Source organism: Rhineura floridana, chromosome 16 (genome assembly GCF_030035675.1).
Source record: "Rhineura floridana isolate rRhiFlo1 chromosome 16, rRhiFlo1.hap2, whole genome shotgun sequence".
NCBI classification, from domain to species: Eukaryota; Metazoa; Chordata; class Lepidosauria; order Squamata; family Rhineuridae; genus Rhineura; species Rhineura floridana.
Genome location: NC_084495.1, coordinates 34,363,014 through 34,590,844, shown reverse-complemented (window position 1 = coordinate 34,590,844; position 227,831 = coordinate 34,363,014). Strand labels below are relative to the sequence as shown.

Genomic DNA, 227,831 nt, shown 5'->3' with positions numbered 1-227,831 from the left:
GATGCTTCATAGGAAGTGATTCATGAATGAAATAAATAATTACAATAATAAGTAGATGATAGTTATTGATTGTTAGCCATGGCTAATGTGCGGCTAAGAAATGCTTTAAATAAATAGAAGTGATTCATGAATGAAATAAATAATTACAATAATAAGTAGATGATAGTTATTGATTGTTAGCCATGGCTAATGTGCGGCTAAGAAATGCTTTAAATAAATAGAAGTGATTCATGAATGAAATAAATAATTACAATAATAAGTAGATGATAGTTATTGATTGTTAGCCATGGCTAATGTGCGGCTAAGAAATGCTTTAAATAAATACTCTAAAAGTCTATACATACCTACTCAGAAATAAGTCCCATTGAGTACCCACTTACCAGGCAGGAATAGGAATGCAGTCTTAATAAAGTTAGCTAGCAAACCTGCAATTCCATTTTGTAAAAAAAAGATCTGGCCACCTCTGCTTTTTATTAAACTAGAATAAATTTGCTAATGGGAAGTTGGGTAGACCAAAATTCCCTTACCACGGTCAAATTCTCAGCAGCCTTTTGGAGGTGGGCAGCTTCTTTTGCTGAGCCTATTGTATAAGGATAGTTGAGATAATATAACATTTCACACGTGTGTACGAAGCCATTGGTCTATCTTGACCAGAGTTGACTGGTCTCTTCATAGTCTGAGGCAGATATTATTTATTTATTGGATTTATAAGTTGTGTGTTATCCGAAGATCTCTAAGCAACTTCCAGCATTTGTTAAAAACATAAGTAAATATACCATACCATAAAAACAAAACAGTAAAACAACAGCAACCACCCTCATGCAGCCACAGACAACTTGGGCAGCACACTAATACAACCATATCATCTTAGCCTATGAAAAAAGATACGTCTTTACCTGGTACTGAAAAGATATCAATGAAGATGCCAGGCAGATCCACTGGGGAGTGCATTCCAAATGGGGAGCCACAACTGAAAAGGCCCTCTCCCTTGTCACCATCCTCCGAGCCTCCCTCAGAGGGAGGACCTGGAGAGGGGCCTCAGAAGAAGATTGAAGGGTCCAGGTAGGTTCATATCAGAAGAGGCGTTCCAGAAGATATTGGGTAAAAAAAATGTACTGCCTTCAAGTCGACTCCAACTTATGGCGACCCTATGAATAGGGTTTTCATGAGGCTCAGAGGCAGTGACTGGCCCAAGGTCACCCAGTGAGCTTCATGGCTAGGTGGGGATTCGAACCCTGGTCTCCCAGGTAGTAGTCCAACACCTTAACCACTACACCACACTGGCTCTTGATATATTGGGATCCTGAGCCATAAAGAGCTGTATAGGTCAAAACCAGCACTTTGAATTGGGCTTGGAATGTACCAAGTTGGACAGTGAAGTCCTGTTCCCCACATTTCACACACTGCCCACTAGACCACACCATTACTCTCCTATTGGTTTGTGGCTCCCCCTCAGAATTGACTGCCTCTTCTCAGTGGCAAACATTGATCACATCAGGTATCTTTCAGAAGGAATTGCATTGATCCAGCCTTCTTCAAACTGGTGCCCTCCAGATGTTGTGGATCTCCAGCTGCCATAAGCCCTAGCCAGCATGGCCCTCTGGTCAGGAATGATGAGAGTAGTAGCCCACAACATCTGGAGGGCATCAGGTTGGTGAAGCGAATTCATTTGACTGAAACAAAAGTCCATGTTTGCAGCTAGTACAAACTATTCTCGCAAGATACTGATGCGGGGGCATTTTGGGAGTTCATGGCGGATGGAGATTCATTGTGGATGATTGCTGCTGTGTGAACAGGAAACTCAAGGTGACAGTGGTCTCCCCCCTCAAAAAAAAATATGGTGAGAGACTAGAATGATTGCTTTTAGTGAAGGGACTCGAGGCAAAGATAGCAGAGGGCGATTGACTGGGTTGTTCTTTGCAGAGCTGTCTTGCTAATACATGTTCAGCTGTTAGTCTCCTGGAATGGGCAATGTAATCTGGGATGATTTCTTGCTCAGCAGGAAACTGCATCCTGGGAGCTAAGTAGCACCTTCTGAAGAAACAGGCTGACACGTTCTTTCTTGTTTGGACTAGTTTGGCAGTTCCAGTTTGAAAGTGTGCAGCCTTTGGGTTTTATATCCAGGAATGAAACCCGGCTTCTCCAAGCTTATTGGGAAAAGTGTTGGAAATTGTCTTACCAGAGAATGGACCTAGATCCTTTGGGGGGGCGTCCCCAAATTTTCCTGGTGAATTTGACTTTTCCCTCCATGCTGAGAGTCCTTCTGAAACTCTTTCCAGTAATGAGGCTTCCACTGCTTTCTTCCTGAAATTTTCACGTGTCTTTGGTACAGTATTAACATGAACCTTGCTGCAGCCCGAGCCTCTGAATTCTTGCTTGTCCTGTCATTGTTGAGAGTGATCTGTTCTTGGCTTCCTTCTAAATGGTTCTTTGTGTATTCACAGAAGGCCCTCCATGTCTCTGGTGGTAGCTCAGAGAAGAAATGTTCTGAGTGTCCATCACAGCTGCTATATTCTAAGCCCTTGTGGGTCTTGGGCTGCTGGAATGGGGCCTAGATTGCAGTGGAACAGCTGGCAGACAGTTCTGACATGACAAAGTAGAAGCCTCTCCTTTTGTAGTTGCTCTCAGTGTGTAGAACTCCTAGCTTTATTGGTAGAGAATCAAAATTAATACTGTTCAGGAAGGATAGAAATGAGTGAACAGCTTATTGTAGAGTGTCTGGCCTGTTCCTTTGCTCTTCATTCAAAAGCTTTGGTTCAACCATCAGGAATACTTTCCTCATGGTTAGAGGGCAAGCCTAACTCTTGGGTGGGGGAGGCCACTGCCGTATCTGAAGCCCTGCCACATGTGCTGGCTGGGGTGGAAGATGGTGCTAGTAATTTTTCCTAATCTCTGCTGTGCCAATTTCAGATTGCACCCATCTTCAGCTGCTGGAGCAGCTTAGGATCCAGCAGATCCCTGGCCAACCCTGCTGTGCCCCAATTCGGGACCTTGCACTGGCTACCGCCTGCAGGAACACCACACCAGAAGCAGCCTGTCAACAGCCTGCGCTGTTCGCAGGCACAGCTGAGTCCCTCCCCTTCTTGCCAGCAGAGGGAAGTCTCCACTGTATCCTAATCCCCTTCCAACAGCACAGATCTAGGGTTAGGATTGCTCTGTTACTGGCTAAACAAAATTGGGAGGCATGGGGGGGAGGGAGGATATGGTATTCACCTTCAGTGGAGATTTTCAAAATATACCAGGCAGACCTGGTTCAGAGGTATTTTGGTCTTGTTCAGAGACACAATTAGGAGTAGATCGCAGCTCCCAAAATAGGTCTAGAAAAAGCCTGTGTGCTGTATAAAACAGCTTCCTGGGTGTGGGTTTTTCTCTCGTATCTGCTTCTGGCTCATTCTTGGCTGGTTTCTTTCTCTCTTTCTCGCATAACTTCTGAAAAATGAGCTCTTTACTGTGACTGTGGTTCTTTCAAATGCTTACGTTTAATGTTTTTGTATTCTGCTTTCTCCTAATGCACTTAAGGCAGCTTACTGTTTAAGTAATAAAACAAAAGAAGATACAAAAGGCCAGATGGAGCTCTCTTCAGCTGTTGGTGGCTTTGTTAGGAACTGATTGTTATGAGCTCCCTGTCTTGGTTGTCTTCTTCGGTTTTCACTTCAGGGCACACAGTTATTTAGAAGATTTATATCTTGCCTTCCAATTGAATGATCCTCAAGGCACTGTTAATAAAATATTGTAATAATACACCACCCACATGCACTCCAAAACCCACGCAGCCCTTAAGTTTCTTGGTGAAGGGATGGGGCTAGAGAGTGCTTCCCTTCAGCTGTGCAGTCTCGGGGTGACTGGCAGTTGAGACCTAAGTAACATAGGAAGCTGCCTTATACTGAGGCAGACATTGGTCCATCTAGCTCAGTACTGTCTACACTGACTAGCAGCAGCACTCCAGGGTTTCAAGCAGGCGTCTTTTCCAGCCCTACCTGAAGATTCCGGGGATTGCTTTTGGAACCTTCTGCCTGTAAGGCAGATGCACTGCCTCTTACACTATGGCCTTTCCCCTTAAGTCTAATGTTTTCTAGCAGGAAGGTGGGAAATCAGCTCCCTGAAGTTGCTCCTTCCTTTGCCAATGGGTGGGACCAGGTTGATCTCCCCCTGGGCATGATTTCTTCCTGGGAAGCAGGGAGTGCAGCTTCCTAAAGGCCCTTGCTTGATGGTAGAGGCCACAGTGAGCTGCTCTTTGGCTTTGCAGCCCCCAAGGTGAGTGGGAAGTAAGTCACCTTTGGAAAAGTGATAAATGTATGTCTGTCACTCAGTTACCAGTGAGATCTGGGTAACTCTTCTAGCAATACTGGATATCTTGTATTTTTTTAACCAAATAACAGCTGGGCTTCCTCTGACTTCTTCCTTTCTTTGTGCAGGACTCTTCCCTTCAGAGTAAAAGAATGCAGACGATAAAATGTGTGGTTGTTGGCGATGGTGCTGTGGGAAAGACCTGCCTGCTTATCAGCTACACCACCAATGCATTCCCTGAGGAATATATCCCCACGGTGTTTGACAACTACAGTGCTCAGATGACTGTTGATGGCAGGATGGTTAGCCTGAATCTCTGGGACACAGCAGGCCAGGAGGAATATGACCGCCTGCGGACCCTTTCCTACCCTCAGACCAACGTCTTCGTCATCTGCTTTTCTATTGGAAGCCCCTCCTCGTATGCAAATGTGCGGCACAAATGGCACCCCGAGGTGTCTCACCACTGCCCAAATGTACCAATCCTTCTCGTCGGCACCAAGAAGGACTTGAGAAACAACACGGAGGCAGTGAAAAAGCTGAAGGAGCAGAGCCTGGCCCCTACCACCCCCCAGCAGGGGGCGTCGCTGGCCAAACAGATCGGAGCAGTCAAATACTTGGAATGCTCGGCGCTCAACCAGGAGGGGGTGAGAGAAGTCTTTGCCGAAGCTGTGCGCGCTGTTTTATATCCTGTGACCAAGAAGAACTCCAAGAAGTGCCTTCTATTGTAGTCGCCAAGGAATGCAGAGCAAAAAAGACCGAGGGCTTGGGATGTTTTGCAGGTCGCCTTCTTAATCTAATTGCATCTTGCACTAATGGCTCTAAAGAGAGATTTTTTTCAGCAAGTACTCCTGCAGTTCAGGTGCCAGTTCAGCAGACTGAAACGAACCTCTTGATTCCAGGTTTAAGGACTCTCCAACATATTCTCGGTGTCTCTGCTTATGTAGTTCTCTGTCTCTTCGGTGGAGGAGAGCTACGGCCAAGAGACCTTCTAAGCCAAGTGCTTTCTTTGCTATACAAACCTAAGATGACAGTCCTTGCTGAAACAAGCCAATGATCAGTTTTGCTTTATGTGCCGCTGTTGCTTTTTCCAGCCATTTCATCACTGGTCAGCTGTCTTGTTGTGTAGACAGGGCTGTGCCTTTCCAAGAACTCAGTCAATTTGTCAAGAGTGTTCAAAAGCACCTTCTGAATTTTAAAACTTCTCAACTATGGCATGCAAGGCCCACATGTAATAACAGAACAGAGAGGGATGGGTGATCCCTGAAAGGGCTTTTAATAAGATCAAAGCCAGTCTGTGCCCCTCTCTGTGAAACTTGCTGCAGGCCCAGGTTCTGGGACTGGGAGCTAGTCTATTTTTGTTTTCAGGGTCAGAAAACAGCATTATAATGCAGTTCCTTTGTTTCTGCTGCTGGAGGGTGTCCCTCTATCATATCAGCAACACCAAGGCATTCTTTCAAAAGCTGACTTTTCTGCATAGCCTTTTAAAGTTGGGCTTGCACTTCACAGGATGAGAATTCCTTTGTCAGCTTGGCAGACAAGTCCATCACTCCAAGATGATACTCTTGCCATGCCTGCTCTAGGATGGCATTCCTGCCAGACTGACCAAACCCCACAATGAAGAGAACATGCCTGTTCACTTGATTTAGGCATGCTTGATACTGTCATGAGGCTTACCATAGCCAGCTACACCACAGGTACCCTTAATGAAACTCTGGACTAGCTGGTCATGATGTCCTTTTAGGCATTTTGGCAGTGTGTCTTCATCAGCTCCTTGGCATGCTCTTCCTTCTCCAAATGCTATGGTTGACCTTAAATCTTCTGCATGTGGTATTGGTGGTAGAGATCTGCCTGTTGTAGAGCAGAAGGTCTCATTTGCTCACTACATCCCTGCCCACCTTTTAAACCTGACTGCCTATACTACAAAGCAGTATTTCTGTGCCTTCTCATTATGTTTTATCCTGCAGGTAAAGAAGTCAGTAACTTCTTGCCTTCTAAACATTCAGGTGTAAATGATATTAAAAAGTTGCACTGGTCTGTTAATCTCTAGGGTATAGATACCCAATATAGATGCATATAAGCAGGGTTTTAACTTTCACTGAAATATTAACTTTCCTTACCTGGAAAAGAATTGTGTTGTGTACATGCCTCTTTAACATCACAAATGATATCATCTAGTGGCATTAAGAAACTTTTTATTGATATGTGGCCAAGTTCAAGATCTTCAGTTTATTGAGAGCTTGATGCTTTGTAGCATCAGTCTGGCTCAGGACAGCTTATTTATCTGATGAACAAGTTTATGAATGGCAGTTCTTAAGGAAGTGTTAGCGAGTATTTTCTCCGCAGGTGTGCTGTGATGCTGCCTAGGAAGAAAACAATACTGAGTAGAATTATGTTCCTCTTTTTTTTTAGCTTGACCCCATTTTGAAATGAATTAGGTATGTTTTATATGACGATTGTTCTGGTTACAATCCTAGGGTGTACCAGTGGAGAGCAAACTTTGTCTGAATTTAGAATGGTGGTACTTGTGAGCTGTCATTTGTGTTGATGCCAATAAAATGTGGGAGTAGTGGAGCTAGACTGGTAACTTGGACTCGGTATAGTTCTCATCATGTGCGAACAAAATCTGCACCTAGAAGTCCTCTGAGAGTGGAGGCTAACCTGACTAGATTGCTATAATTGAAATGTGGTGGTCTCTTCTCTCTCCCCCCACAACAGAGATTCTGGCCTGGTTCCTTTGCCCCTGATCTGACCATTCTCAGGATAAAAAGGGGAGACGCACACTTTCTTGGTGACTAGAGAATGCAGTTAAAGATGATTTGGTCTAATCTGTGTTTCCAAATCCTTTTTGAACACCAGACAAAACTGTGTACATTAGGCTTTGATGCCTTTAGACCCAGTAATATGACCAGACTCTGCGGGCCAATAGTTTTGTACTTTGATGTTCAGCTTAGTATAGAATGTGCAACCCTAAAACCATGTGAAACCTTCATCGTCTGCCTTGTAGACATAATTTCGAGATGCTGCAGGAGCCAGTGTGAAAAGGCTTTCTGATCTCCCCAGTGGAAGGGATTTCTCTAGGCTGAGCTTTTACATGGTTGATAGCTGGGCCACATGTGCCTTAATGTGCAAGGGGAACCTGAGACTGTGTGGTACTGAAACATACACTGGCAACTGATTTTATAGTTAAAAATAAATTTGTATGGCGACTAATGATGTTATTTTAAATTATGCAGAATTAAATTGTAATAAAGCATTTTCTTGGTTTTTTTCTTTGTCGGGTTATTCGCTCTCTCTTTTTGTAGAAGATATTACAAAAAGCCTATTTCCTTTTCCCTTGAGATTTTTGTCTAAGGAATTTGAAATTTGTTGGAGACAGACTTCTTTACAGCAACTCTGGTCCACTTTAAGAATGCTCTGTTTTTATAGCTTTCATCATGCATTTAGATCTAAGGGAAAGATCTCTCCAGTCGTTCCTAGAATTGCATTCTGAGCTGAAGAGTTACAACAGTAACTGTGTGAGTTACAACAGTAATGGTGCTTCCTAAGTGGCTGGAGGTAAAGACAGTGCAGCAGCAGCAGCTACCACCTTCATCTTCCCCTGTTAAAATGTAGCCTTTATCATGTCTCTGCCCCATCCCAGAAGTGTCTTCTACATCATTGCCCTACAGGACCTTCAGAAACCTAGCCAAGCCAAATTTATACTTGTTAGCATGTACATTTCACAAAGAAGGAAAACCAGCCATGAAAGGGTTAACTGACAGTAAAGAGTTAATCAAAACCCTCAGGCGATACAGGTGCAGACCCTAAATCACCTAATGACTAAATGACGGTGATGGGCTATAAAGACAGGAAAAGAAAAGGATGTGTTTGTGGTGTGTGGGGAAGTAAAGAGGAGAAAGACAGACTGTGTAACTTGTGTATTCGATGCTGGAACTGCTTTATGTTATTCTGATGATAAAAGACTGTATATTTCTACACGTGCGTTGCATTATTCTTGGCAAGGTGCAAAGCAAGGGAATGACTACGGTCGGGTACGCCAGTGTGTGTCTGCCAGAGCAAACACCAACAAGGGTTATGGGCCCAGACTGCGAGTAGCTGAAGTACAGAGAGGAATCCAGACCAAGGCAAGCACAAGTAGACAGCATGTTTGGTAAACGCCGGAACGTGATGGCTGTATCCCTGAGTTCAGCAATGCTGCTGGAAAGGCTGAATGACACGAACTATATTTTTTTTATTTTTTTTTATTTAATTTAATTTATATACCGCCCTAAGCCCGAAGGCTCTCTGGTGGAAGGTAAAGATGGAGAAGTTATTACGCCGGGAAGAGTTGTGGGTGTCCGTCGAAAGTGATCCCCCCACTGACCCCCCTTTCTCCGGAATGGCTTCGCAAAGATGAAAAAGCGAGAGCAACCATTATTTTGGGTTTGGAGAATAACCAGCTGCTGTTGATAAGAGGGCTGGTTACAGCAAAAGAAGTCTGGTCTGCTCTAAAGAATGTGTACGTGAGAAAAACTGCAGAGTTTATTTGGCGAGACGGCTGTATCAAACATGTTTAAGTGAAGGGGTAACTATGCCTGCACATCTGCAGACAATGAAAGGGCTTTTCGCGGAACTGCAGGAAAGAGATGTGGAGCATATGCCCCAGCAGCAGGTATATATTATATTGTCTTCTTTGGATGCTTCATGGGACACTATTGTGTGCGCAATGGAAGCCATGACTGAGACTGAATTAACCCTGGACTATGTGACGGGAAAGCTCTTACAAGAATGGGATAGAAGACAAGAGCAGAATTGTTCCGCAGTAAGCAAGCAGCGCAGCGGAGAAACGTCAGGAAAGCAGAGGGAAGGCGAGTCAAGATTATACGGTGCGCGATGGTGTTTTCATTGTGGGTCCGAAAAACACATAAAGAAAAATTGCCCGGTGATGAGAGGGACTCTTAATGTGGCAGGAAGAGGTCGGCAGCAAAAGGAGCCATTCTCTGTTCACGTGGTCAAAGCCAGCATTAAGAAACCAGAGGAGAAAACTGGAACTTCCTGGGTGGTTGACTCAGGGGCTACCCATTTTCTAGCAAAAGACAAGAAGTTGTTTCAATCACTGTCCCCTACGTGTGGACATGTCGTACTTGCTGATGGAACCCATAGGGAGGTAAAAGGGAAGGGGACTGTATTTGTAAAATGCCTAAAAACAACTGTTACGAACGTTCTGTTTGTGCCCCAATTAGAGAATAACATCATGTCTGTGTCCACATTAAATGCAATGGAATATGCAGTCCTGTTCAGAAAAGGCACATGTAAAATAACAAAGGCAGATAAGGTATATGCAGTAGGCGTATTAGAAGATGCTTTATATGTTATAAAACAAACCTCAGAAGCTGTGGTAAGCACTATAGAGAACAAACCTCCCCATGGTAAATGCATACATCTATACCATAGGAGGCTTGGGCATGCAGGTTTCAGCACCATAAGCAAAATGCCGAGATACAGTGCTGATTTAAGGATTAAACCCTGTGCTATGTTTGTAGACTGTGATATATGCCACGAACATAAACCAGTAGCTGCACCTATCAACATAAAATGTGAACGCAGCACTAAAAGAGTTTTAGAGCTGGTACATATGGATCTCGCCGGTCCATTCTGAAAAACACTAGGTGGCGCCAGATTTTATATGTTGCTCGTGGATGACTATTCCCGTTTTTGTTTTGTGTACTTGTTGAAACACAAAGGGGAGGCATAAAAGAAGTTCAGGCATTTCATAAGGTGGGCCGAGGCAAAATATCACACGAGCATAGCCAAGGTGTTAACTGATAGAGGAGGCGAGTTTACCTCGCATAACGTTTGAAACCTATCTAACCACAAAAGGGATAAAGCATGCGTTAACCGCACCATTTTCCCCACATCAAAACGGAACCGCAGAGAGAAGGAACAGATATATTCAGGACATGGTGAGAGCTATGCTAAATGATTCACCATTATCTCCGGCTTTTTGGGGTGAATGCATTGTTTATGCGAATTATATACAAAACAGGTTGTTTTCTAGTGCTGTGCTGTCTACTCCATTCGAAAGATTCCATGGAGTAAAACCAAGGTTAGAGCACATAAAAGCGTTCAGGTCCGAGTGCTGGGTACACGTTCCAAAAGCACAAAGAAAAGGAAAGCAAGCACCCAGAGCAAAAAAGGGTATTTTATTAGGATTCGAAAAGGCTTACTACAGGGTGTGGTTGCCAACCGAAAGAAGGGTGGTAGTGAGCAGAAGTGTCAAAACACATGAGCAAGATTGGCAGAACGTAGGACGTTTTGTAGATGTAAACCTCAGTACCCCTAGTGACAAAATGCAAGAAACAGTGGACGCAATCCCACAAGGGAAGGGTTCTGACCAAGGTTTTGACATTAAGCAGGAAGAAGAAGAAGGGGAAGCTGATGTGTCTGAACAAGAGGGTACAGACGAGAAGGTTCACCCAGAACCAGAGCTGAGGTCAGAAAGGGCTAATCTTGGTAAACCACCTGACAGATTTAAAATAGGCGTGACAAAAGCGTTGTGTACTCAGGTAGAACCCTCTTATGCTGATGTAAGCAAACTGTCCCCCAAGGAAGCCCAAAAGTGGCAAATTAGCCATGGAGGAAGAGATAAGCGCCATGAACAAAAATGTGACGTGGACTTTAGCACAGCTACCTCCAAATAGGAAAGCCATTGGTTGTAAATGGATATATAAAATTAAGAAAACAGTAAAGGGGGAGGTGGAAAGGTACAGAGCACGGCTGGTGGCTAAGGGATTCAATCAAAAGTATGGAGAGGATTTTGACGCTGTATTTGCGCCCGTAGTCAGACATGAGACCATAAGACTAATGTTGAAGGTTGCTGCAACACAGAACATGCAGGTATACCACTATGACATTAAAACTGCGTTTCTTTATGGTGAGTTAGAAGAATCTTTATTTATGGAGCAACCCCCTGGTTTTGTGCAGAATCCTGCACTAGTATGTAAATTGCATAAGTCAATATATGGTCTCAAGCAAAGTGCCAGGTGTTGGCACACCAAACTTAAGGTACTGGAGTCAATGGGATTTAAAGAGTGTTGCTGATCCTTGTTTGTATGTACAACAGCAAACTGAAACTGTATACTGTCTTGTATTCGTAGACGATATCCTATACTTTTGTTATACAGACAGAGAGCAAGAGGAATTTTATGACCAATTAAAGCGACATGTTGACATGACATGCCTTGGGCCAGTAACCCACTATTTAGGCACAGAGATAGTGAGGAAAGATGACGGCAGCTTTATGCTCCACCAAACAAACAAAATAAAACAGCTCCTACAAGACTGTGGCATGGCAGACTGTAAACCAGTGAGAACGCCAATGCTAGTGGATTTCCAGAGACAGCATGAAAGCGAGGCATGTAAAGAACCAAAACTGTATAGAAGCATTATTGGAAGGTTACTGTACATAGCAAAAGTGATGAGACCAGATATATATAATGCGGTCAGTATCCTCAGCAGAAAGGTAGAACACCCAACCCAGCATGACTGGGAAGGCATAAAAAGAATACTGAGATATCTAAAGGGCACTGCCACCAAGTGTCTATTTTTATCCGCCAGCAAAAGGGACGGCATAGTATGTTATACCGATGCAGATCATGCGTCTGATGAGACTTGTAGAAAATCGACATCAGGAGTAGCAATAATGTTTCAATGGTCGTTGATAGACTGGTGTAGCGTAAAGCAGAATGTTGTTGCTATATCAAGTACAGAAGCGGAATACATAAGTCTGTCAACAGCCTGCAATGAACTATTGTGGTATGAACAGTTGCTTCGAGATGCCTGTCTAAATGTACAGAAACCATTTGTTATATATGAGGACAATCAAGCCTGTATACGATTGGCGTTGGCAGAAGGTGGCACCAGAAAAACGAAACATGTGAGTGTTAGATACCACCACCTAAACGACTGTGTACAAGGCCATGTTGATATCCGATATTGTGAAACGGGTAAAATGGCAGCAGATGTCCTGACAAAACCACTGTGTGCTGACAAACATGACAAACTTGAACAACTATTAGGCATGTATAATGTATGATATAAGACGTGCATGTATTCATTCTGTGTGAAATGAGGAGGGGCTGTTAGCATGTACATTTCACAAAGAAGGAAAACCAGCCATGAAAGGGTTAACTGACAGTAAAGAGTTAATCAAAACCCTCAGGCGATACAGGTGCAGACCCTAAATCACCTAATGACTAAATGACCATGATGGGCTATAAAGACAGGAAAAGAAAAGGATGTGTGGGTGTGGGGAAGTAAAGAGGAGTGAAAGACGGACTGTGTAACTTGTGTATTCGATGTTGGAACTGCTGTATGTTATTCTGCTGATAAAAGACTGTATATTTCTACACGCGAGTTGCGTTATTCTTGGCAAGGTGCAAAGCAAGGGAATGACTACGGTCGGGTACGCCAGTGTATGTCTGCCAGAGCAAACACCAACAATACTATCCAACAACTACAGTTGGACTCGTGCTACTTCCTTGCTGGTAGTACTGCCTCACCCTTTGTGCAATTGCTGCAGTGGGGGAAGAAAATGTCATAAGAACATGCCCATCTCCAAAACAAGCGCTTGTGTGTACGCAGACATAAATCTTATTGTCTGTCTTCGCCTAAGAACATGTGCCTGCTGGATCAAACCAAAGGCCCATCTAGTCCAGCATCCTGCAGTGCCAATCATATTTTAATAGTAAAAAATGCCTTGCCCTTCAAGCTGAATTAACATGGTGACTTGCAAGAAAAACCAATCAAATAAAATATTAGTGTGAAGTGCTTCCGTGCAGGGTTCCAGCCCCCAAATCCAGAGCTTGGAAAAGTTACTTTTTTAAACTACAACTCCCATCAGCCCCAGGCAGCACGGCCACTGGATTGGGTTGATGGGAGTTGTAGTTCAAAAAAGTAACTTTGCCAAGCTCTGCCCAAATCCCATCCTTCCTTGCCAGTGTTCAGTATTTTTCTCCAACTGTCAGTCAGCACTCAGCTTGGTTGGTTATGCTTGCTTTTTTATTGTTACTGGTGGTGGGGAACAGCTCCCTCCTTCCCTAAAGAATTTTGGTGCTTCTACAAACCATGCGTTTTGGCCCATGCCTGCTATCTCCTCTTGTGGGTGGCTGCTGCCATTTTGGCTACCCAAGGGCCACTACTCAGAGAATTGTGACCCAGCCAACAATTATTAAGTAGCCATTTGATCATGGTTTTATTCTCTCTTCCTCTTGTCCCAATGGAACTTAACAGTGCAATACCAACTATGTTTATTCAGAAGTAAGTCCTACTGAATTCACTGAGGCTCACTCCCTCAAGAGGTTAGGATGGCAGCATCAACTCCCTATGCAAGTTGGATTCCATCACCACATCCTGTGGCAGGAAGTTCCACAGGTTAACCATGCGTTGAGTAGACAAGTCCTTTCTTATTGCCTGTCCTGAATCTTCCAACATTCAGCTTCAGTAAATGACCCCAGCAGGGTGCTGGCTTTATTATTCTTACCTCCAGCTTGAACAGTTTGAAAACTATTTAAAACAATGTAGAATAACAAAAATAGAGTGCATCCTAAAACATACATCTCAGGTGCCAGACTAAAGAGGTGCGTTCCCTCCTTAGGGGAAGGATGGAGGAAAAACCCTTATCCTCTCCAGGCATAACCTACCTCACAGGGTTGTGGTGAGGGTAAAATGGAGAGGGGGAGAATTATGAACTCCACCTTGACCTCCTTTTAAGAAAGGGGTCACAAATGTAGTAATAAACTATCATCCCAGCCTCGAGGGCGCTTTTCAGCGGCGCCTCTGTTCCCGGCCCCATAGAGCGGGAGGGCTCCTTCCTCTCCACGGCGCTGCTTCAGCTGCCCTCCCGCTAATTCTCTGGGCTACTGCCGCTCTATCCGCCGAATTGCGCTCAATGGTGGCGTCGAAAGGCCGCGGCTTCCGCTTCCGGTGTAAACACTGCGGATCCGGAGGCGGCGGAGTTTCTAGGCCCGGAGCGTGTCGTTGCCGCCTCGCCGGGATGTCCGACTCGGAGAGCGAGGAGGAGTCGGGCGGAGGAGGCGGCCGGGCGGCGCCCTTCTCCCTGGCCGGCTTCCTCTTCGGCAACATCAACGAGCAGGGCCAGCTCGAGGGGGAGGGTCTGCTCGACCAGGTAGGCGCCTCGGTGGCTGGGCGAGGGAGGGGTTCTCTCGCCCGCCGGTCAAGCTGCTTCTGAGCCGCCAGACGGCTGAGAATAGCGACGAGACTGGTCTGTTGGCAGTGGCACCTTAGAGTGAGACCGCAGTTGTAGACGCCCTTAGGAATAAGTCCCATTGAATTGAATGGGGCTTAATTTGAATGCGGAAGGGCCATACCTCAGTGGCAGAGCCTCTGCCTTGCATGCAGAAAAGGGCCTGGGTTCAATTCCTGACATCTCCAGGTAGGGCTGGGAGAGACTCCTATCCTGCAATCCTGGAGATCCTCTGCCAGTCAGTGTAGATAATACTGAGCCAGATGGGCCAATAGTCTGATTCAATGCAAGGTAGCTTCCTATGTTCTGAGTAGTTGCATATAGGATAAGGGGCAGGCTGTAGCTCATTGGCAGAAAATCTGCCTTGCAAGCAGAAGGTCCCTGGCATCTCCAGTTAGGGCTGGAGAGCCAGAGTCACTGCCAGTCAGTGTGGACAATATTGAGTGAGATGGACCAAGGGTCTGACTCTGTATAAGGCAGCTTCCTATGTTCCCCTGCCACTTTGAAGGACATTGTAGAGCAGCAGGGCACAAAGACTTAAGAACCTCTCGATCTGGCCCATGTGAATTGTGCCTCCCCCACCCCATGGCTCCTGTTTACTTAAACATACACACACAATTCATGCACTTGCTGTTCTTCTGTGACTGGAAGCACTTCTGCAGGGTTTTGAAATGAGATGCATCTTTCTTTGTGATGTGAATGATTGAATCAAGGACATTCTGCATGCAAAGCATATGCTCTGCCACTGAGCTAATGCCCTTCCTAAATGCACAGGAAGTTGGCTTATGCCAAATGAGATCAGTGGTCCATTTATTTATTCAGTTTATAGCCTGCCCTTCCTCACAAAGGAGCCCAGGGTGGCATCCCAGTAGTGTCTGCTTTGATTGACAATAGCTCTTCAGGTGTCTCTGGCAAAAGATTTTCCCCAGCCTTGCTTCTTTATAACTGGAGATGCTGAGACCTTCTGCATACAAAACATGTGCTCAGCTATCAAGCTACTGCCCCATATCAAGATAGTTCCTGAATGTGTATCTTGGTTAATACTGTAGTGTGATGTGATTTGATGTTACCTGCAATAAACTTATATGACCTCTTAATAAGTTCACAATGTGCCTTCCCAACTGCACTTCAAAATATTGCCTTAAGGTTCTTCCCCCCTGCCTTCCATTCCTGGCCAAATTTTGTTTTATTTCTCTCCTTCCTTCCCCCAGGAATCCAAAAAACATTTGGCTGGACTTGGGGCACTGGGTCTGGGGAGCCTCATAACTGAAATCACAGCCAGTGAAGATGATGCTTCTGAGGCAGATGGAGCCCAGCTGGATGAGGAGGGTGAGAAGACCTTTTTTGTCTTGGAGATTGGGTAGAACAACCTTCTCCAACTGGGTACCCTCCTGATGTTGTTGGAGTCCAGCTCCCATCAGCTTCAACCAGCATGGCCAGCGGTCAAGGATTATGGTGGTTGTAGCACAACATCTGGAGGGCACCAGGTTGGGGAGGGCTAGGATAGAAGAAAGGCCTTCTATAAAATGAACAAACAAGTAGCTTCATCTCTTTCACCATCTCTGTGTGGCAGAATTGTAGTAAGAGGAGAAGAACCTGGTCTTGGTATCTAAGCAAGGCCCATCTGTCTGTCTTCTTTTCTTCCTCTCTCCCACTCCTCCAATTCCTTGTCTTGATCTCTCCCTTACTTCCAGTTGCTAATGAGAATAAGGTTGAAGGCTGTCTTGTGAAATCCATGCTCTTGTTTGCGTGTGCTTCACAAATTTGGGCACAGAGACTGTGAAAGGAGAAAGGTGTTGCCTGTTGGGTCTGTCATTTTTTCTGTGACTGTTCCCCCCCCCTTTCCAGGTTGGGTTAAGAGCACTGAGGATGCTGTTGATTATTCTGACATTAATGAGGTGGCTGAAGATGAGAGCCGCAGGTACCGGCAGGCGATGGGCAACCTTCAGCCCGTTCAGAGGGCAGGTAAGTGGTGGCAGATGTTTTCTTCTATCCCCATTAAGTCTTAACTCTGATACTGATTGATCTTTTTCTGATCAACCAGTTCGCACAATCCTGATGCTTGTCCCAATTCTCTGTTGCTCTTCTCATTTAGTGCAGCTATCTTGAAACAGATTATAGCTCTGAGCGGTATTTTATCAAAGGAGTCAGGCTTGCATAGTAAGCATAATAAGTTTTGTCATTGCTGTACCCCCCTAGCCCGAGGTTAGGACCTGATGGTAAGGAAAATTACATTCATCTGGTGTTTTAGCCCTTAGTCTCTTCATTCCTGTGGTGGATATCTCAACTCTGTGAATGTTGCCATGGAGAAATAGGGGAAAGGTTTTAAAAAAGAGAAAGGGACTTACTCCCCTTGATTTCTTTCACCTTTTCCTACTTGAAACCATCACTTGCAAATATGGCTCAGTCCTGGCTAATTGGGACCTCCTTCTTCTGCAAGAACCTGATGAACCCCTTTCACTCTGCCTCTTTTTTCTCTTCCCCAAGAAAGGAGAATGGAGGATAAAGCTATTGATGGCTAGTAAGCATGAAGTCTATATTGTACCTTCACTGTTGGAAGCAGTATGCCTCTGAATACCAATTGCTGGGAATCACAGGGTGGGGAGAGTTGCCTTAGCACTCAGGTCCTGCTTGCAGGCTCCCCAGAGACATCTGGTTGGCCACTGTGAGAAGGGGATATTAGACTAGATGGGACCCGTTTGGCCTGACCAAGCAGGACTCTTCTTATATTCTCCATCTGAGGCTCTCCTCTGGGTCCCACCCTCCCCTGACTTTAGGTGGGTGCTGACTAGAGAGTCTTTTCAGTTCTGGCAGGCTGCCTTGGGAACTTTGTTCCCACTCATGTATTTTTGGTGCTAACTGAACATGTTTTTTTTAATTTGCCCAGGTGTTTCAGCAGGTTATATAACCAATTTTATTATTATGGTTTAGCTCTGCTGCATTTGAGTGACTGCTGTTTCTGTGCTTTGATTTTTATTCTTTTTTGTATGCTCTTTAAGAAATTTTCATTTATGTAACAGCTGCACAGAATCATGCACCATCCCATGAAGTACAAAGAGGACATTTACATGTAATAAATAGTGGGGGGAAATGAAAAATGAGCAAAATGTAATATTTGGATGATAGCCGAACACACATTAAGGATTGAGTTACATGCTCCTCTTTGCTTGGTTAAGGTTTTTATTTTATTTTGAAAGGAGACCCAAAATTAATAGGAATATCAAGTTGAATGTGGGAAAATCTGGGGGAATAGAAGAGCTGTTTAAGATGACGGTGCCCAGGTCTTCTAACAAGGATGATGTGCCAAAGTTGTGCTGTGATGAAAGGGCTGCCCCCCAGTGAGATCCTTTCTTTCCTCTTTAGATGATGACGACGATGACTATGATGCTGACTGTGAAGATATTGATTCCAAGCTGATGCCTCCCCCTCCCCCACCTCCAGTACCAGTGAAAAAAGAGGATGAAAAGGATGCAGCTGCTTCTGGTGCGTATGTACCCGAGAAAGGCCTGTGAGTCCTGAAGAGCAGGGGTGAGCAGAAGGTAGATTAAAGCAAAACAAATACAATGAAAAATAAAAACAATACTGCAGCAAAAGAATGCAATTAAAAATAAAATAAATAAAAGCATTTAAAAATAAAATAAATAAAAGCATTTAAAAACATTAAGAACATCTAAACATGTTTCAGATCAGTCACATTTTTCTCACAGCGAATAATTTCAAGGTTGCGGGAAGCAGTGTCTTTCAGTCATCAAATACCTGAGTGAACAGGAAGGGTTTTAAATGTCTCTTGAATGTTAATAATGAGGGAGACAGATACACTTTACCAGGAAGGGTATTCTACAAATGGGGAACCACCATCAAAAAGGCTCTGTTATGGGTCACCACCAGCCAGGTAGCACCTGGTGATTGCACCGTACAGGCCAGCTGAGATCTGTTCCTTCTGTGTGACAGATTCAGGGTTGGGCTTTTTCAGCAGTGGTTTGTGGAATTTCTTCCCAGAAAAGGTTAAGAAGGTGCCAACATTGATGTCTTTTCCTTTTTTAAAAAAAATTGCTGTAACTCACCCTGAACCCTATGGTGAAGGGGGGTAAGAAGTCAAATTATTATTATTATTATATTGTTGGGTAAGAAATCAAATATGAAACCTTTCTGGTTTTTCATGTCTAAGTCAGGATTTACATTTTCTGTGGCTGCCTTGGCTTACATGTGGTTTTCTTTTGATGTACACTTGGGTTTTTTGCTTACAGTTTTTCAGTTTTAATGTAAGCTGCTTTTAGCTTTGGGAAAATGCATTGTACATATGTTTCATTTAATAAATAACTGGGGAATCAGAAACTGGGGGTGGGAGTTGATCTGAGAATTTAGAAGTTCTTGAATGAAGTCTGTGTGGTTTTGGAAGTGCTCAAGAGGATTCTCTTAGCATTCCTTTTTTCCTGAGCTTCTCAAGATGCTGGGTTCCATTTGAGATGCTGCACTCCCGGGTTTGATGCCTTGAGCAGGCAATGGCTCTGGTTCAACTTCTTCCATGCTGAGGTTAGGGAGCAGAGAGCTTCCTTTTTCCTGAGAGACTTGCTCTCTTCCAGGATCTGAAGATGGTGACGGTATCATTCTGCCCTCCATCATTGCTCCTTCCTCCGCTGCCTCGGAGAAGATGGATTTCAGCAGCTCTTCTGATTCTGAATCAGAGACGGGGTCCCAGGACTCAAGGAAGGCAGAGTCCAAGGAAGGCAAGCTCACTCTGCCACTTGCGGGGATCATGCAGCGAGATGCCACCAAACAGCTGCCCAGCGTCACTGCGCTGTTCCCCGAGTTTCGGCCAGGCAAGGTAGGGCTTAAGGGCAAGATCCTGCAGGATAGGTAGGGTGTCTGAGTGAAGGGTTGTACTTTGTGATGGAAGGGTGGAAACCCTGCATTTTGGTGCCCTGAGATGGCTGTCCATCTCCTTCTGCTCACCTTCCAGTCTTTTGTCACCCTGGGATTGTTACTGGGATTTGTCCCAGACCATCTCATGATCCAGCTACCTAGTCAGCTCCTAGTAAGGGTGCAAGGAGCAGAGTTTACCCCCTTTCCCCAAGTGAGTGTTTTCCTGTTAGTAAAGATCCCCAAGCCTCAAGCCTGAGGTATTTGGACATCTGTATATATATATGTGCTTCAGCATTTTTGTTTATTTTATTTTTTTGTTTTCTAAATTAATTTTAAAAAAGCCTGAGGTATGTGTGTTATCCACTGTGGGGAACTCAGCCAGAGTAGGCTGTAGGCTAATTGAGAAGCATCTTCCAGTCCTGATAGTTTCTCCTTCCAGGACCTGGATAAATCCCAAGAGTAGCAAAACGGGTGATGCTTCTACAGAGTCTACAATATGAGAGTAGCTGGTCAGGGCTCAGTGTGGCGGATTGTCCCAAGGCTGTCTTTTTTTGGTGGGGGGGGAGGCAAATGAAACTGGGAAGGAAGGTGTTAATCCTTTCCTTGCCAGCTGCAATTCCTCCCCCAGGACACATGTTGGCTTGGAAAAGGCCTCCTATTGACTCTAATAGGATTTTTTTTTATGCCTAAATGTGGTGCAGTGGGTCACTGGGTGTGTGTGCAACCCTTCCCTCAGTTGCTGTGACCGTCCATCCCCAGCCACAAATGCTGCTCCAGTGCAGTAAGTCTTGGAAAAACTCTTGTTTGCTCCAGAAAGAGCTTTTTTCCAAGAGTAATTGGGGTGGGGGTGGATGTTACATTAAGAGAGTGGGTATGTGTGTGTGAATGTAAGGGAGGGAGGGAAAGTGAATGAATGTGGGTGTGAATGAATGAATGAATGAGTGCTGTATTTGTGTAGTGGGTGAGCAAGTGTGGAATGCCCCCCCCCCGGCTCCCTCACTTTGACCACACCCACTTTTGTTTTGGATTCGCCCACCACCGGCATGTGGCCCCCAGAAGATTAGCCGTGGGAATGTGGCCCTTGGATTGAAAAAGGTCCTCAATCCGTGCTCTAGGTCTTGCAAATCCATAAAGAGAGGGCTGCCTTCACAGTAGGGCTCTTCTAGTCATCCAGAGAGATGTGACCCGCTGAAGAACTTGTCTCTGCACGGTTATGCCTGAGTGGTCACAGGCCAGTCACATGGGTGTTCCAAACCTTCATCTGTCTCTTCCTCCCAGGTGCTGCGCTTCCTGCGTCTCTTTGGCCCCGGGAAGAACATCCCATCTGTCTGGCGAAGTGCCCGCAGGAAGCGCAAGAAGAAGCACCGGGAATCAACTCCAGAAGTACAGATCCAGGAGGGAGAAGGCATGACGGAGGCAGGTGCAGAAGGAAGATCTCCCTGGGAGTACGAGTATGCCCCTCCTCCTCCTCCGGAGCAGTGCCTTTCTGACGATGAGGTGGGTCGGCAGGAACGCAGAGGGGTTAGTGACGGGAGAGGGGGGGTTCATGCCACAGGGCCTCTCTTGACACCCCAAGAGAGCACCGGAAGGGGTGGGACATCCTATCTGCCTTGCAGTAGGCTGAAGGATTCTCTGCAGACAACAGCCTAGCAAGAATGCGGGAAATATTAAGCAGATGTCATGCGTGAATCTGTCCAGCTGGAGTCCTCTGGGGATCCTCCCAGCTCTCGCTCTCTTGACCCTTTGACTCCCTGTCGCCCTCCAGATCACCATGATGGCACCAGTGGAGTCCAAGTTCTCCCAGTCTACGGGAGACGCTGACAAAGTGGCGGACACCAGGCCCAAGGTGGCTGAATGGCGCTATGGACCAGCCCAGCTCTGGTACGACATGTTGGGCATCCCTGAGGATGGCAGTGGCTTTGACTATGGTTTCAAGCTGAAAGAGTTCAGAGATGAGGAGGAAGAGGTGAGTTGGGAGGAAGAGCTCCAGTGTGTCTCTTCTGAGGCAGGAGGAGGAGAAAGGGGGCCTTGCTGCTGGCATCTTGACAGTTTTATATTTTTGCTTACAATTTTGTAAACTGAATGAAGTATGTATGATTGCAGACAACTAGAAGATTTCCCCCCTCAAGACCATATTTCATAATATATACATTAATCATAATGACAACAAATATTAATTAAATGAAAAATAAAATATAGAATTATTATTATTACTGTATTATAGTTTTGTAAGTATCATGCTACCCATGAACGCTCTGAGCAGGCGTGTGCCTGCGCCGAAGCATTCACAGGTAGCATGACACTTACAGGTGAGGCAAGGGGCGGTGCTGGCAAGAAGGGGGCGGTGTGCAGCAGCTGGGGGCTAGGTGGGTGAGCGGCAGAAACAGCAACAAGGCAGTAAGGTAAGCAATGGAGTTGGGGCTGTGGTGAGTGCTGGTGGGTGGTGTAGGTAGCTGCCTGTGAGTGGGGGGAGCGCTGGCGACCCATGGGGGTGGGGCACAGAGAAGTTTGGTGGAGGCAAGGGGGCGGAACTTCAGCAACCGGTAGGGGGGAGCTTCAGCGATGTGGGCGAGATTGGTGAGTGAAGCAGGCAGGGGTGGAGCCCCTGGTATTATTATATCTTTGTAATTTGTTGCATCTTGATGGTTTTCATTCTGCCTTTTCAGGAGGCTGAAGTTGAGAAGGATGACCTGCTGGCGGACGAGCACTTCCTCATGGTCACCCAGCTGCAGTGGGAGGATGACGTGATCTGGAACGGAGAGGACGTCAAGCACAAGGGGACCAAGACGCAGCGAGCAAGCTTGGCGGGCTGGCTGCCCTCCAGCATGACCAGGAATGCCACCGCCTATAACGCCCAGCAAGGTAATGTTAGCATGTAATTGGGGAAAGAGGTAGCTTGGTGGTAGAGCATCTGCCTTGCATGCTGAAGGTCCCGGGTTCAATCCCCAATGACATCTTCAGGTGGGGCAGGGAATATGCCCCCTTCTTGAAACCCTGGAGAGTTGCTACCAGTCAGTGTTGACAACACAGAGCCAGATGGGCCAATGGGCTGACTCATTGGTTTTGTATCTTTGTTCTTAAACCTGCTGATTTTATTTATGTTTTGGTAGATATTATTATTATTAATTGCCTTTTGCAGGCCCGTCTCTCAGTCCTTTAAGATAGGGCCTCATAAGGTCTGTTGTATTGTTCTATGGTCCTATTCTTAATGTTTTAAATTGTCTTAGTATTTTAAGTGTATGTTTCATGGTTTTAATGTTACGAATAGTTTAATTCTATTTTAATTGTATATTTTTGTATGTTTTTTACCTATGTGTGGTTTTTATTTGTAAGCCGCCCTGAGTTCCAGTTTTGGAAAAAGGGCAGGGTAAAAATAAAGAGTGATAATAATAATAATAATAATAATAATAATAATAATAATATATGTCTCAAGGTGATTTGCAGGCATGTCTCAAGGCCATTTACAGACATACCAGAAAAACAGCTTAAAATAGTTGTAAAAACAGTATGAAAACAACTGAAAATAGGTTTAATGGCAATACAGAATAAATACTTAGGTCGGAGACCTGTTCATCCAGGTGCAAAAGCTTGTCAAAACAAATATGTCTTTAATTTGTTCTTAATTATTGATTTTATTGGTATTTTTGATGAATATTCTATATTGCTTTATTTAAAAGGCTTAGAGGTTTTGTTAAGTGGTACATCAATCCTGTCAAATAAATCGATAAAAATAAAAGGTATGTTGGCCCTTTTTTTTTGGTCTGGCTGTCACCTGACCACTTGGTATTTGCAGAGGCTCCCTGGTCTGTTCAGTGTTCTCTTGTTTCCGTTGTCAGGGCTGAATCGCAGTGGCTCCCTTCTCAACTTGCCTGTTCCTTTGGTGCAGAAGCCCAGTGTGGCAGGAGTCTTGGGCATTTCCAAGGGAAAAGAGAAGCAACTCCCTGAACAGCAAGGTAAGGAGGAGGCTCGTGCTATGCAATAAAAACATAAGAACATAAGAAGAGCCTGCTGGATCAGGCCAGTGGCCCATCTAGTCCAGCATCCTGTTCTCACAGTGGCTCCGCGAGCTAGAGGAAGCCCCATGTTCTGTGTAAGTCAGCAAAAAGAGGTGGGGGTAATTATCTGGTAGGATCCAGATCTGACATAGGTTCAGCCCTGCCCAAACCTTGAATTTGAGGTTTCTTTAAGAGAAGGAGGAGGACCCCACAGCAGATCTCTACACTGCCAGTAACCCTGAAGGGCTGCTGAATCCTGACACTCCTGCCCCAGGGCTACAGGTCCCCACATAATCACCCTGGGGTCCTGGCCAGTTCTTCTTTTTGTAAAATATTTTTATTAATTTTACTAAATACGCAAGAAATCGTTTAAAATGTCTGCCTGGAAGCACCTAAGTTGGCAGTATGCTCTTCCTCATTGTGTCAGAATGGCAAAATGTCATGCTGAGCGTGGAGTTTGCTTCTTTTAGAGGGTCTGCAGCGTGGGTGGGTGGGTGTGTTTTGGAGAGGGTGATAGGCCTCCTTTGGGTAGATGGGGGAACAAGGATTTAACAGTGTCCCAGTACTCTAGAGATCTTGACAGGAATGCCTATGTTATGTTGTTGCAGCATCTCTGGATGAAGACAAGCCATGGTTCTCTATTTTTCCTATTGACAACGAAGAGCTGGTTTATGGCCGTTGGGAGGACAACATCATTTGGGATGATGAGGCGATGGAGGCTGTCTTGGCTCCACCGGTCCTGACCCTTGACCCTAATGATGAAAATATCATCCTTGGTATGTCCATAGAACCACTGTGATTTCCCTTTGGCCTTCTGGTGTTGGGAAGTGAAGAGAGATCTGCCTTTCTGGAACACTGTGATATCAGGTGAAGATGCGAAATTCCGGTGGTCTGAAAAAAATGTTCTCCTAAGCAACCTCCTGTCCAGGACTGGTGAAGTGCTTACTTGTTGTCTCCCGGAAAATTACTTTGGCTATCCTCACTTCTCCCAAGGAATTCTGGGTATTGTAGTTGTCTAAGGAGCCTAAGGATGGCTAACAGAACTCTCAGAAAATCGTAATTGCCAAAGTTCCTTTGGAGAAGCCATGACAGTTAACTGTTGTTGGGTGTTTTTTTTTTAACTCTATTTAAATTTGAAGTGTAGGTATTTCTATACTCTGATGAACAGCGGGACTTAAAATTGCAGAAGCAAGGAGTGAGTTGACCTGTCATGTAAATGATCCCAACATGATCTCAGGGTTAAAAGTCCCTCAAATCTCTTGCTAATTTCAGTTAAGTTGGATATTTTTAAAATCAGTTGGTCCATTCCCACGGGTTTCCTTTATAAAGCTATGGTAGAGATGGCGATATCTGCAGACAAGCATTCAGGGCACACTTTTCTCATATGTTTCTTCCTAGAAATTCCTGATGAGAAGGAAGAGATGACGCTGAACTCTCCTTCCAAAGAGAACAAGAAAGAGTCTTCTCTAAAGAAGAGCCGGATCCTCCTGGGCAAAACAGGAGTAATTAAGGAAGAGCCTCAGCAGGTTTGTGGCAGTAGCCCCATTTTCTTTAGGTAAGAGTGATAAATGGGAGACAAGACAAATTCTGATTCCTACCTCCCTCACTGCAACTCTAGAATATGTCTCAGCCAGAGGTGAAGGATCCCTGGAATCTCTCTAATGATGAATTTTACTACCCGAAGCAGCAAGGGCTTCGTGGGACCTTTGGAGGCAACATCATACAGGTTAGGACCAGTGGTGGCAACTGTGTGTGTGTCTGTCTAGGTGTTAAGTGTGCAACGGAGCAGTCTGGTGCAGAATTTCAGCATTCTGCCTGTGGGGAAATGCCCAGCCTTGGATGGTGTTACCTGCCTTCTGTCTTCATGATAGGACGAGGTTCCGTGTGCAGGTAACAGGTGAACCAGCTTTCCATTGGATGCTCGCAGGGCCTCTTCCAAGGCTTAGGGCGTGGCCTTGCATGCTGCAGGAAATGACACATCCCTAAGTCCCTTCTCATCTGTGATTCAGGGTTGCCTTTTCCTGGGAAGGGGAGACATTCCTGTGGCTGGCAGTGATATGCATCCTGATGTTTGTACATCCAGAGTAAAAGTGTGTGTTTTGCCTTGGTGCAGCACTCAATCCCTGCTGTGGAGCTTCGACAGCCCTTCTTCCCCACCCATATGGGCCCCATGAAGCTGCGCCAGTTCCATCGGCCTCCCTTGAAGAAATACTCCTTTGGGGCCTTATCCCAGCCTGGTCCCCATTCGGTGCAGCCACTGCTGAAGCACATCAAGAAGAAAGCCAAGGTAAAGCTCCAGTCTCCTAGTTCTGCTGTGCTGTTTCTCTAGTGTTACCTGTGGCTGTTTCGCAGCTCGAGGGCTTCCATCGCTTGCTGAGCATCCAGGAGAAGAGAGAGGTTCCCTGCTGCTGCCGCTGCTGCCTGTGTTTCTGTGTGTCTTTAGTCTCTTGATGCCTTCTCCTTGCTCTTTGCCCAGATGAGAGAACAGGAGCGGCAAGCCTCCGGTGGTGGGGAAATGTTCTTCATGCGCACCTCGCAAGACCTCACCGGCAAGGACGGCGACCTCATCCTGGCAGAGTACAGCGAGGAGAACGCCCCTTTAATGATGCAGGTTGGAATGGCAAGCAAGATCAAGAACTACTACAAGCGGGTGAGCGTGGTTGTTGTTTGGCTCCTGGTGTTTGAGCTTCTCCAACTTGAGGCTGCCCCTTCTGACTAAAGCTGTCTTTCTCCTGGCAGAAACCGGGCAAGGATCCTGGTGCCCCTGACTGTAAATACGGAGAAACGGTGTACTGTCACACCTCCCCGTTCTTGGGTTCCCTTCACCCAGGCCAGCTGCTCCAGGTGAGATGCTGCCTTTCACATTGGGAGAAGTGGTGGGCAGGGTTGAGTTTGTGTTTGTCTTGGGGAACTGGGGTGGGGTAGTTGAGCTGCCAATGCAATTGGTTGAGCAGTTGGCCCTCCTGAGGTCTGCCCACCCCCCTTTCCCAGTGCACATGGAGGGAGGGAGACGAACTCGGCAGGCATTTGTGTGCAGCAGCAATGGCTAATGTGCTTATTGTGTTTGACTTCACACCAGCCTTCCCCAGCCATCCAGATGTCGTTGGACTCCAACTCAGCCCTAGCCGACATGGCCAGTGGTCACGGATGATGGGAGTTGTAGTCCGACAGCATCTGGAGGGCACCAGCTCTACACCTCCTTCTGCTCCCAAAGGACCATTTCATTCAGCGGATGGGCCTCTTGGGTGGGAATTCTCTTATGCGTGAAAACAATCAACAGGCTTTTGGCACTTTTAAAAGGCTGAAAGATGTATTGTGGCATAAGCCTTTATAGACTGGAGCCCACTTTCTCAAAATGCATGAGGTATCTGTTGGTAGATTTGTGTGTGTGTGTGTCTGTGAAAGAGAGAGATAGTGGGATCGAACAGCTGTGACGTGCTAGAGAGTGCAGTCGGTGACATTCTCGGTCAGCAAAGGAATGGAGTGTATGTGAAAGGGTTAACTCAGTGTTGGTTGGCCAGCCAGAAGAGGAGGGGACTTTGCTGTCCACTCTGAGCTCTGCTTTCCAAGGGAGAGCTAGGTTCGTTCTTGACCCTGCATGCTTCCATTCTGAGTGCCGGAGCATTTCACTTTCATGTCCTTCCACTGTTGAGCGCAGGAGCAATTTGGTTTCATTTCCTCTCTTCCTTGGGAAGCATCATCCCTCTCTCAGAGCAGTGACGAGGGATTTTGTTTCCCTCCCCACCCTTTTCCTTGTCCATCTTATGCTCCTGTGGCATTAAAGACTCCTCCCGGGAGGCAGAAATGGTGTCAGGAGTGGGGGTGACCTGGAGCCCCCTCCCGGCCTTCGATGGCTAAGGGTGGTTAGGAGGCACACCAAGGGTGTTTGGGCTAGTGGGGACTCTTCCTGGCTGCTCTCCTTCCCTCACAGGAAAAAATAAGGAGGTGCTTCTCATGAGAAGGAACCCCATGCTCACAGAAAGCGCCCAGTGAGAAGTGGGCAGAGCAACAGGGCTGTGGCCAATCAGAAGTTGTAGAGCAGGGCAGGCGGTCGAACCTTGGTGTGTTCCCTGCGTGTTTTCCAGCTAGCTCAGCTCTGCTTACCCCTGCACCCTCCAAGCACTAGAGAGGACGGGGGCACAGGCCCTCCTCCCCAAGGAACCAGCAGAGGCCACACACCAGTTCATGGCAGAGTCATCCGTGGACTGCATCCAGTACTGTCGACTGGCCCAGGCCCTCAGAGAGTGCCACAATGAACTGGAAACACGTGCAGGTGTGCAACCGGCCCTTTCGCTTTCTGACTTTTTTTGCACATCAGTCATCTTTGGAGAATGGAAAGTGACTAGCTCGGTGTGTAGTGAGCTTTAGGCTCTGAGGTATGCATATTCTGAAGTTCCTGCTTGCTCACCTTGGAGCCTGCCCTGTGTCAGCTTTCATTTGAGTTTGATGGAGAATCCCAGTGCATCAACGCTGGTCTGTAAGTTCATGCTAAATTCTTTTCTCCCCCCCCCCCTTGCCTCTGTTGCTTCTGTTGACTAAAGTGGCTGCTTCTCTTTTGTCAGGCGTTTGAAAACAATCTCTTCCGGGCTCCCATCTATCTTCACAAGATGCTTGAAACAGACTTCCTAATTATCCGGACACGGCAAGGTTACTTCATCCGGGAGCTGGTGGATATCTTTGTAGTTGGACAGGAGTGTTCTCTCTTTGAGGTTCCTGGGCCCAACTCCAAAAGGGCCAATACTCACATCCGAGATTTTCTTCAGGTTTGTTTTCTGTGGGTTATACAAATTATTATCTCTACAGGGAAGGGGTGGGGGGAGAAGAAATATTTTTGGGAAGTAGCCCACCACTGACTTGCAGCCAGTGTTGTCTTTCTGTGACTCACAGGCCTGTGCACAAGGGCAGAGCAGTAAAATGTTTTGTGTTAATATTTGAGCCCAAAAAGGGATTCCCCACACACAGACACTGCCCCACACACAGCTTAAAATGGCTTGGAATCTCACTTGCCCTCGCTTAAGACTACTTTCCTATTTTTTAAAATTGATTGTTAGTATTTCCAAAGTAGGAAGCAATAAAGGTGAATGTTACAAGACAAGATACAACAAAACAAGGCACAACAGAGACCAGGGATTCCAAAATTAATTAATTTATTCATTTATATCCCTCCCTTCCTCGCGGCAGGAGCCCAGGGTGGCACTGTAGTCTGAGGACCACCAGTGGTCCACAAGCTTCATTCAGGTAGTCTGCAGTGTGCCTGTAGATTGGTGATTGAAGATGGCCCATCCAATGCATTAAATGTTCATATTGATTTTTAATTGTATTTTAATTGCTTCTTTTATTTCATATATTGTATTTTGCCATATCACAGTTTGAATTCTGTGGAATACAATAGATAAAAATTAAGAGAAGCAATATAAATACAATTAAAAGCCACACAGCATCTAGCACAGTGCATTACAATTGCTGCAACAGGCAGAAAAAGCAATACATGCTCTGCCAAGACCCTCAGCAATTTTCAAAAGGTCCAGAGGGGGGGAAAGTTTGGGAACCACATAGGGTCACCATAAGTCTTAACCGAGTTGAAGAGAGATTCGGCTATGGGGTGGTATACAAATGCAATAAATAAATAAATTAATATAACAACAAACATAGACATCCCCCATTCACATTGTGAGGCACACTCGATTACATACAATGAGGGGAATAGCAGAAGCAGATTCAATGCATGAGCCATTGCTTGAGGATAAGAGAAATGGGTTCTCAAAAAAGCACACTGATTTGAGTTGGATTTGCACTTTTTTTCAGAATCTGTATCTCCCTTGGCTTTACTGCTATTATAAGGGGCTGCCTGAAACCCCAAGTGCCCCCCGTTTGCATGCAAGAGGTCTATATCCCCCCCCGCAAGATTTGTTGGTTGCTCCTTAGGAGGCTGTATGGCCCCAGTGAAGGATCACCGGGCTTGGCCACCCACAGGTCCCTTCAACCCACACAGCCATAGCCCACTTGTGTTTCAAAGTGTTCCTTTGGCTTCCTTGTTAGGTCTTCATATATCGCCTTTTCTGGAAGAGCAGAGACCGACCCCGGAGGATTCGCATGGAGGATATTAAAAAGGCATTTCCGTCCCACTCAGAGAGCAGTATCCGGAAGCGACTGAAGCTCTGCGCAGACTTCAAGCGCACAGGTAGGCTTGGCTCATTTGCACAACCATGCAACAGCCTTCCTGAGATGTAGCGCTTTGCTCAAATGGTCACTGAGGGTAGCACCATTTTCCTGGAGACGGGCCACAGCTCAGTTGTAGAGCACATTCTTTGCATGCGGAAGGCCCCAGATTCTGTCCTTGCCATCCCTAATTAAGAGTCTGATTAGCAATTGGTCTGAATTATTCTCCTGTTCCTGAGACCGTGAAGAGCTGCTGTGAGTCAGAGACATCCTCCGTTCACTCTGAGCTGAGCTAAACAGACAAATAACCTAACCCAATATAACGCAGCTTCCTGTATTCTTTTCCTCCAGGAATTGCTTCCCCCGCACCCCAGTCAAAATTCTGCCTTTTTACCTTTAAAATACACATGAGCAGTAGCCCTGACGTTTTTTCCTTTTTCCAAAGGAAAGACACAATTTATGTACACATGTATCCTGATAGAGTATTTGGGTGTGTACTGTATTCTGTGTGTCTGTGTCCAAGTACAAAACATCCTGTAAAAAATGGCTGTGCAGGATGAGACAGAAGCTTTTAGAAGCTGTTGAAAGCCGAACTTCCTTTTTGAAAAAAAACACACACAAGTATTAGGAGGCAGTGTGGCGTAGTGGTTAAGGTGTTGGACTACGACCTGGGACACCAGGGTTCAAATACCCACAAAGCCATGAAGCTCACTGGGTGACCTTGGGCCAGTCACTGCCTCTCAGCCTCACAGGGAGGCAATGGGAAACCCCTTACCATGAAAACCCTATTCCTAGGGTCACCATAATTCGGAATCGACTTGAAGGCAGTCCATTTTTTTTATTAGGAGGCAGATTTGAAGAGTGTCAAGATCAAATAAAACATAAAATATTATTTATTTTTTAATTTATTATTAAATTTATATCCCACTCCTTCTCCCAGAAGGAGCCAAGGGTAGCAAAACAGAGTGCAGAATCTTAGTCTCTAAAATTGGTAGAGAATTTTTTTTCACCACCCTGTGAATACAAAAGTCTGGATAAAATATATATTTTAGAGTAACAAATTTGCATTTAATCATCTTTTATGTGTCCCTATATATTTGGGTGCCTACCGCTGTACTACCCTGAACACGTCCGATCTTGTCTGATCTTAGAAGCTAAGCAGGGTCAGGCCTGGTTAGTACTTGGATGGGAGACTGCCTGGGAATACTGGGTGCCGTAGGCTTAGAGGAAGGCAATGGTAAGCCACCTCTGAATACCTCTTACCATGCAAGCCCAATGAATGAATGAATGAATAAATGAATAAATAAATAAATATAAAGATTCATAGGGTCACCATAAGTCATAATCGACTTGAAGGCATATGACAACAATATATTTGGTTTTCCACTTGAGCTATGGACACTGAAAGGTTGTCTTCTGGCTTGCCCCCTTCCTGGGACTATGAGGGGCAGAGAGGGAGGGAATGATTCCTGGCATGGCTCAGTTGGGCCCCCCTTCTTGTTTCAGGGATGGACTCGAATTGGTGGGTTTTAAAGCCAGATTTCCGACTGCCGACCGAAGAGGAGATAAGAGCAATGGTATCTCCGGAGCAGTGCTGTGCCTATTACAGCATGATCTCTGCCGAACAGCGCTTGAAGGTGAGCCTGTGTCTTTCATGGATTCCCCTGATCCTTGTGGGTTGCCTTGGTGCTCTGCAAGATTCTTTGGGTTGCATTCTTTTTTTTAATCCAATGTCATTGTTGTGTAACAATAAAGAATTATTAAACGTATCTTTCTCATACAGCACTCTCATTGAAATAAAACAGAATTTTATAAAACTCATTGGAGCTATTAAAAACAGCCTGTTATTACCCTCGGTTAAAAAGTTGGGAGAGCCAGTGTGGTGTAGTGGTTAGAGTGTTGGACTATGACCTGGGAGGCCAGGGTTCAAATCCCCACACAGCCATGAAGTTCACTGGGTGACCTTGGGCCAGTCACTGCTTCTCAGCCTCAGAGGAAGGCAATGGTAAAACCACATCTGAATACCTCTTACCATGAAAAACCCCATTCATAGGGTTGCCATAAGTCGGGATCTACTTGAAGGCAGTCCATTTCCATTTTTTTGTTTTAAAAGGTTGGGCACTCAGTTCTTAAATGTAAAAGTTTTATAATACATCATAATTCTTTATATGGTGTAAGTCCTACTCAGTAGTAGAGCTATTGAAATTAATGAACCTGAGTTAATTATGTCTATTAACATCAGTGGGTCTGCTTTATGTAGAACTAGCATTAAATATGCCACCCTTTGAGAATAACAAGATTTATCTCTCTCCTGTCAACCTCCACCAGCGGGGAGGATTTGGGGAGATTATAAAGGCAGAGTGTAGGCTGAAAAACCTGGCCATCTCTTAGTGTCAGTTGGACTAGCCCAGTGGAGTAGATGAGCTTCTGTCTTGAATTGTCCATCCAGTAGTGGTTCTGGTTATATTTGCCCTTTCAGCGAGACCACATTCAGATTCTCTTTTTTTTTTCAATTAATTTTTATTCTAATTTTCAAAACCAAAATAATACAAAAAGAAAACAACACAAATCAATAACTAATACAATACTAAAAAAAAAATACATATATATAAAAATATTGACTTCCGATTTGTCATAGTTCAGCTATAAATCTATAATATATAACAAACCTATCTCTTAATAGATTATAAAATCACCTTCCTCCAGCGGTTATCTTAGTTGGTTTCAAATCTCATTAACATCATATCATTTTAATATTCCACAAAAAGTCAAAGAGAAGTTTCCAATCCTTGAGATATATATCAATCAATTTTTTTCTAAATAAACATGCCATTTAATCCAGCTCATCAAATCTACTAAATCCAGTAATTTCAAAACACTATAATTCAACTATAAATCTATAATATGTAACAGACCTATCTCTTAATAGATTATAAAATCACCTTCCTCCAACAGTTATCTTAGTTGGTTTCAAATCTCATTAACATCATATCATTTTAATCTTCCACAAGAAGTCAAAGAGAAGTTTCCAATCCTTGAGATATATGTCAATCATTTTTTTTTTCTAAATAAACATGCCAATTAATCCAACTCATCAAATCTACTAAGTCCAGTGATTTTAAATCGCTCTTCTGTCATTATCCATATTGGGTCCATCTTCCATCTTCCATCTTTACGCACCCGAAAATCTTGCTGTCATAGTCATATAATAAAAGTCTGGTAGGAATTTCCTCCATCACAGATATTTTCTTGCCATCAAATCCAAACATATCACTGAAGTATTGTTGCAAAGCCGCATCTCTGTTCCTCTTTTCCACATGATACACTAGTACATCTCTTGAAGGTTTTTCCATTGACACAAGACAGGGATTAATTCTGTTAACTTTCTCCATTTCAAGTTCCATCAAATCCTTCCAGTCCAAGAATTTTTTTGAACCGATAATATCTTTATCTCCAATCTCTTCAATTCCTTCAGGGACAGCGCTGAATTCCAAACTGTAATATTTGTCTCCAGGATCCATCACAGCCAGGAAATCCAAATCTTTTTTCATGTCCATAATTAAGCCAGTCTCCTTAGTTTGAACCTTGCCTTTAATTTCTCTTTCATCTTTTTTTTGTTTTCCAGATCTGTCTTTATTCTCCTTTCTCATAGAATCCTGAGTTTCTTTCAGCTCCTGTCTCATTTCGTAAAATTCAATTCTCCACGCTTGTCTATTATTTCTCAGTTCTTGTTTTATTGAGTTAATCCCATTCATTATTTTCTGAAACATGTCTAGAGATAAAGTCCCTTCTTGTACATCCATGGTCTTCTTAATTGTCATCACATTCAGATTCTCTAAACATCAGGTAGAACAGGTTCAATCCTTTGTGAAATTGTCCATCTCTGTAATGGAATAAGAATGTCTTTCTTCCCCTCACCCAATTTGCGCAGTATAGTATTATATTTATTTATTAGATTTATATCCCACCCTTCCTCCTAGTAGGAGCCCAAGGCGGCATCAAAACAGTACCTTGGATAATGTAGTACTTTCAGTGGGATGCTCGGTGTTAACAGATGCTGAAAGTAAGTTGTGAGGTTAGACAGAGCTGTTATTCTGGCTAACCCATTCAGAGTTAAAGTTAACACTGGGAAAGGGCCCTAGCTCAGTGGAAGAGCTTCTGCTTCACGTGCAGAAGGTCCCAGGTTCAATCCCTTGCAGGCAGAACTGAGCGAGTACCCTGCCTGAAATCCTAGAAAGCTGCTGCTGGTCAGTGTCGACAGTACCGAACAAGAGGGAGCAGTGGTCTGACTCCCTATAAGGCAGCTCCCAATGTTCTATGTAGGACAAGTGACCGAGTTGACTTTTGCTTATCCAGATTGAATGTGTGCACTTCAAGGAAGCAGAAAGGCAGAATGCATTATTTTTTTAGATGTTTTTAAAGCTTTTTTTAAAAGATGTTTTAAAATATGCTTTGTTTTAATATGTTTTAAGGTCTTTTGTTTTTAAGACGTTTTAGAGTGTTTTTAGTGTTTTTGTTTGCCACCCTGGGTTCCTTCTAGGAGGAAGGGTGGGATATTAATAATAATAATAATATAAATAAATAAACAATACATATTCACCTTGACTGAGGGGAGGTGAGCCTAGCCCATTTCTTCTCTTTGGTCTGCTGGCCTGGCAATTTTTGGCAGGGTTGGTCCTGAATCTTGACTTTCAGCATAGCCACGGAATAGCACCTTGAATAGGGAGGTCAGCTTTGTAAAGTCCTCTTGGATGTTTCTAGGAGAGCGGAAAAAGGAACTGAGTAGATTCTAGAGAAGACGGCTCTTTGGGACTCTTTGGCTTCTGAGTTCTCTGCTAACAACTTTGAGTTGCCTGGCATCCCACCAGGGGCAAGGGGGAGGCTGTGGGCCTGCTGTAGCCTGTGACGGGGAGAGTTCTTTTCTGGAGCGGGTGGTCTCTTCCTTTCTATGTTCACAAATCCTGTGTGCCCAAAAGGGACAGAGTCCCCTCTAAATGCTGGTGTACGAGAGCATCCAACATCACTCAGAAAATGGCTTCCCTTCTTTCCTCAGGACGCAGGTTATGGGGAGAAATCCTTTTTTGCCCCAGAAGAGGAAAATGAAGAGGACTTTCAGATGAAGATCGATGATGAGGTAGAACCGACTCCATGCAGGGCAGGGAGGGGAGGGGCCACAGGGCAAGTGGTAAATGTTCTTGCCTGGAACCTCAGAGTGGGGTGGATCTTCACACTTCCCAGCTCTGGAGTGTGACAGCTTTCTCCTCTACCTCTTCTTAGGTACGCACGGCCCCCTGGAACACCACACGGGCCTTTATTGCAGCAATGAAGGGGAAATGTCTCTTGGAAGTGACTGGAGTGGCAGACCCGACCGGGTGTGGAGAAGGATTCTCCTACGTAAAGATCCCAAACAAGCCAACGCAACAGAAAGTAAGTGAATGGGCCAGGTTAGGAAGGTGAGGGCGGAAGGGCCAGACCAGCTGTTTGTTTGTTGAAACATTTCTAGACCACACTTGCATAAAAATGCAGCAAGGTGGTATACCGCACACAAAATTACAATATGGTCAATAAAATCATTAAGAAATACTGGCTACTAAAAAGAAATCCACATTGCGAAGGCCTGTCTGAATAGCACAGGGTGGTATACAACACTAGTTCTACTCAGAGTAGACCCATTGATGTTGATAGGCATGATGAACGCAGGTTCAGTGATATCAGTGGGTCTACTCTGAGCAGGACTTAGTTGAATACAACCCACAATTTTTAGGAGATGTCAAAAAGAAGGCAGGTGCGATTCCTGCCAAACATCTACTGGCAGGGAGTTCCACAGGGTAGGGCCTGCCACACTAAAGGCTCAGTCCCTAGTAAAAGCTGATCAGACCTCAGAGGTGTGGGGAACCACAAGAAGTGTTGCATGGAGGGTTTCCCTCTATTCCTCCTGAGTACCCCTGGGGGGCCTGGGTAGGTTGGGAACGCCCTTGCGGCTGCAGAGTTGCTTCTCGAGATCTTTGCCGGGGCCTGGGAAGTAGGAGGATAAACAGACGGGTCTGGGAGTGAAAACAGTCCTGTTCTTCTTCCAGCAGGATGACAAGGAGCCGCAGCCAGTGAAGAAGACGGTGACCGGGACGGATGCAGATCTCCGGAGGCTGTCTCTCAAAAACGCCAAGCAGCTTCTGCGCAAGTTTGGCGTCCCCGAAGAGGAGGTGAGTGCGGGTAGGAGCTCTCTCAGGCGCACCCCTCGTGGGGGAACCTCCCTCTCAACAGTCTTCTGCAGTGAGCAGATCTCTCCTTTCATTAGATCAAGAAGCTGTCCCGCTGGGAGGTGATTGACGTCGTGCGCACAATGTCCACGGAGCAGGCTCGCTCGGGCGAAGGGCCAATGAGCAAATTTGCCCGCGGGTCTCGCTTCTCTGTTGCAGAGCACCAGGAGAGGTACAAAGAGGAGTGCCAACGCATCTTTGACCTGCAAAACAAGTGAGTTTGTCTGACAATACCTCCAGCATGGAACCTGCAGCTGGCCTACTCCCCATCCTTCCTAGCACAATATTGGGTGTGTTTTGAGTTTTTGATTGCAAACAGCCCTGAATGTCTGAGACTCCACTACCCGCTTCCTCTCCTATGGCTGTCATCTTGATCTTCCTGGCTAACCCCAACTGCCCTCTTGGTCATTTTTCAGCATTCCTACTCGGGACATGCCGGGAGGCTTCTTGATGCATTCTCCCCCGGAGATGTACTGAAATCCAAAATAGGGGGGGGGGCTGTTTTCTGAAAACATTTAAAGCCTAATCTAAGCAATAAGAAACAACCTGGCTTTGAGGGTGATGGTCATGTTATGGAAGTAGATGGGATTTTTTATTTAATTGGCGTGTCTAAATTGCCGCTGTTGCTACTGAAGTTTTTCCTGCTGTCTGTTCTAATCACTTTAATCGCTTTTATGCTGGCTTTGTTTTTTAGGGTTATTTATTGGTCACTGACAATCATTTCAACTGTGTTTTTATTTCATAAACAGACATTATTTGTAAGCCCTTTTGGATTCTTTTATGGAAAATCAGGGTAAGGGTCAATAAACTGAACTGAAGGTCATAGAAAGCCTAGCTGGGATAGTTGTGTTAAATGGTACTCTCAAGAGATGGCTTTATAGGGAAGGTTTCCTTAGTGGGAATATTTCAAATTTCGTTTTCTAGATCAAAGCTATCTTGGTGGTCTTTCCTAGAAGCTCTGTCGTCAAAAGGGGGGGGGAGATGTGCGACTAGCAAGATAAGTTATGTTGCCTAAGAAGATGGTGAAGGGCTGTAGCTAACAGGTAGAGATCTGCTCTGCGTACTGGAGGCCCCTGGTGCAATCCCCAACATATCCAGGTAGGAGAAGGGGAGACCTTTCCCTTCTAAAATCTTGGAGAGCTACTGCAAGTTAGTGTAGCCGATACTGAGCTAGATGGAACATGGGTCTGACTTACATTGATAAGGCAATTTCCTATGTTCCTATCCAAGTGTAACTTTGGGGAAGGGCCATAGCTCAGTGGTAGAGCACCTGCTTTGCTTGCAGAAGATCCCAGGTTCAACATCTGGCATCTCCAGGTAGGTCTGAGAGAGAGCCCCATCTGAAACTCTGGAGAGCTGCTGCCAGTCAGTGTCGACAGTACTGAGCTAGATGGGCCAACTGGTCTCACCCTGCGTAAGGCAGCTTCCTACGTGTGTAGGAGCCGGATGTAGAGGAATCAACAGGGCTCTGTGGTTGTGACTCCTGGAAAGCTCCTATGACGCTCGTCCTTTCACCCTCCTGTCCATGGCCCAAAGCGGTCACGATACGGACTCGGCAGACTAACTTTGGCGGTGGTTTTTCTGCTTCAGGGTCCTGGAGTCCACGGAGATCTTATCCACAGACACGGACAGCAGCTCCGCCGAAGACAGCGACTTTGAGGAAATGGGGAAGAACATTGAGAACATGCTCCAGAACAAGAAGACCAGCTCCCAGCTGTCCCGGGAGAGGGAAGAGCAGGAGCGGAAGGAGCTGCAGAGGATGCTTATGGGGGAGGACAGCGGCAACGACAAGGAGAGGGGCAGGAAGGACCGGAGGGACAAGAAAGGGCTGTGTGAGTGTTTTGGCAGCAGCAAGGGCAGCGCGGCTGAGACAGGGAAGGGGCCATCCTAGCACCCAGTTACTGTCTAATGCAGGAGCGTGGCGGAACCCACAGCCCCCCCCCCCAGATGTCCTTGGAGTCCAACTCCCATCAGCCCCAGCCGGCTTGGCCAATGCTCAGGGACGATGGGAGTTGAAGTCCAGCAACATCCAGAGAGCAGCAGGTTGGGGAAGGGTGTTTTATTTATATCGGGTGGGGAGCCTGTGGCCCTCCGGATGTGTTTTTTTTTAAAAAAATGTGTCCTGCTTTTCACCATGGAGGTCTCAGTGTTGACAATGGTAAAAATATACCGGGTGGTATTCAATGCTAGTCCTCCTCAAAGAAGGCCCTTTGCAGTTAATAGACGTTGCTGACTTAGGTTCATCAATTTTAATAGGTCTACTCTGAGTTCACCTTAGTTGAATGCAGCCCACTGTATATCAAATTTAAAAGAAATTAAACTTCAAAAATTTGAACAAAGAACCTCAGGAAAAAAAAAACCTCAGAGAAGCAAGCATTCAGGATGCAAAAGCATCTTGAAATCAAACGGCTTTAACCAAGTGTCTGAAACTCAGCAAGGGCAGTGCCTGTCTGACTTCTAGTGGGAGGGAGTTCCACAGAGTTGGGCCCACAGCACTGAAGGCACAACTTCTTATTGACATGGTGCTCGACTGCATCTCCCATCATCCCTGAGCATTGGCCATTCTGACTGCTGGGAGTTGGGAGTCCCACAGACACATACCCCCCACACCCCCCACACCAATCTGATGCTAAAGGATACAAGCAGAGCCCTCCTGTATCAGACAGAAGTGGAGCCACCTACGCCAGCATCCTGCCTCCCAGAGGAGTCCACCAGCAGGGCAGGAAGGCAACTGGTAGTGGCGTATTGCTTCTGAACATAGAGGTTCCTCCCCAAGGTGGTCTGCCTGGTGTCAGAATTCCTACCTTTTCTGTGGCAGGCCAAGACTTTACTCCCAGGCATTTGACTGTTAACTTTCTCTCCTGCTGTGTGATGGTTTTTGTTAAGTTTGCTATTTTAATGCTGATCATACTGATGCATTTGGGGAAGGTGCCATTAGTTTAATTAAGAACAAAACAGCAGCCTTGCGGATCAGGCCAAAAGGGGCTCATCTGGTCCAGCGTCCGGGTCTCACAGTGGCCACCCAAATGCCCATGGGAAGCCTGTGAGAAGGACCTGAGCACAAGAGCACTTGCCCTGCCTACAGTTTCCAGCGACTGGGATTCTAAAGCACGCTGCCTCTGACTATGGAGGCAGAGCACAGCCATCGCGGCTAGTAGCCATTGATAGCCTTGTCCTCCACGCATTTGTCTAATCCGCTTTCAAAGCCATCCAGTGCCTCCTGTGGGAGTGAATTCCATAGTTTAACTGTGCACCGTGTGAAGCAGTACTTTGCCAGTCTTGAAGCTTCCAACACTCGGCTTCATTGGATATCCCCAAGCTCTAGTGTTATGACAAAGTCTTATCTATTTTCTCAACACCATGCATAATTTTATACACCTCTGTCATGTCCTCCTCCCCTTACTCGCCTTGCAATTGCAGGAAATCATTTATTTATTTATTTATTTTATTGCACTTGTATACCGTCCCGTAGCCGAAGCTCTCTGGGCGGTTTACAGCAATCAAAAACATTAAAACAAATACACAATTTAAAACACATATTTTAAAAACAATTAGCATATGATCACTTTTTATTATGTTTCGTGTATGTAATTTTTTCATTTTTTTAGTTCTTGGCATTTGTTGGAAGTTTGAGGTATAAAGCGACTACCAAAGAAATAACAGTAACGATATTGGCCATTGAGAGAAGTGGCATAAATAGCAGATAGGACAGGAGGAGGAGAAGGAGGAAGAGTTCTGTAAACTGGGGCTTAGAAGTTACAAAGAAAGGAACGTGGAGAGTGGAACAGAAATGTCAGTGGACACGAGGAACTGGTGAAGGGGCTGCCCTTGGATGTGCCACTTTTTAAAAGGGGTACATGGTTCAGTGAAGATTGGTGGTTCCTGTGGGCTTTCTTCCAAGGCTCCTGAGCACCCAGCCCCATGACCCCCTTTGTCCCTCGCCATAAGATATTGGAGACTTGGCTTGCATCGGCTCTCTCCTTGACAACACACCCATGTTTTTCATTGCAGCCTCCGCCCCTGGCAACTTGGGAGGGTCTCACAAAGACGATGACACGGCTTCGGTGACCAGCCTCAATTCCTCTGCCACCGGCCGCCGCTTGAAAATCTACCGCACGTTCCGCGACGAGGATGGGAAGGAGTATGTGAGATGTGAGACGGTCCGCAAGCCTTCAGTCATTGACGCCTACAGCAGAATACGGACCACCAAGGATGATGAGTTCATGTAAGGGCATTCCAGAGAGGCTGCTTTCCTTTTGGGAGTGACGTGTTGTTGGTAGGGTGGGAATCTCCCTACAAAAGGAGAAATGTAAGAGACAGGAAATGCAAGGTTTGTTTTTTAAAAGTTATACTCTGCCTTTTTGCCCAAGGTGGCCTGCATAGATTCCTTTTTTAATTTATTTAGAAATATAGACAGAAATGAGCATATAATAAAATAAACAGCAAACACAGAGTTGGGCAGAGTGAATCAAATCAGGCAGCAGCTGATGTTGTAGTCCAGGGGTGAGGAATGATGTTGATGACTCCAGCTCCAGATGATGTTGGACTCCAGCTCCCATCAGCACCAGCCAGTGTAGCCAAAGGTCTGGGATGATTGGAGTTAGGGTCCAGCAACATCGGGTTCCCCACCATTGCCGTAACCGAAGGCCTTTGTGTTTCCAGCCGGAAGTTTGCTCTCTTTGATGAGCAGCATCGGGAGGAGATGCGGAAGGAGAGGCGCCGGATTCAGGAGCAGCTGCGGCGGCTGAAACGAAACCAAGAGAAGGAGAAGCTGAAGGGCCCTCCCGAGAAGAAGCCCAAGAAGATGAAGGAGCGGCCAGACCTTAAGGTAAGTGGGGGTCTCTTGAAAATGTTGTCTTCTTCTGCCTCCTTGTCGGTATCGAGAACACCTGGGGAAAAAGATGGCGTCAGACGCAGGTTCGTTCGCTCCTTGTTTTCTCCTGACCAAACATTAAGAGCCGCTTTTTTACGGCTGTAATTCATTTTAATTAGTTTTGTTTTATCTACTTTTCTTTTCTTCTCCAATTGTGCCATTTGGTGAGCAAAGCAGGCTCCCCTCCTTAGTGTCTGGGCACATTATCTCCTCGGCGTCCTTGAAGCAACAAATGGGGAGTGTTCACCAACAAGGCCTCGGTTAGTGAGACAGCAGCTTAACTCCCCTATATAAGGGTGTCTAATTACCAACAACAGTAGCTGCAGAGCCTCCTTGTCTTTTTTTTACAAATTGTAATCATCTAGCTCTTGCATCTGTGAAGATAATTATGCAGATATGTCTGGCAGCATCTCAGAAACCAGGGTAGGGGGCTTAATAGGTGGGTTTGGGGGGTCTCTACAGCATTCATTCCCCTTTCCCTGAAGTCTATCAGAAGCAGAATAAATTCTGCAAGGAAGGAGACATGCAGCGCTGCTTAATTTGCCTTCTTTTGTTGCGACAGATTTTGCAGAATCTGGATTGCTTTTGATGCAGAATCCAGATTTTTATTATTATTATTAAATCCAGAACGGTAGCTGTTATTCTCTTGCAGCAAAAACAAAGAGTCCTGTGGCACCTTAAAGACTAACAAATTTTATTATGGCATAGGTTTTCATGGACTCAAGCCCACTGTGTGAGCTGCATGAAGTGAAAGTTGGCAGGTTTATAAAGGAGAACATTTAATGTATGTTTAAGCTCCAATTATCACTGAATATAATTTTTGAATCTCATTCAACTCCTGCCTTATAGTGTTCTCTTTTATATACCTGCCACCTAAGATTTCACTTCGTGCATCTGTCAAAGTGGGCTTGAATCCACAAAAGCTTATGCCATAATACATTTGTTAGTTTTTAAGGGTACCACAGGTCTCTCTTGGGATTCGTGTATGTGTGCATAGCTTGAAGTTAAGCTGTGTGTCTGCTTGAATGCTGCAGACTCAATGCAGGATGGGAGGGGTTGTGCCTCTTCAAGCAGACATGGACTGACGTAGAGAGGAAACCCTTAACTTTGAACACTTGGGATGCTTCATGTGAGCACCACAGGTGCAATCAGCAGCATTGCAGGTCGCACAAGTTTGATTGTCCATCAGTGCCCCAGCCTGATAGTCATGTTTTATCTAGTGTGAGCAAAACGAAACTTTCTTTTCAAAATGTATAAACTGCCTTTCTGCTTAAAAGTATTCAAGGCAGGGAAGAGCTGGGGATCAAGGCTGGTGATTTGCTTTGTCCCAAGCGTACACTCTCTCCCTCCCTCTCTCTCTCTCGCTCATGCGAATTCCTTTTGCTGTTGTTGGAAGCCCTGTTCCTGGAGAGCTCTTGGAGCAGACAGTGGCCCTTCACTCCTTTGCCTTTTACTTGCAGTTAAAGTGCGGGGCTTGCGGTGCCATTGGGCACATGAGGACCAACAAATTCTGCCCTCTCTACTACCAAACCAATGCTCCGCCATCCAACCCTGTGGCCATGACGGAGGAGCAGGAAGAGGAGCTGGAGAAGACGGTCATTCCCAACGACAACGAAGAGCTGATCAAAGTGGAGGGGACCAAGATTGTCTTGGGGAAGCAGCTCATTGAGAGGTGAGGGGTGGCAGGGAGGTGCTTAGCACCATCCCAATGGTGCTGGGGTCTGGCCTGGGTTAATCATAGAATCATAGAGTTGGAAGGGGCCTTGTAGGCCATCGAGTCCAACCCCCTGCTCACAGCAGGAAATCCACAGCTAGAGCATCTCCCGCAGATAGCTGTCCAGCCTCTGCTTGAAGACATCCAGCGAAGGGGATCCCACCACCTCCCTAGGCAGTCGGTTCCATTGCCAAACTGCCCTTACTGTCAAGAAGTTCCTTTTAATGTCCAATCTGAATCTATGCTCCTGCAACTTAAAACCATTAGACCTAGTCCTACCCTCTGGGGCAGCAGTGAACAAATCTGTACCCTCCTCTATGTGACAGCCCTTCAGGTACTTAAAGAGTGCAATCATGTCACCCCTCAGCCTTCTCTTCACCAGACTGAACATGCCAAGTTCCTTCAACCTTTCCTCATAAGACTTGTTCTCCATACTGGCTATCATCCTCAGCTTTCCCAGTGTACGGACGTGTGGGAGTCATCCTCAGGCAGTGGGTTAACACCCTGTTTATGCCCAGGACAGGCAGGCTCACGTGCTCCAAAATGGAGAGAAACCTCCCACTCCTCTGTTTAACTCATTCTCTTCTGGAAGATTTCCCATGTATCTCTGGAGAGGGCTCTTTGCACTCAGGTCCTGCTTGTGGGCTTCCCATTGGGGCATCTGGTTGGCTACTGTGAGAACAGGATGTTGGGCTAGATGGGCCATTGGCCTGATCCAGCAGGCTCTTCTTAAGTGTTCTTAAAAGCTGTTCACCGTAAGTAGCCTCAGTTCTTCTCTTGCAAAATGAGAATCCAAGTGATCTAACAGGGCTTATTCATTTATTTACATTATCTGTTAGTCACCTTCTTACTGAGGTATCTGTGACAGCAAACCAAACAATTAGCCAATTCAGATACTGAAAACTTACAATAAAAGCAAGAATGAGGTGAGGCTGTCGATGTGCTGAACCGTTGCCTGGCCGTGACAATGGACTGGATGAGAGCTAACAAACTGAGGCTCAATCCTGACAAGACTGAGATGCTGTTGGTGGATGGTTTCTCTGATCGGATGGTGGATATATACCCTGTCCTGGATGGGGTTACACTCCCCCTAAAGGAGCAGGTTCATAGTCTGGGAGTCTTTTTAGACTCTTCCCTTTCACTTGAGGCTCAAGTAGCCTCGGTGGCACGGAATGCGTTCTACCAACTTCGGTTGGTAGCCCAGCTACGTCCCTATTTGAGTAAGGAGGACCTCACATCAGTTGTACATGCTCTGGTAACCTCGCGTTTGGACTACTGCAATGCGCTCTACGTAGGGCTACCTTTGAAGACAGTTCGGAAGCTACAGCTAGTGCAAAATGCGGCGGCCAGATTGTTAACAAGGACCAAGCGGTCCGAGCACATAACACCTGTTCTGGCTCGCCTGCACTGGCTACCAATATGCTTCCGGGCCAGATTCAAAGTGTTGGTACTAACCTATAAAGCCTTATACGGCGCGGGACCACGATACCTGTTGGAACGCCTCTCCCGATACGAACCGGCCCGTACACTACGGTCTGCTACGAAGGCCCTCCTCCGGGTTCTGACTCATAGGGAGGCCCCGAGGGTGGTGACAAGATCTAGGGCCTTCTCAGTGGTGGCCCCCAAACTGTGGAATAGTCTCCCCGAGGAGGTGTGCTTGGCGCCGACATTGTTATCCTTTCGGCGCCAAGTTAAAACCTTCCTCTTTTCCGAGGCATTTTAATTTAAGTTAACTTAATTTTTAAAATTTGTTGTAATTGATTTTAGATTGTTTTATTTTTATATGTTTTTGTTGTATTATATTGTGTGATTTTATTGTATTTCTTGTGTTCACCGCCCAGAGAGCTATTGCTAGTCGGGCGGTATAAAAGTCTAATAAATAAATAATAAATATAATAGGAGCATTGAATCAGTAATCAGGATTGGGACCTAACCACCCTTAGTAGAATTGCATGGTTGCGTGCTATGTTAGTTCTACTCAGGGTAGACCCACTGAAATTAAAACAACTCACTTAGAGCGCCCATTAATTTCAATGAGTCTACTCGGAATAGGACTTAGTTGGATACAGCCCCTAGAGCGTTAGAGTTGTGATGATCTTGGAGATCATCTACTCCAGCTCTTTGCAGGAATCTATTAACAGTAAAACTGCAATAGCGAGATCTAGCAGTCAAAAGCCTTGCTGAAAAGAAAAGTTTTTACTTAGTGCCAAAAAGCATCAGCAAAGGTGCCTCATGGATCTGTTTGGGGAGGCTCTGCCAAAAAAAGAGGTGCCACAGCCAAGAAGGCTTTGGGTTGTTGGGATGATTAATGCAAGAAGTTAGAATTGGGAGCGCCTGGTATGTGGGCTGATGGATATTGGGGCTGCAGAGATCATGAGCAGACGATGAGGGGTGTCTTCAGTTGACAGCACCATTTACCCCAGAGTAAACCCACTAGAGGAGTAAATGGGCTTTGTATTGCTCTACTTTGGTTTGACCCAATCCCTCCCAGAGGGCCTGCTGGATGCACTGGAGGGAGGGATGATGGAAACTTCAGTGATTTTCTCTCTCTTTGTGTCCTTATAGTGCGGATGAAGTTCGCAGGAAGTCTTTAGTCCTGAAGTTCCCAAAACAGCAGCTTCCACCAAAGAAGAAACGGCGCGTTGGGACCACGGTTCATTGTGACTACTTAAATGTAAGCCCTTGTGTCGCTGCCATTCTCCCCCCTCCCACCCGCCCGCCAACCAATGGTCTGTCTTGGAGACAATTGCGGTGGCAGTGCTTATTCTAAACCTTGGCCAGAGGACCAGTTGCATGGGGGCTAGTAGAAGGGGGAGATGGAAGGCAACCCCTCCCCAAAAGAAGGGTTGGAAGCCTGGAGATGCTTCTTGTCAAGATCTGGAAAGTCTGTCATGTCTAAACCTCGGGAATGTCTTAACATCCTGCTTCTGTCTCTTTCAGCGGCCTCACAAATCCATCCACCGGCGGCGCACAGACCCCATGGTGACGCTGTCCTCTGTCCTAGAAAGCATTATCAATGAAATGCGAGATCTTCCCAATGTAAGAACTTTGGGGCCTGTGAAGTTTGGCTTGGCATCTTCTGGCTCTTTGTTACGTGCAGGGACGAGGGGGCTTTATACTGTTCAGATACTAGGAGGGCTAGCACCTTGAGGAATCCTTGATTCATTTCAGTAGTTGGAATTTGAGGGCACGCTTTCTGCTATAATTCTTTGAAATAGAGGGTTGTTGCTTGCCAACCTCACCTTCCGGAATGGGTTTATGTCCATTGTATTCCCTTAATTTGTTTGTGGGGATTTGGGAAGCACCTTCTCAACTTGCCAAAGTTCACAGATTGGGAATGGGGAGCCACATCTGGGAGGGAGAAGGAAGCCCCTCCGCCTTTGATGAGAGAAGCTGCAAGGAGAGCATTTGCCCTCTGTGGAAGGGGTGTCTCCCCCTCCTCCTCATACCCCGTGCAATGAGTGTGTGCTCGAGATTTTACGCTGGCAAGGCTCACACTCTGGAATGTATAGAAGTGTGGTGCACCACAATCATACATCAAAATGTATTATTGGCACAAAAGGGGATTGGGCAAATGTGTGGAGGAAAAGGGAGAGAGGCCTATCAGTGGCTGCTAGCCAGCAAAAGAGGGGGAGGCCAGGCCAGGGAGCTAGTGCCATCAGCTCCTGAAGTCGGCCTGAGGAAATTTTGTACCATTTGTTTATGTTGATTGTGTCAATATTTGAAATTCTAAACTGCCTTGGGTACCTTGGCAGAAAGGCGGTATGTACATGCAATAAGTAAGTAATAAACAAATGAATATATGATGGCTGAGTGGAACCTCCAGCATCAGAGGCAGTCTACCTCTGAATGCCAGTTGCTGGGGAGAGGGCATTTGCCTTCCTCGCCTGCTTGTGGGCTTCCCAAAGGCCTCTGGTTGGCCATTGTGAGAAACAGGGTGCTGGATTATATGTTTGTTTGCCTCAATTTATATCCTGCCTTTCTGTATGTAGCGCCCCTCACCCCAAGTGGCCCTAAAAAATGGACCCACCTTGGCCTGATTCAGCAGGGCTGCTGTTGCATTCCTAAAACAACAGCAAACCAACTGTTAAGAAATGAGGGGTGTCAATACTTGTATCACCCGGCGGCTGCTTGCTTGAAACGGCTCTGGTGGCTTTTGCGGGGGAGGCTCGTCATCACCTTCCCTCTTTGGCTGGCAGGCAAGCTGCTTCTCATGGTTTTTTACGTCTTTATATTGCCGGCGTTTTATGAGAGGGCGGTATATAAATAAAAAGGGAATCCCATCTTCTGTTCCTGTTTGCCTCCCTGCCGCTCCAGACATATCCCTTCCACCAGCCGGTTAATGGGAAGGTTGTCAAGGATTATTACAAGATCATCACCAAGCCCATGGACCTGCAGAGCCTGCGCGAGAACGTCCGTAAGCGCCTCTACCCGTCCCGCGAGGAGTTCCGAGAGCACCTGGAGCTTATCGTGAAGAACAGCGCCACGTATAATGGTGATTGTTTATTGGCCTTTTAAAATGAAATGTTTCTCTCCTGTGCTCCTTATATGCAGGGTCCCAGTCTCAAAAGACCGTTCGTGGTAACTGAGGCAAGTGACCTGGCATTTTTTCTGAAGGTGTTGAGAGTGGAGGAGGAGGAGGAGGAGGAGCAGGGTTAGGCAAAGGGTGGCTTTTTTGTTTAATAATATTGTTTATATTGTCAACTTTGAACATTATAAGAATAAACACCTGCCTGAATACAGTGGTTCTTGTCATCGAGTAAGTGGGTGGCTTTTAAGAGTTCATTTGTAAGACTACCTGATATGAAGGACTTTCCTCCTGAGGTTAACCTACTTGACATTGTGGTCTACTTTGTCATTTAAAGCCTCTGGTCCATGAGGTGTTCAATTATTTCCCTGGCTGATGGCCTTATATATTTCTAATTTGGCAGAATATTCCCCTCCCTTAATTTCCTGATTTTTTTCTGTTTCTGATGATTTATTTATTTATTTATTTATTGCCTTTCCTTGTCTGATTTACCATCTGGATATACTTTAAAAAATACACAACTTCCTCCTATACCTGTCCTTGAGCGATTTTCAATTAGAACTAGACTGTGAAGGAAGAGTTGTAATACCTGCTCCTTCTCAGTTAACTCCTCCTTTTCTCTGGGACTGTGATCTTCCAGCAGCTTGGGGCAGGGCAGAATGGAGCAGTGCCTTATTTGCTGCTGCTCAATCTCCGTGACACCATGAAGCAGCCTTCCCCAACCTGGTGATGTTTGGGCTACAACTTCCATCAGCCCTAGTCAGCATGGCTTTGTTGGGTGAGGTTGATGTGAGTAGCAGTCCAAAATATGTGGACTACAGATGGCTGTAAAATTGAGAGAGTGCTCTCTGAGACCCTTGGTGAGTCTCTGAGTTAACTCTCCATTGCATTGGAGATTAATGTAACCATGTGTTGATCATATGTTTATAATCTTCTTTTCAAGCTAGCAAGGTCCGCAAGGCAGCTAGCTAATGGGAAACATTATTATTTAATTTTTTTAATCATTACTGTTTACTGCTGCTGCTACTTTGAAACATACATGTAAATCACCATAAACATCAATAATAAAAATCTGGTTGGCATTAGGATCCCAAAATAAAGCCATCACGTTGACTATGAATGTCTCTGCCGTTGCTATATCCCACAATAAATATTTCTGCCATGTGTTTGCAGGTCCAAAGCACTCCCTGACCCAGATCTCTCAGTCGATGCTGGACCTCTGTGATCAAAAACTAAAAGAGGCAAGTCTTATATTTTTGTTGAGAGAGTTGCTAAACAACTGTGGTCACATCTTTACCATTCATTTAAATACACATGTAAAAGCACATTTCCCCTGCCCAAGAGTCCTGGGAACTGTAGTTTTTTAAGGCTGCTAGGAATTGTAACTTGAGTGGAAGACTACAGTTCCCCGGATTCTTTGGGGGAAGCCATGTATTTTAAATGAACTTTAAATGTATAGTGTGGATGTGACGTGAGAATATTTTTAAGGCTGAGCTGTTTCCATTAGCAGTTTGGTGATTCTAGACCAAAGGGGATTTGTTTTGAAAAGACAACAATGGTGATTTCTTGGGTACTTGCATGGGAGAATAGAGATGATCTCAATAGCAACACAGCATAGGATCTGCTCTCGATTTAATAGTCTTAGTGGTAAGGTTCCATTGCTGGCTTTACCATCAAATACTGATTTTGGTTTCTGGATTTTGAATTAATAAAAGTTACTGAATTTGAAAGTGCAGTGCAGATTTCCAAACAGATTGTAAATGTCTGAAATCTGTTAGAAATTCTTTGTCAGATTGTGACAGAGAAAAGGCGAGTCAATGGTGACAACATAGAAGTGTATAAAATTATGTATGACATGGAGAAAGTGGCTAGAGAAAAGCTTTTCTCCCTCTCATAACGCTAGAACTCATGGACATCCAATGAAGCTGAATGTTGGAAGATTCAGGAACTGACAAAAGAAAGTATTTCTTCACGCAGTGCGTAGTTAAAATATGGAATTCTCTCCCACAAGAGGCAGTGATGGCCACCAACTTGGCTGGCTTTAAAAGTGGATTAGAGAAATGTATGGAGGAAAGGCATCAGTGGCTACTAGCCATGATGGCTATGCTTTGTCTCCATAGGCAGAGGCAGTTTGCTTTCAAATAATAGTTGCTGGAAACCGTGGGAGGGGAGAGTGCTCAATGCACTCACGTCCTGCTTGCATGTTTCCCATGTGGTTGGCCACAGTGAGGATGCTGGGTTAGGTGGCCCATTAGCCTGATGCAGCAGGCTCTTCTTATGTTCTTAATGTTATAATAGTTCTTTGACATAAAGAATGCTATTGTCACCTAATCAGATGAAACTGCTTCCTGGAGGAAGAGAGTCAGAACTGTCACATGTTAACTCATATGTGAAATATGAACACAAATCAAATTTTTTATTATTTCTGCAAAAAGATCAAAATAAATGCTAGTTTATTAAACGGTAAAATGTGATCTTGCCTGCCTTCAGCTTATTTTAACTATAAAAATCTAAAACAAACAATAATAATAATAAAAAGCTGCCATTGGTCCATCTGACTTAGTGTTACCATGACTAGCAGTGGCTCTAAGGTTTCAGACAGGTTCCCTTGAAGCCCTACCTGGAGATGCAAAGCAGAGGCTCTACCACTGTGCTATGGCCCTTTCCAGCGAACAAACCAAATGGGGGTTGATTTAACGGAATTGCTCTTCTGTGCATTTCTGTCCCTTGGTGCCCTTTCAGAGGGAAGACAAACTGGCTCGTTTGGAGAAGGCGATTAACCCCCTTTTGGATGATGATGATCAAGTGGCCTTCTCCTTTATTCTGGACAACATTGTCACCCAGAAGATGATGGCCGTTCCTGATGTACGTCTGCCCTTGGCATGTGGTGGTGGTGAAAGGGAGCTTGTGGGTCTTGGGGAGATCTGACACAACAACCTTATTTTTGAAGGAGTGCAATGCGCAGTGGATGCATGTGTGTCCCTGCTTTCTGAGAGTCTGGCTCCTGCCATGCTATATTTTTTTTCTTTCCTTTTGACCCATGCAGTCTTCCACTTTTCTCTCTTGGCTGGTTTTGGTCCAGAGATCTGGCATAGTTCATCCTCAGAAGGCTTTTTGGTCCTGTGCAGTGTTTGAGCAACACTGTGATCAATGAGAATGTTATTGGACAGCTAGAAAATTATCTGGCTCTGGAGCTTTCTTATCTCTGAATTTACTTCGGGTTTGGCCAAGACTGCTTAGCGGACTGCAGGCACCACCAGAATAATTGGGTTTTTGGCAGATGTGGGAAGTGGAACGTTTCTCCTGCTTTCAGCTAGGTGTTGTACAAGTCTTACAGCATGCAGTTCATTCCACCAGAGCTTTTTGCATGTAATCTCCTTGCCTTCTTTTCACTTGCAGTCTTGGCCCTTCCATCATCCCGTTAACAAGAAATTCGTGCCAGATTATCATAAAGTCATTGTCAGCCCGATGGACCTAGAGACAATCCGCAAGGTGCGTACTGTGGAGGGGACAGGCTTTCTAGCTTCACATGTCACCTTTTCAAAACCCTTGGTGACTAAACAAAGCCACGGGAGTATGTTGAATTGAAAGGCCCAGGATGGATGAGCAAATGGCAGTATTTTAAACCTCAGATAACATACCAAGAGTATGAGTGCAATATGGAAGTGTGGGCCAAGGGTGAAGTATTTCTGCTTACCTACTCTCAGCCACCAGCTACGGACTCTGGAGCCAAAAAGTTATGGTGAAAATAAATAACACAAAAGCATTCATTGTGCTGGGCGATTGGATCCTACTGAGTGGTCGGGGGTGGGTGGAGAGCAGCAGCTTCACATGCGAAAGGATCACCAGGACACTCTAAGATATTACAGTGGGCTATAAGGAACAAGGTGGCCCCTAGTTGGCGTGTATGAGTCCTTGTAAAGGGTCCAAGTAGGACTTTTTATAGGTCAAAATTAACACTTCATATTGTTCCTTTGAGGTTCTACACTCCCACCATGTCTCCTTGTTTATTCATTCTAGAATATCTCAAAACACAAATATCAGAACCGAGATGTCTTTCTGGATGACGTGAACCTGATCCTTGCCAACAGCATCAAATACAACGGTGAGAGACCCTGTTAGCTCTGTGCTGGGCCTGTAGCCCTTTGACTCGCATTTACACAGAGATGCCAGGGCAAGACCAGCACCTGACTCCACCCATCTACTGATTAAGACATTAGCAAGTCTCTGTGCCTAAAATGGGGCCAGTTTGATAAAAGATAAAAGTTGCTCCTTCCTTCTGGAGTCATTGCCGCCCCGGGCTTCTGCTGGGAGGAAGGGCGGGATATAAATCAAATGATAAATAAATAAATTTCTTTTATGCTGCTTGAGCTCCCCAGTCCTATGCTGTGTATAGGCATGAACAGAATAGAGCAAGGATAGCTCACCCCTAATTGCCCCCCCCAAAATTTCACTGGTTTTGGTGGCAGTGACAGAAAGGGTGTGTGTGATGGAGACAAAGTTAGATAATGCTGTGATGGGTGGAGAGCTTTAAACCTGTCAATTCAGCCCATCACCCAAGTGGGGATGCAACTTGTTGTCCCCCCATCACCAGATTGCTCATTTGATTAGTGAGATCTTTGTAGATCAGCTGAGGAAGGGCTGCATGTCCTACGTGCATGTGAGGGTGCACGATGGCCACATCCATGGGTGGCATGCAGCCCCTGAAGGATTTGCCAAGAGCAAATGCAGCCCTCAGGCCAGAAAGATTAGTCACTCCTGGAATAGAGGATTGGCCTTGATTAACTCCCAAGGGTGTTAAAGTATACTCTGTGTGTGTGTGTGTGTGTGAGAGAGAGAGAGAGGAATCTGAAGGGCTCAGGAGACGTTAGTAGTAAATTTTGGCTGTCTGTGTGAAGTAACTTCCCAAGAAACAAGAGTCTTCAAAAGGTATCACCCACAGTTTTCACAAACTCACATGGGCAAAGCTCTGGAAAACTGTATTGGCAGAGGGGAGACCAGTGGTGTAGTGGCAAATTCAGAAGTGCAGGGTCTCTTCATGATAGATACAACCATGACCCTTCCTCCCCACCCTTATTTTTTGCTGCTGGGTTGAGAATGACATCATGCCTTCTCTGACAACAGACATCCCTAGGAGCCAATAAGAATGAAAAGGGAAAGTGTTAGCTACTGAGAAGAGTCTTCTCAGTGGCTGACTCACCTTCTTTCATTCTGATTGGCTCCAGTCAGCAGGAAAGGGCAAGGAAGCATGTTGGAAGACTCTTCTCAGTGGCTAACACACTCCCCTTTATGCTGATTGGCTCGTAGGATGCTGCAGACATAGGACCCTGCTCCCAAAAAAGTAAGAGGTCTAAGTCCCCCCAAGTTCCTGGTTGGCTACACTACTGAGGGGACACTTAACTTGGATCTTTGCATCCTTGGCACTGAAGAGGACCATGTGGAAGGGGGCTGCTTGTCTTTGAGGCTTTATTTTTATTTTATTTATTCAGTTTATATCCATCCTTTCTTCTGAAGGATTCCAGGGCGGTAGGCGCATCAGTAGTAAAAGACATTGTAAAAGCCTTCTAAAAACAGTTAAAAACATTTTCTCAGCCAGTGATTTCAGGGTTGCCAGGAACAGTATCTTTCAGCCATCTAATGCCTGGGTAAAAAGGAAAGTGTTGAAATTCCTCCAGAAAATCAGTAAGGAGAGATACAGACAGACCTCATCAAGGAGGACCTTCTACAAATGGGGAGCCACCCCTGAAAAAGCCCTGTCACGGGTCAATGCCAGCTGGGCAACCCCCACTCCCCCCCAGTGACAGCATCACCAACAAGGCTATGGTATGCTCAGATATCAGGAAGCAGTACTTAAAACAAAAAAACCTACACCTTCTTATTTTTCCATTTCAGGGCCTGACAGCCAATATACAAAAACTGCTCAAGAGATAGTGAACATCTGTTACCAGACGCTAGCAGAGGTAAGTAGCTCCCCATGTCAAACCTATCGAGACGTGCTTTTCATTCTTGACAGCCCCAGCAAGCGCTTCTCTCTTTCTCTCTCTCTGCACCTTCAGTATGACGAACACTTGACCCAGCTGGAGAAGGATATCTCTACCGCAAAGGAAGCAGCCTTAGAGGAGGCAGATCTAGAGAGCCTTGACCCGATGACCCCTGGGCCCTACACGCCGCAGGTGAGCCTCTCCTCCCGAGTGCTCTTTCCAGGTGTCCTCTCCTGCTGTCAAGCACTGTGACCCCAGCATGGGATTTGTGGGGAGGGGGCTGTAGGGAAAGACCACACATGCTTGTGGATAAGTTTTCTTTTTTCTGGCGAAACCCTGTGTGTATTTCCTATTTTGTGAGATTTCTGAGCCACAGCTCTGTGCTGGACCTAGTATCGCTGGGAGATGTTTGGTTGGGAAGGAGCCCTTTGGAGACACTGTTGTCCATCTAGACCAGCGCTGGCTCTTGCCACGCTTCCAACAAAATCCAAAACACACACTTCCATGGCGGTGGCTTCTTCTCCGTGCGCGCGTGCAGACACAGACACACAGTCACTCACTCACTCTGTTGAGAGGGATGAAATCTCACAATGACAGAGGGAGAACTGCAATCTGCAAGTTTTGGACTGCCTGCTAGAGGGGTGGGAAACCTTTTCCAACCTGAGGGCCACATACCTTTGTGGCAACCTTCCAAGGGCCTCATATCAGTAGCGGGTGTGGCCAAAGTCAAAAGTGAAGTGGGAACAGAGACAAAAATGAGCTGACTAATGGACACGGCTCTCACCTTTGTGCAATAGGCTACATTTTAGCCATGCAAAAGTTAGAGGTTTCTACACGCAGTATTAATTATTATTATTATTATTAAATTGATTACCTGCCCTTTACCCATAGGTCCTGGAGCGGGTTACAAAATCTAAAATACAATATTAAAAAGAATTAAAACAGGTTACAATTGCAGGAATAGGGTGGGTTCTGAAAACATACATCTCAGGAGCTGAAGGCCAAGGTAAAGAGGTGTGTCTTTAGCATTTGCCGAAAACTATATAGCAACAGTCCCAGATGCACCTCTGGGGAGAGAGTTCCACAAGTTTAGGGGCTGCCACAGAGAATGCCCTCTTCTGGGGCACCATTCCTCTACTTCTCAGGGTGGTGGAACTAACAAGAAGACTCCCTCTGCTGACCTCAACACCCGAGAGGGCCTGTAGAGGGTCATTGTCCTCCATCCATCCATCCAGGCAAGGCAAGAGGCATTATCACAGTTCGAGGACACATTCTAAGCAGGCAGAAGCACTCCCACAGGGTGCAGAGCAGGGCCAGTGAGGGGTGTGGCCTATTGGGGGCCAAATAGAGAGTCCTGGACAGCTGTGTCCCTGTTCTGCTGCCACTCTGTTGTGTGTTATGGTTGCGGCCTGTAGCTGAACGCAAACCGCTTATAGAGAATATGACTTTACATCTCACCCTCTATGGTAAATCCCGTCTATCTTCATACATCTCCCAATGAGGGAAGAAACAAGCGGTGTGTTTCTGTGTGTGGGAGAGGCCACATTAGTGGAAACAGCACCTGCTTTCCGTATGGAAGATCTCAGGTTCAGTCTCCGGTATCTCCAGTTAAAAAAAGAATCGGATAGCAGGTAGAGGGAAGCCACCTGCAGCAGAAAATCCCACATGCTTCTCTTCCTCTCTCCTCCCAGGAAAAACACAATAAAAAATAACTCAAAGTAATTTGCTGCCTTTTCATGACACTGAACATATGTTGCCTGAGGTGGCTGTCTCACCCTGCCTAACAGTAGGGCCAGCTCTGCCCTATCTGCCTAAGACTTTGTAGAGGCAGAGTAGCCAATACTGCCATGCAGAGTATACAGTACTGGGCTAGATGGACAAGTCTGACCTGGCTTTGCCTCAACCAGCCACATTTTGCTCCATTACCAGCTTTTCAGTTGATTTCTGCTTGGATACAAATACAAAAGCTTTAGGTTGCTGCCACTTTGGTTATTCTCCATGGGCTTTCAGGAATAGTTATGATTACTAATTTATTTACAATATTTCAGGCTGCTTTTCAGCTGAGGCTTCAAAGGAGACTTACAAAAAGTTTATAAAACGATTCATAACAAATCCATTAAAAATCACAGATATAAACAACATCAGCACAAAAACTACTTGCTAGTTGTCCATCTCTTCCATAACAGTAGTGCACCACACCTTTTAACTTTATGTGATGTTTCACTGCCTGAGGTTCAGATTCCTGTGTGTGAAGATAGCTTTGGGCAAATCATTGGCTCTCTCTCACCTACTTTACAGGGGTTTTGAGAGTATAAGATTTGCAAGTCATTTTTTTGCTGCAAAGTACTGTAGACGTATTAGTAAAGCAGATGAAGCAAGTTTATTTCTGAAACTACATTTGGAAAGAGGAAAGTCTTCAGTAGGCGCCGAAAAGATAACAGAGATGGCGCCTGCCTAATATTTAAGGGGAGGGAATTCCAAAGGGTTAGGCACCATTACCAAACTCCTGTGAAAATGCTGATTTCCTCTTTCCAAATGTGCTTTAGCCGCCAGATCTGTATGATACCAACACCTCTCTCAGCATGTCCCGCGATGCCTCCATCTACCAAGATGAGAGCAATCTGTCTGCTTTGGATACTCCCACAACCACTCCTGAGAAGAAGGGAATACAGGTCAGAAATGCTGCAAAGTGTGGAGAGCTGAATTATTGGGAAAAGATGAGGGTGGTGGTGGATTTCCCTCTGGCAGATATTTTGGAACAGGGTATGCCACGTTAAGATGGCTATCTTTTCTGCATCATTGTTCATTCCTGGTCAAGGAAATGGAGATAGAGCGGTGGAGGAGGAGATGTCTTACATAAAAGGCTTTGCTGTAAAGATTCTCAATGAAATCATAATCACTGGGACTTGTGGAGGAAGGGCAGCAATCATTTTGAGGCCTTGGGAAAGGGCTGAGCATTCCTTTCTTTTTACAAATAGCTACAGAGAGTGGATAAAATAAGACCCAATGCCCTGTTCACATGGAGTAGAAGGGCCTTAGTTCATTCGTTGCCCTTTTTGAAAACTGTGCCAAGGCTCTGATAGACCCAACAGCCCTTTTGAGCTGACCATGAACATACCACAGCAATACCAGATAGCCAGTCCTTCTCCGGCCTCGATGGAGCATGAAAATGAAAATCTGCCACAGATGTGGAGAATGATTTGTATTGTAGAGGTAGCTATCGTGCTGCACCTGGGCTAGAGACAAATGGGAAGAGGCGTTTACTGAACATAAAAGGATGACAAGCACGTACAAATGCCCTCTGTAACTTAATTTGGGGTAAATGTATTTTGTGTGGTGTGTGTTGTTTTTTCAATGTGTTGGGTGTAAATGTGGTGTGATTTGGGGTGGGGAAGGGGGCTACGTAAACGTCAAGCAAATGTTGCAGGAAAGTACAGGGTTGTGATAAATCTGTCTTCACCAGTTACTGGAAGATGAGCCAGTGTGTCATGAATAGGATATGAGCTTTGCTCTGTGGGTTTTGCACCTGAGTTGCCCTGAAAATGGTTTTTGCCATTCCAGGGAGTTGGCCCTGCTCCTAGAGAGACGATAGTGTAGCCTGAGGGAAAGGAAGTTTGGTTTGCCAGTGTCTTAAGAGACCTTGTGCTTCTTGACTTGATGTTGCGCAAGTCCTGAAGGCGTGAAACTTGGAGGCGCATAGAAAGGCATTTCAGAGTCTAGGGTCTGTGTAGTTTTAGGAGTAGGCAGGAAGTGCCAGAAGCCCGCTGTGGGGTTTCCTCCACTGTGGCCGGCCTGCTTGCTTAAGAGAGCCACTGTCCCGCCAGTGCCTGTGTCCTTCCTCAACATCATCATCTCTGTTCCTCACTCAGATGCGGCAGGGCCGAGGTAGGCTGGGCGAGGAAGACTCTGACGTAGATATTGAAGGGTTTGATGAGGATGAGGATGGGAAACCTAAGACTCCGGCCCCAGTGAGTATCTTTGATCCCATCTATAGTTCATTGGTTCAACGTCTGCCCTCGTGGCAGAAGCTGTGGCAGTGCAGGGCCCCTTCTGAGTGGCGTTGGCAGTAGTGCAAAGCCAGACCCATCCGTTTTTAAGAAAGAGATGGCATTGCTGGGAAGTGATGTTGGCGGCTAGAGAGCAGCCACGTTCTTCTGCATGTGTCACCGGCAGCTTCCTGCCTGCGTTTTACCACTGGTTCTTCTGCCGTGACAGGAAGCGGAAGATGGAGACGGGGACCTGGCTGATGAGGAAGAAGGCTCAGCTCAGCAACCTCAGGCCAGTGTGCTTTATGAAGACTTGCTCATGTCAGACGGAGAAGATGACGACGGCAGCGATGAAGAAGGCGATAACCCTTTCTCGTGTAAGTTGTCACTCTTTACATAGGGAGCTGCCTTTTGTCAAGTCAGACCGTTGGTCCATCTAGCTCTGTCTTGTCTATGCTGGCTGGCAGCAGCACTCCAGAGCCTCTGGCAGGAGTCGTTCTCTAGCCTGTCCTGGAGATGCTGGGAATTGAACCTGAGGCCTTGCCCAGGAGCTACGGTCCTTAGATTTTTAGGGGAGAGGAGGAGACAAAATGCTCATGAATTTGGGCACGCTTCCATCCTCTTCAGTCACCGTACCTTGCTGGGACTCTGTGTGGGGGCTTCCAGAGAGAAAGCTTGCAGCCACTTTGCTCCTTCTTGTTTCCTTTTTGTCATGTGGAGCTGAGCCAAGGTTTGGCTGGGCATGCTGTCTGAACCCAGGCTCCTGGTTAAGCTCTCTCCTTGCTAACCCCAAGCTGTAGCAAAGGTTCATCCTGCTAGTGCAGAGAGAGCTTAAGCCAAACCTGTTCACTACTTTTCTCCCCCAGCTTGTAAAACGAGGGGTGGGAGATCTCTGGCCAGCCTGCAGAGCCTTTGGATCTAACCCCAGGCTCCTCTCCTTTGCACCCATGCATGGCAGTCGACCTTCTTTTTCCTAAGCCTAATTGCCATGCCAGAAGGGGAGAGGATTGAGGAGGGGGTAAGTCCTCCTATCGTCTTACAGCAATTAGGCTTAGAAAAAACCCCTAACCCTTCGTATTTCTTGTTGTTGTTGTTTAATTTCTATCCTGCAAAACATAAGAAGAGCCTGCAGGATAAGGCCAACGGCCCATCTAGGCCAGCATCCTGTTCTCACAGTGGCCAGCCAGATGCCCATGGGAAAACTTTCTCCCGAGGAAGTCCAGGGCAGCATTTCCTAAGCTTAATTGCAGTGCTGATGGGGGCCTGGGCAGGGGGAGCACATATGAAGGAGAGTGTTAATGCTCACATCCCCACATATCGAAAAAATGGAAATGAACTGCCTTCAAGTCGTTCCCGACTTATGATTAGGGTTTTCATGGTAAGCGGTATTCAGAGGGGGTTTACCATTGCCTCCCTCTGAGGCTGAGAGGCAGTGACTGGCCCAAGGTCACCCAGTGAGCTTCATGGCTGCGTGGGGATTCGAACCCTGGTCTCCCCGGTCGTGCCCTGTGCATGGCGACGCTTAGAAAAAAGCTCACGAATGGGACCTTTGACCGAATGTCATATGGTGGAAGGGGTGACGGGTGGGGAGAGGAAAGATAAGGGGGATAGTAGCTTAAATTATTAAGTGTGGATGGGGAGAGTGAGTGTGCAAGGGTGTGTGTGGATGAATGCAGGGGGGCTGTATGGATGGATGTGTGTGAATGGAGTGGTCCCCCCCCAAAAAATAACTTTTGGCTTTGGCTCTGCACCTGAACCAGGGAATCAAAGCCTTGACTTAAAAGTTTCCTGCTCCAGCACTAGAGCCAATGAATTTAGGAGAGGCACCGCCGTTACATTTTGAGCAATGAAGACCTGAGGATGCAAATGACAGGACAAAAAGATAGTACATGTGAACTGAAGAAAGAGCAGAATAGTTACACTGGACCATTCCTGAAATGTGATCAATTCTAGGGTAACAAAGCCAGCATGTTTATTACAGAGAAATCCAAAACTCATTTGATAGACTGATTAAAAATTATTTATGATCTATTTTCCATTTGTTAATATTTCTGCTCCTCTTGATCACTCTTTAGCAAAAGGGTGGGGAGCTTCAGGCTCAGGGGCCAAATGTGGCCCTCTAGACTCTCTGTCTGGCCCTCGGGGCTCTTCTCAGGCCATACTCCTTCCCAATCCATGCTCCCTATCCAAAGGCTATGCTTTATGGCTTGGCTCTGTCCCCTTTTTGACAGCTTTTTCCTGGCTTGAATGTGTCCGAACTGTGACAATGCCTCTTGCATGCCTGGGTGGATGATAGGGAGAGGTGTCTGGGTGTATGTTGAAATCTCAGACTTTTGTGTGCTTGGAATGTAGCCTACTGTATAAAAGTAAGTGTCGCACTTTTTGCTCCCCACCCCCCATTTTTGCCTCTGGCTTAACCCACCATTGGCATAAGAAGGGCCTGCTGGATCAGGCCAGTGGCCCTTCTAGTCCAGCATCCTGTTCTCACAGTGGTCAAGCAGATGCCACAATGGGAAACCCACAAACTGGGCCTGAGTGCAAGAGCACTCTCTCCTCCTGTGGTTTCCAGCAGCTGGTACTCAGAAGCATGCTGCCTCTGATAGCAGAGGTAGAACATATCCATCAGGGTTAGTAGCCACTGATATTCTTGATAAGTTAGTAGCCGTTGATAGGATGCCGCCTCCAGAAGGTTGCCCTTGAGGTAATGGAGTTAACAGGCTGAAAAGGTTTTCCCACTCCTTTTTCAACATTTGACAATACCTCTGGCAGTGATTGACTCCGATGAGATGCAAAAGGCTTTTGATGACTTGTTTTGTGCAACTGCAGCTTAGCCAGCTTGTGAAGAACGATTAAGTATTGAGATGCTACTTGGGTGATCAACATCCTTGGAGCCATCTGCAATGGCCGAGGGGCGAGAACATGTTCAAGTCATTGCATCTTGGCTAACCCTTTTCTGTCCTCTTACATACATAGCTATTCAGCTCAGTGAAAGCGGGAGTGATTCAGACGTGGAGTCCAGTGCAATGAGACCCAAACAGCTTCATATTCTTCAAGAGAATACGCGAATGGGCATGGAGAATGAAGAGAGCATGATGTCCTACGAAGGAGCTGGAGGGGAGACTTCACATGCCATGGAAGACAGCAATGCCAGGTAACCATAGACATCTGTGCTGTTGGAGCCACTGTGGACTGTAGTTAAAGCCAAATCCAATGGCATGTCACAACTGGCTTTAAGGAGAACCTCCTTTCTTATGCTTATGATTCTCACTGCTCTTCTGCTTACTTCTTACATTTTTATTCCTCCCATCCAACCAAGTTCTCTGGGTGGTTTACAGAAACAAGAAAATACAAAATACAATTCACAATTAAACTCCAAATCCAAAAAAGAAATAACAAGTAGAAGCCCGGCAAAAAAACGACAATCTGCATAAACACAGCAGCTAAAACAGTTTGTAATATTCCTCTCTCGCCATGATATTGTCTATAGATATGTAACATCACCAAAGAGAAACCAAAAAAAATAAGAACAGTCCTTTAGTAGTAACTCCCAGGAGCAATCCTGGTGTCTTTGCACATGTGATTTATAGCCCTAGTAGTGTTTAGGATCAGACTCCCATTTTCTTTTAAAATTTAGTTTTAGTAGTTCGTAAGCATACATAAAAATAGAAAGTGTGGCAGTCCACATATGTCTCAAGGACAGAGTGCTGATGTTGCCATGTAGGATTAAACCCAAGCGTTGTTGTTTCAATTGCCTTTGAGCATTGTTTATGAAAGGTTTCTTCTGATTCTAAAAATCTTTTTTTAAAAATGGTGCAGCGGAGTTCAGTCTTTTGACACCATTTGTATTTGGTTCCGCCTGCAACACTTGTGTCACACATGCAGCACAGCAATCCCATCTCCAGATGTTGCAGTCGGAGTGATAGGTTTGCGGTGGTATTGCTGTGCCAGAGGCACAGCTCAAAGGATGGTGCACAAATAAGAGGCAGTATTGGCCACCAATTTCTGTGGTTTTAAAAAAGGATTACACGGATTCATGGAGTGAAAGGCTAGCAATGTCTACTAGCCACAATGGCTATGTTCCACTTTCAGAGCCAGAGTGCCTCTGAATAGTAGTTGCTGGGAACTGCAGGCGGGAAGAGTGCTGTTGCCTTCAGCTTCTCCTTTCAGACTTTCCACTGGGACATCTGGTTGGCCACTGTGAGAACAGAGTGCTGGACAAGATTAGCCTTTGGCCTGATCCAACAGGCTCTTATGTTCTTAACAGATCAGAAACAGATGCACTTTTGATGCTAAAAATGTGCAGAAAGCACTAAGTGAGTGCTCATCAGCATTTGTGATGTGTCACGCTTTTGTGTTTTCCTTCTCTATATTCTTTCTCTTCTGTAAAGTGCCTCGGTACAGATGATAAATAATGACATCATAATGTTACCTTTCTTTTCTAGTTATGGTAGCTATGAGGAACCAGATCCAAAGTCCAATACACGAGATACTAGCTTCAGCAGCATTGGAGGTTATGAAATCTCAGAGGAGGAAGAGGAAGAAGAGGAGGAACAACGGTGCGGTCCTAGTGTGTTAAGTCAAGTTCATCTGTCAGAGGATGAGGAAGATAGCGAGGACTTCCATTCCATTGCAGGAGACAGCGATCTGGATTCAGATGAATAAGAAACTTTCCTGGAAGGAATGCTAAGATTGCACCCTGGACCCAATGTATAGATTTTCCATTGTTCTCTACTGAAATATGGGACAAGGCAATCTATGCTGTTGTGAAAGACACCTGTTGCTTCATTTTTAAAAAAAATCTATATTGTGTGTATATGTGTGTGTGTGTGTGTGTGTGTGTGTGGTGCGCATGTGTGTTTGTACATATATATATATTAAAAGTTGTTATTAACTGAAAGATGTTTTTTCCACAGAATGACTTCTGCTAAAGATCCCATTTTGCCAGTAAATGCAGCTGCTGTGTATTTATGATATAATTTGTGTTGTCTCTCCCTGGCATATTTGAAAATGTTGCAAACTTTGGAGTTTAAAAGGCTGACTTGGTCCCCTCTCCCTTAATCCGCACATCCTTGGCTATAAAGGCTTTTTGCTTCCAAGCAAAAATGTTATAGCTCACATGCTTTGTTTACAGCTTAGGAACACTTGACCAAAGTCTGAATAAATCTTTGCAAAGATTGGTGTGTTGTTTTAGATTGTAAAAAAGGCCATAGCTTAACAACTGCAGATCCCACAGCCCCTTGCAGGCTATTATCTACCCTTACTCCACCCTTATCAACACAGAGGGAGAATGGGTGTGTTCAGGGAAGGGTGCTTTTGGTGGAAAGATAGGCACTTGATTTCGGGGGGCGGGATGACAGAGAGTGGTGAAGCCCTGGTCATCTACGCTTTCTACTGTAATTGGTCGAGTTGCTGAGCTACTGGGTCTTCATTTATCCAGACATGCAAGCTAGACTGTTGCTTTGTATCCTTAGAGAAGTCAAAATTGATTTACAGCATGATCCAATGTATGTTGACTTAGAAGTAAGGCCCAGTGGGGTTTACTTGCAGAGCAAAGAGCAGAAAAGAGCAACCAAAATTATCCAGGAGCTCCTGCCCCCAATCATCAGCCAAGGTTTTTTTTTCTTTCTCCACCCTACCTTATTTTACCATCTAGGCAGATGAAGAGTTCTAGAGAACTCGAAAGCTTGCACACTATTTTGTGACATTCTGGTTGGCCTGACTAAAGGCATTTATTTGTGGCACCTACCCTTTGGAATTCCCTCCCCTTAAATATTAGACAGGCACCATCTCTGTTATCTTTTCAGCGCCTACCAAAGACCATCCTTTTTCAACCAGCCTTTTAAGTAGAAACCTTTATCCCAGTCTGTGTCTGTGCTGGCATTGCTTTTTAAGATGTTTTAAAAACTTTTTTTAAGAAAGATGTTTTGTTTTAATATATTTTAAAGTCTGTTTTTAATATGCCTTGGAGTGTTTTTCTTTACTATCCTGGGCTCCTCAATTTTAAAAAAGAGGGGAAGCCCTCTTAAATAGACGGGAGCGGGGGGGGGGAAGAGAGAGGGGGAGTAGCCCTGAGCATGCGCACCAAGGTCCCCCGCCCTGTCGTCCACCCGTTCTTCTATTGCTGCTATTGTTTAATGGCGAAGCAAGGCCAACACCCTTTGGATAAAGGCGGCTTTTCATTGGCTCGCACGATCTTGCTATTTATTGGGTGCTTTTTAAAAAATATCACGTGGCTCCCTCTTTCCCCTTTCAGTATTGACTTCCGCTCTTGCGCAGCAAGGCTTGTGAGAATGAACGACAGAGAAAACTGGTGTTCATCCTACGTATAACTTCATAGTAATAAATTATCAAGTCTCATAATCACTTAAAAAAAATAAAAAGGGTGGAAGAGAGGATTTCTGCGCGTGTGCTGATGGCAAGTGCTTATTATCATTATTTACGCACGCGCAGTTCGCCTCTCTTACCCCACCCGTGTGAGAAAATTGCCTGCGACGAACTTTTTCCTGGTATGGGATGAGAAGAAAGCGGGAAAGCGTTGAGCCCAAACACTGTGTTTATTTTTAATACGGACTGTCCGAACACTAGCGCGCTGGAGGTGGGGGAGGAGAAAACGGGATAAAGAAACAGCGAAACACGTTCCCACAGTGAAACCGAAGGGGAGGAGAGGAGGAACGGGCGGGACAACGCCTGCGCACAACAGGCGTCGCCTGGCGAGGACTCTGCGTGCACGCATGCGCCCTGAGAGTGGCGGCTTCGTCCGGTCCGGCGCCTGGAGAAGGGAGGAGGCTGAGGCGCGGCCTGGTGTGGAGCGCTGAGGCGTTTCGTGTTTCTGCCCTGTGCCCTGTCCTGTCAGCCTGGGCTCCGAGGGCATCATGAGTATTGGCGGCTCGGACCGGAATGAGGAATTTTACCAGCAGCTGCGGCTGCAGGAGCTCTACAGCAAGAAGGAAGACGAAGGCGGCGAAGAACCTTTCACGTACACGGACTCGGCCGACGGGACGCAGTACGAGTGGGACCGCGACAAGAAGGCCTGGTTCCCGAAGGTGGGGAGGGGAGGGGTCCAGCTCACGTCATTTTCTGGGCGGAGGAGTTGTTGTTGTTGTGTTATGTCGCATACTTTATTGCTATATTAGTCCATGTTTGTTATTGTTATTTTTAGTTAAATTTATATTGTCAAACAAAAACACTAAAAGCACTCTAAAATATCTTAAAAGCAAAAGACTTCAATGCCTGTCACAACAAAACATTTAAAAACGAATTGAAACAAAACATATTTAAAAACATCTTTTTAAGAAAGCTTTAAAAACATCTTAAAAAGTAATCCCAATACAGACACAGACTGGGATCATTTATGTCTGGAGATACAGTGCAGTTCAATACATGTCTACTCAGAACTAAGCTCCATTGGGTTCCAAGTAAGAATGTCTTGGATTGCAGCCTTAATAGTTAAATAACTTTATTGTTGTTAACTTACAAAGCAGCCGAAATTTTCTAAGCGCTGTACAAATGTCAAAAGATATGTCAGCAGGTTTACATTCTAAATAGGCACAATGTAAAAGGAAGAAAAATAATGGGGATGGAAGAGAAAGATGAGTGATCCTACTGTAAATATTAATAGGAGTGCGTTAATATTAATCATTCTAAAGCATGCCATAGAAATGTTTACATGAATAAATGGGGGGGAAAGCTTTTTAATGCTCATATAATCCACATCAAGTGTTCTCCATGGACTGCCAGTGGTCCTTGAGCTTCATTCAGTTGGTCCTTGGTGTACCTGTAGATTTGCGATAGAAGACAGGAGATGGCACATCTGTTGTGTTAAACACTGATACTGATTTTTATTGCTGCATTTATTTGTTACTTGTTGTATGTTATTATTAGTATCATTTGCCTGCCCTTCACCAGTAGGTGCCAGGGCATGTTACAAAATCTGAATACAATATTAAAAAGAATTAAAACACATTTCAATTGCAAGAATAGGGTGGACTCTGAAAACATACATCTCAGGAGCTGAAGGCCAAGATAAAGAGGTGTGTCTTTAGCATTCACTGAAAACTGTATAGTGAAAGTGCCAGTCGCACCTCTGTGGAGAGGGAGTTCCACATCTTAGGGGCTGCTACAGAGAATGCCCTCTCCCAGGACAACATCCCCTGAACTTCTGAGAGTGGCCGAACTACCAAGAAGGCCCCCCTTGCTCAGCTTAACACACGAGAGGGTCTGTAGGGATTGTCTCTGAGATATTAGGGCCTAAATTGTTTAGGGCTTTAAACACTAACATGAGCACCTTCAATTGGGCCTGGAAACAAACTGGCAACCAATGCAACTGTTTAAGAACAGGGGTTATATGAGTTCTAAAAGGAACCCCAGCCAGTAATCTGGCTGCTGTATTTTGAACCAGTTAAAAATTGAGTCATCTTCAAGGCAACCCCATTTAGAACACATTGCAATGATCCAGTCTGGAAGTTACCAAAGCATGGAGTAGTGTGGCTATGTCATCTCTGTCCAAAAGGGGCCATAGCTGGCAAACCAGCTGGAGCTGGAAATAGGCACTTCTAGCCACCCAGGTCTCCTGAGCCTCCAGTGACAGTGCTGGATCAAGGAGTACCCCAAGCGACAAACCTGCTCCTTCCAGGGGAGTGCAACCCCATCCAGAACAGGCTGTCTTCCCATTTCCTGGACTCTGTGGAATTCAAATTGTAATGCAATAATATATAACATATAAAACATAAACATAACAGAAGCAATAAAACTACAATTCCACCCGACAGGAGCTGAGAAAGGTCCGGTTCGGAATAAACCTCCCCCCTGGGATAAAAACGAAAGAAATGATGAAATTTTAAAAGGGGTAGGCCTAGAAGTAGGCATTGTGAGAGCAGGGGCACAGGATATAAATTCAGAAGAGCAAAATTACCACAGGCCTAACCACAAGTGTCAAAGACACTTGAAGAGAGACACTGCTTACAAGTGCCTGTACACTAATGCTAGGAGCCTGCAAACCAAGATGGGAGAACTGGAGTGCTTGGTCTTAGAGGAGAGCATTGATATAGTGAGCATAATGGAGACCTGGTGGAATGGAGAAAACCAGTGGGATACGGTTATCCCTGGATATAAACTATATCGGAAGGACAGGGCAGGACGTATTGGTGGCGGAGTCGCTCTATACGTGAAAGAAGGCATTGAATCCAGCAAGCTCAAAACCCCAAAAGAGGCAGACTCCTCCACAGAATCGTTGTGGGTGGTGATACCATGCCCCAGGAGGGACTTAATACTGGGAACGATCTATCGTCCCCCTGATCAGAATGCTCAGGGAGACCTTGAGATGAGATATGAAATTGAGGAAGCATCCAAACTAGGAAATGTGGTAGTAATGGGTGACTTCAACTACCCGGATATAGACTGGCTGCATATGTGTTCCAGTCATGACAAAGAAGCAAAGTTTCTAGATATTCTAAATGACTATTCCCTAGACCAGTTGGTCATGGAACCGACCAGAGGGACGGCAACCCTGGACTTAATCCTCAGTGGGGACCGGGACCTGGTGCGAGATGTAAGTGTTGTTGAACCGATTGGGAGCAGTGACCACAGTGCTATTAAATTAAACATACATGTAACTGGCCAATTGCCAAGAAAATCCAACACGGTCACATTTGACTTCAAAAGAGGAAACTTCACAAAAATGAGGGGATTGGTAAAAAGAAAGCTGAAAAACAAAGTCCAGAGGGTCACATCACTCGAAAATGCTTGGAAGTTGTTTAAAAACACTATATTAGAAGCTCAACTGGAGTGCATACCGCAGATCAGAAAAGGTACCGCCAGGGCCAAGAAGATGCCAGCATGGTTAACGAGCAAAGTCAAGGAAGCTCTTAGAGGCAAAAAGTCTTCCTTCAAAAAATGGAAGTCTTGTCCAAATGAAGAAAATAAAAAAGAACACAAACTCTGGCAAAAGAAATGCAAGAAGACAATAAGGGATGCTAAAAAAGAATTTGAGGAGCACATTGCTAAGAACATAAAAACCAACAACAAAAAATTCTATAAATACATTCAAAGCAGGAGACCATCTAGGGAGACAATTGGACCCTTGGATGATAAGGGAGTCAAAGGTATACTAAAGAACGATAAGGAGATTGCAGAGAAGCTAAATGAATTCTTTGCATCTATCTTCACAGTGGAAGATATAGGGCAGATCCCTGAACCTGAACTAACATTTGCAGGAAGGGATTCTGAGGAACTGAGACAAATAGTGGTAACGAGAGAGGAAGTTCTAAGCTTAATGGACAATATAAAAACTGAGAAATCACCGGGCCCGGATGGCATCCACCCGAGAGTTCTCAAAGAACTCAAATGTGAAATTGCTGATCTGCTAACTAAAATATGTAACTTGTCCCTTGGGTCCTCCTCTGTGCCTGAGGACTGGAAAGTGGCAAATGTAACGCCAATCTTCAAAAAGGGATCCAGAGGGGATCCTGGAAATTACAGGCCAGTTAGCTTAACTTCTGTCCCTGGAAAACTGGTAGAAAGTATTATTAAAGCTAGATTAACTAAGCACATAGAAGAACAAGCCTTGCTGAAGCAGAGCCAGCATGGCTTCTGCAAGGGAAAGTCCTGTCTCAGTAACCTATTAGAATTCTTTGAGAGTGTCAACAAGCATATAGATCGAGGTGATCCAGTGGACATAGTGTACTTAGACTTTCAAAAAGCGTTTGACATGGTACCTCACCAAAGACTTCTGAGGAAGCTTAGCCGTCATGGAATAAGAGGAGAGGTCCTCTTGTGGATAAGAAATTGGTTAAGAAGCAGAAAGCAGAGAGTAGGAATAAACGGACAGTTCTCCCAATGGAGGGCTGTAGAAAGTTGAGTCCCTCAGGGATCGGTATTGGGACCTGTACTTTTCAACTTGTTCATTAATGACCTAGAATTAGGAGTGAGCAGTGAAGTGGCCAAGTTTGCTGATGACACTAAATTGTTCAGGGTTGTTAAAACAAAAAGGGATTGCGAAGAGCTCCAAAAAGACCTCTCCAAACTGAGTGAATGGGCAGAAAAATGGCAAATGCAATTCAATATAAACAAGTGTAAAATTATGCATATTGGAGCAAAAAATCTGAATTTCACATATACGCTCATGGGGTCTGAACTGGCGGTGACTGACCAGGAGAGAGACCTCGGGGTTGTAGTGGACAGCACGATGAAAATGTCGACCCAGTGTGCGGCAGCTGTGAAAAAGGCAAATTCCATGCTAGCGATAATTAGGAAAAGTATTGAAAATAAAACAGCCGATACCATAATGCCATTGTATAAATCTATGGTGCGGCCGCATTTGGAATACTGTGTACAGTTCTGGTCGCCTCATCTCAAAAAGGATATTCTAGAGTTGGAAAAGGTTCAGAAGAGGGCAACCAGAATGATCAAGGGGATGGAGCGACTCCCTTATGAGGAAAGGTTGCAGCATTTGGGGCTTTTTAGTTTAGAGAAAAGGCGGGTCAGAGGAGACATGATAGAAGTGTATAAAATTATGCATGGCCTTGAGAAAGTGGATAGAGAAAAGTTCTTCTCCCTCTCTCATAATACTAGAACTCGAGGACATTCAAAGAAGCTGAATGTTGGAAGATTCAGGACAGACAAAAGGAAGTACTTCTGTACTCAGCGCATAGTTAAACTATGGAATTTGCTCCCACAAGATGCAGTAATGGCCACCAGCTTGGATGGCTTTAAAAGAAGATTAGACAAATTCATGGAGGACAGGGCTATCAATGGCTACTAGCCGTGATGGCTGTGCTGTGCCACCCTAGTCAGAGGCAGCATGCTTCTGAAAACCAGTTGCCGGAAGCCTCAGGAGGGGAGAGTGTTCTTGCACTCGGGTCCTGCTTGCGGGCTTCCCCCAGGCACCTGGTTGGCCACTGTGAGAACAGGATGCTGGACTAGATGGGCCACTGGCCTGATCCAGCAGGCTCTTCTTACGTTCTTATGTTCTTATGTTCAATTAAAAATCATACAGCATCTAGCATGGTGCTGTACAATTACTATGGCAGGCAGAAAAATCATTGAATGACCCACCAAGATGCTCAACAATTTTCCAGTGGTCCATAGAGGAAAGAAGTTTGGGAACCGCTGATCTCTATGATATGGTAACCTATAAGGAAACAGTATTGCATGATGCTGGGGTGGCTAATCTGTGGCCCTCTAGGTGTTACTGAATTGCAATTCCCATCAGCCCTAATCAACATGGCCAGTGCTTGGGGTGATGGGAGCTGGAGACCTGCAACATCTAGAGGGCCACAGGTGAGCCACTTCTGCATTAAATAATGCCAAATTGCCCTTTTGAACTTTTGTAAGGAGTTGTCCTAAAAGGCAGATTATAAAAAGATAAAATGATTATAATAAAAAGAAATGCTATGATGAACAATTACAGAAAGTGTATAAGAAATGATATTGTTGTTATGAGTCTCTAGTAAGCCTCCATCAACCCATACATGCTCGTGTAGCACATCAGCAGCTTCAAGATGAAAAATAAAACCAATTCTCTTCCACTGTGTAAATATTTAGATCTACAAATTTTGGCTGATCTTAGCAGCCATTCCAAATTTATGATTGCCTTGACCGTGACCCTCCCCTGGCTTGAGGAATGGTTGGGGGCTTTGTCTTTATTGTCATATTGAACTTCAGAGACAGTGGAGTATCTGCAAAAGAATGCGCAGGTCAGGCATCATTTCTCCCTGCCCCCCCCCCCCTTTCAACCTCTAGGCAGGGAGATTGTTCCAGATTATGCTGTACCTCTGTGCTTAGCAGAAAAGGGGAGGGTGTCATCAAGCTTGTCCAAGAGGGAAGCAACACTTGCCAGGGTGAACAAATCCATTTTATCCATAAATAAAATAAATAAATAAATCCCTGCTTAGGGCAGTCCATAATAACAATGGAAAGTTAAAAGAGACACCTATTAACAAAAAAGTGAACATTGCCATTCCTGTCAACACCAAGCAATAGACCAAGGCACTTTTATTCATCGGAGATTTTTTAAACCCTGTTCTAAATCCAGGCTGTAAATTATTTTATGCTGCTGCTATGCTGGGAAGTTTTTTCCCTGTCTTTTATTGTTGGTTTTTAAAAAAATATTATGGTATGCTGTGTGTTCTATATTTTTCTGCAAGCAGCCTAGGCCCTAAGGGATGCTTATTGATGGACAACTATGTATAATAATGTTAGAGCTTGATGGTCTGCTTCTGGTCTGCCCCTTAAGTTTTGAGCTTATTCTTCCTAGATTTCCTTCTTCAATGCTGTAGGAATAATTTGCTTCAGTACAGTATTCAATGTTATGTCGTTGCCTGCCTGACAGCTAAGTTCCATCTTTAATGGAAGTGGTTAGTGATCCTGGGACAGAATTCTTTTTTATCTCATTCGACTGTTCTACATTTTATTACCTCTGTTGTATCTTATCTGTGCAACTCTGTTAGGAAGGTCACATCATTCCCATTTTGTGAGGTAGTGGCTTGTTTACGGAATTCAAGCCACCCAATAATATTTACTCATGGTCTGAAATTGGAATCCAGGTCCAGTGCAAACATCCTATCCTGAAAGAGTAAGCTGGCAAATGCAGGTCATGCTGTTCTGCCGCTTCATCATTTTTAAGCAATCACTCCTGAAAACACCCTAGTTTCTTTCAGTAGTATTATCTCGTAAGTTTTACAGTTGCCTCCTCAAAAGGGCATGGAGAGCTAACATTACCAGAAACTTGTTCATTAAGGATAAATATAAATAATTGAGGACTTGATCTCAGGGATATGCACAGCTGCTGTGATTCACAAAATGACATTTATACCATTTATAGATATAGCTACAGCAGCTTCCTTATACTTTGTAAAACAGTCTTCTGTGCTGGCTAAGACTGATGGGAATTGTAGCCCAAAACAGCTGGAGGGCACCAGTTTGGGCCAGGCTACTATAAAGAGGGCATGTCTGTCCTACTAGAATGCCTATAACGTGCAGTGCCATTATGAAAGGCCTCTACCTCATAATTTTAAATACAGTCTGTGTTATTTGTTTCAGTGGCTTGCCTTAGATAGGTGGATTATTACATAGGGTAACTCAGACTAAATCCCTTATTTGTCTAGACTGACACTCCGAATTCTCTTTTAGGTCACTGAAGATTTCCTGGCAACATACCATGCTAATTATGGCTTTCCCACTGAAAGTTCAGAGAATTCATCCACATCTAATGCAAAAACTGGATCTAAATCTTCTATGGATTCAAAGGCAACCAAGATCCAACAACCAACTGAGCCAAAAGCATCACAGCCAACAGATCCTAAACAAAAAGGAGAGAAAAGAAAACCTGAACCAGGCAAGGGGCTCCGTTGTGCTTCACTTAGAAGTAGTCTGCTGCTCAAGAAGAAATAATGTCAATTTCTATGGAGTTAAGCATTTAAGAGCTTCCGTGGCAATGTTGCATGCACCTTCGTACTGAATGTTCTTATAACCATTCAGAAATGACTACTTAATCTATTCTGAAAGTCTTAATTTTAAAGGATCAAACGACAGACAACTTTTACTGATTTGTGATCTCTATTAAACCTGGATAAATGTGAATATAGGAAGCTGCCTTAGGCCAAGTCAGACTATTTGTCTGTCTAGCCCTGTATTATCTGCTCTGATGGCAATGGTTCTCTGTGGTCTCATGTGAATTTCTATGGTCTCGTGCTGGTTTAGAACTGCAACATAACTAATTTAATCATGATCTGCTCTTTAGGATGGTTTCATGTTGAAGAACAGAGAAACACAAATGTATATGTGACAGGTAAGGAACAACCTTTTGGTATTTGCACGTTGCTGAAGATTTGTTAGGAAACATGAAAGTAAAACTCTGTGGTTTGGAAGATAGAAGCATCTGAATATACTCTTATAAATATGTTTCACTTTTGACGATTATGTAAAACCTTTACAGTTAAACAAATCCTTCCTGGAATTTGAATAAGAGGGAAACGGTTGAGTTTTATTGCTGATTTTAGTAAAGTTTAGCTGGCTGGAATGGAGGCAAAAATAATCTCATTGGAGGAATCATAAGAGAATGCAAACAACAAAATTGCCTATTAAAAACTGAGTTCTGCACATATGAAATGTACATAAAATACAAAAAAACATTTTATGGTATAATATGTGAATTTTGTAATAGTTTTGCCAGTCTCCTACCTTCCCCGTGGTCTTTCTGCTAAACTAATTGACAGCCAGCTTGTGTCTGTTTAGCAAGGAATGGAATGCTGCTGGTCTTAGATGATTGGGACCAGCAATTGCTAACAAATCTCCTTCAGGGAAGCTCATCTCTTCCTAGTTAGAAAGCTGCCTTATAACAATCAGACCATTGAACCATGTAGCAAAACATTGACTACACTGATAGTGGCCCTCCAGGGATTCAGGCAAGAGTCTTTCTCTGAGCCCTACCTGGGGATGCCAGGGGTTGAACCTGGGATCTTCTGCATGCAGAGGGTGTGAGTTGTGGCCCTTCCCTACTGTTGTTGCCTGTCATTATTTAACTTTTGTAAAGCGCAGTTCTTGCCTACAAGCTTACACTCTAGCAGATTTCTGTTGGAATATAAAGCAGTATATAAAGCAATATAAAATAATATAAAGGAGTGGAGGGATAAGAGGAAAGCAACCACTGGAGCAGCTATCCTTTGCTTGCTGTTGGATGGGGCCAGGTGGATCTCCACCTTGCCATAATGTTCTTCTTGGGAAATAGGGGGTGCAGCTTCCCTCTGGGTCTCCCAGTTGGGGCTGAGGCCAGTGTGAGACTCCCTTCAGATCTGCAGCCCTGAGGTAGGACTCTAGCTTGTGTCGGTTGTCCACAAAAACTTTTGTGAGCAAAAACAAAGACTCTGACTATTGGCCTGTCCTTTTCGCCCTCTGTGCAGCTGCTGCCCCTTCCTGTCTGCACCTGATTATGCCAGAGCAGAGTTGGTGCCACAGTTTGGAAGGTCCAGCTGCTTCCCATTGATTCATTCCGGAAGACTTACCTCTTCCAGGTTCGGATCATCAAGTCACAACCCTAGAAAAGACAAACGGAGTGAGAGGAGGCTCTGTCTTCTTGACCTCCCTGAATCCACACCTGCTGTCTTTAATACAATTCCCTGTAGTAGGATTTGTGCACATACCCCAAACTGGCCCAGCGAATGAAGCTTTTGCTGTGCAGAGCATAAAGTGTGTGTTAAAAGTCTGACATGTGGGTACCTACTTTAGAAGCCCTGAGATTGTTTTTCTAGTGCAAGAGATCTATGTTTGAGCATTCCAGTGCTACTGCTGGACGCATACGATGGGATGTGCCAGCCTTTTCCTGAGTCCAAAAGCCAGGAGATCATGCCAAAAAGAGGGTGAGTTGGGAAGTTTGGAGTGATACAAAGGAGCACCAGGGAACTTTGTGACATATTAGAATCCTCTATTTGATTCTTCTGTACAAATTGAATTCGTGGCATTGACACGTGTACTTGCATTTGTATATGTTTGAATTTATTTCTCCAGGTTTACCACCAGACATTACGAAAGATGAGTTTGTACAGGTTATGTCAAAGTGTGGTATTGTTATGCGTGATCCTCAAACAGAGGAGCCTAAAATTAAACTCTACAAAGACAAAGAAGGCAATCTTAAAGGAGACGGGCTCTGTTGTTACTTAAAGGTCAGTTGTATGATTCAGTTAAATTTCATGATGATGCTTAAAACCTTTGTTATAAATATACAGATCTTTTTTTTGTCTCTTTGTTACTTTGAATTTTATTTTTTGAACAGTTACTGGGACTTCAAAGTAGCTTATTATAGTAAACATATTTTTTGTTTATCAATGTAACCTCTGTGCAAGCCAGATTTTGTTGTTTTAAATGGAAGGTAGAGTTTTGAAATCTGAATTACTTCTTTTACTTTTTTTAATAGAGAGAATCTGTTGAACTTGCATTAAAACTATTAGATGAAAATGAAATTAGAGGCTACAAATTGCATGTGGAAGTTGCACAGTTTCAACTGAAGGGGGAGTATGATGCCACCAAGAAGAAGAAAAAATGCAAAGACTACAAGAAGAAGATGTCTCAACAACAAAAGTGTGTACTTATTTTTATAAATAATGTTAGCTTTTACAGTACTGTGTGGAGATATACAGGCTAAATCTTGAAGTCTAAAAGAAATCCGTCATTAAAACCAGCAAAAAATAGTTTCTAAAACTGTTTGGTGCATCTTGCAGTTTGCCTTTCTACCTGATTCCTTTTGTGTTTTACATACTTCAGAATATTTTGTTAATTCCTATTTATTTATTCAATTTATATCCTGCCCTTCCTCCCAAAGGAGCCCAGGGTGGTAAACGTATCACAAAAATAAGTCTTTAAAAAACATTATAAAAAGAGAAAAAATGTTGAGTTTACTGTCTATAGAAGCTATCCCCAGGCTCGTTTTTATATTTAGTAGTTGTGTGATATTTTTACTGCAGTATTTACAGCAGCTGCCTGATAGCTTGATCTTAAAAGCCGCTCCAAATTTCACAAGGGGCTGGTTTCTAACTAAGTATGTGCTGAAGGTGCAATGCTATGCAGTTTACCCAGAAGTAAACACTGTTGAGTTCAGTGGGGCTTATTCCGAGGTAAGTGGGTATGGGATCGCAGCCTTAGTTATGGTGCCAAAAGCTTACAACATAGGTGGTTTACCAATAACTTTTCAGATTTATGTTGCTAGAAGACTAGCTTCATTATTTGGAACGAAATAACTGCCAGTACTGAAACCTTGATTTAAGAAATGTCAAATTTAATGTTTTTCTCTAACAAACACTTTTAGAAACTGAAGAGATCAGCCCCAACCTCTTTACTATTGCTTCATTTCATTAGACTGCTGGATTGGAGGCCAGAGAAGAAAGACGGGACACTTCGACTGCGGCATGAGCGTGTTATCATTATCAGGAACATGTTCCACCCAAAAGATTTTGAGGTAAGAAAGCATGCATTCTCCCCATGCTATGTAATATAAATGGTATTATCTGAGTAAATCACAAAATTTGGGAAGGCAGAGTCTTTTGTGCATGACAAGTGCAGGTAGCCATGTTGGCCCGCTAGGAAAAAATCGAAACGGCAACTGTAGCATGTGCCCTTTAGGACCAACTGAAAAATACAGTTCACCAGAATTCAGAATTCAAGATGGATATTAAGCAAGAATAAAGAAGGTGAAGTAATTTACAATGGCTGGCTTTCATGTTTTTAAAGGGGGAGTAGCCATGACTGCTTCATCTCCGCTTGATGTGCTGAAACTGTTTGCACAAGGCATGGTCTAATCTGCACAGCCCCTCCTCAATTCCATCTTTAGGCTATAGTCATGCATACTTTGGCTTGCATGTCCAGCAACTTCAGTTTCTCTGTCCCCTGTTTTGATGGTTGAGGTTGGTTAATAACATTCTAGACCAAAGAAGAGTCCTGGTGAAAAGGTATTATGCAATTGTAACTATCCACTAACTTTTATGAACGTAGGGGCTTTTAAAATATGTATAACTTGCAGTTAATGCAGTCCCGTCGAAGCAAAATTCCTATTCCCACTCAGTGTTTACAGTGTCTGCACTAAATGGGCTTGTTGAAAAACAAACCAAGCCATGACTGCAAAGTTTTACAACAGAATTTGCCCTTTAAACCTGATTTTAAGTCTGTCCTATGGTATTAGAATGTAACTGCCTTTTTCATGCTGACTCCTGTAATTTAACGGTTTTTAAAGGTATCTTTTTAATTCTAATTAAATTTTACAAGGATATTTTATTTTATTCATATGTTTTGTTTATACTTAGCCTATACTATGTGGTTTACAACTATTAAATGAAAATGAAATTAGAGGCTGCAAATTACATATGTTATAGTATCCAAATAAGTTCTGCTCAGAGTAGGCCCATTAGAATTGATGGATCTAAGTTAGGCAAGTCAAATTTTAATGTGTCTACCTTGAGTAGAACTAACATTAGATACAACCTTTAGTCACATTAGCAAGACAGCAGCCCTCTTAAGTTTCCATTAACATTGACCAAGAGCTTTCTGCATTATAAGGATAAGCTTGATGTTTTCCTTTTGAACTTGTGCTTGGAGCATCAGAGAGTCTTTTTGAACAATACACATTAACAGTTTGGCCAGGATTGCTTAGAGTCTGTTTCCTTCTTAGGCTGCTACAGCCAGCATGTGGAAATTCTGGTTTCTGAAGCAATGTTGAGGAATGCTTGTAAAATGTAATCTTGTAATGGCATCTTTTTGCAGGAGGATCCTTTAGTGCTAAATGAGATCAGAGAAGATCTTCGGACAGAATGTGAAAAGTTTGGACAAGTGAAGAAAGTCATTATATTTGATGTAGGTAATATTGCTGGGTCGTAGTTGTTCTAAGACGTATGTAGCAGATATCCTTAAATTGTATTTAGTATTAATGTTTTGCATATCTCTTTTTGAGAAACTGTTTCAGAAGCAATCAAGATCAACCGTCAGATAAGTTTAAAGGTTTAAAACACACCACTTTACTTTAATAATAAATGGTACCCTTCCTCCTAAGGAATTCAGGATGATGCCTGTCTGTTTTCTGTTCTTCTCTCCCCTCCTCTTTATTCTCACAGACACGAGGTAGGTTAGGCTGAGAGATGATGACTAGCCCAAAGCCATCCAAAGATCTTTGTAGTTGAACACAGGTGTCCCCAGCTGAAAGTCTATTATTCTGTCTCCTACACTAAAGGGGTTCCCCAAACTGTGGTCCACAAGCTTCATTCAGGTGATCCACAGTGTGTCCACATTAAATATTTATACTGATTTCTAATTCTATTTTATTGCTGCGTTTATTTCTTATATGGTGTTTTATTCTATGGAATTCAAATCGTAGTACAATAAAATACCATACAAGAAATAAAAGCAGCAATAGAAATGAAAATAAAAGTCATACAGCATTTAGCACAGTGCATTACAATTGCTACACCAGGCAGACAAATTATTTAAGTGGTCCACCAAGACCCTCAGCAATTTTCATGTGGTCCAATGAGGGGGAAGTTGGGAACCATTGTGCCACACTTACTAGATGGTCAAATGGCCTGTGAAGATGGTGCCATGCACGGATGTGAATAAGCTGCTACAGAATTCTGATGTAATATTGCCATTGTGAGTAGATAGGCTGACACAAATATTTAGGAATAGGGTATGATGATAGCCATCTTGTAACGATTTCAGAGTTCATTGCGTTTCTAAAAGTGATTCATCACAGTACTTTTATAGTGTTCTTGTTGTTCCTTAAGTCCCAGTAGTCCTTTAAAACCACTTGTTCTTTAAAATCTTTAAGTGTGTGTAAGGTCTAGAATGGATTTGATAGCTTTTGGTTTTCTTTTGTTTATTTTATAGAGGCATCCAGATGGTGTTGCTTCTGTGTCGTTTAAAGAGGCAGAAGAGGCAGATGTCTGCAAACAGGCACTCAACGGGCGATGGTTTGGTGGACGTCAGCTCTCTGTGGAAACGTGGGATGGTGTAACAGATTATCAGGTGCATCTGGCTTTCAGTTTCATGAAAGATTTTTAATGTTATATTTGTGATGGATGAAGTAGAGGTCAGTTTCAGGATTTTTATTATAGGTTAGAAAGTGATACATTCTCTCTTGCCTGCTTGCCCAGGGCAAAAGCTCTGGCTCCCAAATTCAGAATCACGAGAGAGAATTTGAAATTTGAGACTTCATTATTATAATTTGTTTTAAATGTTTCCAAAGGACACACTGCTACCTAGGTGATTGTTGCAGTTAAGAATGGGTTGGATTAATCAAACCCACTCTTAACTTAAGTTGCAGTCCTGTGCACACGTGACCTGGAAGTAAGTCCCATTGCACTTGGTGTGGCTCACTTATGACTAAAGATGTCATCATGACTAACTTTTCAAGTTGATTTAAGTGGAACCAGTGTGATTCGAAGCACAATCCTATGCATGTCTACTCACAAGTAAGTCCCCTTGAGTACAGCAGGATTTACTCCCACGGAATATATAGGATTATATATATATAACTTAGGTGTGATCCAAATCAATATTTTGAATTATAATCAGTTTGGTTTTGGTTGTTTATGTTTACAGTTTTTTAATACAACCACATAGATTATTAGACATATTAAGCTGTGAAATCAGGCTGGATACAGGTATTTTAAACAAAATCTGGCCTTGCTTATACCTCATATTTTTAATGTTGGATTCACTTTAATTTAGATCTAATATTTAAAGTTTTGTATACAGAGGACATAAAAACAGAAGCCTGTCTCATACACAAATCCACTTCAGGTTTCAGAAGCCTTAAGTCATCTTGTACTGTTAGTACATCAAAATAGTAAACGTTTTTTTATGGTTTTTAGTGCGGTTGGTGTACTTGAGGGGCATTCCTGCAATATAAATATTATACTGAACATAGATTTTGGATAGGTTTCTAAAGTATTGATTAAGCTTGCAAGCAAAAAGCTCTTTTTTCCCCTCTCCTGGTTGAAACATTTATATTTACTTTCATATGTGGACACAGGTTGAAGAGACTTCCAGAGAAAGGGAAGAGCGATTGAAGGGTTGGCAAGAGTTTTTAGGTGACCCCAATAAAGAAATGCCAAAAACCGCATCGGATGCAGATTCTTCGGAAACTAGTGTCCAGCTCCCTGAAGGAGATCAGCCATCTAAAGATAATGGTGCATCTGAGGGTGGTCCAAAGGATGAAGCTGCTGAGGGAGAAGATTATGGCAAAGGTTCCAATGAAGATGTCACAGCATCCACAGACAGCAGCGTGGCAGGCAGTGACGAGGAAGTGGAGACATAACATCATTAGCTCATTTGTGAAAGCATGTATTTAGAGTAACCTTTAGACCTCTGTTATCCTGTACTTTGGAGCAACTGCAGGCAGCATTCAAATGAATATATATGCATTACCTTATTAAGATGTCATCAATGTGCTTTTGAGATATTTCATTAAAAGCAGCATTTAATGATGATCTTGAAGAAAAAAATTCATATCTGCTGCTGTTCAAGCTGTGTGTGTGTGTGTCAATAAGTAGCCAAGAGGCCTGCTGAACTGACCAGTTGTCTTACATTGTATCTTTGCTTGTCACTGTTCAAAGTCCATCAGTGTAAGTAGGTACAAATTTGCAGTTCTCATTAACTGCACACCAAACTTTAGAAATACACAGGTATGAATGCTTTTCAATTTTTGCTGTTAATTTACTCCCTGCCCCACTCCTTGGATATGTCAGTATTTCCTTGGATGACTGGTTTTCCTAATACTACTCATTTTAAAATAACAGATTTGAGGATACAATGTCAGCACCCTGAATGCATAGCTGAGTGGAAAAAATAATTAGCGCACTGCAATTAAGAAAGTTTAATGTTCTGAAAGGGCCATCCAGGTATGCAAAGTTCTTCATGGCTCAAATTCCTCATTCATTTCTGAGTTTATCCTGATGGAGGTTAGATAACAAATTGGAAAAATGTGTAAATAATCTTTGTTTTTAATCTCTAATCTTTGTTTTTAAGTTTTTGTTGTTTAATTCATATTGGAAACATGATGAAAGCTTGTGTGTTGGAAGTGTGATTTTTTCATATTGTGTTCAGATGTATTTTGGTTTCTGCTATTTGTCAAAGGTAATGAGCATATGGAGCCTATTCTTTTTATATATTTGGCTTGACTACAGGAGACTCTACAAATAAAATTGTTTTGAGATTCACTCTCAAAATTGTTGCTCAGATTTCTAAAGAAAGGGAGATGTGTGTTTTCAGATATTAATCATTCAGGACAAGCAAACATTTCTGTTTTAGTTTTAAATGCACGACTTTCCAAATGTTGTATATGAAATTATTTTCCAATATCCTTAACTAGCCGTCTCACTCAAACGCACTAGAAACAACAAAACTTTTACTGTTTTGAAGCTCAGTTCAAACACAAACCATGAACTCGTATGATGAGAATGAGCAGCGTAAGCCTCTTCCCCTTTGTGTTTAGCATACTTGTTTTGTATTTGGAAACATAGGATTATGCTTTTAAAAATTAAAAAGATAGATTAAATTTACATCACGTTTGAACTGTTTGGTTTCATGAACTTGCTGCCAACAGAGGAAAACTTTTCCATCTGAAAACTGGGAATTTGAGCAAACACTGAACAATCTAGTGTTGTTGGAGTTATTTTGAGATAATATTTGTTCACCCAGACAAGCTAATTGCAGTTACTAAAGGGCTTCCTCCACACACAGCAGTGAAAGACGTGGCATAAATTGAATGTAAAGGCCTGTACAGGATAGTCTTGTGCTATTTTGTGTCCTTGGAAATTGTGGATGAGATAAAGACAGATGAGATCATTCAGATGGGAATATTTTTTGTGCAAGTTTAGCTGCACTAGATTTTATTAACTGGTGTGATAGTTAATTTTGAATAAAATATTTCTGGAATTTAAATGGCTGTTCCATTATGAGAATACCACTTCTGTGAGTCAAGTTTGTGTGTGTTTTGATGTAGTGCAAATTTACCTTTAAAACTATTGCAATTATGATAGATTATATTTGCATCCCAATGCTATAGCTAACTCTAGCCTTTCCTGGGAGTGGTCACCTCCAGAGCCAGGCAGAGGGCTCCTAGGAAAAATCAATTTTAACTCTGCCTACTCCCAGAACAGTGTGAAAGGGACCATAGAGGTGGTGGTAGAATTATTTACTAAAATCGTGTCGTAGGTATATAATGCCTTATAAGGTTACATAAGCCAGAGATGGGCAGAAGGTAGATGAGGATCTACTGGAAGATCTCCCAAGTAATTTCCAAAAACCAGCAACATTTTCTGATTTCCAGCTGTTTTAACAAAACTAGCAACAACATGACTTCTCATCTAAACTAGGTTGCAGAAATGAGAAAGGATACACAGGAGTGGATTTTTCTGTGCAAGGACTATGTGAGCTCAGCTCACTCCTACTACTGAAAACAAATTGGTAGGACTTTCAATGTGTCCAAAAACGCCCTATTGTTTTAACTGCATGTGTCTTGCACCTGGCTTGGGGGGGGAGGAGAATCTGGCAGTTCTAGTAAAAAAATAAAGTAGGTCCCCAAAGCCTGAAGTCTACCTACCCCTGATACAGGCTATAGCCTGCAAGGAGCTTTCAGTTTAAGAGAGTCAATGGGGAGAAGGAGAGTCAAGGATGTAGAGAAGAACGTGGGGAGCCTTGGGGTTGGGGAGAGGCAAATATGGCCCTCCAGGCCTCTCTCTGGCCCTCAGAACTCTCCCTAGGCTACACCCATTAACACTCCCTGCTTTGCACCCTGCTGGTGTTTTATGCCTGGCTGAAATGTGTCCCTGAACTCTGAGCATGCTTGCCTGCCTAGATGAAGGATAGAGAGGGGTGTGTGAGCGTGTACAGAAACTAGCCTACTGTACAAAGGTGACATTCACAGTTGCTCTGCCTACTTTTTCTTCTCGCCTGGCTCACCCAGGCCTTTGCCCACAAGGGAATGTGGTCCTTGAGCCAGAAGAGGTTCCTCACCTCCATCCTAAAGCTCTGTTAGTTGGGAATGAAGAAGTTAAGCTTAAGGGCCATGTGGGAAAGGGGATTTAAAGGAAGGGAAAAGGTTGCACCATGTACTCATTCAGGAAGGAAGAACGTGTAGAGGGGTCAGCAAGGGAGAATGGAGAGAGTGACACAAGGGGTCACCTTTGCCGCACAGTATTTGCTCATCTCCGTCTGTAAGGGAGAAAGTTGCATTTTTGACCCTGCCCGTGTACACCTGATGATACCAGGGGCAAGTCTTTAAATCTAGGCATCAGTCCCTCGGCTTGTCTGCACACCACTGCCAAAAGCTATCTTTTAGAAGCATACACCAAACAAACCCTTTTATTTTCCTCATTCCTGGAACCTCAACCTGGTTGACTTGTCAGGGTGCATTTCACACATTCCTGCTAGCAAGCCTCAAGGATACGCCTAGTTCAGTCACTACTGGAGGGAGAGAAAGCAAACTAGTGTGATCATACACATACCTCGCTTTGCCCTGGGACTGCTGCAGAGCTCCAGCATCAGTGTGGAGACGAAAACCTGGAGCGCTACAGCATGAGCTGTGTAGAGGAGGATACTCTGCGGGCTGGATGACAAGACGGCAGCAGATTAGGGTAAGTAAGCCTGGGAGAAAAACATGGCCTTCCTTAGCCTTCAAATACGTCCAAGTTTGAGATGATGGGGAAACATCAAGACATCATAATGCAGCCAGGGAGATCAGACCAATTAATAGAGGCCTGTCAATAGCCAAGTGGGACCTGCAACAAAATGTTGCAGTGTGGGATGCTTCAGTTCAGGGCTCAAGCAGCTCTATTCAAATCCTTCTGCTTTGATTTACCACCTCCCCCATTTAGTTTTCCATGGCTACAGAGCTTGTTCAGACTTGATTGGCCTTTTTTTAGGGAAGGGGTTCCCCTCCCTCAAGACCTGCAAACCTTGTGGTTTCCTCAAACCTGCTGATGTATCTCATATGCGTATGTGTATGTGGTGCCATTTTGGTTACGTAAGAATTGGTACTCGCATCCTGAGCATTGGAAATAGAAAGGGTGATAATCTCCATGTTGAGATTATCAACACCTGTTGCCTCTCGACACCAGTTGCTGGTGAGTCAGAGCAGAGGAAGGCTTTCATGCCCCTTTGGTGGGCTTCCAGGAGACATCTGGTTTGCCACTGTGGGAAGCAGAATGTTGAACTAGATGGACCAAGGTTGGTCTGATCCAGCAGGGCTCTGCGTATGCTCAAGGGCTGTACTTCCCCGACATAGAAAAGGCATCACAATTAATTTGGCTCTGAGCGAACAGCTGCTGGGTATGCACTATTTTTATCTCAGCAACTGGGAAATTAAAAAGATAATTGCCTGGAGGAAACTAGCCCTCAAAACACCTTGTGCTGCTTCCTGGATGCCTCACTTTGGGGAAGGGCCGTGGCTCATTGGTAGCATCAGCTTTGGATGTAGAAAATCCCTGGTTTGATCCCTAGTATCTTCTAGTAAGACTGGGAATATCTCCTGTCTGAAACGCTGGACAGCAGCTGCCAGACAGTGTAGACAATACTCTGCTAGATGGGTCAATGGTCTGACTCAGTATAAGGCAGCTTCCTATGTTGAGAATAATGGTTGTATTCGTACTCAGATTAGACCCATTGAAATTAATCAGTCATGTTTATTAATGTCAGTGGGTGTACTCTAGAGTCGCCTGTGTTTCCAAGGCCAAAGTGAATTAGTTTGCAGCCCTGTCAGCTGAATTGCAGCCTTCTCCGTCATGTGGTGTGACCTGCCCAGGTATTTGATGTTTTTTGCAGTCCCAGGCAGGCAGGAGCAAAGCTGTTATGGAATGGGCTGAATGAAGAACACAAGGAGCAGGAGCAAGCCAAAGTCCAGCATCCTGTTCTCACAGTGGCCAACTGGATGCCTATGGAAGCCTGCAAGGAGGACCCAAGTGCAACAGCAGTCTTTCCTAGCAACTGGTATTCAGAGGCAGGCCCGGCACCAGCAGTTGGCCAAGTTGGGCACTGGCTAAGGGCCCCACAGGCTTGGAAGCGCCTCTCACCAGGCTGACCCAGCTGTGCCACCATTCACCACCTTCCCTGACACATTTTTCTCAAATTTCTCATTTTTCCAATCTTAAATTGGTTTTCCACATTTCCGCAGCAATTTGCATTTTTTAAAAAAATCCTCATGAAAATTCTTCAGCATTTTAGTGTCAATTTCTCCCAATAAAGACATTTTTGTATGCGGTTTTGACCGATGTACACATTTTGGCAAGCAAATTCTTATCATATAATACATTTTTGTATGTTATTTTCACTGTAATATATTCATTTTTATGCACATTTCCCCTTAATTATATGCATTTTTGTAAACATTGCTTGCTTGGAAAACTTACATTGCAAAATTTGGATAAGTGTGAATTTTGAAGGGTGGCTGTGTTTCGGTTCTTTCATTGTTTTGGAAAGAGCAAATTGACAGATCCAGCTTTGGATGGAAACTGAATCTAATTTCTCTACCATCCCTTCTGTGGACACTCCTTATTGTGCCCATGTTCTTTAACAATAAAGGTCATTTTTTCCTCCTCCTCATCATTGCCAATTTTAAAAAATAACCACCCACACAGCCTTTATCTTGTTTTGTTTCCCTTCATTTTTAGGCATAGAGAAAAGTTCGTAGAAATGGAGGACAGCAAGAAAAATCCTGCAAAGCTGAGCAAAAACAGGCAGCCTGTGAAAACAGAGTGGGGGGCCCAGTATGTGGTGTTTACTTACTTCCAGGGAGACATTAACAGCGTAGTGGACGAGCATTTCTCTAGAGCTTTGAGCACAAGCAAAAACCCGCAGGATTTGAGCAGGAGGAGCAGCGGTGAGGAGGATGCGATTGTAAAAAATGGTGAGCCTCTACTCTACACTTTCTGGGCTTATCACTTAACTTATGACTTAACAACTTATGTAATCAATGGCTCTTGACTCAGTATTGACAAGACACTTGCGCAGGCGCATCTGCACTGTGGCTTAGCAGAACCTCCCAACGACTTGAGAGACAAGGCTTTAAGAACATAACATAAGAACATAAGAAGAGCCTGCTGGATCAGGCCAGTGGCCCATCTAGTCCATCATCCTGTTCTCACAGTGGCCAACCAGGTGCCTGGGGGAAGCCCGCAAGCAGGACCCGAGTGCAAGAACACTCTCCCCTCCTGAGGCTTCCGGCAACTGGTTTTCAGAAGCATGCTGCCTCTGACTAGGGTGGCAGAGCACAGCCATCATGGCTAGTAGCCATTGATAGCCCTGTCCTCCATGAATTTGTCTAATCTTCTTTTAAAGCCATCCAAGCTGGTGGCCATTACTGCATCTTGTGGGAACAAATTTAAGGGATGGAGCCAACTCCCTTATGAGGAAAGGTTGCAGCATCTGGAGCTTTTTAGTTGACAGAAAAGCCAAGTAAGCAGAGACACAATAAAAGTGCGTAAAATGATGCATGGCATACAGAAAGTGGATAAAGTTTTCCTCCCTCTCTGATAACACTACAACTCAGGGATATGCAATGAAACTGACTCTTGGAAGATATAAAACAGATAAAAGAAAGTACTTCACACTAAATAGTTGAACTATGGAATTTGCTCTCACAGGAGGAAGTGTGGGCCACCAACTTTGATGGCTTTCAAAGGGGATTAGACACATTCATGGAGGGCAAGGCTATCAATGGGTACTAGCCACAATGGCTATACTCTGCCTCCATAGTCAGAGGATTATGCTTCCAAATACTCGTTGCTGGGTATCACAGGTAGGGGGCATCTGGTTGGCCACTGTGAGAACAGAAAGCTGGATTAGATGGGCCACTGGCCTGATCCAACAGACTATTCTCACAATCTGAAACTGGGACCTTCTGCATGCACCTCTGAGCTACAGCCCTTCCCCTGGGGGAGGAAGGTTAAAGCAAAGTACCAGTCCCCTTTCAAAAGGCTTTTTTTTTTTAACTAGCTTGCTCAGGCCCATCTCGTCCAGCATCCTGTTTTCTACAGTGGCCAACCAGGTGCCACTGGAAAGCCCACAAGCAGGACATGAGCGCTATAGCCCTCTCCCCCTGTTGTTCCCCACCAGCTGATATTCAGTGTATACTGCCTCTGATCCTGGAGGTTCTGTCAGAAGAAGGACATCTTCATCAGGAATATGAGAATGGCTTGCCAACTGCCCCTATTTTTCATCAGTGAAATGTTGGAAGGACAATCATTTAACTGGCATATCTTCTTCCACTCATTATAAAATAATAAATGTTTATGCTTACATTGACAACTGAAGTAGAATAAAATTATAGAATAAACCATGCAGTTTGTAGGAAAGAAAACTATAGGCCACCATGTTGGTATATTACCAAAAATCCAAAACCCATGGGAAGTTAATATTCATTTATATCAATATTATTTATCCATTGAAACAAGGGAGGCTGGTCCATTAGGGCTGCTGCGGCACTGCCCTGCCAACTTCAGTCTGCTCTCAGCCAGCCCTCACCTGCCTACTTCCATTTTTACCCATTCATATTGATATTTTTAAGGATTTCATGGATATGTTTATGTATGGTTCTTTGTATGTTTTTGTATTTTAAAATTTCAATATGGTTTTATGTCAGCTTTGTATTTTTAAATCTATGTAATCGGCCTCGGGACCCGCATTCTGGGTGAGAGGCAGACAGCAAAAACATTATTATTATAATTATTACTCAAAACCAGTCCAGGCGGGTAACACTGCTCCTAAAACAGTTTCCTCCTAAAACAATTATAAATATAAAACCAGTTTGGAAACACCACATACGTAAAGTCAATTCAAATCCAAGTCAGATACCTCCAAGTCGGATACCAAGTGGGATAAAGAATTTAGAAGGCTTGTTGAAAAAGGAACATCTTTAGCAGGTGGCAAAAAGGCAATAGAGAAGGTTCGTGGCACAAAAGAGCCCCAAATCCACTTTAACTGCACCACCTGCATTTGCCAGTATGTGATTGAATCCCACCGAAAATAGCAACAGTCTGGATGTGCCCTACAACTCGCACCACTCCTGACTACCAGGTGGTTGGGACTGAGGAGAGCAGGAATTCAGCAACATCTGGAGCGCCACAGATTAAGCATGTCCAATGATCAGAGATGATGGGAATTGTAGTCCAACAACATCTGGCAGGCCACAGGTCCCCCAGTTCAAAGATTACAGAGTTACAATATGCAGAGGGTTTTAACAATCAATCTCTCTTCCCAGGGAATTGTGCCTCTGTGAGTTAAATAGGTGGCTCCTCTCGTAGCACCCTTAACAAACTACAGTTTTTAGTATTCTTTGGGGAAATCCATGACTGTTAAATAGTGCTTTAAATGCATGATGCGGATGGGCCCTAAAAATACATTAATCACATTTTTTCTCTTCCAATGAACAGAACATCACCTGACTCCCCAGCAGTGGAACTTCTCCCCTCAATGGGCTAAGCCGTACCATGCATCACCTCCATTAAACCTGTCCAGCGCTGACGATAACACAGCTGCTGCCACAACAGGCCCCTATCAGCCTCCTGTTCTCCAGGGTGTTGCTCCCCCGACTACCGAGCTGTGGCACTTGCCTTCAGGGGGCAATCCAAATTTGACTGCAGCTTCGGGGTACCCTCCCTCTATCTCTGACCTGCATATGACGCAGGGAACCATGTCTGATGAGAAATATGGGTCCCTGCTAGGCCTGTTGCAACAGGAAAGGTGCCCTTCATCCCTCCAGGAGCATCCAGGAGCCGATTCTGGGTCTGCTTGTCCTACCAGCTCGGCTAGGTTACAAAATACGAGCCAGAGTTTAACTTCTGGGGGAGGTAAGTAAATATTGGTTTACTGTGATTGTTGGGCCTTTACAAATGCAAAGGGGGCGGGTAACACATGGCTTTGTTTTTTCTTTAATGCCAGAGAAGGGCAAGTTAAAAACCGTTTGTTGCTGCTTTTGAATGGACTGGAAATGGAATGGTAAATTGGTGTGGTGTTACCGCTTAAAACCAGGAGTTTTGTTTCATGCAGGCTCCACAACATACAGTACTTGTTATTTTGATTTGATTTGATTTATTTAACAAACGTTATACACTGCTTGACTGTAATAAAGTCAAGCGGTTTACAATGAAACAAAACAAAACATTAAAATAATAAAAGCAAGTTAAAAACAAGTATTCAAAAACATTCAAAGACTAACATCAACAATGAGCTAAAAACAGATTAAAATACATCTAAATATCTGTACAGGCTTGCCTAAACAAAAATGTTTTAAGCAGGTGCTGGAAAGAGTAAGAAATGGAAACATAGGAAGTTGCCTTATACAGCAACATACAATTGAGCCATCTAGCTGAGTATTGCCTGCGCTGACTGACAGCAGCTGTCCAGGATTTCAGACAGACCTTTTTGGCATCTCTTGGAAACTTTTTTTTTCATGGCCTTTGCAGTTGTCTAGAATTTTCTTGACAAGCCAGTCATTTTAATGATTATGCTGTACCGTTATTGGTGGGTTTTGTATATTGCTGTACACCACCCTGATATTTTATGAGAAGGTGGTATATAAATACTTTATAAATAAATAAAATCTCAGTGGCTTTCAGTCCCTGGCATCTCCAAAGGATCCCAGGGAACAGGACCGTGAGGCCCTCCTCGCTTGAGACCCTGGAGTTTTGCTGGCCCCTAGAACAGGCTGCACCGTGCTGGGCTGAGCGGAATCATGTTCTGACACCATCCAAGGCAGCTTCAGGTGTTTGTACCTCTGTATTTGTCTACTTCAGCTGCCTTTGATTAACATGAATAAATGAATAAATTTATCCTCTGATGAACAAGATCTCTGTATCTCTATTGTCACTTCTTGGGCCCAAAACCGAATCACAACACAATACAGCGACAGCTAGAGTGTCCCACTGAAGGCATGCCATGGAGAAAGAGGATTGAGAAACGTTTTTCTCCCTCTCTCATATCACTAGTACTTGGGGTCATCTAATAAAGCTGAATGTTGGAAGATTCAGGACAGACAAGAAAAAAAATACCTCTTTGCACAGCGCGTAGTTAAACTATGGAGTTTACTCCTACAAGGGACAGTGATGGCCACCAACTTGGGTGGCTTTAAAAGAGGATTAGGCAAATTCATGGAAGATAAGGCTATCAGTGGCTACTAACCCTAATAGCTGTGTTCTACCTCCACTGTCAGAGGCAATTTGTTTCTGAATGCCACTTGCTGTGAATCAAACGTGGGGAGAATCCTGTTCCGCTCAGGTTCTGCTTGCAGGCTTCCCATGGACATCCTGCATTGAGCAGGGGTTGGACTCGATGGCTTTACAGGCCACTTCCAACTCTACGATTCTATGATCTGGTTGGCCAATATGAGGATGCTTGACTAGATGGGCCACTGGTCTGATCCAGCAGGCTCTTCTTAAGTTGTAAAGCAGGTGTAGTATTGCTAAACTACAACTCCCATCAGTCCCGGCAAGCAGGGCCAATGGCCAGGGATGATGGGAGTTGTAGTTCAGCAACATCTGGTGGGCCAAAGGCTCCTCACATCTGATCTAAAGCAATGGGCCCTCCTTAACTGCAGCAGACTTGTTTGATTGCTTTCATTGGGACAGTACCAGTCACAACCTGCTTGAACTGACTCGGGGATCTTCACATGATAATGATGGATGATGGGAGGCTCCTCTTAATGTTCTCAGTTATACATGCACCTATTTTGTAATTGGTAGGGAGCATTGCCTTGCATCTGCTAAGTAGGACAGTGTTCCTCGCCTGCCAGATGCTTGGGATTAGTGTCTCTTAAGAGTCATGTTGATCACTGAGCTATTTTTTGAGCAATCTGCCTGTCATACAGGGTGTTTATTAGGGCCTGTTTATAGTAACTGAAACTCCAGCGGCCTTGAAAAAATGAGCATGCCTTCAGGGTAGTTTTTCCTCCCAGCCTTGGCTCAAAGCACAATCACACTGCCGAGCCTCATCTCCCAGGCAGCAAGTGAGAGCCCGTGTAATGATAAGAGAATAGGGGTCGCCAACTTTCTTTTGGCCAGCGGACATACGTTGAATGTTGAGAAAGCACTGTGGGTACCAGTCACAAAATGGCTGCTATGCAGGCGTAGCATAACACAAAATGGCTGCCGGGGGAGAACAGCGTAACAAAAAATTAGAAAGAGTACAATCATTACTGCTTCCTGCCCCAACCCCGCAATAACCTCATGCTTGCTGTGGGAAAACACCTATCTCTTCTTTTCCTGATTGTGGAGATCTCACAGTATTGCTCTACCACAGACACACACAGACAGAATGATGCTCTTGCTGTCTAATAACAACAGGGTGTATTACCCAGTACCCGGGAAATATATCAGGTGGCCCTATTACCCACACACAGCACATACGCACACTCACTGCAGACATGCAGCCCACAGACACACATACAGCTCTCCCTCTTGCTCTCCTTCTCTCTCCCTCTGCCCAAGGGTATCTTTCTCAATCCCACACACATGTGGGCGTGCATACTCACAGCATACTTGAGCACTCCTCCCGCCCCCACCCCCAGTCAGAAAAGCCCTTCCATGGGTCAAGAATGTGCATACCATTAACACGCACACACACACACGGGTCACCAATCAGGGTGCCAGATTGGCAATCCTTGCATTAGAGCAGCCTTTCCCAACCAGTATGCCTCCAGATGTTGTTGGACCACAATTCCCATCTTTCCTGACCATTGGCAATGCTGGCTGAGGCTGATGGGAGTTGTGGTCCAACAACATCTGGAGGCACACTTGTTGGGAAAGGCTGCATTAGAGTATGGGATTGAGGAGACTTGGGTTCAAATCCACCCCCCTCCCAGCCCTGAAGCTTATTGGCTGGCTTTGGGCCAGTCACATTCTCTGTCAGCCTTGCCTGCCTCACAGGTGAGTGTGTGAGAGAGTGTATAGAACCAAATCATTTGTTCATTACCTTCATATACTGCCCATCCAGGCAATCAAATTCAAAATCCAGATGTTGCTGAACTACAACTCCCAACATTCCTGGCCTGCTGGCTAAGGCTGATGGGAGTTGTAGTTCAGCAACATCTGGAGAGTCACATGTTGCCCACTCTTGCCCTAGCACAGGTAAGGGGAACTTTTGGCCTTCCAAGTGTTGCTGAATGACAACTCCCATTATCCCTGGTCATTGTCCATGCTTGCTGGGGCTGATGGGAGCCATCGTTAAGCAACATCTGAAGGGCCAAAAATTCCTCATATCTACCCTAGCATGTCATAGAGAAAGCAGAATGTCTCTGTTAAGATGGCTCTTGTCTCTTTTTATAAGTACGTTTATTAAAAGTAATAAATCCTTATGCTTATTAACTGGCAAGAGGGCACCTTGCTAGTCCATCAAAATGTTTTTAATCTATTCCAAATAATTTACTAAACATCCTAGCCCTAAATATTATTCATAATCTTAAAGCAACACAGCAAATGAAATGTGGAAGCTACATCAGCCCTCCCTCATCTCCTGTCTCTGATGAGCTTCTTTTTAACATTAACCATTTAATCGGTGATATCTTTCTTGCTTTCCAGGTATCCCGGCTAATGACAGGAGAAGAGATCTCTATTTTTAGAAAATGGACACATTTGTTTATTGTTTCTGCAGAGAGGACTCCCCTATGTGGACATTTGGAAAAACTGCCACTCTGATAAAGAGAAGTCGGCATCCGGGAACTCCCCTCACCCTTCAACCTGCATTTGCAGATCTTCATATGGGTGTTTTTTTTAAAAAATGTCTGTACTATACCTTAAATTTGCCTTGCCTTATGCTTGCCTTTTCAACAACTCGAATTCAACATGTCTGGGATATGGAAAAGCTCCCTCTGGAAGACCCACATCTCCTACTTTTAACCCCAGCTGAAAATTGTCATCTTCATCTTCCAGAGAACTTTCTGATGATGGTTTGTGGCACTTTAGAAGAGGAGCCACAGCAGAAGAGGAGACGTTGTGCTATGGTGGAGGTAGATGACTGCAGACTGATGGGCTGTAAGGGGGAGCTGTAACAAAGCTAGGCATTAGGTATGGTTGTGCCATGGTTTGTGCTGCCTGTGTAGATTAGGGACGGGATCCATTGGCTGGTGCCGGTTTAAAAGCATTCCGTTGACCTAATAGGCTGGTATCTATTTGAGTTCGTTCTTTGTCCGCAAGCCGAATTGGCTTTTACTGATCTGCTTTTTCTCCTTGCAAAAAAAGAGAGGGAGATATTAATATCAATATTTTGAAAGGAAATATCGATAGAATTATTGGTCTTAATATCTATATTTTAGAGGCAGATTTGCTTTTAAAAAATCAATTTTTGAAAATAGCCATGGAAAATTGCTACATAAAAATATGATCCACAATGATAGAGAATAAGCGAATTAATGGAAAATTCAATACCAAACCCGAATTGGGCAGAATTGTAGCGCATCACTAGTGCAGATTCTCTAGTGTTTAATATATGGCTACAGAACTGATTTCCCCCCCCCCCTGGAGTACATACTCAGTTTAGCCTGTTATGGATTCCTCAATCCCCCATCCCTCTCTAAAGGGGGTGGTGGAGTAAAAGGACTCAAGTAGAAGAAGGAGAAAACACAACAGTTTTCTTGTTAAAAGCTTAGCTGAAACTTCAGCTAAGCAATGCATTTACATGCCCTTCTTGAAAGGCAAACATTGCACATTTATCTGCCTAATTTACATAAGAATCTGGGCTTTCTGCTTTAGGAACCTAGAGCTGGTTTTGAAATAGAAATCACAACTGCCTGTTTCCATCTCTGCTTCACTAGGGAAGAGAGAATTTTCTTTTTCCACTTTAATCAGCATGAACAGAAAATGCCATTTCTACGGGTTTCCCTTGAGGGTTGAAAAAGTCAACACTGGCTTCTCTGGGATGTCAAGGTGTTGTCATACTTTGTGATGGTGTTTTTGTTCCCTTCGGCTCCATAGATTTCTCTCTCACTCTGGAAGACTTGACAAAATATTACATTGTATTGAGCAGCTACCATCTGGTGTTGTAGATATATATTTTGCTCCCATTCTTTGCCAACATTACAATCTGGCACGTTGTATAGTCAGCTCCTATCTGATAAGAACCAGCAGCTGCCAAGTTTCGAGTTGCTTATAGTGGAAATGAATTCTCCCATCAAAACGTGAAACAAATGTTATGGATTCCTTTTATCAGCATTCTTCTCTCTGAAGCAGGATGTCCTGCTTACATCTAAAGCACCAGGAGCCAACCTCTTCAGCACGTGTGCCAAAGAGCCAAGCCTAAAGGATGAGAGAGGGCCACTCTAATGCATTCTGCAGTACCTACAATACAAGCCTGCTGTGCCTTGGGATCGTCTTGCCACTAGCATAGGAGAGGCAGGTAGGCTTGCAGGACTGACATTTTACTTGGCCAGGCCTACAGGTATGAACTATGCAGGTAGTCAGAGTGTGGGTGGGGTGGGCAAGCAAGTGGCTAAACGTAGCTGGGTTGCTCAGAATGGATGAGCCAGTACAGAATCAGCATCTTTTATAAGACCAAGTCAAATTCTATTGGCTTCTTGTGTCACCTGACCTTTTAGCTGCAGTTCCGCCCTCTGGCCAACAGAAAGCCAGCCTCCAGCTTCTTCCTATGACAATCAAAATGATGTACTGCTAATGTGGGGAACCTTCTGGGCCTCCAGATGTTACTGAACTATAATTCCCATCAGCCCCAGCAATGGCCAGGGGATGATGGGAGCTGTAGTTCAGCAACATCTGGAGGGTCAAAGGTTGCCCACATCAGCCTGCTTTAAATTTACATCGTAAGTGGAAGAGCCAGTCTGGCTTAGGCCAGAAAGACTCAGGTTCAATTTCTCACTCAGCTTACAGGGTTGCCTTGGGGCAGTCACCAGCAGGATCAAACCTGCAGGCAATCAGAGGGGCCAGAGGTGCAGTGTGGTATAATGGTTAGAGAGACTAGGACCTGGGAGACCAGGGTCCAAATCTCCCTTTAACCATGAAGCTCACTGGGTGCACCTTGGGGCAGCCATAGGCTCTGATCCAGTACATGTTTACTCAGAAGTAAGCTCCACTGGGTTACTCCCAGGTGTGTATTGGATTGCAGCCATAGTCTCTCAGCCTAATCTACCCCACAGGGTTGTTGTGCAGATGACATGGGGAGGGGCAGACCCATGTATGCCACTTTGAGCTCCTTGGTGGAAAGGCAGGATACAAATACAATTTCTAATTAATTAAATCTTGGTCTAGGACAGGAAAAGGTCACTCTCCTGAGATGGTGACCAAAGGGGGCCAGAGGCAGGTAGCATCCAAGGCAAGTGAGAAGTCAAATCCCAAGGGTAGTCGTCTGAAGGCAGAAGACATAATCTCAGGGAAGGGGGTCTCTAGACTCCTGTTTCAGCTGACCGGTTGCTTAGTGTGACGAACTGTGCCCGACTCGCCTTATATATAGCCAGCCAGGCTCCTACATCATCTAGTGTAGCTAAGCAGCTGAGTTGCGATACCCCTTTCTGGCCATGACTTGGGTGGCACTGCAGTGCAGCAATGATCAGCTTCCTCTGCTTGACAGCTGCCCTCACTGGCACCAGGGACCCCCTGGCCAGTGGTGTAGTTGTCCAGGATCTCAGGGGTCTTAGATCCCTTTCCTTTCTGGAAACCAGGTCCCAGCAGGGTCCCTATGTCTTCAGCATCCTATGAGCCAATCAATATGAAAGGAGAGTGTGTTACCCACACATGTTTCCTTGTCCTTTCCTGCTGATTGGAACCAATCGGAGTGAAAGGAGGTGAGTCAGCCCTGAGAAGACTGTTCTCAGTAGCTAACACTCTCCCCTTTGAAGCTAGGGACGTCTGTTGTTGCGGGAGAAGGCATTAGCAAGGATCTCATTCTCAACCCAGCAGCAAAAAAGAGGGTGCGGCCCTGCACCACACTACTGTCCCTGTCAACATCTCCAGCAGGGCTGGGAGAGACTCCGTATTTGAAACCCTGGTCACTGCTAGTTGGTGTAGACATTGGCATAGAGCTAGGTGGAGCAATGGTCTGACTTAGGGTTGCCAGGCTCAGGGCCTGAGAATGATCCTGTATCTTTAGGAGAAAAGAAGGTCAGCCAAGCGCAGGTGTTCTTGCAACCCTCTAATGGGAAAAACCACAAGGTGGAATTCTCCCTCCCCCCTGCACACCTTTTAAAGATACAAAAAACCTCTTGGAGGCTGGGCCTGACAACCAAGAGGTCTTTTGTATCTTTAAAAGTTGTGCAGGGGGAAGGGAGAATTCCACCTTGTGATTTTTCCTGTTATGGTTGACAAAGGGGCCTTTGGCCCAATAAAACATGGCCCATAATAAATGGGGTTGTTTTTCATGGCACCTGTGGGGCAACTGTAGGTAATTGGAGACCAGCCTCCCCCAACCTGGGGCCTTCCGGGTGTGGTTGTAAATCCCATCAGCCCCAGCAAGCATAGCCAGGGATGATGGGAGTTGTAGTGCACCTATGTCTGGAGGGCCACAGGCTCCCTTGACTTATAGGATGCCTTTTAACAGCAAGGTGTTGCAAAAGTGGTTTGCAAATAAGGGTTTAAAATATTTCAAAATGCAACAGTTCAAGACAAAGTCAGAGTACTAGTAAAATAATTTTTTACAATCCAGTTTAGGTTTGTGGGTACATTCATAACTGCCCCAATATCTTGAGTTATCACTAGCAGGTAAAGGGAGACAGAGAAAATACCCCCCTATGGTTGGATTGGTATCATGTTTTTCAAGTGGGGAAACCAAAAGCAGATTTTTTTTCTGTGTATTGTCTTCCCTGCCTTCCCCCCTCCCCACATGCAAGCAGCACTTAATAGGATCAGGACTTCAGGTTGCTATAAATGCATTGGAAGAGCCCACCGAGGTCAGGCCAAAGGCCCAGTTAGTCCAGCATCCTGTTCTCACGGTAGCCAATCAAATGCCCCAACGGGAAGCAAGACAGCAGGACCGGAGTGCAACAGGACTCTCTGCACTTGTGATTCCCAGCAGCTGGCACTCAGGGACATCCTGCCTCCAATGAGGGAGGCAGAACATACCCATCATGACCATTAGCCACGGATAGCATTGATTTTCTTCACTGAAAGCAGATTCAGGGCAAAGGAAACTAAATCATACACAGTGACTGTACGGCATTTGTTGCCCCAAGGTGTTCTGAAGGCTGCTAGTTCACGGGCATTTGAGACTTGCAGAGGAAGCAGGCTGTGTCCTGTCAAGGCAGGCGAAGCCCAGTCACAGCAGACCCACCTGTGGTTAAAGCAGGGAAAATCTGGCCGAAACTCTCTTGTGCAGAAGGCAAATGACCTTAGGACCTTGGACAGCTCCAAGGGCCCCTGCTCAGTGAAGCTCTCTCCTTCTCACACAGCTATAAGATGTTGTCTCAGCGAGGGGCCTTCTAAAGGCTGACAGGACCTGGACTCCATCCGCTCTACCTGTCTGGAGGAGCTGGCTGGGTTGTTGAAGGCCCCCACCTGATTTTACAGGCTTTGTTTTTCGCAAGGCTGGGGAAATGAGGACACAGCATGGGACAGAATCCGAGGAGGTTGGCAGAGCTGGCTGGGACGGCCAAAATTAGATACTGATGCCCCCACCACCCATCCAAGGAAGTGGCCTGAACCTCACTGGAGTCCTGCACTATGCACTGCAAATAGATCATGATGTCCAGCTTGGATGGCTTTAAAAAGAGATCTAACAAGACCGTGAAAAAATCAAGAGTTCTACCAATGATTATCCGTGATGGTGAAATGGAGCTTCCACGTACAGATGCTGGGGGTGAACATCCAAGGAAGACCACTGCCTTCATGCCTGGCTTCAAGGCAAAATGCTGGACTGGATATACCTCCATCTGAACCTGTAAGGCGATTTTTCTGTTTTTAGGGAGGAGGAGGTGGTTGAGACACCCTCAGCAGATCAGCAGAAGAGGCACAGCTCAATAGCAGAGCACATACCTTGCATGGAGAAGCTGCCAAATTCAATCCCTAGCATTTCTCGGGCCTTAGTATTGCCAGTTGTCTTCTGTGAAATGGGTTCATTGTTGTGCCCATGGCAGTTTCTTAGATTTCTAAATGTGCATCTAAGCCTAAAAAAGTTTGGAGATACCTGGCTTACCTAGCCCAACATATTTTTCACCATAGTAACCCACTAGATGCCTCTGGGAAGCCCACAAGCAGGGCATGAGACGTCCCAGTGTTGTTTCCCAGCACCTGCTTCTCAGAGTCAGCTATAAAATATTTCTTTTTCCAGAGCATGGCTATTCTGAGGGAATAAAACAGGCCCCCACGGACTCAGTGGCTGAGCTGGCAGACAGCTTTGAGCTTCACGGCCCTTCTCAAGGGGCTCACCTTGCTTACATTGCCATTTCAGGGAAAGCAGGGGTGTGTAGGCAGGTGCAGTAGACAAGGCCCAGGTGACCCTAGCAATCCTCTTTCAAAAAGCCGCTAGGGAAATTCAAAAGCTGACAAGAGAAGTCACTGGACATAAGCAAAGACAGATAGCTATAAAAGAATTTTGTGATTGCACGATGTCTGGTTCCCAGCGTTTGCTTGGAAAAGTCACCCAAAAGTTAATCATTGCTCAGAAAACTAGAATGGAAGTTGTTTGATGCTGATCTTTCTGATATATAGGGTTGTACCCAACTTTTATTCAGAGTTGGGGGGGGGGATTTGATGCAATTTGCATTTAAAGGTGAACCTACTTAATTTGCACTTTCCATAACAAGATGCAAAACAAAACACAGATATCGCTCAATAGCTTCAGTTTTCTGAATTTTGTGATGCAGTTCTCCAGCCAGGTGAGCAAAGCAACGTGCACAAAATGCGTATGCTAGGGTAACGTAGGCATAAAAATGCACATAGTAGGGAAAATAACATACAAAAATGCGTTTGGGAAAATGGTTTTGCAGAAATGCACGTTAGGAAAAGTTGCATACAAAAATGTGTTCTCCAGGAGCAAGTTGCACTAAAATTTTCATAAGGACATAAATTCATAAATTCCAAGTGAAGAATTTGCTTAAATCCCCTGCTAAAATAAATGAGTCTTATTTGGGCTCCTTTATGCCTTTAGTTGCTGCCAATGGGAAGCCCGCAAGCAGGACCCCAGTGCCATAGCATTCCCCACCCCACCTGCAATCCCCATCAACTGGTATTCAGAGGCACATTGTCTCTGGCAGTGGAGAGAGAGCATAGCTATGATGGCTAGTAGCCACAGATAGCCTTCTCCTCCCTGAATTTGTCTAAGCATAAGAACATGAGGATTCACAGGAGTGGGCTGCAGGAAGTTAAGAATCAGGAGCCAACTTCAAGCATCTGATGGCATGGATGAAAGCTGATGTCATAACTGCAGTCCTAGACCCATCTCCTCGGAAGTAAATCCCACTGAGCTCTGTGAGGCTTACTGTTGGAAGTGTGGCAAGAACAATTCCTGTTTGGGTTCTCTTTGCATACCTAAGGGGAGATAGAGAGAGGGTCCTCCTGCTGGCTAGACTGCCTGTCCTTACCTGCCTTCCTCTATTGTCTTCCTTCCATTGTAAACTGATATTCTAAGGGATCTGACCCCACTTCCATCCCACCTTCCTTCTTCTCCATCCAAATGAGGAAGAAGAGGCCTTTCACCTTTGTTCCTCACTTCTAGCATGGGATCGACGTTGTGCCTCCAGCTTAGTTCATTAGTTGGAACTAGTTATGCCTTTCCTATCAGCTATGTATTTCTATAAATAAAGTAGCTTTTCTTATTTTACAAAGTCTAAAGTCTCCATGATTTGAATGCAGGGTAAAAGCCTGACTCCTTTCAGGTGAACAATCACACACAGCACACGTAGCTCAACTTAAATTCTCTGCTAACACATAACACTTACTTCCAAGCTGAAGTGGGCATAGGATTGCAGCTGTCGTTTGTAAGATGCCTTCGTAAGGAGCCTTCGGAGAAGGGCTGTAGCTCAGTGACACAGCATCTGCTTTGCATGCATTGACATTGTGATCTCTCTGGAGTGCAAAGGTTTAAAATGATGGCATTTCGACTACAACTTATGGTGACCCTATGAATCAGTGACCTCCAATAGCATCTGTTACAAACCACCCCATTCAGATCTTCAGGTCTGCGGCTTCCTTTATGGAATCAATCCATCTCTTGTTTGGACTTCCTCTTTTTCTACTCCCTTCTGTTTTTCCCAGCATTATTGTCTTTTCTAGTGAATCATGTCTTCTCATAATGTGTCCAAAGTATGATAACCTCAGTTTCATCATTTTAGCTTCTAGTGACAGTTCTGGTTTAATTTGTTCTAACACTCAATTATTTGTCTTTTTCACGGACCATGGTATGTGTGAAGTTCTCCTCCAACACATTTCAAATGAGTTGATTTTTCTCTTATTCACTTTTTTCACTATCCAACTTTCACATCCATACATGGAGATTGGGAATACCATGGTCTGGATGATCCTGACTTTGGTGTTCAGTGATACATCTTTGCATTTGAGGACCTTTTCACATAACAAAAAAAAAGAAGATATTTGTTTTATGGACAGACCTCAGGAACTTCCCAGGGCTCTCTTTGCATGTTATGCTTCCAGGACAGGGAACCTCAGCCTGGGGGCCAGCTGCAGGCCTCCAGTCCTCTCCATCTGGCCCTCAGGACCCTCCAACCCACCCCTTCCTGAGCCACACACCCCTCCCAAGTCCTGCTTTGCACCCTCCTAGCGTGTTTTTACCTGGCTGGAAAGTGACCTTGAACTCTGGAGGATGCTTCTTGCTTACCCTGCATACAGGATAAACAGGAGCATGCACAGAAACTAGCTTGCTTTTGCAAACATTAGTTGCTTTGACCACTTTTGCCTCTGTCTTGTAGCCCCTGGAAAGGGAAGGGAATGTGGCCCTCAGGTTGGGAAAAAGAAAAGGTTCCCCACCCACGTTAAAGTCAGATGTTGCCCTCTTGCGTTGGCTAGAGAAGGTCGAGAGGGAATGACTATGAGAAGAATGTAAGAAAAGTCCTGCTGTAGCAGACTGAAGGCCCATGGAGTCCAGCGTCTCACTTCCCAGACCTAGCAGAGACTGAGAACGCAAGAACATAAGGGGAGCCCAGTTGCTGGTTCAGGCAATGGCCACAAGCAGGACCTTAGAGCAATACCACTCTCCTGCTCGTGCTTCCCAGCACCTGGCATTCAGAGGTACACTGCCACTGAATGTGGAGGCTCCATCTAACCATCAAGGCAAATGACAGTACCCCCCTCCCTGCCATGAATTTGGCAAAGCCATCTAGGCCAGCTGCCATCACCACGTTTTGTGGCAGAGAATATGCCCTGCATCCAAGTCTGCGATGCGTGGGTAGAAGTCTTTGCCTTTCAGTCCGCTTCACAGGGCGACCTCCAGCTCTAGGATTGTGCGACACGGTGTGAAGAAGACAAGACTCCCCTCCGTCCCTTTTCTCAACGCTGTGCATCCGATCCCTCTCGTTCCTCCCCGCGAAGGCCACTATTCCACAAGTGGCGGACCAAAAGCCGAGAGGTGGGCGAGGGAATGGACGGTGCGGCCCCAGCAGATCCTCCCTCCCGGCAGGGGTCAGCTCCTCCCACGCTCCTTTTGACCCTGCCAAGAGAAAAGGTATAAAATCCGCCGCGCCAAAGTCCCCTCCTCCAAACCGGCTCCGTCCCCCAGACCGGCCACAGCCCCCTGGAGAGGCGCAGTTTCTCCAGGGAGAGCCGCGCAAGGCGCCACGCTCTCTCCCAGGGTCGGCTCTTGGCCTCTACACCACGGGCTGCTGCCCAAACAGCCAACTGTGTGTGTGTGTGGGGGGGGTCGCTGTCGCGTCTTCCTTTTCCCCCAGCACAAGCACAGCCCCGCCGCTTGCTCTCGAAGGGGGAGGACTCTAGTACAGCGGCATGCGCCAGACGGGGGGCGCCTCCAGGTCTTTGCGCTCGTCTCCCTACGCGTAAAGGGGTAGGGCCCTGTGCGTGCATTCCCCAGAACGGGGCGCCGCAACTTTGCGCTGCGTATCTTCGATTTAGAAGATCGCGGGGAGGCAGGAGGGACAAGACTGGAAAGTTACCGGCCTCTTTTGCTAACCTTTTCCTGCTTCTTCGGCGCAGGGCAGGGCGCTCCATCGCATCCAGCCGGCGAGCACGTACCCCCTACCCCTGTCCTTAACTTGCGCCAAGTTGGGGCTTCTTAGTCGGTCAGTCTACGCTCCTGGGCACAGGCACACGGGTCAGCTTAAGAAAAACGTGTATTTAATGAAGGGCTTGATTTAGGAAGGCCCTCCAGGAAGGTCAGAGTGGAGCCTGCCGCCGCTCGCGCCCCTCTCCAGAAATCAGGCTGGGCGCGGGCTCGCTCTTGTTAAGGCGCGGGTCGCCGTGCCAGTTTCTTGAGCGCATCCGACCAGCGGCCCCTACGGAGCCCCCAGTTCCAGGAGAACCACCCTTAGGCGCGTCGCGTGTGTAAAGGCTCACGGAGTGCCAAATCCCCAGCCCCAAGACGCGCAGCTTGGAGCAGCCTTAAGGCGCTGTGCCGCCGCTGCCATGCGCCTGGCGCTGGGCGACCGGAGCCTCAACTTTTCCAGCCAGAGCGCGGCGGACAGCGCCGGCAATCTGACCTTTGACGGTCCTCAGCTGGCCTTTCCTGCGGGGAACCTGGGGCGGGCGGGGCACCTCGCGGTGGCCGTGTACCTGAGCGTCATCCTGCTCCTGGGCAGCATCAACAACGTCCTGGTGGTGCTGATCTTCGTCAAGTTCCAGGCCATCCGGACGCCCATCAACCTGATCCTCCTCAACATCAGCCTCAGCGACCTCCTGGTCTGCGTCTTCGGGACCCCATTCAGCTTCGCCTCCAGCCTGCGCGGCCGTTGGCTCCTGGGCCACGCCGGCTGCAAGTGGTACGGCTTTGCCAACTCCCTCTTCGGTAGGTTTTCATTCAAAGGGGCCAACGGCTCTAGGAGCCTGCTGTTCTTCCCGCTGCCAGCAGGCGACAAAGAGCAAGGTTCTGATTTTGGGGAGGGGGTTTGCCTGAAGGTATCAAGCGTATCCAAAGGTCCTACTTGATTGTAAAAATCGGAATGGCTGGAGTTCCAGCCGATGTGGAAACCACACCAGAGACAGCCAGAGACTTGAGCTGACATTAGGTTGTTCGCATCCCCACACCAGGCATTTAAAGTGCTCTCATACCACTTTAATACTCATGGTGAATCCTGGGAACTGTAGTTTGTTAAGAGTGCTAGTAATTGTAACTCTGTGAGGTCATCACCCTTAACAAACTACAGTTCCCAGAATTCTTAGGAGGAAAACGTGACTAATCTTAACTCTATGGTGTGGATGTAACAAGTTTTAAAATCCTGCAACTTGTATGAACAATGCAAATTATTTCTCATATTTTGCCCATTTCCCCCGTTTGTATAATTTATTCTTTGATTGCTGGTCATGCAGAAAGGCAAAAAGTTATGCAAGACACTTCAGCCCTCTCCAGACTGCTGGCAATTTAATTCCTTCCTCTTCCATATTCTCAAACCTGAGTGCAAAACCAGTCTTTGTACAAGGGGTTCTCAGGTTCCTAGCCTGTCTCTCACCCATGCAGTGACTAAACCTGCAAGGTTGTTGCATCATGTGCTCTCATTGCCTGTGCCCCGAGACCTTACCCTATCTGCCTTTCCAAACATACATTTGTCACATTTATGCTTTACATGTTTAGGGGCACATCTAAAGATGCAATGTGTGAATTGGCCTTAAGTAGTACCACCTTTAGGGTTAGAAAGTCTGGGGCCTGGTGAGTTGGGGATTTCAAGGGCCAGCTCAGGGCTAAAAAGAGTGCACCAACTGGGATCCTTGCCTTGGGCGCCTTGTTCAAATGGGCACCAAAATAATGATTAATGTTATAAACATGATGTACAAAAATAACATTTGTTATTTTAATAATGTGTTAGGTGAGATGATTGGAAATGGTGCTAAAATAAGAGTGTGATTTCAATCCTGCAGAAATTTCATCCTAAATCAAAAGCTTTAAGCACCAGGCGCTGTCAATTCTCCCAGTACCAGAGTCAGCAACAAGTGTAGATCTCCTGAAAATAGTCTATGAGTGTTCAGTAGGAGTCTTATCCAAACCTGGACATGTTCTTGTTGTTTATCATTTTAACTGTTGTTAATTGTTCACATCATAAAAGACTGGATAGGCTTAGGGGCGTGTTTCACGTTGTTTGCCCTGGGCACCGATACCTAGTTCCATCCGTCCCTACAATTAGGTAGAGGGAGGTGTCATGATCTGGGATGTTATGAAAGGGCAGCAAATTCTTAGTTGTTTCATTTATTGTATTTTTACTCGCAGGGCGAGGCATGTTTGTAATTTCTTGTCTTGAGTGCCAGAATAACCTGGCAAGCGTTGTATCTTAACATGTGGGTGTGGGTGCCATTAACTACCCCACCTCGGGTAGCAATTTAAATCCAACGCACGTTTAAAGCACATAACTTCCCCCAAAGAATCTGGGAACTGTGATTTCCCCCTCACAGAGCTACAAATTCCCAGCACCCTTAACAAACTACAATTCCCATTATTCTTTGGGGAAGTCATGTGCTTTAAATGTGCATTGGATGTGCTTTAAATGTATGGTGCGGATCTTGGTTTGCTTCCAGATGACCTGGTTATTGAGTGTTATCCCATACTTTTCAGTGTATTCCCCTGTCTCTTTCCTTATTGCAAAAAGTCCCATTTTTGGGGTGGGAATCAGGTTGTTGTTCAGGAGCACCAAATCAGCTTTCATTGTGCAACTTGAATTTGCTGACAGGTGTTTGAATCTCACCTGAAAATAGTGATAGTCTGAAAGTGCTCTTAGACCTGCTCTGAACTGAGTGATGGCCTCCCTGTTGACGCCTAAGCTGCTAGGGAGATCTCTGCAAACTTAGTGACTGCCTTTGAAATTCCAGCTTCTTTCAGAAATGGCTATACATGTTGGCTACAAATGTTATTGCCAGCAGGGATGGGAACTGAGTAGGATAAAACATCAAAGTGCAGTCTGATTCCTCCGGAATCTCCTGGGTGCCTGTACTTCTGTAAGTCATCTGTGGTTCGTGATATCCATACATGACTCAATTAACCTCTCCAGCTGGGATGTGTCACAGTTTGTGTGTTTCCCTCTTTGCAGGGCCTGGCTACTGCTTCAATATCTGGTGCACAAAGGAAATTTGAGATAGATTGCATGTAAAGATGCAGGCAGCAGTCAAGCCAAGATCTAGGTTGTATTGAGGATACTTCTTGCATTAAGAAAAACCAGGCATAAAAACCATGGTTCTTCCTGTGTCCCAGAATGTTGGGGTTTTTTTGGGGGGGGCAGGGTCAGTTTCTTGTAAGAAGATTACTACTGTGTTTTCATAATGCCAGTTTACAAATAAACGGGATAAGCACAGGTGAGCAGGGAGGCAGCCAGCTCTAGCCTCTAAATGTAAATCAGTTATTCCAAAATCAAAATGCAAGCAGACCTTGAAGCTCTCCTAGGCTACTTTTTGCTTCACAGACTGTAAAACCCAGGCTTTGAACTCCGTTCGTGGCTCCATTCCAACTGTCAAGCTGTTTTTTTCTTCAGTCCTTTCCCAGTGGGATGCTTTCAATATATAGCAGCCATCAGCCATCAGCAGCCATTAAAAAAGCATCTTTAGTTATGAAGAAACAGGTGTGTAGTCCTGTCAGGATGCTCCGGGATGCTGTCCTGTTCCTTTTTTTTTGCACATGGCCTGCTCCCGGCCCCCAGATCTGCCACAAGCACACCTACCACCATAGAGAAGGAGAAGGCAGGAGAGCAGGGCCCCCTGGGCTGAACGACAGAGCAGCAGCTGTGCGTCCCATCACTAGAATCCCCTTGCATGCTGATTGGGTCCCACCGTCTGTTGTTGTGAGGAGGTGACAGTCACAAGGGAGAAAGTCACAAGGAGTTGGGAGAGAGGGACAGTTTACAGAGAGGCGAGGAGGGTGGACAGCCAAGCCCAGGTATTTATTTTCTTTAATTCTTTAGGCAGAGGTTTCCAAACTGTGTTGTGCCTTGTTCTCCCCGTGGCGTGGGCATACATTTTTTTAATTAAAAAAAACCCTGTGCTGGGAGCTGGGGCTACCTGGGAAGGTGGGGAGGCATATCACTGCCAGCTCAGGCTGCCAGCCAGCAGCAAGCGTTTGGGGAGACTGGGGCTTGATTTAAGGGGGGGAAAGTTTTGGAGGGAAGGCTGGAGCAATAGGTGGGTCCCTGCATGCTCAGGATGCTGTTGTCTGCTAGCAAGGTGGAGCTGGTGGCAGCGCAGGTGGTGGTCTTTGCACCTTTTCTGAAGGTGGGGAGTAATCTGTGCCTGTGGAAGAGTGTGTGCGTGAGAGAAGGGGAGGTATGTATGCAGGTATGCTGACTGACTGAAGGCGGGGTTGCTCAAGAAGTGTGTGTGTGTGTGTGTGTGTGAGAGAGAGAGAGAGTGTGTGTGTGTGTGTGTGTGTGTGTGTGTGTGTGTGAGAGAGAGAGAGAGAGAGAGAGACTGTGAGGGGGCATGGCATCACTCATGAAGGGACCCTGCCCTTCTCAATTTCCTGCTACACTACTGTGCAAAGGCCTAGAAAATAGAAATAGCCGGTGACCTGTTCACTTTACTTCACCGATCAGCATCCCAGTTTCACTGCTGATGAGCAGCTTTGTCTGTTTCCCAAACTTTTCTCAGCATGTCTCTTCGGACCCCACAGGCTGACTTTCCACTAGGAACGCTTCGGCCTGTTAACTCTGGCCCTCTCTCTTGCAGGCATTGTCTCCCTCGTGTCTCTTTCCCTCCTTTCCTATGAATGGTACCTAACGGTTCTGTGAAGACAGGCCAAGGCAGTCGTCTCTAGTTACACCAAGTCCTGGCTTTGCATCACTGGCTCCTGGACCTACTCCTTGTTCTGGACCTTGCCACCTCTCTTCGACTGGAGCAGCTACGGCCCCGAAGGGCCTGGGACAACCTGCTCCGTCACATGGCACGCCAAGACCCCCAACAACATCTCTTACATCGTCTGCCTCTTTGTCTTTTGCCTTGTCTTGCCCCTGCTGCTGCTGATCTATTGCTACGGGAAAATCCTGCAGACAATCAGAAAGGTAAGGCAAAGCCCCCTCACTTCTCTGATATAGTGTGATGATTCCGTTTGATTCAGGGGTCCTCCAGACATCCTTTTTATTCTGCAGCCATGATGATCTGTGTTCTTGATGCTACTGGGGCAGTCGCACGCACATGGCCCTGCTTTCAATACTGTTTTCGCCTGCGAAGGATTTTGAGGCAGTCGCACTGCTTCATCTCCAGTCACTGGATATCCTGTAACTTCCTGCGGAAATCCTGTAACAAGTGGCTTACAAAAGATTTGCACATTAGCAATCCAATTCAGCTGTGGCATCAGGAACAGAAATGACTGATGCCCCTCTGATCCCAGGATTACTCAGGTGACATGTCCTGCTCTCGTCCTTGGTCTGCCCTGGAGTCACCCTTTGCCTCCCACCTATGAGGCAACCTCTCAGCTGAGGTCCTCGGAGCCAAGGGAGTGGGGTTGAGCAGCCGGAATGTACTCAGCCCATGATGGAGACATGTAGGAAACTGCATTATACCAAGTCAGGCTATTGGGCCATCTAGCTCAGTATTGTCTACACTGACTGGCAGCGGCTCTCCAGCATTTCAGACAGGGGTTTGTCCCAGCCCTACCTGGAGATGCCAGGGATTGAACCTGGGACCTTTTGTACATAAATCAGGCGCTCTGCCCCTGAGCTATGGCCTTGCTCTGCCTTCCCTTGCAGCAGTCTTGTAGACCTACAAAGCCAGCATGCCAAACTGAAGCTTCTGGATCAGTCTTTTCTGTCTGTTTGTTTTGAATGTGTAGGGAGAACAAATATTCAGTCCCTCAAGGTGTAGAAGAAGTTGCAGTCCAGCAATGGAGACTTTGCAGCGGTTGCTAATTGGGTGCTTAGTCACTTTCTCTTCTCTGGTCCCAATTTGCCACTTCAGTATAGATTCCTACCCCCCACTTACCCCCCTCCAAAAGATCTGCCATGCACGCATCATGACTCAGCCCACATTTCCTTAATGCCCCCATTTATTACAAGTCAGCAGAATGTCTCTCTGTTAAGAAACATAGGAAATTTGCTGAAAATGAGTGAAATCTTTGTATCCTTCACCCCAGTGCTGTGACCTCTACTGGCCCTCTGGACCATATATCTGCTGAACGCAATCCTTGATTTTCCACCCCAGCGAGCCTACAATGCTAAGTCTACAAACTGAGCAGAATGAGATGTAGAGATGAGAGGCAGTGAGATGGACTTTACTACTTCAGATTGCCAGCAGTAGTGGTGGGGAATAACGCTCCGCTATGTAAAAAACAAAACCAGAGACAAAACTGCCCACACGACAGGGAGCAACAGGACTAGAATTTTTCTGAGGTGCTAGGTTGTTCTTTTTAAAACCTGCAAAGACCTTCCCCCTTCAAAATGGGAGATAATTTGAAGAAGGAACCCCAAGAGGGTAGCCTGGAATGGTATCCTGCGCAATGCAAACTCAAGATTCCAGCGCTTGCTTCTGTTGCACAGGTAAACCAAGCCTGAGATGCTGCAGCGCAGGCAGTTCTTGCTTCCTAGACTGAAAGGCCTCCATCAGATTCCGCGATAAGATTGTACCAACACTAGGGATTCTCCCCGATTCGGATTTGGTGCTGAATATTCCATTAATCTGCTTATTCTCTACCACTGCAGATCAGATTTTTATGTAGCGATTTTCTGTGGCTATTTTCAAAAATGGCTTTTTTAAAAAAAATCGGATGTAAAATACCAGTATTCAGAATAATTTTATCAATATTTCCTTTCGCTTATTGATATCTCCTTGCAAAATATCGATATTAATGTCAACATTTTTTGTGACGGGACAAAATGGACCGGTAAACACAGTGGCTTATGGACAAAGAACAAACATGAATCCATATCAGCCCATTAGGTCCACGGAATGCTTTCCAAAGGCATCAGCCAATGGGTCCCATCCTTAATCAACACACTAGCCCAGTTTGAACTTCACAGTAAACTGTAGTTAATGGTTTACCATGAACACACTGATTCTCCTCCCCGCTAGAGCCCGGGGGAAAAACAAGCCACAGTCCATGGCTTAACATTATCTTTGAACTGGGGATGGCTTGTTTTGCTTAAACAAACCATGACTTGTAACCATTGTTTGTTCTTTGCTTACTGATCGTGGTTTGAGCAAAGCTACGGTTGTCAGTTTAGATATAATGCGAAGCCACAGATCACAGTTTCTTTTGTTCTCGTCCTAGTGGCGAGGAGCAAAGTGAGTGAAATCAGCATGTTCACTGTAAAACGTTAACTATGGTTTATCATGATGTGGGAATGAAGCCTCTGACTCCATGTTAAATAAAGGCATTGTTGCAGGTGTATGATTTATTTTATTTTAAAATTTTATGGCCTAGTTTTTCACCATCTGGGTCCCAAAGTGGCTTACAAAATTAACAACATACACTCTACAAAATTTAAGGCATAAATTAAACATTGGATGTTGAAACATCAGAGCAGCATTCATGGTGCAAAGGTATGCTGGAATACAACAGTTTTAACCAGGTGTCTGAAACTTAGAAGGAAGGGGTCTGTGTCTCCAGTTTGCATTGTGTCTAGGAGCGATTGCGTCAACTCTTCCATCATTGCCTTTGAGAGCCATTTCTGACAAAATGTGCTTTGGAGTTAGACAGTTGGAACAGGAAGGCAAAAGGTTTAGGGGAGCCGTCAGCAGTGCAATAGAAAAACCAAAAAGCCCAACGGAGGATTATGTACCTTGCACATAATGTTTTCCCTCCTTAATTATAGAATCCCTTTCTACTTGAGTCCTCCCTGAGAAGAACATTTGCCTCTGGTATAAGTTTATGAATGGCTGAATCACCCTGGCATTTTTAAGCTCCCGAGGATTGAGAGGCAGCTGTGAATTCTAACAGCTGGCAGTTATGTAAGAACTAGAACTAGAAGTTGTGTCTTGTGACTTTTCAAAAATCACAGGGAGCAAGAGACAATTGCTGTTGTCAGCTGTTCATGGAGGTTTTCTTAGCAGGGTGCCCAGAAAAGATTCTTTGTGAATAGAGGCAGATTAACAGCAGGAGTAACTCAGAACAAGAGGGAACTGAATAGATCGGCAAGGGAGAAACACAGGGATTTTAAAAAAAGTTTTAACAAGGAGAAAGAGCAGAGATGAGTGCAACATAGAGGCTCACACAACAGGTCCTCTCTCAACTCCCTTCTCATTGCACTCAACCCCCTGCTCACCTGACTCAAACCTCTGCCATTCTTTAAAACCACCATTTGCCTCAGTGTCTCTCAATCCCTGCTCCACTCAAATCTCTGCCGTTGGTTAAAACTGCTCCTTTTTTCCCCTTTAGTGCCTCTCGCTATAAAACGTCTCCCTCTTCCATCCCTCTGCTGCCTCATGTGTGAGAGATAAAGGATGTGGAGCCCTCAAATAGCCCATAGTACCATCACACAATGTATTTCACTCCTGGTACTATGTGTTGTCTTCACATGAAGTTCTAGATTCAATGTCGTAATTTATAACAGATTTTTAATTTAGTGTAGAGAGCCAGTGTGGTGTAGTGGTTAGAGTGTTGGACTACAACCTGGGAGGCCAGGGTTCGAATCCCCACACAGCCATGAAGCTCACAGGGTGACCTTGGGCCAGTCACTGCCTCTCAGCCTCAGAGGAAGGCAATCACCTCTGAATACCATTTACCATGAAAACCCTATTCATAGGGTTGCCATAAGTCGGGATCGACTTGAAGGCAGTCCATTTCCATTTTCCATTTCAATTTAGTAATTTAGAACAGTTAGGATTAGGTTCTGCATAAGGGTTCTGGTTAGGGTTAGATTCAGAGTTAGGGTTATGTTTTGGAATAGGGTTAGGTTCTGGGTTATGGTTAGGGTCCAGGTTCCAATTAGGGTTCTGGTTAGGGTTTTGGATTCATTGTGGGTTAGGGATAGGTTCAGGGTTAGGGTTCTGGTGCCAGTCTGGGTTCCGGTCAGCGTAAGGTTGCAGCTTAAGGATAGGGTTAGGTTCTGGGTTCGGGTAGGGTCCAGGTTCTGGTTAGGGTTCCAGTTAGGGTTTGGTTCTTGTTTAGGGTTAGGATCTGAGTTAGGGGTATGTTCTGGGCTACTTAGGGTTAGGGTTTAAAGGTATATTAAAAAGCAATTCCAACAGAAGCAGACTGGGATTTATTAATTTTATATCCTGCCCTTCCTCCCAGAAGGAGCCCAGAAGGGAAGACTTGCAAAACCTCCCTCAAGCTGATCCCTTCAGCCTTGTGTAATCATCTCCCACTTCTCATTTGCACCCCAATGTCCTTTGCACCCAAAGGCATCTCCTCCACACCACACATATTCATCTCTCCCTTTCTCTCTCTCCCCAAGAGCATCTCCTCCCCAACATACCATTCTCTTCCTTTCTTTCTCCACTCAAGAGCCTAATCCTAAATGAGATCCTACCCCTAGCACAGCCCCTACTATGTGTGTGTGTGATACGCCCTCTATCCTATTTTAGCAGGTCTGTAGGTTTCACCTGACATCTGTTCAGAAAAGAGAACATCACATTCTGGTCATGGTGGTGTCTATGGTCACCTGCTACCTCCTCTGCTGGATGCCATATGGAATCATCTCGCTGATCGCAACATTTGGCAAGCCTGGAGCAATCACCCCGTCAGTGAGCATTGTCCCGTCCATTTTAGCCAAAGCTAGCACCATTGTGAACCCCATTCTTTACGTCCTCTTGAACAAGCAGGTAAGCATTGCCAGGTTCACAGCTGGCCCCCCGCTCCCTCACCTGTTGGATTTTGTGTCAGCTAAGTAGAGGCAAGGATCTTTTTGTTTTTAATCTATGTTTTGATAATTTTCATATGTCTCAAAATGGCAGACAAAATAATCAAAATACAGGTAAAAGGATTCCTGTAGCTGGTTAGAAATATGTACAATGGCATTGGTGGCCAGGAGGTGGCAGCAAACCACAAGAATATGGCCAACTACACTGTCTTCAGCATTGGATCAAGCAGCGGCCTCACCATTAACACCAATATGCGAGGCTAGGAGGGTCCTGGTTCTGACTTAGGGACCATATCCACAATACATTTAAACTGCTCTTATACCACTTTAAACAGTCATGGCTTTCCCCTAAAGAATCACGAGAACTGTAGTTTGTTAAGGGTGCTAAGTGGTTAGGAGACCTCCTATTCCCTTCACAGAGCTACAGTTGCCAGAGTTTGCGGGGAAGAGGGATTGATTGTTAAACCACACTGGGACTTGTAGCCCTATGAGTTAAATAGGGGTCTCCTAACAACTCTCAACATCCTTAACAAGCTGCAGTTCTCAGGATTCTTTGGGGGAAGCTATGACTGCTTAAAGTGGTATAATGGTGCTTTGTAAACCTCTTAGGGTTTTTTTTTCTACAATCAAATGGTATATAAACATTAAAATAAAATCAATGTATAGTGCAGATGGGACTTTAGTCAAGGGTTTTCTTAGCAGAGCTAGGGGCCTAAAACTTTGCTATCGGGAGTCTGAAGCAAAGAGATAAAGACTAGTCAAGCCATCAGATGTGTAATTAGGACCTTCACACTGATTGTGGACTTGAGTGCATGGACTACTCACCCATGCATGTTCATCACTTGATGACTCAAAGATTGTGGGTGAGTGGCATGTGTGAATGAGCTATCCTCCGTCTGACATCACAGGTTGGTTGTTCATGGCATCCTAGGAGTTTGCATAAAACTAGTTACCGTGTTCTTCTAGCCCATATAATCTACTATAGTCTTTGCAAACAGGGTGCCTTCTGGGTTGGGGAAGGCTGGGCTGGCCTGCTCTGACCGGCGGTGGCTGTGTAGGGTTTCAGGCAGAGAAAGGGCTTCTCCATCACCTGTCACCTGGTTCTTTTAATTGGAAATGCTAGGGACTGAAAAAGAGGGAGGTTTTCCATCCAAACCTTGCCCTCTACTGCTCATCTGGAGTCCCTCTTGTCCCCCAAATCATGGTCCTTTTAATCAGAGGCAACTCATGGCTTCAGCTGCCTTCCATCAAACTTTCAAGTGACGAGAAGTCATGTCATCTGTACATGCATGCAGTGAAGACTGGTGGCTCCAATGTCAGTGGGGGAAGGAATCCACTCAGGGGTTTAGTCTGAACTTTCAAGGAGTTGTCCAAGGTGCTGCACCGCTAGAAGGAAATGCAGCCCTTAGGTGGAAAAAGTTCTACACCCCTGTTTTAAATGTAGATTTCCGTGCAAGACCTAATCAAGGCCGAGGCACTGGGGCTCATAAATTCTCTGAGGGACTGAGCTAGGGATGGAAGGATTTGTTGATTTTGGTTCTCTCAGTTTCTCACTTTTCCAAACAAATTCACTTCTCTATATTTCTGCAGCAATTTGCTGTTTTTTTTTTTATCTTCATGGAAATTGTTCAGCATTGTATGAATTTCTTCTAATAAACACATGTTTATGTTTATTTTTCTGTGACTAAGGCACATATTTTTGCAAACAATTTCTCTTAATATAATGCATTTTGAATGTTATTTTCACTAAGATATTCATTTTACATGCATTTTCTCATAACACGTGCATTTTTGCATGCATTCCTTGGTTGGAGAACTGCATTGCAAAATTCAGGCAACTGCAAATTTTGAAGGATGGCTGTGTTTCGGTTCTCAGAAAGTAAAATGCAAATTTAGTGTATTCAGCTTTAAATGTAAACTGAATCTAATTTCTCTCCCATCCCTAGACAGAGCCCAGGGAGCCCTGTGGCACTTGAATAAATAGAGCTGTCACCCACTTCATCAAGTTGTCCATCATTATTGAGAAGCAGAGAGGTGAAGTGCATTCAGCCCACATCAGCTGCTGTTGCATGGATCATGAAAGACTGAGTGGGTGAACGTTGTGCAGCTTGGGCCAATCAAGAGAGAGGCAAACTGGACTGAGGGAAGAGGGGTCAGGGAGACGCTAGCGGTTCCCCTAGCAACCGTGCAGACCTCCTCCTGGAGGTCTTCCTCATACTTCCAGCATGCTTTCTTCCTCATGAATTCCCAGAATTCTCTGGGAAGAGGAGCTGAGTGTTAAACACTCTGACAATTGTAGCTCTGTGAAGAGAATAGGAGTCTCCTAACAACTCAGCACAAACGACACTTCCCAGGATTCTTTGGGGGAAGCCACGCCTGTTTACAGTGGAATAATAGTGGAATAAATGCATGGTGTGAATGTGGCCTTAGTTACTGAACTAAGACATATTCATAAATGAATCATCGTTTTATAGTAAATAAGAACTACTGACTCCTGTGGAGAAGCGGCCACTGATACATGATGTAAGGAAGGAGCAAAGCATCTGTTTGCATATTTCAACAACCTTGTTTGGTTTCCTCTCCACCCTCCTGCAGTTTTACAAGTGTTTCATCGCCCTCATGAAATGTGAGCCTCCAGCTAAGCACCTGGAAACTACTTTGAACTCCAAAGGGAGCCGGGATTTCAACCTCACAACTGAGGGAGCAGCCAAAATCTGTTGGTCCTGCACGCAAAGCGACCAAAGGCGGAGCCACGGGGATGCTGAAAGCTCTGCACGGAAGCCGAAAACACTTGTTGTTCACTACGGGTTCTAGTGCGAAGGGGCTTGTTTTGCCATCTCTGGCCTGACGCCTCTTCAGCAACTCGCACTTCGACTCTCCAATTACTCCGCAGATGCATGCGCTTGCACAAAATTGTTGGGAGCAGTCGTTATCGAAGTGCAAACGCCAGAGTGACAAGGTGGGACCTCTGCTCTTTTCCTCTGCTCTGGAAAGGAAATCAGAAGATGCTGTCAGCTTTTTAGGGTGGCACAGAAGAGCAAAGTGACTCAGAGCTGCCACTCCCTGCCAGCCACTTTTTGTCCTGTGCCGCTCTACGCTACTACAACTTTATGCCAGTTTGACTGCTATGGCTTCCCCCCCCCCCAAGATGCTTAGGGATGTGTCGGTCAGTGAAGAGAGAGACAGACCCATTTCCCTGACATAGAACTATGATTTCCAGGCTGCCCTGGGGAGAAGGAATGACCATGAGCATAAGAAGGTGCATTACAGAGAGTCGGAGCATCGTGCCATGTCGCCCTTGCCAACCTGCTGGCCTCCCTCTGTTTTGGACAACAACTCCCATCAGCCTCAAGGAGCATGGTCAAGGATGATGGGAGTTGTAGTTCAAAGCAGCTGGAAGCCACCAAGTTGGGGAAAACTGATGTCGCCTAGGTTTGTCAACCCTAACTGGCATGAGCTCTCCAGGATTGTAGGCAGAGAGGTGCCTTCTTCATCATCTGTTACCTGACCCTTCTCTCTCTCTATGTCTCAATCTAGGTTTGGCACTTCCATGCTTCCTGGTAGGATATGAGCACTGACCTCAGTCCAAGGCTGGTGCAGAGCTCAGGCTGACTCCTGCGCAAGGCCGTGAGCACAGCTTGGACGTTGCATCAGCAACAGGGAGCCTTAGACTGAGCTCCACCTATCTCTGTCTTCACAGGCAAGGCTCTTCTTCAGTTAAAGGGGCCCAGCCACCCCCACCCTCTTTTTACTCTGATGGAGGATAACAATACAACATCCTCAAGCTGGAGGGCACACTGCCACCATGGGCTTATCTTGCAGACTTATCTCTGGGGCTGGCCCTGCCTGCCATTCCCTTTCTGACAGAGTCCTCTGTCTCATCCCCCCCCCCAAAGAAGGGGGATCTGATTCGCAGCTTGTGACACTGCCTGAGTCACCACACCTGCCAGTTGGGTTTGAAAATAAATATCGAGAAATCTTTATCCAACCAACCAGCAAGCTGCTAAAATGATCAATGCAGAAGCTGCCATCAGGAACATAAAACCACCCCGAAGCTGGAGGAGATCCTGTATACCATCTTGGGCTCCTGGGAGGAAAGGTGGAATATAAATGTAGTAAGATGTTATATTGAATGACAGACCATAGCATAGGTGGCAGGCGCACCACTACAGCTGGGGCACCACCACAGAGAACACCCATAGTAACCACCTGCCTTATGTGGCCCCCAGAAGGTTGTATAGAAGGTAATGTGGCCCTTGGGCTGAAAAACTAAGATAAAAAGATGGACCTTGCATAAGATAGCTTTCTGTGTTGTAGCTTGAGCACTGTGACCGTTTCAGAGCACCCTTAAGTACAAGCGCTCACTTTTTTTGTTTTTTGGTCTTTGTAGATTGATCTGCCTGTGACAAACCAACCTCTGCTCCATCCCCTTCTGAATCCAACTGTTGTCCAGTGCTAAATCTGTTGTTTCAGGAAATTATGCCCCCAGGATGCACCAATGGGTATATTTTCAACAGTGGTGGGGTTTTTTTTGGGGGGGGGAGGTGTGCCTTGATTTAGGAATCCTGCTCAACCATCCCCCAAAACCACTTAGTCTTGGAATGCCCAAGATGCATGTGCAAATTAAGCCAAAGAAATGTCTGTTTCTTTGTTACGTTTAAAATAAAATTTAAAAAATCTTGCTGCTTGAGTCGTTGCTGACACTGAACGTTCAAACAAAGAGTACAGCCTTGTGGTGGAAATGAGAGATGTTCCCAGTTAGAGATGGGAGAGAAGTTGGATTCAGTTTGCATTGCACTTTCTGAAACAATATACAGAAACACAGCCATCCTTCGAAATCCACATTTCTTTGAATTGTGCGATGCAATTCTCCAGCCAAGTAATGTGTAGAAAAATGCACATAACAGCATAAAGTATTCATAAAAGTGCATATTTTACTGAAAATAATATATAAAATGCATTATATTGGGCAAAATTACATTTAAAAATGTGTATATCAACAGGAATTTACACTAAAATGCTGATGAATTTACATGAATTCTGCATGCAAAGCAGATGCTCTGCCACTGAGCTCTGGCCCTTCCCAGGAACACAGGACGCTGCCTTGTACAGAGTCAGGCCACTGGTCCATCTAGCTCAGTATTGTCTACACTGACTGGCAGCAGCTCTCCAGGGCTTCAGGCAGGAGTCTCTCCCTGCCCTGCCTGGAGATGCCTGAGATTGAACCTGGGACTTTCTGCCTGCAAAGCAGATGCAATACCACTGAGCTATGGTCTTTCCCTTTGAGATGCCATACTGGAGCCCTCCTCCTTGTTGCTTTGAATTTTTCCTCTTCCCACTCAAGCTTTCAGTCTGCATCCCCTACAGGCGTGTTTCCTAACATTTTTCTGATTTGTGTGCTGTGAGGTTATACAACGAGCCTTCGTCCTGCCTTCCTCCCAGTTTGCTTGTATGGTGTTAATATGAATAATTTGTTCACCCCACACTTTTCAATGAATTTCCCCCTCACTTTCCAGACTGCAAAAAGTTTGTGACCCTCTCCAGACTTGTGTTTTATTACGGGTGCATTCTGTAACACATTCTTGACAGAATAGCAGTGGGTTGGTGGTGGATTTATTCTGCTTTACTAATTGTTCTGCCATGCTTCCCTAGACATTATTGCTATCTTGTAACAACAAAAGTAGACGCCCTCCCCTGAACATTTATGGTATGGAAAGTTACAGGATTTCAGCAGGGAGTTGCAGGATGTGCACTGACTGGAAACGAAGAAGTATGACCCCTCTGAAATTTTTGCAGGTACAAACAGTAATGACAGCAGAATCACGTATGACAGCCCCGACAGCATCTTGAGCACAAATCATAACGAATTCACAATAAAACGGATGGCTGGAGCAGTTTCTCTTTTCAAGTAGATTTGTTGTGCTAAAGGGACAGAGCGCTTTTATCCACCTGAATTGCACAAACCTAAATTTCCAAGGATGGCTTGAATCCCTCAGGCAAACACTGACAGTTTGGAGGCGCCCTTAGTTAGACAGCTGGTGCAGAGACATAGAAGAATGACTCAGTCCAGAGGAAGCCAATCAGAAGTAGGCAAAATCAGAACAATTCATCATACAGAGATGCAGCAGGCTGTGTGTGCACAAGAGCATTTACTTAAGCAACTGATTTCTTACAACATGCTAATATTTTGCTAGTGTGCCCTAATCCTGCCTAGCACAGCCTTTGGGAGTTGCATTTCTCCTGCAAGGAGGCCCAGTCACATTGCTGCTTGAATGCACTGCAACTGCTGCTTGAATGCACTGCACATCAGTGTTCTGAGCATGACTGGAAAGAGCCAAGCTCAGAGCAATGGCATACATGGTTTCTACCTCCAAAAAGGCCAAAAAGGAGGAACCTGGGAACTATAGACCAGACAGTCTGATATCAGTCGCTCAGAAAATTCTGAGCAGATGATAAAGCAATCAGTCTGTAAGCGCCTTGAAAACAATGCAGTGATTACTAGAAGCCAACGTGGATTTGTCAAGAACAAATCTTGTCAAACTAATTTTATCTCATTTTTTTTATTGGATAACCTTCCTGATAGACAGTGGACATAATATATCTGTGGACATAATATATCTTGACTTCAGCGAAGCTTTTGACAAAATGCCCCATGATATTCTGATTAGCAAGCTAGCTAAATGTGGGCTGGATGGAACAACTGTCAGGTGGATCCACAGTTGGCTACAGAATTATATTTCAAGAGTGCTTATCAGTGGATCCTTCTCAAACTAGGGGGAGGTAACGAGTGGGGTATCACAGGGCTTGGGCCTGGGTCCAGTGCTCTTCAACATTTTAATTAATCATTTCGATGAGGAGGTGCAGGGAATGTTTATCAAATTTGAAGATGATACGAAATTGGGAGGGATAGGTAATACCCTGGGAGACAGAAACAAAATTCAAAGTGATCTTGACTGACTGGGCTGAAAATAACAGAATGAGATTTAACTGGGATAAGTGCAAAGTGCACCTAGGAAAAAAACCCCAAATGCACAGTTATAAGATGGGGGATACTTGGCTCAGCAATACTACATGCAAGAAGGATCTTGGAATTGTTGTTGATAACAAGCTGAATATGAAGCAGCAGTGCGATGTGGCTGCAAAGAAGGCAAATGCTATTTTAGCCTGTATTAATAAAAGTATAGTTTCCAAATTGTGTGAAGTTCTAGTTTCCCTGCACTGCTTAGGCCTCACCTTGAGTACTGCATCCAGTTCTGAACACCGCACTTTAAAAAGGGTGCAGACAAAATGGAACATAGGAGGGCAACAAGGATGATCAGGGGACTGGAAACAAAGTCCTATGAGGAGAGACTGAAAGAACTGGGCATGTTTAGCCTTGAGAAGAGAAAACTGAGAGGAGATAGGATAGCATTCTTCAAGTACTTGAAAGGTTGTCGAGGCAGAGGAAGACCAGGATGTCTTCTTGATCATCCCAGAGTGCAGGAATAATGGGCTCAAGATACAGGAAGCCAGATTTTGGCTGAACATCAGGAAAAACTTCCTAACTGTTAGAGTGGTGTGACAATGGCGCCAATGACCTAGGAAGGTGGTGAGCTTTCCAACACTTGAGGCATTCAAGAGGCAGCTGAACAGTCACCTCTCAGGTATGCTTTAATATGGCTTCCTGCATTGAGCATGGGGTTGGACTCGGATGTTCTGATAGGCCCTTCCAACTCAACTATTCTATGAGTCTATGAATTCTGTTTTGAGGGTGGATACTTGCACTGTGTCTCTATAGTGGGAGTAATTAAATGAGCCAGTCAGTGTAGAGAGAGAGCAGAATGGTCCAATCCAGAGAAAACTGACTGAAAAGAGGCAAAGTCAAAACAAAGCATCATGCAGAGATGCGACAGGCATTCTCTGTGGATGGGTGCTTTGTGTACACAGCAATTGGCTTTTTTGCAGCATGCGGCTAGTCATTTGCCAGTGTGTCTCATCCCTGGCAATGGAGTCTGGGAATCCCAATGGCATGTGGATCTCCTGGTTCAATGCGCTGCCATGACTTTTGGCTTTGTTTCTTCTCCGTGGGTGTGAAAAGCATCGGTGGGACTAGCAGCTCTGGCTTGGAGTAGCCAAGCCAAACTAAGTGAAGAAAACTTGCCTACCTGACAACCACATCCTTTCCTCAGCCTGCACTCCTCAGCAAGCAACAGAAAGGCTTGTGAGCATTTGTCATAAACACCGGGAAGCTGATAACTATTTCCGTAGAATGCAAAAGCCGTGTGCCGGCATGGCAAGAGTATCTCTTGAGCAATCTACACATCAGCAGAAAAAGTCCCATAACTAGGTCAGTGAGCATCCAGATTGCCAGTTTCCTATTTGCGTCCGCCGGAAAGATTTCTGAGTTGTCCTGCTCTCGGCAATTAAAGTGAATGAGAGAGCCCCTGCCCGAGTGCAGCTCGTTCTGCGTGGAACGCTGGATCAGAGTGGTGGGGTCTAAAATGGGATGGGGGAACTCTGGCTTGGGGGTAAATGTGGCCCCTGGGGCTCCTTTATCTGGTCCTCAGGACTTTCCCTAGGCCACGTCCCACACCAGCCCTGTTTTGATAGTGCCCCCTGCTTGTCTTGCTGGAGGAGAGAGAGGGGTGTGTGAGAGTGTGTAGAAACTAGTCTACTGTACAAAGTTGTAATTCAATCTGTTGCTCCACCCACTTTTGCCTCTGGCCCCACCCACAGTTGGCAAGTGGCCCTTGAAAAGTTACCCAGAAGGGAATGTGGCCCTTGAGCTGAAAACAACTCCCCACCCCTGGAATAAAAGCTCCCTGAGATTATGCACTTCCTAAAGCATAACATATATATATGAGGATCTGCACATTTGTGGCATGCAGAATCCATCTAAGAATCTACACTTGTTTAAAAAAGTGTCAGGGGACAGAAGAAACTCGTGAATGTGACTATGTGGCACTCCAGAGGTTGTTGGACTCCAGCTCTTATCAGCCCCTGCCAGGATGGTCAGGGATGATGGGAGTTGTAGTCCAGCACACCTGGAAAGCCAGAGGCTCCCCATCCCCAGCATATGGGGAGGAAATCAATTTGAGCATTTTTTGAAAGCTTTTACCAACAGTCAACATTTTAAAAAATGCTCACCCAAAAGATGAGAAACATATAATGCCTCGGTACCTAAAATCTGTGGGTTTTGAACATGATAAGGGTTAGTACAATAGAAGCAACTGATGCTATCACATATCCTGGTACTAAAAACAAATTCTGGGGTTGAGCCTTCATGAGACTGAACTTGACTGTGATCCTGATTCAGAAGTTATCACTTTGGAAACTATGGCTCTCTCTCTCTCGCACACACACTCTCTCTGACTCTTTTTCCCAGCCTCTTTCTTTCTCTGTTGCTGAAATTCCAGATTTTGTTGGCTGATAAGAATTTGCTCTTCTTTCCAGCATGAGTCAAGAGCTAAGCTGCTCTTGTTTTACTCAGGCATCTTCAATAATTTGTTAAGTGTTACCAGAAAGTCTTCATGAGCAAACAAGAACAGGTCTAGTTAGTCAGCGTCATGTAGTATCATGGGTTTAGGAACCATAAGGTGTTAAACCTCAGCTCCTTTGAGGAAAAAAATTAGCTGCGGTTATGGTTACCCACCTTTTCGACTCTTTCAACCTTGACTCAGCAGAGAAGAGCACTAACCTGGCATAGTGATGGGTACACTTTTTTTGTTAGGGTCATCAGTTCATAGAAGGCTTGTAAATAGCCCCTGGCCTGCTGGTTTCCCTTGGAAAATAAAAACGGCCTCCATCTAAAATATTGTGTTATCCATGCACCACTGACATTCAGATTAGACTATTGCAATGCATATACATATATGCATGTATGCATGTAATAAATTTATATCCCACCCTTCCTCCCAGAAGGAGCCCAGGGTGGCAAACAAAACACTAAAAGAACTCTGAAACATCTTAAAAACAAAAGACTTTAAAACATTAAAACAAAACATCTCTAAAACATATTAAAACACATTTAAACACAAATTAAAACAAAACATCTTAAAAACTTATTAAAACAAAACATCTTTATAAAAACATCTTTAAAAGCAATTCCACCACAGACGCAGACTGGGATAAGGTCTCTACTTAAAAGGCTCATTGACAGAGGAAGGTCTTCAGTAGGTGCCAAAAATAACAGAGATGGCGCCTGTCTAATATTTAAGGGGAGGGGATTCCAAAGGGTCGGTGTACATGAAGCTGCCCTTCAGACTTTATGTCAAGGATGGGGAACCTCAGGCCGGGGGGCCAAATGTGGCTCTATGAACCTCTCCATCTGGCCCTCAGCACTCTCCCCAGACCACATCCCCTCCCCAATTATACCCCTGACTGCCCCTGGTTCAAACTCTCCCTGAGTGTTTTTGCGTGGCAGGAATGCGTCCTTGAACTCTGATGATGCCTCTGGTGTGTCTAGATGGAGGACAGAGAGGGGGGTGCTCTGCCAACACTGTCAGGGACAGGATGCCCCTGAATGGGGCTCTGTTGTTTAGCGAAAAGATGAGTAACAGATGACAGGAATGATTGAAATGTATAACATTGTGCATGGTCTGGAGAAAATGGAAAGAGAAAAAGGGTCTCTCTCTCTCTCTCTCTCTCTCTCTCTCGTCACACTAAAACTTGTGGACATCCCACGAAGCTGAATGTTGGATGATTCAGGGCAGACAAAAGAAAGTACTTCTTCACACACCGCATAATTAAACTCTAAAATTCGCTTCCACAAGTGGCTGTGATGGCCACCAACTTGGATGGCTTTAAAAAAAGGATCAGATAGGTTCATAGAATCATAGAATCGTAGAGCTGGAAGGGGTGATAAGGCCATGGAGCTCAGTGCAGGAATCCAACTGAAAGCATCCCTGACAGATGGCTGTCCAGCTGCCTCTTGAACGCCTCCAGTGCTGGAGAGCCCAGCACCTGCCGAGGTCATTGATAATAATTGTGGTGTGCACTGGTGTAAAGTAGAGCAACTCAATCTTTTCAGTGATGGCTCTGACCTTTTGCTGGATTCTACAAATGGGTTTATATTTGTATATGTATATCAAATTTATATTTTACACATATGTATAAATGTATGGTTTCTTTGTTTGTATTACACTTTGATACACCAACGGGGGAAAAATCGAGTTCATCTTTAACTCACTTTTTAATCAGCCATCCTTGGATGGAGTGGGGAAGCCAACCTTTTCTGACTGCGGTCATCATTGCCTCTGCTGCACACTTCATCAATGGAAATGAATATTCTGATGATTTCCAGAGCGAGTCGCTGCCATCTTTTCCCTTGGCAAGGAAGGGTGGACTCAAAACGTGGCATGGAGAAGGCTATCAGTGGCGACTAGCCATGATGGCCACGCTCTCCCTCCACAGTCAGAGTCAGTATCCCTCTGAATACCAGCTGCTCGAAACTGCAGGAGGGAAGAGTGTTTTTGCACTTATGTCCTGCTTGAGGGCTTGTCTGGAGGGCAACAGGTTAGGCAAGGCCACAGTAGGTTTTCCTTCCTTTGAAGCTGTGGAGGAGTGGGGTGGAGAGGGTAAAATGTTCATTTCTGATAGGAAAAAAGGGGGGCAGAGGAACAAAGTGGCTGCAAGAAGACGGACACACCAATGACTTATGACAGGCCGTGGCAGCAAAAGGCAAACTATGAATTCAAACAATGGTTTTGTTGTCGCTGCTGTGATGGAAGAGGAGAGCGAACAGATCTCCACACAATGGAAGATGAATTTCCTCTCCAGGAAGCTGTGGGCAGGTGCACGCACACCCTGCCTCTCTCGTCTCCGTCTTGTGCAGAGTAAGTGGTGAGGTAGCATTCAAGCAGCTCAGAGACGCGGGAATTTGTAAGACACAGAGGCATGGACTCCGGCGAGCCTTATTCATCCACAGCCCCGAGACCTGCTGGCTCCACTGTCACCATGAAGGCCTTTCTGGGCTTGATCACAGCGTTTGTTATTGCCCAGCTCATCGGCACTGCGCTTTTAGGCTTGTACCTCTACATGAAGGTGGACAAGGTAAGGCTGCCTTCTCCTTTGCTCTGAAAGGATGGTGAGCAACCAAGTGGGAAGGAAGAGCTTTCGCATGTGTGAGGGCAACTTCAGTTGGCCACAGCTTTTACTGCCGTAAACCAGGGTTGGGAAGTTGTGGGATCTACTTTCTTTTTTACAAGAAATCTGAGATCCATCATCTGGCAGAAGATGGGAGGTGGTAGAAAGACACAACACTTCAAAGGAAAGACGTCTGAGCCCAGGAATTTGTTAGGAACATAGGAAACGGTTTCACACTAAGGGAGACCAATGGTCCATGTAGCTCAGTATTGTCTACACTGACTGGCAGGAGTTCTCCAGGTTTCCAGACAGGGAGTCTCTCCCAGTCTTACCTTGAGATGCCAGGGATTTAACATGGGCCCTTCTGCACGCCAAGCAGATGCTCAGCTCCTTTGTTTTGAGAGCCAGAACTGGACAGAGCTCCCAGTTCTTCCACAGCAGCCTTTGCCAACCTGGTGCCCTCTGGACATTTTGGAGTACAACTCCCATCAGCACCAGGTTGGCGAAGGCTGTTCCGTACGAAAACCCATCCTTGCTTTCTTCATTTCAGCAGCATAATTTAGCGTGGTGATGTTGGGGAGTCATTTTGTTGCTGCTGTTGTTAAAAAATGGGGAACCAGAAAACTTTGCCCACCTGCTGATCATTACCCAGACATCTGCCTCTTTATCCTGACCTATCGTATCCTCACCCCTGCTGTAAATTGCCTCTTTGGAACAATCTGGGCTGCCTCTGCACGGTTCCTTCTTGAAACCCAAGAGCCCATATGGTGTAGTGGTTAGAGTGTTGGACTAGGACCTGGGTTCAAATCCCCACTCAGCCATGAAGCTTGCAGGGCGACCATGGGCCAGTCACCGTCCCTCAGCCTAACCCACCTCATAGGATCCTCATAGTTATGAGGATCAATCGGAGAGGGAGGTAAATTATGTACGCCACCTTGAGCTCCTTGGAGGAAAGCTGGGATAGAAATGTAATAAAATAAATCATTACATTCTCTTTATTATTATTTATTTTATTATTAAATAAAATAGGGACAATGGATAGGGACAATGGTTTCTCCCCTCCAGCTCTCAAAATGGCATGACAGAAGCATGTGGTATATTGGCTTACCCCGCAATCATCATTGCCTAAACAGGCAGAGCTGGGATTTCCAGTGCTTCAAAGGCAAACCACACTTTTGGAGATTATGGGCTTTGTGGGAACTTGATCAGGGTTGGTGCACCTTCCTTACAAGAACCCAGGAAGAGTCAGATCATCACTATATGTATAGCTCAGTATTGTCTACAATGACTGGCAGTGGCTCTTCAGAGAACACTCCCAGTTCTACCTAGAGATGCAGAGACTGAATCAAGCTCCTTCTTCATGCAAAGAAGATGCGCTGCCACTGAGCTACACTAAAGGGCTTGTTGGGGCATTTGATTTCAGAAAAAAAGAAGTGGTTGCATTCAACTCAGTTCTACTCAAAGTAGATCCACTGAAATTAATGAACATTAATATAATCATGCCCATTAATTTCAATGGGTCAACTTTAATTACAACCCATGGAAACAAAAATGGGGAGGGGAATATGATAGAAGTTTTGAAAGTTATGCATGATTTAGAGGAAGTGGATATAGAGACCTCTCTGTCTGTCTGTCTGTCTGTCTGTCTGTCTGTCTCTCATAATGCTGGAACCCAGCCAAGGGGCAGGTCATCCAATGAAGCCAACTGGTATGAGATTCAGGGCAAACGAAAGGAAGGATTTCTTCCCAGGATGTTAATTTGGGGGATTTGCTGCTGCAAGAACCTGTGATGTCCTTACCACATCTCGGAAAAGACACTGTAGAGTTGGAAAAGGTTCAGAAAAGGGCAACCAAAATGATCAAGGGAGTGGAGCAACTCCCCTATAGGGAAAGGTTGCAGCATTTGGGAGTTTTTAGTTTAGAGAAAAGGCAAGTGAGAGGCGACTTGACAGAAATGTATAACACTATGCATAGTATGGGGAGAGTGGACGAAGAAAAGTTTTTCTCCTTCTCGCATAACACTAGAACTCAAGGGGTCATCCAGAAATTCATGGAGGAAAAGGCTACCGGTGGCTACTAACCCTGGTGGACATGTTCATCTCCACTGTCAGAGGCAGTATGCTATTGAGCTCAGGTCCTGCTTGGTTGGGTCCTGGGAGAACAGGATGCTGAACTAGATGGGCCGCCAGCCTGATCTTGCAGGCTCTTCGTATGTTCTTACCTTTAGGTGGGCTAAAAAAAGGGTTGAGATAAATTAATGGAGATAAAGAGGCATATTGATGGCTATTAAGCAGAAACTTCACTCCATGCTAAGTATCTCATTTGTATTTAGGGATGAGGGAGAAATGTTTGCTTCGTATTTTGATGTGAACCTACCTAATTTGCAATTACCAAATCAATGTGAACTGAACAACCGAAATTCACACCGCTCTGACGTTTGTGGTGGAGTTCTTCAGCCAAAAAGTGTGGGCACAGAAATGCATACATCAGTGAAAACAATGCGCAAAACTATATTATATTAGGGGAATTTGCAGAAATGTGTATATTAGGCAAAATTGGTGTCCAAAAATGCACAGATTAGGAGAAATGCACAGGGAAAAAAATCATATGAACTGTTGTGCAGACTTTTTAAAAGATCCTCCCCCAAATTATTATTGCTATATTATTATTACATTTATATCCCGCCTTTTCTCCAAAGTGCTCAAGGTGATATACAAACATGGTTCTCCACCTCCCCATTGTATTCTCAGAACAACCACCCTGTGAGGTAGATCAGTCTGAGAGGCAGCGTCTGGCCCAAGGTCACTGAGTCAGCTTCATGGCTGAGTGGAGATTTGAACCAAATAGGGATTTTGTGTGGGGGTGGCTGGCTGGGGGGAGGGATATGACAGAGGAAGGAAGTCTTAAAGCCCTAATCACACATCACAGCCCCAATTGTGCTTCCTCCTCCTTCGCCCCCACTGTGCCTCCTGTTTAGAGTTAAAACACACACAGAGAAATACTCACATAAGTACAAGTTGAGGATTACATCATAATATAGTTTGGCTGACAGTCATGATGTGGAACCTCCATGATTCAAGGCAGTATATCTCTGAGTGCCAGCAGGGGAAGGGGTTTTGCCTTCACATCCTGCTTGTGGGCTACTGAAAGGTATTTGGTTGGCCATTGTTTGATGCAGGATGCTGGAGCAGATGGATCTGGGTCTGCTCTAGCAGATGGATCTGTGTCTGATCTAGCAAGGGCACATCTTATTTTCGAACAATTATTATTATTTGTTTATTACATTTATTAGTTACTTCCCACCCCAACAAAACTCAAAGTGACTTTCAACAGGCATAAAAACATCTTAAAACACTCACAAAAACAAGAGCCAGCTCCTCCCCACGTGACTAAAAACAAACCGAAAATTACACTCCAAATCCAAAGGCTTGGATGGATAAGCATGTTTTTACGTGGTGCCTAAAAACAGGCAGGGATGGTGCCAGGAGTGCCTCCCTGGGGAGAGCATTCCAGAAATGTGGAGCCACCACTGAGAAGGGCAGTTCTCATGTTGCTACCCTCAGCACCTCCCTCGGAGGGGGCACACAGAGTAGGGCCTCAGATGACTAACGTATTTGTTTGTGTGTTTTTCTTTAACAGTAATGTGGTACGTCATTTTCTCAATACAAATGTGAGTGGAGAACAATCTTAGTTCTCTTGAGGAGTAGGAAAGCGTTGCCTCTTATTTATCTCAGCAGATCAGTAGGGGGTCCAGACATCCCAAGGGAGCCAGCTCTGAGTTCCCTTCTGTGAGTTTACTTGTGTGCCCATGGGCAGAAGCATTGGCTAGTACATTGCCCTTCAACAGCAATAAGGTGAATCGTGACCAGCAGCTGGTTCACTTAAAGGGCAGCTCGGCGGTTGGCACCTTGATCATCGATTGGAAAGAGAAGGAGAAAGCAGTGGCACCTCAGGGAAGTTTAGGTCCTGGTTTTGAAAGTCTTTTGGGTGGCTGCCTCTTTAGATGGGCATGGGCTTTACCGCATTTTCTTCAGAATGTGGTAAGCCAGCCCTGCTCTGTTTGGGGGCCTTCCTGGACCATTCTGCTAAGTGGGGCCCTGGTTGTCTGCCCTAAAGTCCAACTCTGATGGCACCATTGAGGGAAAGCTGGAGAAATAAGAGAGGGCAGAGAAAGAACTGCATTGATCTAGACAGACAGACAGACAGACAGACAGACAGACAGACAGACAGACAGACAGATAGATAGATAGATAGATAGATAGATAGATAGATAGATAGATAGATAGATAGATAGATAGATAGATAGATAGATAGATAGATCTGTTAAAGCAAATCCTTGCTGGTTCAAGGATGATCCCAGTAATGCAAACATCCAAACTTTTGGACTAGAGTTAATATTATTCAGACTTATTAGAAACAGTGCGATCATTTTTCGAGAGTGGGGTTAATCCACTTATTTTATTTATATATTTATTATTTGATTTATACCCTGCCCTTTCTCCCAGCAGGAGCCCAGGGCGGCAACCCTTACTTGCACCATTAGACAAACACAACTCTCCAGCCTGCTGTACGTGGTGCAATGGGCACTGGAGAGATATTCTCATTATATATTTATGTTCTCATTTTTTAAAAAATGGTTACCTCTAATTTCCAATTATATATGCAACTGGTTTTAAATTATTTGGGGAGAAATAAGGTGCAAAAGTATTGGGTTGCTATTATTATTATTATTGGTTAACAACAACTTAATATTAATTAATAAAACCAACAACAACAAATTGATTTCTACACTGCACTTTATTTATCACACGTGATCCCAGGATTAGGATGGGGAAGATTCAGTTCACATTTAAAGGCAAACCTTCTCGTTCATACTTTCTGTAACAAAAACACAGCCCTCCTTTGAAATTTACATTTCTCTCAGTTGTTCAGTATGGTTTTCTCAAACATGCACAAGAAACCGATCCCTTAACACTCAGCAAAAGCAGCAACCTTCATACTTACTTCCTCCCCAAGGAACCTTAGAGTAAAAGTTACCTGGGTCTAACAGAGCAATGCTATGCATATTTTCCTCAAGGGAGTCCATCTTTGTTCAGTAGGGCTTACTCCCAAGGTAACTGTGCATTGAATTTTAACCATAGAACAGGGACTGAGAATCTGTGGCCCCCAATATATTGCTGCAGTGATTCAGCTAGGCAAATTTTGATCTTGGACTGATCTTAGGGGCTCCCTGTCCCTTTAAAGGGCCATGTGTGAATCACATAATTAAGATTTCATTTGTGTAAAACACACTAACACTTGCTTTACAACTGCTTTTGTATTCCTGATATGTTAGAACAAAAAACAAAGAAAGCCCAGTTTACCAGTCCTAGTTTAATAAAATTATACTCTGAGCATGTGCCCTTAAAAATGTGCCATTGGCCTGGCTGACCGTTTTTTAATCCCTGTCCCGATAACCCCTTGCATGCCATGTGCCTTTTTTGCTGCCACTCCACCCAGAGTTATACATGGGCGAGAAATTTGATTCAGTTTGTATTTTAAGCCGAATCTATAAAATTTGCACTTTCTGAAACAATGTGAGAACCAACGCAGTCATCTGTCAAAATTTGTACTTATTCAAATTTTACAATGCAGTTTGTCCAACCAATGTTTGCAAAAATGCCTATGTTAGAGGAAAGAATGAATATATGAGTGAAGATAACATACAAAAATGCAATATATGACAAGCAATTGCTTGCAAAATGTGTACATTGGTCTGAACTGCTGACAAAAACGTGTTTATTAGCAGAAATTTGCATTAAAATGCTAGAGAATTTTTATGAGGTTTAAAAAAAAAATTCCAAAAATTGCTGCAGTAATATGGAGAACTGAATTTAAGACTGTAAAAATGAGAAACTGAGAGAACCAAAATGGGCAGGTCTTGCCATCCTGGCCTAGAGTAGACATTGTCTTTCTGCTCTCTACCCGGGCCCAGAGACTCCCCTCCCCCCCCCCGATAGTTACAGCCATTTCAGACCTCTTCGGAGTATGTGGAAAGTTACATCCCTACCACTATACTTATTTATATTTGAACCTAATTAGCCCTTCTTAAATTTGCTACCAATGAACAAGATTTACAAACAAAACATTATCAGAAGAAGGTTAATAGCAATGCACCATAGTAATATAGTAACAACCCTGTAACGCAGAGGCAGATTTTAGCAGCAAGTTGCATATTTTGTTTGAAGATCAGCAATTTTATATTTGAGTGAAGGACTCTTGGAGAGATGCCACCTGGCCCTTGAATGTCATCCTTTCTCAACAGTGTTTCCCTCACTTCTTTTGACACCCTTTCTGGGGGGGGAAATTGGTTGAGGTGGGTCATGCAAGTATCTATCCTGCATCTTCCGTAGTGAAGAAAAACAATGGAAATAATTCATACAGTTTCTCTGCAATCGCCTTGCCTTCCTTTAGCATGCCTTTCACGACTTTGCCATCGAACGGTCCAACTACCTGCCTGACCAGTTTCTTGCTTCGCATGTATTTAAATAAATGTTTAATATTGGTAAAAAAATTTTTTAAAGATGCACCTCAAATTCTTTGTTTGCTTGCTTGCTTCTTATCTCACATTTGCTTATTCCCAGAGTTTGTGTTCCTTTCTTGTTCTTTTTATCTGGGCCATTCTAGAAACCACAGCAGGGCAACGCGTTTGTTAGGAGCTCACCAAAATCACACAAAAAAGCGAGCAAGAAGGGTGGGTAGAAAAAAGCTGGCTTGGTGTTAGAACCACAGGGTGAAATACTAATCTTACTTAGAGTAGACCCACTGGTTAATATACATGACTAATTTAGATTTGTAAATTTCAATGAGTCTACTCTGAGTAGGACTTAGTTGACTACAAACCATAAAGGTGTACATTGTCAAACCATGCATTTAAAGCACATTCCCCCATCCCAAGAATCCTGGCCACTGATGTTTGTTAAGGGTTCTGGAAATTGCAGCTCTGCCAGGGTAAACTAAGTTCCGAGGATTCTTTGGGGGAGGATGTGCTTTAAATGTATTTTAAATGTATGGTGATGTGTAGGCAGCCAAAGTGCACTTGAGTGTCAGCCTTTTAAGAGGGAGTGTGATGTAGCACACTTCATAGATTACAGTCTCTGAGGTTCTGGGCAGGTTTCAGATTATTGCACCTAGAATGAAGAAACATACAAGGCATCTCCAGAGACTGTCACCATTTTGCAGGAGGGAGTCAAGCAGTTTGCAGGAAGGTTCTGCCATTAAACTGGATGGGGGTCTCCTAACAACTCTCAGCACCCTTAACAAACTACAGTTCCCAGGATTCTTTAAGCCATGACTGTTTAGAGTGGAATAAGGCTGCAAGCACACTAGCCACCTACAGCAAAGTGTTTCCATTGGCCACACCTGGAGGGGAATGGGTTGATCTGCCAATCAGTTGCGAAGTCTGTTTGAAGCTGAATTTTTAAAAAAATGCACTTGAGCTGATTCACCCAGGTTTTACAGTAAAAAGGCTTTCACCAGCGTTGTGTGTCCCGGTTTTCAGGAGAGGAGGAGACGCACTGGAACTGACAGAACCATGGAGTGTGTTTCTGCTATAGTGCTGCTTTAAATGTAAGATGCAGATGGGGCCTCAGATTAATTTTGATTGAGGAACTAGCAAATTAAATTTGTATGCATCATGCAACAAAAACAGAAAACAGAGGAAAAGGCGTACTTTTCTGGATTTTAGACTGGGGTGGAGAACTTGTGGCCTTCCAGATACTGTTGGATCCCATCTCCCATCAGCTTCAGCTAGCTTGGCCATTGGTCAATTGATTATAGGACTCCAACATCTGGAGAGCCACAGGTTCCCCACTCGTGTTTTTTAGTGTGCAAATTTAGGTGGTGCACATGTGTGTTGTGGGCTGGTGCTATCTTCAGCTGCAATCCTATACCTACTTACCTGGGAATAAGCCTCATTGAACTCAGTGGGATTTTCTTCTGAGAAGATATATGTAAGATCACACTGTTAGGAGAGGCACTCTCTCCTGTGCACCAGCAAACAAAGAATGCTGCTGCTTCTATGACAGTGCCTGCTATTTTTATAAGTATATATTAGCAGCTGATGAAGGCAGAAGCTGAAACGTTTTGTTAATATAATAAAAACCCCTGTTTGGTTAATCACAATTACGTTTATATATATATATATATTAAAATAAACAGTTTAGAAAAATGTATTACTTAGTTAACTGGGGATGCTCATGTGAGTCAAGTCACACTGCAACCCTATACAAACCCACCACAGTGAGTTGAATTCAGTGGGGGTGGATAGACATATATAGGCTTGTATGATAAAATGAGTTTTAATGGCTTCATCTAACCTATCAAATGATTAAAGGTGACAGCCCTGTTTCCGATGGTTGATGGCTTACTGACTTTTCCTGATTATTCCATTTGCCAGCTTGGAGATGAGATCACCTTACAGGACGATTTTGTGTTCCTCAGAAGATTACAGAAGTGTCGGAAGCCACAAGATGCCGATGCAACCCTACTGGACTGTGCAAAGATTTTAGGCAGCTTTCAGGATCTACTACAGGTTCAAACAAACAAGGTAAAACTAAAACCTATCCAGGATTTGGTTGGCTGGTTTATTTACAGGCAGCGAGATCCGCAAAATGAGATTGACCCTCCCTATCTCTCAGTTGACATCCGTTTAAAGCACATTCAGGGGGAACCTGGCCAGCCAGAGGTGGGCGGGGCCGGAGGCAAAAATGGGCAGAGCAATAAAAGGAATGTTTACCTTTGCACAGTAAGCTAGTTTCTACACACACTTAACGCTTCCTCCTCTGCCCTTTATCCAGCTCAGCAAGAGGCACGGTCAGAGTTCAAGGGCACATTCCAACCAAGCAAAAACACTTGGTGTGCAAAGTAGGACCAGTGAGGGGTGTAGCCTGGGGAGAGTTCCGAGAGCCAGACAGAGAGGTCTGGAGGGCCACTCTTGGCGCCTGGACCTGAGGCTGCCCACTGCTGCTGCTCTCTACAATGGCCAAAAGATTAAGCAAGGCTGCGTGGGGCAATGCAACGCTTTGGGTAAGTTAGGCCTCAAGTTGGGCCTCTGCAGCTCACTGCAAAAGACCTAGCACTTGGGCTTCCAGAGGGCAAGCAGTGGGTGCAGATAAGTCTAATCTGCACCCACTGCTTGCCCTCTGGAAGCCCAAGTGCTGGGTCTTTTGCAGTGAGCTCCAGATCCCCTTCCCCATGTTTTTTAAACACTTAAAAAAACACAAAAACCTTGGCTGAGAGGCAGCTGGGCATCCATCCCCAGCCACCCACCCTCTTAATTTTCTAGACAGAGCTATACATATAAATTAGCACATGCAAATATTGTGTCATAGGCCTGTAAATGTGTTAAGTACCGAGTCTTTTAACTACCTAGCAATGTCCTAGCCAGTGATGACAGAATAATAGTTCCTGTGCAGTCTGATGTGCAGAAATGTAGGGCCTGGTCCTATGCACACTTACCTGGGAGCAGGTCTTGTTGAACACAGCTGTGCCTACTTTTGCGTAGGCAAATATAGGATTACACTGCTTTCCTGGCATGGAGATGAGGAAGTGATGGAGAAAGCATCATCTGTGTGAAGCACTGGCTACATCCATACCAGGCATTTATTTCACTTTTAAACAGTCATGGCTTCCCTCAAAGAATCCTGGGAAGTATAGTTTGTGAAGGGCTAGCGTGGTTTAACAGTCAGCCCTTCCTCCCAGAGAATCCTGGGAATTGGAGCTCTGTGAGGAGAATAATAGTCTCCTAACAACTCTCAGCACCCTTCACAAACAACACTTCCCAGGATTCTTTGGTGGAAGCCAAGTGGAATAAATGTCTGGTGTGGATCTGGCTTTAGCTGCTGCAGCAGACATCTTCTGAAGGCATCTCCTTGCTGCCCAGGGTTCACCCAGATCCGTAAGATCGGAGTCTGTTATTTCTGAATTCCTGTTTTTTAACCGTTTCCCTTTTTGTTGTGCTGTTTTATTGTTTTTATGTTATTTTTATATACCGCTTAGAGATTTTTAAAAAACGAAGCAGTTTAGAAATGCTTTAAAATAAACAAATAATAAATAAAAGCTCTCTTTGCAAAATGTGTGCCAGTCAGGCATCTGTAAATGCACAGGAGCCCTGCCTGATAAAGAAAGTTGGCAACTCTAAAATTAGCTTTTAGGAGTGGTAAGACCGAGCACTCTTTCATCCTGCTGCTTCTTAGAAGATGCCCTTTGCGTTTTCGCACCCTCATTTTACTTCTCGATGACAAGTCATTCCTGTACTTGTTGCTGAATGCAGCTTTTCCTGTCCCGGCACTTTAACCATGCAAAGTTAAGAAGAGCAAAACCCTTTTTAAAAAATCCTGATTAGTAAGCAGTGACTGGCACACAAAAAACCCTTTGTAAGGTGAAAGGGTTTTTACCTCCAATGAGAAAAAGGGAAAGCAGAATCCTTAGGGCAACTGAGGATGATGCAGCTGAGCAAATGAAGGAAACTGAGGGATAAGGGGGCAGGGAAGCAAGGCCATGGAAGGCACCTTGGGACAGCTCCTTAAAAGTTTGGACTAAAACCCAGAGTGGATTCCACTGCCCCAATGACATGAAGCTATTGGCTGCCACTTCAGCACCATGGACACATCCTCAAAAGTTTAGACTAAAACTTGGAGTGGATTCTACTGCCCCACTGACATGGAGCCACCAACTGCTGCTACTTTGTCTGGAGAGAAAAGATGATTTCCTGGGTCAAGGGAGCTGGGCAAGGATTTAAGGAGGGATGTCACATGGCCAGAGCAACGGAGTGTGATCTGGGCATCAGGATGCTGGGCAGAGGTGAGGAGACCAAGGTGAAGCCATGGGCAACCAGAGAGGTGAAGGTGGCAGCAGCAGGCAAAGTGAAGAGAGAGGAAGACCAAAGCATGGACCCCAGACTTTTCAGCACGGAGCTAGATAGGAAGGGGCTATATTTCAAAAGGGAGTTACATGAAAGTATCTAGATCAGCCTTCAACCATCCAGTGTTCTCCAGATACTTTGGACAACAACTCCCATCAGCTCCAGCTTAGGGAAGGCTGGTCCAGATATAAGACAGCTCATTTTTGCATCGCCACTTATAACAATTTTTTTTTAAAAAAAGCCTATTTGGAATGGCTTCTTGATGAGATGTGAAGGGGTATAGTATTGGGTTCCCCACAGAGATGAAATGCTGGCTGCCTGCTCCTGCGTTTTGACCACTGGGGAAGTGTTATATTGTCTTGCACAGATGCTACCATGGTTTTAATATTAATTCCCCTCCCCTTTCCTCAAATTGCTTTAGGTCCCACTGGAAAGTCTTCCTGCCAAGCAAACAGGTATGCAGTGGACCCTTGGAAGGAAGGGCTGGGGTGGGGATGACCCCTCTTGAAATTTCCAGTGCCAAAAGGGAAGAGGAATAATTTGAGGGCATAGAATAATGTTTCAAAAAGCAGCAATTTATAGAAGGAGGTTGGAATAAGTTGCTCAGATAAGGAGATGTAGGCTCTTTGATGTGCTGTGGGTGGGTTACACAACAAGGCCAAATGGTGAGGATGGAGACTGAGTCATCGTACCGAATCTGGTCCTTAGAAAATCTCGCCACTCTTATTTTATTGCACATTCCTTGCTGTGGTCCCAGGTTCAATCCCCTTCATGTTGGACACTCCCCACTTCTTCGCAGGAGACTGGTGGCGGTTTCTGTAGCGTTTGCTTTATTGCTGTCATAACTGAATTTGAGGGGAACTGAATTTAAGACTGGGGAAAAAGAAATTGAGAGAAACAGAAATGACACATTTGTCTATCCCTAGATGGCACCCCAAATCCCATAATTTAGAGAAGGGCTGTAGCTCAGTGGGTAGAACTTCTAACCTAAGGCCGTTGATGGTGGCTGAATATAGAGCAGGGGCCATGGCTCAGTCCAGCATCTGATTTGCATGCAGAAGGCTCAGTCCCTGGCATCTCCATAGATAGGGCTGGCAGAAACTCCCTGTCTGAAGCCCTGGAGAGCTGCTGTCAGTCAGTGTAGAAAATATTGAGCTAGATGGACCAATGACCTGACTCAATATAAAGTAGCTTTCTAGGTTCCAAATCTGGTATGGTCCTGAGACTAGCTGCACATGGACAAAGGCTGTTTTCTTTTCAATTCCAGGTGACAAGAGGCAAGCGGCAAGCATTCACCTAGCAGGCTTAAAGGACAGCAAGAGAGGTGAGGACTGAGGGCTGTGGGAATCTATCACTTGCACACATGTGGAGAAGGATGTGTGGTTATGAGTGGAAAGAAACAGCAAAGTGATCAACATTTTCCGTTATGCTTTCTTTTCTTTTTTTGTTCCTGTAAGAAATAGAATATGGGGGAAATAGTTAATGAGGAATTTGGGTCAGATCCTGTCCACTGAACTCGTGAAATTAGTTCCATTTGGGAATTCAGTGAGACAACAAGCAACTGTAGAGGCCCTCCGTGTTCAGAAGCCATTTGCTCAGGGCCTGGTAGGCAGTAGTGTAGTGGCAAATTCAGAAGTGCAGGGTCCCTTCATGATAGACACAGACACACCCCTCCCTCTTTTTTTTGCTGCTGGGTTGAGAATGAGATCCTTGTTAATGCCTTCTCCCACAACAACAGACGTCCCTAGGAGATAATAAGCATGAAAGAGGAGAGTGTTAGCTACTGAAAAGAGTCTTCTCAGTGGCTGACTCACCTCCTTTCACTCCGATTGGCTCCAATCAGCAGGAAAGGATAAGGAAGCATGTTAGAAGACTCTTCTCAGTGGCTAACACTCTCATACTGCTTGGCTCATAGGATGCTGAAGGCATTGGGACCCTGCTGGGACCCTGCTTCCAAAAACGTAAGGGGTCTAGGACCCCCTGAGACTCTGGATGACTACACCCCTGGTGGGGGGGGGAAGCAAAGAGACCATGAGTAGGTGAAGCCAAGGCCAATGACAAGCAGAGCTGTCCTGATTGGTAAGAAGGCAGGTGGGAACTGGCTGAGGGTGGACTGAGGTTGGTAGGGCAGTGCTCCATTCGCCCTAATAGACCAGCCTCCACTGTGTCTTCTACTGAACACTGGGTATTGTTGGTGTTGCCATCATGCCCCACACTATATGAGACAAGGCCTTCTCAAGAGACAGTGCAGGAACTGTGGAACTCCCATCCAGAGGGGATTTCCATGGCTCCTCCATTGAGGAATTCAATCTTTGTGAAGTCTTGCACAAAATGACCTGGTCTGCACCTCTCAGACTAAATGAGATCAGAACTTAACTATCCACTGGATTTCACACTCCTCCAAATGTCACACATGTGCATTATAAACAAAAAACAAAAAATGCAAGTTTCTACTTTCAGAACTGTTACTTCTGTTACCAATATCTAAATGTGATTGATAGATTAAATCAGGGATGGGGAACCTGTGGCCCTCCAGATGTTGACAGATGTAAGTAAACCCTATTAAACACAGTGGGACCTACCTCTGAGTAAACATGCATAGGATTGCAGGTCTAATCAATTACAGCACTGCAATTGACTGAGTTTGTGAACACACTATACCTTTAAACAACATTCAAAGCACAGTTCCATCCCACTCCAAAGAATCTTGGGAACTGTAGTTTGTTAAGGGTGCTGGGAATTGTAGGTCTGGCATAAGCAAACTACAGTTCCCAGGATTCTTTGAGAGGAAGATGTGCTTTGAATGTGCTTGAAAGGTATGGGGTATGTGCAGCCTAAGCCTGCAATTCCATACAGCTTTCCTAGGAGCAAGTCCCATTGAATATAGTTGGGATTTTCATCATGCCCAAGTTTGTCCTGCAAGATTTCCTTAATTGGATGACAAGCCTGTTAGCTACCTGTTGTGTTAGGCCACAATGCAGGGGCAGACATCTCTGTCTGGAAATGGAGGATATTATGATGATGCTCAGCAAAAGGTGAGGTGAAATGCTGAGCTGCATCTCATTCAGCAGAGATAATAGAAATGCCTCTGAAATAAGCACAGCCTGTCTTATTCTTCTCCTGCAGTTTTGCAGTGGAATAAGGCGGTATATGCCCCGATGGATGACGTGTTTTCATATCAAGATGGGAAACTCAAAGTTGCCAAAGGAGGGCGATACTATATTTACTCCCAGGTTGCCTTTTGTGCCAAACCGGAACTGCACGTGCCCTTCAGCCTCTACGTGTATCTGCACCTGCCATCAGAATCAGATCGTCTGCTGTTGAAAGGAGTGGGAACCCACGGCCCGTCTGACGACCTCTGCGGCCTGCAGTCCATCCACCTTGGGAGAGCTGCTGAGCTTCAGGAAGGTCACGTCATCTTTGTCAACGTGACGGACTCCTCAAGAGTGAATTATGACCACGGAAATACATATTTCGGCATGTTTGAGCTATCCTAGAAAAGGCTGTGGTGCTTGAGCTTTGTTGAACAAAGCAGGATGCCCCAGTAATATTTATAACCCACTTTGTCTTTTGTTATATTTCCCTACACCCTGTATATTTTATTTTATTTATTAATAAGAGTGCGACTCAGAAGCAAAATGTAACGCTTCAACAGGCGCAATACTGATGTCAGCACCAGACGAGCTGTTGATATGCCTTGTCCTAAGCACAGTTGCGCTGGCGCAATGAGTTTTAGGACTGCTTTCCGTATTGCTTCTAGTCCCAGTGCTATTAGCCACATGCAGAAACAGTTACAAATCAAAATGCAACTCGTATTTCACAGACATGATGCACATACCTAGGAGAGGATTAATCACAGCTAGAGCACTTGCTTTGCTTGCAGAAGGTCCCATCTTCAACCCCTAGCGTCTTGAAGTAGGCCTGGGAAAGACCCCCTACCTGAAACTCTGGAGAGCTGCTGCCAGTCAGAGTAGACAATACTGAGCTAGATAGTCTCACTGGGGATAAGGCACCTTCGTAAGAATACAATGTCATCATGTACAGAAAAACTAATTTCTTCTTTAGGGAGAGACCAAGCTGTGTCTTTTGAGCTTGTTTTAGAAGCTGCCACTGCAAAGGCAGCAATTTTCCAAGTCACCTTTAACATCACAACCTTAAATACGTAGTTCAGTTGTCGGATGCAGTTACGCAGCATTATTTTCCAAGACAGGAAGCACCATGTTGTGTACAAGTGCTCTGATTCAACAAAGGAGGTATGCGTGTGCAGATGTGGCTGCAGATCAGCATGTTCACCCAGCCCAGCTCGAACTTCATGTGTACATCTGAATATAACTATCTCACTATGTGCATCACACTATCTAAAGCCACAACTGGGAAGCAACAAAGTGCAGTTAAAGCTGGATCAGATCCTTTGGGGGAAGCTCAAGAAATACTTGAGGGCGATCTTCTACAGCTTGGGGGCGGGGGCGGATTTGATTCAGTTTGCATTTAACGGTGAACCTACCCAATTTGCACTTTCCAAAACAATACGAAGACCAAACACAGCCGTCCTTTGAAATTCACACTTCTCTGAATTTTGCAATGCAGTTCTCCAGCCAAGTAATATCTACAAAAATGCATATATTAGGGTAAAATGGGCATTAAAATGCATATATTAGTGAAAACAGAAGACATTACATTAGGGAAAATTGCTTTGCAAAAATGTGTTATTAGGCAACAATTGCATACAAAAATGCGTATGAGAAAGTCATACTAAATGCTGATGAATTTTCATGAGGACTTTAAAAAAAAAGGTGCAAAAATGTGTGAATTGAAAAAAATGAGAAACTGAAACTGACAGATTTGCCGCTACATATCAACATCTCCCCCAAGTCACAAATGCATGGGTGTATTTAATTATCAGTCTTTTTATAGCGACTTTCCAAAACATTTGTATTGTGGGAGGCCTTGCTGAAATCAGTGCAGGCCCTTCTTTGCAAGTTAAGTTGGAGACAGACAATAGTCTAAGAGAACTGAAAGTGTTTTGAAAGAGGGCTCACTTCCCATGGAGCATTCAGATATTTCTTTTGTCTCATTGTCGCCTATGGTAAAATAGGCTTGGCAGGTTTTCAAAACCCTGCAAAACCTATTTAGGAGAGGCACACGTGCAATCAGTGTACAAACCACTACCTATTGGTGTCTTCTCTGCTATGCCTTACTGGCTTGTTGGTTTTTGATAGAGGCTTTCAAAAGCTGGTGCTGGAAACCCAGCCTCTCACTGGCAGGGCAGGGGAGAGGTTGACACCCCCCCTCCCCCAGTTAAACAGTTTTGCTCCCATTTCCATGGGAAAGATTTAGACCAGCTCCTGAATCGCTGTCTGGTTTGGGGGTGTGCATGTGTGTGTGATGAGACCAGCACAGTTTGGGTTCCTCCACTAGTTGGATTAGGCCATCTGGATTTCAACATCAATTGTTTCATGGTGTTGGTAGCAGGGGTGTGTGGGATGATCAGATATTGCAGGGCTGGAGAGCCTCAGGGCCAAATGCAACCCTCCAGGCCATTCTCTCTTTAGTCCTTAGGACTCTCCAGAGGTCATGCCTTCTCCCTAGGCCACACCCCTCCACACCCCTGTTCCACATCCCCCTCCATCTACCCCCCAGCTGGAAAGCCTTGCCTTGAACTGTAACCATCCAGCTTGCCTGAATGCACGTGTCGTGACCTCTGATTTCTGTGAGGATGGACTGCAGCCTACTGAGTCACAGCTATTGCCCCATCCATCACTGGCATGTGGCCCCTGGAAGTTTGCCCACTAAGGAATGCGGCCCTCTTGCTTAAAACGGTGTCCCACTCCTTCAGTGCTGGATCTCTTTCTCTATTGTCAGAGCTCTAACACTGGGCACCTCCACACCGGAGATTTAAAGTGGTTGAATGATCAATCCTTCTTCCCAGGGAACTCTGGGAACTGTAGTTCTGTGAGGACAACAATCAGGGTCTCCTAACAGTTCTCAGTGCCCTTAATAAACTATAGTTCCCGGGATTCTTTGGGGGAAACCCCAACAGATCTAGTGGTATCAAACTGCTTTAAATGTATAGTGTGGATAAGTCCTCAGTCTCTGGAAAGGAAGATTTTATATATCCTATGGCCCCCCTGAGATGCCCTCCCAGGAACCAAAGGATTTCACCCTAAAAAAATCTGATTTTATTTTGCTATTTTACGTAATCTGCCTTAAAGGCAGGGATAACACATATAAACGTAGCTCAGTGATTTTGTGTTGGAGGTGACCTCCAAAAAATGGTATGTTGCGCTCTTCTCTTCTAAGATCTTGTCATGCTTGTTAAAGAACTTGAAGATTGTCTAAATAAAGTAAGTTTCTCTGCTGATGTAACCTCTTCATTTACAGTGCAATCCTACACATCTACTCAGAAGTGCCACTTAATTTAATGTGCCTATCTCCTACATAAATGGGTATAGAGGATTTCAGCCATGATCTGCTTTTTTAAAAAAAGTTTATTTTCATTTTCAGCTCAGCATTATTGTGAATGTTTCTCAATGAATTCCAGGTTTTTATTTAAACAATTTAAAAAAAACTTTAAAAAGAGCTGGGAAGATATGCCACAAGTAAAAAAACCCACCAAGCATACACACACGCTTTAGTTTTCTCTTCAAAATCCTTTTTTTAAAAAAAATTTTGGTTGAAAACTAGAGTTTAAAAAACTGCTCAAAATAAAAACAGGTTCGATAAAGTTTGACTTGTATTAGTCACTGTGAACAGCAAATAAACACATGTATGACAGGAGGGAAACGGAAGCAAAGGGTTAATGCGTGGGATGCAATAGGAACCTATTTACAAAGAGCTGTAAACAAAGAATATGAGAACACTGCAGTCAGATTCACACATGGCTTCTGTTCCTTTAGGATAGCTGCATATCACTTGTTTTTACAGCGCAATCCTGTGGATGTTTATTCAGAAGTAAGCCCCTTTCAGTTCAATGGGACTTCCTCTTGAGGAAGTGTGTTTAGGATTGCAGCCGGAGGCTTAATTTTCCTTAAAACACACACATACACACACTTTATTAACATCTGGGGCATACAGTGCAAGCGAATGCTGAATTTGAGTAGCAGTACCAGCATTTCCCCAAAATGTAATACCTGGGGGTAGGGGTGGGGTCACAGTGTTTTTGCTGGATCCGCAGAAGGGGGTGCAGCCCAACAGTGCTTTGCATGCAAGAGGCCCCAAATCCAACTCTTGGCATCGCCATTTGTTGTTTTTTTCTTAAGTAGATCTGAAGTATGCAGGGCTGGCAAAATCTTGACTGACACCTTCGAGAGCCACTGCCCACCCTCCAGCTGTTTAGGACCACAACTTCCATCAGTCCTGATGTGAACTGTTGTCAAAAATATCTGGAGGGCTTTAGGCTGGGAAAGGTTGGCACAGACCAACCTGCTGGTCTGACTTAGGCTAAGGCAACTATCCTCCATTCAGACCTGGAGCACAATTGTACTCAGAAAAAATATAACACACACACATTTTTTCTTAATCAGTTCCCAAAACAACAGACAGGGCACTTCCTCGCTGTGTGACTAAGGGTATCCACTTTTGCATGTTCTAAATTATGTTTAGAGATGAAACAAATTTATAAATGCATCTCGCCATAATGGGAAAGACTGTGACCAGGTGACCTTTGTGCCTGCTGCTCCGGCTGTTAACCAGGTGCCAATTGTTGCTGAGAAACTTCGACACACACCCCAGTTCTCCTTTCTTGAGATTCTTTATCTTTAAACCAGACTTGGACACGACAGCCTTTCATATAACGGGGGAAAGGATGTTGGCCTGTGCTCTGTCAAAGCCGGGCACGTGGCCTCCTGTCAAGCATCCTAGTGTGTCCCAACCAAAAACATATCATCCAAATCCCAACATTTCGTGGCTTGAAAACAGGCAACTTCAAAGGCCTCCCTTCTTTTGGTTCTTCACCTTTAAACTGGACTTGGACCTGACATTCCTGTAAGCGGCGGAAGCCTCCAAAACAGAGGACTGGCCTCTGAGAGGCCTTCAGAACAGAGGGCGTCTTCAAACTGGCGTCTTTGAAGTAGGAGACACGGCCACTCTATCGTGACAGCAGGATAGCCTAGTAAAAATAGCCTTCTTGAATTCCGGCCTTGGCTTGCCCTGTGCTTTCTGGCTGATGGGGACGGTTCTGATGTTGTCCCAGGTAAGTCAGCTGCAGTGCGAGTTGCAGCAAAGAATCCTGGTGCTTCCTTATACCCTCCCTTCAGGATGATGACTCTGCCAATGCGGTGGGGCCTCCCCACTCAAACGGGCAGAGTGGTGAATGCACTAATGCAGCCTTCGCTAGCCTGTGCTTGCTGGGGCTGATGGGAGGTGTAGTCCAAAACATCGGGAAGGTGCCAAGCTAGCAAAGGCGGCGTTAATGCATGCTCCGGCACACCATTTGGGAATTGTGAAGCAAGCTTTTATCCAGCTCCTTGGCAATTCTGCTCCAAGGTGATGGAAAAGGGGCTATATCACAGAATAGTAGAGTTGAAGTGGGCCTATAAGGCCATTGCGTCCAACCCTCTGCTCAATGCAGGATTCCTACTTCAAGCATCTTTCCAAGTTAACAATGGCTGAAATGTTTTTGGAGCGGCTAGGACACTCGGGAAGTATCTTCGCTGTGTATGTACCTCTTCCTCCCCAGGGCTGAGTTTTGGGGCCAGGTGCTGCCGCGTTTGCCTCAGAAGACAGCAATGTACAACGCTGATTGGTCAGCATCTGTGACATCATCATCAAGAAACTCCACTGCCTCCAATCCCTAGAACAGTTTTGCTCTTTTAAAAAAGTTTCTTTATACAGCGACAAAATGAGAGGACTGACACGCAAATATTCATGCAATGCTAAAAAAAAAAAAGCTGTCAGCGTGCCTGACACATGGACAGGAGAGGCAGAAGGTGACAGGCTGAGCTTGATTTGCAGGAATGCACGTCTTCCATTTCAGTTGAGAGACAAGAAGAGTGACTGGCTCTCATGCTGCAGCGTGAGGATTTGCTATGAGCGCCATTTCCCTATTATGCCCGTCTTCATTACACTGCGTGGGGGAAGGGGTGTAGCTCAGTGGCAAATGCTTCTGCTTTGCATGCAGAAAGTCTCAGGTTCAATCCCTAGCAGATAGGGCTGGAAAACACTTCAGCCCTGAAACCTTGGTGAGCTGCTGCCAGTCAGAGACAATATCAACAGGTCTAATGTGATATGAAGTATCTTCCTATGTAACGGCCCTGGCTCAGTGGTAGATCATCTGCTTTGCATGCAGAAGGTTCCAAGTTCAATCCCCAGCACCTCCTATTTGAAACAACAGAATACCTTCTCTTTTCTTTTAAAGTCTCTTCTGGGCACTAGGCACACAGCATATTCAAAGAGAGAGAGAGAGAGAGAGAGAGGAATGCCTCTTCTAAGCTGGCACAAGCATTTACTGGTGCTGAGTGATGATGCTTATGCATACTGCAACAGGCACTGCCTTAGAAGATGCAGCCCCCTCCCACATCTCTCTGACACATGGGAAGGAAGGCTTCTTCCAAGGTGGCCCTTGCCACTTAATTTTTGTAACAAGCACTTGCATCAGAAACAACAAAGCATTGTTTTTAGAGAGTTTGGAGTTCTATCCAACCAAGGTTTGCTCAGATTTAGGGCTTATCCATACCATACATTTAAAACACATGGCTTTCTTCCAAAGAATCCTGGGATCTGTAGTTTAAGGGTGCTGGGAATTGTTGCTCTGTGAGGAGGGAAACTACAGTTCCCAGGATTCTTTGGAGGGGAGCCATGTGCTTTAAATTGCATTAAATGTACTTTAAACGTATGGTGTGGATGTGATCCCATTTAAAGTAATGGAGCTACGTTAGTAAGGTTTATCAGTTTCAGTGGGTCTCCTCTGAGTATGACTCATGTGGGATACAACCAGTAATGATTGGTCGGGATCACCTTCCTAACTCGACCAAATGGTTTTTATAATTGATTAATCTAACTAATCTGTTGAAGCTCTAGTAAAAACCGAAAGGGCACACACTCACACACACTTGCTTAATGGGGGCGAGTTCAGCTCACTGCTGGGCCCCTAACCCTTCCCAGCTCAAAAGCAGACTCTGTGCAAACTCTCAGCGAGCTCAGGACTGTGACTGCAGATCAGGAACCCATAAGAATTAAATCCCACATGCTGGGATGCCTATTGCATATTCACATCCATAGAAAGGCCACTATGGAAACCATTGCATTGCTGTGCTCTGTGCCTCAAGGGCGGGGTAAAAAGTATTATTATTTAGGCGGGGAAAACCTAACTCAGTTTTCCTGATTATCTGAGTAAGAAGTGCAAATCACCTTTGGCTTTTTTCCTGATTGCAGTTCAAGAAACCCATTTCCTTCCCCCCCCAACTGCCCACCAAACCAATAAATTAATTAACAGGCATTTAAAAAGATAAAAAGGGGGGGGAGGGAAAGGTAGAGAAAAATGTTTCCACCTGGCAATCTTCACTCTGAGTGGCAACTGGTCGGTTGCAAAGTCCATATTCCTAGAAAAAGGTGCAACGAGGTACCAGGAGTTGAAGGCTGAAGGATGGCTGTTTTTACAAGCAATCGCTTGTCAGCTACTGCTGGGTTGCAAAACTGACTTCTCGAATGGAGGGGGGCACAGATATCAGCAGAGGCATTGCCTTTCCTTTCTTGTTTGTAACTGAACAGAACAAAAGAAAAGAAACAGAATGCAAAATCCAATATCACGAGTATGAGGAATCAAACGCTCCGGTTCCCTGGAATACCTGACGTGGCGTTGCAAACAGCTCTTGTCATGGTGGCGTTAAGCAATCAAGCGAGGATTGAAGATCTCCGTCCCGCCTCTTCCCTAACACAGTCATCCGTTTGCTTCAGTAACCGCCGAACTAATTTCTCTAAATCTTTCCTTGACTTCAGCTCTTCTTCCAAACATTGTTTCATCCTTTTATTCTCCTGGAGCATGGGGGGGGGGGAGAGGGGAGAGGAGAATGTTGATATCCTATGTATGAAGTTTCCCACTTTCTCTCCACCTCCACAAAAGCAAACAAAAAAACCCCCTGGCAATGGTGGGCTAAGTCAGCAGTGCGGGCCCTCTGGCCCCCGGGCCTCTCCATTTGATTCACAAGGGCTATTTCAGTGGTGGCTTCTTTTGAATGCCCTCCCTGGTGAAGTGTGTCTGCCTCCAACATCACTGATTTTTAGGAGGAACTTGAAAACATTCCTGTTTACCAGGCATTCGATGGCCAAAGGAGACTGTTCTGGACAACCTATATATCACTGAAGAATGTTTTTATTTGCAGCTCTTTTTAGAATGTTTTAACTGTAACTGTTTTTAAAATGTTTTCAACTGTGTTTAGAATTGTTTTTTATTGTCGTTAAATTGTTTTCTTTCCTGGGCTCCCTCAAGAGGAAGGGAGGGATATAAATTTAATAAATAATAATAATAATTTAATAATAATTACTTTGGCTACGCCATGCTCACCTGCACTACATACAGTGTCCCAGGGGTTCCCCAAACTGTGCTCCATGGACCACCAGTAGTCTGTGAACCACCAGCGGTCCGTGAGCTTCATTCAGGTGGTCCATGGTGTGTCTGTGGATTTGTGGTTGAAGATGGGAGATGGCACATCCATTGCACTAAATATTCATATTGATTTTTAATTGTATTTTCATTGCTTCTATTATTTCTTATGATTTTATTGCATTACAATTTGAATTCTATGGAATTATAAAATACAATACGTAAGAATCAAAAGCAGCAATAAAAATACAATTAAAAATTATACAGCACCTAGTACCGGCACATTGCAATTGCCACAACAGGCAGACAAATCATTAAGTGGTCTGCTAAGACCATCAGCAATTTTCAAGTGGTCCCTGGGGGGAAAACGTAGATATATGATGTCAGGTATGGGGAAAGAACAGATGCAGCTGGGCCAAAAAGAGGTTTGCAGGCACTGCCGATCAGCTGATTAGCAACATCTGCAAAGCCCTGGGCCTGCATAGAGCCCTGCATGGTGCTTTGAAGCCCCAACAATCAGCTGATTGTAAGAACTTTAAAGCCCTGGGCAGGGCTCTGTGCCAATCCCAATTATTGTTGGGGCTTCAAAGTGCCTGTAGGCAAAAACAGGTCGCCTAACACCATTGTGCTGTCAAGTGATTGACAGGTGTGCAGCCCCACCCACCTGACAAACATGGCCTGTGGGGAGTGGGGAAATAAGTGCCCGGCCCATCAGAGAGATCTAATTTCTCACCCCTGAGCTAAGTTCTGTCCCTCACAGATAGAAATGATGGCCAGCCCCTCCATCTCTGACTGAAGCATTTATTTATTAGCGTATGATGAGGTGGATTACATAAGGGGTAGCCAACAAGGTACCCTCCAGATGTAGTTGGACTATGACTCCTATTAGCACCAGCCAGCATGGCAAATGGTCAGAGTTGATGGACTTGAGGTTGTTCTTATTTCACCGACATACATATACCACTTTTCTCATCAGAAAAGGTTGCAAAGCCGTCCACAAGAAAGTCAAACAAAATTAAATACAGTAATTGAACAAAACAAGAAAGCAGTGAAAGTGTCAAAAATCCAAAAAACAGGATCCCCCTCACTCAGTACCCACACAAATTCCACGCCCACTAACACATGCACATCTCATGCACTTTTTACTCTCTCTCTCAACAATGATGGGTCCCAACAATCCTCTGGACTGACCACACTACAACACTGGCAGTCTAACATTATGAGGCTAAAAATAAAATTTCATTTAAGACTCCACCAGCCCCAATAAGGACCTCAGTCGAACAGAGCTTTTTTTTTTTATTACCTGCTTAAGTTCCTTGACCTCATCCTTCAGTGCATAGACCGTGTCCACCAGGCTCCTGGAAAACAATTCGACAGTCAGTGAAGGATGCGCTAAAGTGCAGCCGAGGAGAACTCCTACACTGGAGATTTTACAGTAAGAATCACTGTTTCAGACGCTATGTGGGGACGGAAGTTGCCACAGGGGATTATGGCATCTCTGAAGCCTCTTGTAGCATGGTAGAGATGCCTTCAAATTTAGCTACCTATGGCTGTTTCTAACAAGTTTAACTCTGGTAGGCTGTGACAAGGCACCTCCAGAGTGTCAGTATTTTGTGGGACAGATTCAAGTGCATACTGGGAAACACAGATCTGTGCAACTGAAGCGGATTAAAGTGCTTTGTTGTCGTAGTGCAACAGATCCCTTAAAAAAAACACACCACAGACTTTTGTGGTTAGAAAAGTGATGGAAATGCATTGAAAATACAACTTGCTTGTCTTTACCGAGTCTTCTCTGCAGTGAGGAGACAGGGGGGGGAGTGTGCCTAAGGTCACATGAGGAAGCAGTGAAGCTCCTGAGGCCTGATATGAACGGAATGTGTGCCCATAGAACATATCCCAGAACCCTTTGCAACAAGCAGGGCAAATGTGCAGGGGTTCATTAGCAAACAAGTCAGTGCAGAAAAGTCAGACTCCCTCAAGGGAAGGAATTTGTTCTAAATTTGGGGGGGGGGGAGAGAGAGAGAGACTAACATTTAAATTTCCTAGGCTTCAACTCAACTCTTCCGAGTTCAAGGCAGGGATTTAAATGCCTAGCTGCGCAGGCTACAAAGTCCACTTCCTGCACCCCAACCTCAGGCCCATCTCACTTACTTCTCCTCTGTGATGGTCTGCCCGTTGCTTCGCATTTCCTCGAAGATGATTTTCTCTTCTTCTGGAAGCAGGACCTGGGGGATGGAATCTTTACGGGAACCTGTTGTCAAGAGTTGACAAATTGAGGGAGGTCTTTTCTTGGTACGCACGACGAAAACAAGAATGGTGGCACAGCCCAGCCAAGAAACAGAAGTGTCTCTCCCTATTCCTTTCCATTCATGTATATTATTATTATTATTACCATCATCATCATCATCATCAAATCCTTTCCCACCCTTCACCATAAGGTCCTAGAGTAGTTTATAGTATTATTATTACTATTAATTAAATGTATATGGCTTCTCCATCAATAAAGTACTCCAGATATCTTACATAGCAAAAACAAACAACATACAATATTGAGGCAGGCAAACTATAATGAAACAAAACAATAAAAATAACAACATAAAAACACTGCAGACACAGAGTAAAATTTGCTGCACAGCTTAAAAACCATACTCAAAAAAAGAGTAAGAGCATAAATTTTATTTAAAACAGTGAAGGCCTAGGATTTGTTTTACAACACAAGTTTAAAAGGCTTGGGTGAATAAAAAGGCCATAAAGAAGGTGCCAGGCAAGCCTCTCCAGGGAAGCTATTCCATAACTGGGGTGTCATCACTGAGAAGGCTCTGTCCTTTGGAGCTACCCACCTACTCTACCCAGCAGGGACTCCAAAGAGGAACTCAAGATTCAGGTGTATACATATGGAATGCCTCTGAAACCCAGTTGCTGGAAACTGCAGGAGGGGAGAGTGCTGTTGTGCTCAGATCCTGTTTGCAGGCTCCCCAGAGGCATATGGATGGCCACTGTGAGAACAGGATGCTGGACTATCGATGGGCTACTCTTTTAGGTAACCCAGTTCCAAGCCATTCCAGGTTTTATAAGTTAAAACCATCACTTTAAATTGTACCCGGAAATGGATTTGCATTTTCCATTAGCTTAACAAGTGAGAAACTTTTACAAAGCAGTACCATTCAGAAGAAGGAATTGTTAAAAGATGCACTTATGTTTTACTACCCCCCCACCTAAGAGTACACTGTTTTTTAATTCTCCCTCTCTACAACACTGGCAAAACACCTTCAGAAGATGTTAACACCTCATTCAGGAAGCAGCTTTTTCTGAACTGCACAGCAGATTAAATGATAGCGCTTTGTGCTTTCTAGCCAAAGCTCACATTCTGAGATTAGCATCAGTTTGATTGCTCAGTGGAATGGGAGGCGAGTTGGGTAAAAAGAACTGCCGCCACCTCTTCCGCATCTTCTTTGCTTACTGCCAGCCCTACTATTAGGCAAAGTGAGGCGGCTGCCTCAGGCGGCAGATGCTGGGGAATATGATGGCAAAGTGGAGGGGCCACAGCTCAGAGTTCCCTGGAAAGAGGGATCGATTGTTAAATCACTCACAGAATTGTAGCTCTGTGAGGGGGAATGGGGGTTCTCCAAACAACTCTAGCCCCCTTAGCAAACTACAGTTCCCAAGATTCTTTGGGGGAAGCCATGACTGTTTAAAGTAGTGTAATACTGCTTTAAATGTATGGTGCAGATGCGGCCTGGGACTTGCCTGTGTTTCAGTGGAATTGATTAGATTCCTTTTTCAGGACCCTCCAAGTTTGGGGAGGAATCACAGCTCAGCAGTAAAGCACCTGCTTTGCCCACACAACTGTGGCTTTAAAGGGGGATCAGACTAATTCATGGAGGACTAATTCACGGCAAGGAATTTAACCATGATGGCTATACTGAACATTCACATACAAAAGGCAACCGGTTTCTGAATGTTAGTTGCTAAGGGGCAATAGCAAAGGGGGAAGGGGGATGGTCTGATCCCAAGGTATGGTCTGAAGGTAGATAAGGACATTGCTTTGCTGACGCTAAATGGCTTGGTTGCCAGGCCCAGCCTCCAAGAGGTCTTCTGTATCTTTAAAAGTTGTGCAGGGGGAAGGGAGAATTCCACCATGTGGTTTTTCCCATTACAGTATTGCAAGAACACCTGCACTTGGCTGAATTTTCTCTTCTCTTAAAGATACAGAATCATTCTCAGGCCCTGAACCTGGCAGCCCTAGTCTCACTCATGCACGCACACAGCTTGCTCAGACCCTTCAAAAGGCTCAGCTAACAAACAGAATCAATGGTCTGACTCAGTGAAAGGCAACTTTGTAAGTTCATGCACTAGCCAGCACACAGTGCTTGCCAGAAGGCCACACACTCATTTGCTCATTGCAAGAGAAGGCGTCGGCCCTAAATTAAGGTGCCAGGTTGCTGCGACTCCTTTATCTCCAAGATATCACACCACATCACCTTGAGGGCTGCCTGATGCAAGACCCGCTCTGTTCAATCCAAAAGGGAGTGACCATTCAAAAGTCACGGTGTACAAAGCACCACCTTCAAGCCACCAACCTGAACTGAGGGTTTGCTGGAAGCTTGCGCCTGTGCAGTAGGCCTCAATCACTTTAAGGATCTGGGCATCTTCTTCCAAGGCAGCGGTACCTGTTAAATGTTGCAAAGGCCAGTAAACGCAAGAGATGACTGTGGAAACACTACAACTCAATCTCGCTTATGTTAGCTGTAGAAGACTTAGTGGCAACTGATCCCTGGCTTTCCTACCTAAGAACATAGGAAGAGCCCTGCTGGGTCAGGCCAGTGGCCCATCTAGTCCAGCATCCTCTTCTCACAATGGCCAACCAGATGCCTCAATGGGAAGCCCACAAGCAGGACTTGAGTGCAATGATGCTCTCCCCTCCTGTGCTTTCCAGGAACTGGTATTCAAAAGTATGCAGCCTCTGACCATGGAGGCAGAGCATAGTCATCGTGGCACTGGTAGCCTTATTCTCCATGAATTTGTCTAATCCTCTTTTAATGCCACCCAAGACAAGGAGTGCTACAATTTGCTACATGTCTGCTTTCTGCCTCACAAGTAGGATGGTCAAATCTGTTCATTTCCATTTCTCTCCATTCCTCATTATTCCAACCTTAACTTCATTTCTCCACATTTCCATAGCAGTTTGCAATTTTTTTTTTAAAAAAAAGTCCTCTTGAAAATTTATCAGCAAATTTCTCCTAATACATGTTTGTTGCATTTTTGCAAAGCATATTTCTCTAAGGCAATGCGTTTTGTAGGTTATTTTCACAAATGTATAAATTTTTATGCACCCTTTACCCTGGCATTTTTGTACACATTCCTTCAGTGGTGGCTAGTGGCTCCATACCAGTGAGGCAGTGGGATCTGCTCCAGGTTTTCATTGGAACTTTCAAGGAGCTGTCCAAGGTGCTGAAAGCACTCCTGCATTCCTCGGCTGGAGAACTGCATTGCAAAATCCAGACAAATGTGCATTTTGAAGGATGGCTTTATTTCGGTTCCCATATTGTTTTGGAAAGTGCAAACTGGGTAGGCTCGCCTTTAAATGCTGAACTGAATTTCTCTCTTCCATCCCTACTCACAAGGGACCTGTGTGTTCAGATCAGCCCTGGAGACAGATATGAATAACTGCTGGTTTTAAAAAGGCAGTGACAGGCATGCCTGTCAGTTGCTGGAACCCTTCCTTCGTCAACAGAGTGCACTCCAGACGTTTTGGGCTACAACCAGAGATGGGAGAGAAATTCGCTTCGGTTCAGATTTGAATGTGAAACTCCCTTACGCACACCTCCCCAAACGACGCATGAACTGAAATGCAGCTAGCTCAAAATCCACACTTCTACCATTTTTATGGTGCTGTCCTCTCACCAGTGGTGACTGGTGCCCATTCGGACTGGTGGGGCGGAAGGCAAGGAGGCCCACGGTACAGGGAGCCGCAGCCAATGACAAGCAGAGCCAACTAATTCTAGTTCTGTTTCCATCCTGCAATGCTGACACTAAGGAGTAGGAACCTGACAGTGCCATCACCTGGACTGCGTGTACGTAAAAAGGGAGGCAGGTGAGGGCTGGCTGAGGCCAGACTGAGATTGGCAGGGCATTGCCCTGTCTGCCCTAATGGACCAGCCTCCATCGCCTCCAACCATATAATGTATTACAAAAAGCATATGTTAGCCCTAGGGGGAAAGTGTGTGCATCTCATGCATTTCTGGAACGTCCTATTTATAATGATGCCACCCTGGGCTCCTACTGGGAGAAAGGGCGGGATATAAATCTAATTAATCACCGTCATCACCTCAGAGTTAAATATATTTATTCTTTGTTGAATTCGCTTTTTGTAAAAATGTGCTTTTTTTGTCTGACACGGATGAGTATGCATCTTTAGAACTGCCAAATTCCTTGTCTTGCAGATGGGTGCTGTGAAGTTTCAGGGTTGCATGGGAAAACCATTTAACTCTTGACTGACTATTTGTATTGTTTTAGACTTGTGCAATGCCTGGTGTATGACTGCCAATTTTTGTAATGGTTGGTTTTCATTCATAATTATGTATAACGGCTAATTGCTATAATACAACAGACTGATGATGACAATGATGTATGTATAATGCATACACGAGTTTGTGTGTGTATGAAAATAACATACAAAAACAATTTTATTAGGGGAAATTGCAAGCAACAATGCAGTGGAGACTGGCCTAATAGGGCAAATGGGGCAGTGCCCCACCTATTTCAGTCTGACATCAGCCCCTTCCTTTCTTCCAGCCACTGCCTGTCACCTTCCTACGTCTTAATCTCAGAGTTAGGAACATAGGAAGCTGATTTATGCTGCGTCCGTCCAGCTCAGTATTTGTGCTTACAGAACTCAGCAGGGTGGAGGATGGGGGCAAACCTAGAACTAGGTGGCTCTGCATGTGATTGGCACTGGCTCCACCTACTCTTGGGCTCCCTGCCTTCCGCCCCACCAGTCCCAATGGGCACTCGCCCCTGAATTAGGAGGAATTCACATTAAAATGCTGATGAATTTTCATGAGGACTTCCCTCCCCAAAAAAGACTTCAGAAACTGATATGGAAATGTGGAGAAATGACCTTGAGGCTGGAAAAATGAAAAACTGAAATTCCCAGTCATAATCAGAGTAGATGGCCGATTGAAATCGGCGGACAAGTCATTTAAGGGCTCAAGCACACGGCGATTTAGTGTGTGTCTGCTGCTACTTGCATCTCTTTGTAATTCTCATGGTTCACATGACGTTGCAGGTAAGCAGAAGCTAAAACGCAGTTTCCCCCTTTAAATCTGTATCAACCCAATCCACTGATAATGCGAAAAGGAAAACCCGTCTGAGCTTCACTGTGCTTCTCCATGTAGGTGGTTTGCTTCGATGTTTTTTTAGTGGGCGGGCTCTCTTATGCCCCATCGCCTGCTCCCTCTCTCTCTGCCCCCCCTCCCGCAAAAGCTGCTGCAGCCACTGCCTACTTTGGCTTTCACTCACTTCGCTCTCTAATCAGTTTCACATAGTTCATGTCAATTGCACCCGTGGAGAGGCGTGCAACTGACAAGAAACAATGAAACTGACAAAAAACCCTCCCCTTCTCCATTAGCAATATCCATACTGTGGAGGGAGTAAACATGTAAAATTGGAGGTGGAGCCAAAAGGAAACAGCGATACTAAACCTTTTGAGAGGAACACTGACTAGTGTGAATGGAAAACAGTAGACTGGAAGGTAGGAAGTGTGAACCTTGCAAATCTATTGCGATGGCAAAAGCTGTGTCTTTAATACGAAGTTCTGCTCCTGTGTGAATGAGCCCTAAGTAGATTGCTTTTAAGGGGTTTACTCTGAGTAAGACTAAGTTGAATATGGCCCAATGGGATTACACTGAAGAGCCTGGTTGCTTCTTTTTAATGCAATCACTCTACATACAAGCCATGCAGTCGACTCACTCTTTCTAATGACGAATTCCTCATCAGAAGGTTTCCTCTCCGTTTTTCTTTTTGGAAGAAACTTCTTCATTGTCTTTGGACTCTTGGTGGAATCCTGTAAAAGCACATATTTAACGATACTAACTGAATAAAGAAATCTTAGTCAAGGATTATCTGCGTTTTGGGGAGAAATACCTATGAAACAAGATGCAGGTTTTTTTAAAGATGATGCATGTCTGGGTTGAAGCAGGTGCCAACTTAGGCAAGGCATTTCCTTCTATGTGAGAGAAAAAGAAGGAATGCTTCTTCTAAGAGGAATGTCTTGCTTAAGAGGCATTCCTTTTTTGTGAAAGAAAAGGCAGACTGGTGCTTGCCATTTGCACTTTTTATAAGTACTTGAGTATCTATCTATCTATCTATCTATCTATCTATCTATCTGTCTGTCTGTCTGTCTGTCTGTCTGTCTGTCTGTCTGTCTGTCTGTCTGTCTGTCTGTCTGTCTACTGTCCAATTAATTGGTGGTATCTTTTTAGCAACTAAAAGTTGTTTTAACTGACTGAACTACCCGATAATACATTAAACAACTAAGACCAAAACATCCAAAGGGCACCAGGTTGGGGAAAGCTGCCTTGGAACTACAGATGGGTGAAAATATTCCCAGTGCTCAGAATTTAGCTACAGCACTAAGTGTTCATTGCAAAAGTGCTTGGGAACTGTCCCACTGCAATCAGTGCAACTGAGTAACGTGGACAGGATTGGATGGAAAACAAAACAAAACAAAAACACCCCAAAGTGAGAGAGAGCTTTGCTTTGGGAAAATATGACACATGAACTGAGAAGGCCACCGGGGGTGTGTGTGTGTCCCATCTGTCCTTTATTAAAACATACAAAACATGCTGCAACTCAGGAAGTCATGGAGATGTTTCCATCCTTACCTTTAAGATGTAAGACATCCGCTACAAAACAAATATGGAAAGGAAAAAAAAGAAGACAAGCATGATAAGCTGAGCATGATTCATAAAACAAACAGCTAACTTTATTTAGTCTTGTAACTCTAATAAAACTACAACAGTCTCAACACCCACGTGCTCAAGTAGGAGAATGCTGCTGGCATGAGGCAGTGGAAAGGCACTGACTAAATAATGAAAAGCTCCTGTGGGGCAAGAGGCTGTTCATGGCAGAGCTTGCCCTCTGTAACTCCAAATGAGTTTCTGCTCTGGGACTTCTTTCTTTCCAATCAGCCTCTGCTATATGGGAAGGTGGTTGGCTTATTCAACCGCTCCCTAGAGAGGGTTATCTGCACTGTAAAGGAGTCTGCCTGTCATACCTCTGTATAGGTCAGTGCTAGCTCCAGGTTAGCTCTCCAGTGCTAGCTCTCAAGGGGAGGGGGAGCCCTTTCCCTACATACAAGCAACCTCCTCTTCCTGGGCTGACCACACAAATCTTCCAAAGGAGATCCACTACTCACTCAAACAGGGCAGACAGAATAAGCAGGTACAGCAAGGGATAACAGCAGTGGAGGCTCTAGGGCAGGGATCGGCAAACTTTTTCCAATGAAGGGCCACTGACCCATTGGGAAAGGTCCATCAGGGAGTCTTTGGTCAATGGTGGGCGGAACTAGAGCTAATGTAGGCGGGGCCAGAGCCCAAAGCAGAAGCCATCCTATTCTCACTGTAAGATGGAATCCAGAGCATGGACTTATCCAAACATTTTAAATTGGGGTTATTGCACTCCAGCTCCCACTTGGGGACTCTCCTTGTGTGTGTGTGGCTATGGGGGGTGTTATGATGAGTTCAAATTTTTAATGTTTAATGTATTTGTACGTTTTATTTTCTACGTCGCCCAGAGTGGCTGGATAACCAGCCAGATGGGCGACTAATAAATTTAATAATAATAATAATAATAATAATAATAATAATAATAATAATTCCTGCATTTAAAAACTGACCATTGCACCACTGCTCAACAGTGACTCCTGTGGAGAGCAATGGGATTTACTCCCAAGAAAATGGACAGAAAATTGCAATGAAAGTTATCTTTGAAAGTTTAGGACAGTAGTATCTTTATTTAATCAATTTCTCACATTTATACCCCTGCCTTTCATTCATCATAGAACCCAAGGCAGCATGCACATAGTTCCCAGCTGATCTCCCATCCAGACACTGACCAGACCCAAACTTGCTTAGCTTCAGCGAGGTGGTGGCCTCATGTCCCTTCAGACCAGAGCCTGGGACCAATTAAGAAATGTTCGGAGCAAAAATACACACACGCCACAATTAGCATCAGGTGTACAGAAGCCATCAATTCACTAGCACAAGAAGTACAAGGGGGTGAATAATGTAAAAAGTGAGTCATAAAAAAAATCCTTGAAAAGTATCGAAGGGTGATTTTATAGTAACAACTATGTTCTGGGGTTGCAACACACATTTCCTGTATGATGCAAATCACTTCCCCACCCGAGTTTCCTGTGGGCTTATATTTTGCATACTGTTAAGAGTATGCGACAAAATGGATTGATGTAATTAAGGGGGAGAGCAGTTTACTATCTCTACAACAGAGCTGGCCTTTAGATATGAAAGCTACTTGATTCCTAATAGTCTCCAGCTTTTCAAACAAACCACAAAAATAATGTAAAAGGTTTAAAGTTGGGAGATTGTGCTAGCATTCTTAGAATTGTTACCTTTAATGGAGAGAGACAGAGAGGTGTTAGCAATGTGTTTGAAAAACTTTGTAATCAGAAGCGTGTGTGTACATACCCACATTTTCTTTCACCTTCACAATTTCTAAGCATATCTCAAGATATACCATACAGCATTTGCCCTTTTCTTAGTAACGAGTCGTGTGTATTTGTGTGTGTGTGTATTTGTCTCAAACTACTGGGGTGACCCAGGTGCCTTGTCCCCTGGAACACCATCATAGATTGCAAGCATGGACGCTACTGGCTCAATTTTGGTTGCACTGCAGTGCCGCCACCACCATCAGGTGGTGGGATGATGGTACTGCACTTCCTGTCTCAGCAGGGATAAGGTGACACAGGGAGCCAATAAAGTCACCTCTGGCTCTATAATGCTGCTGGCTCTGGCCTGGCTACCCAGTCTGAACAACTGATTGCTTAGGTGTAGGCTGAGCTGCTCAAAGACTGTGTGTCCCTGCTTGATCTGAACGGCGTGTCGTCTTCACCAGGCCCTCACTGTACCATGAGAAAAGGAGAGGAAAGCAGGCCAAAGCGGAACCTCCATGTTCAGAGGAAGTGTATCTCAGAATGCCCGTTGCTGGGGAGTTTACATTGGGAGGAGGCTACTGCCTTCATGCACAACATGGGGCCTTCCTGGGACCTGTCTGGTTGGATCCGATAGGCCAAGGGTGGGGAACGTCAAGCACGAGGATGAATGTGGCCCTCCAGGCCTCGCTATCTGGCCTGCTGAACTCTTCCCAGGCCTCACTGGCCCTGCTTTGCACCCCTAGCCTTTTTTGCCCTGGCTGGAATGTGCCCCTGAACTCTGCTGATGCCTTTTTGTTGACTAGGTGGTGGATAGACAGGGGTGTGTGAATGTGAGCAGAAAACTGGCCTACTGTACAAAGGTAAAATGTACATTTCTTGCTCCACTTACTTTTCCCTCTGGTCCCACCCACCATTGGCATGTGGCCCCTGGAAGGTTGCCTAGAACAGAATGCGGCCCTTGGGCTGAAAAAGCTTCCCTACCCCTGCGATAGGCCTATAGTCTCACCCAGCAGGGCTCTTCTTGTGCTTTCATGTCCAAAGCGGCACCACAGTCCAGAGGGTTCACAAAAAGCTAAAACATCATGCCCCGACCTTAAAACCAGAGCTGTTTGTAGCCAAAAATGGTTGAAAAGAGCGAGATATGTTTAAGCCTGGTGAAGAGATTAAGGGGAAACAGGATTGCTCCAGAGGGCAGGACTTGAATCACGGGTAGAAATTGCACTGAAGCAGGTTTCAGTTAAAAAACAGGAGAAATTGCCTAATGGTGAACAGTGGAACAGACAGCCTCGGTGGGAGTTGGCTCTCCTTCTCTGGAGGCATTTAGACAGAAGCTGGATGTCCATCAGCCAGGGATGAGTTAGTCGTATCCTGAATAGTAGATCCTGTCTTGAGTGGAGGGAGGGACTGGATGACCTCGAATGTCCCTTCCCAGCTCTAAAATTCTACAACCTGCAGGAGTTCCGTCAACTGAGGGGAAATCTTCTCTTTGGGTCGCCCTTCTGCCTGAATTCGTAATCATGCTGTGTTAACCCTTGCACATCAAGACACAGAGTAAGAGAGCAAAGTCAAGCGTTACTCGATCGTCACACCCCATGCCCCATTTGTGACAATTACCTCTTTGTAGCTGAGCGCCACCGACGGCCTGAGAGGAGGTGCAGGCCGGAGGCAACTTAAGGTCCAGGGCTTAAGAATTTTGGGTGGCTCCAGCGGGCCGCGAACCTGTCCGGTAGAGCTGAAAGTCTGATAAAATAGTTTTCATTGATTGATTTATCTTTTTAGCCAGCCGAGAGTTCCCAGATCTTCAGAAGGGAGGTGGGTGGCAACAAAAGAGAGGGTCCTTTTTTGATTGTGGTGCCTCATTTTGGGGAAGGGCTGTGGCTCAGTAGCAGAGCATCTACTTTGCATGTAGAAGGTCCCAGCTTCAACCCCTGCCATTACCAGGTAGGGCTGGGAGGGACCCCTGCCTGAAATCCTGGACAGCTGCTGCTTGTCACAGTAGATACTGTTGAGCTGGATGAACCAATGGTCTGACTCAGGATAAGGCAGCTCACTATATTCAGATTCTCTTTCTTCCTGACTTGAACAAACTATAGGTTGTTGAGACATTCAAATCAAGCAAACCATAGTTTGCCTCCTAAGTAGAACCAGAAACCACTGCTTAGGCAAGGGACATAGCTCAGTGGCAGAGCATCTGCTTTACATGCAGAAGGACCCAGGTTCAATCCCAGCATTTCCAGTTAGGGTGTGGGGAGACTCTCTGTCTGAAACTCTGGAGAGGGTCCTGGTCCTATTGGATTTCCAGCAGGAGTAGAAGGCCCACTGCAGGAGTGGAAGGTCCACTGCCCCAGCCAGGGCCAGGGCCAAAAGGTGGCCAGGTCAGGTCCTGGCTAAGGGCCCCTGAAGGGCCCCTCCTTAGGGAGGGAGGAGCTCCCAGGCACACACACCCAATACAGGCAGTGTGGCCTTCAACAAGCCCACATGTATGCCCCACTTACCTCTCCTGTCCATGAGAATGTCGTGTGAGCTGCATGCACATGCCTGCCATCAACCAAGATGGTGGCTGGGGCTTCCCTAAGGGGCCAATGCCCCAGCTGTCTTGGTTGATGACAGGTATGCATGCTATGCACACACATCATTCTCATGGCACAGTGTGAGACGAGGGAGATGGGATGCACAGGCGGGTGCGGCGGGCCCAGGGCAAGGTGGTGCCCAAGGGCCCAGTCATGCATGGTGCCAGCCCTGGCCCCAGTAGCCCAAAATGGACCAAGATTGCCTCACAAGTGGATGAACGTACGGAATGAGAGCCCCAGGAGTGCGTCTTGGACAGGCTGCCGCTAGAAGCCGTCCCTCTGGTCAGCCTTTGCAAATGATCGAGCCAGTCATGCAGATCCTGGCTGCTGCTGCAGTGCATTGTGATCCGGTCGACCAGGCCCCCTGCGAGGTAGGAACAAACCAGGTTACTCGTTTTTAAAAAACAAAACCCCACTAAGGGCCAGCCAAGGAAGAAAAATACAGAAAATGCTTTCAGAAGTGACATTCAAGACACCTTTACAAAATTTATTTATAGGATCAAATGGGTGGAAGTTGCAGGGCAGCAATTTCGGCTAAATATTAAGAACAACTTCCTAACCATAAGCAAGAGACTGCCTTAAGAGTAGGTGCACTCTCCCTCGCTGGGGGTATGAAGCAAAGGCTACAGTCATCTATCGGGTGCTATAGTGCAGATTCTGCACTGAGCAGGGGGATGACCTTGATGACCTCCAGTATCCCTTCCAACACTCTCTGTCCTTCATATGTAGGAACATATATATCACTATTCATCATCTTCATCATGCAGCCTTTGCATGGTAACCCATGTCCAAAGAAGCCTGGCAACAGCTTCCAAAGAAAGTATAATAATGAGATATTACACCATTAATTTGTGGAATTTGCCGCCACATAAGGCTAACAAGGGCTACTATTTGAAGCAGAAGAAGATGGGCCCTGGTGCTGTGCGGAAGATTTATTGCATGCTCTGTGCATTGAGGAGAATATATCTCCTTCCTCAGGAGCTAAAAACAAACACATTTCTGCATCGAATACTCTCTTTGTCCCTAACAATGGCTACTAGCCGCGGTGACGTAGTGTCTCCAGTAATGGAGGCGGTATGTCCCAGAATACCAGTTGCTGGGAATCGCTAGTGGGGAGAGTGCTGTGGCACTCAGGTCCTGCTTGTGGGCTTCTTCCCATTGGGGCATCTGGTTGGCCACTATGAGAACAGGACGCTGGACTAGATGGGCCACTGGCCTGATCCAGCCAGGCTTTTCTTATGTTCAAATCAATAGCGACAGTGCATCGGTTTAAACTATGGAACCTGCTGCCACAAGAGGAAGTGATGGCCACCAACCTGGATGGCTTTAAAAGGGTTTTAGTCACATCTAACGGAGGAGAAGCCTATCAATGGCTAGTAGCCATGATGGCTATGCTGTAACTCAGCAGCTGCAAGCAGTATGACTCTGAATACACGTTCCTGGGAATCACAAGTGGGCAGAGTACTACTGCTGCACTCCGGTCCAGCTTGTGGGCATCCCACAATGGGATCTGGATGGCCACCCAGCAAGAAAAGGATGCTGAATTAGATAGGCCTCTGACCTGATCCAGCAGGGCTCTTCTGATGTTCTCATACACATTTTAACTTGCATTTCGGATTTTTATTGTTATATTTTTGTTTTGTATTGTAAGCCACTTTGCGGTACTACTGCAATAGAAAAGTGAGACATAAAAATATTAAATCCAGTCTAATCAACCCTTGCCTCTAAGTTGCACACTCACCTGAAATTTCAAATGCATGTTCGCTCCCTTCTGCATCTTCCAATTTTGTCACCATCATTCCTATTAAAGGGAGCTTTCCCTGATCCCCAAAAAGGACAACAAAAAAAGAGAATATATTATGTCAGTGTTTTCCTGAGCAACCTTGATTATCTTATTTATTTATTTATACCATTTATATACCACTTATATTTAAATAAAACTCTAAGCGGTGTACAATGTAAGTCAAAACATCTTAAAACAGTGATATAGTATAAACACTGCATATAGAATTAAGTACAAGAAATACAAGAAAACATAGTAACATAGTAGACTAAACAAATCATCCCCTAGCCTTCAAGAAAAAAAAATAAACATCAAGTTAAAAAAACCAAGCTTATTTTTAAACATAGTAGATTAAACAAAATCAGCTCATTTCTTAATCACAATGTAATAAAAAGCAAAACAATTAGAACAGCCAGCCCCCTTTATAATGGAATTTCAGATTATCTTTTGGCAATATGGAAATGTTAGCTGTCACCTGATTAAAGAAACTAAGGTTAATTAATCAAATTAATTGACCTAATCTGCACAATCGTACATATGATTAAAACAAGAGTTCTGAAGAGAGGGAAAAGCTTCGTTTCTTAGTTTTTAAGGGGTACATGCAGGAATCGTCTACTGTGCCTTCCTGTGTAAAAGTGAAAGCCAATTTGAAGATGATGCCTATGGCCTCAAGTTTCTGGAAGTACTTATTTATAAAAATAGTCATTTAAAAATGTACTGCCCAATTGAATCAGGACATCTTCCATACATATATTAAAAAATCAGGCTGTTTGAATTGATTTGTCTAACTGATTAGATTAGTAACATGTATTTTGATTCCAGCCAGACTAGTAGACGATTTTGTTGTTATATACCTTCAAGTCAATTACGACTTATGGCAACCCTATGAATCTTTTGGATATATTCATAGGGTTTTCATGGTAAGAGGTCTTCAGAGGTGGTTTACCATTGCCTTCCTCTAAGCCTATGGCACCCGGTATTCCCAGGCGGTCTCCCATCCAACCAGGCCTGACTCTGCTTAGCTTCCGAGATCAGATGAGATTGGGCGTGTTTAGGGTTAAGGGGCCACTATTTAGAGCATGCATGTGTTGCCACTGAGTCATCTTAGAGGACGGGTGCCTTCCTGTGTGAGGCCAATGAATGAAAACCTCCTTTTGAGATGGTGCCTGTTGTTGGGAATTATATTAAAAACAATCATTTAAAAATGTATTACCCAACTGAGGTGGGATGTCTTCTTTTAAAAAAAAGAAGTTGGCTGTTTAAATTGATTCATCATATTCAGGTGTGGGTCACCTGTGGCCCTCCATTTTTGCTTAACTACAAACTGCCATCATCCTTGGCCGTTGGCCATATCTGCTAGGGCTCATGCAGCCCTGAAGCCAGCCCTCCTTGTTAGGTGGGGCACCAATATTTCTAAGAAGGGCATGGCGGGGAGGGGAAGAGATGCATAGTGCCAGCCAATTCCCCCCACCCCCTCACTGGTGGAGAGAACATGAAGGCCACACCAGAGTTGAATTGTCTCACCCTTTGTTGAGAGATCTCAGGAATACCAGACTCAAAAGCTTGACTTTACCTATAGCTATTGTAAACATGAAAAATCCACTCTTAGACAGGGAAAGTCTTGAGTGAGTAGACTTTTGGGGGATCTTCCAGATGAGGCTTTGTTATGCACTCATCCTGCCTTATTCACTGAATTTTTCACAGGGTCCTATTCTTCAGTTGCTCCTATTCTTAAAACAAGCTATCATTCTTCAAATGGAGGTTGTCACTGGCTGTCACATCATAAATTAAAAAGACAATTTCCTAAAAAAAAAAAAATCTGGGGAGGGGGAAGCACAGCTCTAAGGGAGGAGTGGTGCCCCCATCTCCTCCTCTCCCCCCCCCCCGGCTACAAGCCTAGGCTGATGGGAGTTGTGGTTCATGAACATCTGGAAAGCCAAAGGTTCCCCATACCTGATCTAACATTAGATTAGTACATGCATTGTGATTTCAACCAGAATAGCAGAAGATGAAGGCATCTTTAAAAGCATTACAGATCACCATTCATTGAAGCCCTAGGAAGAGGCACCTACGGCCAGGCCTGTCTTAAAAGAGACTCTGGCCATTGGCCCATGAAAACAAATTTGCCTCTGGGCCCATTAAGAAGATGGGTGGCTGAGGTCTCACCACCACACCGTGTCAGCAGTTTTTTTAAAAAGTATGGTTAAACAGTGGGGGGAAAGTCAGGAAATCCACGGTCCAGGGTGAAATACCTGGCATTTGGGGTCCATGAGTCACCCTCTCACAACACCCCTGGCTTGACCCATCTCCCACAATTAAGGGTGGGAGAGAAACGTGTTTGCTGCACATTTTAATGTGAACCTGCCGAATGCACATTTCCTGAACCGATGAGCAGACTGGAAGACAGCTATCCTTTGAAATTTCACACTTCTCTGAATGTTGTGATGCAGTTCTCCAACGCATAACAGCGTGCAAAAATCCATACGTTAGTGAAAACAACATACATTAGAGAAAATTGCTTGCAAAAATGTGTGCATTAGGCGAACTGGTGTACAAAAAATGCACATTAGGAGAAATGCACACAGAAATGGGAGTGATTTTTGTGCAGACTAAAAAGGAAAAAACTGCAAAGTGATGTGGGAATGGGACAAAACGGAAGTTAAGGTCGGAAAGATGAAGAGAAGCTGAAATGGACAGATCCATCCATCCCTGCCTACAAGCTCTGGCTGCAGCTACGAATACCTGGGGTAAATTAGTGATGATGCTGGAAATAGCCCTAGATACACCATGGAGGGTTTTTCGGGGGCGGGAGATGAGAGACCATTCTGCGCTTTTGGCCTCCTCCTAAAAAAAGCCAAATTTCTGTCATCCTAAGATGACTTTACTCACTTGATACATAAACCCGCTCATCCGAGGACTTGCGGAGAGCACCAGCAGGACACTGGAAAACAACATGAGGTACCTCTCTTCTTTCTCCTGTAACAAAGAAGGAAAATTCACCATTGGGCCTACTAGTGTCTCACGTAATCACAGGCCTGGGAAGGGTCTGAATGGACAGCACCAGGCACCTCATGAGGAGGCAACATTTATTTGACAGGTGTAGTCATCCACCCACCCACCAGTTGACTGCTTTGTCCCATGTTTACGGCTTTTAAACACTATGAAACCCAGTATGGAAACCTCCGTACTGGGGGTGATGGGGATAATCTTTGGGGGCCTGAGCTTTCCTTTCACAACATGTCCTTGACCACAGACAATGATGTGGCGGAGGAAGAGACTAGTCCTAGGAGGTTTGCGACATTAAGCCCCACTCCCCCTCACCTCATTGCCTCCATACTGGACCAAGACTTGTGACATATAAATGACGTTGCCCATTGATCTTATGTCTTCGCCTTCCCATCCCTGGATGGCCTCTGACAGGATCTGGAGCTCAAGCTGTTTCCTCTTCCTCATCTCCTGACACTGGGACTGCAAAACAGAAGAGAAAGGCTCAGGTTACAAATCAGATCTGAAGCAAAAACAAAACACAAACGCTGTTTTTTCTATCCCCTCCAAAAAACCAACAACAAAATCAAGGATGGATGGAAATGTCTGGTTCTGGGTGCCACATTTAAGAACGATGTATACAAATGGGAAGAGGGCAACAAAGGGGGTTCATGGAGGATGAGGTTATCAGTGGCTACTAGTCATGATGGCTGTGTTCTGCTTCCCTGAATACAGCTTGCAGGGGATCGCAAGTAGAGGAGTTTCGCACTCAGGTCCTGCTTGCGGCCTTCCCGTTAGGACATCTGCTTGGCCACCATGAGAACATGAGTGCTGAACTAGGGGCAACTCCAGACAACCTGTTTATTCAGCACTCATCCTCATTTGATGGCACATAAGCTTATGTAGTGGTTAGACTACGTCCGGTCTTTATCCAGCATCTGTTCGGATTTGTTTACAGGGCAGTTATATGACAAATGAGCATTCATCCTGCATTCATCCCAACTTGCTTGCGGAGGGCTCTCACGTCTTCCCTTTAATCATTCACTCATCCTAAACTCTTCAATGTATTTCCCTCCTTCACTTTCCAAATCAACCCCCCCAAAAGTTGTGTTTTTTTAAAATGGATTTGGCTTTTTGTAACAGGTGACTATATTTACTGTATTTTTAATGGTATTTACTCTTTTTTTCTTAAAAAAAACTTCTTGTAAACCGCTTTGATTTTTTAAAAAAAGGAAATAGCAGCATACAAATATATTTATAAATAAATTTGTTGCACCAGGGCGACAGAATGCTTTAAATGAACAAACCTAAAACTGCGGTACGAGTTTGAATCCCTTCCGTAACATAGCAACAGTCTGCAAGTACCCTCAGTGGGCCTTCCGCCTGATCTAGCAAGACTCTTCTTAGGTGGTCAGGGGGTGGAAACCAAATCCTGTGGGGAAACCTTGAAGCAGAAACTGGGTATGTTCAGCCTGGAGAGGAGGTGGTGGGTGGGATATGAAAGCACTCTTCAACTATCTGGAGACAGTAAAGATTTGTTCCCTGCTTTCCCAGGGGCCTAATGGGGAGGTGGATTTTGGCTGAACATGAGGAGAAACATCTCCGCAGCAAGAGCAATTCAACAAAGGGAACCAAGGACCTAGACTGCTGGTTGACTCTCCTTCATTGGAGGCACATAGGAGGCTGCCTTATACTGAATTAGATCCACTGGCCCATTTAGCTCAGTAATGTCTACACTGACTGGCAGCAGCTCTCAGGAGTTTCAGGCAGGAGTCACTCCCAGCCCTATCTGGATATGCTGGGTATTGAACTTGGGACCTTCTACATGCCAGGCAGATGGTCTACCACTGAGCTATGGCCCTTTCCCAGTGAAGAAGAGACAATGATCCATCTCCCTAGATTTATAGGAATATAGAAAGCTGCCTCATACTGAATCAAACCTCATAATAAAATAGTAGTAGTAGTAGTAGTAATAGTAGTACAATAATAGTTGCCCTAATAAATAAATAAGTAATAGTAATAAAAATTAGAGAAAAAAACCTCTTAAGGGTGGGAAACCCATCAAAAAAAGGCTGAGCATGCTCATTGGCACAGAATGCTGACTGACTGTTGGAGGAGAGGGAATGGAATAGAGTACTTTGGTGGAGGGCACGGCAGGCTGGCTGGCGACCTGAACAGGTATACTCTGTGCTGCAACGTTTTGTTGCAGGTCCCAATTGTAAGCTGTATTGCCCAAGGCTTTATGGAGGGGGTCTGGAAGGGAGAATCCTTCTTGAGTACACCTTTTCAGTTGTGAAGATTCATTTCACTAGGTGCAACGTGTGATGGTGTGGCTCACAGAGCCTGGTTTCAAACACCTACCACAAGAGACTTGAAGGACGTGACAGCTCTCAAGACGTCTTCGTGGTCCGGATGCACTTCCTAGGAAAATAGAGGACCCTGGAATTAGCTTTGAGAATGAGAGAAAGTCCATTTGCTACAAGATGGCCCCAGTAAAAAAAAAAGACCCAAATAAAAATTCATAGAACAGGAGTGGGCAACCTGTGGCCCAGCGGCTGTCTGCAGCCTTTGGCTCAATGCCGTGTGACCCTTGGTCTAATTTCATAAGGATGGCAGACAGTCAGAGGAAAAGGAATGGAAGAAAGAGGGGAAAGGGGTGCCCCCACCCACCTTTGGCTCTGGACACACTCACTACCAGCATGTATGTATGTATTTAGAAAAGTATTTCTCTACCTCCATATCATAAAATATCAATGTGACATGCAATGTTAAAACATAAGACACTGTTGAAAAAAATAAAAAAGGTAATTGTTAAGATGACTGGCTAATTAAAAACAAAAAATTAAACAGTTGCAAAGTCCTGTCATCATATCTGGCCCCTGACGGATTACCCTCAAGGGAATGTGGCCCTCGACAGAAAGAAAAGGCTGCCCAACCCTGCTGTAGGAGCATCCATGGAAAGGAAGAGGCCAGGCACCCTAGGGAGCTGCCAGCTGATTGCTCAGAGCTCAAGAGGTGACAGTTCTGCAGCTACACCACCCTTTCTTTGCTAGCAGGTATGCCTCCAATCCCCAAATTTACCTCCATGTGCCGCTCGAGTTCTTGCAGAAGGGAGACATATTTATCTAGTCTTGTGAACGGTTTGCTGAGGCTCGTGGTTAACGTCAGTATCCCTGGGCAGGCTGCCCCTTGAATCTCCATGAACTTTTCCAGTTCATCACTGGAAGACAAACAGATAACGCAGATGGCAGAGAGAAGCAGATGGACTCTTGGCCTGAGATAACACAGCAGTCCTTATGTTTTCTCATGGTGGCCATTTTAATGGGTATCTTTTTATTTATTTATGATTTCATTTGTTTATGACAATATACTGTAATTCCCATGTCTGGTCTCTTAGAGTAATTGTATATAACAAAGCAATCAACATCGATATATAATATAATTTAGTCATGCATATTCAATAACAAGGTAATATAGAGGGGCATATGGAGGCACCAACTTTGCATCTGTACCATACTTTCAAACCACATTATTTTTATTTATTTATTTATTAAATTTATATCCCACCCTTCCTCCCAGAAGGAGCCCAAGGCAGCAGACAAAACACTAAAAGCACTCTAAAACATCTTAAAAACAGACTTTAAAATAGATTAAAACAAAACACTTTTAAAAACATCTTAAAGAAAAAAAAAGCTTTAAAAACATCTTTAAAGCAATTCCAACACAGACACAGACTGGGGTAAGGTCTCTGCTTAAAAGGCTTGTTGAAAAAGGAAGGTCTTCAGTAGGCACCAAAAAGGTAACAGAGATGGCACCTGTCTAATATTTAAGAGCAGGGAATTCCAAAGGGTTGGTGCCACATGGCTCTCCACCCAACAAAGATCCAGGGAACTACAGTTTGTTAAGGGTGCTGGGAATTGCAGCTCTCTGAGAGGTAAACTACAGTTCCCAGGATGCCTTAGGGGAAGCCATGTGCTTTAACTGTATGGTGTGGATGTGACCCAAATCATTTAATTGGCCCTTTGAGATTCTCCATAAATCAGGATAAAAAGTACTCTACAAAGGGGGGCAGGGGAAAAAGAGGAGGAAACAGATGAAGAGGGAAAAAAGGAGAGAGAGAATAGCAAATAGAATAATAATTATGATATTTTTACCTGTGCTGGGTCAAGACATTAACTGCAGAAGGATGGTTAGCGCAGTAGGTGAGGTACAGAGATCTGAACTGGGCCATCAGGCTCATGAAGCAGTTTCCCACTTTTTGCTGATGCTCTGGAAGCCTGCAAATGGTACACAGGAAAGGTTTTCAGAGCACATTTCAGGGAACGTATCAGAGAATGTGCAGGAGGTCAGGAAGTTCACGGTTCAAATCTCAGCCAGGAGCTCACTGTGTGGCCAATCTAGGCCAAGAGACAACAACTTGCTCGAGGTCACAGAGCAATTCCAAGGCTGAAAAGGGGTTTTGGAATCAGGTCTTTCATGGCCAAGCATGGAGGAAGCTGACACTTTCATTTTTCCAGTTTTTCCAGTCTTAAGTTCAGTGTTCCCCATTTCTGCATCAGTGTGCATTTCCTCACGAAAATTAATCAGTATGTTCATGTGCATTTCTTTTAAAATACATAGCTTTGTATGCAATTTTGCCAAAAAAAACTTGTATTTTTTCAAGCAATTTTACCTAGCAGATGGCATTTCTCTTGTGTTATTTTCACTAATATATGCATGCACACTTTCCCCTAGTATATGCATTTTTGTACACATTTTTTGGTCAGAGAACTGCACTGAGAAAATTCTGAGAAGTGTGAATTTCGAAGGATGCCTGTCTTTTGGTTCTCATATTGTTCTGGAAAGTGCAAATTTGGTAGGTTTGCCTTTCAGTGTGAATTCCGAAGAACAGCTATGCATTGGTTTGTGTACTGTTTCGCCAAGTCTGAATTTAAAATGTGAACTGATCCAAATTTCTCCCTTGTTCCTACTCATATTCCAGCTGGATATTCTTATTGACTTGACCCCACTCTCTCTCAATTAGCAGACTCAAAAAGAAAAAGGAAAACATTCCCAGGTGTAACACCGAGTACTTACTTAGCACATTCTTCCAGTGCCTGGTTGAGCGTTTGCTGAAAGGCGCAGATTTCCTCCACATTTCCAAGTAAAGACGCAATATCCATGGCACTCAGCCTGGAAGGATGTTATTATCAATCAATCAATCAATCAATTTGTATACCACTTCATACTTGAAAAGAAGCCTCTAAGCAGTTTATAGTGTTGTAAAAAAAAACACAAAATTATACAACTAAAACAATACAAAACATTTAAAAGAAACCATCTTAAACATTAACATCTTAACATTAGCAATAAACCTCATAAAAACCAAATTACATATTTAAGACAATACAAAACCTTTTTTTAAAAAAAAATCTTAAACATTAGTATAACCTAAAATAACTAACATAATAAAGCATAATTTAAAATAAAATACCAAAGGAGCATCTGTCAGTGAGCAAAGCAAATCTGCATGTAAAAAAGTACTGATGGCATCTGAAGCCTTCATCTGATGTGACAGGAAACTTCAATTAGGTGGCGACCCCCTTTATTATAATCCTTAGTGTTTTGATCACTGATGACCTGTTCCTCGGTTTCCCACGGCATTTTGTCAACACTGAATATGCACATCTTCTCCTGTAATAAGAGTGCTCTTTGGAGGTAGGCTTAAGCAGTTAAGAGGAAATGAAACCTTTGAAAGGCATGTAAAAAAAAAAGGAAAGTGTGTATGTAGGGGGCACGAACTTCAAAAGTGGTTTCCAACAGCAAAATACTTCTGGAATCACAGAAGTGTGCACATTCAGATAAAATATATTTAAGTCTGCTCTGGGGTTGGGGGAAATCTAAGTAGTAAATAATCTTTCAAGAATGTATATCAATCAAGGGTTAACCTCTACCCATCTTAGCAGAGGAAATCAACTCGAAGTGATGCTGGATCTTACTTATCATAGCACTGGAGAGGCCTCAGGTATGTTCCGAGAAGTGTCTGCAATTCCTTGGCGTAGTCTTGCTCTGTATCCAGAATATTTTGAAGTACCTGCAGCCAAATGGTAGCATGTGTAAGACAGAGAAGAGGATGTGTTACCAATGAATACATTTAAATATAAATGAGGAAAAGTGGCATGAGTGAGGAGATCTAAATAAAGTGGTGCACATTCATGGGTGCCTGCAAAAAGGAGGCTGTTCCAATGAATACACAGAGTCTTGTGTGCATGTTGAACATTGTGTGTGTGTGTGTGTGTGTGTGTGTGTGTGTGCCTAGTGCTTATACTCATTTTAACATGCATGTGCAATTAGGACGTCACATTTCTGAACATAGAATTCACTTACACCCATGGATTCAAAAACAGTCCTATGGAATGCTCCTTTTTATTATTCCTGAATTAATTTGTGGGTCTGATATTGTCCATTTGATTTCTGTTTCTTTTGTAAGCTGCTCTGAGAATTAATTTGATGAGTAGGGTGTTAAAATCATAATCATCATCTATTTATTGATTACATTTATATTCCACCTTTCCTCCAAGGAACTCAACCGCTTCCTCATTTTATCCTCACAACAACCCTGTGAGGTAGGCTGTGACTGGCCTAATCTCACCCAGTAAGCTCCATGGCTGAGGGGGGATTTGAACCCTGGACCCCCAGGTCTACACTGACTAGCAGCAGTTCTCCGAGATTTTAGGCAGGGGATATTCCCGGTCTTAACTGGAGATGCCAGGGATTAAACCTGGGAACTTTGTGCATACAAAGCTGGCCTGGGCTCCTTCTGAGTGGAAGGGCGAGATAGAAATGTAATAAATGAATAATAAAAATAAAACATAAAGCAGCGGCTCTGCCACTGAGCCAAGGACCTTCCCCATGAAGCCAGAATATGAAGGACCTTGTTTCTGGAAAGCTTCTGGGCTCAAATCTGGAGTTTTCTTTACATTTAACATGCAGTTTTTTTAAAATCCTTGGCTGGGAGGGTGATTGTCATTTGGTGTAGAGGAGGCAGAAAGTTCACTCTTTCCTTCCTGCTGGGGTCCTGAGCAAAATCTCTCTTCTGAACAGCAATTTGCATTGGGAAGAAATCCCCTTTTGGTGCCACTGGTGATTACAATAATAATCAATCCCACGAGGGGGGGGGGAGAGAGAGAGAGATTTAAAAAAACCTGCATGTTGAATGCAAGGATGCACTGGGGTCCACGCCAAGTTGGCCACTGATATGGTTAGCTGGGAATGGAACTGTGGTGAGGTCTCCTTGACTCTTCTCCCAACACAAGCCTCCCACCCCTGCTGGTTTTAGATTGCTTTTAAAATGATCTCTGCTCCTGTGCTGGTCTTAGATGATTTTTTTATAGTTGGTTTCAGTGTGTGGTGGTTGTTGTTTTTAATGTGTAAGAGTTTGAACTGTATTTATATATTTTTAATGTTTCTGTTAACTGGCCAGAGAACCAAGGGCTGGTTCACACGGAGGTGTAGTATGAGTCTGGTGCTACTTGCATCCCTGTTAAATTTGCATGATTCACATGTCATTGCAGGCAAAGAGAAGGCAGGACACAGTTTTTCCCTTTAAATCCGCATTAAACCAATCCGGAGATAATGCAGTAAGTGAAGGAAAAACTGTCTCTGCTTCGCAGCGTTAATCCATGTAGGCCCTTTGTTTCGTGGTGTTTTGCTGGGCGGGTGGATCCTTGCTTTCAGATACTCCCCTTTCTCCACCAACTAAACTCTCCATGAGTTCCATTTTGCTTCCGGCAGCTTAACAAGGCACTTCTGACTGACTGCTCCTGAACTCCTGCAGCCCTCCTGTCTTTCTCCCCTTTCTCCCCCAGTAAAATGCCTTCCTTCATGCCTGTTCTTCCTTTCTTTTTTCTTTTAAACTTCAGCACGGTTCAAACTCCTTCCACCCAAACTCCATTGGGCTTTGCAAAAGCAAAGCAGCTGCACCGATCTGCAGGAGGGAAGGGAATGTTGGGCTGCAAACTGTGTGGCGGCAGCAGCAATGCCCCGGCGCAATAGAAACAGGGCAGCCCAGAGTGCATAACGAGTTCTGCTGAAATCACTTTTATGACCCAGGCTAACAACTTCGACTGCTGCACATAACACATGCTGATCTCTCTCTCACCCCCTCATCACCCGTTCTTTTTTGCCAGAGGAGGGGAGAGCAAGCGGGCAGAACAGGAGGAGGAGGGGGAGGGGGAAAATCATTGGCCTTTCATGGCGAAAGGGAAAGGCAAGTTCTGGCTCCACATGGAGTGACTGGCCCTTTGCAGATAATCTTGCGCATTTTGTGAGCTTTTCTTCAGACCACAAGGTGCTGCTTTTCCCTTCCAGTTTGCTGCACACCACCCCAGCATAGGGGGAAAAGCAGCAGCTCCGGGGTAGCCTGAGCCACCTCCACATCTCCCCAAAACCACCACTTTCTCTAGTCCCGGACCATTCCTTAAGGGTTCCCCCCCCCCGCGCTCACATATAGGCGATCCTACAACTCTTGCAAAGCTAGGTTGTTTTATCCACCAATTACTGGCAATGTGACAGAAGAGGTGCGAGCATGCGCGCGCACACACACAGTCTCCCACTATACAAAATTGCATTTTGTACGTATTTAATACTTAATTTAAAAAAAGGATTTTACTATAAATGTCAGGAGGAAATGAAACTGACATAAAATAGCTTTTTGCGTCAATTGCACCCCCTATGCTCTCCAGCTTCAGAGCGCAATTGCAAAAAACAACAACCCTCCCCTTCTCCATTAGCAATATGGATACTCTGGAAGGAGTAAACATGTAAATTTGGGGGCGGGGTGACAAGGAGACAGCGATACTAAACCTTTCCAGATGAATGTGAACTAGTGTTACCGCAAAACAGCGGATTGGAAGGTAAGAAGTGTGTGAACCTTCCAAATTGATTGTGATGGAAAAAGCTGAGTCTTTAATCTGACGTTCAGCTCCCATGTGAACCAGCCCTAAGTTATATGGGTGGTATGACAGTCAGTGTGGCATAGCGGTTACAGTATTAGACTATGACCTGTGAGACCAGGGTTCGAATCCCCACACAGCCATGAAGCTCACTGGGTGACCTTGGGCCAGTCACTGCCTCTCAGCCTCAGAGGAAGGCAATGGTAAACCCCCTCTGAATACTGCTTACCATGAAAACGCTATTCATAGGGTCGCCATAAATTGGAATTGACTTGAAGGCAGTCCATTTCCATTTTTTTCATGAAATGAATAAGAAAATAAAATGTGCCTTACTGGATCAGGCAGAGGTGGCTGGTGCCCATTGGGATTGGTGGGGCGGAAGGCAGGGAGCCCACCAGTAGGTGGAGCCAACTCATTCTACCTTTGTCCCCTCCTCCTCTCTGCTGAGTTCTGCAAGGGCAACACTGAAACTAAGGAGGAGGAAGCCGGCACCCAGGCGCCACCCTCTAGATAGGATGTAAGTAAGAAGGCAGGGAGGTGGGGACTGGCAGAGGGCAGACTGAGGTTGGTGGGGTAGTGCCCCTGTTTGCCCTAATGGACCTGCCTCCACTGGGGGTCAGGACAAAGGCTCATCTAGTCCACTATTCTCATAGTGGCCAACCAGATGCCTTTGGGAAGCCCACAAGCAGGATAGGAGCATAATAGCTGTCTCCTGCTTGCAATTCCCAGCACGCCATATTCAGTGAGGCGTACCTGCCTCCGACAGTGGAGGTAGACCACAGCCATCATGGCTGGGGATGAGGGAGAAATTCAATTCAGTTTGCATTTCAAGCTGAATCTATCAAATCTGCACTTTCTGAAACAATATGAGAATCAAAACCCAGCCATTCTTCAAAATTCTCACTTATTCAAATTTTGCAATGTGGTTCGCCAACTAAGGAAAGTGTATAAAATGCATATGTAAGGGGAAAATGTGCATAAAAATGAATATATGAGTGAAAATAACATACAACACTGCATTATATGATTTTTGCTTGCAAAAATGTGTACATTAGTCAAAACTGCCTGCAAAAATGCATTTGTTAGAAATTTGCCTTAAAACGCTGCATGATTTTAATTAAAAAATCACAAATTCCTGCAGAAATGTGGAGAACTGAATTTCAGATTGGAAAAATGAGAAAATGAGAGAACCAAAATTGACAGGACTTTCCACCCCTAATAATGGCTAGTACCCTCTGATGGCCTTATTCTCCACAAAGTTGTCTAACCCTCTTTTAAAGCCATCCATGTTGATGGCCATCAGTACCTCTTGCAGGAATGAATTCCATAGTTTAACTAGGTGCCATGTGAAGAAATATTTCCTTTTGTCTGCCCTGAATCTCCCAACATTCAGCTTCATTGGATGGCCCTGCGTTCTTGTATTATGCAAGAGGGAGGAAAAACCATCTCCCTATCCACTTCCTCCACACATAATGAACGAATGAGTGGATTCCTGCCGCCTGGGTACCCATTTGTTGTTCCCTGTGCCAACAAGGCTGCTGATCTGAAGAAGACACTGTGAGTAGTTTAAGCACAAGGTGCTAACATCACAGGCCAGATACCTCCAGGAATCAGGCGCTCTCCACAAGCCAACCTGATGCTGCTTGCTTGCTACGGCATTCTTTGGTTTTAAAAGGCCCTGGAAGCTGGTCAAAGGATGTGAGATCTCCCCCACTATCTGATTCCTGCTCTCCATCTAGCTCAGTTTGTACTTCTGTAAGGATAAAGGAGAGGAACTGAGTCATCTTCCACCATCAAGCAGGGCAAGAAAATCCCAGCTGTGGAGACTACGAGGGCTGGCGCTGCTGAGGAATTTCAGAAGTCTGAGACTGAACTCCTTTATCTCTGTTTCTAATAATAAAATATTTTCCAGCACGCACTGAAGGAATGCATTTAACTTCCAGCATCACTGTCGGTGCAACCATCTCACACGGCAGAATCTTAACTTCAAAAACAGACTCTTGTTTGGGATCTAAAATTTACCCTCTCCTCGGTTTCTATTCACAGCAGACTGCTAAGACTGGAAACTCCGAGCCAGGGAAATCAACACAACGGAATAAATTTATTTTAAATGCCAATGTATTCCACATCCTGCTTTTCGAGGTTCACTCATTTCTTGATCTGGAGCGTTTTCCTTCTCCATTACTGTCACATCCTGTGTGTCAACTCAGCCAAGTGGTACCAAAATGCCAGTTTGATTCAGTTCATGCTTAAAGGCAAATCTATTAAATCTGCACTTTCCGAAACACAGCTACCCTTCAAAATATAACCTCATCCAAATTTTGTGATGCATTTCTTCAACCAAACAAATGTTTACAATAATGCATCTATTAGGGGGAAATGTACATAAAAATGAATATACTCATGAAAATAACATATAATGCATTATTTTAGGGGGAATTGCTTGCAAAACTGTGCACATTAGTCAAAACTGCATACAAAAATGTACTAGAAAAAAATGCAAATTGCTGCAGAAATGTGGAGAAAGCTCAAGATTAGAAAAATGACAAACTGAAAGAACTAAAATTGACAGTTGCTTCCATCCCTAACAATGACAACAGAACAAGCCAACTTGCATTATGGGATTGAATCCTGTTGTCTCTTCGCGCACGCGCGCGGGTGTGTGAGTGTGTGTGTGTATGTGTGTATGTGTGTGTGTGTGTGAGTGTGTGAGTGTGTGTGTGTGTGTGTGTGTGTGTGAGAGAGAGAGAGAGAGAGAGAGAGACAGAGAGAGAGAGGAGCTAGGATCCTCTATTAATCTTTGTGGAATGTTGGCTTTACTAAGTAGTATTTATTTTCCTAAATTCATATCAGGGCAATACTTTATTAGTTAAGCTCTCCAGAACTTTTCATCATCAAGCTAGAGGGTAAACAATGTGGTGACCACTGGGGTGGATATTAGCTGGTGGTGAAGCCAATATAACTTTACCATCAGCCAGCTTTGTGTGTCCCGCTTTCCCTTTGCTTTGTTCACCATCTCGCCTGATGTAGAGTTCTGGAGAACTTGAAAGCTTGCAATTTTTTTTGTGACATATCGGTTGCCATAATAAAGGTATTGCTCTAATATGGATTTTAGAACCTTTCTTTTAAAAAGTGCTATTTTTTTTAAAAAAAAGAACAGACTGTGCTTGCAGGCTTACAACCAATCTAAAATAGTAGTTAACAGCAATAATAATCCTAATTAATAGCACTGCGTGTTAATGGAGGCTGGCTGAGCTTACCACAGCATAGTAATTCTTTGTAAATTGAGGGCTTTCAGCTCCTTTCGCAGCTTTAGGAGAGAGTGGTTTATCTGCAAGAGAAACAATGGAAACTGTTAAACAGAATCGCCCTTATTGTGTCAGGAGATGAAAGAAAAAACTCAGCATCTCAAGCAAAACTGAAACAATCACAGAGACAAGAAACAGACCTTAACTGCAGGGCCTCAGCGCTGACTGATGCAGACCACAGGCCACTTCATTAGCAGTGAGGGTGGCTGTGGAGGTCCCTGGAGGATCATCACCAGCCAAAACTGTTTTTCTTTTTAAAATTCAGTTACTGTATTTTAATTAATTAATTAAATTAATTAAAATTTAATAACAACAACAATAATAATAATCAGAGCTCTTGTGGCTACCATGGGGTGTAACATATATATACCATGTAATACATACAACAACTACAAGGATAGCACTCTGCCCTGAAGAGCTTACAATCCGACGTTTGAAACCTAATGCAGAAAGAGTTGATGGCGTTACCTGCAGAACAACATCTAATTGTAATGCAGAGGCACAGAGAACAGGGCAGAAGTGAGAGGACGATGTAATAGGGTCAGCTGAATTTCCCCAAATTCACACTCTGCCTCTCTTTATTGCTTTTCCCTTGCAGCATTTCCTGTCTCCGTAAGAGGGCAGCCCACTCCCCTGGTGGTGTTTCAAGCAATCCCCAGAAGCATGACAGAGGCAAACCAAACTTTGTGTCCCGAAGGGCTCCTGACATCCCAGCACGCCAGCAGAGATGACTGTCATATGACAGCCATGCTGAAACAGATCAAAGCCTATCTTGCAAATGCTGTCACAGTGTGGTCAGGAGGATGATTCCATCTTGGCCAGAGATCTGCTGTGCAGTTATGATAATCATAGGATTTGATGACTGCAATGATAAACCTATTTCTTCAGCACTGGCTGACCAAAACTGTTTATTCTCAAAGGAACCAGGAAGTATTTTTTACTCCTTACAATGACATACTGAAAACTTGACAGCACAGCCAAAGGGCCTGGAGCAATATCCTTCAATCATCATCATTCGTTTTAATGAACGTATAAAGAGGCTAGAACATATGAAGCTGCTGCTCCCATCCTAACTGGTACCCATGTGATTTAATGCTAGAACATGAAATCTGTGGCCCTACAGATACTGCTGGACTACAACCATCATCCCTGGCTAGGGTCAGATATTAATGTACACCTACCTAATCTACATTTTGAGAAGCAGTACGAGAACCAAAACACAACTATCCTTCAATGTCCAAATTTTGTGACGTAGTTCTCCAACCCAATAATGTGCACAGAAACACGTATATTCGGAGAACGTGTGCACAAAAAAGTATATTGGAAAGGAAATAACAAATGTCTCCTATTAGGGAAAACCGCTTGCAAAAAAGTACCTTGGGCAAAATTGCACATTAATGTGCATATTAGGAGAAATTTGCAGTAAAGAAAGCTGATGAATTTTCATGCAGGCTTTAAAAAAGAAACACTCTGCAAACTGATGCAGAAATGTGGGGAACTGAACTGAAACCTGGAAAAACGAGAAACCGAAATCGACAGACTCATCCAGCCCTGTCCACGGCCAGTGGCCATGCTGACTGGGGTTAAAGGGAGCTAGAGCCCAACAACATCTGGAGGGCCCATGGGTTGTCCATCAACATCTGGAGGGCCCACAGGTTCCCCATCCCTGCTGTAATCCCCCCTCTCAGATATTAAAATCTTCCTGCACAGGAAACACCTATGCAATAAGTAGCGACATATTAGAATAATCAGTCAACACTAATGAAGAAAAACAGGTTTTCTTACCAGAAGATTTAACTTCTCTGACGTAGTTACTTGGGAACCAGCCTGTCTTCCCGTTAAGGGTTCCTTCCCACCAGCCCCCTTCCTCGACCCGGGTGACATAAATGATATCGCCTTTGTTGATTGACAGCTCATCCTCGTTCGTCTGCTTAAAGTGGAACCGGGCCTTGACCACCAGCTGGTGACTGCCATTTTCAGTCATCTCCTAATGCAAAGAAACACTGAGCAAAATGAGCAAGCAAGCAAGGACATACGGATCTCAGACTTTGTACATTCCAGGCGGGCAAAGCGTAATTTAATCAATTGGTCCATCTAGCTCAGTATTGTCTACACTGACTGGCAGCTGCTCTCCAGGGTTCCAGACAGGGTTCTCTCCCAGCCCTACCTGGAGATGCTGGGGATTGAACCAGGGACCTTCTGCATGCAAGGCAGATGCCCTACCCACTGCGCTATGGCCCTTCCGTGGGCACAGAGCTTGAGGCTTCAATGGGTCAATGTGGCTTCACAAAAAGCTTAGAGATGACCTGAAAACAAAAAAGGACACATACAGGAAGTGGAAAGAAGGCCAGGCCACAAAGGAAGAGTAGGGACAGGCAGCATGGAATTGCAGGGATGGCCTCAGGACGGCTAAAGCTGAGAATGAGCTGAGGTTAGCGAGAGATGCCAACAGCAACAAAAAAGCTTTCTACAGGTATGTCCATAGTAAAAGACAGAGAAAAGAAATGGTGGCACAGCTGCTCAATGAGGATGGCAAAATCATAATAGATCACAAAGAAAAGGCAGAAGTGCTCAATTCCTGCTTTGGCTCCATCTTCTCCCAAAAGAGGGTCTATGACCCTCCTGGCAAACGTGAAGTTGAAGGGGCAGGATTGCAGTTTGAGATTGATAGACAAATGGTCGAAGAATATCTAATGGCTTGGATGAGTTCAAATCTGCAGGGCCTGATGAACTGCATCTGAGAATATTGAAGGAACTGGCTGAAGAACTCAGAACTACTGTCTATTATCTTTGCGAAATCGTGGAGGGTGGGTGAAGCGCCGGATGACTGGGGGAGGGCAAATGTTGTCCTTATCTTCAAAAAGGAGGAACATGGGAACTACAGACCAATCAGTCTGACATCAGTCCCTCAGAAAATTCTGGGCCAGTTTATAAACCCGTCGTTCTGTAAGCACCTTGAAAATAATACAGGGATTACTAGAAGCGAGCATGGGTTTATCAAGAACAAATCCCTCCAGCCTAATCTTATCTCATTTTTTGATCGGGTAACCTCCCTCATAGATTGTGGGAATGCTGTGGACATAATATAACTTGACTTCAGCAAAGCTTTTGACAAAGTGCCCCATGATATTCTGATTAGCAAGCTAGCCAAGTGTGGGGTGGACGGAACAACTATCAGGTGGATTCACAGTTGGCTATAGAATCATCGTACTCAAAGAGTGCTTATCAATGGTTCCTTTTCAACCTGGGGGGAGGTAACAAGTGGGGTACTGCAGGGCTCGGTCCTGGGCTCAGTATTTTTCAACATTTTTATTAATTACTTGGATGAGGAGGTACAGGGAATGCTTATCAAATTTGCATATGATACAAAATTGGGAGAGATAGCTAATCCCTTGGAAGACAGAAACAAAATTCAAATGGAATCTTGATAGGCTGAAGCATTGGGCTGAAGACAACAGAATGAAATTTAACAGGGATAACTGCAAAGTTCTACACTTAGGAAAAAGAAACCAAAAGCACAGTTATAAGATGGAGGATACTTGGCTCAGCAATACTACATGCGAGAAGGATCTTGGGATTGTTGTTGATCACAAGCTGAATATGAGCCAACAATGTAATGTGGCCGCAAAAAAGGCAAATGCTATTTTAGGCTGCATTAACAGAAGTATAGTTTCCAAATCTAGTGGAAAGTATTGATTCCCCTCTATTTGTCACTGGTTAGGCCTCATCTTGAGTACTGCATCCAGTTCTGGACACTGTACTTTGAGAAGGATGCAGACAAACTGGAACAGGTTCAGAGGAGGGCAATGAGGATGATGAGGGGACTAGAAACAAAGCCCTATGAGGAGAGACTGAAAGAAGTGGGCATGTTGAAAAGAGAAGTCTGATGGGAGATAAAATAGTACTCTTCAAGTACTTCAAAGGTTGCCACACAGAGGAGGGCCAGGGTCTCTTCTCGATCATCCCAGAGTGCAGGATACGGAATAATGGACTCAAGTTGCAGGAAGCCAGATTTTGGCTGAACATCAGGAAAAACTTCCTAACTGTTAGAGCGGTATGACAATGAAACCAATGACCTAGGGCGTTGGCAGGCTCTCCAAAATGGAGGCATTAAAGAGGCAGCAGGACAGCCACCTGTTGGGGATGCCTTAACTTGGGTTCTTGCACTGAGCAGGGGGTTGGACTTGATGGCCTTACATGTCCCTTCCAACTCTACAATTCTATGGTCCAGTAAGTCAATCCTCATACACTCGTCATGTGGAACTTTCTGTCAAGACATTCTGTACAGCAGGGTTAGGAAACCTCCAGAGCAGGGGCCAAATGGGACCCTCCAGGCCTCCCTGTGCAGCTCTTGTGACTCTTCCCAGGCCACCCCCCTCTCCCTGGGCCACCCCCTTTCTCCTGTCAAGGAGGGTGCGAGGCATGAGGGGGTGTAGCCTGGGGAGAGTTCTGAGGACCAGAGAGAGAGGCCAGGAGGGTCCCATCCCCCCAGTCAATATTATTATCCCCATGTGGCAGATTTAGGGGAGGGGGGCTTTGGGAGAGAGAGAATTTGGTAGCATAAGAACATAACACAAGAACATAAGAAGAGCCCTGCACCTGGGTCAGGCCAAAGGGGGCCCATCCGGTCCAGCGTCCTGTTCTCACAGTGGCCAACCAGATGCCCCAATGGGAGGACAGCAAGCAGGACCTGAACTCAAGAGCACTCTCCTCTCCTGCGGTTTGCAGCAACTGGTAATGGAAGCATACCACCTTCGAATCAACTACGGAGGCAGAGCACAGCTGTCATGACTAGTAGTTACCAATAGCCTTATCCTCCAAGGATTCATCTAATCCTGCTTCAAAGCCATCCCAATTGCTGGCCATCACTGCCTCTTGTCCTCGGGAAAGGTGGGATTCGAACCAGGAAATTCTTAATCTGCATCACCGTCCCATAACCCGTGTCGGCTGGTGGCTCCCTGTCAGTGGGGCAGTGGAATCCGCTCCGGGTCTTAGTCTGAACTTTGAAGGAGCTGTCCAAGGACTAAAACCCGGAGTGGATTCCACTGCGTCGTTGACAGGAAGCATCCAGCCGCCACTGCCCCTTAGCTACACCACTGCTCTACAGCTGGAACCTTTGTCTCCTTGCCTCTCCTTCGTTTTCTGTCTCACCAGATTCCCTAAGAAGTAGATGTTGAATGCAACGTACCGCCACTCTTGACTGCCTGTGCAGTGCTTTTGGTGATTTAGGAGAAGTTGCTTGCATCAAGGGCTGGCAGTCACTTGCAGCTGAACTAGGAGGTGACAGACGTAAACATGGCCTGGTGGACCTCCAATCTGTTTAAAGACAAAACAAAAAAGGTATATAACAGCATAGTGAACGTACGAAGAGCCTGGTTGCTGGATCAGGCCAATGGCCCATCTAGTCCAGCATACTGTTCTCACAGGGGGCCAACCAGATGCTTCGAGGAAGTCCACAAGCAGGGCCAGAAAGTAATAGCCCTCCTCTGCTGTTGCTTCCCAGCAACTGGTACCCAGAGGTATACTGCCTCTGAATAAGGAGGCTCCACACAGCCATCTTGGTTAATAGTCGTTTGCAGAGCTATCCTTCATGAATATGTCTGATTCTCTTTCTGTGACAAATAGTATGAAATAAATTTTTGGACCACTGAAGAAGACCAACAGGGTCTTCAGCCCCTTGGCCCATCTAGCTGAGTAGTCTCTGTGATGCAAGGAAGAGGTTCAAAACAGCCTCCTCACTCCCTTACTTTGCACAACTGCTTCTACCTGTTCTGCAGAGCAGGCCAGTTGCGTTCCTCAGATTATCTGGTAGCGCTACCGCCACTTCCTACACCCCTTTTCTCCAGACAGAACGAATCGGAGCGGGGAGGCAATTTAATCTTTCACTTGTAGATTTGGGGATTTTTGCAGCAACCTCCAAAAGCTGAGGGGCCAAAAATGGAGAGGAGGTGAGAGAGCAGATCTTTGTCACAATCTCTAATACTAGCTGACAGTGACTCCCCAAGTTTTCAGATGGGCGCCCTCCAAACTGTTTGTTTGGGGGGGGAGTGGGTGCATTCTGCGGTATGTCACTGATGCAATAACAAGGCAATAGTACTGGATTTACACTGGACCATCCACACATCATTCCGCTTTGTTAGCTGTTTTGTGACACTTCCCCAATGTTATCACATGACTGCCGTTGCAAAGGGCACAGCAAAGTGCAACAAAATGCCATCCTGTGTTATTTTCACATTTACACAGGAACACAGAAAGCTGCCTTTCTAGTCACACCATTGATCCATCTGGCACAGTATCATCTACACTGACCAGCAGCGACTCTCCAGTTTTTCGGACAGGGAGTCTCTCCCAGCCCTTCCTGGAGATGCCAGTGGGGATTGAACCCGGGACCTTTTGCACGCAAAGCAGATGCTCTGCCACTGAGCCACGGCCCTTCCGTAGCTCATGCTTGTAACTGTTGATCAGTAATGCAGGCTATGAGACACACAGACAGGGTGAGAGAAGGGCACATATTCACGCACCAAAGGGGCAGATTGCCTTGCTGGGGGCAGGTGGGAAGCACCACCGCTTTGCATCACCTCCCTTGTTCCTGCCCTCGCTGATTTGCAAAGCTAACCCAAGGGGCCTCTCGGATAGAGACCAGTTTTGTTGCAAGCCATCCCAAGATCTGGGGAGGGAGGTCTCCCCAGGGAGTGGATCAAATTGCTCACCGCCGTGCACGGTTTGCTTGTGGAACAAGACCCTGGATTCTGGCAGTACAGCGGGTTATGTGTAAAACTCACACTGCAGACAACTGAAAAACAGGCTGACATTTGACGCGAGTTGCCACAGCTGTTTGCTGTTTGCAGAGAAGTGGGAGGCATGGCAGCCTGCGGCAGATGGAGCAATTCTGCTTCTCCCCACACCTCCCTCCCCTTATTCCACTGACTGGAGAAGGCAACTCTCGCCACACATGTCAGTGCTACTCCCCACCACCATCACATTCAACAATGCCACATTCTGGACCTTGATCCCCCCCTTAGACTTTAAGGCACATCCAAACAGATCAAATGCAGAGCTTACCCTTTTTCGGCCAAGGAAACGGCTCACTGGAGCTACACTGCGTTAACGGCCCACGTTCTCCTCCCTCCAGAATGGCAGGCTGCAAAAAACAGCTTGCCGTTTGACGCTAAAAGAGGATCCACCTAACCAAGTTCTCACGGTTTGGACTGCCAGCTTCTTGTTTCACAGGAAGACAGAAAACTGCCTTAGACCCAATCAGGCCATTGGTCCGTCTAGCTTAGTGACAGCAGCTCTCCAGGGTTGCAGGCAAGGGATATGCCCAGCCCTATCGGGCGATGGCGAGGATTGAACCCAGAACCTTTTGCATGCAAAGAAAGTGCTCAACATTTTTGCATCAGTTTACAGTGGGTTTTTTTAAGTCCCCGTGAAAATTTGTTAGCATTTTAGTGCAAATTTGTCCTAATCTATACATTTATAAGACAGCCAGTGTGGCATAGTGGTTAGAGTGTTGGACTACGACCTGGGAGACAAGGGTTCGAATCCCCACACAGCCACGAAGCTCACTGGATGACCTTGGGCCAGTCACTGCCTCTCAGCCTCAAAGAAAGGCAATGGTAAACCCCCTCTGAATACCGCTTACCATGAAAACCCTATTCATAGGGTCGCCATAAGTTGGGATCGACTTGAAGGCAGTCCATTTCCATTTTCATACATTTATAAGCAATTTTGCCTGATATGCACATTGTTGCATTTTATGTTCGTATGCATGTACAGGAGATGCTCTATCTCTGAGCTACAGTCAGTCTATAGCATTAAGGCATGTTTACTGTGGCTCTCTACAGGGGTGTTGTTAGGGGGTGGCTCAGAGCCCACGCCATTTGCACTGCAGCGCAGTCTCTCTCCCCTTTCTTTAAACATAAAAAACCCTTTGGGGGTAGAAATTGCTTAAGGGCAGCTGAGCAAACACATGAAGTGCAGAGCCAGTGAGACCTAGCCCCTGCCATCCTAATTTGTGGAGGGCCCTATCCAGCATACTGAGCCCCAAAAATCCTATGGACACCTCAGAGCTCAGAGTAAGCCCTGACAGCAAGAGCTAGAATGTGTTGTTTCTCTTTAAAGGTTGGCCTAAATTTGCTTTAATTTGCTTTCATATATATAGTTGTATCCAAATACCTTTTACTCAGAGTAGGCCTACTTAAATTAATGGACTAAGTTAATCATGGGCTGTATTCAATGGCAGCCCTGTGGGCAACATCAACACTTTGGAACTCCCTGCCTGTTGACATCTGGTTCAAATCCCCACAAGACGTTAAGCCCACTGGGTGAGCTTGGGCCAGTCACTGCCTCTGAGCCTAACCTACCTTGCAGGGTTGTTGTGAGGATAAAATGGGGAGGGGGAGAACCATGTACACCACCCTGAGCCCCTTGGAGGAAAGGCGGGATATAAATGTATTAAATAAATAAATACAATTAGATAAGCTATAGGGAGCTGTGGAGGATAGAACAGCACGTGGTTTTACCACGAGTGCACAATTCACAGATGTTGCAAGCAAAAGTCTCACCACACTTTCTCCCAAGCAGTTCATTGACTAGACAGTGTTCAGCAAGCAAACTTTTGCTTGTTGAGACATCAGAGCCAAGACCTATTCTTAGAACCTTGTTAGACTTTGTTGAAATGTCTGCTCAGCAACCAAGTGCAGTACAGTATACATTGACAATTCACTGTTTGCATTTCATAACGATTTAAATTTTAAACATTGCTTCCACTGCGCTTTGCCAGCCAGACAATTCTGCACGAAAGGTATTGCTTGCTAAATCTTTGCCAATAATCAGAACTGGAGATTTGCTGACTTCTCAGGAATGATACCAAGACCTGAAGGAGCAAATCTGTCGTTTGGAGGTCTGCAGTGTACATGATATGCTGAAGATGCACCTCTTTACCCTTGCCTCTGATACAGTTGTACATTTTTGGGACCCACTCTGTTCTTGCAATTGTAATTTGCTTTACATTGTTTTTACTGTTATATTTTAAATGGCTGTGGCCTACCCTGGCACCTTAGGGTAAGGTTGGGTATAATGATGATGATGATGATGATAACGATGATAACAACAACAACAACAACAACAACAACAACAATATATCCAGGATCCTGTCTCCCACAGTGACCAACCAGATTCTTATGGGAAGCCCACAAGCAGTACATGAGTGCAATATTGCTCTCCTGGCCTCTCATGAATCCCAAAAACTAGTATGCAAAGCCCTCTGATACTGGAGAAGATATCAGACTGTCTTGTAGCATCTTAAAGACTTTGTGGATTCCACCCCACTTTATCAGGCTTCATGCATTTGGTGAAGTGGGGTGGAGTCCACATAAGCTTATGCCATAATAAATGTGTTAGTCTTTTAGATGCCACAAGCCCTTTTGTTTTTGCTGCAAGAGACTAACACAAAGGCTACCCCTCTGGAGATAATATATAGTCATCATGGCTAGTAGCCATTGATAGCATCCTCCTATAGCAGCGTGGGACCAGATTGCCTCACCCCTTATATATCCAAGTCAATCACTTCACTCTGCAAGTGAGGGGCTTCTGCAGATACCATCTCACCAGGAGGTCCATTCCGCACAACATAGGAAGTGGTCCTTTAGTGTGGTGGCACCAACCCTTTGCATTTCCCTCCCCTTAAATATTAGACAAGCGCCATCTCTGTTATCTTTTCAGTGCCTACAGAAGACCTTCCTCTTTCAACAAGCCTTTTAAGTAGAGACATTATCCCAGTCAGTCTTTGTGTTGGAATTACTTTGTTAACATGTTTTTAATGCTTTTTTTAAAAAAAGATGTTTTGAAACATGCTTTATTTTAATATATTTTTAAAGGCACTTTGTTTTTAAGATGTTTTAGAGTGTTTTTAGTGTTTTTGTTTGCCGTCCTGGGCTCCTTTTAGGAGGAAGGGCAGAATATAAATTTAATTAATAAATAATACATAAAATAAATGTGTAGCTAAGCTTTGCTCTGAGATAGTAGTTAAAGTAAAAATAGGAACAGGACTATAAAATATAATATAAGAGTATAATAAGAAAAGGAATATATTCTCCTTTTTGGATAAGAGAAAGAACCTGTTTATATACGCAACAATTACATAGTGCAGGTTTTCTATTCTGTATATAGGGACGGGGGGAAAATTCAATTCTGTTTGCATTTAAAGGTGAATCTATCAAATCCGCACTTTCTGAAACAACAGGAGAACCAAAACAGAGCCATCCTTTGAAATTCGCAGTTACCCGAATGTTGTGATGCAGTTCTCCAACCAACCAATGTTTACAAAAAGGCATATATTAGGGAAAAGTGTGCCTAAAAATTAATATATTAGTAAAAATGACATACAAAAATGCAGTCTGTTAGGGAAAATTGCTTGCAAAAGTGTGTGAATTAGTCCAAACAGAGTACAGAAATGTGTGTGTTTGGAGAAATTTGCACCGAAGTACCAACAAATGGTCACGAGGATTATTTTTTTCAAAATATATAGCAAATAGCTGCAGAAATGTGGAGTTTAAGATTGGAAAAATGAGAAACTGAGAAAACTGAAACAGACAGATCCTTCCATCCCTAACTGTGGCATTGCAAGAGGATCTCTGTGTGCGTGAGCATGTTTTGAATGGTCCTGCTTGTTTAAAACAAAAGAAAAAGCTCCTTGCGTATAGAACAGCTGTACTCTAGAGGAAGCAAACGGCCGTTTCTCACTTCTGCACCAAACGTCTGCATCAGACAGCGTTCCCTATTGGACAGAATTCTTAAAGGCTCAGGGCACTTGGCCTCCTTTGCAACTGACAAAATGAAATTCGATCTCACACCGAAGCTATGGATGGGGAAGTGCAAACGATGCAATGGCAAAGGGGGGGATGTTTCCAGCACAGACATTCAGCAGAAAAAGTATATGAAGGGAACTCTTTTGGGGGGCAATTATGGGTTCAAGAAGATCCAGTTCTCCGTTAAACAGAGATTAGTAGACTTGGAACTACGGTATGCGAGAACTGCAGCTGACAAATCCTTTTCTCCGTTACTTTTTAATAAACTAAATTATAGAATTGTCAGAGCTTCATGCTTGCACACACTGTGTCCAAATACAGGAGAGTGTTTGTGCTCCCGTTTAATGCTCTGCCTTATGCATTGATAAATGGATGATTTATCAAGCTCCTGTAAGTGAATATTTGTGTCTATTGAACTGAAGCAATAGGGTATGTTGAGCACGCTCTTTTGCACTGTAACTCGTATAGCGAGTGCAGAGAGAGGTTGATTCTCCCTTTTTAAGAATCCTGCCAGGAAGATCTTCTGTGATCAGGTAGTGTTTTACTGAAGGGATGTTTCTGCCCATGTCACTGACAGGGTTACAAAAAAAATTTCTCTGACTTCAATGCAGATTAGGAGAAATGTTTTGTTGGTCTCTTAAAAAATTGTGTATCTGTTTTTAACTATTTTAATGAGTTGTATGATTTTAATTGTGTATTTAATTTTATTGGTCTGTGACCTAACAAATAATTCATTCAGTTCAACTTTCTTTTCTTACCTTCAGTAGCCTTGTTTATAGCTGCAAGGGTATTCAGTACCTGAGAGAAATTGTCTCCTGTGTATAGATTGTGTGCATCAAACAACTGTGCAAAGAGAGAAAAGGAAACCTCATGTCAGTCCTCCAAGCTCATCCTTTAAGTACTGTAACCCCAGCGAGACAAAGCTATCAAAAGGTACCAAAAACACATTTCTTTAGGACCAATAACAGAAAAAGTCACACAAACGTAGCACGCTTTCAAGTGCTCCAGAACTTGCACAAAGGGAGGGGGGAGATAAGGAAAAATAGAAAAATAAGGCTAGAATTCCTTGCACCACTTGCCTTGCATGCAGAGATTCTGGGCTTCAATCCCTGGCAAATGGAAATGGACTTCCTTCAAGTTGATTCCAACTTATGGCGACCATGAATCGGGTTTTCACGGTAAGGGGTATTCAGAGGTGGTTTTATCATTGCCTTCCTGTGAGGCTGAGAGGCAGTGACTGGCCCAAGGTTACCCAGTGAGCTTCATGGCTGTGTGAGGATTCAAACCCTGCTGTCTCCCAGGTTGTAGTCCAACACTCTAACCACTAGACCACACTGGCTCTCTCAATCCCTGGCATCTCCAGTTAAAAACGAATCACATAGCAGGAGAATCACTCTTGCCTGAGAGCTGCTGCCAGTCAGTGGAGGGAATACTCAGCTACATGGGCAAATTGCCCGCCTTGGTAAAAGTCAGCTCTCTACGTTCTCCCTATGATTTGCCAGTGGTGCTGTCAGGTCAGGCTTTTGAGGCACATGTCAAGGGCCCCACTCAGAGCAATGAGCAGGAGGGCCCCCAAATGAATGCAGGGCTGGCTTATCCCATTTTGAAGTAAACGAAGTGAAGAGGCAGGTTTCCCACCTTCCAAAAAGGCTAGAATTGTAAGCATCACATTCCAGTCTAAAACTGAACTCGTTTTTCACTCCATTATCCCCGAGAGACCTCGGGGTTGTAGTGGACAGCACGATGAAAATGTTGACCCAGTGTGCGGCAGCTGTGAAAAAGGCAAATTCCATGCTAGCGATAATTAGGAAAGGTATTGAAAATAAAACAGCCGATATCATAATGCCATTGTATAAATCTATGGTGCGGTTGCATTTGGAATACTGTGTACAGTTCTGGTTGCCTCATCTCAAAAAGGATATTATAGAGTTGGAAAAGTTTCAGAAGAGGGCAACCAGAATGATCAAGGGGATGGAGCGACTCCCTTACGAGGAAAGGTTGCAGCATTTGGGGCTTTTTAGTTTAGAGAAAAGGTGGGTCAGAGGAGACATGATAGAAGTGTATAAAATTATGCATGGCATTGAGAAAGTGGATAGAGAAAAGTTCTTCTCCCTCTCTCATAATACTAGAACTCGTGGACATTCAAAGAAGCTGAATGTTGGAAGATTCAGGACAGACAAAACGAAGTACTTCTTTACTCAGCGCATAGTTAAACTATGGAATTTGCTCCCACAAGATGCAGTAATGGCCACCAGCTTGGACGGCTTTAAAAGAAGATTAGACAAATTCATGGAGGACAGGGCTATCAATGGCTACTAGCCATGATGGCTGTGCTCTGCCACCCTAGTCAGAGGCAGCATGCTTCTGAAAACCAGTTGCCGGAAGCCTCAGGAGGGGAGAGTGTTCTTGCACTCGGGTCCTGCTTGCGGGCTTCCCCCAGGCACCTGGTTGGCCACTGTGAGAACAGGATGCTGGACTAGATGGGCCACTGGCCTGATCCAGCAGGCTCTTCTTATGTTCTTATGTTATGTTCTTATCCAAGGTTTCGCTACAGAGATTCCAAGGGAAAGCGACTTCACTAATTGCCCATGGAGAATCCTGGCTGATGTGACTCTAGCCTTTTTCTGTCTCTTTGGTCTGAGCCCCCACTCTGCCATGAGCGCAGTCCATGGACAAGCCAGTCACTCTCAGCCGCCTCTGTTTGCCTATTGGCAAAACAATAATATTGATCTTTTGTTGACGTTTGGCAATGGTAATTGGACATTTTGCCATTTTGAGTTGACCTTGCATTTTAAGTCAATAAACGACCAACAGTCTGAACACTGACCTACCTACATTGCAGCGAGGTTGTGAGGGCAAACATGCAGAAGACTGTAATGTGACTTTTACATAAATAAATAGACTGTAATGTCTCTTCCAAATTTAACAGCGTGCCATAAATTGAGAAGGAACATCATAAGAACACAAGAAAAGCCCGCTGGATTAGGCTAGTGGCTCATCTAGTCTAGCATCTTGTTCTCATAGTGGCCAACCAGATGCCCCAATGGGAAGAAGACCGCAAGCAGAACATGAGTGCAAAAGCACCCTCCCCACTTGGCAATTCCCAGCAACTGGTATTTGGAAGAAAACTAACTCGCACTATGGAGGCAGAGCACGGCCTACACCTCAAAACATTTTTTTAAAAAAGTGAGTCAATCCCAGGACACTTTAAACACCTACATCCCTTAATAATGGGATCATTTGGGTAAGCAGGTTAGAGTTTTTTTAAAATAAAGTAAAAAGATTTCCCTTCCTGTCTATCCTTCAGAACCACTGAGTTACATGCAGAATTTATGCAGAATAACTGATTTATAAATGCATTTTTTTTAAAAAAAGCAACACATTTGATCACTGGATTAACATTTATTTCATTAGGTGAAAAATGAAATGGACGGCCTTCAAGTCGATCCTGACTTATGGCGACACTATGAATAGGGTTTTCATGGTAGGCGGTATTCAGAGGAGGTTTACCATTGCCGTCCTCTGAGGCTGAGAGGCAGTGACTGGCCCAAGGTCACCCAGTGAGCTTCATGGTTATGTGGGGATTTGAACCCTGGTCTCCCAGGTCGTAGTCCAACACCTTAACTAGTACACCACACTGGTAGCAGGTCCTATTCTACTAAAAAAAGTAATCCAAGTTGAGTTTTGAGAGCAATCTCTTGGTGGTTTGTGAAAGACTGGGGAGGGGGGATTTCCTTCCCCATGCCAGCAATTTTACAGCTGTACCCTTGAAGTGTCACGTGCCTCTGGTTTTGCTTTTGCAGAACAGCGCATGCTGGCTTTTCTTGGTTGCTATGCTAACACCACAAGGTAGGCAAAGCGTGCCCCGTGGCAAACATTCCTTTAACCACGGCCTCAGACTCCGAACTATCATTTAAATCAGGAAGAGGAGGCCATGTTTATTTTCAGTCCAGCTAAAGGGCCAACTGTAAACTGGCCAATGAAATTGTACCAAAATGTGATGCTAGATTATGGGTCATTTGCGTTGATCGCCCAGCGGTTTGGCTTCTTCTTGCTCCATCTGGAGTTAATGATGCAGCAAGGATTTTAGAGCCACATACCTCATCGGTAATTGCTCTTGGCGCATGTCGACTTGTGGTCTGAGCTATGTGGGGAGAGAGTTTCAGGGAAGGATGCAACTGGTTTTATTTATGACAAGCATTAATGTCCCACCTTTCAAGATGCATTTGCCTCTCAAGAAAAAAACTTGAAAAACATAATCATAAATACAAGTAAAGACTATTGGTTGTAGCCAATGCTAATCTTAGCCCTATTAAAATTAATGAACCTAAGTAAGTCAAGTCCATTAATTTAAATGAGTCTACTCTGAATAAGATTAACACTGGGTACAACCCAATATCAAATCTTGAACTGTTCAGACACATCAGGCCAGAATCAAACCAGTGGAAATTATGAACAAGTGGCCTCATGAAAATTCTTCAGTGCTCTTTGAAAAGAGGGGACATGATGGAATTTCCCAGGAAGAGTATTTTGGTAAGGTGGATGGGGCCACCAATGAGAAAGCCCTGTGCCTGGTACCCAGACAGCCCAACCCTCCCAGCCAGTGAGCTAGACGTCCGATGATGAACTTTTATGTAATAGACTTTTATGTAATTGTATGTGGGTGACAGCCAGCACAACTTAAATCCATTGCTTCCAGTGGGTCTACTCTGAGTGTGACTTAGTTGGAGATCACCCTACGCCTACCTGAACCTTAAAGACCCTCTGCGTCTGCTCTGGGTGTCTCCACCAAGCAAAATGAGGCAAGTGATTACCAAGGAGAAGGCCTTTTAAATAGTGGCATCCCACTTACTTGATGCCTTCTCAGGACCAGGTGAAAGACTTCTTAATTGTATTTTAAAACCCAGGGTATTTTAAGTTGTCTCTGTTATTTGTGGTGGGTTTTTTGGCTGTCTTTTATTGCTCTTGGTTGATTTTGAATTATTATATATTGCATTTTTAACACTGTTCTGCTGTATGCCACCCAAGAAATTTACTGATGGGAGGCTATATACATTTATTTAAATAATAACAAGTACAGATGGCCCTTCAAATAACCTGGTTCCTAAGATGTTTAGGGCTTTAAAGGTTAAATCATGCCCTGGGTTCTTTTCTATGCAGTCTATAAAAACGCATGTCTGCCTTTCTTCAACAAACAATGGAGCAGGAAGAGACAGACTAACTCATTGTGGACACTTTCTTTTGGGCAGGGGCTGTAGGCTCAAAAGGACCCAGGTTCGATCCCTGGCATTTCCAGGTAAGGCTCGGAGGGACCCCTTATCTGAGACTCAAAAGGGTCACTCCCAGTCAGTGTAGACCAGCCAGTGTTGGTGGTCAGCAGCTGCCATGAACCCTGACCATCAGCCATGCTGGTTGGGGGTGATGGGAATTGAAATCTAATGACATCTGGAGGGCATCATGTTGGCTATCCCTGGTGTAGACAATACTAAGCTAGATTGGGCCAAAGGTCTGACTCCTAATTCGGCAGCTTCCTACATTTTTAAAAACCATTTAACAAGGAAAACAAAACAAAAGCATACTAAAAAATGGAAAACATTCCAAAACACACCTACAATTAAAAACATTTTAAAACACAATTAAAAATATTGTAAAACACAGCTTAAAAGCATGCTTTCATCAGTGATCTTGAGGTTGTCAGGAATAGTCCCCTGCAGCCACCTAACGCCTGGGAAAACAGAAATGTTTTCAAATTCCTCCTGAGAGTCAAAAGTGATGGAAGACACAACTCACTAGGGAAGGCATTCCACAAATGGGAAGCCACCACTGAAAAGGCCCTGTCATGGGTCAGCACCAACTGGACAGCATCTTTACATTTATAAGATAATGTACCTCCTCATTTTTTTCTTTCCATTATATTATTTATTTGCTGCTCTTACATGGGTCTTGTGGTGAGCTCCCCACTAAGGGACTGAACAGGTTCACCCAGCCGCTTTCCTTTAGCAATGCTGCAGGCAGCCTAAGATGCAACACCAGGCTGCATAGACACCCTACATTTAAAGCCCTTTGCTTTCCCCAAAGAATCATGGGAACTGTCGTTTATCCATCATAGAGCTACAATTCCCAGCACTCTTAACAAACCACACTTCCCAGGATTCTTTAGGGCAAGTCATGCATTTTAAATGTACGCTGTATATGCAGCCCTAGACCACTGAACTCTCAGGCCACGAATGCCTCTTGAAAGGTGACTCAACCTGCCATTTTTGAAATTTACTTGCATTAAAACTACTTGTTTTTATAAATGACTACCAGATTAATTGGTGGAGGGGGACACCTAATGGTTTGTAACTCATTTGAACTATACAGCCGGTGGGCGGTGGGGGTATTCATCTGACTGAGAGCTTTAAAACAGCACAGCTCAAAGGCACAAACTTTTTAGTTTAGGGATGGAGAACCCTGTGGCCCGCCAGACGTTGCCATCCTGTCCTCCCTGACTATTGGTCACTCTGGCTGGGGGCTGACAGGAATTGGAGTCCATCAACACCGAAGGGCCATAAGTTTCCCCATCTCTGTTGTTAAGTTGAATGCAAAAAGCCATATACGCTGGTCATCACAGGCTTAGAATTATAGAATCGTAGTGACTTTGGGCCAGTCACTGCCTCTCAGCCTCATGAAAACCCTATTCATAGAGCCGCCATAAGCCGGAATCAACTTGAAGGCAGTACATTTACATTTACATTTAGAGTTGGAAGGGGCCTTTAAGGTTATCCAGTCCAACCCCCTGCTGAATGCAGGAACCCAACTGAAAGCATACCCGACAGATGACTGTCCAGCTGCCTCTTGAAGGTCTCCAGGGCTGAAGAGCCCACCATCTCCCTAGGTCATTGGCTCCAAGCAGAAGAACTCAGGCAGAGAACATGCAAATTATCCCAGAATGGACAGAAAATGGTGAGAAGGGCGCAAAGGGAAGGTGTGGGGTCCAAGGGAGAGAGAGAACTTTGCACTGGGGACATTCAGGAGACTTAGATGGTGTGGCAAAGAGGGTTCTCTAGGGAAGTGGGGAAAGGACCACCTGTTCTGAAGACCTTCCTTTTCCAACAAGCCTTTCCAGTATTAGAGACCTTTTCCAGTCTGCACCTGTATTGCTATTGTTTTTAAGCTGTTTCACCCCTTGTTGTTTGCCACTTTTGGGAGGAAGGGCGGGATACAAACTTAACAAATCAAGAAACCTTTTAACACTGACCAGGAGAAAGAAATGACAGAGGCCTGAGAAGATGGCAAGGGGCACCCATGCTACATGGTAACTCAGTATGCAGCTCAGACTAAGCCTGCCCAACTGAAATCAGCACATATTCCTCCCCCCCCCCACACACTTATCCCCGGCCACTTGTCAGCTCATCGGGGCAGGGTGCCCTTCTCTTCTAACTGAAGTCTCATGTGCGCTGTTGGCGATATATAAATACAAATCCCACCACAATAATGGAAAAGGCTGATACGTAAGGAGAGGAGACAAGAGGACGCTACAGAAGAGGAAGGCAGGCCACAGGGAGAGGTGCCTGGAGCAGGAAGTTAGGGAGAAGCCAGCCCTCGTGTGGAGCTCCAGCCAGAAAGGACCTGAGGCTCCCCGGTATCAAAAAGATCAAGCGCTGGCCATGCATGAAGGGACGGGGGGGATGAAGGGGGGGGAGTCTCCAAAGAGAGGGAAAGATCCCAAAGCAGCCCAGCTGATAAAGAGGTCGGGGCTGCTAAAGGTACCGGGGCGGGAGAGTTGAAGAGCGCCGCCACAAGGGACCATCTGGGCGTTTGCAAGCGGGGATGGCGAGGGCGCGCCGGGGAGGGTCGCCAGGCAAGGGCGCCCCGGCTTTGGAGGTGGGGTGGAGAAGGCGATTCCAGAAAGGCGTGGCGCGGGGTGGGTAAAGGAGAAAGGCGACCGGGGCGGTGGCGCTGGTGTAAGGCGCCGGCAAGCCCGGGCGCGGCGCGGGCTGGCCAAGGCGGGCTGGGGAGCTCCGGAGGGCGAGGGGAGACGGGAGGAAAGAAGGCAGAGGGCCCAAGCCAAACACTCACCCGGCTGCACCCGCTCAGGCTCCCCGCCGCGGCCAGCCCATGGCAGGAGCACTCGCCGCGGCCCGGTGGAGACCGAGGGCCGGGAGGCGCCGCGCTCTGACCCGGAGCTGGATCGCAGGCGGGCGGCGCAAGGAAGGGGAAGTGACAGGCAGCGGCGCCCGGGCAGGCAGGGTCGGGACGCGGGAGCGCCACCCCCAGCGGAGCCCGGAGTCCCCGAGGCGCAAGGAGGAGGGAAGGCCAGCTGGCCGGCCCCCCGCCCAGCACGCCCCGTCGGAGCCTGCGCGCGCTCCAGCGCTCCCTTCCCGGCGCAGCCCTGCCTCCGATGCTCCAAGCCTCAGCCCGGCTCGGGAACCAAAGGGCGGCGGGTCGCGTGCAGAGTGCTTTTCCTCGCCTGGGCAATAGTCAGTCGCCGGCAGGAGCAGCAGCCGAGCGCTCGCACACACTAGGCTAAGAGGGACTTTTGGCAAAGATCGATGCCCCGTCCGCGGGGGAGAGGGGAGACGCCTGGAGGAGCGGGTCGTGCCGGCAGGAAGGGTTAGCAAAACTTCATCGCCCTCCCTCCGCCCACCGCCCACCGCTCACCGCTTTGGCAAGGAGGTTTTGATGGTGGTAAAGGATGTGTTGTCATGTTTGTATATGCCACTCGCCCTCCCAAGAGCTTGTGGCGGCACGCGCGGCTCCCCCGCTCCCATTTTATCCTTACACCAACCCTGTAAGGTAGGATAGGCAGTTATTTCAAGGCTACCCTATCAGGTTCATTGTGAGGAGCACTACGGGGTTTCACAGAAAGCAGCCGTTTCGGGGGGGGGGAGGCTTCTTTGCCTGAAAGTCAAAGAGCCAACGTCTAGGTTTCCCCAGGGCAAGTAACACCAAAAGTTAGTCTATCCCTGGACCCTGTTCTCATCTAAGGCATACCAAATAAAAGAGTGCCTCTAAGCGCGCACCAGAATGTATTTGTTTTTACTTTTATATCCCACTTCTCTTCCAAGGAGCTCCAAGTGGCGTCCATGGTTCTCACAACAACCCTGTGAGGCAGGTTAGGTGATGGCTGCATACATTTAAAGCATGTGGCTTCCCCCAAAGAACCCTGGGAATTGTAGTTTGTTGCTCGGAACTGTTGCTCTGTGGGTGGTAAACTACAATTCCCAGAATTTTTTTTGGGGGGGGGAGATGCTTTAAATGTATGCTGTGTTTTCAGCCAGTGACTGGCCTAAAGTCCACCCAGTGAGCTGGTGTTTCTGTGATAGCATTGTAACCCACTTCTGGACATGTGAACATCTTCTGCGCTGATTTGAGCCCCACCCCAATTTATTTATAACCAGCCTGGCACAACTTGCAGCTCACCCACCCGAACACGCCTCGGAAGCTGTGTCCTCTGACCTGCTCTGGGCTCGTTGTCAATAACCTTCCCCCTTTTTTTGCCATCTCAGCCAGGCAGCAGACCCTGGAAATTGAGCATGCCCTTGATGGGCTGCCAGGATGTGGCTTGAGTTTTGCATTCCACCGGGTGGGTGGGCTTGATTGACAAGACTGGCAGCATTACTCAGTAGAGGGCAAGTGGCGGCAGTGGCGGCAGGGGAGAGAAATGCCAAATGCCAGCCTTGAAATTGCCACCTTATCTCAAAAGCATCCACTTTGGATGGCCAGATAAAATCCAAGCGTCTCTCCATTTTCCCCCAAGTCCCTGCCATGGCACAGAAATCTAATGCTGTTCTGTCACAGTTCTGACGATCCCATTAGGTGGCTAAATGGAGTTTTCACTTCTCCCCACCCCCGCTTCTTGTTAAAAGATTCAACTGTTCCCCCCACATATGGCACCTGGTGGGAGTTGCCATCTGTAGCTACAACTATCTTGGTTTTCTATTATTTTATTCCATTCCTCCCTCCCTCTCTCTCGCTCTGTCGCTCTCGCTCTGTCTCTCTCGCTCTGTCGCTCTCGCTCTGTCTCTCTCGCTCTGTCTCTCTCGCTCTGTCTCTCTCGCTCTGTCTCTCTCGCTCTGTCTCTCTCGCTCTGTCTCTCTCGCTCTCTCCCCCCTCCCCCAACTTTTTCAACCCGAGGGCCGCATTCCCTTGTGGACATCCTTCGGAGGGCCACCTGCCAGTGATGGGCAGGACCAGAGGCAAAAGTGGGCAGAGCAATGGTTGCAAAAGTTACCTTTGCACAGTAGGCTAGTTTACACACACACCTCTCTGTCCTCCATCCAGGCAAGGAAGAGGCCTTCTCAAGAGTTGAAGGACGCATCCTGGCCAGACAAAAACACTCAATGGGGGTGCAAAGCAAGGCTACTGAGGAGTATGGCTTGGGGAGAGTTGTGAGGGCCAGACAAAGAGGACTGGAAGGCCACAGTTTGGGTTCTCCACCCTTTCTGCAAACCCTGCGGGGAGGCTTGCAAAGCCGGCATTTACAAAGATGCTGGAAACGTTGTGACACGTCTGTGAAAAGTGGAGCCCATGCTGCAGGACCTTGTGTGGCTTGACTGATGAGAAGGGCTCGGTGTGTGCTGGGACCTGGCTCCAGAATCTGTTTGCAACACGAGGGCCCATACATGCATAGCAACCAGCCCCCTTGGTTTGTCAAAGCTCAGGGAAATCCATTTTATACACAGTGGGAGCATGGGAAGGTGCCTTACGCTGAGTCAGAACATTGGTCCCTCTAGTTTAGCATTGTCTGCACTGGCTGGCAGTGGCTCTCCTGAAGCCTGAAAGGAGGATAAAGAGGTGTGTGTGCATATATAGAAACTGGCCTACTATACAAAGGCAAAGTTTACATTTGTTGCTTTATCCACTGTTGCCTCTGGCCCCTCCCACAACTGGCATGTGGCCCTCAGAAGGCTCCCAAGAAGGGAATGTGGCCCTTGGGCTGACAAAGATTCCCTGTACTAAGTCAAGCAGTGTCTTAGCTCTCAGCGCGGCACGACAGGAACATGATTCAGAAGGAGCAAAGCAGCTGCAATCTTCTCCCAGGCAGCCCATTCATTTGCACTGAGCCATGGTTTAGCTTAGCGTGATGTGTAAATCAGGCCACTGTTGCAGGCAGAAACTCCAGGGTTTATATCATGAATTCATGTATGTAATAGATTTATATCCTGCCACTCCAAACAACCAGATCCAAACAAGGAGTACGAAGAAAACATAAAATACAGTATTAAAACAACTCATAATAGAACTGGCACAGCAAGGTCGGAGAAACAGATAATTGAATAAAAGTTAATAGAAACTTGAGATTAAAACAGGAATGGATCAACCTACTGGATTTGATTAATTCATTACTGGGATTTTTTGTTCTTAAAAGTTTATTCATCCAGTGCTAGAAGGCTGCAACTGTTGGTATCAGGTGAAGGGAGTTAGGAGGACATTCAGAACATCCGGTGCAACCACAGCAGGGATTGGGAACCTGTGGCCCTCCAGATGATGTTGGACTACATCTGCTATAACCCCTGGTCATTGGCCATGCTAGCTGGGGCTGATGTAGTCCAACAGCACCTGGGAGGCCACAGGTTGCCCATCCCTGCACTACAGATAAGGCCTATATCTCATTCTCCACACACTGAATTCCAGTAGCCAGTGGTATCCAGAGAAGGGCCATTGCAGATGATCTGCGGTGGGGGGCTTCATATGGGAACAGGCAGCCCTTGGGATAACCTGGTCCCAAGCTATATTATAAAGCCTTTCAACTTTGTTAACTCTAGCACCTTGAATTGCCCTTGGAAACTACCTGGGGTGCTTGCAGAGCTTCTGTTTCAACTCTGGCCGGTCAGTGGCTCAGCTGCTGCGTTTTGACCCAGCTGGTGATTCCAAAGGGTCTTCAAGGGCCACCCCGCATACAACACATTGCAGCTGTCACGGCGTGAGCACTTCCAAGATCTTAAAGAGAATGGCTCAGAAATTCCCCTGCCCAAGACTTTGCAGAGGTGCTGCCAATCAGAATACACACTACCAGGGCTAGATGGGCCAATGGTCTGACTCTGCACAAGGCAGCTGCCTATGCTGTTGGGTAAGGTCTGCAGCTCCATGGGGCCACACCTGCTTTGAATGCAAAAGGCAGCATCTTAGCTAGCACCTAGCCTGGCCTCAGTTCCTAGTTAGCATCAGGTTCAACCCTTAGTTAGCAGGAAAACTAGGAGTGTCTGGGAGTGTAGACACAGCTGGGCTTAATGTACTCAGGCCTGGTGCCAGGCATGAAGGGGCCCTCGGGCATGCTCCGATGCAGCTGGTGTGGGCTTAAATAGGCCTGGCCATCCCACCTCCCATGTTGTCATGTCAGCGCACTAGCACGCTGCGTGCACATGCCTTTGCAAGCACTGATGTGACAACACATGGTGGCCAGGCCTATTTAATCCCACACCAGCAGCATCGGGGGGCTGTGTGTTGCCTAGAAGGGTAGTGCTCCCACTCCACGCCAGAGGCAGGTCGCTGCATGTGATCTGCAGCACACATCAACTCCTTCCCCTAGGCCATAAATCACACCCCGTGTCCCCATGCTGGCATGGATCGTGGAGCTCTATCCTCTCAGCCTATATTTATTATTTTATTTATTATTTCAATTTATATACCGCCCTTAGCAGAATAGCTCTCAGGGCGGTGAACAAACAAGATAAAATACAATATATCATAGTAAAAAATCACAAAAACATGTACAAACAAACAACAGAAATAGATTTAGTCAGGGGTCCTTCTGAGCCCCAGGGGCCCTTGGGCCCTTGCCCTCCTGGGCTGTCCACTGGCGCCGGGCCTGGATGTATTAATCAGAGCTTGGAAACTACCTTTTAAAAAGGAACTCATTTGAGTTCAAGTTTAACATGGCCAAAAAGGAATTACTTCCACCACATTTGTCCTTTCACAAAATGAACTAGTTTTGTTCACTTTCAGTTCATAGTTCAATTCAAGTTCATTCAAATGGTTCTCAGCAATTTTTTTTCAGTATTCAGAATGTTACAAGTTGGTCTAAAATAAGACTAAGGCTGCATTCAGATTGCATTTTATTTCATTTTCTCAACATTTCCTTACCTGTAGTTTTCACATTTTATACGATCTTGCAGCTGATGTAAAAGCCACTACTGTAATTAATTAATAAATAAATAAATAAATATACTGTACTGGAAATATAGTGAAAGTTCAGTGCTCATTTCCGTGTTAATTGCTTCCAGGAAAAAAAAATCTGGAATCCTGGAAAGTCATGGGAGTTTGGTGTTGCAAGTGATTTTCATGGATCATGTACCCACCGCTCACATAACAAAATTCTGGGGGGTATTTGTGCGTACCACACGGTGCGCCATGAGGGAACAGAAGCGCATGTGTGTGGAAAGGATATGGGAGTGACAACATGCTCAGTGTTGTGTCACACCACGTCCAATGGTGTGAGTGAAATTTAGCACCCCATATTGTTACATTGCTGAAAAAGCCACAGTTCCATAATGCAACAGGTAATGCAGTGTAAAAGGAACATTAGAAATTTGGACAGAAGCGCTGCCATTATTAGTGGAAAAAAAGAATGTGATAAACCCCATGTCTGAATGCAGCCCAAGAAAACATGAAAAAACATGCACACTGGGGGATTTCTTTCAGAGAAATCTAAATAAAAGCAAACACAGAGGGGAATGTTATTTCCCCCCCTCTGTTTATTTCTCCCCAAATTTACCATCTTTAAGCTTAAAGGTCCAAAGAGTATGTTCTTATACAAAGAGCCTGCAGGATCAGGCCAGTGGCCCATCTAGTCCAGCATCCTGTTCTCACAGTAGCCAACCAGATGCCCTAGTGGGAAGAAGCCTGCAAGCAGGACCTGAGTGCAAAAGCACCCTCCCCTCCTGCTGTTTCCAACAACTGGTATTTGGAAGCGTACCACCCCTGACTATGGAGGTGGGGCATAGTCATCATGGCTACTAGTACTATGAATATGAAAATGGAAATGAACTGCCTTCAAGTTGATCCCGACTTATGGCGACCCTATGAATAGGGTTTTCATGGTAAGTGGTATTCAGAGGGGTTTTTACCATTGCCTTCCTCTGAGGCTGAGAGGCAGTGACTGGCCTAAGGTCACCCAGTGAGCTTCATGGCTGCGTGGGGATTTGAACCCGGGTCTCCCAGGTTGTAGTCCAACACGGTAACCACTACACCATATTGGCTCTCCTTAGCATGAATGGAAAATGGAAATGGACTGCCTTCAAGTCGATCCCGACTTATGGTGACCCTATGAATAGGGTTTTCATGGTAAGCGGTATTCAGAGGGGGTTTACCATTGCCTCCCTCTGCGGCTAGTCCTCCCTAGCTGGCTAGGGCTTGCTCAGCTTGCCACAGCTGCACAAGCCAGCCCCTTGTCCGCAAGTGGCAGCTGGGGGGCAACTGGGCTCCTTGGGACTATGCCTCTTGCCCACGGCTGCACAGGTGGCAGGGCATGTCACACCTGAGCCACTCACTATGGGGGTGATCTTTGGCTGGCCCTTGACACCCAGGAGACACGAGCGGGGATTTGAACTCACAGACTCTGGACTCCCAGCCATGCTCTCCTCCCCACTGTGCTATACCAGCTATAGTAGTACTCTATAGAGTGTAAAAAAAACACATGCAAGAGAATGAACCTGAAGACGAATTAGAAATTCTTCAGAGTTCTACTCCAACGTGAATTTAATTCACATTCAGTTGACCCTGCAGTTATGGGAACTACTATCTGGTGTTATTCAGAGATTTTTGAACTAATTCAACCAAACTAGTTCATTCCAAGCACTGATACTAACGGCCTGACTTGGTAAAAAGCAGCTATTTAGGTTGACACTTACCGCAATTTTAAGCGCAGTACACCCATTTAAGAACGCCTTGATGTTGCCAATGCAGTCAGCTTCTGTCTTCGGCTCCAAGCAAAACTAAAAGAATTATATAAAAAAAAGAACAGCAAGAATCTGATCATGAGGCTCATGACAGCTCCTGTCAGAATAGCCTGTTTTGTTCCAGGAAAGCTGAGGAAGATATTAGACCGTGTATTTGTAATACTGTAGGAGACAGCTTGGTGCTGGATAGATTTTCAGAAGAAGGTGGATCACAGTGTGTGTGTGTTGGGGGGTGGGAGTTGGCAGGTGGGAGGCAAGCAAGCTGTCAGCCCAAGAAGAAGAAAGAGAGCCAACGGAGTGAGTGAACCATAACGCAACGAGGCTCACATCTCGGCTCTGGATGTCAGAAGATGACAGGGACCCTTGAAGATCTCCCTTTCCTGCTGCCAGAATTGTGGCCGGAGCCAGCCCTACACAAAGGGGGCAAGGGGGGAAGAAGAGAGCTCAAGCCTGGCTTTCTGTAGGCGGAAATAGTTGGGGGCATAATTATAGTAGGATAAAAAGAGGCTGACTCCCTGCAACTTGGGAAGGTATTATTTGTGGGGCTGCCTTTGGAAATCACTTGGGAAATTGAAAAAAATTTTTTTTTGTCTTGGCTTTCCTCCAGGGAGCTCAAGGTGGCACACACAGTTCTCCCCCTCCCTAGTTTATCCACACAACAACTCTGTGAGGTAGGTGAGGCTAACAGATGGTGATGGGCCTGAGGTCACCCGATGAGCTTTTTGGCCGAGTAGGGATTTGAACAGGGATCTCCCAGGTCCTCGCCTGCTTTTCTAACTCTCAGCGGAGTATTTTGGCATAATTGGCATAAAGAGTCTCAGCATCTTTATGCCAAAATACAAGCTAGCTGTAGCTATATTGTTGAATGGGACCAGAGGGCTGGAGTGTCTCCCACCAGTTCTCAAACAGTCCCTCTTGCGTTTTTACTGAAGACAAAACAACCACCAAAGCATTCAAACAAAAAGGAAGCCTTATAAAGTCAGCCTTATAAAGGAACCCAGATTATCAGAAGGACCTGTTTGTTCTCACGCAAATCCACCTGATTGCTAGGATTGTTACTGCTCTTTTTAGTACAGTATATGGTTTGCATAATTTAAATTTGTTTTGGTTGTGTTCCTGATTTATTTGTTTCGTAAGCTGCCCTGGGAATTTGTTTGAAGGGCAGGATAGAAATCTTCATAACAAAGAAACACACACACACACAAAGAAAAAGAGCATCACCTGAGGCCCTTCTCTGGGGCTTCCCATCAGAGACTGGATGGGTGGTGACCAGGTAAATTTTGAAATGATGCTGCAAATCATGATGCCCACACCTCTTGCCATGTCCCCAAGGAAAGTCCAAAACTGCAGGCAGCTGTGATGGATTTATTTAATTTTTTTTTAAAGAAAAAATGTTCTGATAATTAAATATAGCAAGCTGTTTTATATTGAATCTATCCTGACTGGCAGGCTTCAGATATGAGTTCAGTTTTTGTTGCCTAGAGGAACACCTGCCCCAACTTTATTTATTTATATTAAAAATTTATATTCCACTTTTCACTAAATCTCACAGCGGCTAACAAGAATAAAAAAATATACAGAGTGGTAATTCAATGCTATTCCTAAGCAGAGTAGACTTGTTTAAGTTAATGGACATGACTATCTTAGGTTCATTAACTCAGTGGGTCCACTCTTGAGTAGCACTCTATTGAATACAACTCACGATATACAAAATTGAAAACACAAATTAACCTAAAAAATGTAAAACTTCAGAAATTTAAAACCGTACCAAAAAAACACTAGAAAAAATAAAACGCCAGAGATGCATTCATGATGCAGAGAGCTCCCGAAACAAAACTGTTTTAGCCAGGCATCTGAAACTCAGCAGGGATGGTGCTTCTCTGAATTCCAGTGGGAAAGAGTTCCATAGAGTTGGGCTCAGAACACTGAAGGCACAACTCCTCGTTGACGTGAGTTGTGCTTCTGGCCTATGGGGGACCACTCAAAGTGCTCTCCCAAGATGACCTCAGTGATCAACTTGGGACACACAGGGTGCAATTCCACATACAGAGGCTGACTAGACTGGCAGATGAATTTTATGTTAATGCTGGCAATAGCAATGGGATAGTATATCCCAAGGCCACACATACACACACACACACACACACACACACAGGTCTGACCTTGTGCAACCCCTCCTCCATCTGTAGCTGCCTCAGTCTGCCTCATGCCAGGAGGCTTTCCTAGTCCTATCCTTTGGGGATTGAACATGGGGCATTTTTGAGCAAAGCATGTGCATTAGGACCATGGGGCTACACTGCTCTTCTGCGTACGTGAAAAAACAGCAAGGGCCTGGTGGCTCTGGGCATCAGCAGCCTTGACGGTTGCAAAGGTGAGCCTGAAAGCATGCAGGCAACTCGTGGCGAAATCTCAGAAGCCGCAGGCATTGCTTTGTAAGATTTCCAGTGCTTGGGGGCGGGAGGGCTGGGTAAGGCAGTGTCCTGTAGCAGCCTGCAGAGAGCCTGGCTCTTCCCTCCCCCCCCACTTCCTCTAAGATGAGAAGAAAGAGCCAAGTACAGTTTTTCAGAGAAGAAGTAAGCATACATATTTGCTGAATTTTCTCTGTTCTTGGTACCTGATCTGGCTCACCACCAGTGTAGAATTCTTCTTCTTACTGTTTTTTTATTTATTACCTACTCTTTCCCATAAGGTCTCAGAGCTGGTTACAACAAAGTTAAAAAACACTTTATTAAAACCACTTTAAAACAAACATTCAGGTATTTTTTTCACCCATCACAGAGTGCACATACATACAGAGAGACAGAGCCCTGCTGTTGTGCTTCCTTCTACTGCATTAAAAAAAACCCCAGCTTATTATACAGATACCAACAAACTGCTACCCTGATTGTTTCTGTCCAGCCCAGAGCCTCATATCCTTTTATGGGATGTTTCTCAAGTATACAGGCTGCCCTTGAGGTATACATGTAGCCAATCTGAGTGATTTTGCAGTTAAAAGGTTCCCTTTTTAGGAGAACAGTGAGGAACTTGATAGGGAACTGGGCGGGAGGGGGAATTTACATCTCAGGAACTGTCTTTTATTTCACCCTGCTGTTTCCTCTTTCTTGTCAAGTTACTTACATCTTGCCTTTCCTAGTATTGCTAATTTGGGCTGTGATCCACAGATCCTTGGATCCAGTTTGATCAGGGTATGTGGATGTTTACAGATTGGACCAAGATGAAGGAGGTGTGAAAATTGGAGGGAGAAATATCAATAATTTAAGATATGCAGACGATACCATACTACTAGCAGAAACCAGTAATGATTTGAAACGAATGTTGTTGAAAGTGAAAGAGGAAAGCACAAAAGCAGGACTACAGCTGAATGTCAAGAAGACTAAAGTAATGACAACAGAAGATTTATGTAACTTTAAAGTTGACAACAAGGACATTGAACTTGTAAAGGATTATCAATGCCTTGGCACAGTCATTAACCAAAATGGAGACAATAGTGAAGAAATCAGAAGAAGACTAGGACTGGGGAGAGCAGCTATGAGAGAACTAGAAAAGGTCCTCAAATGCAAAGATGTATAACTGAACACTAAAGTCAGGATCATTCAGACCATGGTATTCCTGATCTCTATGTATGGATGTGAACGTTGGAAGTGAAAAAAGTGGGTAAGAGAAAAATCAACTCATTTGAAATGTAGTGTTGGAGGAGAGTTTTACGCATACCATGGACTGCAAAAAAGACAAATAATTGGGTGTTAGAACAAATTAAACCAGAACTATAACTAGAAGCTAAAATGATGAAACTGAGGTTATACTTTGGACACATAATGAGAAGACCTGATTCACTAGAAAAGACAATAAAGCTGGGAAAAACAGCAGGGAGTAGAAAAAGAGGAAGGCCAAACAAGAGATGGATTGATTCCATAAAGGAAGCCACAGACCTGAGCTTACAAGATCTGAACAGGGTGGTTCATGACTGATGCAATTGGAGGTCACTGATTCGTAGGGTTGGTATAAGTCGTAACTGACTTGAAGGCACATCACAACAACAAAAAGTATGCTCCCGTGGGGATAGTTTTATGTGCCTTTTACATTTGGCACCAAATGGAAGCTCCACTGGGATCAGTTCATTTCAGGGGCCAACCCCTTCCATTGCAGGGTTTGCAGGTGTGGCCAATCAGCTGATTGAGGGTACCCACAAACTCATCTTTGGCTGGGATCAGCTGTATTCAGGAACCCCCAGCACAGTCAATTTTGAGGCAGTGGGTTGGAAAGGTCACTCCCTGCTAGAGGCCCTGGAGAGCTGCTGCCAGTCAGAGCTAGATGGACTAATAATCTGTTATAAGGCACTGCCTTTCTTTCAAATTCTCATCTTACCACCTTCCATGAAGTCACTAGATGGCTGTAGGTAAGCCACAGCCTCATGGCCCCATGCCTCCTTTCTGTAATCTGGATATATCACTAGCCTGCACTACAGGGCTGTCGGAATGAGTATTGAAACAATGGATGAAAAGTGCAATAAAAATAAAAGTGCCATAAAAATGCCAAAACCTGTTCCTTGTGTTACTCTGGTGGCTGACACTCATAGCTGCCTCAGCCCAGCATTGGGTACTTCTATGCTGTCTGGGGCTTGTTATTTTAGCGTGGGAAAGGGCAGTGTTTTAGTGGCCTCCACACAGTCTGAGTAATAGCAGATGTGAGCCTCAGGCCTATTGTTATCTTCCTTTGATTCTTGATTAAAGAATCGAAGGTTGAGTTTTAAAACATTGGTCACATCCTTGCAGCATAGCACCGGAAAATATATAGAATAGCTCAGCAATGGTATCTTTTCTACAGAGCCTAGAAGAAAAACTTTGGGCGGTGAGCCAGTCTCCATGGTCTTACCTTTTCAATAGATCCTGGGAGAAGCCTCAGAATCAGTTTGCATAGCACGACTCCATCTTTCAGGGATGTTTTGAGGAACTGCACAGGATCACCAATAATCATTTTGGGAGAATTTAAGGCTCCCAGTGAAATCAGCCAGGTCACAATTTGCTCTTCTGGATTCATGGTTGAAGATTTTGTCTTGCAGATCTCTTACATACAACGAGGAGGCCTAACCCACATCCGCAACTGCATCTTCCTGCTTCTTCTAGGGTGGGTGAGAATGAGGAGAGCAGCGCTAGAGGTTACTTATTGCCCTGCACTTAAAACCACAAACTTTTTTTAAAAAAAAACCAGAAACTGACTTTGCTCTGACTGGAGGAACGGGTTTGTGTGTATTTGCATTATGATTTCTGGTCCTGGTTTTGTGATCATGTCTGCAGAATTAGGAAGGGGAACAGCTTTTGTGACAGACGTTCCGCAGCAGCTAGAGCGGTATCCTTATCCTGTATATCTCAGCTTTTTACTTCATACCCCTCACAATATACAACAGAGACCTGGACTACACTTGTAGCAGAACAAGCCCATAGAGGGAATTGTGAAGGATCCTCTTTTGAATACTTCCCCTGTGAAAAAATAATAAAACGGAGTACATCAGGAAGAAAGGCGTCTGGTTCTTGCTGCGCTAGTTTTCTATATGCAGGGTTTTTAAAAATAAAAATGCAGTAGTCAATTAAAAATGTGACCCCCTGCCTTCAGTCGTGCCACTTCATTTTCACACCATTCTCCTGAATGTATAGACCTGTACCTGCAGTTATTGAAGTGTTAACTTCAGACTCTACAGACGCTAGCTATCTTTTAACAGGTATGTTATATATAAGGCATCTACTCACAAAATGTCCAGAAAAATTACAGTGATTTGACACATTCCTTTTTTAAGCGTACATGGCTTTAAGGGTATCCCTAAAAGTTAGATGTGAACCCAGAAAACACATCTATGACACAGGTTTGGCTCAGGCTAGCTCTCAAGTGTGTTCTCTGGCAAACCAAGTCACACCTCTGCATAAGTTGTGAAACTGGCATCAAGCATTTAGCGTAATGGTGAGGAACCTCCAGATGACACCAGCTGCCAGGATGGCCAGTCCTCAGGGTTGAAAGTTGCAGTCCAGTGACATTTGGAGGACCACAGATTCTTGTACCCGATGCAAGGTAAATCTGTCACTGGACTACATTCACATGCAACACACAAAAATTAATCCCACTTTAAAGGGGGGGGGGACATGGAACACAAGATTGAAAACAAAAACCCCAAACGGATAATTGCCATTTAGATCCACCCTATTACCTTAACCCAGGGGTGGGTTAAGGTGGAACCTCGGGCCCAGGAGCTGTATGTGGCCCTTTAGGACTATCTGGCCATGGGGACTCTCCCTAGGCCACACCTCTTGTCACAGTTCTACACTTTCAGGTGCTTTGCTTGCCTGGAGTGAATGTGCCCTTGAATTATGATGCTTCTGCTTGCCTCGATAAGAGATGTGTAGACTTTTGCATGACTGGAATGCAGCCTACTGTACAAAGGCAAGAGGAACACCAATCATCTATTGCTCTGCCCTTTTGCCTGTCCCTGCACACTGCAAGGCTAATGGAACACTATCCCAAAAAATTGGGGAATATGAAAGTGACTTGTTTTAAAAGCTCTTTTCATTATTGCTATGGCATTTAAGTAGAACCATATGATGCATTTCTCAGCTCAGCAGTAGCACACCCTCAGTTCTGTAACACAGAAGACACATCAAACAATGGTCCTTTGTGGCTATTTAAACAGCAGGTTCCACCTTCATTTCCTCCCCTTTTGCATTTGTAACAAATGCAAGCTGCTGTACACATTTCAGCTCTGCAATAGTTGTGCTGACTCATGTGGTTTAACTTGTCGCTGTCTCCACCTACTGGCAGCTTGAACTTCTGTACTAGCACTCACTGGATAGAGTAATCAATCCTCCCCCTTGGGACTGTCCCCCTTTTGCACAATGGCTTTGTATGAGGGAAGGCTCTAAATGTCATAGAATGAGGAGCATGTAAGGCACTGACCCTCCCAGCTCATTTCCACTTGTGCACCTGAAGTAAGAACTACTTCCTAGTGTGAGCTACCAAACTTCTCTTGCCTATCTGGAGCCCTCTTCAGAAGTTAATCACAATATGCAAGGACATGAAACACTGAAATGAGTCAGAAAAAAAACCCTTTATTTTGACAATAAATTGAATACAATCTTTGCTTCTTGGGTATTTGCAATTGTGAGAATTTCCAACCATTTTTGGTTTAGGAACTTTTCCTGGTTGATACAATTCTGTTTTGAATAAGGCTACTTACATTGGTGGTACTACCTCATTTCCAAAGTAATCTTCCAAAAAGCTAGTTACAAAAGAGAACAGAAGGCCTCATCTAATTCCTATCAATACTAGATCCATGTTTAGTAGTATTTCAGAACCCATTTCTTAAGCCCACACAATTTTGTCTATTCTACTATTAACAGACGGCCTTTTCAGTTTAATTTTAATTCATGAGACTACCAATCTTATTTGTACTCTTGCAGTTTCCTGACTTCCTAATTTCCTTGTAGTTCAAAACATTGATCTGCCAAGCTTTAAAAATTCTTCTCCTACATTTGTGAAGTAACTGCCTTAGATAGCACTTCAGCATGCCTAATACAGAGGGCCCAACTGTGGGTCCTCTACTGTCAAAGAGTAGCAAGTTAGATGCCACAGCTTTTGCATCACGTTTGTAAGAGGGAACAAATAATTTGCATCCGACTGTTCTGACATTTAGGAATCTTCCTCTTTATTAACATCCAGTGCTCACAGCCAAGTGACACTGGCGTTTAAGATCTGACTTCCTTCTAAAATGTCTTCATTAAACCTGTAGACACATTTTAGCCTGCTCAGCAACCGCACTCTCCATAGGCATCCACTCTTCAAAGTGTCAGTCACAATTAATCTTGTACCTAAGATAAAAAGAATAATTTTAGCGGTGTCCCAAAGGAAATCATCAGAAAGCTGTGACTTGCTCAGAGACATTAAGTCACGAGTAGGTTTGCTTTGATGCAGATACAAACTCAGAATACAGGCTGCAGAGATTACTATACTCTACAATTCTCAACTTGGAAAGGATTTGTCAGAAGCGGGCACGCCATCCTTAAAATGATAGAAGAGACTTTAATACAGCATTGCCCAACAAAAAGGAAAATATACTTAAGGATACTTATTTAGGTGCATTGTGACTACTTATACCTTCTCAATAATTTACTCTGTTCAGTACTCTTATAGGGATACAACAGATGCCTACTACCTGCACTTTTCAGAAACAACTGAAGACATTTTTGGTCTGACAAGTTTTTCCCAGCTGGATAAATAGGTCTCTGCCATGGATTTTTTAAATTGTGTGTTGCATTTAACTTTTTAAATATATTTTGTATATTGCCACAGGATAGAAGTGAAAGGTGATGAATGAACAATACTCCACAGACTACTGAACAGCATTTCTGAAATCCTGGAGAAACGCACTTTACAGAAGCTTTCACCAGAGATTTTAAAGTTTACAGCTTTCTGTGGCACCGTTAAGGGTATTCCAGGTATCAGCACCAAGAACTAAACCCTGAGAGCAAGGTAACTCGTTCTTTGCATCACAACCACATACATTTTCAAACCAAAGTTAGGAAGTTATTTAAGAATGACTCAAGGGCAGATCCAAACATAACCTTTTTTTTGGGGGGGGGGGGGGAAGACTCCAATTCCCAAATCATATGCGATACTGAAGTCATTATTCCTGCTGGGAGGTCTCTGAAGCTTGTTCTCATAGCAATAGATCTGCATGTATCCAAAAATGCCATTTACTGCTCTTGGCTTTAAAAGAAATCCAGTTTGTTATCTCCTATTGCTCAGTAGATAAGCAAAGATGAGCTTTCAGAACGGGGTGGTTACTTGCTTATCCAAACTTAGCCCCAAAGAGCTCAGCACAAACCTCAGTGAACATGTTACTATTTAACCTGTGCATTATGTCCGTCCATTTTCAGCTTGCAAAGTGTTAAGCTAAACTAGGCTTAAAGATATGAAGTCTTCTTAAAGCTGCACTCACCTCTGGCTTACCTGTTGTACTGGTTACAGGAAGCATCTGTGTCATCTGCTACATCCACGTAATGCACTATTAATCTATGTACTGCATCCCAGATCACATCTTAAAGGAAGAGGTCAGCCTGCAACAATTAAATTAGGCATGAAAGATTATGCAAACACAAACCGCCCAAGCCCACAGCCACCCCCCCAAAACACAACAAATACACCTGGGTTTGCCGATTAACCTGCTTCAAGCTCTAATGCTTTAGTTTGAGGTGGAAGGTTCACTGGATTGGAATGAACTGGAATGGCTTATGGATTCTCATTTCCTTTCCAATGGTGCTTTTCATGGTAAATCCATTAACTTGACTGGCAAATGTTTTGAGGATTATAGCAGAACGTTAGTTGGAGGTCTTCAGGTCTTACTATATTTCAAGAGCATCTTTTGGACTTCCTGGCTGTACCTGGGTCATGACAACTTGCCACAGGTTCTGCCATTTGTATCAAAACTCCCCACACGACTACAGTACAAAGAAAAGAAGTCAGGCATCCAACTAAACATCAGGTTTGTAATAATGCTTGCTTGAAATTCCCCAAGGTGGTACAGATTTTGGCAATTTAAGCCAATTTCTGATAGTGTCAGAATTTTAATTTCTTAAAATATATAGCATAGGCTGTCTGTTGTTTTTTTTAAAAGTATCTTCATTGAAATATACTGGGCAAAAAACCACAATCCCTCCCAACCCTTTACAGGAATGTTTGTCTACAATGAGTTGCTTTCTTAGCATCACTTTCAAAAGCTTTGTGCCAAACACACTTTCATCCAAGACAAGGTTATGTTGAATTTGGAAGGCTTCGTCTAAGGCTATCCAGCACAGTTTTTTTTTCCATTGGGTGCTGCTTTAAAATCTAGAAAGAGCTTCCATTGCCATGATGTACAGCATGTCCTACCGTACTTAAGGACGATAGTTTTGGTTTCATGTTTGACTAGACTGAAAAACTAGTTTGCTTTGCTTACCATCTTTGCTGTTTCACAGGCATTTGATGCTTTAAATCTGTTGTGGAATGCTGAAAGTTTCACTTGTTTATATGAAGCCATAAGCCTTTCAGCAGTTGGAGAGAAAGACTTCTTTGCTTATCTTATTTTCTCCATTTTGCCTTTGGAGTCAAAGATGTTCCTTTAAAAATGAGACACTACAGGGTTGCAAAAATTTGAAACAGTAAGAGCAAGTATCGTTTCGCAGCTTCTTTGATGGAACTGGTCAAACCTCTTACTTACAGATCTGTAGCTTGCTTGCTACAGGTTAATATGTTATTTGGGGGCGAGGTTCTTGCACATTCCCAAATGAAATATGTAGAAAGGCACAACGTACATTCAGCATTATCCATGTGTTGTTTGATTTAATGACTGAATGGTATCCTGAATTTTTACATAAGACTGAAGAAATTTTGTTATTTGGGACCATTGTGTGCATTTCGGCATGGAGATGACGCTTAACATTTTAGTTTGGCACACATCCCACCACCCTCCAAAAGCTAAAATGGTTTGCCTAGAAAGAAGGCACATTTGCATGTGTAGAATGATCCATGGCCATTTTAGATGGCTGCACGTTGTATGGGAAGCCTTAGGGTTCCTGGTCTCATTGATGAGGTGAGAAGTGTGGCATTTCAGGGTTAACGTTTACTTTGAAAAGTTACAACACCAGTACACAGGCTCAAAATGTCATACATTAACATCTGCTTTTTGAGAGAAATATTAACAATTTTGAAATGAAATTAAACATGTTTACTTTTTCCTCACAAAAAACATAAGTAATGGAGGGGAACTTAACAAGCAACAATTAAAAAAGGTAAAAACAATGTTTCAGTAGTCCTCTGGGAGTGAAGCTAAAACTTCCACATTCCATTTGTTGGAGGAAAAAAACTGATTTGGTCCAATAGTTTCAAAGGTTTTAGTATCTGCTTCGGCCTCCTCCTCTATCAGAGCGGCTCCCTCCACGGCCGCCACCTCTGGGTGCTCCGCGGCTTGAGCTGCTGTATGAATCACGTGGAAGAGGGTAACCCCTTTCCATAGAAGGGGGAAGGCCTCGGTCTTGTCTTCCAACACGATCGCGGCCACTTGAGTAGACATCACTTCTGCTGCTTGAGTAACTTTCTCGACTTCCACCATACCCATCTCGGGTGCTCCCGTAATCGTCATAGCGACTGCTTCCACCATAAGATGGAGGGGGCCCTCGTGCAGGTGGAGCACTACGTGAGTTACCTGCAGGTTCAATGGTCAGGTAATAGGGCAACACTATAAATCATATCACCACAACGTTACATCTGAGTTTAAAAGAATTGTATCAATGGTGTGTGTTACTCTTTTGTAATAACTGAGAAGTTTTAATATAATCTCACATGTTGGGACATTTGGCAGGGGAGTATCGGGTAGTGAATGAAATAAACAGGCTGTTTGAAGACGCTGGTACTTTTCAAGGCAGCTCTTTTTGGGGTTATTCCAGAACAGCTTGCTATTTTTACAGAAGAAACTCAGCCATTTTTTTCCAGTGATAGATGCAATTCAGAACTGTTGAACTTTTGCTTCGTTAGCTTATGGGAACTGTAATTCAATTGTTTTGTTAAAAATAAAGTAACGGTATGTTTTTTTCACTGCAATGGGCAAGCCCAGCATGCTAAATCCCCACTTAAGTAAAAGCAGTCTAGTGATTCAAGAATGAAGCTCATTAATTTTCCTCAAGACCTTCAAAATAAGCACTTACCATAACTCTCATATGAATCTCTGTAAGAGCCCCCACTTGGGTGATCCGAGTAGTCCCGGTCACGCCCTCCGTAACCATCACGATCGCTGTAAGAGGAATAACTGTTGTGGTTTAGTACAGGCTGTCACTAAACAACATCTGTAAGCCTCTAGGGTAGTCTTTCACTTATACTGTTCTTCCTCAGAGCAGCTTACATTTAGTTCCCAGGCAGCCCCACATCCATGCAGTTTTGAAATGACCCACCCCTTAGTCCCAATACCTTAAGTAAGTGTAACTAAAATAATCACATATACATGTTTACCTTTGCCTCCATTACCCTCCCCTCCCCTTTCCCTTGTGTCTGCATAAGCTGCTTGGGGTAAGGGCTTGCCAAAGCTGAATAGCACCATGTACATTAGGGGTGATGGGCAGAAGGTAGCTATGGATCTACTATTAGATTGGCTAGCATTTCTGACTCCCAATTATACTGATGAAATATAGAAAGCTTGTAGCAATTAGGAATAGGTTTTTGTGGGGAAGGACTGTGAGCTCCCTTCAGTTAGGATGCCTAAAATGAACTTGTGGGCTCAGAATTTTTTAATTCTATAATTTACACCAGGCTCCAGTTGGTAGATTCCTGAGTTTTAATTAAAATTAAAAGTCAATTCCACAAGTCTGAAATCTGCCCCACTCCTGATATACATGGATAGTGCTATATAAATCAATAATGAACTTTTATCTTCCACAGAACTATATCATCCGCCTTCACATGGTTGGCTAGCGGCTTTAGAGCTGCTTTAATGAAAGCCAATAATTTTTCATGCCATAGGTATAGTTCAAATCAAGTTTTATTTCTCTTATATTACTGTTGCCAGAATGATAGCCGTGTAAACATTTTGAAACAAAGCCAACAGAGTCTTGTTGCACCTTAAAAATAAACACATTTGTTAGGGGATAAGCTTTCTTGGACCACAGTCCACTTCTTCAGGTGAATGAAGTTATCCTCATTGCAAGTATAAATAGTAACACTTCATGCATCTGATGAGATGGACTGCAGTCCATGAAAAAGCTTATGCCATAATAAAGTCATTAATCTTTGAAGAGCCGCAAGACTTTGTTATATTACTGTGGTTTATTATTTGAATCAAATCATAGAGCCACAATAATTGAATCATAAGCTTGACTAACTTGTTCTATGAAATATTAGAGATTTGTTTGAGAATACACAAAAGTGAACGTTATGTACCTGTAACCTCTTGAGGGGTACTCATCTCGTGAACTGGAATGACCATAATCACGGTAGGCATAATCTCTTGGAGGTGGATCATAATCCTTTGTGTCTCTGGAACTTGCCAATTGAACAATGAGCTTGACTAGCTTGTTAATGGAATATTAGAGATATGTTTGAGAATACACAAAATAGAAATTTAAGTACCTGTATCCTCTTGAGGGGTACTCATCACGTGAACTGGAATGACCATAATCACGGTAGGCATAATCCCTTGGTGGGAGAGCATAATCCCTTGTGTCCCTGGAGCTTGGATAGTCTCGACTTGAATAGCTACAGAAATGAAAATCAAAGCATTTTTGTCCAGTGGTGAAGTGCAGGAACTCATTACGACAATGCAGAATCATGTTTAGTTTATGATCTTATTGTTCTATTGTTTTTATATGTGTCTTGTTGTATGTACACTGCCTAGAAATGCAAATGATTAAGTGGTATATAAATGTTTTAAATAAAACAAATAAACAACAGCTCTCATAGCCACAGTCTCAAGTAGAGCCCAAATGCAGGCAATTTGATCCATTATATACACAGATAGCATATGGGCTTGGCTGACAAGTGATAGAATACTGAACGTGCAAAAGGTGGTATATTAAATACTGGCTAGGGAAACCTGAGAACATCTCTGATTAGCCTTTAGCTTTTAATTAGAAATGCAAACAATTTTGCAATAAACTGTTACAACTGAACGGCTAGCATGAAGTAGAAATCCCATTAAAGGAGATGTGTATCCAGCCTCTGCTCCCCCCTCCATTCTAATTTCCTTAATGTTGGTAATTTTTCATAAACAGTAAATATCAAAAGCTTGTTACCGCATTCATTTTCCAGAGCAAGAGGGTTCATGTTCTGACACTCTCGTGCCTGGTGTAAAAAATGCCCTTGAGTTCGGCTTCCATATACCCCACTAGTTAATAATGCTGCTTTTGCCATCAAAATGCAGAAAGCTCATTATAGGCCCTTGATCTGACAAAATATTCACCAGGGGTTGACTCTACCTGTCTTTAGTACTGTATCCATCATCTCTAGGAGACAAGTAGACATCTCTTCGTGATGACAGTGGTTCTCTGCGTGGAGGTCCTCCGTAACTGTCTCTACCACGTGACAAGGGCGCTTAAATAATCAAACACAAAATGAAGTATTCTGAAATAAAACATTCTGAAAACAAGGTATCAGTAGAGAAAGTTGTTCCTGTCATGAACTGACAGAACACACACATCACGCTGGACTAATTTTTTGGGGTGGCATATATTTCATGCAATCCCTTTATTTCTTCTTCTAGCTGATAAAGTTCCACATTTTATCAAAGGCAAAGCTGCTTTCTGTTCCTCCAAATAGTGGCTTAGTCCAAAAAAGCATACTTAAACAGGAGCTGATTAGTGGGCATTTAGCCCATATTTTAAAAAGCAAGAACCCTTTTCAAAGGTGTTACAAGGTTCTTTTGTGGCACACATGGGGACGGGGGTGAAAGAGAGAAGGTAAGCGGTTGAAAGCCATTCGAAGGTATTAAGAATGATCAAGAAACATAGAAGGTTCTCGTAGTTATTGACTGCTTGAAGGGATTGTGCGGAACACCTTAATCAGCCAGTAGAACCAAGAAATTGACATTCACATCTTACTCCAGCAAGGGCAGCTGAAGTGCCCAGAGACACAAGTTGGGACCTGTTCCCAACTTAGCACTGTGCTGTTGCTGTTAAGAGTCTCTTAAAAACAGCAAGACTGTATTACTGCTTTCAAGTTCCAACAAACCTCAGCACAACTGCAAGGACAAGCCCTGGCTTTCTCCCCAAATGAGAGGCAACCACTCACCCAAAATTTGTGAACCCCATCTAATGAGAAACTGAGGGAGAATGAACTGTTTTTCTCACCCAAAAGGTGATTTTACTGGCTGCCAGTCCATCATGGATCTCATGTGATGGGCTAGCACCCAGCGAAAAGCAGATTTTCATTATTGTTAACATTTACAAGTTATTTGGTACAAGAAAAAACCTTACCTCTGCCACCCATTCCACTACTGCTACGAACAGGTCCTGAAGGCGCAGGTCTCTTAGGTGGTGGACCACCACTACGAGGAGGTGGACCCCTCTTCATTGGGAGAGGACCTCTAGAAGAACCTAAAACAATGGCAATGAGTATGTCAGCTAGATAGCACCTTTAGAGATTCAGTGACCAAAACAACACAAAAGAAACAGGATTCCTTAAGAGAATCTGCCTCACAGGGAGCACAACATATTATTGTGATGAAAGGGGTAGTCCCTGCAGCACCCATGATATACAGGTAATATTCCTGCACTGTCAGGCTTCTGCTCCGATTCAATTTCATCAGATCAATGACAGTGAATACGAAATCAAAATAATAGCCTACCAAATGTCAAAATAATGGAAACAGATTCAACTGTAGTATGTTTTTATTTGTTAACGACATGGGCCATAACAAAATGAGCTAAAATTACAAAAACAAAGGATAACCTAAGCAATTATCTAAAAATTAACAGTATCTGCTGTTGAAAAAATGCTTCCTTTGCAACAAGATTTCTGATACTATTTGCTCCTTATTTGAACAACTGTCCTTTCCATACAACAGGTGGTCTGCTAAATATAGTGAAAATGAATTCCACAGAAGTAGGTGTAATGTTTAACACCACTCAGCTGGGCCAGCCTACAAAGTTTTACATTCTGTTCTAAAATTCAGCAACACTGTTGACTACAACAGACTCAAATTGCTATCTGCTGTTTAAACTCAAAATAAACTCAAGAATGGAGAGCAGCTGTAAACTGCAAAAATAATCGTCAACAGCTTATACGTAAATATGACAAACAAGCTCACCTTTGTTTAACACATTTTAAAACAACAAAGCAGCAGGAGTACTGTTTGAACTTAAGTCTGAATTGCATACAATAGCCTGAGTTTTAGTCTACTATTCAGTGTTCTGAAATTATTTGCTGATATGAATACATTGTTCATTTTAATCTTAAACTGATGTCTTATAAAACTATTAAGCACAATACTGACTGAAGAACATCTGCCCAAAGTTGCAGAATTTCAGTATGTTAAGGCAAATCCCCAATTTGCCTGATTAACAACATGAGATTAATCCCTGGACCTACTGCCATGATACAACTCCTTTTAAGCAAGCTTGCAAAGTCACAAAACCCTTCAATTAGATTACAGTGAACCCAATATCCTCTCCCACTCTTTGAAGAACGAATTAAGATAGACCATCTTTTCCTTATGCTTCAGAAAGAGGGAAGAGAACTGTATCAGAAATTCCCTATTTGTACAGTGTCATGTTTTGATTTTTATGAGTACAATATTCCTTGTTTGCAACACAGCGGCTTTCCCAGTATGCTGCCAACCAGCAAGTTTATATGCACTGTTGTACATGTTGCCCAATTACACATAGGAATACACATACCCAAATGACTCCCTCTTGAAGGAGGCCCCCGTGTTCCACTTCCGCCTCTTCCACCTCTAAGACCTCTTGGAGGACCTCTGCTCCTTGGAGGGGGTGGGGGGCCACGCCTACCGGTTTCAAAGGATGGCTTGGTAGCTTGTTCAACTTTAATGGCTTTTCCGTCTAAAGACTGAATAAAGGAATCTAGCTCAATGTTTATAGCCAACGTTTGTTTTCAGGACAGAGTCCCTCAATTCTTAACTCTAGATCATTGTCTGTGGCAATTGTGTTTAGTATTACTCAGGGATAAACCAATTTTTTTTAACGGAATGTATTATTTTACTAAATTTCGTAAACTGTTCTGACATCTTAACTGATGGACAGCTTAAAAGCTGAATATGTAGCTTCAACCAGCATTTGTAAGATGCCTTGCTGAATGTCATGGATCCCAATCTTTCTTGGTTCTTGATTATGATTTGTGAAGCTATGTAAAGTGAAACCAGTGCACTCCCTCACAGGTTTTGCCTTTATTAGCAGATCTGTACGCTTACCTTAGGGATTTAACTTTGAGGCCTTGAAGATATTTAAATAGGCAATTTGTGGATTGCATTTCAGGTGTCTAAGCTATCCCATCCAGAGTACAGAGTGCTTGCATGATACTGAATTGTTTGTCATTTACCTAAGGTTAAACTGTTTTACTTTCACTCTGGTGGGTGTCAAGTACTACTTGTAACTGCATTACTGTAATGCTGTTATTTAATTTGCCCTTTTAACTTTTTTCACAGGTGTATGTGATAACATTGCAATAATGACAAATTAATTGAGCACTAGTTTTTGGCTACTACATCAGTCTTATTAGACTGCATACGAATCCTCTAGATCTTGCATTTCCAACTGCATCCAAATAAATTTTCAGACACACACTTTTTCATGTTTCAGATTATATTAAGTGGCAACAGTCACTACAGGTATTTTCTAGGAATAAGTGATGAAGCCATCACAATCAGGATATAATCCTTTAGATTTATGTAACACTAACAGTTCTTTTGGAAATATACTGGTAAGAGTAGCTCGGCAAACATCCTCAGTATGATTTTTGAAGAAAACATGCCATCAGGCTTAGATTGTCTTAAGGTAGAAAAAAAGTGGATGTCATTCAATATAACAAGTGGTTGGAGGGAGGTGCCCAGAATGACAAAACAAAATGATAAAAAGTCACAATTTTATTCCGTTTTTATAAATAAAAAATGTATAAAAGGCCCAACGCGTTTCGGCTAATCACATATAGCCTTCATCAGGGAATGTTTGTTTAAATTCTTCCTTCAAAGTGATGATGTTATTGATATTATTCAAAAGATTACAAGTCGCTTACCAGATTCAGCCTGACGAACGTGTTACTGACGATTTGTAATCTTTTGAATAATATCAATAACATCATCACTTTGAAGGAAGAATTTAAACAAACTTGTCTCGTTAAGGCAATAAAAACAACATTGATCAGCCAATCAGTCCAATCACCTCAACTTGGTAGACTGCAATAAATGGAAAACACATCAGTTCCTACCTTTCCATTCATATCTCTGGCAGCATCCTTAGCATCTGCTGGACTCTCAAAGGTAACAAAAGCAAATCCTCTTGATTTGTTGGTTTCACGATCTTTCATAAGGAGAACTGAAGAGAGACCAAAGAGTTATTCCACTGTTTCATCGTACGGGGGCACCTCTCAAGTTTTACACAAGCCTGCTCAGAACTTCTTAGAGGACGTGTAAGCTCTATCACTTCAGCTGATCAAAGCTGTTAAGTTCATCAGAGCAGAACTTTAACTTAATAGTCCCCACTGAAGATGCTTTGTGCTTACCTTCCACTATGCGACCATATTTGCCAAAGACAGATTCAAGAGCCTTTTCGTTGGTCTCTGTGTTCAGCCCACCAATGAACAGCTTCCCAGGGCGATCTGCTTCAACCATTTTGACACTGTTTGGGATCTGGAACAACACACATTCAAACAGAACCATTGGAGATTGCTTAAGTGTTTTCATACTTCTGATATCAAGCTTGGTTGTGACCTTTGGGAGTATGTGACTAGTGTAAGAGACCTACCCTGACAGTATTATGCAGATATCAAACTGATTAGGAATTAATTTCTTTCCCAGCTCATTGGCCTTTAACTATTAAATGGCAAAGACTTAATCCTATCTGTGGCAACAAAGGCCTTGCTTAAACACATCTAATTTAGAACTGTTAAGTGTCCCAACACATCACCCTGCTCCAAAATCCAGAAAAAGCAATGACCCTTCAATTACTGCAAACTAGAGCTCCAATGTAAAAGATGCTCAGGTGCCACAAGGCTCAGTCTTTGGCACAGGGGTGACAATTAAGGAAACCAAAACTAATGTAAGACAAGGAAATATTGGTCAGGGAACAAAATACGAAGTCTCCCCTATGAAGTTTTTACCTACTGAAAAATGTTGAACAAGCCTGTTACCACAAGAGGAACTGTCTCCCAGAGGGATATTTCACCCCACCCTCATTTTATTTCATTTTTTATTTGACAAAAAGAGTATTTAGCTCTTTAAATCAAGAGGGAAAGCATTCAGAATTCTACCCAACAGCTCACTAAGCAATAATATAATCAAGTAATTTTTAAACTTATGTGACTACCAATAACTATACTGTATTCTGCAATGATTCCATACTCCCTTATTGGAAAGATAGATTTTGGCTATAGGCTCAGTGAGGGAAGCAGCCCAATCCCACTTATGTGCACTTTCTTGTATGCTGCAAACTGAAATGAGGGTAGGGGAAGAAGCTTAAACCTAGCTGTGGTTTGGAGCTCACAAAGCAATACCCTCTGCACACCAAAACCTTCAGCCATCCTTCACCAGTCATGATGAAAAGAAAAATAACTGAAATGTTTGGCAAGAGGGATGAAGTGATATTGGCAAGGACGTGCTGTTCTTAACTGAGTGTAAGGCACTGTAACGTTTAAGAACTTGGCTAAGTTCTAATAGCCTGCTTTTCCCTCCTCTCACCCGTTCCTTTTAAATCCTAACCCCGAGGGCAGAGAACATGTTCATTCTGACTTTTTGTAAGCCGCTTTGAGCGTCTTTTTCTCTACAAAGGGCGGGGTATATAAATGCCCTAAATAAATATTACAAGACAGACACAATTAAAAGGAAAGCAAGCAAATAAACATGGGGGGGAAGCACAAACCCGGTCAATTCACACAGCCCCCCCCAAGTTAAGTTCACCCTACGGACGCGCATGCGCGACTTTGAAAAAGAAAGGAGGATACGCGCGCGCAGTTGAGAGGCAAAAATGCAAGGATCAGTGGCGCATGCGCAGCAAGGGCTGTCTCTCAACACCCACCCGGCGTCCTAGCGCCGGACCCCTCAACCGCGCGCACTTCGGGAGAGAATAAAGGAGGGCCTGAAGGCGAGCACAAAATGGCGGCTCTAGCGACCCTCCCAACCAGCCAACCCTCTCCTTCAGTGAACAGGTTCCTGTCCTCAGGCAGGCCGAAGGGAGCCCCCCTCGCCGTCTAGCACCTCCTCCGTGGCTTAAAATGGCGCCTCAGCATCCCTGAGAGGAAAAAAGCTGAGGGGGGGAGGGGCATGGATTTTTAAATTAAAAAGTTTTTTAAAAAAGAGGACCTATAAAGGACACCCCCTTCTCAGGTCTAGCCGGCTGACCTAGATGGGAAGGGGTGGGGGAGAATAGGAAGGACCACCGCCTCAAGGTGCCACCCATGCGTGGGGCAGCCTGTCGCATGCTCACCTCGTCCCGACCAGTAAGAACGGCAACGACGCACTGAGAGGGAACAAAGGCGCCGAGGGCCTTTATATAGCTGACGTCACCGCGTTCGGACGAGGCCCGGATGGAAGAGTGAAAAGAAACCGGGCGGGGGGAGGGAACCTGGAGAGTGAGCACGTTTGGAAGATGGGCGGGGCTCCTGCGCGTAGCACAAAGGGTATTGAAAGCGTGTGTACAACTCCCTGTGAAGTGAAAATCAAAAAAAAAAAAGCCCAAGTTACAAACCTGTCCATATTTACTTGAAAGTAAGTCTCACTCAGTGTAATTGGACTTATATTGGAGTGAGCATGCATTGCATTTCCCAGGAACAGAATTTCTTGTTCATGTACACCCTTGCTCTCACTTTAAATTTAGACTGTAAGCTTTGCTGGGCGGGAATTTTGTTTTTCCCCTTTTGTTTATGTCAGTCTGCAAAGCACCAAAGTGCAGTAACATAGCAATTAAATGGATTATTTAATTTTATTTGTTTGGAGCATTTGTACCCTGCTCTTCAAACAAAGAGGCTCCCAGAGTGGCTTATATACAATCAAATTAGTTTAGAGAAAAGGTGAGCAAGAAGTCACATGATAGACGTGTATAAAATTATGCATGGTATTGAGAAAATAGTAACGCTTTTCTCCCTTTCTTATGACACTATAAGTTGTGGACACCTGAAGCGGAATGTAGAAAGATTCAGGTCAAACAAGAAAAAGTACTTACTATGCAACTCCCACAAGAGGCCGTGATGGCCATCAACTTGGATGGCTTTAAAAGAGGATTAGACAGTCAAAGAAGATAAAGCTATCAGGGCCTACTAGCCAGGAGAGCTATGTTCTGTCCCCATAGTCAGAGGCAGTATGCTTCTGAATACCAGTTGCTGGAAACCTCAGGAGGGGAGAGACAGCTCTTGCACTCAGGTCCTGCTTGTGGGCTTCACACTGGAGTATCTGGTTGGCCACCGTGAGAACAGGATTCTGGACTAGATGGGCCACTGGCAGCAGGCTCTCATGTTCTAGACTTAAATGAAACAGGAAGTCCCTTCCCACAGACTTACCACCCTTCCCACAAGCTTACCATGACACCAAAGGGAAAAAGGTCAGGGAGGGAAGAGGGGAAAAAAAAAAAAAGCAAAATCTGGCCTGTTTTTAAAGTTGAATAGTAGTTCTTATAATCAGGGCTGTGGAGTCGGAGTCTTGGAGTCGGAAGCAATTTTGGGTGGAGTCGGAGTTGGTAGAAATGTACTGACTCTGACTTCAAAATAAAATTAATATTTTAATATTAATTTATTAATATACATTTGCCATTTATGAAGGAGTCAGAGTTGGAGTCAGACAGTAGAAAAATTAATATACATTTGCCATTTATGAAGGAGTTAAGAGTCGGAGAGTAGAAAAATAGAGGAGTCGGAGTCGAGGTTTGACATACCGACTCCACAGCCCTGCTTATAATGACCAGCAGGAATGAAGACAGTTTGGAGATAGGAGGCACCTAATGGAGCTGGTCTTCCAGCAGAGCTGATGGAATGTGTCATTTAATACTAAAAATATTGTATTATATTTGCTGCTTCAGGGGTCTTTAAAGGGGGTTAGACAAATTCATAGAGGACAAGAGATCTGTCAATGGAGATTAGCCATGGGAGTTACATGGCTGGGGAGCCACAATGGGAGAAGGCTGTTGGCTTCATGCTGTGGTGGAGGTGGTAGATTTCCTAGAGACATCTGGCTGCCCACTATGGGATGGAGGATGCTGGACTAGATGGTTCTTTTGGTCTGATCCAGCAAGGCTGTTTTTGTATAATTATAGATACAGGCCTGAAGCCAGCAGCTGGCCATGGCGGGCAGTGGCCAAGGGCCCCAGGAGCTTGGAAGGGCCTCTTACTAGCCTAACCCAGCTGTGGCACCATTCCCCACCTGGCACCCAGATGCTTTTTAGTGGTGTGAGGTTGTGTCACTTTTGAACAGGGGCCAAGCTCAGCTGTGTCTTGCCCTCTTGGGGTTATGGGTGTGGCTCATTGTTCGCACTGGTTGAAGGGCCCCTCAAAATCTGTTGCTAACCCCCTATGCATATCCCATTTTTGAGTGGAGTCTTCAGAGTGCCTCAGAACTCTGATAAAGCATATGACAACCCATACACTTAAGTATTAGCCAATAATATTTTTACACAATAATGATGAGAATGTTAATTTTTTTTTAAAGTGCTGCACAAGAGTCTTTTCTTGTTTTTGTTGCAACAGCTGCCACTGTGGAGTATGTAAGGATGATGAAAGATTTATTTATTTATTTATTTATTTATTTATTTCATTTTTAAACCGCCCATAGCGAATAGCTCTCTGGGCGGTGAACAAAACAAGATTAAAATACAATATTACAATAAAATTACAATAAAATCAGCAACAAGTTAAACGAAAAAAAAAAATTAAATGAAACACATTGAACATTAAAATGCCTGGGAGTATAGCCAGGTCTTAACCTGGCGCCTAAAAGAAAGTACCGAAGGTGCCAGGCGTATCTCCACAGGTAGGCTGTTCCACAGTTCGGGGGCCACCACAGAAAAGGCCCTAGATCTAATAACAATCCTCCGGGCATCCTGATGAGTTGGTACCCGGAGGAGGGCCTTGGATATTGAACGAAGTGAATGGGTAGGTTCATAGCGGGAGAGGCGTTCCACAAGGTATTGTGGTCCCACACTGTGTAAGGCTTTATAGGTCAAAACCAGCATCTTGAATCTGGCTCGGAAACAAATAGGCAGCCAGTGCAGGCGGGCCAGGACAGGTGTTATATGCGCAGACCAGCGGGTCCTCGTTAACAACCTGGCTGCTGCATTTTGCAGTAGCTGAAGTTTCCGAACGGTCTTCAAGGGCAGCCCTACGTAGAGCGCATTACAGTAGTCCAGTCTAGAGGTTACCAGAGCGTGAACAACTGAGGCGAGATCGTCACTGTCCAGATAGGGGCGTAGTTGGGCTACTAAGTGAAGATGGTAAAACGCATTCCGTGCCACCGAGGCCACTTGAGCCTCAAGCAACAAGGAAGGGTCAAAAAGGACCCCCAAGCTACGAACCGGTTCCTTCAAGGGGAGTGTAACCCCATCTAGAACAGGATGAACATCCACCATCTGGGCAGGTAAAGAGCTCACCAACAGTGTCTCAGTCTTGTCTGGATTAAGTTTCAGTTTATTAGCTCTCATCCAGTCCATTATCGCGGTTAGGCAACGGTTCAGCACATCAACAGCCTCACCTGAAGAAGGTGAAAAGGAGAAGTAGAGTTGCGTGTCATCAGCGTACTGATGGCAACGCACTCCAAAACTCCTGATGACCGCACCCAGAGGCTGCATGTAGATGTTAAAGAGCATGGGGGACAAGACCGACCCCTGAGGCACTCCACAATGGAGAGTCCAGGGTGTCGAGCAATGTTCCCCAAGCACTACCTTCTGGCGACGATCCGCTAAGTAAGAGCAGAGCCACTGCCAAGCAGTGCCCCCAACTCCCAACTCCGCGAGCCTCCCCAGAAGGATACCATGGTCGATGGTATCAAACGCCGCTGAGAGATCAAGGAGAATCAACAGGGTCACACTCCCCCTGTCCCTCTCCCGACAAAGGTCATCATACAGGGCGACCAAGGCTGTTTCAGTGCCAAAACCAGGCCTAAAACCGGATTGAAACGGATCCAGATAATTGGTTTCATCCAAGAGTGCCTGGAGCTGGCCAGCGACCACCCGCTCCAGGACCTTGCCCAAAAAAGAAACATTCGCCACCGGTCTATAGTTGTTCAAAATATCTGGGTCCAAAGAAGGTTTCTTTAGAAGAGGTCTCACTACTGCCTCCTTGAGACTACCAGGGACTACTCCCTCTCTCAAGGAGGCGTTTATCACCTCTTTGGCCCAGCCGGTGGTTACAGCCCTGCTGGCCTTCACCAGCCAAGATGGGCAAGGATCAAGGGCAGACGTGGTCGCCCGCACCATTCCAAGCACCTTGTCCACTTCCTCGAGCTGCACCAACTGAAACTCATCCAACAATGAAGGACAAGACCGTGCTCTGGACACTTCAATGGAGTCATCTGTCATAACATCAGAGTCTAAGTCCCGATGAATGCAAGCAATCTTATCCTGGAAGTGCTCCGCAAATTCGTTGCAGCGAGCTTCCGATGTTTCCTTAGTATCAGGAGGGCCAGAATGTAAAAGCCCTCGTACCACCCTAAAAAGCTCCGCTGGGCGGCAAAGAGATGATCTAATGGTGGCAGCAAAATATGACTTTTTTGCCGCCCTAACCGCTTTTACATACAACTTAGTGGAAGCACTCACCAAAGAATGACTACATCCGTCAGGAGTTCACCTCCGCCTGCACTCTAGCCTCCTTCTCTCTTGCTTCATCACTCTCAGCTCCGGGGTATACCACGGTGCTGTTTGAGTTCTGCACCGAAGGGGGTGCGCGGGAGCGATCATGTCAATGGCCCGGGTCATCTCCACATTCCACAGATCGACCATGGCCTCGACAGGAGCGCCAGTGCTATCAGCTGGAAAAACTCCCAGAGCACTCTGGAAAGCAACAGGATCCATAAGCCTCCGGGAGCGGACCAACTTAATAGGTCCCCCACCTCTGCAGAGGGAAAGGGTTGCCGTGAGTCTAAAGCTCAGCAAGCGGTGATCTGTCCATGACAATGGAGTAGATGAAAAATACCCCACCCTCAGATCACCATCTCCATGACCAGTGGCGAAGATCAAATCAAGAGTATGTCCTGATACATGCGTCGGGCCAGTAGCAACTTGAGACAGCCCCATGGTTGTCATGGAGGCCATGAAGTCCTGAACTGCCCCGAACAAGACAGCCTCGGCATGAATGTTGACATCCCCCAGTACCACAAGTCTGGGGGATCTCAACAATACCTCCGAGACTATCTCCGTCAGCTCACTCCGTTTTCTCCTCCAGGCTCTTCTGGAGCACCCTTCCCCAACCTGCCCCTCCCATGTTGTTGGACACCTCATCCGTGATCACCATCTATACAGGCTGGGGCCGAGAGGAGTTGTAGTCCCAAACATCTGGAGGGCCCCATGTTGGGGAAGACATTTTTTAAGTGGCACCACAGCCACCAGACTAGTCCACATTCTGAAGGGGCAAAAAATGGCTCTTGTCCTACTATGCCTGTCAAGAAAGCTTGAATCTGAAATGGCTCTGTGGCAAAGAATTGCGATTTCATCTTGACTGAAATGGCCTCTGTGAAGGGCAACGACTTTGCAGTTTTCTTTCACAGCTGATGTTAGTTAATTAGGCCCAAACAAGAACAGCTGCTTATCAGCTCAGAGCCTGGTATTCAAGGTAACAGGCCTGGGAAGGTTTCGGGAGTACGTGCCAGTTGGGTGCGAAAACTTGAGAGAGCATTGCATCATGAGAAAACCTCCTGATTGGCTAACTAATTCTTGACTATTGCTAGGAACTTTCCCATAAGTATAGGATTGAAAGTTTAGCCTTTGTTCCCCTGGGTTCCATCATGTCTATTGGCGTTACCTGTGTGGGATTCCGTTTTCCATCTGCTATCCAGAATATGCATCTCTGGGTAGATGTGGATCTATGAAGCTATACAACTATTATCTCTTCGTAAGTATAGAATAGGTTAGTTTTTTTGTTTTGTGACTGAACTCTGTATTTTACCTGGCCCCTTCAGGGTGTGGGTTTTAAGGAACCATTTAACTGCTATTTTTGTGCACTTATATTTTATTCAATAAAGCTACTTCATATTTACCAGTGTGTGTTTATTTATTTTACTATTATTTATTATTTGATTTATATCCCACTCTTCCTCCCAGCAGGAGCCCAGGATGGCAAACAAAAACACTTTAAAACATCATAAAAACAGATAATACATTAGAATAAAACAACTTTAAACACATTTTTTAAAAAAGCTTTACAAACATCTTAAATAAGAAGGGTTAAAAAAACATATTGTTTAGGAAAAAAGAAAGGTTAACAAAAATATTAAAAAGCAATTCCAACACAGATGGCAGACTGGGATAGGTCTCAGCTTAAAAGGCTTGTTGAAAGAGGAGTCTTCAATAGGCGCTGTGCTCATTTCAGGAGGTGAGTGGCTCTGAATCTGGTACCTTGGCTACTGACCACAGACTACCGTATATTTAGTTATTTGCCTAAGGCCCCAGAACAAGGAGTGCTTCTTTGGCTCTTGTCTTTTGGAATCCTTGGCAGGTCTATTTCTGGCACTTTGGGTTTCCCCTTGACAGAGTCGTTGACCAGTTTAAGGGATGGAAGCAGTCTACCTACCTTGCAGGGTTGTTGCTTTACTCAGTCCTGGTAAGGGAGGCACGGGTTGTGCCTTGCCAGGATCAATTGCCCTAGGTTTGGGAATTGAGTTCTGGGACTGAACCAGGTCAGGTTTATGACACGGGGTCATGACAGTGCCAGTCAGCAGTGGAAGCATAAACTAGACCAGCACCAAAATTATTATTATTATTAAAAAATAAGCCAGCCTTCACCAGTAGGGTAGTGGCAAATTCAGAAGTGCAGGGTCCCTTCATGATAGTCAGGCCACTCTCCGCCACAGCGACACCCCCTTTTCCACTTCCCTTCTCTCCCTGTCTTCTCCCGAGTCTGCACTCTATTGCAGCAGACATCCCTATGATCCAATCAACGTGAAAGGGGAGGTAGCTGCTGAGAAGAGTCTTCTCAGTGGCTGGATCACCTCCTTTCATTCCGATTGGCTCCAATCATCAGAAAAGGTCAAGGACTCCTCAGGCTCCCTTTCCATGCGTATTGGCTCATACACAGGGACCTGGATGGGACCCTGCTCCCAAAAAAGTAATGGGTCTACAACTCCCCCCTCCCGTGACGTCAGAAGACTACACCTCTGGCCTTCATCAGTCGGGTGTCCTCCGGAGATTGTTGGGACTACAACTCCCACCAGCCCCAGCATCCAGCATGGGACTATCCTCAAGGATGATGAAAGCTGTGGTCCAAAAACATCGGGAAGGCCCCTGATTGGGGAAGATGAAAAATAAACCATTTTATCCGTGTTTTGAAAACAGAATAAAAAGAAGAAA

At 44.7% G+C, this 227,831-nt stretch overlaps 9 protein-coding genes, 1 non-coding gene and 1 pseudogene across 22 annotated transcripts in view; 8 read left to right on the top strand and 3 right to left on the bottom strand.

Annotated features, from left to right (window-relative positions):
* The window catches only part of NONO (non-POU domain containing octamer binding), a 57,240-nt gene extending 54,123 nt beyond the window's left edge, over positions 1 to 3,117 (top strand). The window contains exon 6 of the mRNA XM_061599062.1: positions 2,911 to 3,117. Coding sequence (XP_061455046.1) covers positions 2,911 to 3,117 — 207 coding nt within the window. The remainder of the gene's footprint in view (positions 1 to 2,910) is intronic.
* Positions 3,118 to 4,416: 1,299 nt separating this feature from the next.
* On the top strand, positions 4,417 to 5,109 carry LOC133371255 (rho-related GTP-binding protein RhoG-like). Its single transcript, XM_061598469.1, has one exon. It carries the CDS (start codon positions 4,440 to 4,442, stop codon positions 5,013 to 5,015), a length of 576 nt encoding a protein of 191 aa, XP_061454453.1. The 5' UTR covers positions 4,417 to 4,439; the 3' UTR covers positions 5,016 to 5,109.
* Positions 5,110 to 14,191: 9,082 nt separating this feature from the next.
* Positions 14,192 to 62,060, top strand: TAF1 (TATA-box binding protein associated factor 1). Of its 5 annotated transcripts, none has more exons than XM_061598478.1 (40): positions 14,193 to 14,452; positions 15,742 to 15,859; positions 16,379 to 16,495; positions 17,894 to 18,013; positions 19,114 to 19,355; positions 20,672 to 20,890; positions 21,159 to 21,359; positions 22,060 to 22,255; positions 23,230 to 23,346; positions 23,997 to 24,164; positions 24,787 to 24,914; positions 25,007 to 25,114; positions 25,502 to 25,675; positions 25,865 to 26,038; positions 26,128 to 26,232; positions 27,951 to 28,151; positions 29,428 to 29,569; positions 31,054 to 31,184; positions 34,601 to 34,681; positions 34,825 to 34,974; positions 35,628 to 35,747; positions 35,843 to 36,018; positions 37,395 to 37,636; positions 39,816 to 40,029; positions 40,467 to 40,632; positions 42,138 to 42,349; positions 44,957 to 45,065; positions 45,332 to 45,430; positions 46,709 to 46,886; positions 48,093 to 48,160; positions 49,662 to 49,784; positions 50,319 to 50,411; positions 50,940 to 51,024; positions 52,812 to 52,879; positions 52,976 to 53,092; positions 55,447 to 55,572; positions 56,770 to 56,868; positions 57,116 to 57,263; positions 59,860 to 60,037; positions 61,329 to 62,060. In XM_061598478.1, the coding sequence occupies exons 1-40, from the start codon at positions 14,216 to 14,218 to the stop codon at positions 61,546 to 61,548; spliced, it is 5,970 nt and encodes a 1,989-aa protein (XP_061454462.1). In that variant the 5' UTR covers positions 14,193 to 14,215; the 3' UTR covers positions 61,549 to 62,060. The 5 variants fall into 5 exon arrangements, with proteins under 5 accessions (XP_061454464.1, XP_061454462.1, XP_061454461.1 ...); XM_061598477.1 differs by having other exon boundaries at positions 35,625 to 35,747; XM_061598481.1 differs by lacking the exon at positions 56,770 to 56,868.
* On the top strand, positions 30,651 to 30,769 carry LOC133371572 (5S ribosomal RNA; annotated as a pseudogene).
* A 1,292-nt stretch (positions 62,061 to 63,352) lies between the features above and the next one.
* On the top strand, positions 63,353 to 80,301 carry HTATSF1 (HIV-1 Tat specific factor 1). Its single transcript, XM_061598717.1, has 9 exons — positions 63,353 to 63,929; positions 71,014 to 71,218; positions 71,624 to 71,671; positions 73,387 to 73,541; positions 73,793 to 73,956; positions 74,731 to 74,830; positions 76,129 to 76,218; positions 77,245 to 77,382; positions 78,392 to 80,301. The coding sequence occupies exons 1-9, from the start codon at positions 63,759 to 63,761 to the stop codon at positions 78,674 to 78,676; spliced, it is 1,356 nt and encodes a 451-aa protein (XP_061454701.1). The 5' UTR covers positions 63,353 to 63,758; the 3' UTR covers positions 78,677 to 80,301.
* A 1,570-nt stretch (positions 80,302 to 81,871) lies between these two features.
* On the top strand, positions 81,872 to 94,523 carry VGLL1 (vestigial like family member 1). The gene is made up of 4 exons (XM_061598453.1): positions 81,872 to 81,995; positions 84,027 to 84,262; positions 86,787 to 87,203; positions 90,927 to 94,523. The coding sequence occupies exons 2-4, from the start codon at positions 84,049 to 84,051 to the stop codon at positions 90,965 to 90,967; spliced, it is 672 nt and encodes a 223-aa protein (XP_061454437.1). The 5' UTR covers positions 81,872 to 81,995; positions 84,027 to 84,048; the 3' UTR covers positions 90,968 to 94,523.
* Positions 94,524 to 99,879: 5,356 nt separating this feature from the next.
* Positions 99,880 to 112,990, top strand: LOC133371522 (visual pigment-like receptor peropsin). The gene is given in 7 exon segments (XM_061599061.1): positions 99,880 to 99,886; positions 100,449 to 100,516; positions 100,611 to 100,668; positions 100,999 to 101,256; positions 105,108 to 105,439; positions 109,905 to 110,138; positions 112,772 to 112,990. Coding segments are annotated over 7 exon segments (1,176 nt in total).
* Positions 112,991 to 122,040: 9,050 nt separating this feature from the next.
* Positions 122,041 to 139,495, top strand: CD40LG (CD40 ligand). Its single transcript, XM_061598102.1, has 5 exons — positions 122,041 to 122,206; positions 130,677 to 130,826; positions 133,564 to 133,597; positions 134,410 to 134,466; positions 136,269 to 139,495. Exons 1-5 carry the CDS (start codon positions 122,051 to 122,053, stop codon positions 136,637 to 136,639), a joined length of 768 nt encoding a protein of 255 aa, XP_061454086.1. The 5' UTR covers positions 122,041 to 122,050; the 3' UTR covers positions 136,640 to 139,495.
* A 4,133-nt stretch (positions 139,496 to 143,628) lies between these two features.
* ARHGEF6 (Rac/Cdc42 guanine nucleotide exchange factor 6) lies at positions 143,629 to 205,719 on the bottom strand. Of its 3 annotated transcripts, XM_061598099.1 has the most exons (23): positions 205,495 to 205,719; positions 200,575 to 200,658; positions 186,499 to 186,583; positions 180,121 to 180,248; positions 176,718 to 176,919; positions 174,885 to 174,955; positions 168,670 to 168,764; positions 167,768 to 167,863; positions 166,846 to 166,968; positions 165,773 to 165,911; positions 165,053 to 165,112; positions 163,028 to 163,174; positions 162,596 to 162,682; positions 159,665 to 159,743; positions 158,148 to 158,287; positions 156,968 to 157,093; positions 153,567 to 153,587; positions 152,653 to 152,746; positions 149,262 to 149,351; positions 146,833 to 146,932; positions 145,985 to 146,039; positions 143,927 to 144,113; positions 143,629 to 143,841 (listed from the first exon to the last, which is right to left on the bottom strand). In XM_061598099.1, exons 1-22 carry the CDS (start codon positions 205,657 to 205,659, stop codon positions 143,973 to 143,975), a joined length of 2,328 nt encoding a protein of 775 aa, XP_061454083.1. In that variant the 5' UTR covers positions 205,660 to 205,719; the 3' UTR covers positions 143,629 to 143,841; positions 143,927 to 143,972. The 3 variants fall into 3 exon arrangements, with proteins under 3 accessions (XP_061454083.1, XP_061454084.1, XP_061454085.1); XM_061598100.1 differs by lacking the exons at positions 200,575 to 200,658; positions 205,495 to 205,719 and adding an exon at positions 193,802 to 194,132; XM_061598101.1 differs by lacking the exons at positions 186,499 to 186,583; positions 200,575 to 200,658; positions 205,495 to 205,719 and adding an exon at positions 181,995 to 182,061.
* A 1,978-nt stretch (positions 205,720 to 207,697) lies between these two features.
* Positions 207,698 to 220,880, bottom strand: RBMX (RNA binding motif protein X-linked). 7 transcript variants are annotated; one of them, XR_009759281.1, is made up of 11 exons: positions 220,776 to 220,880; positions 218,857 to 218,983; positions 218,563 to 218,669; positions 217,020 to 217,188; positions 215,598 to 215,717; positions 214,602 to 214,716; positions 213,757 to 213,882; positions 213,568 to 213,669; positions 212,343 to 212,443; positions 209,603 to 209,720; positions 207,698 to 208,472 (listed from the first exon to the last, which is right to left on the bottom strand). XR_009759281.1 is itself a non-coding variant. In XM_061598454.1 (10 exons), exons 2-10 carry the CDS (start codon positions 218,963 to 218,965, stop codon positions 211,533 to 211,535), a joined length of 1,260 nt encoding a protein of 419 aa, XP_061454438.1. In that variant the 5' UTR covers positions 218,966 to 218,983; positions 220,776 to 220,880; the 3' UTR covers positions 211,443 to 211,532. The 7 variants fall into 7 exon arrangements, 5 of the variants coding, with proteins under 5 accessions (XP_061454438.1, XP_061454441.1, XP_061454440.1 ...); XR_009759282.1 differs by having other exon boundaries at positions 209,614 to 209,720; XM_061598454.1 differs by lacking the exons at positions 207,698 to 208,472; positions 209,603 to 209,720 and adding an exon at positions 211,443 to 211,843.
* Positions 218,739 to 218,811, bottom strand: LOC133371553 (small nucleolar RNA SNORD61). The gene has a single exon (XR_009759344.1). It is a non-coding gene; the product is annotated as a small nucleolar RNA SNORD61 (small nucleolar RNA).
* Positions 220,881 to 227,831: the final 6,951 nt, after the last annotated feature.

Coding starts and splice junctions, on each gene's coding strand:
- LOC133371255 (XM_061598469.1), top strand. CDS start 4,440: ATGCAGACGATAAAATGTGTGGTTGTTGGCGATGGTGCTGTGGGAAAG.
- TAF1 (XM_061598477.1), top strand. CDS start 14,216: ATGGTGGCGTCGAAAGGCCGCGGCTTCCGCTTCCGGTGTAAACACTGC. Junction 24,165..24,786: donor TGATGAAAATATCATCCTTG/GTATGTCCATAG, acceptor GTTTCTTCCTAG/AAATTCCTGATGAGAAGGAA. Junction 60,038..61,328: donor ATGGAAGACAGCAATGCCAG/GTAACCATAGAC, acceptor TTTCTTTTCTAG/TTATGGTAGCTATGAGGAAC.
- HTATSF1 (XM_061598717.1), top strand. CDS start 63,759: ATGAGTATTGGCGGCTCGGACCGGAATGAGGAATTTTACCAGCAGCTG. Junction 63,930..71,013: donor AGAAGGCCTGGTTCCCGAAG/GTGGGGAGGGGA, acceptor ATTCTCTTTTAG/GTCACTGAAGATTTCCTGGC. Junction 76,219..77,244: donor AGAAAGTCATTATATTTGAT/GTAGGTAATATT, acceptor TTTATTTTATAG/AGGCATCCAGATGGTGTTGC.
- VGLL1 (XM_061598453.1), top strand. CDS start 84,049: ATGGAGGACAGCAAGAAAAATCCTGCAAAGCTGAGCAAAAACAGGCAG. Junction 84,263..86,786: donor GGATGCGATTGTAAAAAATG/GTGAGCCTCTAC, acceptor TCCAATGAACAG/AACATCACCTGACTCCCCAG. Junction 87,204..90,926: donor GAGTTTAACTTCTGGGGGAG/GTAAGTAAATAT, acceptor CTTGCTTTCCAG/GTATCCCGGCTAATGACAGG.
- CD40LG (XM_061598102.1), top strand. CDS start 122,051: ATGGACTCCGGCGAGCCTTATTCATCCACAGCCCCGAGACCTGCTGGC. Junction 122,207..130,676: donor TCTACATGAAGGTGGACAAG/GTAAGGCTGCCT, acceptor TCCATTTGCCAG/CTTGGAGATGAGATCACCTT. Junction 130,827..133,563: donor TACAGGTTCAAACAAACAAG/GTAAAACTAAAA, acceptor AAATTGCTTTAG/GTCCCACTGGAAAGTCTTCC.
- ARHGEF6 (XM_061598099.1), bottom strand. CDS start 205,659: ATGAATCCAGAAGAGCAAATTGTGACCTGGCTGATTTCACTGGGAGCC. Junction 167,864..168,669: donor CCTCTCCAGTGCTATGATAA/GTAAGATCCAGC, acceptor ACATCCTTCCAG/GCTGAGTGCCATGGATATTG. Junction 157,094..158,147: donor ACTCCTGGGGCTCTCATTCC/GTACGTTCATCC, acceptor CTATTTTATCAG/ACTTTCAGCTCTACCGGACA.
- RBMX (XM_061598454.1), bottom strand. CDS start 218,965: ATGGTTGAAGCAGATCGCCCTGGGAAGCTGTTCATTGGTGGGCTGAAC. Junction 213,883..214,601: donor GGATACAGTACTAAAGACAG/GTAGAGTCAACC, acceptor TCATTTCTGTAG/CTATTCAAGTCGAGACTATC. Junction 213,670..213,756: donor TACCCCTCAAGAGGATACAG/GTACTTAAATTT, acceptor TCAATTGGCAAG/TTCCAGAGACACAAAGGATT.